Genomic DNA, 274,287 nt, shown 5'->3' on the forward strand with positions numbered 1-274,287 from the left:
CTAGTAACCGGAAGGTTGCAAGTTCAAACCCCCGAGCTGACAAGGTACAAATCTGTCGTTCTGCCCTTGAACAGGCAGTTAACCCACTGTTCCTAGGCCGTCATTGAAAATAAGAATTTCTTAACTGACTTGCCTAGTTAAATAAAGGTAAAATAAAAATAAATAAAATAAAAGGTCAATTTCGAGTCTAATAGCAAATGGTCTGAGTATTTAATATAATTCAAATATTAGTGTTTTTCATTTTTAATAAATTAGCAAACATTTCTATTGTTTTTTTTTTCTCCACTTTTTCATAATGGGGTAATATGTGTATTTAATCCATTTTAGAATAAGGCTTTAACATAACAAAATGTTTAAAAAGTCAAGGGGTCTGAATACATTCCAAAGCACTGTACATGCACAACATAAGCCTGGCTCATGGGATATTGATATCCACAGTGCTCCATACACAACATTTCTTGTAATCACACAAAAGGTTATTTTGAACAATAATTTTTTTCTGCCCCATGGCAAAATGTTTAGAATTACAAGAAATTAGGTTTAAAACTGCAAAATGTTCTCTTCCCCAAGGCAAATGAATACAATTTCAGGAAATTGGCTTTAAAACTGCAACATTTGACAAGACTTGATATGTCCGGACGTGCACCGCAGAAGTCATAGTAAAACTGCTTTTTATCTCAATCTAAAGTAGGAGTTGTGTTCTGATATTATGAGGGTGTCCCTGATGAATTTGCTATCACAAAAGGAGTCCCTGGTGCAAACCAGTTTGGGAACACCTGACCTTGTCCATGTGGTTCCACAGATGAGAAGAGTTACTAACAGTCGCTATACATCTGTGATTGGGGCAGCCTTAACCACCATATAAAATATATTTTGACATGTAGCCTAAATGTTTTATGACTTGTTTGGTTATTCAGATGAGCTTGCTATGGTCTGGCGAGAAACTCAAATCTACCTTGAAGAAGAAGTTTCAACATGTATTTGAGCGAATTGGGGACCAAGGAAATCCAACAAGACGTCTCAACCAGATCTACACAGACCTCTACATCACAGAGGGTGAAAGTGGAGAGGTCAACAGTGAACATGAAGTGAGACAAATCGAGACAACATCCAGCAACACAAGAGTCGCCAATCAAATACAACAACATCTTTAAATCGTTACCCGGACAAGACACACCAATCATAAGTGTGATGACCAAGGGAGTAGCTGGCATTGGAAAAACAGTCTCTGTGCAGAAGTTCATTCTGGACTAGACTGAAGGAAAAGCAAATAAAGACATCCAGTTAGTATTCCCGTTCCCTTTTCGGGAGCTGAATTTGAGGAAAGGAAACAAGCACAGTTTGAATGAGCTTCTTGGTCATTTTATCATGGGGATGAAAAACGTTGATTCCTCTGACTATGACAAGTGCAACGTTTTGTTTGTCTTTGAAGGTCTGAATGAGTGCAGACTTCTTCTAGACTTCCAGAACAATAAGAGCTGTTGTGACATCAGAGTCCACTTCGGTAGATGTGCTGCTTACAAACCTCATCAAGGGGAATCTGCTTCCTTTTGCTCTTATCTGGATAACCTCCCAACCTGTAGCAGCCAATCAGATCCATTCTCAGTATATTGACCTGCTGACAGAGGTATGAGGATTCAACAACCCTCAGAAGGAGGAGTACTTCCGGAAGAGAATCAATGATGAGAACCTGGCCAGTAGAGTCATCACACACATGAAGTCATCAAGGAGCCTTTTATCATGTGCCACATACCAGTGTTATGTTGGATCTCTGCCACAGTTCTGGAGAGAATTTTGGATGAAGCAGTGAGTACCGACATCCCCAAAACTCTGAATGAAATGTGCACGCACTTCCTGATTTTTCAGACCAAACAGTGGAATCAGAAGTACGTTGGAGAGCGAAGTAGAGATCCTCTGTGGATGAGGGAGAGCATCCTGTCGCTGGGAAAACTGGCATTCCAGCAACTAGAGAAAGGTAATCTAATATTCTACGAAGAAGATCTAAATGAGTGTGGAATTGATATCAGAGAAGCATCAATCAAATCAAATCAAGAAGCATCAATCTACTCAGGATTGTGCACACAGATCTTCAGAGAGGAGTTTGGACTGTACCAGGGGAAGGTGAACTGCTTTCTGCATTTGAGCATCCAGGAGTTGCTTGCTGCTTTGTATGTGTTTCTCACTTTCAAGAATGGCGACAAAAGTCCACTGGTCCAACAGAGATCCTAATCCAGTAAGCTCAGAAAATCATCATTTGGACACAAAACTTTGACCGACTTACAGTGCAGTTGATCAGGCCTTACAGAGTGAGAATGGAGATATGGACCTATTCCTCCGTTTCCTTGGCCTCTCGCTGTAGTCTAATCAGACTATCCTACACGGTCTACTGACAGAATCAGGAAGCAGCTCAACCAGCATGGAGGGAACAGTCAAGTACATCAAAGAGAAGATCAGAAAGAATCTCTCTCCAGATAGGTGCATCAATCTGTTCCACTGTCTAAATGAGCTGAATGACTGACTATTCTCTAGAGGAAGAGATCCAATGCTACCTGAGACCAGGAAGTCTCTCAGAAGGCAAACTCTCACCTGCACAGTGGTCAGCTCTGTTGTTTGTGTTGCTGTCTTCAGAAGGGGAGCTAGATGTGTTTGACCTGAGGAAATACACCACATCAGAGGAGGGTCTTCTAAGGCTGCTGCCAGTAGTCAAAGCATCCAGAAAAAGCTCTGTAATACCAGATCAAAATCACAGAATATGAAATGATACTTGCTCAGATTGAGTAACCCAATGTGTTTGTTCTTCAACACTATTTTGTATTTTAGGTTGAATCAGTGTAAGAGATGCTGTGAAGAGTTGACCTCAACTCAAACTCCTCACCTGAGAGAGCTGGACCTGAGTCACAATAACCTGCTGGATTCCGGAGTGAAGCTGCTTTGTGTCGGACTTGGGAATCCACACTGTAAACTACAGATACTACAGTCAATATTCATTCAGTTCTGGGATGGATCATTATTTTTACAATATCATGGTCATTTTAACAGTGAAAAACATTCCATCAACTAATTTGTATTTTAGGCTGAATCGATGCTACATCACAGAGAGATGCTGTGAAGCGTTGGCCTCAGCTCTCAGCTCAAACTCCTCACACCTGAGAGAGCTGGACCTGAGTCACAATGACCTGCAGGACTCAGGAGTTAAGCTGCTCTCTGCTCTACACTGTCAACTGAAGACTCTGAGTTCAGTACACATGGGATGTAAGATACACTCTAACTGAGGTCTTGCAACTAAGAGAGCTGGACCTGAGCTTCAATTACCCAGGTGACTCAGGAGTGAATCTGTTCTCAGCTTTACTGGATGAGCCATGCTGTAAACTGGAAAAACTCAAGTAAAAATGAATGTGGTTGGGTGAATGAATTCAATTTTTGTAACATAATATATTTCCCCTACCGGTTGCATGTGCCAATAAATCATTGTCTATTTTTTGAACAGAATAGACATTGTTGAAGAGAGCAGGATCAACTTCGATGTGGACAATATGGCTGTGAAGTCAGCAAAACAATAGTACAAACTGAGAACCAATTTGATTGAATATCAGAAAACTAACATTTTACAATATTTTTTTTCTCTTGTGGAAAACGATACATATTAGAGTTAACATTCAGTGCAGGGTTGAGTGGAAAACTGATAGACGTTCTCTGAATGGTGGGTTTTTTTCTAAACCAATTTCACATTTTCAATCAGATCACTGTGAGCTCACACTGGAGCCGAACACAGCACACAGACTGCTCTTGCTGTCTGAAGGGAACAGAAAGTTGACACGGGTGAGGGAGAAGCCATATCCTAACCATCCTGAAAGATTTGACCACTCAAAACAAGTGCTGTGTAGAGAGGATTTGTTTGGGAGATGCTACTGGGAGGCAGACTGGAGTGGGGAATGGGTCAGTATAGGAGTGGCATACAAAGGAATCAATAGAAAAGACAAGTTTGATGACAACTGGCATGGATGCAATGCCAAGTCCTGGAGACTGAACTGCTCTCATTACAACTACATTGACTGCCATGGCGATGAGAGCACTGGCATACATGTCCCCTCCTCTCTCTCTAAAAGAGTAGAGGTGTATCTTGACTGGCTGGCTGGCACTCTGTCCTTCTACAGAGTTGTCTCTGCTGGATTGACCCACCTGTACACCTTCCGTACCACATTCGCTGAGCCTCTCTACCCAGTATTTACTCTTTGGGATGGCTCCTCTGTGTCCCTGTGCTCCAGGCGAAACAACCTTTAGTGTCTTGGAACACTCTTAAGTCTTCACAGGTTTCACATGCTTTACTGTTGTTAATACGTCCTTGTGTGGAACATGGCTTCTCACATAGCTAGACACTTTTGTGTATATAAAGTGCTATTGAAGCAGTTATTAGTCCCTGTAACTTAAATCTAAATAATGTGCAATGTTTATGATTAATGCTATTCTGTAGATGATTAACTTCTGTTTTTAACTTCTATTGCCTTTGCTGTAGTTTTCCATATCTTGAATTAATATTAAAACTGGGTTTGTCAGAACAACAACCATCATTGAGTTGGACTCTCAATCCTTATGGTGTAAAACTCCATCATCACACATTTGATCTTTGAGTGAAGATTAGAAACCGTTAGCTGTTGTTTTTAAAAAATACTTTGGCTTGTACACGTTGGTTTACATTACATAATGCTTTTTATCCATCAGATTATAAACCGGGGGCTGCCACAGCACCTCTCCTGTCCCGCTGACTCACCTCTGAACCCCCAAAAAACTGACCTTAGACCAGTGTCAACTTTATTCAGGTCAAAGGTCTTTAATCGTGTAGGTCTAAAAATGGAACTGACCACAGAAAGACAGAATGGTAGATGAGAGGTGCTGTGGTCTCTCCATTTGTAACACGGGTGGTTCAGTGAATAATTGATCACCTGTGTAAGATCCTGTTTCCCTCTGATGTCCTGTTTGTTTATGCCGTTTCTCATTAAAACACGTGTCTCAGGTCACATCAATATCTATACATCAACGGGCATGTAATCCTGACATAAGTTCATGTGTTTGTGACAAATCAGCCAGAACAGGTTTTCCATTATTGTAATCTTCATTGAGCAATACAACATAACCACAAAAAATAACTGATGTCCAAATAAAGTCCTCTTGAGATCATTGATAAAATATATTCACCTGAAAATCCTGGACATTGTATGGCCAGAAAGTTGTGGAATGCTTCAGAGATGGTTGCACTGATTGTCTTCATGAAATACCAAATGGCTCTTTTCAACAAAAGCATCTGTCAGAAAAAAGTTGTTGGGTCTAATTCGGCCTCTGTTATACTATACAGAACAGTAAGCTATAAAAACAGAGTAGCACACTCCATATATATAACCAACAGTAATTTATTGGGTAAAAAAAAACCCACCAACGTCACTGACGTTTCGGTGAACCTGAAGGCACAGTGATGCCGAAACATGGTTTTTATTTTACCCAATAAATTACTAGGAAGTAATATATGGAGTGTGCGACTTTTTGTAGCTTACAGTTTATTCACAGTTAAGAGAAAATTATTTTGTGTAGAGGTGTTGATTATGTATGCGCCAGCTCATACTTTTATTATACTACACTGAACAAAAATATAAACGAAACATGTAAATTGTTGGTCCCATGATTCATGAGCTGAAATAAAAGATTCCATAAGCACAAAAAGTTTCTCTCATTTTGTGCACACATTTGTATACATTCCTGTTAGTGAGCATTTCTCCTTTGCCAAGATAATCTATTCCCCTGACAGGTGTGTGATGTCAAGAAGTGGATTACACAGGTGCACCTTGTGCCGGGGACAATGAAAGGTCACACTAAAATGTGCAGTTGTCACAACACCACAGATGTAAGTGTGCAATTGGCACGCTGACTGTAGGAATGTCTGCCAGAGCTGTTGACATAGAATTTAATGTTAATTTTGTACCATTAGCCGCTTCCAATTTCGTTGTAGAGAATTTGGCAGTACGTACAACTGGCCTCACAACAGCACACTACGTGTAACCACGCCAGCCCAGGGTCTCCACATCCGGATTCTTCACCTGCGAGATCGTCTGAGACCAGCCACCTGGACAAATGATGAAACTGTGGGTTTGCACAACCAAAACATTTCTGCAGAAACTGTCAAAAAAACATCAGGGAAGCTCATCTGCGTGCTTGTCATCCTCACCAGGGGCGTGACCTGACTGCAGTTCGGCGTCGTAACCTACTTCAGTGGGCATATCCTCACCTTCGATGGCACGCTGGAGAAGTGTGCTCTTCACGGATGAATCCCGGTTTTAACTGTACTGGGCAGATGGCTTCATGTGGGCGAACAATTTGTTGATGTCAACATTGTGAACAGAGTGCGAACAATTTGTTGATGTCAACATTGTGAACATAGTGCCCCATGGTGGCGGTGGGGTTATGGTATGGGCAGGCATTAGCTACGGGCAATGAACACAATTTTAATTCAGATACCGTCACGAGATCCTGAGGACCATTGTCGTGCCATTCAACCGCCACCATCACCTCATGTTTCAGCATGATAATGCATGCTGAAACAGGCCCCATGTCGCAAGGATCTGTTCACAATTCCTGCAACTTCACTCCAATATCCAGCAACTTCACTCCATTGAAGAGGAGTGGGACAACATTCCACAGCCTGAAACTATGTCCAACAATATTTTAACTTTTATTGTATTAGCATCCTTTGAATTCAACAAAACTTTAAATTAATTCATCTCCCAGACATTCAATAACCGCAAACCAATCATTCAATCGTTTTTATTCACATTTTCCATGAGGTTCCACTTCCAAGTGCTTCTCTGCAACTCGAAACAGGCCTTACCCACGCTGACTGTCTAGTTTAACTGTATCAAATATAAAATGAACATGTGAAAGTAAAATTCACCTCTACCTTGTGGTAAAACTTTGGGTTAACAGTTAAGGATTTGCACAAAAAAGCTCAGGTCAAAACAGTTTTGTTTTAAATGATTGTGATCACTTCAACATCAATTCACTCCTGTATTGTGATTCACCTCAGCAAACCCTTGCTTTTAGTTCACTCACAACAGTAGTTTAAAGTGCCTGTAGCTATATAGGTTGATCCAGCTATTGATTGATAACTGTGTAACACAAGCTGTTAAATAACCTTCAACACGATGCAGTGTTGTCCTGCTCTGTATGGCCTTTATCAGTGACAGAGGGTGGAGTGACTATCAAACCAAAGTTATCATTCCTCCCTTCTCCCTGAATGAAAGTCAAGAAAAGAGGAACAAAAGTAGAAAAAACTCAACTTAAACTAGCAATGTGCTACCCTAGTTAAGGCCTTAAACTGAATGGTAAAAGGACTCAAATATGTTTATTTTCCCCCCCAAAGGATAAAACTACAGGGCTAAACTGAACTCTTTAGACGAACACCACCCTCAGTCTGGTAAAATAAATTTAATTCAAAAACAAAATAAAGCGTCACTTTATGAATTCAAAATATAGTCTAGTTCTCAATGGCATAGTACAGTGTTCCCTTATCCATTCTTCGAGTACCTCCAGGACTGCACATTTGTGCTCAGCCCTTAACCAGCCCACCCACATTAGTTGAATCAAGTTTACCTGTTCTGGACTAGAGCACAATGAGCTGTTCTTAGGGTACTAAAGTACAGATTGGGAAATAATAGCATAGTAAATCTAGTTTTTCAGTATTGTCTCACTCGAATACACACATCTGTGCTCCTGCTCCAGCCCTTGTGAATATGGAAGGTCTTCTGTCCACCAGGCCGCCTCCATTTGGACCATGCTCAAGTGACTTATTCAGCTGCAATAACAACAAGCATTGTGTTCTGACAGGAGCAGATGATGGACGTCTCAGTCCTCCAATCCAGGTCCTGAGAGCTGGGGGCAGGAGGGCTGCGATTGGTTCGTGTGTCTGCCTGCCCTGCCTCCCCGTACAGAGCCCTCCCACTAGGCTCTGGGGGAGTGGGTTTGGTTGGGTGATGGTGGCCACAGGGGCGTGTCCTCAATGTTGTCAGGACTGTAGGGTACCCTTGAGGTACCACATCCCTCCTAAGCTCACACAGCACTCCTAACAAGCCAGGACCAAACAGACAGGTTAACATTACCACATCTGATTCTTCAGACAGTTTTAAATGGTGTTCCTACAGCCCACTCAGCTACTCAATGCCAGCTCTAGAGCAGATTCCAGAACCCGTTCTGAAGATGGTTCCAGAACCTATTCTAAAGCCAGTTCTAGATACTGTTCAGCAGTCTGTTCTACACTTTGTTCTGAGGCCAGTCGTACCTTGAGCAGGCGGTCCATGTCAGCCTTGGTAGTCTGGTCTCCCAGCTCCTGCGTCAGCCTGGTCTGGATCACATTCCTCCTTACCCGGTAGTTTTTCATGAAGATCTCATACAGGACCTGACGGTGCTGGGGGGGGGGGGTGACAACAATATGAAGATCTTTTAAAATGTAGAGGCAGAAAAATGAAAAGGGAGCTCAAACACATCCACATTTCTGAAACTAAGTAAGGGAGGGCACACAGTGCCTTGCAAAAGGATTCATCCCCTTGGCGTTTTTCCTATTTATTATTATTATTTTTTAAGTAAGAAAAATATGAACCTTTAACTAGGCAAGTCAGTTAAGAACAAATTCTTATTTACAATGACCGCGTACCCCGGCCAAACCCAATTGTGCTCCCCCACATGCCTTTTGGCGAACACCATACGTGTTTGCTTATTTCTTTCTTTAAGCAATGGCTTTTTTCTGGCCACTCTCTCTTCGGATGTGATACAGCCGCCTGGATTTGAACCAGGTACTGCCTCTTGCACTGGGATGCAGTGTCTTAGACCACTGCGCCACGCGGGAGCCCATTCCGTTGCATTACAACCTGTAATTTAAATTAATTTTTTATTTGGATTTCATGTAACGGACATACACAAAATAGTCCCAATTGGTGAAGTAAAAAGGGTTATTTGTTTAAAAAAAAAAATGTAATAATTATGTGTGCACATGTATTCACCCCCTTTGCTATGAAGCCCATAATAAGATCTGGTGCAAACAATTACCTTCAGAAGTCACATTATTAGTTAAATAAAGTCCACCTGTGTGCAATCTAAGTGTCACATGATCTCTAAATATACACACCTGTTCTGACAGGGCCCCAGAGTCTGCAACACAACTAAGCAAGCGACACCATGAAGACCAAGGAGCTCTCCAAACAGGTCAGGGACAAAGTTGTAGAGAGTACAGATCAGGGTTGGGTTATAAAAAAATACCAGAAACTTTTAAACATCCCACGGAGCACCATTAAATCCATTATTAAAACATGGAAAGAATATGGCACCACAACAAACCTGCCAAGAGAGGGCCGCCCACCTAAACTCACGGACCAGGCAAGGAGGGCATTAATCAGAGACACCAAAGAGACCAAATATATTATGATGCAATGTCTCATTATTTGTTTAATTAAAAAAATGAATATGACTTTTTGTATATATAATTTTAAAAAATACAAATATTATGCTTATCTGTTACTGTCACTATCTTTTCATTTTTGTTTTGAATGTTCTTAATTGGAAAATGCAAAATAAAATATAAAAAACAAGAGACCAAAGACAACCCTGAAGGAGCTGCAAAGCTCCAAAGCGGAGATTGGAGTATCTGTCCATAGAACCACTAAGCCGTACACTCCACAGAGCTGGGCTTTACGGAAGAGAGAGTGGCCAGAAAAAAGCCATTGCTTAAAGAAAGAAATAAGCAAACACGTATGGTGTTCGCCAAAAGGCATGTGGGAGACTCCCCAAACATATGGAAGAAGGTACTCTAGTCAGATGAGACTACAATTGAGCTTTTTGGACATCAAGGAAAATGCTGTCTGTCGCAAACCCAACACCTCTCGTCACCCAGAGACCACCATCCCCACAATGAAGCATGGTGGTGGCAGCATCATGCTGTGGGGCTGTTTTTTCATCGGCAAGGACTGGGAAACTGGTCAGAATTGAAGGAATGATGGATGGTGCTAAATACAGGGACATTCTTGAGGGAAACCTGTTTCAGTCTTCCAGAGATTTGAGACTAGGACAGAGGTTCACCTTCCAGCAGGACAATGACCCTAAGCTTATTGCTAAAGCAACACTCGAGTGGTTTAAGGGGAAATATTTGAATGTCTTGGAATGGCCTAGACAAAGCCCATACCTCAATCCAGTTGAGAATCTGTGGTATGATTTAAAGATGGATCGATTCCGCCGGTATACAGCATACTTGAAGGAGTTAGAGCAGTTTTGCCTTGAAGAATGGGCAAAAATCCCAGTGGCTAGATGTGCCAAGCTTAGACATACCCCAAGATACTTACAGCTGTAACTGCTGCAAAAGGTGGCTCTACAAAGTATTGATTTTGGGGGGTAAATAGTTATGCGAATAAGTTAAATTGGTCTTATTTCTTGTTTGTTTCACAATAAAAAAATATTTTCCATCTTCAAAGTGGTAGGCATGTTGTGTAAATCAAATGATACAAACACCCCCAAAAATACATTTTAATTCCAGGTTGTAAGGCAACAAAATAGGAAAAATGCCAAGGGGTTGAATACTTTCGCAAGCCACTCCCAGAGTATTTCTGCATGATTTCAAAACACAGGTTACATACAAGTGATCCAGTGGGTGTGTGACAGGTTAAAGGAAATATTCATAGCCTGTTATACATTAAAAAGTATTAGTAAGTGAGGATCTTAAAACATCTAAGGTTAAAAAGATGCATTCAGTATTAGTTGATAGAGATTGATAACATTCATATAATTGTGTTAAAGTTAAAATCCGTCAAGTGTACAAAGGGTACGAATTGTGAGAGTAATGTGTAAACATTATATTGATTACTTTATTTTGTGGTGCCTAAAAGTGTTAATCTGTGATCTACGAAATGCTCTCAATCTATGAGCCGGAGATCGATTGCTCTGGTCTCCACCCATATTCCTGGGGAAATCACGGCCTTTTCTCATTGAACTAAATGTTGAATTGAGAAAACAACACCGTATCACTCTCGTGATTATTTCTCCCCTGTTTTCAGGTACTTTATTGATGATAAAAAATAGTAATTTAAATGTAATAACTCGCTAACATGTAAAGAGTGTTTAAGGTGTGTTTTAGTAACATCTTGAGGAAGTTAGAGTTAAGTTTGCAGAGAGTAATATGAGCCCTGCTCGGTTGTAGTGAAGAATAGCATCGTACTGAGAGTAGCTGACATTTTATGTCGATTGTGAATGAACATGTGCGTGTATCACTCTCGTGATTATTTCTCCCCTGTTTTCAGGGGCGTAACAGGTGCAGTGGGCATGTGGAATGATGAGTGAAAAGGAAAACAAAATTATTACACACTTGACTATAAGAAGAACCCTGACCCCAGGTGTTGTTACCTTGTCGAAGGTCTCTCCTGTCTCCCACACAACAAACACCTTCTGCTCATCCGCAGCTGCCGTGCTCTGGGCTGGAAACTACAGGGAAAAAAGAGAGACCAAACCGATGAAAATACACGAAGAGAAAGACAACTGATGAAACTGCAGGAGAGGAGACAGGAGTGAAATCCCTGCAGTGACCCCGAGTCTTATAGCACTGGGCTCTACAGACACGGGATACCTTATATTACAAGAAGCTACACTTTGGATTAAGTTATTCCCAATCTCAACAAAACAAAACAGGCGTGCTGTGTTAAGAAGATGACTAAGTCACTCTTGATAAGAGCATCTGCTAAATGACCAACATGTAAATGTAACGGGATCTCTAATCCATCCCAAAACCATTAAGCAAATCCCTGATTCAACCCTCTCCACTCCCAGAAAGCATTAACCTCTGCTGGGATAGGATAAAGTTGCCCCTCGAAGCTGATCCAAAGTCAGTTTTGCATTCATCTGACGGACTATTGTTTAGTCCGTATTTGGGGAGTGGGATCTGATCCTAGATGTGTGTGTACAGGCAAATTCTACACAGGGCTTAATGGTTAACTCCTCCTGGAACGGTAATAGGCTTTGTGCTCTCAGCCAATAATAGAAGCTATTTAACAGTGGACAGTTTCCTCCGTCCAACCCCTCCCCATACCTCCCTACCTCATTCCTCCTTCCAGGATCTAAATCCTACAAAATCCCGAGGAGCGCAAGGGGGATAAGAACCTAAGCCAGGTTGAAAAAGGGGATTTGATACTCAGAGGGAGACTTGTTCCTTATCCACACAATAGGTAGCAGTGTCTCAGACCTGTATACAATAGGTAGCAGTGTCTCAGACCTGTAAACAATAGGTAGCAGTGTCTCAGACCTGTATACAATAGGTAGCAGTGTCTTAGACCTGTAAACAATAGGTAGCAGTGTCTCAGACCTGTATACAATAGGTAGCAGTGTCTCAGACCTGTATACAATAGGTAGCAGTGTCTTAGACCTGTATACAATAGGTAGCAGTGTCTTAGACCTGTAAACAATAGGTAGCAGTGTCTCAGACCTGTATACAATAGGTAGCAGTGTCTCAGACCTGTATACAATAGGTAGCAGTGTCTCAGACCTGTATACAATAGGTAGCAGTGTCTTAGACCTGTAAACAATAGGTAGCAGTGTCTCAGACCTGTATACAATAGGTAGCAGTGTCTTAGACCTGTAAACAATAGGTAGCAGTGTCTCAGACCTGTATACAATAGGTAGCAGTGTCTCAGACCTGTAAACAATAGGTAGCAGTGTCTCAGACCTGTAAACAATAGGTAGCAGTGTCTCAGACCTGTATACAATAGGTAGCAGTGTCTTAGACCTGTAAACAATAGGTAGCAGTGTCTCAGACCTGTATACAATAGGTAGCAGTGTCTCAGACCTGTATACAATAGGTAGCAGTGTCTTAGACCTGTATACAATAGGTAGCAGTGTCTTAGACCTGTAAACAATAGGTAGCAGTGTCTTAGACCTGTAAACAATAGGTAGCAGTGTCTCAGACCTGTATACAATAGGTAGCAGTGTCTCAGACCTGTATACAATAGGTAGCAGTGTCTCAGACCTGTATACAATAGGTAGCAGTGTCTTAGACCTGTAAACAATAGGTAGCAGTGTCTCAGACCTGTATACAATAGGTAGCAGTGTCTTAGACCTGTAAACAATAGGTAGCAGTGTCTCAGACCTGTAAACAATAGGTAGCAGTGTCTCAGACCTGTATACAATAGGTAGCAGTGTCTTAGACCTGTATACAATAGGTAGCAGTGTCATGGTATTAATGCTAACAATGTTCATTCAACTACTTCTCTGATGAGTACTATGGCATTAAGACAACCATGAGAGCAAAGTTTAAAGAACCACACCTCATTAGGAAAATGTAGGCTTCACCTAAGGTACAGTGCAGTCTGGTGGGGTGTAATATAATTGAACAGTTAGATTCTACAATCACACAGCCATCAGGCTCTAATCAGAGAGCTGAACCTGATAAGGCCAACCCTCCATCGCCTCACTGCTCTCACTCTACTTCCTACCTACTACCCTCAGGAGTAAAGCCGGTGTGCTGCTACAGGGATAGATCACACACCAAAACCACAGTTTGTTGTTCTGTTTAGGAAAGGTGATGGCTGTACTCCTGAGGCAAGCAAGAGACCATCATTGCAGCAGAGAAGACAACCCGGGCAGGCTGAGTTTAATCTGGCCGGGAGCCAAAAGCTGATCTCTTTAGTCCAAGGAGAGGCTCTTTATCTGTGGATATCTAGACTTACTCACCGGGTGGAAGAATGGGCCGATCTTTAACTGAAATTCTCGAGTACCACAGGGGGTTGTCTGTTTTCCAGAGGAACTGACCCCAAACCCCCTATCATGCCAGTTTCAAAACCCAAAACCCAAGGGAGCCCTGGTGGGATGGTAGTCATGCAGCAGGGACAGGATCTAATACTCACAGGTACCAGTATCTGTTTGCATTGGCTCATCAGTATAGTATCCTGTAGCAGGCGGTCTGAGATTGAGTGGAACAGGCTGTGTCCGGGAGGCAGGGAGGCCAGGTGGAGGTTGAACAGCCTCTTGACTTCGCTCAGCGTCAGCACGTGCTGCTTCCTGAACGTGTTCCACACAAAGTCCCTCAGCTCAGGGGACGGTGAGGGAGTGGGGGTCCCGCCGTGCCCGTTATGAGGGTTTGAGGCGGGGCAGGTAGCGGAGGATGAGGGGTAACCGTTAACCAAACCATTAGGGTGCACGGATGAGCACGAGTCCATGGGTTCGTCTTCACTGACAGGTTCTTCTTTGACCCGAACCCCAGTTCCGCCACTCGCCCCAGCTCCACCCTGTCGACGAGCGCTCAGGTCCTTCTCTAGAGAGGGCTGGTTATGCCGTGCACGTTCATGGGCAGCCTTCAGCCGCTGCTCGCCACTCACGTGCACAGTTTCTGTAAAGGACAGAGAAACAGTTTTCAGCTAGAGACAATTATAAAACACATTATGCCAGAAAGACGCTGCTATAAGCACACACACCTGTTTCTAGGTCCTTTTTGGATACCAGGTCATCCTTAGAGAAGGTGAAGACCTTCTCCAATCTGCAAACAAAACATGAAACATAAAATCAACCGTCTCTGTCCATGTTACCTTACCAAGGCAAACAGTGAGTGATAATGTGTGTGTGTTTGCGTATGTCATGTCTTACTTGCTCTGTATCCCCATCCACAGCATGTGCTGCCGCTGGGCCACGTCAGGGTGCTTCTTGATGAAGGAACCGTCGCTTGGCAACAGGAACTCCCAGCCACGGTTGATACGAGGCACCGCCATATGTTCCAGGAAGTCCTTCACGTCCTCCGGGGGGAGCTGGAAATAACAGGGAGGACAAATAGTTAGCAACAACCTCTGGAGCAGAGGAGGCTGGTGGGAGGAGCTATAGGAGGACAGTCTCATTGTAATGGTGGAGTGGAATAAATTGAACAAAGTCAAACATGTGGTTTCCATTTGTTTGATACCGTTCCATATTTCCATTCCAGCCATTACAATGAGCACATCCCCCTATAGCTCCTCCCACCAGCTTCAACTGCTCTGGAGGTAACTTATTGGGGGGGGGCAGACATTTAGTAACACCCTCTGGGGGTAACTGTTAGTGAGGGGAGGAACAAATTTAAACTTGAGTGGGTTGAGTCACTGACGGGATCTTCCTGTCTGGGTTGGCGCCCCCCCCTTGGGTTGTGCCGTGGCGGAGATCTTTGTGGGCTATACTCGGCCTTGTCTCAGTTGGTGGTTGAAAATACCCCTCTAGTGGTGTGGGGGCTGTGCTTTGGCAAAGCGGGTGGAGTTATATCCTGCCTGTTTGGCCCTGTCCGGGGGTTTCGTCGGAAGGGACCACAGTGTCTCCCGACCCCTACTGTCTCTACCTCCAGTAGTTTATGTCTTGGGGGGCTAGGGTCAGTTTGTTATATCTGGAGTTTTTCTGCTGTCTTATCCGGTGTCCTGTGTGAATTTAAGTATGCTCTCCAATTATTTCTTTCTCCCTCTCTCTCGGAGGACCTGAGCCCTAGGACCATGCCTCAGGACTACCTAGCATGAGGACTCCTTGCTGTCCCCAGTCCACCTGGCCGTGCTGCTGCTCCAGTTTCAACTGTTCTGCCTGCGGCTATGGAACTCTGACCTGTTCACCGGACATGCTACCTGTCCCAGACCTGCTGTTTTCAACTCTCTAGAGACAGCAGGAGCGGTAGAGATACTCTCAATGATCGGCTATGAAAAGCTAACTGACATTTACTCCTGAGGTGCTGACCTGTTGCACCTTCGACAACCACTGATTATTATTATCTGACCCTGCTGGTCATTTATGAACATTTGAACATCTTGGCCATGTTCTGTTGTAATCGCCACCCGGCACATCCAGAAGAGGACTGGCCACCCCTCATAGCCTGGTTCCTCTCTAGGTTTCTTCCTAGGTTCTGGCCTTTCTAGGGAGTTATTCCTAGCCACTGTGCTTCTACACATGCATTGCTTGCTGTTTGGGGTTTTAGGCTGGGTTTCTGTACAGCACTTTGAGATATCAGCTGATGTACGAAGGGCTTTATAAATACATTTGATTGATTGACTTATAGGAACACTTGTGAAGTGTGTTACACCATATACTTTAAATAGAGTGGTATTTGAATTGGGTATCTTTGGCCAGGTGTGAGACACGGCAGGTGGCTTTAGTAGCACCCCCTGGTGCAGTGAACTGTTTAAAACAGTTGATGATTACCTTGATGATGGCTGCAATCTCCTTCCTCATCACCGAGCGATCCTGAGTGAATCTCCACATCTAAGAGAAACAAGAACATAAAACACACACACACACATATATATATATACACATACATACACATATATATATATACACATATACATACATACATATATATATATATATACACATACACACACATATATATATACACATATACATACACACATACATATATGTATGTGTGTATGTATATATATATATATATATATATATATATATATATATATATATATATATGTATGTGTGTATATATATATATACATACACACACATATATATACATACACACATATACATACACACACACACATATATATACATACACACACACATATACATATATACACACACACACACACACACACACACACACACATATATATATATATATACATACAAAACATATTTTTATTCCTGTTTAAATTTCACCATGAAGTCTTGAAATTTTAACCTCTTGTCAATGAACATGCACAATTGTACTGTGGACCTGTGCAGGAAGATCTGCTCGGAGATATGGTAAGGGTATAAACAGTGTGACTCACCACAAAGTCTCTTCCTCGACACAGCACCTCAGCAGGCACACCACTGTGGGGACTACAGCTGTTCTTAGGATACAGCACGTCACTGAAGGAACAAAAGAGTGTTCAACTGCTGTCAGGGACATGACCTGAAATATTTCTGGGACAATAGTTCATCTTTTTCTTTATTTTTTTTAAGTATCCAAGCATAATCTTTGTTCATGAAATCACACATTTAGATCTTGAATAATTAATCCAGAAGGAAGACTTTTTTGGATCTATTTAATCTGGATCTGTGAACCTGGTCCGTCTCACCTTTTGACCACCCAGTTGCCCTGCACCAGTAGTGCCACCTGCTGGATGCAGCGCAGCACTGCAGTGGAGTCTGTCCCAGGGGTCAGCAAACCCATCAGGTTGGCAAACGGCATCACCTTAACTAGAGAGGAAGAGAGAAATTATGGAAAGAATAAGATGGAGGACATGGGCTCGTAAGCAACAAATTCACAGTTAAGTCTACACCAGTTGCATTCGGCACATGTGACAAATACATTTGATTTGAAAACATTTCCCTTGGGGAAAATAAAGATTTATTGGAGCAAAAGTAACAAGGTTAGTGTACCGTTCTTCATCAGGGTCTTGATCTGGTCACCGAGCGGCAGCGTCCGGAGCTGGGCCATGGACAGCATGTTACTGGGACCTACGGGCCTCACACTGACACACACACACCAAGGACTCATCAGTTTCATACCTGAAATGTTACAACATGGCTTAATACATTACACACCATGCAAGTTTGACTTACATCTTCTCCTCTGCGACAGGAGGCATGAGCATTGCCAGGTACTCCCTGAGGGAGAAAAGAGGGAGAGGGATGAATAAAGGGACCGGGAGAAAAGAGGGATGAATAAAGGGACCGGGAGAAAAGGGAGAGGGATGAATAAAGGGATCAGGAGAAAAGAGAGAGGGATGAATAAAGGGACCGGGAGAAAAGGGAGAGGGATGAATAAAGGGATCGGGAGAAAAGGGAGAGGGATGAATAAAGGGATCGGGAGAAAAGGGAGAGGGATGAATAAAGGGACCGGGAGAAAAGGGAGAGGGATGAATAAAGGGACCGGGAGAAAAGGGAGAGGGATGAATAAAGGGATCAGGAGAAAAGGGAGAGGGATGAATAAAGGGAGCGGGAGAAAAGAGAGAGAAGGAATGACACACAAAAGCAACTTTCAAATAGGGACACTACGTGTTAGTACTCACTTTCAAATAGGGACACTACGTGTTAGTACTCACTTTGGAGTTTTCACCAGTTCTGTGTTCTCGGAACCTCCCATAGCCTGGCAGTACAGGTATAGCCTCTCGTGGTCCGAACGCCCGTCCTAAACACACACACACACACACAAAGTAGGTGTTAAGTTGAGACTGGCTGTGACTTGGATGAACAGAGGTCACATAAAACAGTGTGTGAGAGCGCCCCCTTACATTGAGGCCGTGGTAGTGCAGGTGGACCCAGGATTCCTCTGCCTGTTTCTTCTGAAGGAAGTCATACGACTGGATACGCCTCTGACGAGCCTGCTCCGACTCAGGACGGGAAAACCTCACCTAGAGGAAAGAGACAGGTTTAATTTGACCATCCCAATACTGACAAAGAAAACAGAGCTCAACAATTGATTTAAGAGGGCCATTTTGTGATTGTTATTGTGTGTGTTTCCTTACAGTGACGGCCTTGACATCTTCATCTGCCTCGTCCTGAGAGGAGTCTCCCCCCTCGTTAGCGGCCTCCCGCTCTCTGTGTTTGCAGTCAGCCTTGTCCAGATAGGAGAAGCTGGGTCGCATCTGGAGGATGCCCTGCAGCGGCGTGATGTGGAGCTCACCTGATGACATCATCAACACCCATCAGTGACATCACACCGAGTCAGAGACAAACATTTAGATATCAAGACTAACATGAACACACGCAGGAGAGCAATGTCAGTGCTGATGGATATGAATGTACAGAAACACAGCTACCTTTCCTGAAGATGGCAGCAGCGTATCTGGAGGTGTTGGTCGTGGACTGGATGGATGTGAACGTCTGCTTGTCCATCATCTTCCTGCAAGGAGATTGATGAATGACCAGAATGTCACAGACACAGCATATGACAGATGACATACACAAATGAAACTAACACAGAGTACTAAGAAATGAACCAACACAAAGTGTACAAAGTCATGGGTGGGCAGCATATGAGCCAATTCAATCTGGCCTGCGGGAGATTTACATTTATATAAATAGTATATGGGACTGATTTTAAGAAATGTTGCTTAATTCATTTGATTAATATTATGGTGTTTCTACTCCAAGAAAAATGAAAAACCCTCTGGGTTTCTGTTAGGATGGAACGTAAAATATGGCGCTGTACATTGTGACGGTCGGGAGTAGGCTATAGTGCTGGGCTATTGAGCTAAATGATCCCCGTGATAAAACTGTGATAAAATAGTTGTAGGCTTTTGCTTCTAACTTCAATATGCTCTTTAAAGAAATACGACCGACACCACATTACACAACACTAGCGAGACTCATGTCGCCTACGGTAGGCCTACAGCATATTGAAAAATATGACGCGACTCTACACCAATAATTACATAGAGGGGATTGGAGGATTCTAAATGAAAACCAAAAGCTGCCTCATGGGTCTGCCGGTGGCGGCCGGCACGGGTATCTGTAGCAGGAGAGGCCCCATCCACAAAGCATATTGTCCTGCTACTGCTACTACTGCTACTACTACTACATAGAACCTAACTTAGAAAAACATCTAGGCCAGTCTATTGTCCAGCTACCTGCTAGAACAGCAGGAATGTTTCTTTAGTCAGCACCATTATTAGTGCAACGCCCCTTATAGTGTTGCTCTGTGCTACCCAGTGTGGCGGGGTGGGGGTCCACCTCTCCTCCTCCGTTCCCCATGGGCTAAGTCTGTCTTCTGTGCCCGGCTCTGCGGCTCATCCTGTGCCCCCTGCCCTCATCCCTTGAACCTTGCGCACTTTCCATGGATACAGCTGGAGAACTGCAAGGCAATCCCATTGTGCGCCACTCAGGAGCCATGACCAATATACAGTGCCTTGCGAAAGTTTTCGGCCCCCTTGAACTTTGCGACCTTTTGCCACATTTCAGGCTTCAAACATAAAGATATAAAACTGTATTTTTTTGTGAAGAATCAACAACAAGTGGGACACAATCATGAAGTGGAACGACATTTATTGGATATTTAAACATCCCAAGGAGCACTGTGCAAGCGATAATATTGAAATGGAAGGAGTATCAGACCACTGCAAATCTACCAAGACCTGGCCGTCCCTCTAAACTTTCAGCTCATACAAGGAGAAGACTGATCAGAGATGCAGCCAAGAGGCCCATGATCACTCTGGATGAACTGCAGAGATCTACAGCTGAGGTGGGAGACTCTGTCCATAGGACAACAATCAGTCGTATATTGCACAAATCTGGCCTTTATGGAAGAGTGGCAAGAAGAAAGCCATTTCTTAAAGATATCCATAAAAAGTGTTGTTTAAAGTTTGCCACAAGCCACCTGGGAGACACACCAAACATGTGGAAGAAGGTGCTCTGGTCAGATGAAACCAAAATTGAACTTTTTGGCAACAATGCAAAACGTTATGTTTGGCGTAAAAGTAACACAGCTCATCACCTTGAACACACCATCCCCACTGTCAAACATGGTGGTGGCAGCATCATGGTTTGGGCCTGCTTTTCTTCAGCAGGGACAGGGAAGATGGTTAAAATTGATGGGAAGATGGATGGAGCCAAATACAGGACCATTCTGGAAGAAAACCTGATGGAGTCTGCAAAAGACCTGAGACTGGGACGGAGATTTGTCTTCCAACAAGACAATGATCCAAAACATAAAGCAACATCTACAATGGAATGGTTCAAAAATAAACATATCCAGTTGTTAGAATGGCCAAGTCAAAGTCCAGACCTGAATCCAATCGAGAATCTGTGGAAAGAACTGAAAACTGCTGTTCACAAATGCTCTCCATCCAACCTCACTGAGCTCGAGCTGTTTTGCAAGGAGGAATGGGAAGAAATGTCGGTCTCTCGATGTGCAAAACCGATAGAGACATACCCCAAGCGACTTACAGCTGTAATCGCAGCAAAAGGTGGCGCTACAAAGTATTAACTTAAGGGGCTGAATAATTTTGCACGCCCAATTTTTCAGTTTTTGATTTGTTAAAAAAGTTTGAAATATCCAATAAATGTCGTTCCACTTCATGATTGTGTCCCACTTGTTGTTGATTCTTCACAAAAAAATACAGTTTTATATCTTTATGTTTGAAGCCTGAAATGTGGCAAAAGGTCGCAAAGTTCAAGGGGGCCGAATACTTTCACAAGGCACTGTTAATAACAGGGTCAATAATATATCTGTGAGAATATCCAAGGGGCTTTTATATAATTATAAATTAATAATAATGAATCGCTTTGTTTAAAAAAAAAAACATTTTGGAGATGATGTTTTCAAATAATGTAAAATGAGGGAGAAAAAGGCCAATCTTGAACATGGGGTCAGACATTGTTACTAATTTGTAAATAAAGCCAGTTTGTTATTTAGAATGATTCATTTCTGTTTTTAAAGGGAGAGAAACCAAAAACCTACAGTCATCTCATGGGTCTCCCAGTCGAGGCCAGAACGGGTATTTAACCAGCATCTGTAGCAACACAGCTTGGATATTCTTGGACACTATGCAGTGTCTTAGACCGTTGCACCACTCAGGTGCTGTATAACATGACCGGTCGGGAGTGGTCTACAGTACCACAGTAAGAGCAAAATAATCCTAACAAAATAAAATAAAAACCTCAGTGTAACAACAGTTTTAGTAAGTAATACTGAAGTTGTGCACAATTATCAGTTTCTATTTAGGTTTATGTCGACCATTCATTGTCAGTTAGAGACACAGTAGGACCCAAAAGCATATACAATGCTCTAACTCCCCCTTGTGCTGGTCTGGAGCAATGAAGTGGTGACGCAGGGTACCATACTAAACCAAAAATTACCCCTAAGTACCACAGCATAATCGCAAAACTTTCAGTGGAGCAACCACTGTATGTAGTGCACTCACACAGAGTAGGTGTTGGAGTCCTCTGAGGTGGTTCCGTCCACATTGAGGGCGATCTGCTCGCCTTTACTTCGACAGTAGTTAGGACTCAGAGTGTTGATGGCTATCTCCAACTCCACCTACACAAAGACACAAATGATAAACTGAGGATATTGTTTAATAATAGGACAGGCTAGGGAAGATGGATAATGTGGTTTGTCCTTCATACAGTACCAGTCAAAAGTTTGGACACACCTACTAATTCAAGGGTTTTTCTTTATTTTTTACTATTTTCTGCATTGTACAATAATAGTGAAGACATCAAAAACTATGAAACAACACATGGAATCATATAGTAACCAAAAAAGTGTTAAACAAATCAAAGTACATTTTTGATTTTAGATTCTTCAAAGTAGCCACCCTTTGCCTTGATGACAGCTTTGCACACTCTTGGCATTCTCTCAACCAGCTTCACCTGGAATGCTTTTCCAACAGCCTTGAAGGAGTTCCCACATATGCTGAGCCATTGTTGGCTGCTTTTCCTTCACTCTGCGGTCGAACACATCCCAAACCATTTCAAATGGGTTGAGGTCAAGTGATTGTGGAGGCCATGTCATCTGATGCAGCACTCCATCACTCTCATTCTTGGTCAAATAGCCTTACACAGCCTGGAGGTGTGTTGGGTCATTGTCCTGTTGAAAAACAAATTATAGTTCCACTAAGCGGAAACCAGATGGGATGGCATATCGCTGAAGAATGCTGTGGTAGCCATGCTGGTTAAGTGTCCATTGAATACTAAATAAATCACTGACAGTGTCACCAGCAAAGCACCATCACACCTCCTCCACCACACATGCGGAAATCATACGTTCACCTACTCTGCTTCTCACAAAGACACGGTGTTTGGAACCAAAAATCTCACATTTGGACTCATCAGACCAAAGGACAGATTTCCACCAGTCGAATGTCCATTGCTCATGTTTCTTGGCCCAATAAAGTCTTCTTATTGGTGTCCTTTAGTTGTTTCTTTGCAGCAATTTGACAATGAAGGCTTGGTTCCCGCAGTCTCTGAACAGTTCATGTTGAGATGTGTCTGTTACTTGACCTCTGAAGCATTTATTTGGGCTGCAATTTCTGATGCTGGTAACTCTAATGAACATATCCTTTGCAGCAGAGGTAACTCTGGGTCTTCCTTTCCTGTGGCTGTCCACAAGAGAGCCAGTTTCATCACAGCGCTTGATGTTTTTTGAGATTGAACGTTCCTTGAAGTTCAAAGTTCTTAAATGTTCCGCATTGACTGACCTTCATGTCTGAAAGTAATGATGAACTGTCGTTTCTCTTTGCTTATTTGGGGCGGCAGTTAGTCTAGTGGTTAGAGCGTTGGGAGTAACCGAAAGGTTGCTGGATCGAATCCCCGAGCTGACAAGGTAAAATTCTGCCGTTCTGGCCCTGAACAAGGCCCACTGTTCCCCGGTAGGCTGTCGTTGTAAATAAGAATTTGCTCTTAACTGACTTGCCTAGTTAAATAAAAAGGATAAAAAATTAATACATTTGAGCTGTTCTTGCCATAATATGGACTTGGGTCTTTTACCAACAACTTATTGGCTCAAACGCATTGGAAATTAACTTTTAACAAGGCACACCTGCTAATTGAAATGACTACCTCATGAAGAAGGGTGGCTACTTTGAAGAATCTCATATAGAAAATACAATTAGATTTGTTTAACACTTTTTTGGTAACTACACGACTCAATGTGTTATTTCATAATGTTGATGTCTTCACTATTATTCTACAATGTAGAAAATAGTAAAAAATAAGAAAAACAACTGGAATGAGTAGGTGTGTCCAAATGAGATGGATATCCATATGAGATGAAAATCTCTTAAACAAGGGAGCCCAGTCACACCTTCTGCTGCTTGGGCTTGATCTTGGCAGACAGATGAGTGATATCATCATAGGTCATAGAGGAAGGGCGTACTGGATACTATGAAGGAGAAAAAAAAACAAGCGAAATTAAGATAAGATAGCTGTACAAGATCTTAACCAGGAACATATCAAATCCATACAGCTTGTTGCAGAGTAGATGCAGAACCTACCTGGAACAGATAGAGCTTGTCCGCAAGGCTTTTGGCCAGGTATACATCAATCTAAAAGAAACAGAAAGAGAGGAATCTTGGGTTCATATTCTTTCCATCACTCATCTTTCTCGCCAAGATGATAAAACCTTGGTTTGGGAAGAAATAGACTGGTAAACAGGAGTGCTGGGGAAACGAGCCACTCACCTCTTGTATGACGGGGTCATCGTCCTCCCCGCTGGCCATGGTGAGGGGAGGGGGAGATGTCATAGAAGAGTAGCAGGAGACCTCCGGAGAGCCAACCTAGAATAACAGTGATGCTGAGTGACCGACAAACTAACAGGGGTAGATAAGTAGCAACGTTAAATTTAACGTTAAAGGAATTGTTAATAGCTAACGTTGCGTGAGCCAGAAACAGTGACACTGGCTATCTAGCTAGCAGTCAATACATCATTCAAAACTCTGACATTCCAGTACCATCGAGCTCGTTAGACAGACACATCACATCAGCAACATGGCTATTTTAGCCATTTAGCTTGCTAGCTAACACTTGTGCAATGATGTAACATGTATAAGTTGTGGGCCGAAGCTGAAAAACTTGAAGTTGATCAAACCCCGTCAAGGGAGGAGCAAATTTTTTGGTATATGACAGTAAAACATTCTTATGATGACTATACAATTTGTTTGCACCTTAAATTCTTGCACATTAAGTATATTTCAACACTGTCAGCTCTAGCAAATTTGCCGAACAGCTAAACTTGGAACCAATCAGAAATCCTGAACATACACCCCGGGATGTTGGCAGCCAATGGCCTGCTTCAATCTAAAACGTAAACAGTTTCTTCTGAAAACACAAGCTGCTGTCTGATGAAGAGGAACAGATATAGCTAGCTCCCAGACTGAAATAAGATAAATATCTGTTTGAGTGCACTTGAAATACGCAGCATGCAATACGAATTGTCTTGACCACTTAGCCAATTTATTGAAAGCTAGCAAAAAGTCAGTTTGACTAGCCTAGCTGGCTACTGTAAATGTCAATGTGTTTCATTAGCCATCTCTGTCAGTAAATTACATTTTTGAATCATGGTTTTGTTGAGGCAAAGATCTGGGGAAGGGTACCAAAACAATGTCTGCAGCATTGAAGGCCCAGAAGAACACAGTGGCCTCCATTATTCTTATATGGAAGAAGTCTGGAACCACCAAGACTCCTAGAGCAATCGGGGGAGAAGGGTCTTGGTCAGGCTGGTGACCAAGAACCCGAAGGTCACTGACAGAGCTCCTGAGTTCCTCTGTCGACATTGGAGAACCTTCTAGAAACCTCAGCAGCACTCAACCAAATCAGGCTTTTGAATACTTTTGTAAAAAAAACAAACATTTGCTGTCATTATAGGGTATTGTGTGTAGATTAGCAAAGAAAAAAACGAAATTTAATCCATTTAGAACAGAATTTGGAAAAAGGGGTCTGAATACTTTCCGAATGCACTGTACCGGCAGGCTTGAAGAAACATTCAATCATATACAGTGCCTTCAGAAAGTATTCAGACCCCTTGACATTTCCACATTTTGTTATGTTACAGCCTCAATTTAAAATGTATTCAATTGTTTTCGCCCCCCTCATCAATCCACACACACACACTACCCCGTAATGACAAAGTAAAAACAGGTTTTTAGAAATTCTACCAAATTTATTTAAAATAAAAAAACAGAAATATCACATTTACATAAGTATTCAGAGCCTTTACTGAGTACTTTGTTGAAGCACCTTTGGCAGCGATTACAGCATCAGAGTCCTCTTGGGTATTGCAGATCTGCAGATCCTCTCAAGCACTGTCAGGTTGAATGGGGAGCATTGCTGCACAGCTATTTTCAGGTCTCTGCAGAGATGTTCGATCAGGTTTAAGTCCAGGCTCTGGCTGGCCCACTCAGGGACATGCATGGACTGGTCCTGAAGCCACTCCTGCATTGTCTTGGCTGTATGCTTAGGGTCGTTATCCTGTTGAAAGGTGAACCTTCACCCCAGTCTGCGGTCCTGACCCAATGTGTTCTCGGGGACCTTCAATGCTGCAAAAAATGTTTTGCTACCCTTCCCCAGATCTGTGCCTCGACACAATCATGTCTCGCTGCTCTACGGACAAATCATTCGACCTCATGGCTTGTTTTTACTCTGAACCTGTACTGTCAAGTGTGGGACCTTATATAGACAGGTGTGTTCCTTTCCAAATCATGTCCAATCAATTGAATTTATCACACATGGACTCCAATCAAGTTATAGAAACATCAATGATGATCAATGGAAACAGGACCCACCTGAGCTCAATTTTCATAGCAAAGGATCTGAATACTTATGTAAATAAGGTATGTTAATTTTTAATACATTTGCAAAAAATAAATAAACTTTTGGCTTTGTGATTATGGGGTATTGTGTGTAGATTGCTGAGGATTTGTATTTATTTAATCCATTTTAGAATAAGGCTGTAAACGTAACAACATGTGGAAAAAGGTCAAGGGGCCTGATTACTTTCTGAAGACACTGTACTTTGCATAGAAACCCAAATAAATGCATGTAGATGGAAAGGGGGGTGTGTCATGTGCATATTAGCCAATACAGATGGCATAGCCTACACACATAGCATACCTTGCAATGTAATCTTCTCTAAAAACAGTTGTACAAAGTGCTCTGTAATAAGATGAGTGTTCTCCAATACCATGGTGGACATGCATAATGTTGGATGCATTAGAATATAAGATACGGAGAATAATATAGAGCCTGTAGGATTATAGAAAAAACAGTTGGGAAATTAACGTGAAATACTAAATGTGAGTATATTTAAGTGTTTAAATGATTAACTTTCCTACTAACCTAAAAGTCGTCAGTGCCAAATTCTTGCCAATAAATTCATTATTCTACTAATCATGACAGTGCGAGACAGGTTTTCCATAATGTACGTTTCATAAGAATTCAAACAAATAACACCATCAGAAAGTGTTTCACCAGTTATTGAGTACGGAGACAAATAGCAATGGTGTCTCAGGCAGTATTTGAAATATCTAAATATAGTGAACCTAATATTGAGTTGTACCCCTTTTGCCCTCAGAACAGCCTCAATTTGTCAGGGTATGGACTCTACAAGGTGTTGAAAGCTGGCCCATGTTGACACCAATGCTTCCCACAGTTTTGTCAAGTTGGCTGGATGTCCTTTAGGTGGTGGAATATTCTTGATATACACAGGAAACTGTTGAGCATGATAACCCAGCAGTGTTACTTGTCACCTAGTACAATATCCCATTCAAAGGCACTTAAATCTGTTGTTTTGCCCATTCACCCTCTGAATGGCACACATACACAATCCATGTCTCAATTGTCTCAAGGCTTTAAATTCCTTCTTTAAACTGTCCCCTCACCTTCATCTACACTGATTGAAGTGGATTTAACAAGTGACATCAATAAGCTTTCAACTGGATTCACCTGGTCAGTCTATGTCATGGAGAGAGCAGGTGTTCATGTTTGTACACTCAGTGTATATCAAGTGCCGTGGGGGGCACAATCTTAAAATACTGCAATCCAGAAATGAGCACTTTACAATCTACGCCAAAAGCCTGGACTTCTGATGGAGACCATCAAACTGTCATCAACTCATGCAGTATTACCCTTTCTCTCCAGGAGCATGCATGTGCCCAGGCCCCATAGGCGTATCGAAAGGACCTCCCCTGGTCACCAATGTAACTGACCGATGTAGAGAGCCATAGCAGTACCTTAGCAGAATGCAATCTAAACCGTGTGTGGTCCAGAGACGAGAACCTTCGTAAAACTGACCATCCTACCGATCCTTGACTTCGGCGATGTAATTTACAAAATAGCCTCCAACACTCTACTCAACAAATTGGATGCCGTCTATCAGTGCCATCCGTTTTGTCAAAACGCTCCTTGCCCCAGAATGACATTAGCTAGTGATACAGCCATCTGCTCCTGCTTGCAAGCAACAGATATACTTGTTGGAACTAGCTAGTTAAGTAGCAAGCTAGCTAAATTACTGAGTTCTAAATTGGGAGTAATTTTACAGCTTACATTGACAGTATCAATATCATAACCGCCATCGACAAGAGACAATACTGTGAAGCAGTCTTCATCGACAACTACAAATACCTAGGTGTCTGGCTAGACTGTAAACTCTCCTTGCAGACTCACATTAAGCATCTCCAATCCAAAATTAAATCTAGAATCAGCTTCCTATTTCGCAACAAAGCCTCCTTCACTCATGCCTGCAAACATACCTTAGGAAAACTGACCATCCTACCAATCCTTGACTTCGGCGATGTCATTTACAAAATAGCCTCCAACACTCTACTCAACAAATTGGATGCCGTCTACGAATTGCAAAAATCGCTGAAGTTGGAGACTTATCTACCTCACCAACTTCAAACATCTGCTATCTGAGCAGCTAAACGATCGCTGCAGCTGTACATAGTCTATCGGTAAATAGCCCACCCAATTTTTCCTACCTCATCCCCATACTGTTTATATTTATTTACTTTTCTGCTCTTTTGCACACCAATATCTCTCTCTACCTGTACATGACCATCTGATCATTTATCACTCCAGTGTTAATCTGCAAAATTTTAATTATTCGCCTACCTCCTCATGCCTTTTGCACACAATGTATATATACTTTTTTTCCTACTGTGTTATTGACTTGTTAATTGTTTACTCCATGTGTAACTCTGTGTTGTCTGTTCACACTGCTATGCTTTATCTTGGCCAGGTCGCAGTTGCAAATGAGAACTTGTTCTCAACTAGCCTACCTGGTTAAATAAAGGTGAAACTGGCTTACCTGGTGAAAATTATATCACGTTTCTATAACTAAATAGTTTGATTACAACAAGAAAAAGACACACTGATAACAGTTCGTCTGACATAGACCTCTGTCTAATATCTTAAATATGGATAACGTGATTGGCAGATGTGATCAGCAGAGCTACTACCAAAGATTTGTTATACCGAAGCCAAGAGACCCCAGCCTGTTGTTTCAAATGGGTCATTTGAGTCATAGTTGGCAGACCAAGCAAGGTGGGCAGAGCCAAGCACGAGCTAGCAAGATCCTATTTGCGCGTTCTACCACTATTTGCATATTTATGTTAAGGAACGCCTACTCTGAAGTGAGCGTGTGCAATAACTCAATTCGCCTTGGTACTCCTAAACAATTTTTAAAAAATTTGGCAAAGGGTAAAGTCCACTCTGTTCGTAACATATTATAGTTTTGGGAACAGAAAACTGTATAGATCAAATGTTTCATCGGTGAGAAAATTAGCAGAGTGTTAACCAAAATCAATTTTGTTCCATCTTCTCCCATATTTGGTAGCGAATGGAAACGCCAAGCGGATGCTTCACAATTATACATCCGGTGAAATCTGTCTCTTTGTTCTATCTGTAATAGTAACGTACATGATATTACGAGTTGCTCGGTAGTACTCTGCGGCGTTTGCCTGTCCTGCTAGCGAACATAAAAGTACGTATTTTAAAAAAATGTGTAAGAATTGACATTGCCAACAAACGGATGTTTATAAGAAATACATATGCACAAAATTTTAAAACAACAAAAAAACAGCACCTCCCTCAGATCGAGAAATCTAACCATTCATCTAACAGCCCACCACCAAGTAATACATTTTATCGTGAGTAGTCCTCGCAGTTCATTGGTTAGCTAACAGTGCATTAGTTAGCTAATTTGCATTGACAACGTGACAAGTAGCATAGCGGCTGTGTTGGTGAGCTACTTATTCAATCAAACAGTTTGAGCCAAACCAACGCTAAAAACAAAACGAATCTGTAAAATAACGAGTAACACGTAAAAAATCTAACGTTAAGTAACTATGGCTAACTAGCTATATCTCATGATATGGTTAAACAGCTAAATATTTAGATATGGCTGTTTACTTGAGTACTGGCTAGCAATATACCCGGTTGTGTTGGCTAACGTTTGCTCGAAACTCTAGCTTGCAAGCTATCAAATATAATTGGAAGTCATTTGCCAGGCCTCGATTTTGTGAGTTTTCCCTGTATTTCAATAAAAGTTAAGGGCTAGATCTCACCTGCACACTTCACCGTCCCCCTCAGTTTATTTCATTGACGTATGTTAATGGGTTTGCTATGTTTAAATACTTCAGGTGATCGAGCTTTAAAGAAGTGAGTAACGGTGGCTATCTGAGCGCTGCCATGTCGTTGCTTGGCTCCACAGAGACACGTGGGGAGGAGCTGCTATTTGGATTCCCACAATGCAAAGCGATAAAAGGTTTACGTTTTAGCCTACAGATGTCGCAAAGGCGTTTAACATGAGATTGTGTTAAAATGTTTCATATAATCCATAAGGATTTATGCCCTTGTAGTGATTTCCAACTCACTGGACTGCGGAAGTAGAGCCCGCGATCCGAAAAATATTCCTGACAGCGGTGGGATTCGAACCCACGCCCCCGAAGAGACTGGAGCCTTAATCCAGCGCCTTAGACCGCTCGGCCACGCTATCGTGTACCATTACTTCTGTATATAATAAGATTAATAGATTCATAAATGTTGTACAATTACTTCCAGACAGCAGTGACATGACATCGCATCAGTCCGCTAAGTATGGTTATGTATTTATGAAGTACCGGAAAAGCAGGTGTTTGGATGGTATATTGGCACTTGTCGATGGCCGGGTTGTGCTGATAAACTCCCCCTACCAGACACCCCCCTTTCGCGTGAACGCGCACGCACTGAACACGTTATGCTGCGTTTCATTTAATTATTTATCTCGGGTTGATCGCGGGCGAGGCACCGGTAATGTCTGCAGCTTTCGGTTTGGCTATTTGTTTCAAGTGTATTAGTCTAAATAAATCTCTTTGCTAAAATTCATTATCTCTCACATGTCTTATTCGACTAGTGGTTGTTCTGAAATGTTTATTGTTTGCCTACATTTTACTCCTTCCTCTATGTTTAATATAACACACATACATCAACTATTAATTTCAGTTGCCTAATAACGTTTTTCTATAGAAAGTATTTTACTTTGATGTGTGCCACAGAAGGTATTTGACTCTAGCCACAAAATTATGGAAATTAGAAGGGAGGATTTTGGCAAGGCTATTTTCTTGCCGGTGGAAATTCTCTCTCCCCTTCTATCTTGGGACTGCAAGGCCTGACACACTTCAGAATCCTTTTGGTAGCTCATGTTGACCAGTAGTGTGTGCCACATTAACTATTTGACTTTAGCCACAAAATTAAGGAAATTAGAAGGGCGGGAGGATTTTGGCAAGGCCATTTTCTTGTCGGCCGAAATCACCCCTCCCTCCATCTTGGGACTGCAAAGCCTGGCACACTTCAGAATCATTTGGTGACCTATCATGCCCCCTGATGTGTTCCACGGGAAGTATTAGACTCTAGTCACAAAAGGAAGTGGTTATTTCAGCAATAATAGTTTTCAGAGCCCTCTACTGTTCTCTCTACCCATTCCTCAATCCCCCATCCCATCGGGCTTTTCCCTCTAAAGGCTTTTCCTACATTTTTTTTACACTTTTTCTGTTTTTGTTTTTAAGAATGTAGGTACAGTAGTAGTAATAATAATAATAATAAATCAAATAATAATAATAAATCAAACATTTGTACTCTGAGCAAAAAAATAAAGTTCAAATATATAAGTCAACATTAGTGTATATCCATAATCACAGTAAACTGTTATAATAACAGAAAAAAAGAAGGGGGAAAAAGTATAATAATATAATAAACAAAACTATGACTGAATGTGCCTCCAAGAAGAATCCCCTCCCCAATAGGTCCCTTTGCCCTCAATAGGACACCCCTAGCACTTCCACCATCCCCATCAACCTCCCCCATCCCTCAACCACAAAACACAAAACACAATAATGATAATAATAATAAAAATATATACCAAGATATATATATATATATATCACATACACAGATGTACAGTACATATACATATCCACAGGAAACTCAACTTATCTCTTATCTCTTTTCCTACATCAGATATTCAGGTGACATTTCCACCTGGATGACAGCACATAATCAGCAAGATGTAGATGCTCTTCATACGAGGGACTGCCTGCCCATTCTCAGATGTTAGATAATCCGAGATGATCACTTCATTTACATTTTAGCCCTAACATGAACGTTCTGCTTCTTCTTCCACACCATCTAGCGATTTCCCCAAGATGCTCAGTCAGAGCCTTGTCAGCTCCAGATTTGACTACTTCAACTCACACCCTGCTGGAATCCCTGCATTCTCAGATTCCCCTCCACTGATTTGCACCTTGGATGGCCTCCCTATTGCAGCTCACATTATGTTCAGGATTTTAATTCTAGCCTACAGGCCCAGAAAATGACCAGCTCCTCTTGGTCTGGATAAAGTGATGTACTGTTTTTCTTTTTCTGTGATCTACAATTGTGTCAATCTTGAAGTTGTCTTCTCCTTAATGATTCAGTGGACAATCACCAAGACTTTGCTGTGTACAGTTGCCTAATTGGTTGAATGAGTTGAGCTGCAGGCATCATAACTGCAAAGTCCCTTGCTGTTTGTAAATGCTGATTCAATAACCACCTAACCACTTTGATTCTGATTTACTTTTGGTCTTGGAATACACTTCTACCTGTTGCTCTATGTTTATAATAAAAACATATGTTTGTTGTGCTTTTACTCTAGCAGTGAACAGGTTAGGTAGCAGTTTTCTACATATTGTATATAATTGACTGTATATGTTACATTTTAGAACATGGTAGATTATCATGTAATACGACATCTACCATAACATGTATTTATGGTTTCAGCATATACTGTACAAATTGATAACTTCAGATATATTTGATGTGCTAAAGGTACATTGATTCTCCCCTCATCCTTTTCGAATACGGTTAAAGATGTTAACATCATGAGAGAAGAAATAGCAGTCACTCTCCTCCAACACTGGTATGTTCAATTTATAATTCAATATAATTGTAGATAAAATAAACATTTATAAGGATCTTTCAAGGTTATCATTGATCCAACTTCTGACTAGATGGCCACTAAAACACATGTATTTAAATAATTATGTTACAAGAAACCTATACTAAATCAAATCAAATTTTATTTGTCACATACACATGGTTAGCAGATGTTAATGCGAGTGTAGCGAAATGCTTGTGCTTCTAGTTCCGACAATGCAGTAATAACCAACAAGTAATCTAACTAACAATTCCAAAACTACTGTCTTATACACAGTGTAAGGGGATAAAGAATATGTACATAAAGATATATTGATGAGTGATGGTACAGAGCAGCATAGGCAAGATACAGTAGATGGTAACGAGTACAGTATATACATATGAGATGAGTATGTAAACAAAGTGGCATAGTTAAAGTGGCCAGTGATACATGTATTACATGCAGTAGATGATATAGAGTACAGTATATACATATACAAATGAGATGAATAATGTAGGGTATGTAAACATTATATTAGGTAGCATTGTTTAAAGTGGCTAGTGATATATTTTCCATCATTTCCCATCAATTCCCATTATTAAAGTGGCTGGAGTTGAGTCAGTGTGTTGGCAGCAGCCACTCAATGTTAGTGATGGCTGTTTAACAGTCTGATGGCCTTGAGATAGAAGCTGTTTTTCAGTCTCTCGGTCCCAGCTTTGATGCACCTGTACTGACCTCGCCTTCTGGATGATAGCGGGGTGAACAGGCAGTGGCTCGGGTGGTTATTGTCCTTGATGATCTTTATGGCCTTCCTGTAACATCGGGTGGTGTAGGTGTCCTGGAGGGCAGGTAGTTTGCCCCCGGTGATGCGTTGTGCAGACCTCACTACCCTCTGGAGAGCCTTACGGTTGTGGGCGGAGCAGTTGCCGTACCAGGCGGTGATACAGCCCGCCAGGATGCTCTCGATTGTGCATCTGTAGAAGTTTGTGAGTGCTTTTGGTGACAAGCCGAATTTCTTCAGCCTCCTGAGGTTGAAGAGGCGCTGCTGCGCCTTCTTCACAATGCTGTCTGTGTGAGTGGACCAATTCAGTTTGTCTGTGATGTGTATGCCGAGGAACTTAAAACTTACTACCCTCTCCACTACTGTTCCATCGATGTGGATAGGGGGGTGTTCCCTCTGCTGTTTCTTGAAGTCCACAATCATCTCCTTAGTTTTGTTGACGTTGAGTGTGAGGTTATTTTCCTGACACCACACTCCGAGGGCCCTCACCTCCTCCATGTAGGCCGTCTAGTCGTTGTTGGTAATCAAGCCTACCACTGTTGTGTCGTCCGCAAACTTGATGATTGAGTTGGAGGCGTGCGTGGCCACGCAGTTGTGGGTGAACAGGGAGTACAGGAGAGGGCTCAGAACGCACCCTTGTGGGGCCCCAGTGTTGAGGATCAGCGGGGTGGAGATGTTGTTGCCTACCCTCACCACCTGGGGGCGGCCCGTCAGGAAGTCCAGTACCCAGTTGCACAGGGCGGGGTCGAGACCCAGGGTCTCGAGCTTGATGACGAGCTTGGAGGGTACTATGGTGTTGAATGCCGAGCTGTAGTCGATGAACAGCATTCTCACATAGGTATTCCTCTTGTCCAGATGGGTTAGGGCAGTGTGCAGTGTGGTTGAGATTGCATTGTCTGTGGACCTATTTGGGAGGTAAGCAAATTGGAGTGGGTCTAGGGTGTCAGGTAGGGTGGAGGTGATATGGTCCTTGACTAGTCTCTCAAAGCACTTCATGATGACGGAAGTGAGTGCTACGGGGCGGTGGTCGTTTAGCTCAGTTACCTTAGCTTTCTTGGGAACAGGAACAATGGTGGCCCTCTTGAAGCATGTGGGAACAGCAGACTGGTATAGGGATTGATTGAATATGTCCGTAAACACACCGGCCAGCTGGTCTGCGCATGCTCTGAGGGCGCGGCTGGGGATGCCGTCTGGGCCTGCAGCCTTGTGAGTGTTTTACTCACCTCACCTCGGCTGCAGTGAAGGAGAGTCCGCATGTTTTCGTTGCAGGCCGTGTCAGTGGCACTGTATTGTCCTCAAAGCGGGCAAAAAAGTGATTTAGTCTGCCTGGGAGCAAGACATCCTGGTCCGTGACTGGGCTGGTTTTCTTCTTGTAGTCCGTGATTGACTGTAGACCCTGCCACATACCTCTTGTGTCTGAGCCGTTGAATTGAGATTCTACTTTGTCTCTATACTGACGCTTAGTTTGATAGCCTTGCGGAGGGAATAGCTGCACTGTTTGTATTCGGTCATGTTACCAGTCACCTTGCCCTGATTAAAAGCAGTGGTTCGCACTTTCAGTTTCACGCGAATGCTGCCATCAATCCACGGTTTCTGGTTAGGGAATGTTTTAATCGTTGCTATGGGAACGACATCTTCAACGCACGTTCTAATGAACTCGCACACCGAATCAACGTATTCGTCAATGTTGTTATCTGACGCAATACGAAACATATCCCAGTCTTGGAGTGTGGAGTCAGCTTGGTCGGACCAGCGTTGGACAGACCTCAGCGTGGGAGCTTCTTGTTTTAGTTTCTGTCTGTAGGCAGGGATCAGCAAAATGGAGTCATGGTCAGCTTTTCCGAAAGGAGGGCGGGGCAGGGCCTTATATGCATCGCGGAAGTTAGAATAACAATGATCCAAGGTTTTTCCAGCCCTGGTTGCGCAATCGATATGCTGATACAATTTAGGGAGTCTTGTTTTCAGACTAGCCTTGTTAAAATCCCCAGCTATAATGAATGCAGGATGTATGGATTCCAGTTTGCAAAGAGTCAAATAAAGTTCGTTCAGAGCCATCGATGTGTCTGCTTGGGGGGGAATATATAAGGCTGTGATTATAATCGAAGAGAATTCTCTTGGTAGATAATATGGTCAACATTTGATTGTGAGGAATTCTAAATCAGGTGAACAGAAGGATTTGAGTTCCTGTATGTTTCTGTGATCACACCACATCTCGTTAGCCATAAGGCCATACGCCCCCGCCCCTCTTCTTACCAGAAAGATGTTTGTTTCTGTCGGCGTGATGCGTGGAGAAACCCGCTGGCTGCACCGCCTCCGATAGCGTCTCTCCAGTGAGCCATGTTTCCGTGAAGCAAAGAACGTTACAGTCTCTGATGTCTCTCTGGAATGCTACCCTTGCTCGGATTTCATCAACCTTGTTGTCAAGAGACTGGACATTGGCGAGAAGAATGCTAGGGAGTGGTGCACGATGTGCCCGTCTCCGGAGTCTGACCAGAAGACCGCCTCGTTTCCCTCTTTTACGGAGTCGTTTTTTTGGGTCGCCGGCTGGGATCCATTCCGTTGTCCTGGTTGAAAGGCAGAACACAGAATCCGCTTCACGAAAATCATATTCTTGGTTGTACTGATGGTGAGTTGACGCTGATCTTATATTCAGTAGTTCTTCTCGACTGTATGTAATGAAACCTAAGATGACCTGGGGTACTAATGTAAGAAATAACACGTAAAAAACCAAAAAACTGCATAGTTTCCTAGGAACACGAAGCGAGGCGGCCATCTCTGTCGGCGCCATGACACTATTCCCCTGTTCCCTGTTTGCTCAGAAAAATACATGTAGAGATGTATAGACTACTTGACATGTTTTGCTACATGACCTGAGCCAACTGTGCCGCTTTCTGTGTGGAGGTGGACAATAATGAGGAAGACACTAACTGGTTAATTGCTTGTTCACTTCTAAAGGCACATTTTTAGGAGTACAAATTGGTATAAGCAGTAATATTTATAGGAGGTAGTATCATCCACTTTATCTGAAAATGAAATCATTGTAATTCAGGAAAAAATATTTAATGTTTTAAACATATTAACATTTTTCAACATAAATTACCGATTGTTATGAAAACTTGAAATCGGCCCTAATTAATTGGCCATTCTGATTAATCGGTCAACCTCTAGCACAAACCCATCGTCGGTGGACCAGACAGGAAAAAAGTGCTCTTCACTGACGAGTCGCGGTTTTGTCTCACCAGGGGTGATGGTCGGATTCACGTTTATCGTTGAAGGAATGAGCATTGCAACGAGGCCTGTACTCTGGAGCGGGATTGATTTGTAGGCTGGCAGGTGTGTTTAGGGACATATTCAACCAATCCCTATCCAGTGTGTTGTCCTCACATGCTTCAAGGTGGCCACCATTTTTCCTGTTCCCAAGAAAGCAAATGTAATTGAACTAAATTACTACCGCCCCGTACCCTGTGAAACTGGGTCCTGGACCTTCTGACGGGCTGCCTCCAGGTGGTGAAGGTGAGGTAAACCAGGTGAGGTCACCGCATGTGTGGGAGGTGGAACTAAAGGGTTAGCTAAGTGTTGATGATTAACTTACAGGAGAGTGAGACCAAATCATGGACGCTGGACAGAGTGGATTTCAGTTGTAACAAAAAGGCAGTTTATTGAGTCAAAATATATCTTGTCCTGCAGTTTAACGTGCACAGACCTGATTCATATAGCTCAAAGGGAGTTAGCTGAAAAAGGGACCTAAACAAAGGTTGTAGCAGATTATATACATAGAATAATGTAGGTGGAGTCTTGTCGTGGTGGTCTTCTGACTGGTCCCGAAGAGTTGGAGGCAGGCCTGCTCCAGCCAGAGCAGGAGCCCCAATGGTGCACAGCAGAGTCCTCTGCTCTTGGCACCCGACCAGTAGAGGGGGGTGGAGTGTGTGTGTGTCCAGGAGTCGTGAGATAAGGGGAACTGAAACTGGCAGTTTATGGCTGGGGGTAGGGTACTTCCTGTTTGGACAGGGGTGCGTGCAATGACTTGAGTCAGGCGGCTTAATATATGTGCTTGATATATGAGCTATGTATATGAATATGTGTATATATGACAAATCCCCCTCTCACTATTAGACGTGAACAATAGAAATAGAATATGGAGCAACCAAACAATTTGGTAGAAACCACATTTTTTGAGTCCCCCTCTTCACGTCTTTTAAGACGTGAAAACTATATAGAACCGAGAAGGAGGAGATGACGAAAACAAAAACCCCCTCTATTATGCAGCGAAACTAGGCAATAAGGTGGTGCTTCTAACCTTGTATGGAGTGTATTGTTGGTCTGTAGGTGTAATTCTGCGTTTGGGACGGAAGTGATTGGAGTGAGTGATGTTAGGGACGGTGTCAGGGATAGGGGACTGGGTAAGTGTACGTGCTGTGGTAGGGTGTGATAGTTGTTCTATTAACCATGTGAAAGTGCCCAGGGACACCCCAAATACAGTGCCTTGCGAAAGTATTCGGCCCCCTTGAACTTTGCGACCTTTTGCCACCCTCCAGGCTTCAAACATAAAGATATAAAACTGTATTTTTTTGTGAAGAATCAACAACAAGTGGGACACAATCATGAAGTGGAACGACATTTATTGAACAAATCAAAAACTGAAAAAGGAACACACCAGGCAGGTCCGAGATACTGTTGTGAAGAAGTTTAAAGCCGGATTTGGATACAAAAAGATTTCCCAAGCTTTAAACATCCCAAAGGAGCACTGTGCAAGCGATAATATTGAAATGGAAGGAGTATCAGACCACTGCAAATCTACCAAGACCTGGCCGTCCCTCTAAACTTTCAGCTCATACAAGGAGAAGACTGATCAGAGATGCAGCCAAGAGGCCCATGATCACTCTGGATGAACTGCAGAGATCTACAGCTGAGGTGGGAGACTCTGTCCATAGGACAACAATCAGTCGTATATTGCACAAATCTGGCCTTTATGGAAGAGTGGCAAGAAGAAAGCCATTTCTTAAAGATATCCATAAAAAGTGTTGTTTAAAGTTTGCCACAAGCCACCTGGGAGACACACCAAACATGTGGAAGAAGGTGCTCTGGTCAGATGAAACCAAAATTGAACTTTTTGGCAACAATGCAAAACGTTATGTCTGGCGTAAAAGCAACACAGCTCATTACCCTGAACACACCATCCCCACTGTCAAACATGGTGGTGGCAGCATCATGGTTTGGGCCTGCTTTTCTTCAGCAGGGACAGGGAAGATGGTTAAAATTGATGGGAAGATGGATGGAGCCAAATACAGGACCATTCTGGAAGAAAACCTGATGGAGTCTGCAAAAGACCTGAGACTGGGACGGAGATTTGTCTTCCAACAAGACAATGATCCAAAACATAAAGCAAAATCTACAATGCAATGGTTCAAAAATAAACATATCCAGGTGTTAGAATGGCCAAGTCAAAGTCCAGACCTGAATCCAATCGAGAATCTGTGGAAAGAACTGAAAACTGCTGTTCACAAATGCTCTCCATCCAACCTCACTGAGCTCGAGCTGTTTTGCAAGGAGGAATGGGAAGAAATGTCAGTCTCTCGATGTGCAAAACTGATAGAGACATACCCCAAGCGACTTACAGCTGTAATCGCAGCAAAAGGTGGCGCTACAAAGTATTAACTTAAGGGGGCTGAATAATTTTGCACGCCCAATTTTTCAGTTTTTGATTTGTTAAAAAAGTTTGAAATATCCAATAAATGTCGTTCCACTTCATGATTGTGTCCCACTTGTTGTTGATTCTTCACAAAAAAATACAGTTTTATATCTTTATGTTTGAAGCCTGAAATGTGGCAAAAGGTCGCAAAGTTCAAGGGGGCCGAATACTTTCGCAAGGCACTGTATCAGTAGGAATATCACAAATAAGGGGCCAGATATTCCTAGCCTTGCCCAGGGAGAGAGAAATATCCCTCTAACTGGACGAGGTTCCTTTGTCAGGGGAGATGGAGTTTGATACTCCATCACCTGAGTCAGGAGTGTCTTAATTTGGTATCGAATTAGGCTGCTCAAATCAGCTCAGACTTCAGCCAGTGTTCTGGAAGGAGTTGGGGCTGGGGTGCAATGTGTAAGGTGGTGCCAAGGTGCGCCTGATTTACCTTTGACCTGGACTGAGTGTGAAGTAACCTCCTTCACTTCGTACGGTCCAGTCCACCTGGGTTCCAGCCACTTTCTCTTGTGGACTTTAACCCCCACCCAGTCTCCAACTTTTACCTTCAGTGGTGGCGTGTCCCCCGGCAGCTCCCCCTCTTGGACCTTGCGAACCTGGGTAGAGAGTGCTGCAGAGAGTAGCGTCAATTTTTTTCACATAATCAGACATTACAATTTGTTGTACATCAAGAGCGGGCATATGACCTCCCTCCCTTGGTGTACCAGGCATGACTCTTCCAGTAATTTTCTCATGAGAGAGATGGGTGCCTGCTCCTGGTGAGGCTCTCATAGCTATCAGTGCCAGAGGCAGGACTTCAACCCATGTCAACTTCGAACCTGCACACACTTTAGCTATCTTAACTTTCAACTTTTGGTTTGACGTTCCACCAGATCTCGGGACCGGGAATGGTACACAGAACCGAATCTGTGTGTTATGCCAAATCTTTCTTCCACCTGTCTTAGGTGTTTGTTACTGAAATGTGAGCCACTGTCAATATACCTGGGTATTAGTTTGGTTTGTAGCCACTTAATGACTGACTTGGCATCCTCTTTTGCTGTTGGTATTGCCTCAACCCATTTGGAGAACCTATCAACCATGACTAAAAGATAGCGTTTCCCTTTGGTTACATTGTCTGCACCCATATCTGTGTAATCTATGCTAATGTCCTGAAAACATGCATTAGGTACTGGGTATGAGCCCATTGGTGTTTGATATGGTTTCTTTGGGTTGTGGCTACCACAAATGTTGCATTCGTCACAAAATAAATCTGTCATTACGTCTCAAAATAAGTCAGTCATTACTTTAATTTGAGGGTGCCACCAGATGTGCGAGACCTTTTGAAGGGTCTTTAGTTCCACCAGTCCTTTGTTCTTTATTCTGCTTCCTTTCTGCTTCCTCCCCCTCTTGTTTCTGGAAAAGGACGGATGAGGTGAATTCGTCTTATACAGAAACATCCAACCGCAGATAGATCTGTTGTCAGTTGTGCAAAACCTGTTGACGATCCGGGTGGGAGGAGGTTCATTGGTATGGGGTAAAAATGTTTTTTTTTTCTTTTTTTTTCAGTAAGTTGGCTCCCTTCTCCTGCAGCGGGTGGGGGGCATCGTCATGGCCAGGGCATAGCGTTCCCTGCCATATCTTGGAACTGAGGTTGATTGTAGTCTTGCTGTTGCTGCTGCATGTGAGTAGGTCCGGGGTGGTTGTATGCAGGTGCTGGCTGCTGCAGGTGACTGGGTCCTGGTTGATGGTGTTGCAGAGGTAGGTGTCCCCCACTTCCACTACCACGTCCCCTACCTCTCCATAGGCGTTGCTGAGTGGAGAGTGGCTGTTGACAATTCAGTGAATAATGGCCAGGAGTTCCACAGTTGTAGCACACACCTCTGGGTAGACCGGTGTAGGTGCTCCGTTATTGCCAATATGGCTGCTGTTGTGGCGGGCCATACTGCTGTGGGGGAGGGTATTGGGGTGGTGGGGCCCCCATAGGAGCAGTGAGTGGGATTGCCTGCTGTTGGATCATCTGAGAGACAGTCTGGGCCACTATTTGAGAGATGTCTGTTTTATGTTCAGGATCCTGGGTTTCTTCTGCCATCATCTGTTTCTTTGGGTTTTCACCTTTCTGTGCCTCCTTCAATTGGAGCTTCAGGAGTTGTATCTGGAGGGACTGGACCTGGCTCTCAGCACCCCCCTTTTCCTTGTTGTGCTGGGTCACATGGTGGTGCACATGCGTATTGAATTGTGTCAGTGGGAGTGAGATCAACCCTACCCTTCCTCTCAGTTTCATTTTCACATCTCCAGGTCACCCGTTCACCACCATTTCCTTCCACATGCTGAGTGTGGTGTCTGTGTGATCGAATGGTTCATCGTGGACCGATCTCCATGTGGTCTTAGCTCTGTCCAGGTATGCTGCTGGATGCTCACCTGGATTGATGGTAAATGAAGACAGGGTAGCATGGTTTCTTTCTGTAGGGTATGCTCTGCGCAGTTCCCCCCCATAGTATGGTCCTAAAATGTTCCAAAGCTCATAGCCCCTTTTAGCTGGCCTGCCTGTTCACTTAGAAGAGGGGCCTGAATTGCGGGCTGGGTCCTGGTGAGGAAAGGGTTGTTACCGTGGAATGGGTTGTGTGACGGGCTCCGGTGATTTTGTCCCTTTGAGTATGGCGGGGGCTGAACTGCCTCCATTGACAATTTTGGGTATAATGAGGGAGAAGCGGCCTCAGGGGGAGCCGTGGGCAAGTTCTCAGGCGGGGCTTTAACATCCCCCTACGCCACAGTAGCCACGCACATCATGTCTGGTTTGTTTTTGGGCTGCACCCTCCTACACTCCTCTATAGCCCATGTCCCTACCTTCAACTCTGCTTCTGCCCGTTCTTTCTCTCTTGTCCCTTTGTTTTTTGAACAAATAAGCTTTGTTCCTCTCTGTCTCACTTGCCGTTGCTTTCCCTACGTCTTCCTGTAGCTCTCTCTGCATAGCTTTGAGCCGTTCCTCAACAGGAGGGCCTCCGCTAAGGTAACCTGCCTGGGTCCATTTTAATTTTATTCCCTCCCATACTGACTTTATTTTGTTATACTGTTCTTTCCCCCCAGCTCTATCCATCATGCTCTGATCTAAAAAGTAATTGAATTTGAGTTTGGGCGTGGTGGCTGCAGACATTTTATCTAGTTCGTCTGATAATGTGTATAATGCGTTATTTAGGTATATTCAATCCTTACTACGTGGTGTTTATTTCTATCGTTGTATGCTTAGCCCGTCCCTGGTCGAAACCAGGGATGTATACGCGGTGTCGGCACAGACTTATCTCTTCCACCCCCACCCTCGCATACAAAGGGGGTTATCAGTAGGTGACGCCCAACCACGTGTGTTTCTCCGGTATTTTATTTGAATTTGTTCAGCGATTTATTTAGGTATTTTCTAGAAATAATTCAGCAATCACCTTTTGGAACAATATATTAGTTAATTCAAGCGGTTCTATAACAATTGTCAGAATAATTCTATCTCCTGGGGAATACCGACAGCAGAAAGAGGGAAAAATAGCAACCAGTCAGCATTCAGCACGGCGGCTGGGTTAACTCACAGCTCGGCGACTGGTAAGAACAGTATTCAGCTCAGTGTCCGTCAATATTACACCGTTTATCTATTCACAGTATGGCAATCATTCCCCAACAAATGTTTTCTATGAATTGGGCACAACAAAATTGCGGAACGTCAAAACTGGTTATATTATGTTATAGTTTGATGTGGAAAGGTCACATCATTCCCGATCACTGTCTCGTGGAACGCCAAACTTACATATACTATATCTACTCGACTACACCTCTTTACATAACCTATTAAATAGTACACAACTTATTTAATAGGGCATTTTTCATGCAGATTCAGTCGATCTAACCACACCTCCACAAGACCTATTCGATAATATACAACGTATCAATAGGACATTTTACATGCAGATTCGGTTCATCTAACAATTAACTATAACCACACCTCCACAAGACCTATTCGATAATACACAACTTATCAATAGGACATTTTACATGCAGATTCGGTTCATCTATTAATTAACTACACCTCTTACAAGAAGTATTCGATAATACACAACTTATCAATAGGACATTTTACATGCAGATTCAGTTAATCAATTATTCAGCTTCACTTCATACACAACCTGCTCAACAGGACGGTTTTCTTTGCAGATTTCAGCTCATCAATTATTAATTTGGTCAACACATTAACAAATCATAAAAAGTTATATTATGCACAAGATATCTTCTGACCTATGCCTTCAACAGTTTAGTAGCAATTTTAGCAACGATTCATACTCACCCTCAGTACTACTGATCAAAATTTGGTTGTAGGCTAAGATACAATATGCAGATTTTGATTTAACAGGCTCTGCTTACCTTTTATGTCGAGCGCTCTGATCAGTTTCCTGAGGCAAGTTGAATGGCCGACGTCTCCTAGCGAGAGGTCACTCTTCCGTTTGGTTTGCACCCAATGATTTGTCTCCTCTCACATCAACTTGTCCTAGATCGAATTCAGATTTTGTAAACCATCTCTCTGCTACCAAGTTTTGTTGATGATTAACTTACAGGAGAGTGAGACCAAATCATGGACGCTGGACAGAGTGGATTTCAGTTGTAACAAAAAGGCAGTTTATTGAGTCAAAATATATCTTGTCCTGCAGTTTAACGTGCACGGACCTGATTCATATAGCTCAAAGGGAGTTAGCTGAAAAAGGGACCTAAACAAAGGTTGTAGCAGATTATATACATAGAATAATGTAGGTGGAGTCTTGTCGTGGTGGTCTTCTGACTGGTCCCGAAGAGTTGGAGGCAGGCCTGCTCCAGCCAGAGCAGGAGCCCCAATGGTGCACAGCAGAGTCCTCTGCTCTTGGCACCCGACCAGTAGAGGGGGGTGGAGTGTGTGTGTGTCCAGGAGTCGTGAGATAAGGGGAACTGAAACTGGCAGTTTATGGCTGGGGGTAGGGTGCTTCCTGTTTGGACAGGGGTGCGTGCAATGACTTGAGTCAGGCGGCTTAATATATGTGCTTGATATATGAGCTATGATTATGAATATGTGTATATATGACATAAGGCATATTGAGCAGGGCTAGAGGCTCTACAGTGCTCTGCTCTACAGTCACCAAAACAGCAATGGACAAGGCATATTGACATTAGGGAGAGGCAAGCGTAGCTGAGTGATCATAGGGGTTCAGTGAGTAACTAGGCGGGCTGGAGACACGGCGATTCAGACAGCTAGCGGGCTGCGGATAGCAAGCTAGCAGAGGGGCCTTAGAGGGACGTCGCAACTGAAGAAATATGTTGTAGCCCCCTCGTGCAGTTACGTCGGCAGACCAGTCGTGATGGATCAGCAAGGCTCCGTGTAGTAAAAGGGGTCCAGGCCAATTGGCAAAATAGGTATAGTGGCCAAAGAAATTGGCTGATGGCATCTTAAACTAACAGTCCGATATGCTCTAGACAGCTAGCGGGCCGCGGCTAGCATTCAGGGGACGTCGTGACGGAGGAGCCTGTTGAAAAAAACCCTTGGGCAGATTACGTCGGTAGTCCAGTCGTGATGGATCGGCGGGGCTCCGTATCGGCAGTAAAAGGGGTCCAGGCCAACTGGCAATTTGGCTTGATGACAGTTTTACACACTCTTGGCATTCTCTCAACCAGCTTCATGAGGTAGTCACCTGGAATGCATTTCAATTAACAGGTGTGCCTTATTAAAAGTTAATTTGTGGAATTTCTTTCCTTCTTAATGCATTTGAGACAATCAGTTGTGTTGTGATCAGGTAGGGGTGGTATACAGAAAATAGCCCTATTTGGTAGAAGACTATGTCCATATTCTTGCAAGAACAAATCAAATAAGCTAAGAGAAATGACAGTCCCCCATTACTTTAAAGACATGAAGGTCAGTCAATCCAGAAAATGTCAAGAACTTTGAAAGTTTCTTCAAGTGCAGTTGCAAAAACCATCAAGCACTATGAGGAAACTGGCTCTCATGAGGACCGCCACATGAAAGGAAGACCCAGTTACCTCTCCTGCAGAGGATAAGTTCATCAGAGTTAACTGCCCCTCAGATTGCAGCCCAAATAAATGCTTCAGAGTTCAAGAAACAGACATCAACAAACGTAAGCATTTCACTACACTCGCAATAACATCTGCCAACCATGTGTGACCAATAAAATGTGATTTGATCAACTGTTCAGAGGAGACTGCGTGAATCAGGCCGCCATGGTCGAATTGCTGCAAAGAAACCACTACTAAAGGACACCAATAAGAAGAGACCTGCTTGGGCCAAGAAACAAGCAATGGACAATTGACCAGTGGAAACCTGTCCTTTGGTCTGATGAGTCCAAATTAGATTTTTTTGGTTCCAACACTGTGTCTTTGTGAGACGCAGAGTAGGTGAACGGATGATATCTGCATGTGTGATTCCCACCGTGAAGCATGGAGGTGTGGGGGTGCTTTGCTGATGACACCGTCAGTGATTTATTTAGAATAGAAGACACACTTAACCAGCATGGCTACCACAGCGATACGCCATGCCATCTGGTTTGCGCTTAGTGGGACTATCATTTGTTTTTCAACAGGACAATGACCCAAAACACACCTCCAGGCTGTGTAAGGGCTATTTGACCAAGGAGAGTGATGGAGTGCTGCATCAGATGACCTGGCCTCCACAATCCCCCGACTGCAACCCAATTGAGATGGTTTGGGATGAGTTGGACTGCAGAGTGAAGGAAAAGCAACCAACAAGTGCTCAGCATATGTGGGAACTCCTTCAAGACTGTTGAAGGATCATTCCTCATGAAGCTGGTTGAGAGAATCCTAAGAGTGTGCAAAGCTGTCATCAAGGCAAAGGGTGGCTACTTTGAAGAATTAAAAATATATTTGCACTTTATGATTCCATATGTGTTATTTCATAGTTTTGATGTCTTCACTATTATTCTACAATGTAGAAAATAGTAAAAAATAAAGAAAAACCCTTGAATGGGGAGGTGTGTCCAAACCTTTGACTGGTACTGTATACTCAAATTTACAATGCAATAGACGTTTATGTATTCCAAAGAGACATTTACATATAGCTACTTCCATGCATTAATTTATACACAAGCATGCAAACAATGCAACAAGTGCACTCGGTAAGTCTATTACTAACATACAGAAGTGATAGGCAAAACCAACAAAGTCAACAAAAGCTATTTGTTCATGAAATGTTCATTTTACAAAATCAAACTTCTTTTCAGTTTAGTAATTTGCTTCTAAATTGCAACCACATTCATACAGTGCATTCAGAAAGTACTCAGACCCCTTGACTTTTAACACATTTGTTACAACCTTATTCTAAAATGGATTGTTTTTTCTCATCCATCTCCACACAATACCCCATAATGACAAAGTGAAAAAAGGTTTTCAGAATTGTTTGTAAATGTGTGTGTATATATATATATATATATATATATATAAATATATAAACTTATTTAGATAAGTATTCAGACTCTTTGCTATGAGACTCAGAATTGCGCTCAGGTGCATCCTGTTTACATTGATCATCCTTGATGTTTCTACAACTTGATTGGAGTCCACCTGTGGTAAATTCAATTGATTTGACATGATTTGGAAAGGCACACACCTGTCTACATAAGGTCCCACAGTTGACAGTACATGTCAGAGCAAGCCATGAGGTCGAAGGAATTGTCCTTAGAGCTCCGGGACAGGATTGTGTCGAGGCACAGATCTGGGGAAGGGTACCTTGGTCAGGTAGGTGACCAAGAACCTGATGGTCACTCTGACAGAGCTCTAGCGTTCCTCTGTGGAGACCATCTCTACAGCACTCCACCAATCAGGCCTTTATGGTAGAGTGGGCAGACGGAAGCCACTCCTCAGTAAAAGGCACATGACAGCCTGCTTGGAGTTTGCCAAAAGGCACCTCAAGACTCTGACCATGAGAAACAAGATTATCTGGTCTGATGAAACCAAGATTGAACTCTTTGGCCTGAATGCCAAACATCACGTCTGGAGGAAACCTGGCACCATCCCTACGGTGAAGCATGGTGGTGGCAGCATCATGCTGTGGGGATGTTTTTCAGAGGAAGGGACTAGGAGATCAGTCAGCAGAGGGAAAGATGAACAGAGTGATCCTTGATGAAAACCTGCTCTAGAGTGCTCAGGATCTCAGACAGGAGCCAAGGTTCACCTTCCACCAGGACAACGACCCTAAGCACACAGCCAAGACAACACAGGAGTGGCTTCAGGGTAAAGTCTCTGAATGTCCTTGAGTGGCCAAGCCAGAGCCCGGACTTGAACTCGATCAAACATCTCTGGAGACCTGAAAATAGCTGTGCAGTGATGCTCTCCATCCAACTTGACAGAGCTTGAGGATCTGCAGAGAAGAATGGGAGAAACTTCCCAAATACAGGTGTGCCAAGCTTGTAGCGTCATACCCAAGAAGACTCAAGGCTGTAATCATTGCCAAAGGTGCTTCAACAAAGTCCTCACTACTTATGTTAATGTGATAATTCCATTTTTTTTTATATATATACATTTGCAAAAAAAATCTAAAAACCTGTTTATGCTTTGTTATTATGGGGTTTTGTGTGTAGATTGATGAGAAGAAACAAATAAAATAATCCATTTTAGAATAAGGCTGTAACGTAACAAAATGTGGAAAAGGTCAAGAGGTCTGAATACACTGTATATCCAAAAGGGCAATGGGGACAGGAATAGAAAAGGGGAAAATAGATGAAAAGACAAAGACCAGTTCCAAATAGAAAGTGTAAAATAAAGACAATTCCTTCAGTTATCACCAAGAAACACAGTTAGGCCAGAGGACAGCTGCATAAATGGTCACACACAGATCATACACTCACACTGCATTTAGGAAATCACAGTCTGTAAACTTTAAAACATTAGGGAGAAGTATCCATCACTACATTAGCCGATTCCTTTGGCCTTGCAGAGTGACGTCCCCTCTGTCTCCTACTCCATCATGCCCCAGGCCTCCTCTGCTTTCATATAGTACTGGTTGGCCAGTCGGCCTTTCATTGCTTCCATGGCTGCGTCTGCTGCCTGTGTGAACAGATCACCTGTGCCAGAGAAAGAGAGAGTCTGTGGTTAGTCACTGTAAGTACAACAGAGGTTATCACACCGAGGGCTCAAGTTAGGGTTTAGTTCTAGTTTAAGTTCAGCTGTGTTTCTCTCTGCTTACTTACCTGCTCTCTGTGGGTCTCGGTCCAGGCCATGGCCCCCCTCCTGGTACATCTCAGCCTCTCTGGCCAGCAGCAGGTAGAGAGGCTCGTCCTGCATGCCGTCAAACTCGCCCCCCTCGTCGTAGTCCGTCATGTTCAGGGCACAGTTGTACCAGCTCACCGCCTCCTTCCAGTCCTGGGACCTGAGAACCACAGAGGTTTTTATAGGTTTGTTATGAAGAGGCGCTTTTCATTTAACATCCATTTCACAGTCCTGATATAGTCTGTGTCTTGGGGACTGCTCTCTATTATTTGTGTAATCTGTATTGTTCTGGGTTGATAGCTTCTCATCATAGATGGTCCCATCATTAGTTGATATCTGATATGTCCCCCCAGTCTCTGACCTGTCTGGTGAGAGGATGATGCCGGTGTCGAAGGCCCTGGCCACCAGGATCATACAGGGTCTGTCTCCTGCCTCAGCAGCCTGCAGCAGGAACTTGAAACCCTTCATACGGCTCCCTGAGTTGTCCTGATCACAAGAAAACAACATACAGCATGGAATTACAATATAGAGAAGGAGTCAAAAGACACATTGTGAATTAGAGAGAGAGGTAGAGAGATAGAGAGAAAGAGATACCTCTAGCTCAATCTCTGACAGTATATGGTGTGGCAGCTGTAGGTAACACTGTCCCAGGGCAATGATAGCCTCTAGTTCCCCACACATGGCTGCCGTCTTCAGATGGTACATGGCTGAGTCCTGGTCCCACTGCTCCTCCTTTTCACAGAACCGACCACCCTCGTGGTAATTCACCATCGCCAGGTGGACCTGGGGAAGAGGCAAAAGGCGATTTATTGTGTGTTTTTAGTGTGTGTACGTGCATGTGTGTGTGTGTTCCAGCCACTCACTTTCCCCAGGATGGACTTCCCGGTCTTCCTCTCCAGGATCATGGAGTCGAGTCTCTCCACCTCCACAGCAACACAGGATGGCCGGTGGACGTGAGAACGAGAAGTGTGGTAGACACTCCATTTCTCATCTGTCAGCTAGACAGACAGAGAGCATAGAAAAGGTCAATGAAGCACTGTATATGTATGCATGTTCATAGTACTCAAGCCTCAACTTGTACATATCTGATTTAACACTAATGCTAATCATACCACAGGTATGCAGTGAGAGATGGAACAGGCAGTTACAGACCTATTGATTGGTTAGGTGATTTGATCAGGGAGGGAGCAGGTGAACATGTTGACATGGAGAGGCCAAACAAGGACACACATAGAATAAGACCAAAACACAGGGCGGCTGCTGAGTTTGAATTCCTTTTCTTGGGTGCAATAAAACCTTTGCCCCTACTAAGCATACATCCTTAGAAAACAAGCATGTGTCAAATCATCAACTGACACAGTGCAACGTCAGTGCTCCACCCTGCAAAGGCCTGGGTTAGTCCCCTTCATGCAGAGGACAGGGCTGTTGGCTGTTGGAGACGTTTACAGCAAGATAATTTAGGTTTGGGTTAAGGGAGGATCTGCTAGGAACCTTTCTCTAGCAAGGAGACAGACACAGCAGCAAAAACCCAGTTAGCTGTCAGTTATCCCATGGAATGGAGCCATAGATTAGACAGCAGGAACTCTACACTAGTGAGCAAAGGATAGGGGGCGACAAAGATGAGCAAGGGGTTATTTGATTATAGCGAAGGTGGCTTTGATAATGGTCATTTATTTTGTTTACCCATCCGACTCAGACTGCTGTAGAGGTGGGGCGGGCCTACATGGTGACATAAACGGAGCTAAAGAGAAGGTCAGATTCACACATACAGAGAGTAATAGGTTAACAGCTTTTGATGTTGGGGCGTCAGAGAATCCATGTCATGGTGGTCCAGTGTGGCTCAGTTGGTAGAGCATGGCACTTCCAATGCCAGGGTTATGGGTTCGATTCCCACGGGGGACCAGTATGAAAATGTATGCACTCACTACGGTAAGTCGCTCTGGATAAGAGCGTCTGCTCAATTAATCAAATGTAAATGGTGAGCAAACATGAACAATAACTTTGGTGTCAGCTAGAAACAATACAAGACTAAAGAGGAAGTAGTTGACTGTTTCCATAAAGTATTTATGACTGACAAGCTCACCAAGACTGAGTGTTGGTGTAGAGAAGAGTAATGTCCCCCATCGTTGGGGTCCCCTTCACTCCTCCTCTCACTTGGACACCCACTGTCTCCTCCATTCTCTGAGTCCTACAGAAAACAAGCACAGGCCTCAGTTTATGTCAACCACAACTAATGTCATTCTTGTGATCAGGATTCGTAAGAGCCATTTCCACAAAGCCTTCACTGACCTTGTGTTCTGGGCTGTGGCTGCGGTTGTTGTGTTTCTCCCGTTCATCCATCTCATTTACAAAATACCAATCTGAGGGTGGGAAACCAGATGTTAGATTAGAAGAATGGCAGATTTTTTAAAGAGTTGAGTTCAACTATATCTCAAACTGAGCCCTTGTTCATTCAACCTCTAGTCTAGGGTATCAAATAACAACACCGGTTAGTTTGTTTTTATGGGGCTTTAGGCATGCTATTTGGAACGTCATGCTAATGCTGGGCTGCAGCTAATAAAACAAACCCAGATGTTGGGTCACTGACATCACAGGCCCACAGATAACCTTCTAGATTAACATACAATTAGATAAGTGTTATTTGGGTGTACTATAACCTCTAAGCCCTGTTCCTACCCAGAGGAGACTTTCCCATGGAGCCCATAGAGAAGTGCTGTCCTAGGGGGGAGCCAGGGAAGGCGAGGGGCGAGCAGGGGATGGAGTCACTTATAGTGTTGTCCCCAGTCAGGGTCTCTGACAGACGGGAGAGAAGTGGGGGCGCACGGCCCACTGAGATGGTACGAACACGAGCTGAACCACACTGTTCCTCACTACCCCTCAGTACCGTCTGGGCCGACCTCTGATTGGAGGGGAGGGTTGAAAATATTGTTAAATATGAGGACTAAAAGACAATTCTAAATAGCTGCATAAAAGTTGCATGACGTCTCGGGCATGTGTTCAAATAATTTCCACGGTTGTATCCTGTCTGTGATGTGCTAATATAATTTCTGTGGTAATACGATGCCTGTGGCTACAACTAGGATGATATGTGATGCTATGTGTCATCGGTCTCACACACTTTGATTCTACTTCAATATATTTCTATGGTCTCACCAGCAGTCTGTTGGTGCAGTCCAGCTGGCTTTTCTCTGCAGTGGAGAGGTCAAAGGGTGTGAGGCCCATACTCTTACAGATCTTATTACACAGGTGGGAGTGGAAGAACAGCGCCATGCCCCGCACACCTGTAATACACATACAAGTATGTTGCAATCTAATTGAAAGTATTTCGCTAGGTGGGTCACAACTGAAAATGTCAGTCTACCTTTGTGTTGCTAACAGTGTGACTGTGTGAGAGAAAGCCGTACCCAGGTTTCCATTTCCAAAGCCTTTGCCCTTCTCCGTGTGGATCTGGGGGTCCGTGTAGAGGTCCCCCACCCCCTGGATGTCCACCACGATCAGCTGGTGGGCCGAACGCTCAAATGAGAAGTGACTAAATGCCTGCAGGCAGACAGAAAATCACTAGTTACCAGCAAACAACGAAAATATGGTGGTTTACAGGCATTTTGATAGGTTGGAAGTTCACACACAGAACAAAGAAAAATGATACAATTTCAAATCTAGCATTTTCAATTGATAACAAAGATGAAGATGCATTGTTGGGTTCTGCAGCTCAGGAGTAATCCATGAAGTTGGCCAACACATTTACAGCAGTAACAGCCTGATGTTGTCGTCCTTGACGAAGAAGTACCTGTGGAGTGAGCCTGATGTTGTCGTCCTTGACGAAGAAGTACCTGTGGAGTGAGCCTGATGTTGTCGTCCTTGACGAAGAAGTACCTGTGGAGTGAGCCTGATGTTGTCGTCCTTGACGAAGAAGTACCTGTGGAGTGAGCCTGATGTTGTCGTCCTTGACGAAGAAGTACCTGTGGAGTGAGCCTGATGTTGTCATCCTTGACGAAGAAGTACCTGTGGAGTGAGCCTGATGTTGTTGTCCTTGACGAAGAAGTACCTGTGGAGTGAGCCTGATGTTGTCGTCCTTGACGAAGAAGTACCTGTGGAGTGAGCCTGATGTTGTCATCCTTGACGAAGCCGGAGTTGGAGTTGTATTTTGTGTACTTCCCCTCAATGTAGTGTTCCAGGTGATACAGAGGTTTACCTGGACGCTGCATCATCTCAATCACACACATCTGCATGATGTCCACCTGGGAGGGGGAGAGAGTGAGAATGGTTAGTTTCATTGTTAGAAAATCGTGGAAAATCCACAATCAATCATCTAATCCAGGGGTTTCTAAACTTTTTCAGCCTGGGACCCAAATGAGAAATTCTGTGTTTTCCTGGGACCCCCTCTTTTGACACCTTCAACTATACATAAATATCGGTACTTTTCATTGCCCTTATGCCTCAAACAAATGCAATATAGACAAATAACAATGAAATATAATAATATAAATAGCTATTCATGTTTATTTTACCTCATTAAAAACACTCTTATAGTGCATTTGTAAAGTATTCAGACACCTTGACTTTTTCCACATTGTTACGTTACAGCCTTATTCTAAAATGGATTCAATTGTTTTTCCCCCCCTCATCAATCTACACACAATACCCCATAATGACAAAACACTAATAGGTTTTTAGAAATGTCAAAAATGAACAAACATTCAGACCCTTTATGCAGTACTTTGTTGGAGCACCTTTGGCAGTGATTACAGCCTTGAGTCTTCTTGGGTATGACGCTACAAGCTTGGTACACCTGTATTTGGGGAGTTTCTCCCATTCTTCTTTGCAGATCTTCTCAAGCTCTGTCAGGTTGACCAAAGCCCTTCTAACCCCGCTTGGTCAGTTTGGCCGGGTGGCCAGCTCTAGGAAGAGTCTTGGTGGTTCCAAGCTTCTTCCATTTAAGAATGATGGAGGTCAATGTGTTCTTGGGGACCTTCAATACTGCAGAAATGTTTTGCTACCCTTCTCCAGATCTGTGCCTCGACACAATCATGTCTCGAGATTTACAGACAATTCCTTTGACCTCATGGCTTGGATTTTGCTCTGACATGCACTGTAGGACCTTATATGGACAGGTGTGTGCCTTTCCAAATCATGTCCAATCAATTTAATTTAAAGGAGAGCCACACACTCTTAGGAGTTTGTCTGTCGAAACGTTGGATATTAGGTTATTACATTCAATTATTGCATCTGTGCTCCTAGAGTGTGCAGCTCTCCTTTAATTTTTCAAGATTTCTACTCCGCTAGCCAGCACCTAAACCTAAATAGGTGTGCGTTTCTTTCACCTCTAGATCAATCAATTGAATTTACCACAGGTGGACTGCAATCAAGTTGTAGAAACATCCTAAGGATGATCAATGGAAACAGGGTATACCTGAGCTCAATTTCGCATCTCATAGAAAAGAGTCTGAATACTTACGTAACTAATGTATTTCCATTTTTTTTTAAATAAAATTTGCAAACATTTCTAAAAACCTGTTTTTGCTTTGTCATTATGGGGTATTGTGTATAGATTGATGAGGATTTATTTTTATCCAGGCTCCCAAGTGGCGCAGCTGTCTAAGGCACTGCCTGCATCTCACTGTAGAAACTATTGTTGAAAAAAAAAATCTAGATTGGAACGGTTGTTAAAATACAATAAATAATTTGCATTCTGAATTGGAATACACTGATTGAGCACATCACACAGATGTAGACCAGAAAAAACACACACAGTGCTAATGAGGTGTGTGGCTGGTTGAAGCTTTCAACAAGCATTTATATTCTGGGCTCAGTTTTTAAACCTGAGCCCAGAATATAAATGCTTGAGAATGTAAACCTGAGGTCATGCTTCCTGCTGAAGATGAACAACCCAGAACTATGTGTGGGTTTGCCTCAAAAAGCATCTGGCTTCAATCAGTTTATTCCAGTTCAGAATAAAAATGATTACTTGTATTTTAACAGAAACAGTTCCAACCTAGACTTGTTTTCAACAATCCTTTCTACAGTAAGATGTACAGTAGGCCTGATCCTTTTATCTTCATATGTACTGTAACTTAGTGTTGCACTATCAGTAGCTAGCTAGCTTGCTTGCTTTGGCTAATATTAGCAATCTAACTAACGTTAATAGCTGTGTACAAGGGAATTGTTTGAAAGAGAAACTCACATCTACATTGAGAGATAATATTCCCTTATTTCTGCTTATTATCTATCGCCTGTTATAAAATGACAACAATGCCTTGCTAGTTGACTTACTCACTGTCGAAGCACTGTTTCCTGAAGCATTCTGCCCGGTTCTAAAAAAAACTCTCTGGGTTTACCATCATGCTGTGGATGTTTGGTCAGAATGTGTTGTTTTAATTTGTTCATTTTGAGAGAATCATTACTAAGCACTTCCCCGCACCAAACACATTGTGGACGCCCCTCGTTGTTCCTCAAAGTTTGTATTAAACCAAGAGAGAAACTCATCGCTGTATTTGCATTTCATGACAATTGAGCTGTCAGAACTTGTGGCAAACGTGACGCCATTTGATGACACAAGTCATTTGATGACATCGGTGAGTGAAGGCGAGTGAGAATGGCAAGTCATTGTCTGACAGCGTATCATCTGCTGCTGAACAACAGCGCTGCGTCGTGTGGGTCGCTAAGCTGCTAAGCAGATAGCGCAATGAATAGAGTCCATTTACACTTGGACAAATCAATTCCAGTAATTAATGAAATCATACTTTTACTCTAACACGTTAACCTCTTGAACCTATAGGGGCGCTGTGTCATTATTGGATAAAAAGACGTGCCCGTTTTAAGCGCAATATTTTGTCACGAAAAGATGCTCGACTATGCATGGAATTGACAGCCTTGGAAAGACACAACTCTGACGTCTCCAAAACTGCAAAGATATTATCTGTGCGTGCCCCAGAACTAATGCAACAGGCGAAACCAAGATGATGTTTCATACAGGAAATGCCCCGGATTCTGAAGGCGCTGTGTTCCAATGTCTCCTTATATGGCTGTGAATGCGCCAGGAATGAGCCTGCGCTTTCTGTATATTCCCCGAGGTGTCTGCAGCATTGTGACGTGTTTGTAGGCATATCATTGGAAGATTGACCATAAGAGACTACATTTACCTGGTGTCCCGCCCGGTGTCCTGTGTGCGTAATCAGTAAGTCCATGCGCGTTCCATTTCTTCAGAATTGAAAGTAAACTGCCACAATGGATTTTATCGTCGATAGATATGTGAAAAACACCTTGAGGATTGATTCTAAACATCGTTTGCCATGTTTCTGTCGATATTATGGAGTTAATTTGGAAAAAAGTTAGCGTTTTAATGACTTTTTTTTTTTCTCTTTCTTTTTTTTTCTTACCCAAACGTGATGAACAAAACGGAGTGATTAGTCGACACAAATAATATTTTTTGTAAAAACGGAACATTTGCTATCTAACAGAGTCTCCTCATTGAAAACATCTGAAGTTCTTCAAAGGTAAATTATTTTATTTGAATGCTTTTATGTTTTTTTGTGGAAAATGTTGCATGCTGAATGCTAGGCTTAATGCAATGCTAGGCTATCAATACTCTTACACAAATGCTTGTTTAGCTATGGTTCAAAAGCATATTTTGAAAATCTGAGATGACAGTGTTGAGAGCAAATAGATTAATTTCATTTCATTAGCCATTTTCATGAATAGTTAACGTTGTGTTATGCTAATGAGCTTGCTGATAGATTTACACAATCCTGGATACAGGGTTTTTTTCGTAGCTAAACGTGACGCAGAAAACGGAGCGATTTGTCCTAAACAAATAATCTTCCAGGAAAAACTGAACATTTGCTATCTGAGAGTCTCCTCATTGAAAACATCTGAAGTTCTTCAAAGGTAAATGATTTTATTTGAATGCTTTTCTGTTTTTTTGTGTAAATGTTGCCTGCTGAATGCTAACGCTAAATGCTACGCTAAATGCTACGTTAGCCATCAACACTGTTACACAAATGCTTGTTTTGCAATGGTTGAGAAGCATATTTTGAAAATCTGAGATGACAGTGTTGTTAACAAAAGGCTAAGCTTGAGAGCTAGCATATTTATTTCATTTCATTTGCGATTTTCATGAATAGTTAACATTGCGTTATGGTAATGAGCTTGAGTCTGTATTCACGACCCCGGATCCGGGATGGGGAGATCAGAAAGGTTAAGACCCACCATGAACAGGTCCGCGACCCACCCATACTTAAAGAAAGGCTGATCTAATCAATCAATCAATTGACCAATCAACTGGATGACTCATTGGTTAATTAAATGTTCCATCCATACCTGTTTGGGTGGCCTGTGGCGGTTGTACTCTTCTCCCCAGAGTTTGGCCTCCATCTGCAGCCTGACATCCTCAAAGTACACATCCCTGTCCACAGGCTCCATGTAGCGCTTCGTCACATAGTTACACGCACTCTTCCAGTTACTACTGTGGGAGAAGTTAGACAGCTTCTTCCTGCAGAAAGATGGAAAGGAAATATGGAAAAATGACAAAGATTAGAAGAATGGCACTGTATTAAAATGACAGGAACATTTAAATGAGTAAATCCAACTAAGGTGAAATACTTCTAAGGGTTTGAGTCACGTATCTCTTGGGATTTGTGTATTTTTGCTGATAAACCATAAAGATGTTTTCTATGGTGAGAACCTATGCGTGAGCTTGTTAGTGGGTGAGGGTTTATTTGTTAGACTGCCAGTGGTCTGATATAGACAGGATGGATGCCTCATTGCCTCCGCTACACTGTCCCCACAGAAAGGGATCATAATATCATAATAAGGTCACAAACTTTCAGATAGAGAACTCCACTGGGTGCCATGTTGTCATGAAAAGTTTGAGAATTGAGAATGTGAATTAGAATGTTGTAGTCATGGAATGTTTGTTTCTGTCTAGGGATCTATCTAGGGCTCTAAACTGGACTAAATGGGTCAGGGAGATATTTGTGGAATGTGGATTGGGGACCTGAGCAGCTCGTACCGTCTTGTCATTTTGTTTACACTGCATGAAGAGGAAAGATCACACGGCTCTGAAACTTGCAGGAACAAAAGGCCAATAAGAGACCAGGCCGTATGGAGAATTATTAAAGATAAAGTGTGTGACACTTACGTTCTGAAGCATTCCCTCATGGCACCGCGTCCAAAAGGCTGTGAGAAACCAAAAAGACAAATCAATAATTGCTGAGAAACTCAACTCACCAAGCTTTGGAAGACTTTCACATTCATGTAAACAGTGTTACTACATTCCACATACATATCCACAAGTCCAACAATGTTCTGATGAATAATAACATAGATTACTGCTGATTTAGGAGTGGAGGCATACCTGGCCAGACATCTTGATGTGCACTGTGTCTTGAGACCACTCCGCTGTGATAGCCTTGTACCTGTGGAGAGATCAAGCAAATAAACATCCATTGATCAAACATTATTATTCAGTTCTATATGGTCCAGAATTCTGGACTTGTTTTAGCAATATGGTGATGACTAGAAATTAGTCCATATACTGAAGGGGTCGGGGTTAGAACAAGGGGACTGAAAACAGAAACTGACAAACATTAGAGTACTTGGATTTGTTCTAACCAGGACCTGCTCTGCTTATCCTCAAATAGTCCAAATATAGTCATCCATAACCTGAAAATAGTCTAATCTATGATGTCACGTCCCCCAGGATTAAAAGGGGTTGTGAGATATTCCCTTGGTTTGGTGATGTTCAATGTCAGAGCCCAGACCCAAAGACCATGTGGGAATGCATTTATCACCCATGTGAACTTGACGTTACACGTCACAATCAATTCTCACCATTGGGATCATTAACAGTTTGTAGGGTTCCTTCTCTAGACTGGATCCGATCCTAGGGGGAGAATTTCAAACACACTGTATGTACAGATTATGAATGCTTGGCTTGTCTGAGACTGGGTCAGCCATACACACCGATAAGACATATAACAGACCCAGAGGCAAAATATTTACACAGTCTGTCCTGCCAAGCATACAGTGCCTTGCGAAAGTATTCGGCCCCCTTGAACTTTGCGACCTTTTGCCACATTTCAGGCTTCAAACATAAAGATATAAAACTGTATTTTTTTGTGAAGAATCAACAACAAGTGGGACACAATCATGAAGTGGAACGACATTTATTGGATATTTCAAACTTTTTTAACAAATCAAAAACTGAAAAATTGGGCGTGCAAAATTATTCAGCCCCCTTAAGTTAATACTTTGTAGCGCCACCTTTTGCTGCGATTACAGCTGTAAGTCGCTTGGGGTATGTCTCTATCAGTTTTGCACATCGAGAGACTGACATTTTTTCCCATTCCTCCTTGCAAAACAGCTCGAGCTCAGTGAGGTTGGATGGAGAGCATTTGTGAACAGCAGTTTTCAGTTCTTTCCACAGATTCTCAATTGGATTCAGGTCTGGACTTTGACTTGGCCATTCTAACACCTGGATATGTTTATTTTTGAACCATTGCATTGTAGATTTTGCTTTATGTTTTGGATCATTGTCTTGTTGGAAGACAAATCTCCGTCCCAGTCTCAGGTCTTTTGCAGACTCCATCAGGTTTTCTTCCAGAATGGTCCTGTATTTGGCTCCATCCATCTTCCCATCTTCCCTGCTGAGGAAAAGCAGGCCCAAACCATGATGCTGCCACCACCATGTTTGACAGTGGGGATGGTGTGTTCAGGGTGATGAGCTGTGTTGCTTTTACGCCAAACATAACGTTTTGCATTGTTGCCAAAAAGTTCAATTTTGGTTTCATCTGACCAGAGCACCTTCTTCCACATGTTTGGTGTGTCTCCCAGGTGGCTTGTGGCAAACTTTAAACAACACTTTTTATGGATCTCTGATCAGTCTTCTCCTTGTATGAGCTGAAAGTTTAGAGGGACGGCCAGGTCTTGGTAGATTTGCAGTGGTCTGATACTCCTTCCATTTCAATATTATCGCTTGCACAGTGCTCCTTGGGATGTTTAAAGCTTGGGAAATATTTTTGTATCCAAATCCGGCTTTAAACTTCTTCACAACAGTATCTCGGACCTGCCTGGTGTGTTCCTTGTTCTTCATGATGCTCTCTGCGCTTTTAACGGACCTCTGAGACTATCACAGTGCAGGTGCATTTATACGGAGACTTGATTACACACAGGTGGATTGTATTTATCATCATTAGTCATTTAGGTCAACATTGGATCATTCAGAGATCCTCACTGAACTTCTGAAGAGAGTTTGCTGCACTGAAAGTAAAGGGGCTGAATAATTTTGCACGGACAATTTTTCAGTTTTTGATTTGTTAAAAAAGTTTGAAATATCCAATAAATGTTGTTCCACTTCATGATTGTGTCCCACTTGTTGTTGATTCTTCACAAAAAAATACAGTTTTATATCTTTATGTTTGAAGCCTGAAATGTGGCAAAAGGTCGCAAAGTTCAAGGGGGCCGAATACTTTCGCAAGGCACTGTATGTCTCTGCCTAGAACTCTGTGTACCAGGGTTTTTATTCCAGTCAGGAGTCAGCCACTGCTACTGGGGGCATGGGACAAGAAGATGGCACCATGCCATTGGCTAAGAGACCAGAGAGGCTTAGGTAGAGTGAGGTTACGACTAGAGTTGTCCGGCAGCCACGAGTCATGACCGCAACCAAATTCCACATGACCGTTGAGTAACGGTAACTAGGCTTCTCCAAAACTGTGCTCTGATGGTCATTAGTAGCATACCACACTTTCTAATGGCCTGGTACTCAGTGCCATACTGTCCCTCTAATCCCTCTACCAAATCAAACACTTCATGAGAGCCCTGGAGTTTGAGCAGAATAGGACCACCTTTGGCACAATGACTTCAGCGATGTCTTTTACAAAATAGCCTCCAACACTCTACTCAGCTAATTGGATGCAGTCTATCACCGTGCCATCAGTTTCGTCACCAAAGCCCCATATACTACCCACCATTGCGACCTGTATGCTCTCGTTGGCTGGCCCTCACTTCATATTCATCACCAAACCCACTGGCTCCAGGTCATCTATAAGTCTTTGCTAGGTAAAGCTCTGCCTTATCTCAGCTCACTGGTCACCATAGCAGCACCCACCCGTAGCACGCGCTCCAGCAGGTATATTTCACTGGTCACCCCCAAAGCCTATTCCTACTTTGGCCGCCTTTCCTTCCAGTTCTCTGCTGCCAATGACTGGAACGAATTGGAAAAAATCACTGAAGCTGGAGACGTATCTCCCTCACTAACTTTAAGCATCAGCTGTCAGAGCAGCTCACAGATCACTGTATCTGTACATAGCCCATCTGTAAATAGCCCACCCAACTACCCCATCCCCATTTTGTTATTTATTTATTTATGTTTTGCTCCTTTGCACCCCAGTATCTCTATTTGCACATTCATCTTCTGCACATCTATCACTCCAGTGTTTAATTGCTAAATTGTAATTATCTCCACTGGGATTCTCTGCCTGTAACCCTATTACATGGGCTGAGTCACTGGCTTACTGGTGCTCTTCCATGCCGTCTCTAGGAGGGGTGAGTCACTTGAGTGGGTTGAGTCACTGACGCGATCTTCCTGTCTGGGTTGGCGCACCCCCCTGGGTTATGCCGTGGAGGAGATCTTTGTGGGCTATACTCGGCCTTGTCTTAGGATGATAAGTTGGTGGTTGAAGATATCCCTCTAGTGGTGTGGGGGCTGTGCTTTGGCAAAGTGGGTGGGGGTTATATCCTGCCCTTTTGACCCTGTCCGGGGGTATCGTCGGACGGAGCCACAGTGTCTCCCAACCCCTACTGTCTCAGCCTCCAGTATTTATGCTGCAGTAGTTTGTGTCGGGGGGCTAGGGTCAGTCTGTTATATCTGGAGTATTTCTCCTGTCTTATCCGGTGTCCTGTGTGAATTTAAGTATGCTCTCTCTAATTCTTTCTTTCTCTCGGAGGACCTGAGCCCTAGGACCATGCCTCAGGACTACCTGGCCTGATGACTTCTTGCTGTCCCCAGTCCACCTGGCCGTGCTGCCGCTCCAGTTTCAACTGTTCTGCCGCTCCAGTTTCAACTGTTCTGCCTGCGGCTATGGAACCCTGACCTGTTCACCGGACGTGCTACCTGTCCCAGACCTGCTGTTTTCAACTCTCTAAAGACAGCAGGAGCGGTAGAGATACTCTCAATGATCGGCTATGAAAAGCCAACTGACATTTAGTTCTGAGGTGCTCACCTGTTGCACCCTCGACAATTACTGTGATTATTATTATTTGATCCTGCTGGTCATCTATGAACATTTGAACATCTTGGCCATGTTCTGTTATAATCTCCTCCCGGCACAGCCAGAAGAGGACTGGCCACCCCTCATAGCCTGGTTCCTCTCTAGGTTTCTTCCTAGGTTTCTGTACAGCACTTTGAGATATCAGCTGATGTAAGAAGGGCTTTATAAATACATTTGATTTAATTACTTTGCCACTACGGCCTATTTATTGCCTTACCTCATTTGCACACACGGTATATAGATTTTCCCCCTATTGTGTTATTGATTGTACGTTTGTTTATTCCATGTGTAACTCTGTGTTGTTGTTTTTGTCGCACTGCTTTGATTTATCTTGGCCAGGCTGCAGTTGTAAATGAGAACTTGTTCTCAACTGGCCTACCTGGTTAAATAAAGGTGAAATAAATTAAATATGAATTGAAATAAGTGTTTTGATAGCCTCTAAAAATGAGGAGGATCCCATCAGCTTTCTATAGGCTAGGCCTACTATATTTATTTCTCAACTTCCCTAATATTAAGCACATTTACAACAGGAGTTGCCTACCTGCTTGGCATGAAAATTAACCACGGGAAAATAGTCCCTTCATTCGCTATTCAAGTGCATACGGATGACATATCTTTTCCCCCGACCCTGGTCCATTCTAAATCAAAACTATTTTCACACATACAGTGGGGCAAAAAGGTATTTAGTCAGCCACCAATTGTGCAAGTTCTCCCACTTAAAAAGATGAGAGAGGCCTGTAATTTTCATCATAGGTACACTTCAACTATCACAGACAAAATGAGAATAATAATCCAGAAAATCACATTGTAGGATTTTTAATGAATTTATTTGCAAATTATGGTGGAAAATAAGTATTTGGTCAATAACAAAAGTTTCTCAATACTTTGTTAAATACCTTTTGTTGGCAATGACAGAGGACAAACGTTTTCTGTAAGTCTTCACAAGGTTTTCACACACTGTTGCTTGTATTTTGGCCCATTCCTCCATGCAGATCTCCTCTAGAGCAGTGATGTTTTGGGTCTGTTTCTGGGCAACACGGACTTTCAACTCCTTCCAAAGATTTTCTATGGGGTTGAGATCTGGAGACTGGCTAGGCCACTCCAGGACCTTGAAATGCTTCTTACGCAGCCACTCCTTCGTTACCCGGGCGGTGTGTTTGGGATCATTGTCATGCTGAAAGACCCAGCCACGTTTTATCTTCAATGCCCTTGATGGAAGGAGGTTTTCACTCAAAATCTCACGATACATGGCCCCATTCATTCTTTCCTTTACACGGATCAGTCGTCCTGGTCCCTTTGCAGAAAAACAGCACCAAAGCATGATGTTTCCACCCCCATGCTTCACAGTAGGTATGGTGTTCTTTGGATGCAACTCAGCATTCTTTGTCCTCCAAACACGACGAGTTGAGTTTTTACCAAAAAGTTATATTTTGGTTTCATCTGACCATATGACATTCTCCCAATCTTCTTCTGGATCATCCAAATGCTCTCTAGCAAACTTCAGACAGGCCTGGACATGTACTGGCTTAAGCAGGGGGACACGTCTGGCACTGCAGGATTTGAGTCCCTGGCGGCGTGGTGTGTTACTGATGGTAGGCTTTGTTACTTTGGTCCCAGCTCTCTGCAGGTCATTCACTAGGTCCCCCCGTGTGGTTCTGGGAGCCCATTTGCTCACCGTTCTTGTGATCATTTTGACCCCACGGGGTGCGATCTTGCGTGGAGCCCCAGATCGAGGGAGATTATCAGTGGTCTTGTATGTCTTCCATTTCCTAATAATTGCTCCCACAGTTGATTTCTTCAAACCAAGCTGCTTACCTATTGCAGATTCAGTCTTCCCAGCCTGGTGCAGGTCTACAATTTTGTTTCTGGTGTCCTTTGACAGCTCTTTGGTCTTGGCCATAGTGGAGTTTGGAGTGTGTCTGTTTGAGGTTGTGGACAGGTGTCTTTTATACTGATAACTTCAAACAGGTACCATTAATACAGGTAATGAGTGGAGGACAGAGGAGCCTCTTAAAGAAGAAGTTACAGGTCTGTGAGAGACAGAAATCTGGCTTGTTTATAGGTGACCAAATACTTATTTTCCACCATAATTTGCAAATAAATTAATGGAAAATCCTACAATGTGATTTTCTGGATTTTCTTTCTCATTTTGCCTGTCATAGTTGAAGTGTACCTTGATGAAAATTACAGGCCTCTCTCGTCTTTTTAAGTGGGAGCATTTGCACAATTGGTGGCTGACTAAATACTTTTTTGCCCCACTGTATATGATTTAGAATATGTAAAGACAAGATTAAATTGAGAATAGTCTGATGGGTGAGATAATATTCTAAGGCAAGAAACAGCACATGCATTCTTGTCTGCTAAATGAACTAGTGTAGCTCACAGCCAGCCAGATTAGGGCCTAACATAAGGACGACTCAGAATATGCTACTCTGTTCTTCTGAAATAGGCTACATTTTCTTCATATCATGCTTCCGTAGACCTGGCTAAAATAAATAGTAATGTTCATGAGCTGAAATAAAAAATTCCAGAAATGTTCCAAATGTACAAAAAAGCTTATTTCTCTCAAATTCTGTGCAAAATGTGGTTACATTCCTTTTGGCTTCAGACTAAGTGTTTTGGCGTGAGCAGGCAGACAGCCCAGATATCTGCCACAAGGGAAATTTGTGCACAGGCCAAGAAAAACTTGTAAGGGCCATAGGAAATGCAGTGATGTTTATATAATGTACTGTACCTACAGAAAGGGCAGGGGTGTGGGGATGATGTGTATTTGTCAACTACTGACACACACACACACATCTGTACCTGTATCGTATGCATGGCTCTGTCTTGACTTCCTCCAGGTGAAACTCAGCCCAGAGATCAGGCATGGCCTTGGCCTTCTCTAAGGCTCTATTCCACGCTGCCTGGTACAATGGGAAACAAGACTCATCTTTTAGATAACTATCACATTGTATCACAGCTTATGCTAAGGGAAGCTACAGACACTGGGGAAACATAAATGAAAACACACAGATTAAGGATGTGACAGTCATGGAATTCTGGTAGATTTTTTTGTCAGCCCAAAAAACAAAAACAAATCGTAAGTATTATTTTTAAGACGCACATTTTCTCCTCTCCTCCAGACTGCATGTGCTGCAGGGAGTCGGACACTCATGTGGTTTTCCGACAGCAAGGCTCAGATCAACATGGCAGTGGTGCCATTGTTTATACATTTTTTCTTTATAATTTATACATAATTTCCAGAAAAGTTGGTTCCTGTTTCAGTCATGTCTTTGGTCACGTTCGCATGGGTCAAACAAAAACACCCTAATTAGTGGTTGACCATAGATCTTTTTACAATGCAGGCGATGGCTGCAGAATGAAGTTGGTAAAGAGCAGTCGACTAGTCAACTTCCTGTTTGCAAAAATTCTAATAGTTTGTCTAATTTCAGTTTGTAATTACAGAGAGATCCTTGATGAAAACCTGCTCCAGAGTGCTCAGGACCTCAGACTGGGGCAAAGGTTCATCTTCCAACAGATCAACATCCCTAAGCACGCAGCAAAGAAAACGCAGGAGCGGCTTAGGGACAAGTCTCTGAATGTCCTTCTGTGGCCCAGCCAGAATCTGGACTTGAACATCTCTGGAGAGATGTGAAAATAGCTGTGCAGCAACGCTCCCCATCTAACCTGAGCTTGAGAGGATCTGCAGAGAAGAATTGGTGTACCAAGCATGTAGCGTCATACCCAAGAAGACTCATGGTTGTAATTGCTGCCAAAGGTGCTTCAACCATTACTGAGTAAAGGGTCTGAATACTTATGTAAATGTAATATTTCATTTTTAGAAAATGTATTATTATACATTTGCAAACATTTATAAAACCTGTTTTTGTCTTGTCATTATGGGGTATTGTGTGTAGATTGATGAGGGGAAAAAATGATTTAAATGATTTTACAAGAAGGCTGTAATGTAGCAAAATGTAGAAAAAGTGAAGGAGTCTGATTACGTTCCGAATGTACTGTACATGCTAGAACGCGCCAATAAGATCTCGCTAGCTCATGCTTGGCTCTGCCCCTTCCTTGCTTTTTCTGCCCCTTCCTTGCTTGTTCTGCCCACAACGACTCATTTGTTCCCATTGGAAACGACAAGCTGTGGTCTATCTTGGGTTAGTTATAAAAATCTTTGGCACCATAGCCAAGCACAGTATGAGTCATAATACCCATAAAACCTGCCGGTCAAACACGGAAATGGTTCAAATAGTTTATCCATCATTAATTTTATCCATTGTGGATTTTAGAAACACTTTTTGTATAGACTTACCCTGGCGTGACGTTTTCATAAACGTGTAAATCGCTCTCAGACAAGGTGACTTATCAATATATTAGCCTATATTTACCCCCCTCCAAAAATGAAATGCTTAATTAGCTGCTAATGTGGCTATCATAAAGAACTACAAATTCCTGTCTCAAGATTCACATCACTCACCAAATCCATGATGATCTGGACGGGACAGGCATGTTAATGTTAGCCACATGTAATGTTAATATTAGCTACATTTAGTAATTAATAAATTGGCTAAAGTTTTTTTTAAATTGACAATTCTGTGTACTGTCATGGGCAAGTTTTAAATTGAAAATGCATGTTATCTAGCTAGCTAGCTCATGGCTAGCTAGTTAACAACATTAGCCTGACTAGATGGCTACATTTGCTGTCTATTTGTCTAGCCATTTAAATGCACGAAAAATTCATAAAAACAAGTTTAGCTTTCTTTGGCTTTTATAAACCAACAGTCTAGCTTGCTAACATGATAGATAGATGGTGAAGCTAGGACTAGGCATTCTTGATAAAGTGTGTTTGTGTCCATGGGTGAGTAGCCTACTTCACTTGTAGCTACCCCAGCTAGCTGTATTATTTTAGTCTGGCTTTTTTAGAGGTTTCAAAGATGGACTGATTAGCATCCTCACGATTCAGTGTGCTTACTTTACTGCGGGAAAACATTGATATGTTTGCTGTTACTCTCTGGACAGCAGATCCTTAGTATAGCTAGTAGGCCAGGTTACAGTGTGTAAACTTAAGTCCTACCTGCTATGGTGGGTCTTTAAATTAATTGGTATTCACACATTTGTTTTGTTTTTTAGGTAGAATTACCATCATGTTATTGATGCCAAATTGCAAACCTGATTTTCACCTTCTGTTTTCCAGAACCATTGGGAGTGCCCGAGTCTTATCACCTCTCAACTAGGTACACTGTTTCAACCTGGAACACTATTCTCCTGCTTTGGTCTGTTTCAGTCATTGCAGGAAGTCATGAAGAGCAAGAGTGTGTAAAGAGTTTTGTCCCAGCCCAGCTCTAACACCTGACTTAAATAATCAACATATCGAATCACAGTGATAGGCTATGATTTGTAATGCTCCACTCTCAAGTTGAAGTTGAACTTGTTGACTGATGCCAAGGAGGCAGCGGCTGCAAAGAAGGCAGCGGCTGCAAAGAAGGCAGCGGCTGCAAAGAAGGCAGCGGCTGCTAAGAAGGCAGCGGCTGCAAAGAAGGCAGCGGCTGCAAAGAAGGCAGCGGCTGCTAAGAAGGCAGCGGCTGCTAAGGCGGCAGCGGCTGCTAAGAAGGCAGCGGCTGCTAAGAAGGCAGCGGCTGCTAAGAAGGCAGCGGCTGCTAAGAAGGCAGCGGCTGCTAAGAAGGCAGCGGCTGCTAAGAAGGCAGCGGCTGCTAAGAAGGCAGCGGCTGCTAAGAAGGCAGCGGCTGCTAAGAAGGCAGCGGCTGCTAAGAAGGCAGCGGCTGCTAAGAAGGCAGCGGCTGCTAAGAAGGCAGCGGCTGCTAAGAAGGCAGCGGCTGCTAAGAAGGCAGCGGCTGCTAAGAAGGCAGCGGCTGCTAAGAAGGCAGCGGCTGCTAAGAAGGCAGCGGCTGTGAACGAGAAGACTGCAGCACTGATGCACACCTGCCCTATCTGTCAGGTGAGTAAGTTTGATTAACTGTATGTGCTCAAAATCCCTCTTTTGAATTGATAGAGGAAAACAATACAGGGAGAGATATGATAAGCAGACAAATCAACAGAGGATCATGAGAAGTTTGCTTCAGGAACTTTCAGCAAAAGATAATCATAATGAATCATGAGATATGATACTGGGCCAAGAGTTTTTCCTGACCACATAACCTGACCATGGAAAACTCTTGGCCCTATGATATATAAGTATCAATGTAGAAATAGGAGTCTTTCTATTGACCTACTAGGAGGATAAAACGTCTCACATTAGCTGTCCTATCTGAAAGTCACCCAAGAGCTCTACATTGCACAATAGCATAGATCATTAACGTGCTGTCACCAGATTCATTTTACAACCACAGCCAGCACAGGAGCTTTTCTTGTCTGAGGCCTAACCAGGAAAAACTCCTGACTACACATGAATGTCAGGACTGTTGTACTCAGCTTTATCAGAACTAACAGGCTGACGACACCGCTCACATCGCGTGCACAAGCGTTACAAAATACATTTTGAAGTCTATATTATTAAATTATTGCACCCACACTAATCGCGCGCGCCAATGAGCGTCTGCGTTGCCAAGGGCTAAAATTAAAGTCAGTTCAATTTGTGACGCAGATCGCGCTTCAAGTCCTGCCTCTCCCATCTCCTCATTGGTTTATAGAAGCAGGTACCCACGTGCCATTTCCTCATTGGTTACACCCACAAGCAGGTACCCACGTGCCATCTCATTGGTTATACCCACGTGGGTGACAGAAAGACGAACAAGGTCAGTGGTGGTAATGCACCTGCAAACGTGATCATGACATGCAGGTTAAAATATCAAAACAAACTCTGAACCAATTATATTAATTTGGGGACAGGTCGAAAAGCATGAAACATTTATGGCAATTTAGCTAGCTAGCTTGCACACACTAGCTAATTTGTCCTATTTAGCTAGCTTGCTGTTGCTAGCTAATTTGTCCTGGGATATAAACATTGAGTTGTTATTTTACCTGATATGCACAAGGTCCTCTACTCCACCAATTAATCCACACAAACAACAGTCAACCGAATTGTTTCTAGTCATCTCTCATCCTTCCAGGCTTTTTCTTCTCTTGACTTTATATTACGATTGCCAACTTTCATAAATTAGGTGCATTACCGCCACTGACTTTGTTCGTCTTCTGTCACCCACGTGGGTACCTGCTTCTATAAACCAATGAGGAGATGGGAGAGGCAGGACTTGCAGAGCGATCTGCATCACAAATAGAACTTCTATTTTAGCCCTTGGCAACGCAGACGCTCGTTGGCGCGCGCGAGCAGTGTGGGTGCAATAATTGAATAATATAGATTTCTAAATTAATTTTGCAACACTCGCGCACGTGTCGTGAGCGGTGTAGTCAGCCTGTCATGTCCACCAGTTCCCTCGGGAAAGCAAAGAGTTTGACGCAAGTCATTCATTGTCAATGGAGCGGTCCGCACCGCTGCGTTGAGGATGTTGCACTAGGCTGCAGTCCGTTCTGTGTATCACGTGTTTTCAACTCGTGTGTTGCTTTACGGTATGGTGGTAAGTTACAAAGATAAGTTCATTAACATTCAGGCTAGTTAGCTAGCTATCAAACTACAAAGCAATCACTTTGCTAGATAGCTTAGCTAAGAAATTGCCAGTACCTAGCTTCCACTTTCCAGCAAATAATTTCACCTTCAACTGACTAGGTAATCCAATCGTATTGGCAATGTGTCTACATGCAGATTTTTTGCATGGAGGTCCCGGTAACAATCAGCGCTTTGGTCGAACACAGCAGGGAACCAAGAGACAACAAAAATTACCTCCATGCTGAAACCTTTCTGCAGCCTTGCAAAGCACATGTGCGTCAAGTACAGCAAATCCGAACTAGACATCTACTAAAACAACATGGAAAAACGAAAGAGCATTTAGTGGACGGCGTGACCTACTCACTATGCCACACACACTCTGCAATTTAGATAAGATATAACGTTACTCTAAGAGATGGAAATGTCTCTTCTGCTTTTAATCCAACCCCCCACCCCCGATATACACACACATTAGGTTGTAGAAGCTGGAGCTGAGGGCAACCACAGTGCAGCACCTAATAAGCAGTAGGTGGCAACTGACATCCACCTAGTGTATATTTAGCCTAAACTATTTACATTGATAGACGAAGGTCATGTTTTTAACAGGCAGAAAGCCACGTCTGGTTGGTGAGAAACACACACTGGGCATTGCACGTCAGTCCCTGGTCACCTGCAGTTTGAGTGTCCCTTCACACGTCCCCAATGATACTATATACAGCATAGCTGTGGTTGTACCCTCAATGATATCATATACAGTACATCTGTGGTTGTGGCCTTGTGCTCAGACACTACCTCCTCACAAAACTGCATCACCAGATATAAGACAAAGTAGTGGTAAGCTATGGTACAGTATAAACAGCCTGTCTGCCTGTTGCTTTTCTGATACAGTTTGCACCGCAGTAGAGCTGAAAATTACATTTAGAATAAGAAACAATACCCTGTTTCACCCATGTGCTTATTAGATTTGCATTAGCCTAACTGTTGATATATTCCTGAGGACTCCTGCATGGGTTAGGGAAGATCAAATTACAACTAAGGAACTAATGGTTAGATAAAACAGGTCATGCAAATACAATGGAAGGAAGGAAGAAATTATTTAAAGACTGAATTAATGACGGGAAGGTGAGGAAGAAGGAGGCAGTCACTGATGCAAAAGGAGGGGGGAATGAAACAACGTGGTGAGTAACGTACCCGTCCATTGTCAGATAACGCCCCAAACTCAACTGACCGTTGTTGTGGAGTTTCCTTCTCTGTTTCTGTTTCATTCTATGTGGAGAGGCAGAGAAATGAACTGCTTAATATTAGCAACTTAACCATATGTGAGGAGCAGAGCAAAATATATGCGATTGGTTGACTATGTTGGTGTTGAACTTTCCATGAAAAGGGAAATATTATCATGTTATTGCCAGTAGAATGTGTTTTGGAACTTGCTTCCAACATGGCAACCCATAAATTCTACATCTCAAACAGTCTGCCGAACTCTGAGGGAGGGCTATTTATTATTCCCCACTCTACAGGCTGGCCTACTGGATCAAAAGGCCAAGGGTTGCGACCCGTGTTGTGAAAGGGTTGTTTACATATGACATCATCATGTGAGGTGAGAGCTGCTCTCTAGGTACTTCCTGTTCTGAGAGTAGAGACGAGAGGGAGCTGACCTGCTGTCAGCCACAGCAATGCAATCACACACAGATGGCATTCTCCTTCTCTCTAGCAGTGTGCGCAAGAGCTCAGCATTTTGCATACTGACATTAGAGCAATACAGTACATGGCAACATGTTGCCAGTCAGCTGGTACTTAAAGAATCTTCTGAACCCTGGTAATATTGCACCTACACTACTGCTGCTCACCTTGTACATGAAGGAGTTTTGGGGAGAGTTGGACAGCTGATTGCTGTGGACCAGGTTCTTCAGATAGCCACAGATGTCTTTGGCCTGGCTGACAGGGTCGTCTGTGATGGGACAGATGTAGTAGTCGTCCTCACCGCTATCATTAGCTTCGCTAAGGGATGGAGCATGTTGACCTGGGGTTCTCTGTTTCCTTGGGTTATGCTGAGCACTGCCCACCTCCTCCATACTAAACATCAGGTCATCCTCCATGGTGGCTTGTAGGGGTGTGTGTGATGAGTACTGGGCTGGGGAAATTGCAACAGAAACACAAAGATGTGAATATGCATGTACACACAGAGATGGCTGTATTGCCTAGTTAAATTAAGGTTCAATAAAACACAAAAAATACAAATATTGACACAATGACAATCTAACTAACTGTGTTTAATTGTGGCCTATTCAATCATCACAAATGCAACAAACTGTCACATGTGGATGGCAGTATTTGGTTTAGTCTTACATTGCATACAGGAACACTTGTTTAGACATCCAACAAGTACAACTATTTTATAAAGTAATAATTATTACTACACGTATTACCATTGAACAAAAACTGCAGCTGAACAGTAGTGAGAAAGGCTCGGTGCTCACCCATCAATCACACCTTTTCAATGTTCGTAAAGAGTTGAGGGCTTATAAAAAAACATTTGCTGCAGTACATTTACAGTACATGAGTGTAGACAAAGACAGTACTGCGGCGATTTACCTAATCTGATCAAGGGTGTACAGAGACTACTCGATGAAAATATGCGTGCCTTGATAATCCTCCAACAACTTCCTCTGTCTGGCGGTATTTGCAACGTTTTCAATTAGTTGGGTTGCCTTGCTAGCTAGCTGTTATTCCAAGTCAGAGGGCCGCTGCTGAACTGTGGTGGATTCTGACTCTCCGAGGTGGCCAGAGGGTCCAGGGCGAGTCCCTCTTCTCTGTAGTTTTGTATGTTCACCCGTCCAGGTTGGCGGCGTACACGTATTGTTTACAGCCTCGGACAGCCGCACCCCTTTAGGCAGCGAGCCAAAAAAAGAATGTACATAAGTATATGTATGGCCACTGCGAGTGGTCACAAACACTAAAATGAAATTAGTAGAGTTTTCACCACAGACGATGCCACGTGGTGAAAATTCATGTCCAACATCTAGCAAACGGTTGAAAGTCACTCTCAAGCAGCTAACGTTAGCAGTGCGACAGATGAAATGGTTAGTGCTACTCGGGCTCATTGGGACGTCCCTAACCTAACCAACAACCCAATTTAGACTGGGTTGCAACCACAGATGCTTCAGCGTCCGCATGCTTCCCATCCAAAACAGTTCGGAAGACTTCGTGCAAATATCATGACGACATTTTGTGACGTTTTTGTTAGTTTTGAAAATCTGTGAGGTGTTTTTCGGCAGTTAGGGCACACGGGATTTTTCCGAGAGGCAAGGCGAAGTTCGGAGCCGAAGTCTACGTCGCTGATTGGTCAAGAGTAGGGATTCTTCTGAGAGAAGCCTCGTTTCAAGCAAATATTTTAATTTTGAAATACTGCACCAAGCATCGTAGTTAGATATCCTAGGCAAAAACGTCAAAATGAATGACAGATTTCTTGAGTTATGTTTGGATTAATTCTGACTGGAGGAAGTTTATACTAACTATGGCGTATCGAAATGGACAAAGAGTACTATTAACGCTTTTTTCTCCTTTTTCTTTTTCTTCTTCTATGATATAATGGCTGTCCGCAAACCAACTTTAAAGGTGCATGCAGCCACCTACTGTGCTGGAATGTATAGGCAATCACAGTTTACAACATTTTTAAATCCTCAGATTTAACTCAGTACTTCTGAGAATATGAAAGAGCCCTACTAACTTCTAATAGACCCTCCCCCATCCCCACAATTCCTTCCAATCCCCCCCCCCCCCCAACCCGTCCAACCTCAATGACCCTACACTTCAATCTTTCCCTCTCTTCAACATACTTACAACAATATAACAACATATGCTCCACCGTTTCATCGACCACACACTCCAGACACAAACCATTCACATGCTTGCCAACCAGATGTAATGACAAGTTAAATGTACAATGTATAATTTAGGGGCTGCAGGTAGCCTAATGGTTAGAGCTTTGGGCTAGTAACTGAAAGGTTTCTGGATTGATCACGTTGAGGGAGAAGTTGTTGTCCTGGCACCACATGGCCAGATCTCTGACCTCCTCCCTATAGGCTGTCTCATCGTTGTTGGTGATCAGGCCTACCACAGTCGTGTCATCGGCAAACTTGATGGTGTTGGAGTCGTGTTTGGCCATGCAGTCATGAGTGAACAGGGAGTACAGGAGGAGACTGAGCACTCACTCCTGAGGGGCCCCCATGTTGAGGATCAGCGTGGCATATGTGTTGTTACCTACACTTACCACCTGGGGGCGGCCCATCATGAGGTCTAGGATCCAGTTGCAGAGGGAGGTGTTTAGTGAGGAGCTTTGAGGGCACTGTGGTGTTGAACGCTGATCTGTAGTCAATGAACAACATTCTCACATAGGTGTCCCTTTTGTCCTGGTGGGAAAGGGCAGTGTTGAGTGCAATAGAGATTGCATCATCTGTGGATCTGTTGGGGCGGTATGCAAATTAGGTGGGTCTAAGGTTTCTGGGATAATGGTGTTGATGTGAGCCATGACCAGCCTTTCAAAGCACTTCATGGCTACAGATGTGAGTGATACAGGTCTGTAGTAATTTAGGCAGGTTACCTTAGTGTTCTTGGGCACAGGGACTATGGTGGTCTGCTTGACACATGTTGGTATTACAGACAGTCAGGGAGAGGTTGAAAATGTCAGTGAAGACACTTGCCAGTTGGTCAGCAGCATGCTCGGAGTACACGTCCTGGTAATCCATCTGGCCCTGCGGCCTTGTGAATGTTGACCTGTAAAAAAATACAGTAGCCATTACTTCTTTTATGACCAAAGTTTTTCAACTTCAATGCTCATCTTTACTAATGCATCTAAAGTAGATCTACATTTACAGAATCCACTTTGACATTGACTTAATAAACCTGTTCCAGGAAATACAACAATCTATTTACTGTCATCTTTTCCATCAGTTTACAAAAGTTAGAGGTCAGTGCTATTGGTCTATAACTCTCAGCACATGAAGAGTCCTTACCAGGCTTTATAAAAGATAATATTACTGCACGTTTACAATCAGAAGGTATAACCCCCTCACTTCAAATCTTTTAAAATAATCCCAGGAGAACATGTATGACCTCATCAGGTAGATGCTTAAACATTACATAGCACAAACTGATCATGACCTGGGGCTGTATATCCACAGCCTATTAAGACTGAACACATCTCATGTATGGTAAAATCAGCATCCAATGAAGAGTCAACACTATCCATTTTCTTATACACATTAACATGAGCATTTAAAATCTCACATATCTGTTGCTTATATACTTCATCCAAGGTAACTCCACTATGTACCCTAGCAAATGTCTTCCCCAACAAGCTTTTTCTTTATCAGTTACGGCCATTTCTTGAACCAGAACCAAAACTGGAATTCGAGTGGACTTTGAGATGTATTGAGAAATGTATTGTGTTAATGAGTTTAAAGTGGTTGCAAATAGCCAATGGGATTTGTATGCAGGGGTTGAGTTATTTGAATTATCAAATGACAATGGGGTTTCCATTCTTGCATTGAAGTGATTGGATTATGAGATGCAAGGTCCGTAAAAGTTCAATGATGTATGGGAGAGTTGGGCTGAAGATACTGTAGAGAGTAGTCGACTGTAATGTGTTAAGGAGAACATTAAATATTTCTGTTCCGTTTGTTATAAGTATGCTTCAGAGTCTTCAGTAAAAGAACCCACCATCTACCGAGGTAAAGCTGGATTCAGGTTGGATATTCGACGGCTATTCACCTGTAGTTTTCCTTATGTCCACCAACAGCAGTTAGGGACCGTCAACATAGTGACAAATCAATTTTTTTCAAATTTCAATAGCACTTTAACCGTTACTCCTAAAATGGACTAAAATGGACTAACAAAAGGGTGTGCAATATATAAGGCTAGTCAGCAGATATTCTGAAAGTAGTTTGAGGGTTATAGGTCACATGACCCGGGAACTATTGAAACTAAAAATGTTTTAAAATGCATGTAAAACCGCATGAGATGAAACATTTACAAACTAAAGGGTGTGCAATATAGAAGGGTAGTCAGTGGACATTCTGAACCTCCAGTAGGTCACATGACCAATGAGCTATTGAAATTAGAATGTTCTAAAAATGTATGTAAAAACATGTGAGATGAAAATGGACAAACTAAAGGGTGTGCAATGTGTAGGCCCACTAAGTGTACATTTGGAACCTTGTTTGAGTCCAGTCGGTCATATGACCAAGGAGCTATTGAAATTAGAAAGTTTGACAAATTCATGTAAAAACGTGTGAGATGAAATTGGAGAAACTAAAGAGTGTGCAATATAGAAGGGTAGTCAGTGGACATCTGAACTTTGTTTGAGTCAAGTAGGTCACATGATCAAGGAGCTATTGAAATTTGAATGTAAAAAAAGTTTGTAGTCGTTTACACTCCCTAACTAATTAAACTAGGAATACACAATGCTGCTCACATTTCCACATGTTTATTAGCTTTGGAAAGCACATTAATGTCCAAATTGTCAAAATAAGACTTGTGTAAAGCTGTGCGCAATTTTTCAAACATCATGACACTTATTTGGAGTCTCAAGTGGTTTGAAAGCGTGAATATCCGTTGAATATCCAACCTGAAACTGTTTTTACCACGGTCCAGCACCTTAGGATGCAACAACTGGCAACGAGGATAACGGAATTCTGAGGCAAAATCCTCAGACTACTGATGACGAACCGAGTGAATGAGCTAGAAAGTTAGCTAGTACTAACTTTAGTAAATTAGCTGCTCAGCTGGGAAGAAACGGCGCGTGGGCTAATGAGCGCTATGGCACTTTTCAGTAGTAAAACCTGTTTGTGTTTCCAGGAGGTGGAAATGGAGTCCCTAGAGAAAGCAATAACTAGATGGGTGTCAGGAGTGGGGCAGCAGTATTATCATAAGGAGATGTATACTTGGAAAACGGAGGAGGAATGGAGGAAAAAGATAGGGAGAAGAGGTCTGAGAGAGAGAGAGGGAAGAAGAGGTTGAACTTGAGTTTGATAAAAATGGTGGGGAAAAGGGAGATGGTTTGTTAAAGAAGAATGGTAGAAAGTGTGAGCAGAGTGAGCTGAAGACAGGAGGAGAAATGGAAGTGAATGAGGGTGAAGTATGGAGATGGTAGGTGCAGTGAAGTTATCGGAGACTGAGGTAAGCACCTGGGATCAGGAAAAGAAGAGTCAGTGAGAGTAGGAGTGAAGTTTATGGAAAAAGTGTACTCTTGCCTTTTGGCTGATCCATTTGTGGTTTCATGGTGAGTAAAAAAAAGAGTTGGGTCATGTGGAATCGGTGACAGCGGTGGTGTTCTGGTAATTGTTTTTGTTTCTGTAAGGCAGTGGGAGAATGGCTTGGAGTAAAATGAATGGGGGCAAGAAAAGTGAATTGTTTCGTTCTCAAGAAAAGGGCACCAATGAAAGGAGTGATAACTGGGGTAGCGGTAAATATAAAAGTTGACCAGCTGAGGGGAAAGATTCCCAGTGTATGTGATGCTCGTCGTTTGATGCGATGCAGACAGGGTTTCGAGAGTGGGGAAACAGAAGAGTCGTTGTCTGTTATTTTGAGTTTTGAAGTTGAGTCTTTGCCCGACAAAGTAATATTAGGATATATAAGTTATCCTGTATGAGCGTATGTGCGGAATACATTACGATGTTACAGGTGTCAAGCTTATGGGTATGTGGCAGCAGTGTGTAGGAGGGAGGGTCCAAGGTGTGAGAAATGTACAGAAGGGCAAAGGAATGTGTAGTATTGGAGAAAGTAGTGGAATGTGTTAATTGTAGTGGTGCCCATGGAGCTGGGGATCAGAAATGTCCTGTGCGAGAGAGCCAGATTAAGGTTTCTAGGGTTAGAGTAGTGCAGAAGTTGTCATATGCTGAGGCAGTGAAGAAAGTAGAGGAAGATGGGTTAAGGGGGAGGTGTGGTGAGAGTAGTAGACATACCAGAGCAGAGGAATAGACCAAAAAGTGATACAAGTTTTAGTATGATTGGATTTTTAGCAATGGTTATCAATTGTACTGCAGGGATGGATCAGAAGTCTCAGAAAATGGAGGTTGTTGTGACAGCTGCAGAGAGGTATATGGGTGACTTGACATCAGAAGAGTTACAGGGTGTATTAAGTGGTGATGCCCCATCCTTTCAGGATGATGGCATGAGGTAGGACTAAATACATTTAATTAGTGGAGTAGGGTGGTGTTAATTTTATTTGATAGCATTTTGAAATTAGTGAGTGTAGTGTTAGATGGTAGGGTATTAATTTAGTTTGTTTTTCAAGCATTGTATAAGGAGTTGTACTCCAGTCTAGTAGGTGGTGGTAATGCAACAAATTGTATGCCAACTGCCGTTAAACCTCATAGAAGAAGAAGAGGATGTGTTTCCAGGAGGCTAACAAGAGCTTCAGCACATACAAGATAGCTGACGATCGCAGAAGAGTGTGTTTCTTTAAGTCGTGGGTTCAAATATGCTGAAAGATTTGGGAACAGCTGAGGGACCAGCTAGTTTATGGAGTTGCCAGTATGGAGCTGTGTGGCAAGATGTTAAGCGCGGCATATGGGGAGAATTTAACATGAGCAAAAATATTGGACATTGTCAACAACTTCGAGTGCACAGCTCAGAGTATCCATAAATTCCAGCAGACACTGACTCAGTTGAGAACCGATCAGTTGACCACAAAACGGGAGGGGAACCGACCCGGATCCGACAGGGATAAACAGTGGATGTCAGACCGGAGGGGAGAGACGTCAAAGCCCTGTATTCACTGTTTAGGGACAGGACATTCACAGCAGACCTGCCGTTACAAGGAGTTCCAATGTTGAGCCAGAAGACTGGACTTCTTGAAAGGGCTTGCAGGGGGAGAGTATCAATTCAATTCATGGGGCTTTATTGGCATGAGAAACATATGTTAACATTGCCAAAGCAAGTGAATTAGATAATATACAAAGTGAAATAAACAATAAAAATGTACAGTAAACATTACACTCAGAAGTTCCAAAATAATAAAGACATTACAAATGTCATATTATGTTTATATACCGTGTTTGTCACATTCGCTAGAATAAATGTCGGACCAAGGCGCAGCAGATGTTGAGTTCCACATTATTTAATAGAAAGTGAAACTAAGCAAAGACAAAAACAAATAATGTCACGTTCGTCTTAAAGATCGGACCAAGGCACAGCGTGGTATGCGTACATTCTTATTTATTAAAATAATGAACGCTGAACAAACTAACAAAATAACAAAATGTGACGCTATAAAAACGAGTGCTGACAGGCAACTACACATAGACAAGATCCCAAAGGGAAATGGCTACCTAAATATGATCCCCAATCAGAGACAACGATAAACAGCTGCCTCTGATTGGGAACCATATCAGGCCACCATAGACATACAAATCACCTAGACCTACAGAAACCCTAGACATACAAAACCCCCTAGACAATACAAAAACTAGCGTACCCACCCGTCACGCCCTGACCTAACCAAAATATAAAGAAAACAGATATCTAAGGTCAGGGCATGACAGCACCCCCCCCCCCCCCCCCCCAAAGGTGCGGACTCCCGGTCGCAAACCTGAACCTATAGGGGAGGGTCCGGGTGGGCATCTACCCTCGGTGGCGGCTCCGGTTCTGGACGCAGCCCCCCCTCTTTACGCTGATCCCTCCGCCTTTGTACCACCGGACCGTGGATCATCGCCGGAGGCTCTGGACTGGGGACTGTCGCTGGAGACCCCGGAATGGGGACCGTCGGTAGAGGTTCCGGACTGTGGACCGTTGTTGGAGGTTCCGGACTGAGGCCCGTCGTTGGAGGTTCCGGACTGCGAAACGTCTCCGGAAGCTCTGGACTGAGAACTGTCGCCAGAAGCTCTGGACTGGGAACCGTCGCCGGATGCTCTGGACTGGGAACCGTCGCCGGATGCTCTGGACTGGAAACCGTCTCCGGAAGCTCTCTGGTACACACCTCGGCCACCCCGTGTGCCACCCCCCCCCCCCCCCAAAAAAAAATTGGGCTGTATTTTGGGCTTTCCTTGTGGCCGCGAACCCCGGCGTCGTTGCTGTCCTCCATCATAACCTTTCATCTGTCACCAAGGAAGGATCTCCTGTCCTTCCATTATTTCCTCCCATGTCCAACTTATTTTCCCCATCGTTGCCCGCTGCTTGGTCCTTGACTGGTGGGATATTCTGTCACGATCGTTGTAAGCATACTCGGACCAACGTGCAGCGTGATCTGGGTTCCACATATTTTTTGATTTAACCTGTTGAGTGTAGGGGGCAGTATTTTGATGTTTGGATGAAAAACGTACCCAAATGAAACTGCCTATTTCTCAGGCCCAGAATCTAGAATATGCATAGAATTGTCAGATTAGAATATAAAACACTAAAGTTTCCAAAACTGTCAAAATATTGTCTGTGAGTATAACAGAACTGATATTGCAGGCGAAAACCTGAGGAAAATCCAACAAGGAAGTGCCTAAGAAAAACTAATCTCCCTGTTCCATTGCATGCCTTTCCTCCATTTAAAGGGATATCAATGAGATTCCTTTCCCCATGGCTTCCACATGGTGTGAGCAGTCTTTAGACATAGTTTCAGGCTTTTATTCTAAAAAATGAGCGAGAAGGATCACATCGCGTCAGTGGATGGCTGGGTGCCAGCAGAGTTTTGCATGTGCAACAACTTGGAGCAGACATTTTCTCTCTCTCTCCTATTGAAAAAGCTTAAATATTATCGATTATTTATTGTAAAAACAACCTGAGGATTGTTTATAAAAAAGGTTTGACATGTTTCTACGAAGATGCTATTTGGAATTTTCGCCTGCCCGTCATGACCTGCCTGTGGCCTGTGGATTTCTGAACAAAACGCACCAACCAAATGGAGGTTTTTGGATATAAAAATCATCTTTATCAAACAAAAGGAACATTTATTGTGTAACTGGGAGTCTCGTGAGTGCAAACATTTGAAGATCATCAAAGGTAAGCGATTGATTTTATTGCTTTTCTGACCAATCTACTTTGCTGCTAGCTGTTTGTAATGTTTTGTCTGCTGAGCGAGATGTCCTAACATAAACGCTTGGATAGCTTTTGCTGTAAAGCTTTTTTGAAATCTGACACACCAGGTGGATTAACAACAAGCTAAGCTGTGTTTTGCTATATTGCACTTGTGATTTCATGAAAATTCAGCGGATGTTGATGAAAATGATCCCGCTAAAGGGATGGGTGCGCCAAGAAGTTTTAAAGTAAGTGAACCACACAACAAACAAACTGTGCCACCAATGGCGTGCTAACATGCAACTACACATAAACAATATCCCACAAACACAGGAGGGAAAAACAGCTACTTAAATATGATCTCCAATTAGAGACAATGATTACCAGCTGCCTCTAATTAGGAATCATACAAATCACCAACATAGAAATAATAACTTAGAACCCCACATAGAAATAATAAACTCACGCCCTGACCTACTTCACCATAGAGAAACAATGGCTCTCTATGGTCAGGGCGTGACACTATACAAGACAATATCTTATGAACGTGGCACAACCACCACCTTGTCTAATTGATCTATCAGATCTGATTTGAACAATAACCAGAAATAATACAATCAAGATGTGGTCTTAGCCTTAAACTCCTGACCGTTAGCAATAAGGCATCTGGCATTCCACTGAAGGATGACAAAAACCATAACTAACTATCATCATACTGAGACATTCCATCATTAGTATTATTAGGAGTCAACAAATGAACAATCATGGCAACAGTAACATCTGTTACTCCTAAAAACTCTGTTGCTGCTTCCACAATGATCTTCAACTTGGCAGTTCTTCCTTCCACAACGTTGTCATGTTGATCACCTTTCCAATGAAGGCTATGAAGTAAATCTGATTAACTATCAAGGTATCCTTTGAAACGACACATTTGTGAGAGCAAGATTTCTGAGCAGGTCTCGTATCCGTGTCTGGACCAACATAAACAACATTTCCTACAGTAGGTCCACTTATTCCAGGAGTAGCCCTATTATCTCCATCATTCTGCCTAATAGTTCAACTAATCTGCCTTGCAGCCTCTGCATAAGAGACATTATGAGTGATTTTGTATCTTTGAACCTCTCTAGCCTCTTTCTGCACCTGGCATCCACCAAACCTGACATTGTTCCCACATTCACCATAATCATGTTCCCCTCCATAATTGACACATATTTTCTTTCCTTTGCACAGAGCCGCTACATGTCCCATTCTTTGGCATTTAAAACACCTTAATGGAGGTGGGACAAACTCTCTAACAGTGAAAGCCAGGAAGCCCATCTGTACATTCTTAGGTACAACCTTCTCAAACATGAATAATACTGGCTTTCACTTCTCCGCCCCTCTTCTTACTGAACAGCCTTTTTGCTTCAACCACTATGCCCTCCTATATATTTTATTTTATATAATCTATGGACATAGATAGTGGAACCCCAGAAATGACCCCCCTCACCGCCACTGCGGTCAACAGCGCTTATAGAAGGGCCATTCACTACCTTCATCCTCTTCACGGTCTCAACACTAGACCTGCCACTGCGGTCAACAGCGCTTATAGAAGGGCCATTCACTACCTTCACCCTCTTCACGGTCTCAACACTAGAACTGCTTTGAGAAGCTATATAGTGATGGTGAGTTAAGACAATAAGAAATAATATCAGATCCCCAAATAGGCACATTTAAAAGCCTACATTTGCGCACAGGCCAGGTAACCTAGGCCTACTTATGTGCGTAATCAGGTGCACGTCCTTACTCAAGATTGACAGAAGAGCTCCAAACAAGCGTCCCCTGTAAATGTCCCAAGACACTGCTTGCACATCCTTTTTTTGCCATGGTTTGTATGTGTACTTATGTTAACAAATGTTGTATACAACAATACAGTTGAAAGTCACACACAATGTAATGTAGGCTACAAATGTATTACACTGTAGCAGGCCAATCGTTCTCCTGGAAGTATGCTGTGTGTGTAGGCTTCTGTTCTAGCCCAGCACTAATACAGCTGATTTAACTTATCAATGTGTATTATTGCTGGGCTGGAGTAGATGTCTGCTCACCCAGTAGATCCGGGAGTGGAGCAAGGTTGGCCATATCTGGTATGGACTTTTTTTTTCAACCAAAATTATGCTTTAGTAGTAAAGCCTACCTACTAAGATGTCTAACATTTACATACAAGTTTGATTATTTGTACATTTTGAAATTATATTTTGATTAATTAAATGGTAATTCATTGACGTGAAGTGTCAATGTTCATTCATGTGTCAATGTTCAGTCAATGTTAATTTCTCTTTGCTTATTTAAGCTGTTCTTGCCATAATATGGACTTGGTCTTTTACCAAATAGGGCTATCTTCTGAATACCACCCCTACCTTGTCACAACACAACTGATTGGCTCAAACGCATTAAGAAGGAACGAAATTCCACAAATGAACTTTTAACAAGGCACACCTGTTAATTGTTAACAGGTGACTGACTACCTCATGAAGCTGGTTGAGAGAATGCCAAGAGTGTGCAAAGCGGTCATCAAGGCATGGGTGGCTACCTTGAAGAATCTAATTTGGTTACTACATGATTCCATATATGTTATTTCATAGTTTTGATGTCTTCACTATTATTCTACAATGTAGAAAATAGTAAAAACAAAGAAAACCCCTTGAATAAGTAGGTGTGTCAACTCTTGACTGGTACTGTATATATTTAACAAACAAAAAAATACAGTATGACCCTCACACCAAATACAGAATATGCCCCACCACATTTGATATGATGCATTGGTGGAGGATGCCCTGGCGTTCTGCAACGTTCATCACATTGTCCTGAATGCCTAGACATGACAATTTAAGCCTCTCCAGGGAACAAACCCAACGCTGGCGGCGGCGTGGGTCCGGATGCCAGAACGTCCCCCGAGCCTGAGCGAGTAGGTCGGGTCTTAGCGGCAGCTGCTATAGGGTCCCGGAGAGGAGGGACAACAGAAGGCTGAACTATGGTCGTCTCGGCTAGTTATGGGGCGATCAGGAGCAGCCAGTGGCCCTTAAAACTGACCCTGTCTAGTGTAGCTGTGATCAGGGGAATGGTGGGAACGTATAAAGTGTTGTTGCCGGCGAATCGTGAGCAAGGGCTTCCAAACCCAGAGAGGTCATGGCGAACTGCCCTGAGCTCCAGCACATTGATGTGCTTGCCACTCCATGGGGGCTCCTGGGTCCGCTCACTGCCATGCGTCTGAACACTGCCCCCCAACCCGCTAGCGAGGTCTCGGTGCACACTAGCTCCCTGCAGTGGAATCTGTTCATTATTCCTCCCAACAGGAAGGAGCGTGAGTACCATTTCAACAGAGACCTCATACACGTATTTGTCACCGATAGCGGACGATGTCTCGGTCGTCTCCAATAGAAACTCTCGTTTATTGTTTTACTTTTGAACTAATGATTATGGTCTATTGTATACAAATTCTCTTTGGGTTGAATCATAAATTATGACGGTAGCGTGGCCGAGTGGTCTAAGGCGCTGGATTTAGGCTCCAGTCATTTCGATGGCGTGGGTTCGAATCCCACCGCTGCCAGAATATTTTAATGTTGTTTTTTCTTTCTCAACCAGGTCGAACAATGTATTACGAGTTATATTCTTTTGGTAATCCAGGTGAACTACAACATATGTGAAAAGTCTCTGGACTGTTGCACTGGTGATAGTAGTACATGACGCACCCATGACGCACCCATTTCGTGGTAGAACGGCCATGACAAAGACCTGTAGCGACATCTTGTGGCGTTTCATAGTCATTACATTTCAATGAGAACACTCGAGGGCAGCTGATTGTTGACAATCCCATAATTTATTAGTTTCTTAGTTAGAAAGACTTACCTCTAAGAGGTATTTAAATTCATGAAAAGCTGTTATGATTAATATACATATTATTCATAAAATAATCCAAATTAAAAATCAACTCTTCAAAGTGCTTCAAGTGAATCCCTCTAAATGAGAGATTAATGATCAGGGGCCCAACCAGCAGCTCGCCAAGTTGGGGTTAAATCTATGCGAGGCTTCATTGGGCCCTGAGCCTCTGCTGAGAGTGTTGCCTGGCCACAAACTGCAGCTTTTGGATGGCCAGCTGAGTGTCCTCCAGTGAGATACCTAGATGCCAGACGGCCCTGACAGAGTCTCCAATGTGGGGGAACATGAGTACCCGTACCCCCTGCCCCATAGCGGCCTGCTCGCCTTCCCCCACCGCAGCCATCAGAGCACAGAACTCTGTTGGGGTCAACGAGGCGTCCCGCAGACGAAACCGCAGGATGTTGGTTTCTACAGCAGCCATGTCGACCTCGTAGAGAGGAGGGTCGCACTCCAACAGAGCTACACACACACACACACACACACACACACACACACACACACACACACACACACACACACACACACACACACACAGAGGTTGTGACAGAGTGGTCAAGAATATATGATGAAATAGAAACGTCCACGTGTGTGTCTTGCAGGTGTACATTTGTGTGTTTGTGTGCCCACCCTGTGCGAAGGTCCTGGCATGACGGTGGTCTTCCTCCAGCCTGTTGATCATGTCCCCCAATGCCAGCTTGCCAGCGGCTGCCAGAATTCCCACCTGGCGCAGCCCTCCACCCAGGGCTTTACGACAACGCACCGCCCTGGAAATGAAGCCCTGAGGGCCAGCCAGCATGGTGCCCACTGGAGCACCCAGACCCTGCAACACACAGGATCATACACAGGATCATACGCAGGATCACACAGCAGGTAACACATAGCAGGTAACACACAGTGTCTATCTCACAAATACATAATTCCAGCTGATGGTGTGTGTGTGTGTGTATATATGTTCTGACCTTGGACAGGCAGACGCTGACGGTGTGTGTGTTTTGTAGGATTGTAGATGGGGCGACTTTCTGGGCAATGGCTGCATTCATCATTCTTGCTCCGTCCATGTGTACAGCCAGACCATATCTGTCTGCTAGCGCCTTTACCTGAGGGAGAGACACACAACAAAGCAGAGTTACAACACCATACCTTTCTGCAAGACTCTCGAGCACTCACCTGAGGGATACACACACACACACACACACACACTCACACACACACACCTCCTGCAGGAAGGGTAGGGGCAGCACGCGGCCTCCCTGTATGTTGTGTGTGTTCTCCACACACACCAGGCGTGAGCGGGGGTAGTGGGCGTCGGGGTAACCATGGCGAATCTTGGACTCCAGCTGATCCAGGTCAAAGGTCCCGTCAGGTAGATTGGTCACCGTGGTGGAGTGGACACCAGCCAGCTGACACACACATTACAGTCACGTGTTTTTAGTGTGCACTTTAAGTTTATGTGTGCAGTGGCTGTGTGTGTAATCTGTGCGTGTTCACTGTACCTGAGCACTCCCTCCCTGCTCGTAGATGTGGAGGTGTGACAGATCTCCAACGATCATCTCGTCTCCTCTCTCCCTGCAGTGCACCATTACTGGACAACACATAAACACACCCAAAAAAATATTACACAATTACTACTATGTTGATCCACCTTCTGCACAGCTATGTAGAAAGATCAGATGTAAACCCATTGCAGATCCAGTCTCCTCTCACCAACACACACACACACACACACACACACACACACACACACACACACACACACACACACACACACACACACACACACACACACACACAGCTAGTTATTTCTCTCACCTGCTATGAGGTTTGCCATGGTTCCAGATGGGACATAGAGAGCTGCCTCCATCCCAAACACCTCTGCAGCCATCTTCTGGAGCTCTGTACATGCCCACCCACATTTGCCAAATTAAATCAGGTTCATAAAAATGGAAAGGATGCATCATAAAATAATACAAACAGGTCCAAGTCAGTGCAATCAGATCACAGTACCACACTAATGAATTATGCAGTGTGTGCACCCCATGCACTTCCCTACAAAATGCTTATTACACTGTTTTACATACTTTTATTAATCGGCCAGAACTTTGATCGGTGAAAGATAAGTATAAAATAATCAGGTCATAATGATGAGCACCTTCTTACAAATCAGTTAAGCAACTCCATATGCTTGCCAAAACTCATACTTCATCTAATTTATCTGACCATTTACTGTTGGATCCTCCCCGAATACATCGTCCCCAACCTCGGCCTCTGCCATGGCCTGACGCATGGCCGCCCCAGGCTTGGTCACGGTGTCGCTACGGAGGTCCACTGTCCGGGCAGAGGATGCCCCGGACAGGGAAGGGTCCACTGGTTTAGCGGTCTCGTAGTAGAGTCGAGAGGGTCCTCGTCCAAGCCCCACGCGATGTTTTGGTGAGATGACACCCCGGTTTACACACTGCAACAAGGCACGGGCCGGAATCTTTAACGTTTTTAAAAACATGTTTGCTGTCGTTTTGAGCATCGCAGAAAACTAGTTCACTCATCCATTGTTTTAGCTGTGAACTTTGGATCGTTGTTTTCGACAATCATTGATTCGATCTCCTGTGTGGCTGCCAGGCCGGAGTAATGGAAAAATATCAGAAATATCCCAGAAGGTGGCGCCACAGAACATGTATTTTACTCCACCAGCCCACAACACAGAAAGAGTTCATTGCCATGATCCAACCCTGGGTTTAATGTTTATGAATTCAACTTCTCTTCATGCAAAAACAATGCCAGAAAGCAAATACATGTATGCCATACATTAATCTATATTATTCCCCAAGCAGTTAACATCTCATCCAGTCGTGTGGTTAGATGTGAGTATATATTTTATACTTTGTTGTAATATAGCTTTGATACTTCAAGTTGTTGCTAACTAAGGAATTACGGATGCGCATTTCTAGCTGAGAAGAGGGTTTTCCGGTCAAAGTTTCCTTTGTGAGTCGAAGTGGTGCACCACTAAAGCCAAAGCCGTGTAACCTCGTTAACAACATTAATAACTAAAATGATAAGTAGCTAACGAGAACACGCATTCATTTAAATAATACATTCACGACACAGAGAAATATACCTTGCAATTTGGTTGAAAGCCACAGGCTCCACCGCGTGACTAGACTGACAGGTAGCTGCTAGCATCAGATGCTAAGCTAACTATTTATTGTAGCTAACTGTCTGGAGCGGGGGAGGTGGACTTGTCTAGCTATCTTTACTGTCGATATATTCACATAAAACCATTTTCTGTTTGAAGCTGTGGAAGTATTGGATTTCGTTATTCAATAGTTCTGCTTTGGACCATTCAGGTGAGCTCCCACTGCGTAACTAACTAGCTAGTATGCTAGATAGCTAACGTTAGCTATTGTATTGTTGTCAAAGGGTATTGTGTAACATTAGCTACGTTATTTGCTAGCTAGCGGCCACATGAGCCGATGACAACTGTCGTGACATCCGTGGTTAGCGCAATAGCTAACTGTGGATTTGGTTGTCTAATCATAGACATTGCCCTCGATACCGACGTTTTAACTAAGTTATCAGGCCATCATGTTGCACCATACATCTACATACACACATACATAAATAGCTAGATAGCTGACCAGGACCGTGTAATAATAGTTTGTATTAATGTCATGAATGATGATATGCATCAAGATGGGGATGGAACAAATTATTGATGAAGAGTAGGCCTAACTGTAGCAATGTGCTTGGACTAAAGACACTCTTTCCCTTCCTCTCCTTCAGCACTCATCCCAACTGTGTGCTGAAATGGAAAAACCCTCTCATTTGATTTCGAGTATTTAAAGGAACAGGTAAGCTCACATTTCCTGTTAAACATCCAGTCCCATCACTAATTTCCTGTTGCCAGAACAGAGCTTAGCTAGATCTCTATTTACCTTCCATTGATAAATGTAACTTATAGATATAGCTAGCTATAATACATCATCACTGTGCATTTCTCCTGAGACAAACTGGTGACAGATGAAGGTTGCTAACAGTCAGTGTTCCTATTCATTAGTAGCTGTTTTGCACTTCTAAGATGCAAAACCCACATTCCAGCCAGGTGGGAGGCATGCCTGCTGTGTTACTTTGTGAACGTGATGAGCACAGATCTGCACAGAGTAGTGTAGGCGTGCAGTTGGAGGAATGCCAGAGAACTGTCCCTTCCCAATGCCATTATGTTAGCACAATGCACTACATGTTTCAACAATAACCCTCATACAGGAGAGGTGCTGGCAATGCCAAAACAACCATCAGAGATCCAGATCATATATATTTTTGTGATGATGTATAATACGAAAACCTGATATTGATGTTTGGGTGTCAAGGATTGTGATCAACAACATGGTTACATTGCGTTCACCTCCAAAACTTGACTATGTTCTGATAGTACATTGTTATTATGACATTACGCCACCTATTGAATTGATTGTCATGTGTTCTATTGTGACTCCATACCATATCTTGCATTGTAACATTATTCAAGTTCTACTGCTGCACTATGACCTCATCCACACTCAAGAATGTTGAGTTCTTGACTTACATTGTGATGCATTGCATTGTGACATTTATTGTGTTTTGCTGCATTATGATATCATCCACCAAATGTTTAGTTCTTAGTTTACATTGTGGAGTATTTCTTTGTGACACACCATCTTAGCCTATTTGAGTTCTACTCAGTGGTGTAAATTACTTAAGTAAAAATACTTTAAAGTTCTACTTAAGTATATTTTTGGGTATCTGCACTTAATTTTACTATTTATATTTTTGGACTACTTTTACTTCACTACATTCCTATAGAAAATATTGTACTTTTTTTCTCCATACATTTTCCCTGACACCCGAAAGTACATTTTGAATGCTTAGCAGGACAGGAAAATTGTGAAATTCACGCACTTATCAAGAAAATACATGGTCATCCCTACTGCCTATGGTCTGGCGGACTCAAGAAACACACATGCATCCGTAAATTTAAAAAATAAGAAAATGGTGCTGTCTGCTTTGCTTAATATAAGGGATTTTTTAAATGTATTTATACTTTTACTTCTGCTTTTCATACTTAAGTATTTTTAAAGCCAAATAATTTTAGACTTTTACTAAAGTAGTATTTTACTGGGTGACTAACTTACCTTAATAGAAAGTAATTCAAGTATCTATACTTTTACTCAAGTATGATAATTGGGTACTTTTTCCTCCACTGGTTCTACTTCTGCATAGGGCTAGGAATTGCCAGGGACCTCACAAAGCAATATTTCAATGACACTTAGGTGCTGCTGTGATATGTATTGCAATTCTCACTTTTCTATATGCATTGAGATTCAATACAGTGATTCTATTGCAGTTCTATGGTCCAAACATATTGCTCACCATATGTCTACTGCAGAGAGACGAGAGAGCCATGAGAAAACACATTTTGATCAGTCATGGAAATAAAAGTGCTGAAAAAAATGTGGCTCCCTAATTAAAAAATTGATGCAGAACAGAACAAGCTATGAAGGAAAAATACTGGAGTTTCAGTGCAGGTACAGCCAACTAGCGCAAAGATGATATTGTCAAAACTATACGATATATCGGCAAAAAATAATATAGTTAAATATAATTCCAGTTCGCTGCAGCTAGTGACTGGAACGAGCTGCAAAAAACACTCAAACTGGACAGTTTTATCTCTTCATTCAATGACTCAATCATGGACACTCTTACTGACAGTTGTGGCTGCTTTGTGTGATGATTGTTGTCTCTACCTTCTTGCCTTCGTGCAGTTGTCTGTACCCAATAATGTTTGTACTATGTTGTACTGCTGCCATGTTGTTCTCATGTGGCGTTGATACCATGCTGTGTTGTCGTGTGGCCGCCATGCAATGTTGTTGTTTTAGGTCTCTTTATGTAGTGGTGTCTCTCTTGTCGTGATGGGTTTTGTGCTATATTTATTTTTTGAATCCCAGCCCCCGTCCCTGCAGGAGACCTTTTGCCTTTTTTTACTACTGCATTGTGACATCACCCCATGCTTCGAAAAAGTGGCCTACAATATGAGTCTTTCAATGGACTGTCGTTCTCTCCCACATGTCACTAAAGGGTTAAATGTAATTCTCTCTAAGTTGACCTGTTTCACTGACTTTTTGAAGCTGTTTCTGCTAGTCAAAGATCTCGTTCATGATAGCCTCAATTAGATCAGTGAGGGAACCACGGGGTGAGGCAGTCGCTGATGAGATGAGGTCATTGGTGGGGGTGGGGGGGGGTCTACAGTTATGCAATAGGAGATTGGATGATTCGATCAGACCCGCAATAGCATTTGCTGTAATAAACCATAATAAAGGTCCATTACGTTTTGTTGTGGTAAATTGGGTGGAAATGCCTCATGATGTAAGGTCTGAAGGACGAAACAGAGTGTTTCACCGTGGAAACCCTGTTGAGATTGACCAGAAAAGGTTTTTCGGTTGGGGTGTGTCGTCTGACTGGAGACTACTTCCTCAGGCTGCTGGAACACTCAGAAGACAGAAATCCTCTCTGGCCATGCAAGTGTTGTGGTTTTTCCCGAGCCAGTGCCAGGAAACTGCTCCTTATGGTCACATCAACAATCATCTCAAATCAAATTTTATTGGTCACATTCAAATTTTTAGCAAATGCTATTGCGGGTGTAGTGATATGCGTACTTCTACATCTGCATTGCTTGCTGTTAGGGGGTTTTAGGCAGGGTTTCTGTATAGCACTTTTTGACATCGGCTGATGTAAAAAGAGCTTTATGAATACATTTGATTCCCAGTTCAAACAGTGCAGCAGTATCTAACAATTCACACATCTAAAAGTAAAATAATGGAATTAAGAAATATATACAGTGGGGCAAAAAAGTAATTAGTCATCCACCAATTGTGCAAGTTCTACACTTAAAAAGATGAGGCCTGTAATTGTCATCATAGGTACACTTCAACTATGACAGACAAAATGAGAAAAAAAATCCAGAAAATCATATTGTAGCATTTTGAATGAATTTATTTGCAAATTATGGTGGAAAATAAGTATTTGGTCACCTACAAACAAGCAAGATTTCTGGCTCTCACAGACCTGTAACTTGTTCTTTAAGAGGCTCCTCTGTCCTCCACTCATTACCTGTATTAATGGAACATGTTTGAACTTATCAGTATAAAAGACACCTGTCCACAACCTCACAGTCACACTCCAAACTCCACTATGGCCAAGACCAAAGAGCTGTCAAAGGACACCAGAAACAAAATTGTAGACCTGCACCAGGCTGGGAAGCCTGAATCTGCAATAGGTAAGCAGCTTGTTTTGAAGAAATCAACTGTGGGAGCAATTATTAGGAAATGGAAGACATACAAGATCACTGATAATCTCCCTCGATCTGGGGCTCCACGCAAGATCGCACCCCGTGGGGTCAAAATGATCACAAGAACGGTGAGCAAATGGGCTCCCAGAACTACACGGGGGGACCTAGTGAATGACCTGCAGAGAGCTGGGACCAAAGTAACAAAGCCTACCATCAGTAACACACCACGCCGCCAGGGACTCAAATCCTGCAGTGCCAGACGTGTCCCCCTGCTTAAGCCAGTACATGTCCAAGCCCGTCTGAAGTTTGCTAGAGAGCATTTGGATGATCCAGAAGAAGATTGGAAGAATGTCATATGGTCAGATGAAACTAAAATATAACTTTTTGGTAAAAACTCAACTCATCGTGTTTGGAGGACAAAGAATGCTGAGTTGCATCCAAAGAACACCATACCTACTGTGAAGCATGGGGGTGGAAACATCATGCTTTGGTGCTGTTTTTCTGCAAAGGGACCAGGACGACTGATCCGTGTAAAGGAAAGAATGAATGAATGGGGCCATGTATCGTGAGATTTTGAGTGAAAACCTCCTTCCATCAGCAAGGGCATTGAAGATGAAATGTGGCTGGGTCTTTCAGCATGACAATGATCCCAAACACACCGCCCGGGCAATGAGGGAGTGGCTCGTAAGAAGCATTTCAAGGTCCTGGAGTGGCCTAGCCAGTCTCCAGATCTCAACCCCATAGAAAATCTTGGGAGTGAGTTGAAAGTCCGTGCTGCCCAGCAACAGCCCCAAAACATCACTGCTCTAGAGGAGATCTGCATGGAGGAATGGGCCAAAATACCAGCAACAGTGTGTGAAAACCTTGTGAAGACTTACAGAAAACGTTTGACCTCTATCATTGCCAACAAAGGGTATATAACAAAGTATTGAGAAACTTTTGTTATTGAATAAATACTTATTTTCCACCATAATTTGCAAATAAATTCATTAAAAATCCTATAATGTGATTTTCTGGATTTTTTTTCTCATTTTGTCTGTCATAGTTGAAGTGTACCTATGATGAAAATTACAGGCCTCATCTTTTCAAGTGGGAGAACTTGCACAATTGGTGGCTGACTAAATACTTTTTTGCCCCACTGTAAATATTAGGACGAGCAATGTCAGAGTGCCATTGACTAAAATACAGTATAAAGTCGTGGCCAGAAGTTTTGAGAATGACACAAATATACATTTTCACAAAGTCTGCTGCCTCAGTTTGTATGATGGCAATTTGCATCTACTCCAGGATGTTATGAAGAGTGATCAGATGAATTGCAATTAATTGCAAAGTCCCTCTTTGCCATGCAAATGAACTGAATCCCCAAAAAACATTTCCACTGCATTTCAGCCCTGCCACAAAAGGACCAGCTGACATCATGTCAGTGATTCTCTCAACACAGATGTGAGTGTTGACGAGGACAAGGCTGGAGATCACTCTGTCTTGCTGATTGAGTTCGAATAACAGACTAGAAGTTTCAAAAGGTGGGTGGTGCTTGGAATCATTGTTCTTCCTCTGTCAGCCATGGTTACCTTCAAGGAAACACGTGCCGTCATCATTGCTTTGCACAAAAAGGGCTTCTCAGGCAAGGATATTACTGCCAGTAAGATTGCACCTAAATCAACCATTTATTGGATCATCAAGAAGTTCAAGGAGAGCGGTTCAATTGTTGTGAAGAAGGCTTCAGGGTGCCCAAGAAAGTCCAGCAAGCACCAGGACGTCTCCTAAAGTTGGTTCAGCTGCGGGATCGGGGCACCACCAGGACAGAGCTTGCTCAGGAATGGCAGCAGGCAGGTGTGAGTGCATCTGCACGCACAGTGAGGCGAAGACTTTTGGAGGATGGCCTGGTGTCAAGAAGGGCAGCAAAGAAGCCACTTCTCTCCAGGCTAAACATCAGGGACAGACTGATATTTTGCAAAAGGTACAGGGATTGGACTGCTGAGGACTGGGGTAAAGTAATTTTCTCTGATGAATCCCCTTTCGGATTGTTAGGGGCATCCAGAAAAAGCTTGCCCGGAGAAGACAAGGTGAGTGCTACCATCAGTCCTGTGTCATGCCAACAGTAAAGCATCCTGAGACCATTCATGTGTGCGGTTGCTTCTCAGCCAAGGGAGTGGGCTCACTCACAATTTTGCCTAAGAACACAGCCATGAATAAAGAATGGTACCAACACATCCTCCGAGAGCAACTTCTCCCAACCATCCAGGAACAGTTTGGTGATGAACAATGCCTTTTTCAGCATGATGGAGCACCTTGCCATAAGACAAAAGTGATAACTAAGTGGCTCGGGGAACAAAACAATGATATTTTGGGTCCATGGCCAGAACTCCCCAGACCTTAATCCCATTGACAACTCGTGGTCAATCCTCAAGAGGTGGGTGGACAAACAAAAACCCACAAATTCTGACAAACTCCAAGCATTGATTATGCAAGAATGGGCTGTCATCAGTCAGGATGTGGCCCAGAAGTTAATTGACAGCATGCCAGGGCGGATTGCAGAGGTCTTGAAAAAGAAGGGTCAACGCAAATATTGACTTTTTGCATCAACTTCATGTAATTGTCAATAATAGCCTTTGACACACATGAAATGCTTGTAATTATACTTCAGTATTCCATAGTAACAGCTGACAAAAATATCTAAAGACACTGAGGCAGCAAACTTTGTGGAAATTAATATTTTGTCATTTTCAAAACTTTTGGCCACGACTTGTGGTTTATGACTTATGGTTGATATCGGAAGTTTACATACAGCTTATCCAAATACATTTAAACTCAGTTTTTCACAATTCCTGACATTTAAACCTAGTAAAAATGCCCTGTCTTAGGTCAGTTAGGATCACCACTTTTATATTGAGAATGTGAAATGTCAGAATAATAGTAGAGAGAATGATTTATTTCAGCTTTTATTTCTTTCATCACATTGCCAGTGGGTCAGAAGTTTACATACACTCAATTAGTATTTGGTAGCATTGCCTTTAAATTGTTACATTTGGGTCAAATGTTTTGGGTAGTCTTCCACAAGCTTCTCACAATAAGTTGAATTTTGGCCAATTCCTCCTGACAAGAGCTGGTGTAACTGAGTCAGGTTTGTAGGCCTCCTTGCTCGCACACATTTTTTTTCAGTTCTGCCAATAAATGTTCTGTAGGATTGAGAACAGGGCTTTGTGATGGCCACTCCAATACCTTGACCTTGTTGTCCTTAAGCCATTTTGCCACAACTTTGGAAGTATGCTTGGGGTTATTGTCCATTTGGAAGACCCATTTGCGACTAAGCTTTAACTTCCTGACTGATGTCTTGAGATGTTGCTTAAAAATATCCACATAATTTTCCTGCCTCATGATGCCATCTATTTTGTGAAGTGCACCAGTCCCTCCTGCAGCAGAGCACCCCCATAACATGATGCTGCCACCCCCGTGCTTCACGGTTGGGATGGTGTTCTTCGGCTTGCCAGCCTTCCCCTTTTTCCTCCAAACATAACAATGGTCATTATGGCCAAACAGTTCTATTTTTGTTTCATCAGACCAGAGGACATTTCTCCAAAAAGTACAATCTTTGTCCCCATGTTTAGTTACAAACAGTAGTCTGGCTTTTTTTATGGCGGTTTTGGAGCAGTGGCTTCTTCCTTGCTGCGCGGCCTTTCAGGTTATGTTGATATAGGACTTGTTTTACTGTGGATATAGATACTTTTGTACCTGTTTCCAAAAGGTCCTTTTGTTGTTGTTCTGGGATTGATTTGCACTTTTCACACCAAAGTACATTCATCTCTAGGAGACTAGAGATGCGTCTCCTTCCTGAGAGGTATGACGGCTGCGTCGCCCCATGGTGTTTATACTTGCGTACTATTGTTTGTACAGATGAACGTGGTACCATTTAGGCGTTTGGAAATTACTCCCAAGGATGAACCAGTCTACAATTTATTTTCTGAGGTCTTGGCTGATTTCTTTTGATGTTCCCATGATGTCAAGCAAAGAGGCACTGAGTTTGAAGGTAGGCCTTGAAATACATCCACAGGTACACCTCCAATTGACTGAAATGATGTCAATTAGCCTATCAGAAGCTTCTAAAGCCATAACAACATTTTCTGGAATTGTCTAAGCTGTTTAAAGGCACAGTCAACTTAGTGTATGTAAACTTCTGACCCACTGGAATTGTGATACAGTGAATAATCTGTCTGTAAACAATTTTTGGAAAAATTACTTGTCATGCATAAAGTAGATGTCCTAACCGATTTGCCAAATCTATAGATTGTTAACTCAAGATTTGTGGAGTGGTTGAACAACACGTTTTATTGGCTCCAACCTAAGTGTATGTAAACTTCTGATTTCAACTGTACATATGAAATGAGTAAAACAGTATGTAAAGCGTTCTGGACTAATAATATAAGAAATAACACACAAAAATTAAATACTGCAAGGTTGCTAAGGAGCTAGAAGTAGAGCTGCAATGTCTGTCGGCGCGATCTTTTCAGCTTGTGCTGTATGCTGCCACACCCAGACAGACATGGGGAGAGGGGCATTGAGGGAGACTGAGACGGATAGTAGGTTGAGCCTTGGTTGAGCAAGACAACCCCCCTCAAAAAAACATCTCAGCAATAACCTGAGGTTAACACAGAGATGGAGAGAGTGAAAATGAGTAAGTGTGTGTGAGTGAGAGGGAGGGAGGGAGAGAGATCCTCAGACAACACAACCTCATTGACAGGCTAGGCCTGCTTTGTTCTAGTGGCATTTCTTGCTGCAGTCCATGGGTAGAAAACACACTCATGAAAACAAACAGAATCGACCCTGCAGTGTTATCATTTTGTCTTTATGTAAACCATTCAGAGGTCAGTGTTTCTGCTCAGATTTTTTTCAGCAGAGGTAAGGGGGGTCTGATGTTGTAACATGTCTTTCTGATCTTGAAAGCGCTTTTCCACAGGAAAATTAAAAAACAAATGTTTAGTTTAGTGCGCCGCTGCTTTAGTCATTCCATGTCAATTCAGCAACCCATGACTAACTGCGTTGCTTTAATGGAGGACTGGCTTGAATTGTGAGGATGACCATTCAATTTATTTTGTCATGAGCAAAAGCTATTGTTTATTTTTGTATTTTTTTTTTTTTAACCCAAGTTGAGAAGATAATTTTTTGATCCATGCGGGGCTCCCGAGTTGCGCAGGGGTCTAAGGCACTGCAGCTCAGCGCAAGAGGCGTCACTACAGACCCTGGTTCGATTCCAGCCTGTATCACAACCAGACGTGTTTGGGAGTTCTATAGGGCAACGTACAATTGGCCCACTGTCGTTAGGGTTTGGCCCGGGGTAGGCCGTCACATCACATAGAATGAAGAAGCAATATGCCATGCCGCAGCTCCATCCTGCTGATACTGGTTGTTCGGGTGGGATTGAGGGTGGCATTTGATAATTTTACTGGATTCCTCATGTCTTATTGTTAGGAAGAATTATAGTCCAAATCAGATGTTCTTTACTATATTTATTTCATTTTATATGAACCCTATAAATTAAAATGGCCAATTTTGGCACAATAAATTTGCTTAATTTCTCAGATTAAATAATTGAACAAAACGTTTAAGGAATCCTAATCTTATCTGTTTGTAACTACAACTTTTTTTTGGCAAAAGCTGAGATAGGGGTTGTAAATCCTCTCTTGTGCTTTTTGAGGTCCAACGACCCTAAATGTATAAATGTATTCCCAAACTACGCCCAATGCCGTCGGGGATACGCCAAATAAAAATGTGATTCACCTTGACATTTTCTAACAGTCCATTTACATTTTCGTTCGGGGCTATACATTTGGGTAATGTTTTTTCTTGCCTGAGTAGCCTCGTTTCACTGCCAAAATAAAACCATCTAGTATTGCGTGAAATAACAACACAATGTCAAATACATGTAGCCTAGTCAAATAATTAACATCCGTTCACATTAACCGTTACTCTCTCGCGGGAATTCCACTAACGGTCCGTATGTAGCCAAACGTAGCTGCTGCTCATTCCATTTGCTCGAACATCACTCAATGTTTTAAAACAGTAAGGCCCGCGTCCATAGAGACACATACCAGCTCTACTGGTAGTACTGTTTCTACCAGCAGTACTACACCTGCACCTGTCGACGACACAAGTTGTTCTGCTTCCACGAGCACATCCAATGCTAGCATCAGTATTTCTAAATTTGTTGTTAGCCCAGCTAGTATGGACACTGACAGTTGTGAATCTGATGCAGCCAAAGAGCTCCTGCCCCTTACCCGGGAAAGCACAGAACAACAGACAGGGACGTTGGACCATCGAAGAGGCGCAAATATTTTTTTTAATTTTATTTTACCTTTAGTTAACTAGGCAAGTCAGTTAAGAACAAATTCTTATTTTCAATGACGGCCTAGGAACAGTGGGTTAACTGCCTGTTCAGGGGCAGAACGACAGATTTGTACCGTGTCAGCTCGGGGGTTTGAACTTGCAACCTTCCGGTTACTAGTCCAACGCTCTAACCACTAGGAGGCTACCCTGAACTACATTTATTTGTGGTTCACTTACATTGGGAGTAGTGCCTTTCCTCAACCACAGTGTGTTTATGTGTGAAAGTACTATCTCACAACTCAATGAAACCTTCACTCTTGCGCAGACATTTAGAAACAAAACATGCCAATTTGAAAAATAAGCCACAGGATATTTTTGAGCGAGAATTAAGACTACTTTTGAGTAGTAAGACATGTATATAAGCAACGGATATCATTTAATAAGGGGCTAGAAGCGTCTTACATGGTGAGCTTCCGAGTGGCTAGGACAGGCAAGCCCCATACTTATGTGCAGGACTTAATTCTTCCTGCTGCAGATATGGCTGGGACAATGCTGGGGGAAAATGTCCAAAAAACTATACAGACAATTTCTTCATCAAACACACTGTTTCACAACGCATCAGTGACATGGCAGGAGATGTTTTGAAACAATTACTGCTTCGCATACATGCCAGTGAATTCTATGCGTAACAGCTGGATGACTCAACAGACGTGGCAGACCTGGCACATGTCTGTTACGTTTATGGGTGGTCAATTAAGGAAGACATCCTCTTCTGCAAACCACTGGAAACCAGGACAACAGGAGAGGATATTGGACAGTACTGGACAGCTTTGCGACATCAAATGGACTTTAGTGGTTAAGATGGTTTGGTATCTGTACTGATGGCGCAAAAGCCATGATAGCAGGCGAGCAGTTGCTCCCGACACCACTTGTGTACACTGCAGCATCCACCGAGAGGCTGCAGCTGTCAGGGAATGCCTGACAGCTTGAAAGACGTTTTGGACACTACAGTGAAAATAGTTAACTTTGTTAAAGCAAGACTCCTGAACTCTCGTGTATTTTCTGTACTATATAATATGGGCAGCGACCATGTAACGCTTTTACAACATACAGAAGTGCGCTGGTTATCAAGGGGCAAAGTATTGACACGTTTTTTTTCTTATTGAGAGAAGAGCTTAAAGTTTTCTTTACTGAGCATTTTCACTTGTCTGACCGCTTACTTGATGACAAGTTTCTCACACGACTGGCCTATCTGGGTGATGTTTTTTCTCACCTGAATGATATGAATCTAGGATTACTGTGACTCTCCGCAACTATATTCAACGTGCGGAACAAAATTGAGGCTATGATTAAGAAGTTAGAGCTCTTCTCTGTCTGCATTAACAAGGACAACACAGAGGTCTTTTCATCATTGTATGATTTTTTTTTGTGTGCAAATGAACTCAAGCTTACGGACAATGTAAAAAATAGCGAAGCACCTGAGTGAGTTGGGTGTGCAATTACGCAGGTACTTTCCTGAAACGGATGACACAAACAACTGGATTCATTATCCCTTTCATGCCCTGCCTCCAGTACACTTACCAATATCTGAACAAGAGAGCCTCATCGAAATTGCAATGAAAATGTTATTTAATCAGAAGCCACTGCCAGATTTCTGGATCCTGCGTTTGCAAATCTCGCTGTTAGGACACTGATGCCCTTTGCAACCACGTACCTATGTGAGAGTGGATTCTTAGCCCTCACTTGCATGAAAACTAAATACAGGCACAGAATGTGTGTGGATAATGATTTAAGACTGAGACTCTCTCCAATACAGCCCAACATTGCAGAGTTATGTGCTTCCTTTCAAGCACACCCTTCTCATTAACCTGTGGTGAGGTATTCACAATTTTCGATGAACAAAAAAGGTTTTATATGTAAGATGGTTAAATAAAGAACAAATTCTTTTAAACATTTTTTTTTTTTACCCCTTTTTCTCCCCAATTTCGTGGTATCCAATTGTTGTAGTAGCTACTATCTTGTCTCATTGCTACAACTCCCGTACGGGCTCGGGAGAGACGAAGGCTGAATGTCATGCGTTCTCCGATACACAACCCAACCAGCCGTACTGCTTCTTAACACAGCGCACATCCAACCCGGAAGCCAGCCGCGGGGGCTACACCGTGCCCCTGGCAACCTTGGCTAGCGCGCACTACGCCCGGCCCGCCACAGGAGTCGCTGGTGCGCGATGAGACGATCCCTACCGACCAATCCCTCCCAAACCCGGACGACGCTAGGCCAATTGTGCGTCGCCCCACGGACCTCCCGGTCGCGGCCGGTTACGACAGAGTCTGGGCGCGAACCCAGGGACTCAGCCCTTAACCACTGCGCCACCCGGGAGGCCCAGCCATGCATTCTTAAGTTGGGTGTTCTTTCTGTGTCTAAGAATTCCATAATTGCACAAGTGTTCTGGGTTCTACCTCTCAGCCCTGAGTAACAGATAGATGTAGCTTACTCTCCTATCGACCCTAACCTTCCGCCAAAGTCTTTACAGATCTGGTCATGATGGGGGAGGGTGGGCAAAATTGGTCTTGGACAGCCACAGATTTTAGTCCTACACCAGGTTAAATACACACCTCGTAAAACTAAGTGATCTAAATGTAAATCCAATATTAAGCTAAACGATATCATAACCGCCATCGATAAAAGACAGGACTGTGCAGCTGTCTTGATCGACCTGGCCAAGGCGTTCGACTCTGTCAATCACCGTATTCTTATCAGCAGACTCAACAGCCTTGGTTTCTCAAATGACTGCCTCACCTGGTTCACTAACTACTTCTCAGACAGAGTTCAGTGTGTCAAATCGGAGGGCCTGTTGTCCGGACCTCTGGCAGTGTATGGGGTGCCACAAGGTTCAATTCTCGGGCCGACTCTCTTCTCTCTATACATCAATGATGTTGCTCTTGCTGCGGGTGGTTCCCTGATCCACCTCTACGCAGACAACACCATTCTGTATACATATGGCCCTTCTTTGGACACTGTGTTAACAAACCTCCAGACGAGCTTCAACGCCATACAACACTCCTTCCGTGGCCTCCAACTGCTCTTAAACACTAGTAAAACTAAATGCATGCTCCTTAACCGATCGCTGCCCACACCCACCCGCCCGACAAGCATCACTAGTTTGGACGGTTCTGACTAATAAAATGTGGACATCTACAAATACCTAGGTGTCTGGCTAGACTGTAAACTCTCCTGCCAGACTCATATTAAGCATCTCCAATCCAAAATTAAATCTTGAATCGGCTTCCTATTTCTCAACAAAGCCTCCTTCACTCATGCTGCCAAACATACCCTCGTAAATCTGACTATCCTACCGATCCTTGACTTCGGCGATGTAATTTACAAGATGGCCTCCAACACTCTACTCAACAAATTGGATGTAGTCTACCACAGTGCCATCCGTTTTGTCACCAAAGCCCCATATACTACCACCCACTGGAGGCCGACCGATTATGATTTTTTTCAACGCCGATACCGATTTATTGGCGGACTAAAAAAAGCCGATACCGATTAAATGTATTTGTAATAATGATAATTACAAAAATACTGAATGAACACTTATTTTAACTTAATATAATACATAAATAAAATCAATTTAGCCTGAAATAAATAATGAAACATGTTCAATTTTGTTTAAATAATGCAAAAACAAAGTGTTAGAGAAGAAAGTAAAAGTGCAATATGTGCCATGTATGAAAGCTAACGTTTAAGTTCCTTGCTCAGAACATGAGAACATATGAAAGCTGGTGGTTCCTTTTAACATGAGTCTTCAATATTCCCAGGTAAGAAGTTTTAGGTTGTAGTTATTATAGGAATTATAGGACTATTTCTCTCTATGCCATTTGTATTTCATATACCTTTGGATGTTCTTATAGGCACTTTAGTATTGCCAGTGAAACAGTATAGCTTCCGTCACTCTCCTCGCTCTTCCTACCTGGGCTCGAACCAGGAACACAACAACAACAGCCACCCTCGAAGCAGCGTTACCCATCTCTCCACAAAAGCCGCGGCCCTTGCAGAGCAAGGGGAACCACCACTCCAAGTCTCAGAGCGAGTGACGTTTGAAACGCTATTAGCACGCACCCCGCTAACTAGCTAGCCATTTCACATCGGTTACACGAGCCTAATCTCGGGAGTTGATAGGCTTGAAGTCATAAACAGCTGCTGGCAAACGCACAAAAGTGCTGTTTGAATGAATGCTTACGAGCCTGCTGCTGTCTACCATCGCTCAGTCAGACTGCTCTATCAAATCATAGACTTAGTTATAACATGATAACACACAGAAATACGAGCCTTCGGTCATTAATATAGTCAAATCCGGAAACTATCATCTCGAAAACAGGACTTTTATTCTTTCAGTGAAATACAGAACCGTTCCGTATTTGATCTAACGGGTGGCATCCATAAGTCTAAATATTCCTGTTACATTGCACAACCTTCAATGTTATGTCATAATTACGTAAAATTCTGGCAAATTAGGCGGCCCAAACTGTTGCATATACACTGACTCTGCATGCAAAATCACCTGGTTAATATTGCCTGCTAACCTGGATTTCTTTTAGCTAAATATGCAGGTTTAAAAATATATACTTCTGTGTATTGATTTTAAGAAAGGGATTGATGTTTTATGGCTAGGTATACATTGGAGCAATGATACACACCGCATCGATTATATGCAACGCAGGACACGCTAGATAACTACACATGGTTGATAATATTACTAGTTTAACTAGTGATTATGATTGTTTTTATAAGGTAAGTTTAATGCTAGCTAGCAACTTACCTTGGCTTTCTGCATTCACGTAACAGGCAGTCTCCTTGTGTAGTGCAATGAGAGGCAGGTGGTTAGAGCGTTGGACTAGTTAACTGTTAGGTTGCCAGATTGGATCCCCCGAGCTGACAAGGTAAAAATCTGTCGTTCTGCCCCTGAACAAGGCAGTTAAACCACCGTTCCTAGGCCGTCATTGAAAATAAGAATTTGTTCTTAACTGACTTGCCTTGTTAAATAAAGATTAAATAATAGTGTCAAAAATAAAACATCGGTCAAATCGGTGTCCAAAAATACTGGTTTACGATTGTTATGAAAACTTGAAATCTTCCGATTAATCAGTCGACCTATACTACCCACCACTGTGACCTGTATGCTTTCGTCAGCTGGCCCTCGCTACATATTCGTCTCCAGACCCACTAGCTCCAGGTCATCTATAAGTCTTTGCTAGGTAAAGCTCCGCCTTATCTCAGCTCACGGGTCACCATAACACCCACACGTAGCACGTGCTCCAGCAGGTATATTTCACTGGTCATCCCCAAAGCCAACACCTCCTTTTTCTGCCTTTCCTTCCAGTTCTCTGCTGCCAATGACTGTAACGAATTGCAAAAATCGCTGAAGTTGGAGACTTTTATTTCCCTCACCAACTTTAAACATCAGCTATCTGAGCAGCTTACCAATCGCTGCAGCTGTAATTAGCCCATCCAATCTACCTACCTCATACCCATATTGTTTTTATTTACTTTTTTGCTCTTTTGCACACCAGTATTTCTACTTGCACATCTATCACTCCGGTGTTCATTTGCTAAGTTGTAATTACTTCGCTACTATTGCCTCTTTATTTCCTTACCTCTCGCCATTTGCACACACTGTATTTAGACTTTTTCTATTGTGTTATTGACTGTACGTTTGTTTATTCCACGTGTAACTCTGTCATTTGTGTTGTTGTTTTTGTCCTACTGCTTTCCTTTATCTTGGCCAGATCGCAGTTGTAAATGTGAACTTGTTCTCAACTGGCCTACCTGGTTAAATAAAGGTGAAAACAAAGCTGATAAGCTTAATCAAGTATTCTGGTGCTGGGGTGGAACAAAAGCCTGCATACCCTGCAGTTTCTTGGACCAGAGTTCCCCACCTCGTTGAAATGATATTTTCTGCGTAGGACCATTTACAAACCTAACCAACCTCCTTTTTAAATTTTGTTTTATTTCTCACAGGTCTCTCTGGCAACGCTGGAGCCACAGGATGGGAAGGAGCCAAATACCGGCATCATGGTTGTTGCTGTAGCACCTGGCGCCGCACCTAGCCCGCGGAGTGAAGCAGTGACTAATGAGCTTCAGGAGATGACTCTGAAGCCCGCCTCCAACGACATGCCTGTGCGGGACAGGAAGAATGGTGAGTTGGTGTCCCAGGGAAAACGTTCCCTATTCCCCTATACAATTATCTTCTTTCATCAACTATCAGACATACCGTATCAAGCATACCATCAAATAAATTCAGAATTTATTCCTTAATTTTCCTTAATTCACTGCCCTATGTGTTGAACTATGCAATGCACTGCCCTTCTGTTTAAATTTCCATTAATTACATTTCCATTCAGAGGTGGGGGAAAGAAAATGTCACTTTTCAATGTAAACACACACAACAGATTACATACAGTTAACTGCCAAAATAAAGGAAACGGCAACAAAAAGTGTCTTAATAGGGCGTTGGGCCGTCACGAGCCAGAACAGCTTCAATGCGCCTTGGAATATATTCTACAAGTGTCTGGTACTCTATTGGAGGGATGCGAAACCATTGTTCCATGAGAAATTACATAAATTGGTGTTTTGTGGTGGTGGAAATTGATGTCAGGCGCTGCTCCAGATTCTCAAATCAAATCAAATTTTATTTGTCACATACACATGGTTAGCAGATGTTAATGCGAGTGTAGGGAAATGCCTGTGCTTCTAGTTCCGACAATGCAGTAATAACCAACAAGTAATCTAGGTAACAATTCCAAAACTACTACCTTATAGACACTAGTGTAAGGGGATAAAGAATATGTACATAGATATATGAATGAGTGATGGTACAGAGCGGCATAGGCAAGATACAGTAGATGGTATTGAGTGCAGTATATACATATGAGATGAGTATGTAAACAAAGTGGCATAGTTAAAGTGGCTAGTGATACATGTATTACATAAAGATGCAGTAGATGATATAGAGTACAGTATAAACATATGAGATGAATAATTTACGGTATGTAAATATTATATTAAAGTGGCTAGTGATATATTTTACATCATTTCCCATCAATTCCCATTATTAAAGTGGCTGGAGTTGAGTCAGTGTGTTGGCAGCAGCCACTCAATGTTAGTGGTGGCTGTTTAACAGTCTGATGGCCTTGAGATAGAAGCTGTTTTTCAGTCTCTCGGTCCCAGCTTTGATGCACCTGTACTGACCTCGCCTTCTGGATGATAGCGGGGTGAACAGGCAGTGGCTCGGTGGTTGTTGTCCTTGATGATCTTTATGGACTTCCTGTGACATCGGGTGGTGTAGGTGTCCTGGAGGGCAGGTAGTTTGCCCCCGGTGATGCGTTGTGCAGACCTCACTACCCTCTGGAGAGCCTTACGGTTGTGGGCGGAGCAGTTGCCGTACCAGGCGGTGATACAGCCCGACAGGATGCTCTCGATTGTGCATCTGTAAAAGTTTGTGAGTGCTTTTGGTGACAAGCCGAATTTCTTCAGCCTCCTGAGGTTGAAGAGGCGCTGCTGCACCTTCTTCACGATGCTGTCTGTGTGGGTGGACCAATTCAGTTTGTCTGTGATGTGTACGCCGAGGAACTTAAAACTTACTACCCTCTCCACTACTGTTCCTCTGGTGTTTCCTGAAGTCCACAATCATCTCCTTAGTTTTGTTGACGTTGAGTGTGAGGTTATTTTCCTGACACCACACTCCGAGGGACCTCACCTCCTCCCTGTAGGCCGTCTCGTCGTTGTTGGTAATCAAGCCTACCACTGTTGTGTCGTCCGCAAACTTGATGATTGAGTTGGAGGCGTGCGTGGCCACGCAGTCGTGGTTGAGCAGGGAGTACAGGAGAGGGCTCAGAACGCACCCTTGTGGGGCCCCACTGTTGAGGATCAGCGGGGTGGAAATGTTGTTGCCTACCCTCACCACCTGGGGGTGGCCCGTCAGGAAGTCCAGTACCCAGTTGCACAGGGCGAGGTCGAGACCCAGGGTCTCGAGCTTGATGACGAGCTTGGAGGGCACTATGGTGTTAAATGCCGAGCTGTAGTCGATGAACAGCATTCTCACATAGGTATTCCTCTTGTCCAGATGGATTAGGGCAGTGTGCAGCGTGGTTGAGATTGCATCGTCTGTGGACCTATTTGGGCAGTAATCAAATTGGAGTGGGTCTAGGGTATCAGGTAGGGTGGAGGTGATATGGTCCTTGACTAGTCTCTCAAAGCACTTCATGATGACGGAAGTGAGTGCTACGGGGCGGTAGTCGTTTAGCTCAGTTACCTTTGCTTTCTTGGGAACAGGAGCAATGGTGGCCCTCTTGAAGCATGTGGGAACAACAGACTGGGATAGGGATTGATTGAATATGTCCATAAACACACCAGCCAGCTGGTCTGCTCATGCTCTGAGGGCGCGGCTGGGGATGCAGTCTGGTCCTGCAGCCTTGCAAGGGTTGACACGTTTAAATGTTTTCCTCATGTCGGCTGCAGTGAAGGAGAGTCTGCATGTTTTAGTTGCGGGCCGTGTCAGTGGCACTGTTTTGTCCTCAAAGCGGGCAAAAAAGTTATTTAGTCTGCCTGGGAGCAAGACATCCTGGTCCGTGACGGGGCTGGTTTTCTTTTTGTAATCCGTGATTGACTGTAGACCCTGCAACATACCTCTGGTGTCTGAGCCGTTGAATTGAGATTCTACTTTGTCTCTATACTGACGCTTAGCTTGTTTGATTGCCTTGCGGAGGGAATAGTTACACTGTTTGTATTCGGTCATGTTTCCGGTCACCTTGCCCTGATTAAAAGCAGTGGTTCGGGCTTTCAGTTTCATGCGAATGCTGCCATCAATCCACGGTTTCTGGTTTGGGAATGTTTTAATCGTTGCTATGGGAACAACATCTTCAACGCACGTTCTAATGAACTCGCTCACCGAATCAGCGTATTCGTCAATGTTGTTGTCTGACGCAATACAAAACATATCCCAGTCCACGTGATGGAAGCAGTCTTGGAGTGTGGAATCAGATTGGTCGGACCAGCGTTGAACAGACCTCAGCGCGGGAGCTTCTTGTTTTAGTTTCTGTCTGTAGGCAGGGATAAACAAAATTGAGTCGTGGTCAGCTTTTCCGAAAGGAGGGTGGGGCAGGGCCTTATATGCGTTGCGGAAGTTAGAATAGCAGTGATCCAAGGTTTTTCCAGCCCTGGTTGCGCAATCGATATGCTGATAAAATTTAGGGAGTCTTGTTTTCAGATTAGCCTTGTTAAAATGCCCAGCTACAATGAATGCAGCCTCCGGATAAATGGATTCCAGTTTGCAAAGAGTCAAATAAAGTTTGTTCAGAGCCATCGATGTGTCTGCTTGGGGGGGAATATATACGGCTGTGATTATAATCGAAGATAATTCCCTTGGTAGATAATGCGGTCGACATTTGATTGTGAGGAATTCTAAATCAGGTGAACAGAAGGACTTGAGTACCTGTATGTTGTTATGATCACACCACGTCACGTTAACCATGAAGCATACGCCCCCGCCCCTCTTCTTACCAGAAAGATGTTTGTTTCTGTCTGCGCGATGCATGGAGAAAACAGTTGACTGCACCGACTCCGATAGCTTCTCTCCAGTGAGCCATGTTTCCGTGAAGCAAAGAACGTTAGTCTCTGATGTCCCTCTGGAATGCTACCCTTGCTCGGATTTCATCAAGAATGCTAGGGAGTGGTGCACGATGTGCCCGTCTCCGGAGTCTGACCAGAAGGCCGCTTCGTTTCCCTCTTTTACGACGTCTTTGTTTTGGGTCGCAGGCTGGGATCCATTCCGTTGTCCTGGGTGAAAGGCAGAACACAGCATCCGCTTCGCGAATGTCATATTCTTGGTCGTACTGATGGTGAGTTGACGCTGCTGACATAATTATTTTCGACTGTATGTAATGAACCCTAAGATGACCTGGGGTACCAATGTAAGAAATAACACGTAAAAAAAGAAAAAACTGCATAGTTTCCTAGGAACGCGAAGCGAGGCGGCCATCACTGTGGGCGCCGGAAGTACAATAGTACAGTACTCTCATAAGTTTTCAATTGGGTTGAGATTTGGTGACTGACACACACTCCCTTTAAACCCCCTATGTACCTTTTGAGACTCCTCTTTCAAAGTCACTGAGTTCTCTTCTTCTAGCCATGGTAGCCATAATAATGGGCAACTGGGCATTTTCCTACATGACCCTAAGCATGATGGGACGTTAATTGCTTAATTAATTCCTGAACCACACCTGTATGGATGCACCTGCTTTCAGTATATGTCGTACCCCTCATTTACTTTTTTCCTTTGTTTTGGCAGTTACTTGTAAGTGTTGAGGTGGGAAAAAACTGTTCATGAAAAGCAGAAGTTCAGTATGAGGTGTTTCTCTAGATCTCTCCCAGCCATGTACCAGTGGACAGCTTACATCTCCACATGAGAGGGTTTAGAGAGATGGAGATTAGCTCATTGCTGATACTGAGACTGGTAGTGTTCATGATGATGGAGTTGCTGCATTTGATTCGTTATCTGCTACTGTTGTTATTGTGACTAGGTCCCTAGATTGTAAGGGGAGTAAAATGGTCTAAGTTACAATAAGTTTGCTTAACAAGATTTGCTTAAGAGCCAGATGGGAGTCTCAGTGAAGGCCAGGATGGATAGACCCTCCCTGCAAAGTGAATTACAATGCTAGAAGTTTGAGGTTTAGAGTTTACCCCCCCAGCTCTAGGGCACCACTCCCCGTTTTAAGCAATCCCTACCTGGGCTAATAACTCTTCCTACAGGGCATGCTGGCTGGCTGCTAGTTGCAGACATGTTGTAGCAGGACCTTCCCAGTCTCTTATTTGACAACATGGTGGAAGAGACAGAGGAATGTTAGCGAGGCTATCAGTCCATTACATCGATCTAGTCTATCATCTTATTGCTCTCTGAACGGCAGTTTTGACCCACCACATCAATGAAACCTTATTTACTTTATGGGCCCTGGTCAAAAGTAGTACACAACATTTGGGATGCAACCTCCAATCTAGTCTGACAATCTTGATGCCCTGTGCACGGCAGCTATGAGGTTGGTGCGCTCTCTCTTCCAAGTAGAGTTTTGCAATCTCTCATTCCACGTGTAAAACCAAGCTCATGCTGTTCTCAAGGTCATGAAATGTTGACCCTGAGGACCTGCATATTTGCTCTATATATTGAGCCCAAATTGAGCTTGTTTCTCAATTTAAGTACCTGGGTGTCTGGATTGAAGACAAGTTATACTTTGTAACGCATATAGAACATCTGACTAAGAAGCTAATATCCAAGATAGTTTTTGTTTATATAGAAATAAATCATGCCTCAGTATTGAAAATAGGTGAGAGATTAGTCAAACAACGCTTCTCCCTGTATTGAATTTTGGTGATATTGTTTACATGCATGTGGCAACCTCTGTTTTGAAACCCTTGGACACAGTCTACCATTCAGCAATGCGTTTTATCACAGGGGACAATTTTAGGACTCATTGGAGTCTGTATAAAAATGTGGGATGTACCTCTGTCTTTAAGAAGAGAGCTGCTTTCTCTATTTATGTATTTACAATCAATCTTACAGAAACTCCTTTCATATTTAACTTTATTAATTAAGTTAAGAATCATAAGTTACCAAACCCGATCTCATGAATGGATAACACTAGAGATTAGAGGTCGACCGATTATGATTTTTCGACGCCGATACCGATTATTGGAGGACAAAAAAGGCGATGCCGATTAATTGGACGATTTAAAAAAAAAAATAATAATAATATTTGTAATAATGACAATTACAACAATACTGAATGAACACTTATTTTAACTTAATATGATACATCAATAAAATCAAGTTGGCCTGAAATAAATAATGAAACATGTTAAATTTTGTTTAAATAATGCAAAAACAAAGTGTTGGAGAAGAAAGTAAAAGTGCAATATATGCCATGTAAGAAAGCTAACGTTTAAGTTCCTTGCTCAGAACATGAGAACATATGAAAACTGGTGGTTCCTTTTAACATGAGTCTTCAATATTCCCAGGTAAGAAGTTTTAGGTTGAAGTTATTATAGGAATTATAGGACTATTCCTCTCTATACCATTTGTATTTCATATACCTTTGGATGTTCTTATAGGCACTTTAGTATTGCCAGTGTAACAGTATAGCTTCCTTACCTCTCCTCGCTCCTACCTGGGCTCGAACCAGGAACACAACGACAACAGCCACCCTCGAAGCAGCGTTACCCATGCAGAGCAAGGGGAACAACTACTCCAAGTCTCAGAGCGAGTGACGTTTGAAACGCTATTAGCGCGCACCCCACTAACTAGCTAGCCATTTCACATCACATCGTTACACCAGCCTAATCTCGGGAGCTGATAGGCTTGAAGTCATAAACAGCAGCGCTGCTGGCAAAATGCACGAAAGTGCTGTTTGAATGAATGCTTACGAGCCTGCTGCTGCCTACCATCGCTCAGTCAGACTGCTCTATCAAATATCAAATCATATACTTAATTATAACATAATAACACACACAAATACGAGCCTTAGGTCATTAATATGGTCAAATCCGGAAACTATAATTTCGAAAACAAGACGTTTATTCTTTCAGTGAAATACGGAACCGTTCCGTATTTTATCTAACAGGTGGCATTCATCAGTCCAAATATTCCTGTTACATTGCACAACCTTCAATGTATACCATAATTACATAAAATTCTGGCAAATTAGTTCGCAATGAGCCAGGTGGCCCAAACTGTTGCATGTACCCTGACTCTGCGCGCAATGAACGCAAGAGAAGTGACACAATTTCACCTGGTTAATATTGCCTGCTAATCTGGATTTCTTTTAGCTAAATATGCAGGTTTAAAAATATATACTTCTGTGTATTGATATTAAGAAAGGCATTGGTGTTTATGGTTAGGTACACATTGGAGCAACGACAGTCCTATTTCGTGAATGCGCATTGCATTGATTATATGCAACGCAGGGCACGCTAGATAAACTAGTAATATCATCAACCATGTGTAGTTATAACTAGTGATTGATTAAGTTTAATGCTAGCTAGCAACTTACCTTGGCTTCTTACTGCATTCGCGTAACTCCTCGTGAGGCAGGTGTTAGAGCGTTGGACGAGTTAACTGTAAGGTTGCAAGATTGGATCCCCCGAGCTGACAAGGTAAAAATCTGTCATTCTGCCCCTGAACAAGGCAGTTAACCCACCGTTCCTAGGCAGTCATTGAAAATAAGAATGTGTTCTTAACTGACTAGTTAAATAAAGATTTTAAAAAGGTGTAAAAAAAATATATCTGCAAAATCGGCTTCCAAAATTCCCTATTTCCGATTTGTTATGAAAACTTGAAACGGCCCTAATTAATCGGCCATTCCTCTACTAGACATCCCTTCAGTCTCCACAGATCTGGGAATATCTTCATTTTGTTTTTTTGCCCCCAATTTGTGGAACAGAGTTCACTGCAGTTACATGTGCTGGTGCCACTCAGGCAGTTTAAATGATTGATTGAGGACCTCTATGTAGTTTAATGTGATTGCTATTGTTATTGTGTGCTGAATTACATTGTTCTATACACATATACAGTACCAGTGAAACGTTTGGAGACACCTACTATTCAAGGGGTTTTCTTTATTTTATGATCTACATTGTAGAATAATAGAGAAGACATCAACACAAAATGAAATAACAATATGGAATCATGTAGTAACCAAAAAACTGTTAAATATATTTTATATTTGAGATTCTTCAAAGTAGCCACCCTTTGCCTTGATGACAGCTTTGCACACTCTTTTTACTGGTACTGTATGTGTGTTTTATTATTCCGTTTTTATTGTAAAGTATACAGGGCTCTCTTGTAAAATAGATTTTTAATCTCAATGTGACTCCCTGTTTAAATCAAAAACGTAGTACTTTGCTTTATAGAGGAGAGGAGGGCTGAGGAAGATTTATTGTTGTAAATATTTACCTTTTGCGTGGGCTTAGCTCTTGGCACACTGTGTGTGGGCCTAGATGTCAGAGAAGCAAAGCAGGAAAGACTGAAAGAAAAGCGCAAATGTTGCTTTACTCTAACACTTTTATTTTTGATAGTATGGCCCTGAAGGAGAAAGGTGATCGCTTGTTTTCTGCTCGCGTTAGGTGCTTTGTTTAGAACAGTGTTTTTCCGTGAATTGCGTTTTGGCACGTTTGAAAAATACTTTATTAATGGCTTTATTACAGGTGTTGCTCACTCTGCTTCAGCCTTGTCACTGTAAGACGATATGCTTGCTATTGTTGCATGTTTCTTTTAAGCTCTTAATGAAAAATGTCCTGTCTTAGTATGCATGCAGTGGAAGAGGCAAATATCTCCAAAATAATCCCAATAGGTTTCTATGGGCTTATTTTGGGCGTAAACTGTCTTCCCTCCCATTGTTAGGGCGGAAACATAAGCATCTCGTCGTTATATACAGATATTTCTTTCTGTTGGTCACATTTTACTATTAGGAGAAAATGTAACTGTTTGTTGACCGGTTAAGGAGGGTCAGTTGGCAGCAAAATGTACCAACATTTGCATCCCTATTTCTAATGTACTAGAACTTGGTGGAGAGAGTGGGAGAATGGGGTGTAATAATGGAGAGTAGGGGAGAACGGTGTAATAACAGGGAGTAGGGAGAACAGGGTGTAATAATGGAGAGTAGGGGAGAACGGTGTAATAACAGGGAGTAGGGAGAACAGGGTGTAGTAATGGAGAGTAGTGTAATAACAGAGAGTAGGGAGAACAGGGTGTAATAATGGAGAGTAGGGGAGAACGGTGTAATAACAGAGAGTAGGGAGAACAGGGTGTAGTAATGGAGAGTAGGGGAGAACGGTGTAATAACAGAGAGTAGGGAGAACGGGGTGTAATAATGGAGAGTAGGGGAGAACGGTGTAATAACAGGGAGTAGGGAGAACAGGGTGTAGTAATGGAGAGTAGGGGAGAACGGTGTAATAACAGAGAGTAGGGAGAACATGGTGTAGTAATGGAGAGTAGGGGAGAACGGTGTAATAACAGAGAGTAGGGAGAACAGGGTGTAGTAATGGAGAGTAGTGTAATAACAGAGAGTAGGGAGAACAGGGTGTAATAATGGAGAGTAGGGCTGGTCCGTTGTTTGATTGGTCTAAATGTCTAACCTTATTTTTCCATATATAGACAGAATATATTTGAATAAAATCAACTACATATGCATTGAGCTTGTTTGATGCTTTAAGCACATCATTTGATGAAATAATTAAGACACACAAATGACGGAAAAGCCCGATGGTCACCCTATGTTTAAAAAAAATAAATGACAGCTAGTGCCCGTGGGACTGGCGAACGTTGTCTCACTTTCCTCCCTACTGCAGCGAAAAGGCACCACAGCTCAGCAATGGTTTATTGCGCTGTCCATGCTGAAGTAGCAACATCATTTCAGCCATTTAGTTTCTTACTTATATATATATATATATATATATATATATATATATATATATATATATATCATTGGGTTTACTTGATAGCTACCTACACAAATAGCTAGCTAGAACAAAGTGTTAATAAGATATTAATTTAAAAAGATTAAAAGCAATACAAATAAGTTCTCCAGTAGGCATCTATATATCTATATATCTATATGAAATTGTTAGAACAGACTACACTGTTCAAAATAGTCCAAAAAAATTATAATATTGTAATCTACAGCAACTGTTTGGCACACACAATACTCACGCAACCCTTTCCCTCCTGAGCAACCAGTAAACATTCGCCCATTTCGAGTTTCTTTTTCACGTCCTCCGCATTCGTTTTGCTGTCACATGTTACTATGTTCGGAGTTTGTACATAACCAATTTATTGATGTGATTATGATAGGCTATAGGTCAGGCCCTATTGTCACATGTATGCGATGCTTATATATACAGTGCCTTGCGAAAGTATTCGGCCCCCTTGAACTTTGCAACCTTTTGCCACATTTCAGGCTTCAAACATAAAGATATAAAACTGTATTTTTTTGTGAAGAATCAACAACAAGTGGGACACAATCATGAAGTGGAACGACATTTATTGGATATTTCAAACTTTTTTAACAAATCAAAAACTGAAAAATTGGGCGTGCAAAATTATTCAGCCCCCTTAAGTTAATACTTTGTAGCGCCACCTTTTGCTGCGATTACAGCTGTAAGTCGCTTGGGGTATGTCTCTATCAGTTTTGCACATCGAGAGACTGACATTTCTTCCCATTCCTCCTTGCAAAACAGCTCGAGCTCAGTGAGGTTGGATGGAGAGCATTTGTGAACAGCAGTTTTAAGTTCTTTCCACAGATTCTCGATTGGATTCAGGTCTGGACTTTGACTTGGCCATTCTAACACCTGGATATGTTTATTTTTGAACCATTCCATTGTAGATTTTGCTTTATGTTTTGGATCATTGTCTTGTTGGAAGACAAATCTCCGTCCCAGTCTCAGGTCTTTTGCAGACTCCATCAGATTTTCTTCCAGAATGGTCCTGCATTTGGCTCCATCCATCTTCCCATCAATTTTAACCATCTTCCCTGTCCCTGCTGAAGAAAAGCAGGCCCAAACCATGATGCTGCCACCACCATGTTTGACAGTGGGGATGGTGTGTTCAGCTGTGTTGCTTTTACGCCAAACATAACGTTTTGCATTGTTGCCAAAAAGTTCAATTTTGGTTTCATCTGACCAGAGCACCTTCTTCCACATGTTTGGTGTGTCTCCCAGGTGGCTTGTGGCAAACTTTAAACAACACTTTTTATGGATATCTTTAAGAAATGGCTTTCTTCTTGCCACTCTTCCATAAAGGCCAGATTTGTGCAATATATGACTGATTGTTGTCCTATGGACGGAGTCTCCCACCTCAGCTGTAGATCTTTGCAGTTCATCCAGAGTGATCATGGGCCTCTTGGCTGCATCTCTGATCAGTCTTCTCCTTGTATGAGCTGAAAGTTTAGAGGGACGGCCAGGTCTTGGTAGATTTGCAGTGGTCTGATACTCCTTCCATTTCAATATTATCGCTTGCACAGTGCTCCTTGGGATGTTTAAAGCTTGGGAAATCTTTTTGTATCCAAATCCGGCTTTAAACTTATTCACAACAGTATCTCGGACCTGCCTGGTGTGTTCCTTGTTCTTCATGATGCTCTCTGCGCTTTTAACGGACCTCTGAGACTATCACAGTGCAGGTGCATTTATACGGAGACTTGATTACACACAGGTGGATTGTATTTATCCTCATTAGTCATTTAGGTCAACATTGGATCTTTCAGAGATCCTCACTGAACTTCTGGAGAGAGTTTGCTGCACTGAAAGTAAAGGGGCTGAATCATTTTGCACATCCAATTTTTCAGTTTTTGATTTGTTAAAAAAGTTTGAAATATCCAATAAATGTCGTTCCACTTCATGATTGTGTCCCACTTGTTGTTGATTCTTCACAAAAAAATACAGTTTTATATCTTTATGTTTGAAGCCTGAAATGTGGAAAAAGGTCGCAAAGTTCAAGGGGGCCGAATACTTTTGCAAGGCACTGTATATATGCCTTTATTACAGCAGACTAAAAACAGTTGCATGCATTTGTGAGTTGCAGTTTATTTATTGTTTAGACACATTTTAAAAGTTCCCTTTGTTATTTAATTTGAACTAAAATGCTTGATTGCATTTCAGAGCTTGAATGTCTCATGCTGTGTGATGGCATGAAAGAATGAATGATTGATACAAAAGCTTATATATTTGAAGTTACGGTGTTAAGACTGAATAGGACACACGCTTAGGTCTACAGCTCGATGGTGGTTATACAAGGCTACTTATACAAAGCCTACTAATGATAATGACATTACTTATTTTTATAATGATGATCATAATAATAATTGTAATAATCAGAAGGAGAAGGGCATAGGAGCGAGACATGCGTGCATATTATGTGTGACAAACGGGTGCTGTTAGATTACAATATTATTTATCTGCTTGTTTGGAACAGTGTAAACAACACCAAATAAGTAAAACCAGTCTGTTCTAACCCCAAAAATGCTAACTCCTTTATTACAGCTGAATCTGAAATTGCTTTAGCCAATATTTTGCCGTTGCATGAGGCTTGCTGCTCACGGAATCAGTAGGCCATTAAACAAACACTCGAACAGAAAACAGAAGCACGCTCTGACTTATTTCTGTATATATACAGTGTATTCAAAGTATTCAGACCCCTTGATTTGTTCCACATTTTGTTACATTACAGCCTTATTCTAAAATTGATTAAATAATTTTTTCCATCATCATTCTACACACAAAGCAAAAAGTTTTTTTTAATGCATTTTTACAAATCTATAAATGTATATATAAAAAAAGACATCACATTTACATAAGTATTCAGACCCTTAGTACTTTGTTGAAGCACCTTTGGCAGCGATTACAGCCTCGAGTCTTCTTGGGTATGACGCTACGAGCTTGACACACCTGTATTTGTGTCAAGTTTCTCCCATTCTTCTCTGTAGATTCTCTCAAGCTCTGTCAGGTTGGACGGGGAGCTGGACAGCTATTTTCAGGTCTACAGAGATGTTCGATCGGGTTCAAGTTCGGGCTCTGGCAGGGCCACTCAAGGATATTCAGAGACTTGTCCTGAAGCCACTGCTGCGTTGTTTTGGCTGTGTGCTTAGGGTTGATGTTCTGTTGGAAGGTGAACCTTCACCCCAGTCTGAGGTCCTGAGCACTCTGGAGCAGGGTTTCATCAAGGATCTCTTTGTACATTGCTCTGTTCACCTTTGCCTCGATCCTGACTAGTCTCCCAGTTCCTGCTGCTGAAAAACATGCTGCCACCAACATGCTTCACCGTAGGGATGGTGCCAGGTTTCCTCCAGATGTGACGCTTGGGATTCAGGCCATGGAGTTAAATCTTGGTTTCATCAGACCAGAGAATCTTGTTTTTAAGGGTCTGAGAGTCCTTTAGGTGCCTTTTGGCAAACTCCAACCTGGCTGACATGTGCCTTTTTACTGAGGAGTGGCTTCCGTCTGGCCACTCTACCATAAAGGCCTGATTTGGTGGAGTGCTGCAGAGATGGTTGGCCTCATGGAAGGTTCTCCCATCTCCACAGAGGAACTCTAGAGCTCTGTGAAAATGACCATTGGGTTCTTGGTCACCTCCCTGACCAAGGCCCTTCTCCCCTGATTGCTCAGTTTGGCCGGGCGGCCAGCTCTAGTCTTGGTGGTTCCAAACGTCTTCCATTTAAGAATTATGGAGGTCACTGTGTTCTTGGGGACCTTCAATGCTGCAGACATTTTTTGGTACCCTTCCCCAGATCTGTGCCTGGACACAATCCTGTCTCGGAGCTCTATGGACAATTCCTTCGACCTCATGGCTTGGTTTTTGGTCTGACATGCACTGTCAACTGTGGGACCTTATATAGATAGACAGGTGTGTGCCTTTCCAAACCATGTCAATCAATTGACTTTACCGCAGGTGGACTCCAATCAAGTTGTAAAAACATCTCACGGATCAATTTCGAGTCTCATAGCAAAGGGTCTGAATAATTATATAAAATGCGTTAAATTTTTTTTGTTTTTATACATTTGCTAACATTTCTAAAAACCTGTTTTTGCTTTGTCATTATGGGTTATTGTGTGTAGATTGAGGATTTTTATTTATTTAATCAATTTTAGAATAAGTCTGTAACCTAACAAAATGTGGAAAAAGTCCAGGGGTATGAATACTTTCCGAATGCACTGTATTTCTGTTTTATAAATTTGCTAAAATGTCTAAAAACCTGTTTTAACTTTGTCATTATTTTGTATTGTGTGTAGATTGAGGAAATTGTTTTTAATCCATTTTAGAACAAGTTTGTAACGTAATAAAATGTGGAAAATGGGAATGGGTCTGAATAGTTTCCGAATGCACTGTATATCGCTGATTTTTAAAGCCAGGCACATTTTAACAGTAAGTTGGGGTTTCCTTATTTTCTTAGGCAATTAAGCTAAGGCAAGGGCTGTTTCCTCGTCTCTGCTGCTGCTGCCTCCACCGCATTGTTGCCTCCCTGCACCTGCCCGCTCGTCCAGCATGACTACTCTGGACGGTTCTGACTTAGAGTATGTGAACAACTACAAATACCTAGGTGTCTGGTTAGACTGTAAACTCTCCTTCCAGACTCACATTAAGCATCTCCAATCCAAAATTAAATCTAGAATTTGCTTCCTATTTCGCAACAAAGCCTCCTTCAATCATGCTGCCAAACATACCCTAGTAAAACTGACCATCCTACCGATCCTCGACTTCGGCGATGTCATCTATAAAATAGCCTCCAACACTCTACTCAACAAATTGGATGCAGTCTATCACAGTGCCATCTGTTTTGTCACCAAAGCCCCATATATTACCCACCACTGCAACCTGTACGCTCTCGTTGGCTGGCCATCGCTTCATACTCGTCACCAAACCCAGTGGCTCCAGGTCATCTACAAGTCTCTGCTAGGTAAAGCCCCGCCTTAGCTCAGCCGACTGGTCACCATAGCAGCACCCACCAGTAGCACACGCTCCAGCAGGTATATCTCACTGGTCACCCCCAAAGCCAATTCCTACTTGGCTGCCTTTCCTTCCACTTCTCTGCTGCCAATGACTGGAACAAATTACAAAAATCACTGAAGCTGGAGACTCATATCTCCCTCACTAGCTTTAAGCATCAGCTGTCAGAGCAGCTCACAGAGCACTGCACCTGTACATAGCCCATTATTTATCTTGCTCCTTTGCACCCCAGTATCTCTACTTGCACATTCATCTTCTACACATCTACCATTCCAGTGTCTAATTGCTATATTGTAATTACTTTGCCACCATGGCCTATTTATTGCCTTACCTCCCTTATCTAAACTCATTTGCACTCACTGTATATAGATTTTTATTTTTTCTACTGTATTATTGACTGTGTTTTTATTCCATGTGTATGTGTCGAACTGCTGTGCTTTATCTTGGCCAGGGCGCAGTTGTAAATGAGAACTTGTTCTCAACTAGCCTACCTGGCTAAATAAAGGTGGGAATTTTTGTTTTGTTTTTTGCTAATAGGCGCGAATCAGACAGGTGTCTTGTGCACCATAAAAATGTGACTGCTCATCTAAAGAAAACTCGGTCGACCAATAGCCTGACGACCAGTTGACTAAATGGGGTCAGCCCTAATGGAGAGAGTGGGAGAATCAGGGTATAATAATGCCTTTTGAGATAATCTAGAACTTAGAGGCGTAGGGGGTTTGAAAGAGGAGGCGGCTAGGAGGAGGAGGAGTGGGGAATGAAAAGGAGTCAATCAAAATATGCAGAATTGCATAACTCTGTAGAGGGAAGGAAAGAGAGGGAGATAGGAAAACCGCTAGAGACTGGAGGGGAGAAGTGTTAATGTTTGAGAGGCCGAAAGGGGACCTGTGATGAAGATCAGATCGGCAAGCACCAGTGTTTTCCCTTGTTTTCTGCCTGAGCAACAAGAGCAGTGAGTCACATTCTGCCTGCAAGCCTGCCTTTTTAAAGAAAAAAAAGTAGGAGTCGCCCCAGAGAGGTTAAGAACTCAGGGCTGGACTTGGATTGAATCCAAGGAGCAATAAGATAGAAAATCTCACTGCCTCACACACAGTCCTACACACACCCTTTCTGTCAGGGTGTCCACACACTCACAGACAGGCACAGCAGGCTAGGGTTGGGTGCAGCCAGTGTTTAGAAGACGCTGTGTTTGTGGATCTTGTGTAGAAATCCTGCTACAGAGAAGGGCGGCTTCAAACTTTCTTGTTCTGCCGGTAGCCTCTCTTTCCTGATGTTCTCTTTGGAGTATGGATCGCTAGAATTTAAGGGAGGTTGTACTTAATCCTTCTAGTGAAGAGGGACATGGCTATACAGTCAGGTAAAGATCTCTCTCTTTGCTGAGTATTTGTTTATATCAGCTTTTTGTTGTGGGTGTTGTCACTGTGTGTGTGTGTGTGTGTATGCGCGTGTCATAGCGGCAGTTTAACTTTAACGGAGTGTTATATGTTAATGGCCAGGCCCTCCATTGTGTGAAGTATTTATTCCTCTGTCACAGCTTCACAGCCGCTCTGTAGGCCAATTGAACAGAGGAAAATAACTGTAATCACACTGCCGTAGCCAGACAGCATTATTTTGGTTTTACACCATCATTTGACGCAAATATAAAATGAGAACATGTATTTCCATTAGATTTCCATCACATGACGAGGTAAATGAATGAATGAATGAATGAATGCAATTCTGGCATGTGTGCCTGTATGCTCTGGTGTTTTCTGTGGTAAAGTAACCTGACAACTATCCTACCTGATTGAAAGAAGAAAGATCACGCTGTAAAAGAAGCCCAGATGTGGCAGGGGAGCCCGGAGCTGGGGTGCCCTGGAGGGGCTTCCCCGCTAAGAGGGGGGCTGGGGTGGGTTGAGCTGGGCTGGGATGGATGGACATGTGGATGGGCAAGTCAGTGGGGATGATGGATTTGACTGTTCTCTGAGACAACAGCACTTCATTGAAAGCAGTTGGCCTGGCTATGACTGTCCTCTCCCGCAGGATAGATCTGGGAAACTGATCCATGTCCCAGCTTTTCTGACTGTTGTGAAATTTGGGTTGGGACTGCAGAGCACAGATGAGCTAGACCTGCAACCCCCAGAGAGGTTGTTTGACTGGCTGGCTCCTTGGTGTTGTGGAGCCCAGCCCAGCTCAGGGTTTGTCATGTTAAGCATGCTAACTCCAGGGTTGTTTAGGGTGTGATTGACTGGGACTGTCTGGACAGTCTGGCAGGGCAGGTCGTCAGTCTTCTCTTGTCTGTCACACCTGGCAATAGAGCAAGGTGGGGTATGTTAACGCATGACTAAAGGTGTGGCTCAGGGGTCTAAACTTCTAGAGCTTGGAGAGAATGGGGGGAATAGTCATCGGGTTCTTTCAGAAAATATTCTGTCCGTTTAACACTTCTTCTCCCTGTGCAGTGCAAGCCTAGGGGTTTTTCATGGTTAGAGGAACAACATTTATTTGGGGATATCAATTCTTAGAGCCCACCTGCGGTTAGGGCATTCCATTAATGTCATCCATGTGAAAAGGGACGTTATTATTTGTAGGCTTCAGGCTACATAATTACATAAATGTACACAAAAACACACGTTGTATGGAAACTTGGAAAGTACCCTAGAGATGTCCCTCTCCCACATTCTGTCCCCCTCTCACATTGCTCTCCGTGTGGGAACTGTGTGATCGGCGGCAGCCTGGAGGCTGTGAAGATTTATAGCAGTGGTAGGCTGTGGAGGAGCTGTGTGATTGAGTTTATGTAATTTGGAGGGAAGAGTGCCAGCAGCCTGGCAGGGATAGGAGGAGGAGAGGAGAGAAGGGATGAAACAAAGAGAGGAGAGCAGGAAAGGGTTGAGGAAAGAGGTCCTAGAGGGGTTTCTGCTTAGCTAATGCAGGTGAGACACACCACTGTTTCTGTCATCCATAGATTTTCAAGCAGATTTAAGTCAAAACTGTAACTAGGCCACTCAGGAACATGCAATGTCTTCTTGGTAAACAATTCCAGTGTTGATTTTGTTTTAGGTTGTTGTCCTGCTGAAAGGTGAATCTGTCTCCCAGTGTCTGTCGGAAAGCAGACTGAACCAGGGTTTCCTTTAGGATTTTACCTGTACTTAGCTCTATTCCGTTTATTTGTATCCTTAAAATACTCCCTAGTCCTTGCCATTGACAAGCATACCCATAACATGATGCAGCCATCACCATGCTTGAAAATATAAAGAGTGGTACTCCGTGTTATGTTGGATTTGCCCCAAACATAATGCTTATTATTCAGGACATAAAGTTAATTTCTTTGGGGGGGTAAGACGCTACAAGCTTGGCACACTGATATACGTCATCAGAGCGTGCAACAGAACATTGAACTGTCTACACTCAATTTGTTGTTTATATTAAAACATTTAAATTAAATCGATTTTAATTCGAACTAAAGATTTGTTGCTAAGGATTCCACGACACGCTTATCCTTTACGGCTGGGACTGCAAGCTTGTGTTCCATTTTTTTTTTGCAGGGATTCCGCGAGTGCAAGCTGGCTGTACTACAGACACCTGTCCTCGTCGTGGCTCATTGTTATCTTTTCGTAAAACAACTGCTTGCAGTAAAGAGCCAACCTGGATACTTAAGGAGATCCTGAGGGAAATCGCAGAGTACCAACAGCTTTACGCTATGGAGGAACAACATACTCCATCATGGAAAGATCCGACCACCTCACAAAATAACTTTAACCCGACAAAAAAAGAAAAACAGATTCATCTACAGACACGGGTGATTTACTTACCGTTGAAGTAGAGGCTAGTGCTCTGACTGGAATCCATGCAACACTGGAAAAATTGTGTGAGGAGGTAGCAGGGCTGAGGGGGAGTTTGGAGTTTAGCCAGAGTGAAATTCTCACGCTCCAAGGAGAAAATATGGCACTCACAGCCAAGATTCCAGCATGGATTGTCTACTCAGGGAAAACAGGGTGATGATGGAGTCGCTACTAGACATACAAAGTTGTGGCATGCGTGAAAATATATTTTTTCTGGGATTCCTGAGGACGCATCCAATAATCCAGAGGGCGCGATCAGGGAATTCATGCAATCCGCCTTGAAACTTCCTATAGAGACTAAACGAGGTGGCTTTTCACCGAGTACACAGACTTGGAGCGACAAGAGCAAGGGTCCCTGACCGATCATCGCAAAATTTGAACACTACCAACAAAAGGAGCTGTTCAAAAGCAGGGGAAGGGAGCTACAAGGGACGACTTATGGTCCCATTGACCAATTTCCAAGGGAGAGAAATGAATGTCGTATGAGACTGTATCCGGTACAAAGGCAGGAAAGGGAGAAGGGTAAGCGTGCCTTTCTCATTGTGGACAAACTCTATATAGATGGACAGCTATTCCGAGACAGCTCCATAACACTGACTGTACTAAATTCTACAGGGACTTCAGGTTACGAAAAAAAGAAAGTATGGGAACTGTAAATATATCTGAACAAACACGTACTCAATTACATGCTCGCTTACACATACGGACTTACACACACACACACACACACACCTTATCTCGCTCTCTTCTCTCACTCTCTTTTCTCTTCTGTCTCTGTTGTCAAACTGTTTTGTAATTTAATGTTTATTGTTGATTGTTATTGTTGATTTTTTATGTATTTGTCTACAAGTTTATATACAGTGGGAAGAACAAGTATTTGATACACTGCCGATTCTGCAGGTTTTCCTACTTACAAAGCATGTAGAGGTCTGTCATTTTTATCACAGATACACTTGAACTGTGAGAGACGGAATCTAAAACAAAAATCCAGAAAATCACATTGTATGATTTTTAAGTCATTCATTTGCATTTTATTGCATGACATAAGGTCTGTGAGAGCTGGAATTGGTGGCTGACTAAATACTTTTTTGCCCCACTGTATATGATGAACAGAGCGTATCAGTAGCGTAAAAGAGGGGGTGGTGGGTGGCGGGATACAATGCAGATAGCCCGGTTAGCCAATGTGCGGGAGCACTGGTTGGTCGGCCCAATTGAGGTAGCATGTACATGAATCTATAGTTAAAGTGACTATGCATATATGATAAACCGAGAGTAGCAGCAGCATAAGAAGAGTGGTTGGGGGGTAGCACACAATGCAAATTGTCTGGGTAGCCATTTGATTGCCTGTTCAGGGGTCTTATGGCTTAGGGGTAAAAACTGTTGAGAAGCCTTTTTGTCCTAGACTTGGCACTCCAGTACCGCTTGCCATGCAGTAGAAGAGAGAACAGTCTATGACTGGGGTGGCTGGGGTCTTTGACAATTTTTAGGGCCTTCCTCTGACACCGCCTGGTGTAGAGGTCCTGAATGACAGGCAGCTTAGCCCCAGTGATGTACTGGTCCGTACGCACTACCTTCTGTAGTGCCTGGCGGTCAGAGGCCGAGCAATTGCCGTACCAGGCAGTGATGCAACCAGGCAGGATGCTCTCGATGTTGCAGCTGTAGAACCTTTTGAGGATCTCAGGACCCATGCCAAATCATTTTAGTTTCCTGAGTGGGAATAGGCTTTGACGTGCCCTCTACACGACTGTCTTGGTGTGTTTCGACCATTCTAGTTTGTTGTTGATGTGGACACCAAGGAACTTGAAGCTCTCAACCTGCTCCACCACCCCGTCGATGAGAATGGGGGCGCGCTCGGTCCTCCTTTTCCTGTAGTCCACAATCATCTCCTTAGTCTTGGTTACGTTGAGGGATGGTTGTTATTCTGGCACTACCCGGCCAGATCTCTGACCTCCTCCCTATAGGCTGTCTCGTCGTTGTCGGTGATCAGGCCTACCACTGTTGTGTCGTCTGCAAACTTAATGATGGTGTTGGAGTTGTGCCTGGACATGCAGTCGTGGGTGAACAGGGAGTACAGGAGGGGACTGAGCACGCATCTCTGTAGAGCTCCAGTGTTGAGGATCAGAGCGGGCAGATGTGTTGCTACCTACCCTCACCACCTGGGGGCGGCCCGTCAGGAAGTCCACAATCCAGTTGCAGAGGGAGGTGTTTAGTCCCAGGGTCCTTAGCTTAGTGATGAGCTTTGAGTGTACTATGGTGTTGAACGCTGAGCTGTAGTCAATTAATGGCATTCTCACATAAGTGTTCCTTTTGTCCAGGTGGCAAAGGGCAGTGTGGAGTGCAGTAGAAATTGCATCATCTGTGGATCTGTTTGGGTGGTATGCAAATTAGCGTGGGTCTAGAGTTTCTGGGATAATGGTGTTGATGTGAGCCATTACCAGCCTTTCAAAGCACTTCATGGCTACGGACGTGAGTGCTTACAGGTCTGTAGTCATTTAGGCAGGTTGCCTTTGTGTTCTTGTGCACAAGGACTATGGTGGTCTTCTTGAAACATGTATATATTACAGACTCAATCAGGGACATGTTGAAAATGTCAGTGAAGACACCTGCCAGTTGGTCAGCACATTCCCGCAGCACACGTCCTGGTAATCCGTCTGGCCCCGCAGCCTTGTGTTTGTTGACCTGTTAAAAGGTCTTACTCACGTCGGCTACGGAGAGCGTGATCACACAGTCGTCCGGAACAGCTGATGCTCTCATGCATGCCTCAGTGTTGCTTACCTCGAAGCGAGCATAGAAGGGATTTAGCTCGTCTGGTAGGCTCCTGTCACTGGGCAGCTCGCGGCTGTGCTTCCCTTTGTAGTCTGTAATAGTTTGCAAACATGCACAATCTCTCACCATATAAACTCACTGACACGCCTTTGTGCACTTCATTTGAAAAACATAACTTCAGGTTGGTGCTGAAGATGTAACCGGATATAGCCCTTTTATGTTTTATGCTATCTTTGCTTGTGCCACACGTTGTGATCTAATTGACTTGTTGTAACACTGAAAACACATTGGGGACCGAGGTTAGGTCTGCTGTATAGCAGTAAGGTTAAGTTTCCCTGACACGCTGATATAGGCTGAGGTTAATGTTGCTTTTTTATGCCCCTAGTGGTTTAGTTTCGGATTGAGGGAAGGTAAGCTGATCCTTGATCTGTTCCTACAGGCATCTTATGGTTATGTCCAGATTGAGGAAAAGGTAAACTGATCCCTGATCTGTTCCTACAGGCATCTTATGGTTATGGGTCAGATTGAGGAAAAGGTAAGCGGATCCCTGATCTGTTCGTACAGGCAGCTTCTACCCAGAGCTCCCAATTAGAGGCTGCCCACCGTCTTTTACCATCCTAATGTTATATAAGACTCAACAAGTGAAGACTCAAACAAGAGGAGTATTAAATGGGCAATCTGCAGTTCAAACAATAACAAAGTGAACACCCCACCACTGTGTCACTGCTGAGAGATGGGGCTGGAGAAATGTAACCACTTTCAAATTCACAGACAGAGAGCAATAGATGCAAGGACTGACCATCCGTGATATCAAAAATTATCGTTTTAACCATGTTTTGAGGCTATACAGTGTTTGTTTACAATTATTATTGTTTACCTAGGGAGTTAAGCAAACATGTTTATATTTTGGGTTCTGCTCAGGTTAGACAGTTGAACTAAGCTTATGAAGCATTTATAAGTTATATTCTACAAGAATCAATGGCTATATATCAAAAATGGAAGTAGTAATCACAGATTGGCCTTTCAAGAAGTGATAGTGGTTCTGCAGCGATATTGATCAGAGATGGGGATGGCTGCTCTTCTATAGACACACTCCAGCAGATGTGACTGTATTACTTGTTACTCTAATACTGTACCACTAGTGAGAGTCCAATATATCTACAATAAATACCTTGGATCTAATGCTACAGCAATATACCACAGTGTGGATGGAGTCTGCTTTCTTTGCTGCACCAACTCAGTGAGGAAGAAGAGAAGAGGACAGAGGTGAAGAGATGATTGAGGAAAACACTGGCATAAAAACACATGACTAAAGAGACCTTAACTCTTGTAATTTGATAAATAACCATAACAAAATGAATTTGACTTTGCTGCTCTCTGTTTCTTTTCAATTGTTAGCCTATACGACAGAATGACATGAATCATCCTCTTCTTCCCAAATGAATCAATCTGTTTTCTCTTCGTCACAAGTAACCGGAACCATGTTCCAGACTGCATGCCTGCTGGTGTTTTAGGGGCTGGGACGTAACTGTAAGGGGAATGATATGGCATCTGTTTTCTGTGAATTAGGCTAGGGGCGTATGTGGTGCAGAATGAAGTGATCTCAGATGTCTGTTATATAACAGAACTATTACCAAAGCAGAGCGCCTGGAAAAGGAACCCCCTTTCTCTATTTCCTTTCTCTTTCTCCTCTCCTTGTCTTTCTTTCTCTCTCACTGCTCAAAACCTAACTAGCTGAACTCAGCCTCACCTCATTCCCTCCCTCACTCTCTCCCTTCCTCGCCTTCTCCCTCCCTCCCTCGCCCTCTCTCTCCCTCCCTCCCTCACCCTCTCTCTCCCTCCCTCTCCCTCCCTCACCTCCCTCTCTCCCTTCCTCTCCCTCTCTCCCTTCCTCTCCCTCTCTCCCTCTCTCCCTTCCTCTCCCTCTCTCCCTTCCTCTCCTTTCCTCTCCCTTCCTCTCTCTCCCTCTCTCTCCCTTCCTCTCCCTCTCTCTCCCTTCCTCTCCCTCTCTCTCCCTTCCTCTCCCTTTCTCTCCCTCTCTCTCCCTTCCTCTCCCTCTCTCCCTTCCTCTCCCCCTCTCCCTCTCTCCCTTCCTCTCCCTCTCTTCCTCTCTCCTTTCCTCTCCCTCTCTCCCTTCCTCTCCCTCTCTCTCCCTCTCTCTCCCTCTCTCTCCCTCTCTCTCCCTCTCTCTCCCTCTCTCTCCCTCTCTCTCCCTCTCTCTCCCTCTCTCTCCCTCTCTCTCCCTCTCTCTCCCTCTCTCTCCCTCTCTCTCCCTCTCTCTCCCTCTCTCTCCCTCTCTCTCCCTCTCTCTCCCTCTCTCTCCCTTCCTCGCCCTCTCTCTCCCTCCCTCGCCCTCTCTCTCCCTTCCTCGCCCTCTCTCTCCCTTCCTCGCCCTCTCTCTCCCTTTCTTGCAAAGCCATCGCAAAGCCCTGACCTCAATCCTATAGAAAATTTGTGTCCAGATTTGAAAAAGCGTGTGCGAGCAAGGAGGCCGACAAACCTGACTCAGTTACACCAGCTCTGTCAGGAGGAATGGGCCAAAATTCACCCAGCTTATTGTGGGAAGCTTGTGAAGGCTACCTGTAACGTTTGACCCAAGTTAAACATTTTAAAGGCAGTGCTTCTGACCCACTGGGAATGTGATGAATTAAATAAAAGCTGAAATAAATAATTTCACATTCTTAAAATAAAGTGGTGATCCTGACTGACCCTTAAGAATGTGAATATATCCACAGGGAATTTTTACAAGGATTAAATGTCAGGAATTGTGAAAAAGTGAGTTTAAATGTATTTGGCTAAGGTGTATGTAAACTTACAATTTCAACTGTACCTTGTCACATCACAACTGATTGGCTCAAACGCATTAAGAAGGAAACAATTCCACAAACTAACTTTTACCATGGTTGGTCCTGATCGGTCCCTGGATGGGAGACTAAGATGCTGCAGGAAGTGGTGTTGGAGGGCCATTAGGATGCACCCTTTCCTCTGGTCAAATAAATATCCCAATGCCCCAGGGCAGTGATTTGGGGACATTGCCCTGTGCAGGGTGCCATCTTTCGGATGGGACGCTAAATGGCTGTCTGACTCTGTGGTCCCTAAAGATCCCATGGCACTTATCGAAGTAGGTGTTCTAACCCCGGTGTCCTGGCTAAATTTCTAATCTGTCCATCATACCATCACAGTAACCTAATCATCCCCAGCTTACAATTGTCTCATTCATTCCCCTCATCTCCCCTGTAACTATTCCCTGGGTTGTTGCTGTAAATGAGAATGTGTTCCCAGTAAACTTACCTGGTAAAATTATTTTTTGATTATTTAAAAAAAGTTATTTCATTCTTTCGATGTCTTCACTATTATTCTACAATGTAGAAAATAATAAAAATAAAGAAATACCCTTGAGTCAGTGTGTCAACTTTTGACTAGTACAGTACTGTTTGTGGGCATAGATTCAGATTGTAACTGTGAATGAATGGTAACAGCTGCGCGGGAGAACTCTATCACTAACAACACCACGTGCGCGCGCGTGTCGTGACTGAGGTGCCGCAAGCAGAGCAGTCTCTCTCTGGGCTCACCTCTGCTGCTGCCTTCCTTTTTCTCTCATCCCTCGTTCTCTCTCTTTTTCATATTTGGCTTTACCCTGACGATTTCCACCGTCTCATTGGACACCTTTGTAGAGCAGCTCTATCGTTTCTAGCTGACTGTCACGACGAGAGAAAATGAGGGAAGGATGGAGAGACAGAAGAAAATAGACGTTCTGACCTGGAAGACAGAAGATGACAAGCTTTCTTGAATCGAATCACATCCCCTTTTTTGATAAAGTAGCTTGAAAATTCTATCTTAAATTCTGACTGTGCTTGTCAAAAGTTGATTATCTGGACAAGCAATGAATAAGACTAACGTCTTCTCCCTGCCTCAATGTAGGTGAAAGGAAAGTCAATACGATCTTGATTTCGTCGATTGCAGACGAGACCTCTTTAGAGACCCGCCTGCCTTTAGCTCTATATCGGTGGCCACCGCTATATCAGCGTCCATTCAAGACTTGAACGACGACATCACTTTATGAAAATTAATGTTTACAAAGATAATTAATAGCAAGTCTAAATAATAATGCTTGACACCAACCACTTCCTGTCCTTTGAGCCCGCCCCCTTGGACTATGTTCCAATGGGGGAAGAGCTGGACAAGCAAGACTTGAGGATGGACTACGAGAGACAAACTTATCACAGCCTAAAAAAAGGTGGGTGGGGTTAGAAGACGAAAAAAATGTGTGTGGGAGGGGTTGGAAGACTAGAAGGTGGGTGGGGTTAGACGACTAAAAGAAGGTGGGTGGGTGGGGTTAGACGACTAAAAGAAGGTGGGTGGGTGGGGTTAGACGACTAAAAGAAGGTGGGTGGGTGGGGTTAGACGACTAAAAGGTGGGTGGGAGGGGTTAGAAGACGAACAAAAATGTGTGTGGGAGGGGTTGGAAGACTAAAAGAAGGTGGGTGGGGTTAGACGACTAAAAGAAGGTGGGTGGGTGGGGTTAGACGACTAAAAGAAGGTGGGTGGGTGGGGTTAGACGACTAAAAGAAGGTGGGTGGGTGGGGTTAGACGACTAAAAGGTGGGTGGGAGGGGTTAGAAGACTAAAGAAGGTGGGTGGGTGGGGTTAGATGACAAAGGTGGGTGGGGTTAGACGACTAAAAGAAGGTGGGTGGGTGGGGTTAGACGACTAAAAGAAGGTGGGTGGGTGGGGTTAGACGACTAAAAGGTGGGTGGGAGGGGTTAGAAGACTAAAGAAGGTGGATGGGTGGGGTTAGAAGACTAAAAGAAGATGGGTGGGTGGGGTTAGATGACTAAAAGAAGGTGGGTGGGTGGGGTTAGACGACTAAAAGAAGGTGGGTGGGTGGGGTTAGATGACTAAAAGAAGGTGGGTGGGAGGGGTTAGAAGACTAAAGAAGGTGGGTGGGAGGGGCTAGAAGACTAAAAGAAGGTGGGGGGGGGTTAGATGACTAAAGAAGTTGGGTGGGTGGGGTTAGAAGACTAAAGAAGGTGGGTGGGTGGGGTTAGAAGACTAAAGAAGGTGGGTGGGTGGGGTTAGAAGACTAAAGAAGGTGGGTGGGTGGGGTTAGAAGACTAAACGAAGGTGGGTGGGAGGGTTTAGACGACTAAAAGAAGGTGGGTGGGTGGGGTTAGACGACTAAAAGAAGGTGGGTGGGTGGGGTTAGACGACTAAAAGGTGGGTGGGAGGGGTTAGAAGACTTAAGAAGATGGGTGGGAGGGGTTAGAAGACTAAAATAAGGTGGGGGGAGGGGTTAGATGACTAAACGAAGGTGGGTGGGAGGGTTTAGACGACTAAAAGAAGGTTGGTGGGTGGGGTTAGAAGACTAAAAGAAGGTGGGTGGGAGGGTTTAGAAGACTAAAAGATGGTGGGTGGGAGGGGTTAGAAGACTAAACGAAGGTGGGTGGGAGGGGTTAGAAGACTAAAAGAAGGTGGGTGGGAGGGGTTAGAAGACTAAAAGAATGTAGGCTACCCCAAGATGTTATAATTCAAAAGTTTGTCTAGCACAAGCTTTGGGTTTGGTTCTGTATGGTGACCAGACTTCTGTCAAGCTTCATCCATCCCCTTCTTGCTCCTTTCTTATTGATCCGTGTCGTGAACCATAATAAGTCATTGGCTTCGGTCATTCCTCATATAACTCCCTGGTTGTGGTGTGTAATGATCAAGCTAATGTCCAAATGGTGAGGTCATTGGATGATTACTGTGCTTTCCAAATAGATCTGTTCCAATGGACATGCTAAGTGTTCGGCCATGCCAAGTGTGTGTGCGCATGTGAGTTCATAAGGGAGACTTCTAGCTATGTGTGTGTGGGAAAGGGGAAGGTATACCAAGTCAGTTGCAGAACTGAATGCATTCGACTGAAATGTGTCTTGTGCATTGAACCCAACCCCTCTGAATCAGAGAGGTGTGGGAGGGTGCCTTATTCAACGTCATCAACGTTCTGGGAACAGTTGTTGTTGGGGCTTAATTGCCTTGCTCAATGGCAGAATGTCAGATTTGGGGATTTGAACCAGTGACATTTTGGTTACTCGCCCAACGGTCTTAACCGTGTGTGTGTACGCACGCACGCACGCATGCACGCACAGTAGGTGTGGGCTATGCTGTGCCAGGTCTGAAGGCCCTTTGGTGACAGTGGCAGACATATTTAATTAGACCTAATGACACATGAGCACACTGTTGGCCCTCCTCCCTGTTCTTTTGTCTCTCTTTTTCTCTCTCACACTCTCTCTGCATTCTCTCTCGCTCATCATTCTTCTCTATCTCAATTCAATTTAAGGGCTTTGATGGCGTCGGAAACATATGTTAACATTGTCGAAGCAAGTGAAATAGATAATAAACATTAGTGAAATGAACAATACAAATTTACTGTAAACATTACACTCAGAAGTTCCAAAATAATAGACATTTCAAATTCCATATTTTGTCTGTATAGAGTGTTGTAGCAATGCGTAAATAGTTAAAGTACAAAAGGGAAAATAAATATGGGTTGTATTTACAATGGCGTTTGTTCTTAACTGGTTGCCCTTTTCTTGTGGCAACAGGTCACAAATATTGCCACTGTGATGGCACACTGTGGTATTTCACCCAGTAGATATGGGAGTTGATCAAACTTGGGTTTGTTTCGAATTCTTTGTGGATCTGTGTAATCTGAGGGAAATATGTGTCTCTAATATGGTCATACATTTGGCAGGAGGTTAGGAAGTGCAGCTCAGTTTCCACCTCAATTTGTTGGCAGTATGCACATAGCCTGTCTTTCTGTACAGAACTTTGAGATATCAGCTGATGTACGAAGGGCTATACAAATAAATTTGATTTGATTTTGAGAGCCAGGTCTGCCTACGCGACCATTCTCAGTAGCAAGGCTATGCTCACTGAGTCTGTACATAGTCAGAGCTTTCCTTAAATTCGGGTCAGTCACAGTGGTCAGGTATTCTGCCACTGTACTCTCTGTTTAGGGCCAAATAGAATTCTAGTTTGCTCTCTCTCTGCATTCTCTCTCTCTCTCTTCTCTCTCATCTTTCTTCTCTCTCACTCTGCATTCTCTTATCTTTATTCTCTTTCTCAGTTCATTTTAAGGACTTTTTTGGAATAGGAAATATGTTAACATTGCCAAAGCAAGTGAAGTAGATAATAAACAAAAGTAAAATAAACAATAAAAATTAACATTAAACATTACACTCACAGAAGTTGTAAAATAATAGAAATTTCAAATATCATATGTGCAAATAGTTAAAGTACAAAAGGGAAAATAAATATAAATATGGGTTATACTCTGCATTCTCTCATCTTTCTCTCTCACTTTCTCATCTTCTCTCTCTTCTCTCCTCTCTAACTGTGGATGCCTGGGGCCTGTATTCTAATAAATAGTCTTCTCGTCCTACTTCATCCATGACTACAGCAGATCCAGAGGGATGCTCATGGTGGAACTTACGTACCCCTTGCTTTCAGATATCTGGTCCAGAAGGAATGACGACATGGATGGAAAGGAGAGGTGTGGAAGAGTATTTAGATTTAGGTCTGGACTGAAGGGACAGGGAAGCAGGACACTCACTTAGCCTGAGTCCTTTGAAGAGATGTGTATCTCGTGTCACTCAAACACAAAGTAGTTTAGGTGGTTAGGGGTCAGCAATGGTGGAAAAAGTACCCAATTGTCATACTTGAGTAAAAGTAAAGATATCATAATATAAAATGACTCAAAGTTACCTAGTAAAATACTACTTGAGTAAAAAATCTAAAAGTATTTGGTTTTAAATATACTTAAGTATCAAAAGTAAATGTACTTACTAAAAATACTTATTTATCAAAAGTATAAATCATTTCAAACAAGTTGTAAACAATATAAATAGTAAAGTACAGATACCCCAAAAAACTACTTATTTAGTACTTCAAAGTATTTAAAAGTACTTTACACCACTGGGGGTCAGGTCAGTTGTTCTGACTGGAAGACTGACAAGGACTTGCTTACTTCCCTTAATTGTTGCAAGACTTGCAGTACCAACAATTCTTTCTGCATTATTTACATTGATGGATTGCATACCATAGCTTGGCTTGATAATACAGGCTGCTGTGAGGAATGCATAGTATGGCAGTGGTAAAACAGTCTGCTGACAGAATTACCGCCTGCATCTCTCGCTCTCCCTTTGTCTCTCTCTTTCGCTCTCATCTCCTCCTCTATTTCTCTTTCACACTATCTTTTGCTCTCTTCATCGCTCTTTTTTGGTCGCTCGCTCTCTCACCTCTCTCCCCCTCTCTTTATCTCCTCTATCTCTCTGTTTCGCTCACTTTATCTTTCCATCTCTCCTTGCTCTCTATCTCTTTCGCACTCTTTATCTCTCTCTCTCGCTGTCTTTATCTCTCGCTCTCTATCACCCCCTCTCTTTATCTCCCCCTCTCTTTCACTTTCTCTTTACCTCTCTCTCTCTTTTGCTCTATTTGTCTCTTTTGCACTCTTTCGCTTGCTCTCTCTCTCTTTTGCTCTCTTTATCTCACTTTCTTATCTCCCTTCTCTCTCTTTATCTCCCCCTCTTTTGCACTCTCTCTCTCTTTCACTCTATCTTCCCCAATGTCTCTTTCGCACTCACACTCCCTCTTTTGCACTCTCTCCTCCTCTATCTCTCTCTCACACTATCTCTTTTGCTTTCTCCATATCTCTCTTTCGCTCTCTTTATCGTGCTCTCTTATCTCCCCTCTCTCTATCTCCCCATCTATCTCTCTCTTGCTCTCTTTCACTATCTATCTCCCCAATATATCTTTGGCTCTCTCTTTCACTATCTCTTTATCTCTCTCTAGCTCCCCCTATTTATCTCTTTCACTTTATATATCCTCTATCTCACACTTTCGTGCTCTCTTTCGCTCTCTTATCTCCCCCCATCTCTCTCTTGCTCTCTCTCTTTCTTTCTTTCTTTCTCTATTTATCTCCCCCTATCTCTCATTCGCTCTCTCTAGCCCCCCCCCTCTATCTCTCTCAATTCCATTTTTCAATTTAAGGGGCTTTACACAAAGTGAAATAAACCAGAAGAAATTACAGTAAACATTCCAAAAGAAGAAAGACATTTCGAATGTCTTTGTATATATACAGTGTTGTAACGATGTGCAAATAGTTCAAGAACAAAAGGGAAAATAAGTAAACATAAATATATGTTGTATTTACAATGGTGTTTGTTCTTCACTGGTTGCCCTTTTCTTGTGGCAACAGGTCACAAATCTTGCTGCTGTGATGGCACACTGTGGTATTTCACCCAGTACATAAGGGAGTTTATCACAATTGGGTTTGTTTTCAAATTCTTTGTGGATCTGTGTAATCTCTCTCTCCCTTTATCTTCCCCTCTATCTCTCTTTCGCTCTCTCACACACACACATACATTCTGTGTGGGTTTCTATAAGCACACTGCGCAATCAACAACCGAGAGTTTAGAAACAGGAAGTTTGTAATAAATGCCACCAAACTCCACCCTCCCTTTGCCCTCTGCCACAGCTTTTTTTCAGAGTGAGGGAGGAAACGAAAGAGAATGAAAGAGAGAGTGAGTGGGTTCTGTCCATTGAGTCCTGCTCTAGCTGTCTACTCCAGTGTTTGTTGACACAAGGATACCCTCTGCCGTGCGGATGGACGGTTCAGTGTAGGATGGCAGTCTGGGACTGAAACTCTGGTTTTGAAGAGGTGGTTGTTGTTTCCATGCTGGCAGTTGCTGACTCTCCTCTCTCCCTCTCTCTCTGTTGTCATGCAGTCCTCCAGCTCAAACTACAGCAGAGACGCACCCGGGAGGAGCTGGTCAGCCAAGGGATCATGCCACGTAAGTAGTGCCCAAACTCTCTATTCTTATCTCTAGAGTCTAGACCAGCAAATATAATACTATGTCACCCTCTGCATTCTTGACCAGTACAGTGTCTGTTTCTGGTCCCCTTGGACTGACAGGCCTATTCTGTTGTTGTAATTTGCATTGTGTTGTTGTAATTTGTGTTGTGTTATGTTCTGTGGTGTTGGTGTTATCATCAAGTGGGCCAGCCAGCTTCCCCTTCTGTGTCCACTTCCTGTTATGTGTTCTCTTCAGCAGCTGAAGAGACTGAGGAGACTCAGTGTTCAGCTGTTGGTAGGAGGAAGTGCATGGGCTACTTCTTACAGGAGAGAGGCACTGATTGCGTTGCGTTGTGCCTAAGAACAGCCCTTAGCTGTGGTTAATTGTTTACGTGTCTAACCTGGCCATAAAATGGGCCTCTCTCTCCCATGTGCTCCCAGTCTTATACACAACAACAACGGGCCAGGAGAACTAGGTGTCTCTATGGTGGCCTGGCTCAGACATACAGGACTTGATTCCAGATTAGTCCAGATTACTGAGGGTCAGGTTGTCTTCTTGTGGAGGAGGAGGCATTACCAACCAGCCTTTTAAAAGGGACTTCTTATGACAATGGCCCAAAGCTATAGCAGAACTGCTTTACCGTCAAGGCTCTGTAGAGTTAATAGACCGTAATGTGCTCACACCATGGATTTGCAGTTGGTGCTATAAAGCAGACTGAATTACAGAGAAGGCTGGATCCTCCATGTTCCATTTGCATGTATTTGTAGGCAAAAGTCGACTTGATTTGATTAGTTACATCACAGGAATCCAAGGCCAATATTTAGGCATGCCAGTCTGCGACCCTCTTATTTGACCTTCCGTAAGCCAGCATTGCGTCCCTCAATAAACATGCACACACACGTCACTGTTTGACAGTTGAGCTGATTTAAGGTTTCACATTGGGCAAAAGGTGATGATGAAATCTTCAGTGTCCCTCCAACATCCTCTTCAACAATCCAGTTGGTGTGTGTTGGTGCGCACGTCTTTGTGTTTTCCAACTTCTGAATGATGTGACACACAGGGGCATGCTGAAGACCCATACAGTTGAAGAGAGTGATAAGTGTAGATATCTTTCTCAGAAAGTCAACCCATCACTTTCTCTCAGCTTTCACGTCCTCCTTAAATCTCCTGGCTGTAATTCACATCTTTATTGATAATTCTATGGGTTCCCCTGCGTACACCTCTCTTATACTATAGCAAGCTGTTCCTCCTTCACTGTTCTGCTGAAACAGGTCACTTACTAGTCAAGACAAAAACATACTGTTCTGTTTTCTGTTATTACTGTTTGGTGGATAGAACGCCAGTGACTTTTTCATATAGAGAGTTCTGCTTTGTGCATGTGTTCCTCAGTATCAGCTCTCACACTGTCTCCACTAGTGCTTTGCTCTGTACTCATTTGTTGGGGTTTTCATTCACGGTCGTTCCCTCTCCTTAATTGTTTTCTCTCTTTCCCTCACCGCAGCACTGAAGAGTCCGGCTGCCTTCCACGAGCAGCGGAGGAATCTGGAGAGAGCCAGGGTAAGTCTAGTAGTCTCTCCATCACTGTTTTTTCTCTTTTTAGTTCAACAAGTGCAGTCTTTGTTGAAGTGCATCTTCTCCCTCTCTCGCTTCTTTCTCCATCTCCTGTCCCTTTCTCCTACCCTCTACTGTTCCCTTCTCCCTCCCTCTCCTGTCCCTTTCTCTTTTCCCCCCTCTCCCTCCCCCCTCTCATCCATCTCTCCTCTCCTCTCTTCCAGACTGAGGACTATCTGAAGAGGAAGATCAGGAGTCGTCCTGAGCGCTCAGAGCTGGTCAGGATGCACATACTGCAGGGTGAGTCACAGCGCCCCCTCGCAGATCACCACAGAACTACACCCCCACACATTACTTCTCTAGAGGCAGTGAGCCAAATATACCGCATCTGTTTGTGCTGATCTACACTGAACAAAAATATAAACGCAACATGTAAAGTGTTGGTTCCATGTTTCATGAGCTGAAATAAAAGATACCAGAAATGTTCCATACACACACAAACCTTATTTCTAAAAAATGATGTGCGTATGGAAGATTTGTTTACATTCCTGTTTGTGAGCGTTTCTCCTTTGCCAAGATAATCCATACCCCTGACAGGTGTGGCATATCAAGAATCTGATTAAACAGCATGATCGTTGGAGCTGCCTCCAATGTCGTTTTAGAGAATTTATCTAACCGGCCTAATACGGTGTGTTTTTGTTCCTCTTCTCTCTTCACGCAGAGACGTCAGCAGAGCCGTCTCTGCAGGCCAAGCAGCTGCAGCTGAAGAGGGCCAGGCTGGCTGATGACCTCAATGATAAGATCTCCCACAGACCTGGTCCTATAGAGCTCATCCACAAGAACATCCTGCCTGTCGACCTGGACTGTCGTCTGCAGCACTCACTACTGGGTATGAACACACACTGTCCACTGCAATACACACACTGTCCACTGCAATACACACACACAACAACACCTTAGTCAACTGGGTAGGAGCGTCCTTCCTGTGCACAGTCCACTGCAACACGTTTACTGGCCAGGTGAATTAGTCCCTCACTTAGACAAATGTACCCAACCACTCCCAAACGCCCTTATCTTCAATTAATCACTTTTCATGGTTCACATTCAAATGTTCCTCAAATGTTATCTTTGCAATGCATCAATGTCACAATACTGGACTGGTGTGGGGACATTGTTATTGCTAAATCCTTGTGCTGGAGAGACTGTGACCACTTCCATCATTAGTCATTCTGGTTTGGCCATCGCCTCTTTTTCGTATTACCAATTACTATTCCCTCTGTTTTGAAATACAGTTGTTTGTTGTAGTGAGACTCAACCTCACAACTAATCAACTTGTTGTTGGAGACAATAATTTGTTTGGCGAGAAGAATGGCAAAATAGAGGTTTAATAAATGTCTCTCTCAGATTCTCCAAAGGGTGCAGGAGAATCCTCATTGGACGAGGACAGCAGTGATGCATTTTCTCCGGATACGCTAGCCAATCACGACTCTCCACTGGGTCCACTCTCTCAGATGTCCCCCTCTGACATGCTCACTCAGAAAAAGGACATGTCCCCCTCACAGCTAGTAGGTTGAAGTCTTATTTTTGAACAGTACGAATAGCCACATAATGGAGATAGCCACTGGTATTCCTGCAAGTTACATAGACAAGTAATCACAGGAGTTGTCCCATTATTGACACTTAAACTGACCAATCAGAAGTTTTCTCAGTTCCTTACCCAGGTCCCACCACCACCTCCGCTGTTGGTGAATGGCCAAGACTCATTGCCACCACAGAAGCTGACCAATGGGACAGTGATGTCGGGAGCTTCCCGCCCTGCTACTGGTCAGACCAAGGTGAGAGACATCCCCTGTGTCCAGTATTAAATGAAATGTAATACTTTGTGTATACATGCAATCATATCTTACTTACTATTTCTTTCTCTCTCTCTCCCCATCTCCCACTCTTCCACCACTCCCAGTCGAAACCCAGTTTGGAGCGGCCCCCCCAGAGGCCTAAGAAGGCCAAAGACAACAAGCCCAAGGTGAAGAAGCTCAAGTACCACCAGTACATCCCTCCGGACCAGAAGGCTGACCGGGAGCCTCCCCCTCAGCTGGACTCCACCTACACCAAGATCCTCCACCAGCAGCAGCTGTTCCTCCAGCTGCAGATTCTCCACCAGCAGCAGCAGCACTATAACTACCACACCATCCTCCCAGCACCACCCAAGTGAGTGTGTGGGGTAAAAAGGTGTAAGTAGGGTGGGGTAAAAAGGTGTAAGTAGGGTGGGGTAAAGAGGTGTGAGTGTGTGGGGTAAAGAGGTGTGAGTGTGTGGGGTAAAGAGGTGTGAGTGTGTGGGGGAAAGAGGTGTGAGTGTGGGGGAAAGAGGTGTGAGTGTGGGGGGAAAGAGGTGTGAGTGTAGGGGGAAAGAGGTGTGAGTGTGGGGGGGAAAGAGGTGTGAGTGTGGGGGGGAAAGAGGTGTGAGTGTGGGGGAGAAAGAGGTGTGAGTGTGGGGGGGAAAGAGGTGTGATTGTGGGGGGGAAGAGGTGTGAGTGTGGGGAGTCCCCACAAGAATAGTAAACAAACAAAAATTTGACCAACTGGGGACATTTTGTTGGTCCCCACGAGCTCCTAAACCTAATTCTAAACCTAAGCTATGGTTAAGGTTAGGCTTAAAGTTAGGGTACGGGTTAAAATAATAGGATTTTGAACTGAATTGTATGGCCCCTTAAGGTTAGCTGCATAAGACTGTGTGTGTGGACTGACTCATCTGTTGTTTCACTCTCCTCAGACCACCTGCAGAGCAACCACCTTCAACCAACCCCGCCCCTTCCCTTTTGCGCAGTGTTCCCCCGACGACCCCTGCCCCTTCCAATCCGAATGGGTCCAGTCGTCAGAGCCAAACCCCTGTGGGAGGAACCAAACCTTTGATGCTACCAGCCAACCTGGATGACTTCAAAGTGAGTAGATAGGTGGATACATAGAAAAATAATTATACTTTTGTGTGTAGACACTAGCTACTGGGAATGTATTTATTTCAGATCAGTGTAGATAAAGAAAGGGAGATTAGAAGAGAACCACAGACTATTGATATGCACTTTTGGAGGGAGGGAGGGAGGGAGGGAGGGAGGGAGGGAGGGAGGGAGGGAGGGAGGAAGGGAGGGAGGGAGTGAGTGAGATGTAATGGATCAGAATCATAACTGTACTTCTTCTCTCCTCCAGGTTGCTGAGCTGAAACAGGAGCTGAAACTACGGTGTCTGACCGTGTCTGGTACCAAGATGGATCTGATCGAGAGGCTGAGGAACTACCAGGAGCAGAACGGTTTAGATCGAGCTGGTGTTACTGCTACTGTAACCCCTAAACCCAGCCAACCAACCCCACCGCACGCCTCAACCCAACCTGCTGGCTCCATCAGCCCTGCCCCCCCCCAGGCCGGAACTAATCCGCACACCCACCATTCAGGAGAGGCAACAGGAAAGATACCCGCTTTCTCATTGGCTCAGAGTGCCGCTCCGGCCTGTATTTTGAGGTTTGGCAGTACGAGCTCCTCCCCTCCAGTCTCCCCCACCCCGTCAGAACGGTCTCTGGCGGTGATGAGCCCTGACGAGACCAGCTGTAATGGAGACGTGTTCGGGGAGATGGTGAGCTCTCCCCTGACCCAGCTCAGCCTGCACCCCTCTCCACAGCACCACTCCCCAGCCTCCATCAAAGAGGAGAACCAGGGTCACTTATCCACCTGCAGCCTCTCCCAGTCCCGTCATTCTCCCACCGAGCTTCAGCCTGCCGCCCCACCTCAGGAGCCCCTAGCCGGGGCAACCATGGAGGCCTCCCCCTTGGACAAGGACCAGATGCTTCAGGAGAAGGACAAGCAGATTGAGGAGCTGACACGCATGCTGAGGCAGAAACAGAGGTTGGTGGAGAACCTGCGCTCCCAATTGGAGCAGGGGAAACAGACTGGAGCAGTGAGAGAGATGGAGGGAGTACAGGGAGTGGTGGTGAACGGTTATGCCCAGGAGGCCCAAACCACCCCCATCAAAGCCTCTACCATCCCACATCTCTCTCTCACCAACACAGACATGGTGAGGGTCAAGAAGGAGGTAGACACAGAAGAAGGGATGGAGGGAGTGGACGAGGCTCAGCCGACACAGTGCTCTCAGCAGACCCTGCTCAAACTGCAGCAGATTCCCCGGATACAGGTTGAACAACAGACACAACAAATACTACAGACACAACAACTGAAACAACAGCAGGCACAACAACCACAGATACAACTACTACAGACACACTCACAACAACAACAACAACAACAGACACAACAGCATTCCAAACAACTCCAGCAACAACAGGCACAGCAGATGCAGCAGCAGACGACTTCGGCCCAGTTGTTATTCCAGCAACAGCTGATCATCCAGCAGAAACAGCTCCAGCTGCAGGACAAACAGCTGCAGGCCAAACAGCTGCAGGCCAAACAGCTGCAGGACAAACAGCTGCAGGCCAAACAGCTGCAGGCCAAACAGCTGCAAGTACTGCAGAGGAAGCAGCAGAGACAGTACCAGAGACAGCAGCAGAACAAACAACTGAGTCAGACAGTCACCCCACAACAGGTACATTCAATCATTACAGCTCTCGATCGTACAGTCTGTAGATCTACAGTATAGGAATACACACCGCTGACAGTCGCCACACATCAGGTCCATATTTTATATTTAACGGAATAAACTTGTCTGAAACCTGAAGACTTCAGCTCAACAGGCAAACAGTTTGTCAAGCAGGAGACACAGGTTTCAAACCTAGTCGAAACTAGTCTCTTCCCCTTCTCTATTGGGTCATTATCATTGGCTCGTGTCTGGGCCCTCTGTTTGAATATGCCTCTTTCCTACTCTATTCTCTTCAGGTCACTCCAGTCTTCATCAGCCAACAGAATGGCACCCAGGTCCCCGCCCAGGCCTTCTCATTGGACCTCCTCAAATCGGGCACCACGCCCACCCTGGTCACCGACGGCAATGGCAACCACTACCTGATAGCACTGACCAATAACAGTGCAGAGGGCCAAAACGGTGTGACCTCATTGGGCAAAACCAGTGGATCGCAACGCATCACACTGCAGGTTCAGTTACACTGTAAATCTGCTATTAAGTGTTACAGGTCTCTATATTGGTGAAATGATTGTGTAAGATGGTATCACAGTGCAGTAAAGTTGCCCTTTTTACTCTAGAGATTGCAGTCAACTCCAAGTAAGCTCCCAAGCCAATTGCCAGCTGAGATGCTGAGCCCCGATACCCAATCAAAACAACAGTTACAACCAGGCCCTGTCAACCAGTCTATCAAAAAGGTATTAAAATGACAAAACATTGTAACAGAAACAAGGTTGTCTTACACACACACACACAATATTAGCAGACACCATCTGTAAAAAAGGATAGGGGGTAAACCTGTCCCTCTGAGGACTAAAGTAGTTTGCTGGGTTGGATGCTGTATGGGTGCTGTCTTGACTGACTTGTCACACATCACTGTCAACCAACACACTGGAGATCTTTAGGGTTCTTTAATGGGTAATTGTAGGTAGTGGTTCTACAAGGTAGAAAAAATATATATTTTTAACCTTTTATTTAACTAGGCAAGTCAGTTAAGAACAAATTCTTATTTACCATGACGGCCAAACCCGGACGACGCTGGGCCAATTGTGCGCCGCCCTATGGGACTCCTAATCACTGCCGGTTGTAATACAGCCTGGAATCGAACCAGGGTCTATAGTGACGCCTCTAGCACTGAGATGCAGTGCCTTAGACCGCTGTGCCACTCGGGAGCCCAAAGATACCCCTTTTACATATTTTTGTGTACTATAATAGGTTATGTATGGCTATAGACAGATGGACCTGAAATATGCATACAATATAATCTAAGATATACAGTATATCACAAAAGTGAGTACACCCCTCACATTTTTGTAAATATTTGAGTATATATTTTCATGTGACAACAATGAAGAAATGACACTTTGCTATAATGTAAAGTAGTGAGTGTACAGCTTGTATAACAGTGTACATTTGCTGTCCCCTCAAAATAACTCAACACACAGCCATTAATATCTAAACCGCTGGCAACAAAAGTGAGTACACCCCTAAGTGAAAATGTCCAAATTGGGCCCAATTAGCCATTTTCCCTCCCCAGTGTCATGTGACTCGTTAGTGTTACAAGGTCTCAGGTGTGAATGGGGAGCAGGTGTGTTAAATTTGGTGTCATCGCTCTCACACTCCCTCATACTGACTGATCACTGGAAGTTCAACATAGCACCTCATGGCAAAGAACTCTCTGAGGATCTGAAAAAAAGAATTGTTGCTCTACATAAAGATGGCCTGGGCTATGAGAAGATTGCCAAGACCCTGAAACTGAGCTGCAGCACGGTGGCCAAGACCATACAGCGGTTTAACTGGACAGGTTCCACTCAGAACAGGCCTCGCCATGGTCTACCAAAGAAGTTGAGTGCACGTGCTCAGCGTCATATCCAGAGGTTATCTTTGGTAAATAGACGTATGAGTGCTGCCAGCATTGCTGCAGAGGTTGAAGGGGTGCGGGGTCAGCCTGTCAGTGCTCAGACCATACGCCGTACACTGCATCAAATTGGTCTGCATGGCTGTCGTCCCAGAAGGAAGCCTCTTCTAAAGATGATGCACAAGAAAGCCCGCAAACAGTTTGCTGAAGACAAGCAGACTAAGGACATGGATTACTGGAACCATGTCCTGTGGTCTGATGAGACCAAGATAAACTTATTTGGTTCAGATGGTGTCAAGCGTGTGTGGCGGCAACCAGGTGAGGAGTACAAAGACAAGTGTGTCTTGCCTACAGTCAAGCATGGTGGTGGGAGTGTCATGGTCTGGGGCTGCATGAGTGCTGCCGGCACTGGGGAGCTACAGTTCATTGAGGGAACCATGAATGCCAACATGTACTGTGACATACTGAAGCAAAGCATGATCCCCTTCCTTCGGAGACTGGGCCGCAGGGCAGTATTCCAACATGATAACGACCCCAAACACACCTCCAAGACGACCACTGTCTTGCTAAAGAAGCTGACGGTAAAGGTGATGGACTGGCCAAGCATGTCTCCAGACCTAAACCCTATTGAGCATCTGTGGTGCATCCTCAAACGGAAGGTCTTTAACATCCACCAGCTCCGTGATGTCGTCATGGAGGAGTGGAAGAGGACTCCAGTGGCAACCTGTGACGCTCTGGTGAACTCCATGCCCAAGAGGGTTAAGGCAGTGCTGGAAAATGATGGTGGCCACACAAAATATTGACACTTAGGCCCAATTTGGACATGTTCACTTAAAGGTGTACTCACTCTTGTTGCCAGCGGTTTAGACATTAATGGCTGTGTGTTGAGTTATTTTGAGGGGACAGCAAATTTACACTGTTATACAAGCTGTACACTCACTACTTTACATTATAGCAAAGTGTCATTTCTTCAGTGTTGTCACATGAAAATATATACTCAAATATTTACAAAAATGTGAGGGGGTACTCACTTTTGTGATATAGTGTATATTACCATACAATATACAATACTAATACCTTAATTCAACTCTAATTTTGCCACATAATACAACTCTAAGTTACAAGCAGGCTGTACAATACAACAAACTGCATAGAGTAAATGCAATAATAACAGGACATATTCTTGTATCTCAATCATAAACATAGCTGCAATGAGTGTGTGAACCATAGAAAATAGTTAGCCTGGCTAACGAGCTAGTAGCTAGAAGCATCACCATTGCGAGCAGCATACAGTGTGATAAAACATCACATATTACTCACTATTAGATGCGAGCACAAATAACGTTAAACATGGTGCAACTTGTTGTCTTGTTGCTTCTGTGGCGAACTCACAAACTCTTCAACGCAACTCACTGACGAGGCGGGATTTACCATTAGCATTGCTAAAGAGAAAGTCTCTGATTGGATAGAAAAGGGGTGACTGAGGAGCTGCCAGGCATTCTAACTAAAGGGACTAGGGGTGCGTAGGGAAATACTCAATATGAATGAGGGGCTGTGTTAACAGCTTCTTAAAATGATAACAAAAATCAAGACTGGCCTTATTTAATTTCCTCTTCCTCATACCCCTCGTTCTGGAACAGAAGGCAGGTCTACATCTGGAAACAAATGGCATAACCAATGGGGTGCCAGAGCCCACTCAATCTGTCTCCGCCCCGCCCAATCTCCATCCTTTCTTTGGCGAGGTGTCCAACTTGTCTGAAAGCCAAAGCACCCATCCCCCCTCCCTCAAGGTAAGATATATTCTGCAATGATCATTCATGGCATGTCAACGTCATCTCATATTTGATTTTTCATTCGTCTCCATGTTTTTATTCTTTCTCTGTTGCCTATTTCCTTTCCCCTTCCCTCATCCTTTCTTTGTTCTCTGCTTCCACCGTTTCAGAGAGAAGTGTGTCTGACTTTTGACTGGCACACTTTGTTCATCCCTCCCTCTCCTGAACAGACCTCTTTCTCCTTCACTCCACGCCCTAAAGTATGTCCTTCACTCCTCCCATCTCCCTCTGCCCAACTCCCTCTGCTCATGTTTATTAATGTCTTCTTTTACATCCTCTTTTCTCTACTCGTTTTCTCTGTCCATCTGTTTCGTCTCAAATTTGCTCAAAGTATTTTGGTAATTTTATAGTACTGTACATGTTTGACGATTTTGTTTAAACAATCATGAGTACTGTAAACTGTTCAAAATATATGTCCTCTTCTCCTAGGAGAACGGGCTGAGCAGTCAACAGATGGACGATCTGTTTGACATCCTCTTGAAGAGTGGCGGTAAGAGAACATAGCGATACACACAACATAACACTCACATATACAGCAGTAAAACACACCTACTTGGACACACCTACTCATTCAAGGGTTTTTCTGAATTTTTCACTATTTTCTACATTGTAGAATAATAGTGAAGACATCAAAACTATGAAATGACACATGGAATCATGTAGTAACCAAAACATTTTTTAACAAATCAAAATATATTTTTCAAATATTTGAGACCCTTTGACTTGATGACAGCTTTGCACACTCTTGGCATTCTCTCAACCAGCTTCATGAGGTAGTCACTTGGAATGCATTTCAATTTAACAGGTGTGCATTCTTAATGCGTTTGAGCCAAGCAGTTGTGTTGTGACAAGGTTGTGGTGGTATACAGAAGCCCTATTTGGTAGAAGACCAAGGCCATATTATGGCAAGAACAGCTCAAATAAGCAAAGAGAAATGACAGTCCATCATTACTTTAAGACATGAAGGTCAGTCAATCAGAAAAATGTCACGAAGTTTAAACGTTTCTTCAAGTGCAGTCGTAAAAACCATCAAGCACTTTGATGAAACTGGCTATCATGAGGAACACCTCAGGAAAGGAAGACCCAGAGTTACCTCTTCTGCAGAGGATAAGTTCATTAGAGTAACCAGCCTTAGAAACTGCAGCCCAAATAAATGCTTCAGAGAGTTAAGGTAACAGCCACATCTCAACATCAACTGTTCAGAGGAGACTGTGTGAATAAGGCCTTCATGGTCTAATTGCTGCCAAGAAACCAATACTAAAGGACACCAATAACAAGAAGAGACTTGATTGGGCCAAGAAACACGAGCAATGGACATTTGATCGGTTGAAATCTGTCCTTTGGTCCAAATTAGCCATTTTTTTGTTGTTGTTCCAACCGCCATGTCTTTGTCAGACGCAGAGTAGGTGAACGGATGATCTCCACACGCGTGGTTCCCACCGTGAGTCATGGAGGAAGGAGGTGGTGTGATGGTGTAGGGGTGCTTTGCTGGTGACACTGTCTGTGAATTATTTAGAATTCAAGGCACACTTAACCAGCATGGCTACTACAGCATTCTGCATTCTGCAGCAATGCGCCATCCCATCTGGTTTGGGCTTAGTGGGACTATCATTTTTTTTTCAACAGGACAATAACCCAACACACCTCCAGGCTGTGTAAAGGCTGTTTGACCAAGAAGGAGAGTGAGGGAGTTTTGCATCAGATGCCCTGGCCTCCACAATCAACCGTCCTCAACCCAATTGAAATGGTTGGGGATGAGTTGGACTGCAGAGAAGGAACAGCAGCCAACAATGGCTCAGTATATGTGGGAACTCCTTCAAGGCTGTTGGAAAAGCATTCCAGGTGAAGCTGGTTGAGAGAATGCCAAGAGTGTGCAAAGCTGTCATCAAGGCAAAGGGTGGCTATTTGAAGAATATAAAATCTATTAATTTGTTTAAAACATTCTTGTTTACTACATCCATAGATGTTATTTCATGGTTTTGATGTCTTCACTATTTTTCTACAATGTAGAAAATAGTACAAATAAAGAAAAACCCTTGAATGAGTAGGTGTTCAAACTTTTGACTGGTACTGTATATCTTCATGTCTCACTGCCAGTACATAAGCAAACCCATTTGTTTTGATCAAGTGCCTGATATTAATGCTTTTTATTTTTTCATCCCCAACCAGAAATCTCTGGATTCCGAGCCAACCCAGACCCTTCCCTGGCCCAAAACCACTCCAACCCCCCCACCCCTCCCTCGTCCCCTCTCCACATCTCGCCGTCCACCACCCCCCCGGAGCCCTCCCTGCCCGCTGTGCCTTCCCAGCAGCCCTCGCCATCACCCTGCACAGGAAGTGGTCGTCTGGAGGACTTCCTAGAGAGCACCACGGGCACGCCCCTCCTGGGGGTGGAGCCTGATGGCGGTCTGACTTTGATTGATGACCTCCACAGCCAAATGCTGAGCACCCCCAGCATCCTGGACCATCCCCCCTCCCCGGTGGACATGGACACTAGCGACCTGGGCTTCTCCACCCACCCGGCAGGGCTTGACATTGACGACCCAGCCCTGGACAGCATGGACTGGCTGGACATCTCTATGGGTGGTGGAGGTGGGAGGACGAGTCTCGCCCCTCTGGGCCCCCACTCGCCCCCCAGTGTGTTCTCAGCGGACTTCCTGGACAGCTCGGACCTCACTCTGCACTGGGACTCCTGTTTGTAGCTCTTGCGGAATGAGGAGTATGCACAAAGCAGGTCCACCACTCTGGAGGTACACTGAGACAGGGAGTCTTGTCCTGCGTTCTCTGCCCTCTCGTCATGTTTGAACAGGCTAGAGAGCAAAACTGACTTTAGATCAGAGGCAGTGTGTGAAGGGAATACTGTGGAGTTTGGTCACGCTCTGACAGATCCTTCTGGTGACAAAGGGTAACACGTGAAATGCAGCCCCGATGTGTCAGTGGTGCTTCTAACTTTGCACTTATGCTGAGACTGTTGATTGGTGAAAAGTTGTAATGGAACAAATCTCATTGGTGGAAACCTACTAATGAATCAAACCTCATTGGTGCAAACCAGGGGTGTGTTCAGTACGAAAGAATGGTGTTAAGTTTTCTCCATCAAATCATTTATTTCAATGAAAACTGTACTCCACTAAACGGCCAGTTGAAGAACAGTGTGATTATGGTGGCCCAGAGGGAGATGGCCCAGAGGGAGATTGTAAATGGTGTGTGCTGCATGAGTTTTACGATTTTAAATGGTCACACCCATATTGATCATGCCACACCCACCAAACGAGAGCAAACACAGCTCAAAGACTTTTGAAGAACGGTACACACCGTTTCGGGGAAGCGTGTCATTCAGTACAAACTGTCACGCAACGGAGGAAATGTTAAATTGAACGCACCCCAGTTGATGAAATTAACCTCATTGGAGGAGGCAGTTACTGGAGGTGTTTGCTAGACGACTATGCATTTCTGTATATGAGGTGTGTATTATCGATTATCCATCTTTTTCTTCCCGGTTGCTTAGAATAGCAGGTAGGGTATATAGGGGTCTCAGCTTCCAAACAACTTTTTTATGAAAAAAATACAATAAAAAAATGTAAACTTGAATGCGTCTTTGTTTTATTTTTTATAAACCTTTTACATTGTAATTTATTTGGTGACTGTATTTTTATTTTAACAGGGAGTCCCATTGAGACTAAGGCCTCTTTTTCAAGGGAGCTGCGCTTGAACACAATTTATAACTCTTCAGCTGCTATACTTGCAGCTGAACACACCATTGGGTGCACACTGCCTGCCCAACAGGACACCTACAACTCCAAGTGTCGCAGGAAGTCCAAGTGGATCATCAGGGATCCCAGGCACGCCCTGTTCTCCACACTTCAATCACTCAGACACGGGCTTCACAGGAGCATCATGGCAAAAACGAAGACTGGCTAATAGTTTAGCCACCACTAGTCAGTTAGCTCCCCTGTCTCCCTATGGACTTTCTCTGCCCCCACCTCAATGACAGTCATCACTGTTGCAGTTACTATGTATATTATTACAAATTATTGTTTAAATTTAACTTTGTCCCCAGACATCCTCAATGGTCATGCTGCCCCTCCTGTGGTCATTCTCCCCCTACCCCCTCAACAGTTCTTACTATGCCTCCACCCCAATGGACATTTAGTTATTTATCACTGCCACAGTTATGATGTTTATATAGTCTTATTTTGGTAGATTGTTTTACTACTATTTTCAGTATTTTATTTAACTTAGTCCTGCATGTTGGAGCTCGAAGCCTAAGTTTTTCACTGTACCCTGCCATCACACCTGCAACCCTGTACATGTGACTATCAGTTCTAACAAATTTCTATCAACAACCAGAAAAGAAAAAATCTAGATCACCTATACTCCACACACAGAGACGTGTACAAAGCTCTTCCTCGCACCTCCATTTGGTAAGTCTGGCGATAACTCTATCCTCCTGATTCCTGCTTACAAGCAAAAATTAAAGCAGGAAGCACCAGTGACTCGATCTATAAAAAGGTGGTCAGATGAAGCAGATACAGATATAGGACTGCTTTGCTATCACCGACTGGAACATGTTCTGAGATTCTTCCGATGGCATTGAGGAGTACACCACATCAGTCACTGGCTTTATCAATAAGTGCATTGAGGACGTCGTCCCCACGGTGACTGTACGTACATACCCCAACCAGAAGCCATGGATTACAGGCAACATTCGCACTGAGCTAAAGGGTAGAGCTGCCGCTTTCATGTTGTGGGACTCTAACCCGGAAGCTTACAAGAAATCCTGCTATGCCCTGCGACGAACCATCAAACGGGCAAAGCGTCAATACAGGGCTAAGATTGAATCATACTACACCGGCTCTGACGCTCGTCTTGTGGCAGGACTTGCAAACTATTTACCTGTCCCTGATTGAGTCTGTAATACCAACATGTTTCAAGCAGACCACCATAGTCCCTGTGCCCAAGAACACAAAGGCAACCTGCCTAAATGACTACAGACCCGTAGCACTCACGTCCGTAGCCATGAAGTGCTTTGAAAGGTTGGTAATGGCTCACAACACCATTATCCCAGAAACCCTAGACCCACTCCAATTTGCATACCGCCCAAACAGATCCACAGATGATGCAATCTCTATTGCACTCCACACTGCCCTTTCCCACCTGGACAAAAGGAACACTTATGTGAGAATGCTGTTCATTGACTACACCATAGTACCCTCAAAGCTCATCACTAAGGTAAGGATCCTGGGAATAAACGCCTCCCTCTGCAACTGGATCCTGGACTTCCTGATGGCCTGCCCCCAGGTGTTGATGGTAGGTAGCAACACATGTGCCACGCTGATCCTCAACACTGGAGCTCCCCAGGGGTGCGTGCTCAGTCCCCTTCTGTACTCCCTGTTCACCCACGACTGCATGGCCAAGCACGACTCCAACACCATCATTAAGTTTGCAGACGACAACAGTGGTAGGCCTGATCAACGACGAGACCGCCTATAGGAGGTCAGAGACCTGACCGGGTGGTGCCAGAATAACAACCATCCGGCGCCGACAGAGATGGCCACCTCGCTTCGCGTTCCTAGGAAACTATGCAGTTTTTTGTTTTTTTACGTGTTATTTCTTACATTAGTACCCCAGGTCATCTTAGGTTTCATTACATACAGTCGAGAAGAACTACTGAATATAAGATCAGCGTCAACTCACCATCAGTACGACCAAGAATATGTTTTTCGCGACGCGGATCCTGTGTTCTGCCTTACAAACAGGACAACGGAGCGGATCCCATGCAGCGACCCAAAAAAACGACTCAGAAAAAGAGGGAAACGAGGCGGTCTTCTGGTCAGACTCCGGAGACGGGCACACCGTGCACCACTCCCTAGCATTCTTCTTGCCAATGTCCAGTCTCTTAACAACAAGGTTGATGAAATCAGAGCAAGGGTAGCATTCCAGAGGGACATCAGAGACTGTAACGTTCTTTGCTTCACGGAAACGTGGCTCACTGGAGAGACGCTATAAGAGGCGGTGCAGCCAACGGGTTTCTCCACGCATCGCGCAGACAGAAACAAACATCTTTCTGGTAAGAAGAGGGGCGGGGGCGTATGCCTTATGGCTAACGTGACATGGTGTGATGAAAGAAACATACAGGAACTCAAATCCTTCTGTTCACCTGATTTAGAATTCCTCACAATCAAATGTAGACCGCATTATCTACCAAGAGAATTCTCTTCGATTATAATCACAGCCGTAAATATCCCCCCCCAAGCAGACACATCGATGGCTCTGAATGAACTTTATTTGACTCTTTGCAAACTGGAAACCATTTATCCGGAGGCTGCATTCATTGTAGCTGGGGATTTTGACAAGGCTAATCTGAAAACAAGACTCCCTAAATTTTATCAGCATATCGATTGCGCAACCAGGGGTGGAAAGACCTTGGATCATTGTTACTCTAACTTCCGCGACGCATATAAGGCCCTGCCCCGCCCCCCTTTCGGAAAAGCTGACCACGACTCCATTTTGTTGATCCCTGCCTACAGACAGAAACTAAAACAAGAGGCTCCCACGCTGAGGTCTGTCCAACGCTGGTCCGACCAAGCTGACTCCACACTCCAAGACTGCTTCCATCACGTGGACTGGGACATGTTTCGTATTGCGTCAGACAACAACATTGACGAATACGCTGATTCGGTGTGCGAGTTCATTAGAACGTGCGTTGAAGATGTCGTTCCCATAGCAACGATTAAAACATTCCCCAACCAGAAACCGTGGATTGATGGCAGCATTCGCGTGAAACTGAAAGCGCCAACCCACTGCTTTTAATCAGGGCAAGGTGTCTGGTAACATGACCGAATACAAACAGTGCAGCTATTCCCTCCGCAAGGCTATCAAACAAGCTAAGTGTCAGTACAGAGACAAAGTAGAATCTCAATTCAACGGCTCAGACGCAAGAGTCATGTGGCAGGGTCTACAGTCAATCACGGACTACAGGAAGAAATCCAGCCCAGTCACGGACCAGGATGTCCTGCTCCCAGGCAGACTAAATAACTTTTTTGCCCGCTTTGAGGACAATACAGTGCCACTGACACGGCCTGCAACGAAAACATGCGGTCTCTCCTTCACTGCAGCCGAGGTGAGTAAGACATTTAAACGTGTTAACCCTCGCAAGGCTGCAGGCCCAGACGGCATCCCCAGCCGCGCCCTCAGAGCATGCGCAGACCAGCTGGCCGGTGTGTTTACGGACATATTCAATCAATCCCTATCCCAGTCTGTTGTTCCCACATGCTTCAAGAGGGCCACCATTGTTCCTGTTCCCAAGAAAGCTAAGGTAACTGAGCTAAACGACTACCGCCCCGTAGCACTCACTTCCGTCATCATGAAGTGCTTTGAGAGACTAGTCAAGGACCATATCACCTCCACCCTACCTGACACCCTAGACCCACTCCAATTTGCTTACCGCCCAAATAGGTCCACAGACGATGCAATCACACTGCACACTGCCCTAACCCATCTGGACAAGAGGAATACCTATGTGAGAATGCTGTTCATTGACTACAGCTCGGCATTCAACACCATAGTACCCTCCAAGCTCGTCATCAAGCTCGAGACCCTGGATCTCGACCCCGCCCTGTGCAACTGGGTACTGGACTTCCTGACGGGAGTCCAGAAGGCGAGGTCAGTACAGGTGCATCAAAGCTGGGACCGAGAGACTGAAAAACAGCTTCTATCTCAAGGCCATCAGACTGTTAAACAGCCACCACTAACATTGAGTGGCTGCTGCCAACACACTGACACTGACTCAACTCCAGCCACTTTAATAATGTGAATTGATGGGAAATGATGTAAATATATCACTAGCCACTTTAAACAATGCTACCTTATATAATGTTACTTACCCTACATTATTCATCTCATATGCATACGTATATACTGTACTCTATACCATCGACTGTATCCTTATGTAATACTGTAATACTGTATCACTAGCCACTTTAACTATGCCACTTTGTTTACATACTCATCTCATATGTATATACTGTACTCGATACCATCTACTGTATCTTGCCTATGCTGCTCTGTACCATCACTCATTCATATATCCTTATGTACATATTCTTTATCCCCTTACACTGTGTACAAGACAGTAGTTTTGGAATTGTTAGTTAGATTACTTGTTGGTTATTACTGCATTGTCGGAACTAGAAGCACAAGCATTTCGCTACACTCGCATTAACATCTGCTAACCATGTGTATGTGACAAATAAAATGTGATTTGATTTGATCCCTCAACGTAACCAAGACTAAGGAGATGATTGTGGACTACAGGACAAGGAGGACTGAGCACGCCCCCATTCTCATCGACGGGGTGATGGAGCAGGTTGAGAGCTTCATGTTCCTTGGTGTCCACATCACCAACAAACTAGAATGGTCCAAACACACCAAGAGAGCCGTGAAGAGGGCACGACAAAGCCTATTCCCCCTCAGGAAACTAAAAAGATTTGGCATTGGTCCTGAGATCCTCAAACGGTTCTACAGCAGCAACATCGAGAGCATCCTAACTGTTTGCATCACTGGCTGATACGGCAATTGTTCTGCCTCCGACCGCAAGGCACTACAGAGGGTAGTGCGTACAACCTAGTACATCACTGGGGCTAAGCTGCCTGCCATCCAGGACCTCTATACCAGGCGGTGTCAGAGGAAGGCCCTAAAAATTGTCAAAGACCCCAGCCACCCCAGTCACAGACTGTTCTCTCTTCTACCACATGGCAAGCGGTACCGGAGTGCCAAGTCTAGGAAAAAAAGGCTTCTCAACAGTTTTTACCCCCAAGCCATAAGACTCCTGAACAGGTGATCAAATGGCTACCCAGACTATCTGCATTGTGTCCCACCACCCGTCAACCCCTCTTTTTACACTTATGCTACTCTCTGTTCATTATATATGCATAATCACTTTAACCACACCTACATGTACATACTACCTCAATAAGCCTGACTAACCGGTGTCTGTATGTAGCCTGGCAACTTTTATAGCCTCGCCACTGTATATAGCCCGTCTTTTTACTGTTGTTTTATTTCTTAACTTTCCTATTGTTCACCTAATACATTTTTTGCACTATTGGTTAGAGCCTGTAAGTAAGCATTTCACTGTAAGGTCTACACCCGTTGTATTCAGCGCACGTGACAAATAAACTTTGATTTGATATTAAACACTGAATCTGAATCTAACTACAGTATCTGTGGTACTGGATATGGCCACTGGATGGCGACATTATCATAGAAAAATACCACCCTCAAATCAACTGCGCTTGTCTGTCTTTTTTATTTATTGAAACTATGCACACTCATTCGCTCCCTCACTATTTTTCTATTTTGCTGTCTGTAATTCACTCACTCTCTAACTCGTTTCCATCCCCCTCTCCCCTTCTCTTACACAAAGCCATACTGTTTCTGTTCATGACACATTTATTATAGCCTAAAATAGCAGGGTTAATTAGAAATGTCGTCATGGGTTCTGGGTAGTAAAGAGGAACGGGAGTGGGGTTTTGAGGCTCCTATATCAGTCTGATATGATGGTGTATGTCCCAAATAGCACCCTATTCCTGATAGAGTGCACTACTTTTTTACCAGATCCCAATAGGCTTCGGTCAGAAGTAGTGCACTCTATAGGGAGCCATTTTAGATGTACCCTGGTATCCTTACCTTGACTCCTCCTAAATTAAATACATCTCCCTCTAACCTCCACAGTTAGTTTGGGTGCGCGTCATTTTGTTTTGTCATTTCACCTTTTTTACTCGCGCTCCTTACAGCGTTTTATGGTGTTTCAGTGTGCATTCTAGACCCTCCCTCTCTACACACGCATACTGCAGACGTTGCTAATAAATTGCATCACCCTTCTGTTTCAGTACACGCACACAACACATGCAATTTGCGATGATGATATGTTTTAACAATGATTTTTTGAATATTTTGGGAATGATACCCACATCCTGTAAAAATTACCCAAAATGTTTTGAATATTTAAAACATACAATATACTTGCAGTGAAGCCACTCATCAACTACATCATATTAGTCATCTAACAGCCTCCCATCCAGAGAGACACACAGAAGCAACCAGGGTCACCGTCCTGCTCATGGGCAAAGACCCCCCCCCCCCCCCACAGTTCCACAAAAAGGCTGTAATGTAACACAATGTGTGTAAAGTCAAGTCGTCTGAATACTTTCTGAAGGCGCTGTATATACATAGTTTTAAACTATTATTTCATCAAGGAGAGTCAGAACATATTTCAATGAGAAGAACAAATGCTCATTTACAATGACGGCCTGAAGTACCATACGTACATGTATTTAAAATACAATGCTTACATACAATGACTACAAAGGCACGAGAATGAAAAATAAAAACTTTAGTCAAACAATTTCTGTTCTGTATCTCTTGGGATATTATATACAGACTACTGAGAGCCAGAAGACCACTATCAGAACAAGATGCAGACACTGCCCCCAGTATTGCCCCCAACTCTCCCTGCCTTCCCATAGGTACGACTGCTCCATGTTAGTGCAGCAGACAGAGCCATCCCTGCTGGACCCAACAGATCCCCCACGGTCACCCAATTCCCCAGGACTGACTGGTAATAATCCCCCTCCTTCCAGCTGCTGCTCCTGGTTTCACTGCTCCCATTTTTGTATTATTATGATTAAACATGTTTAACCCTTTTTTTACCTGGTAAGTTGACTGAGAACACATTCTAACTTACAGCAACAACCTGGGGAATAGTTAGAGGGAGAGGAGCGGGGATGAATGAGCCAGTTGTAAACTGGAGATAATTAGGTGACCATGATGGTATAAGGGCCAGATTGGGAATTTTGCCAGGACACCAGGGTCAACACCCCTACTCTTACAATAAGTGCCATGGGATCTTTAGTGACCACAGAGAGTCAGGACACCTGTTTAACATCTCATCTGAAAGACAGCACCCAACACAGGGCAATGTCCCCAATCACTGCCCTGGGACATTGGGATATTTTTTTAGACCAGAGGAAAGGGTGTCTCCTACTCGCCCTCAACACCACTTCCAGCAGCGTCTGGTCTCCCATCCAGGGACCGACCAGGACCAACTATGCTTAGCTTCAGAAGCAAGCTAGCAGTGGGATGCTGGGTGGTATGCAGCTGCCACAACCCTGAAACTACCGAAGACAGCCTCAAACTACCAAAAACAGCTACAACAAACTACACAAAACAGCTACAACAAACTACACAAAACAACTACCACAAACTACATAAAACAGCTACCACAAACTACATAAAACAGCTACCACAAACTACACAAAACAGCTACCACAAACTACACAAAACTACTGCCACAAACTACACAAAACTACTATCACAAACAACTAAAAACAACAGTGTGGCTGTTTTAGGTAGTGATACAGGAACTACAGTGATAGCTGTTTTGGTTAGTGATACAGTGACAGTAACTGCAGTGATAGCTGTTTGGGGTAGTTGAGGTTGTTTTGGATAATCAGTAGGACCCACAACGCTAAACAGTTAACTATTGTTACTTAAAGCATCATCCTCCTGTTCAACAGTTGAGTTTCCTTACCTCGGTCCTAGATCAGTAGACACGAGCCAATGATAATGAACTAAAATGCATTCAGCATTTAGCCGAACATGTCTAGCTTGATCATGGAGATGACACCTAGGGTTTTTCATATATTTTTTTATTTCACCTTTATTTAACCAGGTAGGCCAGTTGAGAACAAGTTCTCATTTACAACTGCAGCCTGGACAAGATAAAGCAAAGCAGTGCGACAAAAACAACAACACAGAATTACACATGGGATAATCGAACATACAGTCAATAACACAATAGAAAGATCTGTATACAGAGTGTGCAAATTAAGTAAGGAGGTAAGGCAATGAATAGGCCATAGTGGCGAAGTAATTACAATTTAGAAATTAAACACGGGAGTGATAGACATGCAGATGAGGATGTGCAAGTAGAAATACTGGTGTGCAAAAGAGAAGAAAAACAGAACAAATATGGGGATGAGGTAGGTACAGTGCCTTGCGAAAGTATTCGGCCCCCTTGAACTTTGCGACCTTTTGCCACATTTCAGGCTTCAAACATAAAGATATAAAACTATATTTTTTGTGAAGAATCAACAACAAGTGGGACACAATCATGAAGTGGAACGACATTTATTGGATATTTCAAACTTTTTTAACAAATCAAAAACTGAAAAATTGGGCGTGCAAAATTATTCAGCCCCCTTAATACTTTGTAGCGCCACAAATCTCCGTCCCAGTCTCAGGTCTTTTGCAGACTCCATCAGGTTTTCTTCCAGAATGGTCCTGTATTTGGCTCCATCCATCTTCCCATCAATTTTAACCATCTTCCCTGTCCCTGCTGAAGAAAAGCAGGCCCAAACCATGATGCTGCCACCACCATGTTTGACAGTGGGGATGGTGTGTTCAGGGTGATGAGCTGTGTTGCTTTTACACCAAAGATAGCAGGCAGAGGCTTGCAGGCTAGCAGATGGGCCTCAGGGGGACGTCGCAACGGGAGAGCCTGTTGAAACCCCCTCGGATGGTTACGTCGGCAGACCAGTCATGATGGATCGGCGGGTCTCCTTGTCGGCAGCAAAAGGTCCAGGCCAATTGGAAAAAGAGTTATTGAAGCCCAGGAATTGTCTGATGGATCTCTTTGGCTAGCAGGGAGATGGGCCTAGCTCGAGGCTAGCTCCAGGACAAAGACGTTAGCCAGGAGTAGCCACTCAGATAGCAGCTAGCTAGCTGCGATGATCCGGAGTAAAGGTTTTAGAGCTTGCGGTAGGAATCTGGAAATGTGGTAGAGAAAAACAATCCGATATGCTCTGGGTTGATATCGTACTGTTTAGACTGGAAGGAATTGACCAGGCTGAGGCTGGCAGATGTCTGAGTTAACAGTGATGTCCGCTAGCGGTGGCTAACTGACTACTAGCTAGTAGCTAGTTAGCCGGCTAGCTTCTGAAGGGGCATCTGGTTCTAAATTATAAAAAATTAGCTGATCCGTACCACATTGGGTGAGGTGGGTTGCAGGAGAGTATGTTCAGTCCGTAGATGGAAATTGAGAACAAAAATATTTAAAATATATACGAAGAAAAACGATATATACATGGGATGGGACAAGACAATCAAAACAGACATCCAACTGCTACGCCATATTGGAACTCATATTTGATGGACATTAGACCGGTGGAAATTAGTTTTTTTGGTCTGGAGTACAAATTGGAGATTTTTGGTTCCAACCGCTGTGTCTTTGTGAGTCCCGGAGTAGGTGAACGGATGATCTCTGCATGTGCATTTCCCACCGTAAAGCATGGACGAGATGGTGTTATGGTGTGGGGGTGCTTTGCTGGTGACACTGTCTGTGATTTATTTAGAATTCAAGGCACACTTAAAGTCAAATCAAATGTTATTGGTCACATACACATGGTTAGCAGATGTTAACCCTTAATATTGTAAAAATAGCCTCCTCTCTTCCTTCGGTTCCTTCCGTCCTCCCCTCCTTGACTTTCCCCTGCACTTGAAGTAAATGCCTGCCTTTAGTATCTATATTCTACTGCTCCTGCCATCTCTGCACCATCACTGTCCATATCATGCTTTTTGCCTCTGCCTTGCTCATTGAAACTACAACATCCACATCCCCACTACTAAGTGCTTGTTCAGCCAGTACATCAGCTGCATCATTCCCCTTCATCCCCAGATGGGCTGGGACCCAAGGAAAACTTGTCTGTATACCCATCTGTCTAACCCTGCCATTGGTTTGTACTACCTCTTAAAGTAGGTTTGTCTGCTACATGAGCTAAAGTTCTGGAGACTCATTAACACTGCATAAAAACACAATTTTGACTATTCAGGTCCTTTAAATGCTCTACCCAGAACCTTCGGGGGTGTCTATGACGGAGGCAGAGGAGCAGGAGGCGAAGCTGTGGGCTAAGCCTCTCCTCTTCCTGTTTAGTACAGGAAGTATCACGGCGGAGAGACAGTACAATGCCAATACAGCCATGATGACGCTGCACTGCGCCGTTGGCACACTTTACATGCCCTACCAGGTACGCACACACAATGCTGGCTCCCTGAGTGTCGAGACGTCATCAGCCCTCAACTCAAAGGGACTGGAGAGGAGAGGATAAGTCCACAGGCCCTGGCTGCCGATAATTAACAGCTACACTCCACAGGCTCTTATAAAGCCAGCCTGGGTCCTAGGCTTTAGATCATACAATACAGACATCATACATCATGCAGCACACACACACACACACACACACACACACACACACACACACACACACACACACACACACACACACACACACACACACACACACACACACACACACACACACACACACACACACACACACACACACACACACACACAGAGATTGGCCTCTTGGAATGTGGCTCACGTGGATGAACAGCTCAGAGTGAACTGGAGGGGGCAAAATGTTTAATCGTGTGGATTTAGCATGTTCACGTGTGGAAAGAAGATGTGGGGTAAATGGGAAAGTTTGAGGGCTCGTGATATGTGTGAATGTGTATGCCTGTGTAACCGGTGTGAAATGGCTAGCTAGTTAGCGGCTAATAGCGTTTCAATCGGTGACATCACTCACTCTGAGACCTTGAAGTAGTTGCTTCCCTTGCCCTGCTTTTGTGGAGCGATAGGAAGAGATGCTTCGTGGGAGACAGTTGTTAATGTGTTCAGAGGGTTCAAACCCAGGTAGGGGTGAGGAGAGGGACGGAAGCAACACTGTTACATTGATTCTGTTGCTGCGGAAAGGAGGAGGTCAAAGGGGGGTGAGAGTAACCGGTGTGAAATGGTTAGCTACTTAGCTTTGTGCAACTAATAGAGTTAAAGGGGTGAATGACAATATGTGCATATAAGTAAATGGATGAGCGATGGGTGAACGACATAGGCAAGGTGCAATATATGGTATAAAATGCAGTACATACATGTAATATGAGTAATGTAAGATACAATTGAAGTAGGAAGTTTACATACACTTAGGTTGGAGTCATTAAAACTTGTTTTTCAACCACTCCACAAATTTCTTGTTAACAATCTATAGTTTTGGCAAGTCAGTTAGGACATCTACTTTGTGCATGATACAAGTAATTTTTCCAACAATTGTTTACAGGCAGATTATTTCACTTATAATTCTCTGTATCACAATTCCAGTGGGTCAGAAGTTTACATACACTAAGTTCACTGTGCCTTTAAAAACAGCTTGGAAAATTCCAGAAAATATGTCATGGCTTTAGAAGCTTCTGATAAGCTAATTGACACTTTTTTGTCAATTGGAGGTGTACCTGTGGATGTATTTCAAGGCCTAACTTCAAACTCAGTGCCTCTTTGCTTGACATCATGGGAAAATCAAAAGAAATCAGCCAAGACCACAGAAAGAAAATTGTAGACCTCCACAAGTCTGGTTCATCCTTGGAAGCAATTTCCAAACGCCTGAAAGTACCACGTTCATCTGTACAAACAATAGTACGCAAGTATAAACACCATGAGACCCCGCAGCCGCCATACTGCTCAGGAAGGAGGCGCGTTCTGTCTCCTAGAGATGAACATACTTTGGTGCGAAAAGTGCAAATCAATCCCAGAACAACAGCAAAGGACCTTGTGAAGATGCTGGAGGAAACAGGTACAAAAGTATTTATAACCACAGTAAAACAAGTCCTATATCGACATAACCTGAAAGGCCGCTCAAAAGAAGCCACTGCTCCAAAACCGTCATAAAAAAGCCAGACTACGGTTGCAACTGCACATGTGGACAAAGATCTTACTTTTTGTCCTCTGGTCTGATGAAACAAATATAGAACTGTTTGGTCATAATGACCATCGTTATGTTTGGAGGAAAAAGGGGGACACTTGCAGGGCAAAGAACACCATCCCAACCGTGAAGCACGGGGGTGGCAGCATCATGTTGTGGGGGTGCTTTTCTGCAAGAAAAACTGGTGCACTTCGCAAAATAGATGGCATCATGAGGCAGGAAAATGATGTGGATATTTTGAAACAACATCTCAAGACATCAGTCAGGAAGTGTCATGACTTCTACCGAGGGTAACTCCTCTCCCTGTTCGGGCGGCGCTCGGCGCTCGGCGTCGCCGGTCTACTAGCCACTACCGATCCCTTTTTCTTTTTCTGGTTGTTTTGTCTGTGTTCCTTTTCACACCTGGTTTTCAATTGCTTTGATTTCTGTGGGTATATAGGGCAGCTGTTACCTGCCGTAATTCGTGCAGGATTAGACTTGTGTGTATTGCGTTCGATGGTATTTGATGTTTGTTGTTTTTTCGCATTTACGCACGTGTATGTAAAGTGTCGGAACTGTGTTAGTTCCTCCGTGTGTTTGCACGATTATTCGAGAGCGTAGTTTTGGGATTTTTGTTCTGTGCCATTTGCATTGCTGGACTATATTATTAAACACGCTCCTCAGACATCCCTGCTCTCCTGCGCCTGACTCCTACACCTCTCACCAAGACGCATGTTATCACAGAATCCTGCACCAATATAATTATGGAGTCAGCAGGAGCGGACGCACTTCCAGGGTCCGTGGAGGAGCGAGTTCAACACCACACGGCAGTGTTACACCGACTGGGGACCGCCATGGATCAGGTGATGGCGACGATGGAGAGATGGGAGAGAGGTGGCCTTCCCACACCGTTATCAGCTACACCCCAACCAGTACCACTACCCTCTCCTTCATTGCCTGAGCACAGTGGAATTCGACTCGCCCTCCCGAGGGAGTATGATGGGACGGCGGCCGGGTGCCAGGGCTTCTTACTCCAGATGGACCTATACCTGGCGACCGTTCGTCCGGCTCCTTCGGGGGGTGAGAGCGTGAACGCCCTCGTCTCCTGCCTCGCAGGTAAAGCCCTGGAGTGGGCCAATGCGGTGTGGAACGATCCTGACTCGGCGAGGGACCACTACCCAGAGTTCACCCGCCGCTTTCGGGCCGTGTTTGATCACCCACCTGAGGGTCGAGCGGCGGGTGAACGGCTGTTCCATCTGAGGCAGGAGAGGAGGAGTGCTCAGGACTTTGCTCTAGAGTTCCGGACCTTGGCCGCTGGCGCGGGATGGAACGACAGGGCCTTGATCGATCACTATAGGTGTAGTTTGCGTGAGGACGTCCGTAGGGAGCTGGCCTGTAGAGACACCACCCTGTCCTTGGACCAATTGATCGACATGTCCATTCGGTTGGACAACTTGCTGGCGACCCGCGGACGTCCAGATCGGGCTCTGTCAGTTCCATCTCCCAGCTCCACCACTCCAACACCCATGGAGCTAGGAGGTGCTTCAGCGAGGGCGACCGGAGGAGGGGGCCTTTCCTGTGCCAGCTGTGGTCGCAGAGGGCACACTGCTGACCGGTGCTGGGGGGGTCCCTCCGGGAGTCGAGACGCCAGGCCGAGCACTGCCCGGACACCTCAGGTGAGTCGGCACCAGGCTCACCCAGAGCCCCCTGTTGGTCACGTGTATGTATGGATTGTTTTTCCTAAATTTTCCCCTCTTTCCCGGCACAAGGCGCTAGTAGATTCAGGCGCGGCGGGGAATTTTATTGACCGCGGTTTAGCGAACAGGTTAGGGATTCCCCTTGTTCAGCTGGATAAACCCTTCCCAGTGCACGCCTTAGATAGCCGACCATTAGGGTCAGGGCTAGTCAGGGAGGCCACGGCTCCACTGGATATGGTTACGCAGGAGGGTCATGAGGAGAGAATTAGTCTCTTCCTCATTGATTCTCCTGCGTTTCCGGTGGTGTTGGGGATCCCCTGGTTGGCCCGTCACAACCCCAGGATTTCGTGGCAACAGAGGGCTCTACAGGGGTGGTCGGAGGAGTGCTCAGGCAGGTGTGTAGGAGTTTCCATCGGTGCTACAACGGTGGAGAGTCCAGACCAAGTCTCCACCGTGCACATTCCCTCAGAATATGCCGATTTGGCTATTGCCTTCTGTAAAAAGAAGGCGACCCAATTACCACCTCATCGACGAGGGGATTGTGCGATAAATCTCCTGGTAGGCGCTGCACTTCCCAGGAGTCACGTGTATCCCCTGTCACAGGAGGAGACGGTGGCTATGGAGACATACATATCGGAATCTCTGGGGCAGGGGTTCATTCAGCCCTCCATCTCACCTGCCTCCTCGAGTTTCTTTTTTGTGAAGAAGAAGGAGGGTGGTCTGCGTCAGTGCATTGACTATAGAGGTCTAAATTCCATCACGGTGGGGTATAGTTACCCGCTACCTCTCATTGCCACGGCGATTGAGTCATTTCATGGAGCACGGTTTTTCACAAAACTGGATCTCAGGAGTGCATATAACTTGGTGCGTATCCGGAAGGGAGATGAGTGGAAGACGGCGTTTAGTACCACATCCGGCCATTATGAGTACCTCGTCATGCCGTACGGGTTGAAGAATGCTCCAGCAGTCTTCCAATCTTTTGTGGATGAGATTCTCAGGGATCTGCACGGTCAGGGTGTGGTGGTTTACATCAATGATATTCTGGTCTATTCCGCTACACGGGCCGCGCATGTGTCTCTGGTGCGCAGGGTACTTGGGAGACTGTTGGAGCATGACCTGTACGTCAAGGCTGAGAAATGCTCGTTCTTCCAACAGGCCGTCTCCTTCCTTGGATATCGCATTTCCACATCGGGGTTGGTGATGGAGGATGACCGCATTGCAGCCGTGAGTAATTGGCCGACTCCAACCACGGTAAAGGAGGTGCAGCGGTTCTTAGGGTTTGCCAACTACTACCGGAGGTTTATCCGGGGTTTTGGGCAGGTGGCTGCACCCATTACGTCACTGCTGAAGGGGGGGCCGACGCATCTGGGGTGCTCGGCTGAGGCGGACAGGGCTTTTGGTCGCCTGAAGGCTCTTTTTACCTCGGCTCCCGTGCTGGCGCATCCGGACCCCTCTTTGGCATTTATAGTGGAGGTGGACGCATCCGAGGCTGGGGTTGGAGCCGTGCTCTCCCAGCGCTCGGGTGCGCCACCGAAGCTCCGCCCCTGTGCTTTCTTTTCTCAGAAGCTCAGCCCGGCGGAGCGAAACTATGACGTGGGGGATCGGGAGCTGCTAGCTGTTGTCAGAGCCCTGAAGGTGTGGAGACATTGGCTTGAGGGGGCCCAGCACCCTTTCCTCATCTGGACTGACCACCGTAATCTAGAGTACATTCGGGCAGCGAGGAGACTGAACCCTCGTCAGGCAAGGTGGGCCATGTTTTTCACCCGATTTAGGTTTACCATCTCCTATAGACCAGGCTCCCAGAACACTAAGGCAGACGCACTGTCCCGACTATATGATACGGAGGAGCGGGCCATTGATCCTGCGCCCATCCTCCCGGCTTCTTGTCTAGTGGCACCTGTAAGGTGGGAGGTGGACGCAGACATTGAGCGAGCATCGCGTGTTGAGCCCACTCCACCACAATGTCCAGCGGGACGGGTGTATGTTCCGCTGGAGGTTAGAGACAGGTTAAGTTGGTGGGCTCACACATCCCCCTCCTCTGGTCATCCGGGGATTGGGAGGACGGTGCGATGTCTTAGTGGGAAGTACTGGTGGACCACTTTAGCCAAGGACGTGAGGGTTTATGTGTCCTCCTGCTCAGTGTGCGCTCAGTGCAAGGCTCCTAGGCACCTGCCCAGAGGGAAGTTACAACCCCTTCCCGTTCCACAGCGGCCTTGGTCACACCTGTCGGTTGACTTCTTGACCGATCTGCCACCGTCACAGGGCAACACCACAATCCTGGTCGTTGTGGATCGGTTTTCTAAGTCCTGTCGTCTCCTCCCTTTGCCTGGTCTCCCTAAAGCCCTACAGACGGTGGAGGCCCTGTTTACTCACGTCTTCCGGCACTACGGGGTGCCTGAGGATATTGTTTCTGATCGGGGTCCCCAGTTCACGTCCAGGGTGTGGAAGGCTTTCATGGAACGTTTGGGGGTCTCGGTCAGCCTGACCTCTGGGTTTCACCCCGAGAGTAATGGGCAGGTGGAAAGAGTGAACCAGGATGTGGGTAGGTTTCTGCGGTCGTATTGCCAGGACCGGCCAGGGGAGTGGGCGAAGTACATCCCCTGGGCGGAGATGGCCCAGAACTCACTCCCCCACTCCTCTACGAACCTGTCGCCCTTCCAATGTGTGTTGGGCTATCAGCCGGTCCTGGTACCATGGCATCAGAGCCAGACCGAGGCTCCTGCGGTGGACGATTGGGTGAAACGCTCAAACGGGCCGAAGCACGGCAGAAGGCCAGTGCCGACCGCCATCGCAGCGAGGCCCCGGTGTACACACCGGGGGACCGGGTCTGGCTCTCGACCCGAAACCTGCCCCTCCACCTGCCCTGCCGGAAGCTGGGTCCGCGGTTTGTGGGGCCATTCAAAGTCCTGAGGAGAATAAACAAGGTGTGTTATAGGTTACAGCTCCCCCGTATTACCGTATTAACCCCTCGTTTCATGTGTCTCTCCTCAGGCCGGTGGTGGCTGGTCCGCTTCAAGAAGATGAGGTGCGGGAGGTCCCTCCGCCCACATCGGGGGGGCGCCGGCGTATGCAGTTCAGTCCATACTGGACTCGAGGCGTCGGGTGGGGGGTCTTCAGTACCTCGTGGACTGGGAGGGGTACGGTCCGGAGGAGAGATGCTGGGTGCCGGTGGAGGACGTACTGGATCCTCCTATGCTAAGGGAGTTTCACCGCCTCCATCCGGATCGCCCTGCGCCTCGTCCTCCGGGTCGTCCTCGAGACCGGCGTCGTCGCGCTGCGTGAGCCGCGAGTCAGGGGGGGGGCACTGTCACGACTTCTACCGAGGGTAACTCCTCTCCCTGTTCGGGCGGCGCTCGGCGCTCGGCGTAGCCGGTCTACTAGCCACTACCGATCCCTTTTTCTTTTTCTGGTTGTTTTGTCTGTGTTCCTTTTCACACCTGGTTTTCAATTGCTTTGATTTCTGTGGGTATATAGGGCAGCTGTTACCTGCCGTAATTCGTGCAGGATTAGACTTGTGTGTATTGCGTTCGATGGTATTTGATGTTTGTTGTTTTTTCGCATTTACGCACGTGTATGTAAAGTGTCGGAACTGTGTTAGTTCCTCCGTGTGTTTGCACGATTATTCGAGAGCGTAGTTTTGGGATTTTTGTTCTGTGCCATTTGCATTGCTGGACTATATTATTAAACACGCTCCTCATACATCCCTGCTCTCCTGCGCCTGACTCCTACACCTCTCACCAAGACGCATGTTATCACAGGAAGTTAAAGCTTGATTGCAAATGGGTCTTCCAAATGGACAATGACCACAAGCATACTTCCAAAGTTGTGGCAAAATGGCTTAAGGACAACAAAGTCAAGGTATTGGAGTGGCCATCACAATGCCCTGACCTCAATCCCATAGGAAATGTGTGGTCAGAACTGAAAAAGCGTGTGCGAGCATGGAGGCCAACAAATCTGACTCAGTTACACCAGCTCCTTCAGGAGGAATGGGCCAAAATTCACCCAGCGTATTGTGGGAAGCTTGTGGAAGCCTACCCAAAACATTTGACCCAAGTTTAACAATTTAAAGGCAATGCTACCAAATACTAATTGAGTGTATGTAAACCTCTGACCCACTGGAAATGTGATGAAAGAAATAAAAGCTGAAATAAATCATTCTCTACTATTATTCTGACATTTCACTTTCTTAAAATAAAGTGGTGATCCTAACTGACCTAAGACAGTGTAACGGCTGTCGTGGGAAGAAGTTGAGGACCAATGCGCAGCGTGGTACATGTTCATCTTTTTAATAAAGTAAACTGACTATAATAATATAACAAAAGAACAAAGAAACAACAGTTCTGTCTGGTGTAGACACACAAAGACTGAAAACAACCACCCACAAAACAATCGAAAACAGGCTACCTAAATATGGTTCTCAATCAGGGACAATTATTGACAGCTGCCTCTGATTGAGAACCATACCAGGCCAAACACAGAAATAGAAAATCATAGAAAAACTAACATAGACAACCCACCCAACTTACACCCTGAAAAATACTAAAACAAAAGACAAAACAAAGGAACTAAGGTCAGAACGTGACAGACAGGGAATTTTTACTAGGATTAAATGTCAGATAACTGAACTAAATGACTAGCATTTAGCATGTAGCACTCACTTTTGTCATCATGAAGTGCTTTAAGAGACTAGGATCATATCACCTCCATCATACCTGCCACCCTAGACCCACTTTAGTTTGCATACCGCCCCAATAGGTCCGCAGATGACACAATAGCCATTACACTGCACACTGCCCTATTTCATCTGGACAAAAGGAATACCTATGTAAGAATGCTGTTCATTGTCAACAGCTCAGCATTCAACACCATAGTACCCACCAAGCTCATCATCAAGGTGGGGACCTGGGTCTCAACCCCACCCTGTGCAATTGGGTCCTGGACTTTCTGACGGGCCATCCCCAGGTGGTCAGGTAGGAAACAACATCTCCACTTCGCTGACCCTCAACACTGGCGCCCCACAAGGGTGCGTGCTCAGCCCTCTCCTGTACTCTCTGTTCATCCATGAATATGTGGCCATGCACGCCTCCAACTCAATCACCAAGTTTTCAGATGACACTACAGTGGTAGGCTTGATTACCAACCATGATCAGACAGCCTACAGGGAGGAGATGAGGGCGCTCAGAGTACGGTGTCAGGAAAACAACCTCTCGCTCAACGTCAACAAAACAAAGGAGATGATCGTGGACTTCAGGAAACAGCAGAGGGAGCACCCCCCCTATCCACATCGAAGGGACAGCAGTGGAGAAGGTGGAAAGTTTTAAGTTCCTCAGCGTACACATCACAGACAAACCGAAATGGTCCACCCACACAGACAGTGTGGTGAAGAAGGCGCATCAGCACCTCTTCAACCTCAGGAGGCTGAAGAAATTTGGCTTGTCACCAAAAACACTCACAAACTGTTACAGATGCACAATCGAGAGCATCCTGTTGGGCTGTATCACCATCTGGTACGGCAACTGCTCCGCCCTCAACCGTAAGGCTCTCCATAGGGTAGTGAGGTTTGCACAACGCATCACCGGAGGCAAACTACCTGCCCTCCAGGACACTACCTGATGTCACAGGAAGGCCAAAAATATCATCAAGGACAACAACCACCCGAGCCACTCCCTGTTCACCTCGCTATCATCCAGAAGTCGAGGTCAGTACAGGTGCATCAAAGCTGGGACCGAGAGACTGAAAAACAGCTTCTATCTCAAGGCCATCAGACTGTTAAACAGCCATCACTAACATTGACTGGCTGCTGCCAACATACTGACTCAATCTCTAGCCACTTTAATAATTAAAAATTGGATGTAATAAATGTAGTCACTTTAAACTATGCCACTTTATATAATGTGTACATACCCTACACTACTCATCTCATATGTATATACTGTACTCTATACCACCTTGCCTATGCTGTTTGGCCATCACTCATCCATATATATTTATATGTACATATTCTTATTCATTCCTTACACTTGTGTGTGTGTAAGATAGTTGTGAAATTGCTAGATTACTTGTTAGATATTACTGCATGGTCAGAACTAGAAGCACAAGCATTTCGCTACACTCGCATTAACATCTGCTAACCATGTGTATGTGACCAATAACATTTGATTTGATTTTTATTTGAAATCACTACTTAAGGACACCAATAATAAGAAGAGATTTGCTTGGGCTAAGAAACACAAGTAATGGACATTACACCGGTGGAAATCTGTCCTTTGGGTCCAAATTTGAGACTTTTGGTTCCAACCGCCGTGTCAATATGAGACGCAGAGTAGGAAAACGGTTGATCTCCGCATGTGTGGTTCCCACCATGAAGCATGAAAGAGGAGGTGTGATGTGTGGGGTGCTTTGCTGGTGACAATGCCAGTGATTTATTTAGAATTCAAGGCACACTTAACCATCATGGATACCACAGCATTCTGCAGCAATACGCCATCCATCTGGTTTGCGCTTAGTGGGACTATCATTTGTTTTTCAACTGGACAATGACCCAACACACCTCCAGGCTGTGTAAGGACTATTTGACCAAGAAGGAGAGTGATGGATTGCTGTATCAGATGACCTGGCCTCCACAATCACCCGACCTCAACCCAATTGAGATGGTTTGGGGTGAGTTGGACTGCAGAGTGAAGGAAAAGCAGCCAACAAGTGCTCAGCATACTGTATGTGTGAACTCCTTCAAGACTGTTCTGGAAAAGCATTCCGGGTGAAGCTGAATGATAGAATGCCAAGAGTGTGCAAAGCTGTTTGAAGAATCTAAAATATAAAATGTGTTCTGATTTGTTTAAAATACTTTTTTGGTTACTACATGATTCTATGTGTTATATGCATTGCGATTCAATACTGTGATTTTATTGTGATTCGATGTTCCAAACTTATTGCTCACCATATGTCCACAGCAGAGGGACAAGAGAGAACCATGAGAAAACAAGTTTTGATCAGTCATGGAAATAAAAGTACTGAAATCAAATGGCTCCCTATTTTAAAAGGTGACTATGGAGGAAAAATACTGGAGTTTTGGTGCAGGTACAGCAAACTAGCGCAACAATTATATTGTGATATTGTCAAAACGATACATCATCCAAAATAATATCCAGATATGTATGGTGAATTAACGTAATAATGAATTCCCCCTTATGGTGAATTTACCTAGAATCAATGCATCGTTTGGAACCTTCATTTAGAATGATCATGGGGAGAGTACGCTGTCATTATAAATAAGAATTTGTTCTTAATTAACTTTCCTAGTTAAATAAAGGTTAAATAATAAAAAATAGTTAAAGAAAATAAAGAGTTGGGTTGATAGGGAGGGTGTCATGATTGTAATATCAATTAATTGACTCTTGTGTCATTGTCATAACGGCCCTGGGCTCCAGCCCTAACACAATGGGACGAGGTGGAGATGTAATCAGGAACATTTTGTGAACCAATTACAGGAATTGCTAATCATTAATTGATTGGGATCCTACAGGATCACAATGATGGCCGTGGGCTTTAACCCGGAGAGAAATCATCTGTGGTTAAACCGTTGCTTGGGGCTGTAGATTGCAGTAGTCTTCTTCACATTTTGCTGGTTAAATTCGTTGATCTCATTTCCCCCCTATAGGTATAGTACTTCCCAGCCCCAACACCCCCACTAGCAACTACAAACTCTATCACCATCACCTCAGCACAGAGAACCAAAGTACTGAGTCTCTTCTCTGCCTCTGCCTCTGCTCCAAGGTTTGGACTTAAAGCTGTGATCGTTCGTTAATGATCGAGTTATTACAGTTTTTCTCAATTGCTAAAGCACTAAAACCCATTGGCTAAACAAAGTTTTCAGTTGCCTGGACTCATTTAGCTAATTATGTAGTCTGTTGTTGTCACGTTCTGACCTTTATTTCTGTTGTTTTTGTCATTATTTAGTATGGTCAGGGCGTGAGCTGGGGTGGGCAGTCTATGTTTGTTTTTCTATGATTTTGGGATTGCTATGTTTCGGCCTAGTATGGCTCTCAATCAGAGGCAGGTGTCATTAGTTGTCTCTGATTGAGAATCATACTTAGGTAGCCTGGGTTTCACTGTTTGTTTGTGGGTGATTGTCTATGTTAGTTGCTTGTGTCAGCACAGGTCTCATTTATAGCTTCACGGTCGTTCTTTGTTTATTGTTTTTGTATAGTTTGTATTCAGTGTTCAGTGCTTTCTTTTATTAAATATTCATCATGAACACATACCACGCCGCATTTTAGTCCTCCGATCCTTCTCGCCTCTCCTCTTCAGATGAAGAGGAGGACGACCGTGACAGTTGTCAATACCTTAAACCATTTCACATGGTAAAACACAATTTTCAGATCTCACTTTTCAGCAAAACTCTAAACATATTCTCATTCTCAAAACACATTCTGCACTCTAATGCACATGTCATCCATACTGGTAAACACAGGTGGCAACAATCAAATAAAAATAGAGAACATATGTCATTGATTGAACACAACCATTCAACATTTATTTAACCTGTTTCAAATGATGTGACACAACCAATATAAGCCAGTTCAGAGAGCAAACTGTCACGACTTCCGCGAAGTTGGCTCTCCTGCCTGTTCGGTCGTTGTCACCGTCCTACTAGCCACCACCGATCCCTTTTCGTTTGTCTGTTGGTTTTGTCTTATTAGTTTCACCTGTGTGTATTTTAGTTAAATTAACGTCCTTATATGTAGTAGGTTGTCCCGCCCTTGTTTTGTGCGGGATTGTTTGTATTCATGTATTTGGTGTAATACGTGTGTGTTATTTCTCTGGTCTATTTTTGATCCTGTGTTGGATTATTTGTTGGATTATTGGGTTGACCGTGTTTTTGTGCGCAGGAGAATAAACTGTCGAATCACTGAAACCTGCTCTCTGCGCCTGATTCCACCCACCTTGATAATACGTGACACAAACAGGTTGTTGAAGGTGGGAAGGAGAAAGTCTGAGAATGGATACTGTAGTACAGTGCATTGTAGGCTGTATACTGTACAATGGACAAATTGTAAGGCCCTGAACATTGTGCTTTCCATTTATTATGTAACAGTACTGACTGCTCAATAGATTTTGACTGGTTGCAAGTTCATATCAACAAAGAACAAGAATTACAGTATCACAGAGACAAAGGACAAGTTTGTGAGATGCAGGGTACAGTACTGTCAAAATAGGGGTACAATGAGGAGGAAGAACAAAAAGCAGAGTTATTTCTGATCAATTTTGAGCTACTATGATAGAACATGTTTTCGTTCATCAAAAGACAATGACGGAAAAATATGAATATTTTTTTAGATTAAAAATGTACTTCTCCCTGAGAATTGTATGTTCTGAACAATGTGTTTTCTATTTTTCGGTGTATTGTTTACTGACTGGTTGAGAGTGTATATCATTTTGATCACTTTGTTCATGATTTGAGAGCAGTGTTTGATTTTGAACACAGGTAAAACTGTTTTGAGGCGAATGTTTCGTTTTGCAAGAGGAGTCAGAGGTTATGTAAATAGTGCTTGAAGATGAGGTTTTGTGTTTAATGTTTTCAGGAAATGGAACAAGGTTTCAGAAATTGTGTTTTAGCAATTGAGAAAAACTGTAACAACCTCATTATCAATGTCCGCATGGTGGGGTTGAGGGGTTGGGGGGTTGGATGGGGGAAGCTCGAGGGGACGAGAGAGAGAGAGAGAGAGAGAGAGAGAGAGGGGTTCAATGCTCATTCCAACACTCCTACTTCAGCTGAATGTTTAACTGGGAGGGAGCAGAGACGCGTGTTTGTGTGTGCAGGGCATCCTGCTGGCACAGACTACCCTTTCTTGGCTTCCCAGTCACCCCGGTGTGTGTGTGTGTGTGTGTGTGTGTGTGTGTGTGTGTGTGTATCTTCGTGCAAGTTTTATAGACTTCTGCACAACACACATCACTCGTCAAAAGCCCAAGAGAGAGGAGAGAGACAAAGAGATGGTTATTGTTTAGCAGAGAGAGAGAGAGAGAGAGAGAGAGAGAGAGAGAGAGAGAGAGAGAGAGAGAGAGAAAAATAGCGAGGGAGACAAAAAGAGAGAAAGAAAGAGAGACAGAGAGAGAGAGCGAGAGAGCGAGACAAAAAGAGAGAGAGGCTTGGGATGTGGATACTGGACATTACCATATAGTGGCAGCGAATGACATTCAAACAGAGTTAATCAGAGACTGAAGATCATTAACAGGAGAAAGGCAGGAGGAAGATGAGTGAAACGAAAGAAAAGGTAGAGTCAAGGGACCCTGGAGAAGCCTGAGAAGAGGAGCATTGCAGATAATGGGAATCTACACTTTACAGTGATTATTTCTGAGGAAACAGGATTGTTTCAGGATTTATGGAAATAGATGCTCCCTATTAATACCAACTAGTCCAACTGTCAGTCTTCTACTTCTGATTACCATTGCAGTTTTAGGAGACCTTCAGTGCAGTACTGTACAAAATGTCCTATATGGGCTGAGTATTATAAGAGCTTAGGTGCAGTGAGAGAACTCAATGTATCTTTCGTCAAAAGAAGTGCTCGAAACTAATATTTAACCATTCATAAATTACTTTGAATCCCTTTATAAAGTAAACTATAATGTAAAGTGTTACCCATCTCAGCAGTGCTGAGTTACAGTTTTGATAACTTGCTCCGTGACTTTTGCCACAAATTGAGATGAAAAGCAACCCAAACATATCACAGTAAGCCTGCCCAGCGCCTGAGACCAGCTGACCTTTACACACACACACACACACACACACACACACACACACACACACACACACACACACACACACACACACACACACACACACACACACACACACACACACACACACACACCATAATCTTATTTGTTTGTGTGTTTTAAAGAGACAGAGAGCTAGAGAGAGGGACAGAAAGCTAGAGACAGAGACAGAGAGCTAGAGACAGAGAGCTAGAGACAGAGAGCTAGAGACAGAGCGCTAGAGACAGAGAGCTGGAGACAGAGAGCTGGAGACAGAGAGCTTGAGACATAGAGCTAGAGATAGAAATCAAATCAAATCAAATGTTATTGGTCACATACACATGGTTAGCAGATGTTAATGCGAGTGTAGCGAAATGATTGTGCTTCTAGTTCCGACCGTGCAGTAATATCTAACAAATAATAAAACAATTTCACAACAACTACCTCATACACACAAGTGTAAAGGAATGAATAAAATATATGGATGAGCGATAGCCGAACGGCATAGGCAAGATGCAGTAGATGGTATAAAGTACAGTATATGCATATGAGATAAGTAATGTAGGGTATGTAAACATTATATAAAGTGGCATTGTTTAAAGTGACTGGTGATACATTTATTACATCCAATTTTTAATTATTAAAGTGGCTAGAGATTAGTCAGTATGTTGGCAGCAGCCAGTCAAGGTTAGTGATGGCTGTTTAACAGTCTGATGGCCTTGAGATAGAAGCTGTTTTTCAGTCTCTCGGTCCCAGCTTTGATGCACCTGTACTGACCTTGCCTTCTGGATGATAGCGAGGTGAACAGGCAGTGGCTCGGGTGGTTGTTGTCCTTGATCTTTTTGGCCTTCCTGTGACATCGGGTAGTGTCTTGGAGGGCATGTAGTTTGCCGCCTGGTACGGCAACTGCTCCGCCCTCCACCATTAATCTCTCCAGAGGGTAGTGAGGTCTGCACAATGATGCATTGTGCAGACCTCACTACCCTCTGGAGAGATTAATGGTGGAGGGCGGAGCAGTTGCCGTACCAGGCGGTGATACAGCCCAACAGGATGCTCTCAATTGTGCATCTGTAAACGTTTGTGAGTGTTTTTGGTGACAAGTCAAATTTCTTCAGCCTCCTGAGGTTGAAGAGGCTCTGTTGTGCCTTCTTCACCGCGCTGTCTGTGTGGGTGGACCGTCAGTTTTTCTGTGATGTGTACGCTGAGAAACTTAAAACTTTCCACCTTCTCCACTACTGTCCCGGATAGGGGGAGTGCTCCCTCTGCTGTTTTCTTAAGTCCACGATCATCTCATTTGTTTTGTTGACGTTGAGTGTGAGGTTATTTTCCTGACACCGTACTCCGAGGGCCATCTCCTCCTCCCTGTAGGCCGTCTCGTTGTTGTTGGTCATCAAGTCTACCACTGTAGTGTCGTCTGCAAACTTGATAATTGAGTTGGAGGCGTGCATGGCCACGCAGTCATGGGTGAACAGGGAGTACAGGAGAGGGCTGAGAACGCACCCTTGTGGGGCACCAGTGTTGAGGATCAGCGGGGTGGAGATGTTGTTTCCTACCCTCACCACCTGGGGGCGTCCCGTCAGAAAGTCCAGGACCCAGTTGCACAGGGCGGGGTCGAGACCCAGTGTCTCGAGCTTAATGATGAGTTTGGAGGGTACTATGGTGTTAAATGCTGAGCTGTAGTCGATGAACAGCATTCTTACATAGGTGTTCCTCTTGTCCAGATGGGTCAGGGCAGTGTGCTGTGTGATTGCGATTGCGTCGTCTGTGGACCTATTGGGGTGGTAAGCAAATTTGAGTGGGTCTAGGGTATCAGGTGGAGGTGGAGGTGATATGATCCTTGACTAGTCTCTCAAAGCACTTCATGATGACGGAAGTGATAGCCATTTAGCTCAGTTACCTTAGCTTTCTTGGGAACAGGAACAATGGTGGCCCTCTTGAAGCATGTGGGAACAGCAGACTGGGATAGGGATTGATTGAATATGTCCGTAAACACACCAGCCAGCTGGTCTGCGCATGCTCTGAGGACGCGGCTAGGGATGCCGTCTGGGCCGGCAGCCTTGCAAGGGTTAACACGTTTAAATGTTTTACTCACGTTGGCTGCGGTGAAGGAGAGCCTGCAGGGTTTGGTAACAGGCCGTGTCGGTGGCACTGTATTGTTCTCAAAGCGAGCAAAGAAGTTGTTCAGTCTGTCTGGGAGCAAGACATCGGGGTCAGCAACAGGGCTAGTGTTCTTTTTGTAATCCATGATTGGCTGTAGACCCTGCCACATACCTCTCATGTCTGTGCCGTTGAATTGCGACTCAACTTTGTCTCTATACTGACGCTTAGCTTGTTTGATTGCGGGAGGGAATAGCTACATTGTTTGTATTCGGTCATGTTTCCGTTCGCCTTACCCTGATTAAAAGCAGTGGTTCGTGCTTTCAGTTTTGCATGAATGCTGCCGTCAATCCACGGTTTCTGGTTGGGGAAGGTTTTAATAGCCGCCGTGGGTACAATGTGACCAATGCACTTGCTAATAAACTCGCTCACCGAATCAGCTTATACATCAATGTTGTTGTTCGACGCTATCCGGAACATATACCAGTCCACGTGATCGAAGCAATCTTGAAGCGTGGAATAAGATTGGTCGGACCAGCGTTGAACAGACCTGAGCACGGACGTTTCCTGTTTTACTTTCTGTCTATAGGCTGGGAGCAACAAAATGGAGTCGTGGTCAGATTTGCCGAAAGGAGGGCGAGGGAGGGCTTTGTATGGGTCGCTGAAGTTAGAGTAACAACGATCCAGAATTTTGCCAGCCCGGGTCGCGCATTCGATATGTGTGACGCACTTAGGCGTAGTGGGTGCGGAGTCAGGCGCAGGAGGCAGAAGGTACAGAACAATGCTTTAATTTCCGGCACAGAGAAAATAGTACACGCCAATACAGGGCGCACATAAACGACAGGCCCAAAACCAGGATCTAACCAGTCCGGAGAAAAACCAAAACTGAAACGCACTACCACACACAAAACCAGAGGAAAAATAAGCCTGTACAAAGAGCAGTTGGGCCTTACCGGCTTAAATAGCCCAACTAAAAACCTAAACAAGAAACAGGTGTAACCAATAAGACAAAACCAACAGAAAAGGGAAAAGGGATCGGTGGCAGCTAGTAGACCGGTGACGACGACCGCCGAGCGCCGCCCGAACAGAAAGAGGAGCCACCTTTGGTGGGAGTCGTGACAATATGCTGATCAAATTTAGGGAGCCTTGTTTTCAGATTAGCCTTGTTAAAATCCCCAGCTACAATAAATGCAGCCTCAGGATATGTGGTTTCCAGTTTACATAGAGAGCTAGAGACAGAGAGCTAGAGACAGAGAGCTAGAGACAGAGAGCAAGATACAGAGAGCTAGAGACAGAGACCTAGAGACAGAGAGCTAGAGACAGAGAGCTAGAGACAGAGAGCTAGAGACAGAGTGACAGAGACAGAGAGCTAGAGACAGAGAACTGGAGACAGAGACAGAGAGCTGGAGACAGAGAGCTAGAGACAGAGTGCTAGAGACAGAGAGCTAGAGACAAAACAAATCAGATCAAATGTGATTTAATTTAGACAAAGGGAGCTAGAAACAGAGCGCTAGAGACAGAGAGCTAGAGACAGAGAGCGGGAGACAGAGAGCTAGAGACAGAGAGCTGGAGACAGAGAGCTAGAGACAGAGCTCTAGAGACAGAGAGCTGGAGACAGAGAGCTAGAGACAGGGAGGTAGACACAGAGACAGAGAGCTGGAGACAAAACATATCAAATCAAATGTGATTTAATTTAGACAGAAAGCTACAGACAGAGCTCTAGAGACAGAGAGCTAGAGACAGAGACAGAGAGCTGGAGACAAAACAAATCAAATCAAATATTATTATTTATTTATTTTATTTACCAATGTGTCAGAGGAAACACCGTGCACCTGGCAACCTTGGTTAGCGCGCACTGCGCCCGGCCCGCCACAGGAGTCGCTGGTGCGCGATGAGACAAGGACATCCCTACCGGCCAAGCCCTCTCTAACCCGGACGACGCTAGGCCAATTGTGCGTCGCCCCATGGACCTCCAGGTCGCGGCCGGTTACAACAGAGCCTGGGCGCGAACCCAGAGTCTCTGATGGCACAGCTGTAATCTAATCAAATATTATTTAATTTAGACAGAGATCTAGAGACAGATAGCTGGACACAGAGAGCTAGAGACAGAGAGCTAGAGACAGAGAGCTAGAGACAGAGCTCTTGAGACATAGAGCTAGAGACAGACAGCTAGAGACAGACAGCTAGAGACAGAGAGCTAGAGACAGAGAGCTAGAGACAGAGAGTTAGAGACAGGGAGCTAGAGACATAGAGCTAGAGACAGAGAGCTAGAGACAGAGCTAGAGACAGAGAGCTAGAGACAGACATCTAGAGACAGAGATCTAGAGACATAGAGCTAGAGACAGAGAGCTAGAGACAGAGAGCTAGAGACAGAGATCTAGAGACATAGAGCTAGAGACAGACAGCTAGAGACAGACAGCTAGAGACATAGAGCTAGAGACAGAGAGCTAGAGACAGAGAGCTAGAGACAGAGAGTTAGAGACAGGGAGCTAGAGACATAGAGCTAGAGACAGAGATCTGGAGACAGAGCTAGAGACATAGAGCTAGAGACAGAGAGCTAGAGACAGAGCGCTAGAGACAGAATCATACTACACCGGCTCCGACGTTCATCGGATGTGGCAGGGCTTGCAAACTAATACAGACCGCAAAGGGAAGCACAGCCGAGAGCTGCCCAGTGACACTAGCCTACCAGACGAGCTAAATAACGTCTATGCTCGCTTCGAGGCGAGTAACACTGAAAAATACGAGTGCATCAGCTATTCCGTATGACTGTGTGATCACCCTCTCCGTAGCCGATGTGAGTAAGACCTTTAAACAGGTCAACATTCACAAGGTCGCTGGGCCAGACGGAATACCAGGACGTGTACTCCGAGCATGCTGCTGACCAACTGGCAAGTGTCTTCACTGACATTTTCAAACTCTCCCTGTCTGAGTCTGTAATACCAACTTGTTTAAAGCAAACCATCATAGTCTCTGTACCCAAGAACATTAAGGTAACCTGCCTAAATGACTACCGACCCGTAGCACTCACGTCAGTAGCCATAAAATGCTTTGAAAGGCACATGGCTCACATCAACGTCATCATCCCAGAAACCCTTGACCCACTCCAATGTGCATACCTCCCCAACAGATCCGCAGATGATGCAATCTCTATTGCACTCAACACTGCCCTTTCCCACCTGGACAAATGGAACACCTACGTGAGAATTCTATTCATTGACTACAGGTCAGCGTTCAATACCACAGTGCCCTCCAAGCTCATCACTAAACTAAGGACTCTGGGACAGAAGACCTCATTCTGCAACTGGATCCTGGAGTTTCTGAAGGGCCACCCCCGGGTGGTGAGGGTAGGTAACAACACATCTGCAACGCTGATCCTTAACATGGGGGCCCCTCAGGGGTGCGTGCTCAGTCTCCTTTTCTACTCCCTGTTCACTCATGACTGCACGGCCAAACACGACTCCAACACCATCATTAAGTTTGCTGCTGACACAACAGTGGTAGGCCTGATCACCGACAACGATGAGATAGCCTATAGGGAGGAGGTCAGAGACCTGACGGTGTGCTGCAAGGGCAACAACCTCTCCCTCAACGTGATCAAGACAAAGGAGATAATTGTGGACTAAAGGAAAGGTTCCTTGGTGTCCACATCACCAACAAACTAACATGGTCCAAGCACACCAAGACAGTCGTGAGGAGGGCACGACTAAACCTATTCCCCCTCAGGAAACTGAAAAGATTTGGCATGGGTCCTCAGATCCTCAAAAGGTTTTACAGCTGCACCATCAAGAGCATCCTGACGGGTTGCACCACTGCCTGGTATGGCAACTGCTCGGCCTCCAACCGCAAGACACTACAGAAGTTAGTTAATACAGCCCAGTACATCAACGGGGCCAAGCTTCCTGCCATCCAGGACCTCTTTACCAGGCGGTGTCAGAGGAAGGCCCTAAATATTGTCAAGGACTCCAGCCACCCTAGTCATAGACTGTTCTCTCTGCTACCGCACGGCAAGCGGTACCGGAGCGCCAAGTCTAGGTCCAAGAGGTTTCTATACAACTTCTACCCCCAAGCCATAAGACTCCTGAACAGCTAATCAAATGGCTTCCCAGACTATTTGCAGTGTAATTTTGACATCGATGACAGGACTGTATAAATCCTCTACACTAATTTGGTGAGTTATATGTGACTGTAGTCATTTTACTTTATGCATCTCATGTTCATTTCTGTGCCACATTTTCTGCAGTATTAATTTAGTGTCTTATTGCAAGCAGGATCCATGTTTTGGAATATTTTTTACTATGTACAGAATTCCTTTATTTCACTCTATAATTTAGGTTAGTATTGTGGAGTAACTAAAATGTTGTTGATCCATCCTCCGTGTTCTTTTATCACAGCCATTAAACTCTAACTGTTTTAAAGTCACCATTGGCCTCTGAGAAATCGCTGAGAGGTTTCCTACCTCTCTGGCAACTGAGTTAGGAAGGACACGCGTGTATCTTTTTTTAGTGAATGGGTATATTGATACACCATCTACAGTGTAATTAATAACTTCACCATGCTCAAAGGCATATTTAATGTCTGCTTTTTTTTTACCCATTTACCAATAGGTGCCCTTCTTTGCGAGGCATTGGAAAACCTCCCGGGTCAAACCTTCCGTGATTTAAATTCACTGCTCTACTGAGGGACCTTACAGATAATGGTATGTGTTGGGTACAGAGAAGAGGTAGTCATTCAAAAATCATGTTAAATACTACTAATAAGCCTCATTGTCCACCTCACCATTCTCTCAACAGTCTGATTTCACACGGCTAGATTTCTCTTGGTGCAGGGCGGTGACACACAGAGATACTGTATGATCGGTTGGTAAAAGAGCCAGGAAGCGATATAATTGGTTGGTTTAATGAAGTCCTGGAAGCTGTGATATTGACATTCACCTGAAATGCTTCAGGTCGAACAAAAAAACAAGTTGAGCAGAGATCGATGTTATGATTGGAAATGGATTTTATGCCTTGTAATGGTGCCTTTGGAATTCTTTTCCATTCTAAGTCATGCTCATTTTCAACCCATGAAACGTCACATTGCCACAAGTCACCTCCCTGGTCTTTGTGGTTGAATCTGTGTTTGAAATACACTGCTATACTGAGGGACCTTCCAGATAATTGTATGGGTGGGGTACAGAGAAGAGGTAGTCATTCAAAAAACATGTTAATCACTATTATTACACACAGAGTGAGTCCATGCAACTTAGTATGAGACTAATGTACATGTATTATTTAGGCTTGCTGTAACAAAGGGGTTGAATATTTATTGACCTAAGATATTTCAGCTTTTCATTTTTAATTAATTTGTAAACAAATTCTGAAAACATAATTCCTTTTTGACATTATGGGGTATTGGTCAGCAACACAACATCTCAGTTTAATCCATTTTAAATTCAGGCTGTAAAAGTAATGGGAACAGAGACAAAGAGGGAGGGGAGATTTAGGTAGATTTTAGGTTCATTTCCGGTTATTTAGAGAAGCTGAAAAGAGGACGGAAGAACAAATAAACAGAGGCAAAAGACTGTTGTAGCTAGCTAGGTCTCCATCCAATTGGCCACAAATTTTCATGCAAAAATATTTAAAAAAAATTTTCCATCAAATTGACTTGCACACAAAATGTACCTTTTCGCTTAAGTTTTCATGTAACCTAATGAACTGCATGGTTGCCTGAGTCGTAGTGGGAGGACCACACACCATAACATTGTGTGACTTATTTCGATATAATGATTTTTATATAAATATTTGGACATAAAGGTGTTTCCACTGCCATTTCTCGCATAATTAATTTTACAGACACAAAAAGATCCAACCATGTGGAACAAACAACTTACTGTGCCTTGCGAAAGTATTCGGCCCCCTTGAACTTTGCGACCTTTTGCCACATTTCAGGCTTCAAACATAAAGATATAAAACTGTATTTTTTTGTGAAGAATCAACAACAAGTGGGACACAATCATGAAGTGGAACGACATTTATTGGATATTTCAAACTTTTTTAACAAATCAAAAACTGAAAAATTGGGCGTGCAAAATTATTCAGCCCCTTTACTTTCAGTGCAGCAAACTCTCTCCAGAAGTTCAGTGAGGATCTCTGAATGATCCAATGTTGACCTAAATGACTAATGATGATAAATACAATCCACCTGTGTGTAATCAAGTCTCCGTATAAATGCACCTGCACTGTGATAGTCTCAGAGGTCCGTTAAAAGCGCAGAGAGCATCATGAAGAACAAGGAACACACCAGGCAGGTCCGAGATACTGTTGTGAAGAAGTTTAAAGCCGGATTTGGATACAAAAAGATTTCCCAAGTTTTAAACATCCCAAGGAGCACTGTGCAAGCGATAATATTGAAATGGAAGGAGTATCAGACCACTGCAAATCTACCAAGACCTGGCCGTCCCTCTAAACTTTCAGCTCATACAAGGAGAAGACTGATCAGAGATGCAGCCAAGAGGCCCATGATCACTCTGGATGAACTGCAGAGATCTACAGCTGAGGTGGGAGACTCTGTCCATAGGACAACAATCAGTCGTATATTGCACAAATCTGGCCTTTATGGAAGAGTGGCAAGAAGAAAGCCATTTCTTAAAGATATCCATAAAAAGTGTTGTTTAAAGTTTGCCACAAGCCACCTGGGAGACACACCAAACATGTGGAAGAAGGTGCTCTGGTCAGATGAAACCAAAATTGAACTTTTTGGCAACAATGCAAGACGTTATGTTTGGCGTAAAAGCAACACAACTGAACACACCATCCCCACTGTCAAACATGGTGGTGGCAGCATCATGGTTTGGGCCTGCTTTTCTTCAGCAGGGACAGGGAAGATGGTTAAAATTGATGGGAAGATGAATGGAGGCAAATACAGGACCATTCTGGAAGAAAACCTGATGGAGTCTGCAAAAGACCTGAGACTGGGATGGAGATTTGTCTTCCAACAAGACAATGATCCAAAACATATAGCAAAATCTACAATGGAATGGTTCAAAAATAAACATATCCAGGTGTTAGAATGGCCAAGTCAAAGTCCAGACCTGAATCCAATCGAGAATCTGTGGAAAGAACTGAAAACTGCTGTTCACAAATGCTCTCCATCCAACCTCACTGAGCTCGAGCTGTTTTGCAAGGAGGAATGGGGAAAAAATTCAGTCTCTCGATGTGCAAAACTGATAGAGACATACCCCAAGCGACTTACAGCTGTAATCGCAGAAAAAGGTGGCGCTACAAAGTATTAACTTAAGGGGGCTGAATAACTTTGCACGCCCAATTTTTCAGTTTTTGATTTGTTAAAAAAGTTTGAAATATCCAATAAATGTCGTTCCACTTCATGATTGTGTCCCACTTGTTGTTGATTCTTCACAAAAAAATACAGTTTTATATCTTTATGTTTGAAGCCTGAAATGTGGCAAAAGGTCGCAAAGTTCAAGGGGGCCGAATACTTTCGCAAGGCACTGTATCTGCCCGCATTTATACAATTGTTCCAAAACTTCCTGTTTCCTTCACAGCTGTCGTGATTTTGTTTTATATGGTATGACTTCAATCACATATAAACTGTGGATGGAAATGTGGTTAGTGAAACACACAGAAACACACACACATGCACACACACCCAGGAATGATAAACTGTGGTAGTGTGAAGGCATTTGAACCAGAGAGACTACAACAGACAGGCACACACACACACACACACACACACACACACAAACACACACACACAAACACACACACACACACACACACACACACACACACACAAAAAAAATAAAATCAAATGTTATTTGTCACATGCTCCGAATACAACGGGTGTAGACTATTGTGTGAGAGTATCAATGCATGTGTGTGAGTGTGTGTATATACACTTAGGGTACAAAACATTTCCATGACGTAGACTGAACAGGTGGATCTAGGTGAAAGCTATGATCCCTTATTGATGTCACCTGTTAAATCCACAACAATCAACGTTGATTTATTACATTTTTTATTTAACCAGGTAGGCTAGATGAGAACAAGTTCTCATTTACAACTGCGACCTGGCCAAGATAAAGCTAAGCAGTGCGACCAACAACAACACAGAGTTACACATGGAATAAACAAACGTACAGTCATTAACACAATAGAAAAATCTGTATACAGTGTGTGCAAATGAAGTAAGGAGGTAAGGCAATGAATAGGTCAATAGTGGCGAAGTAATTGCAATTTAGCAATTTACACTGGAATGATAGATGTGCAGATGAGGATGCGCCAGTAGAAATACTGGTGTGTAAAATAAAAGAAAAACAAAACAAATATCGGGATGAGGAAGGTAGTTGGTTGGATGGCTATTTACAGATGGGCTGTGTACAGTTGCAGCGATCGGTAAGCTGCTCTGACAGCTCACGCTTAAAGTTTGTGAGGGAGATATAAGTCTCCAACTTCAGTGATTTTTGCAATTCGTTCCAGTCATTGGCAGCAGAGAACTGGAAGGAAAGGCGGCAAAGTAGGAGTTGGCTTTGGGGATGACCAGTGAAATATACCTGCTGGAGCACGTGCTACGGGTGGGTATTGCTATGGTGACCAGTGAGCTGAGATAAGGCGGGATAAGGCTTTACCTAGCAAAAACGTATAGATGACCTGGAGCCAGTGGGTTTGGCGACGAATATGAAGCGAGGGCCAACCAACGAGAGCATACAGGTCGCAGTGGTGGGTAGTGCATGGGGCTTTGGTGACAAAACGGATGGCACTGTGATAGACTGATTCCAATTTGCTGAGTAGAGTGTTGGAGGCTATTTTGTAAATGACATCGTTGAAGTCAAGGATCGGTAGGATAGTCAGTTTTACGAGGGTATGTTTGGCAGCATGAGTGAAGGAGGCTTTGTTGCGAAATAGGAAGCCAAATCAAAATTTAACTTTGGATTGGAGATGCTTAATGTGAGTCTGTGAGTTTACAGTCTAGCTAGACACCTAGGTATTTATAGTTGTCCACATATTCTAAGTCAGAACCATCCAGAGTAGTGATGCTAGTCGGACAGGCGGGTGCAGGCAGCGATCGGTTGAAAAGCATGCATTTAGTTTTACTAGCATTTAAGAGCAGTTGGAGGCCACGGAAGGAGTGTTGTATGGCGTTGAAGCTCATCTGGAGGTTTGTTAACACAGTGTCCAAAGAAGGGCCAGATGTATACAGAATGGTGTCATCTGCGTAGAGGTGGATCAAAGAATCACCAGCAGCAAGAGCGACACCATTGATATGTACAGAGAAAAGAGTCAGCCTGAGAATTGAACCCTGTGGCACCCCCATAGAGACTGCCAGAGGTCTGGACAACAGGCCCTCCGATTTGACACACTGAACTCTGTCTGAGAAGTAGTTGGTGAACCAGGCGAGGCAGTCATTTGAGAAACCAAGGCCGTTGAGTCTGCCAATGAGAATACGGTGATTGACAGAGTCGAAAGCCTTGGCCAATTCAATGAAGACTGTTGCACAGTACTGTCTTTTATCGATGTCGGTTATGTTATGGTTTAGGACCTTGAGCGTGGCTGAAGTGCACCCGTGACCAGCTTGGAAACCAGATTGCATAGCGGAGAAGGTACGGTGGGATTCGAAATGGTCGGTGATCTGTTTGTTCACTTGACTTTCAAAGATTTTAGAAAGGCAGGGCAGGATGGATATAGGTCTATAACAGTTTGGGTCTAGAGTGTCTCCCCTTTTAAAGAGGGGGGTGACCGCGGCCGCTTTCCAATCTTTAGGAATCTCAGACGATACGAAAGAGAGGTTGAACAGTCTAATAATAGGGGTTGCAACAATGGCGGCAAATAATTTTAGGAAGAGAGGGTCCAGATTGTCTAGCCCAGCTGATTTGTAGGGGTCCAGATTTTGCAGCTCTTTCAGAACGTCAGCTCTCTGGATTTGGGTGAAGGAGAAGTGGGGGGAGGCTTGGGCCAGTTGCTGTGGTGGTTGCAGAGCTGTTGGCCGGGGTAGGAGTAGCCTGGTGGAAAGCATGGCCAGCCTTTGAGAAATGCTTATTGAAATTCTCATTTATCGTGGATTTATCGGCTGTGACAGTGTTTCCTATCCTCAGTGCAGTGGGCAGTTGGGAGGAGGTACTCTTATTGTCCATGGACTTTACAGTGTCCCAAATGTTTTGGAATTAGTGCTGCAGGATGCAAATTTCTGTTTGAAAAAGCTAGCCTTTGCTTTCCTAACTGACTGCATGCATTGGTTCCTAACTTCCCTGAGAAGTTGCATATCGCGGGGAGTATTTGAAGCTAGTGCATTACTCCACAAGGTGATTTTGTGCTTAAAGAACAACCAGGCATCCTCTACTGATGGGATGAGGTCAATAGCCTTCCAGGATACCCGGGCCAGGCCGATTAGAAAGGCTTGCTCGCAGAAGTGTTTTAGGTAGCGTTTGACAGTGATGAGGGATGGTCGTTTGACCGCGGATCCACAACGGACGCAGGCAATGAGGCAGTGATCGCTGACAGCCTGGTTGAAAACAGTGGAGTTGTATTTAGAGGGCAAGTTGGTCAGGATGATATCTATGAGCGTGCCCATGTTTACGGATTTGGGGTTGTACCTGGTAGGTTCCTTGATAATTTGTGTTAGATTGAGGGCATCTAGTTTATATTGTAGGACAGTTAAGCATATCCCAATTTAGGTAACCTAGCATTACGAACTCTGACGATAGATGGGGGGGGGGGCAATCAATTCACATATGGTGTCCAGCACACAGCTGGGAGCTGAGGGGGTCTATGTGCTGTCGTGCCCTCTTCACCACTGTGCAGTGTGTGTTGACTATGTTAGGTCCTTAGTATTGTGGTAGCCAAGGAATTTGAAGCTCTTGACCAGCTCCACTAGAGCCCCATCAATGTGGATGGGGGCGTACTCTCCCCTCTTTCTTCTGTACTTCATCCCAAACACTGGTGTGAAAGAGAAAAGGAGGCGGGAGGAGTAGGAAAGAAGGAAAGACATGGAGGAGTTAGATAGAGAGCAGCAAAGACAAAAGAAGAAGAAACATGGACTCGAACCATACAATGCCACCAGGAAGTACTTTCCAGCCTTAATCCAAAAATGTATTAATTAATTTATTTATTTTTCCCTTCAACAATCTACACACAACACCCCATAATGATAAGGCAAAACACTTTTTTCTAATTTTGGGGCAAATTTATGAAAATAAAACCCCCCAGAAATATCACATTTACATAAGTATTCAGACCCTTTACTCAGTACTTTGTTGAAGCACCTTTTGCAGTGATTACAGTCTTGAATCTTATTGGGTATGACTCCACAAGCTTGGCACACCTGTATTTAGGGAATTTCTCCCATTCTTATCTGCAGATTCCCTCAAGCTCTGTCAGGTTGATTGGGAAGAGTCACTGCACAGCTATTTTCAGGTCTCTCCAGAGATGTTCGATCCGGTTCAAGTCCGGAATATGGCTGGGCCACTCAAGGACATTGTCCCGAAGACAATCCTGCATTGTCTTTGCTGAATACTTAGGGTCGTTGTCCTGTTAGAAGGTGAACCTTCACCCCAGTCTAATGTTCTGAGCTCTCTGAGCAGGTTTTCATTCAAGGATCTCTCAGTGCTTTGCGCCGTTCATCTTTCCCTCGATCTTGACTAGTCTCCCAGTCCCTCCCGCTGAAAAACATCCCCAAAGCATGATGCTGCCACCACCATGCTTCAACATAGGGATGGTGGCAGGTTTCCTCCAGATGTGACGCTTGACATTTAGGCCAAATAGTTCAATCTTGGTTTCATCAGACCAGAAAATCTTGTTTCTCATGGTCTGACAGTCCTTTAAGTGCCTTTTGGCAAACTCCAAGCGTGCTGTCATGTGCCTCTATTACTGAGGAGTGGCTTCCGTCTGGCCATTCTACCATAAAGGCCTGTTTGTCCTTCTAGAAGGTTCCCTCATCTCCATAGAGGAACTCTGGAGCTCTGTCAGAGTGACCATCAGGTTCTTGGTCACCTCCCTAACTAAGGTCCTTCTCCTCCGAATGCTCAGTTTGGCCGGGTGGCCAGCTGTAGGAATAGTCTTGGTGGTTCAAAACTCTTTCCATGTAAGAATGACGCAGGCCACTGTGTTTTGGGGGATATTCAATGCTGCAGACATTTTTTGGTAACCTTCCCCAGATCTGTGCCTCGACACAATCCTGTCTCGGAGCTCTACGGACAATTCCTTTGACCTCATGGCTTGACTTTTGCTCTGACATGCACTGTCAACTGTGGGACCTTATATAGACAGGTGTGTGTCTTTCAAAATCATGTCTAATTAATTGAAATGACTATTGGTGGACTCCAATCAAGTTGTAGAAACATCTCAAGGATGATCAATGGAAAGCTCTTGAGCTCAATTTCGAGTCTCATAGCAAGCGATCTGAATACTTATGTAAATAAGGTGTTTCAGTTTTTTATTTGTAATACATTTGTAAAAATGTCTAAAAAACTGTTTTCGCTTTGTCATTATGGGGTATTGTGTGTAGATTGATGAGGATTTGTATTTATTTAATACATTTTAGAATGAGGTTGTAACATAAGAAAAAATGAAGGTGTCTGAATACTTTCCGAATGCGCTGTACATGAGGTAACATAAACCCTACATTTAGAATCTATGTTATCAATTCTGGGAAAATAAGCCTCATTGTCCACCTCACCATTCTCCCAACAGTCTGGGTTCACACGGCTAGATTTATCTTGGTGCAGGGAGGTGACACACCGAGAAAATGTATGATTGGTTGGTAGAAGAGCCAGGAAGATATATAATTGGTTGGTTTAATGATGTCCTGGAAGCTGACATATTGCCATTTACCTCAAAGGTTTCAGGTCAAACAAAAAACAAGTTGAGCAGAGATCTATGTTAAGACTGTGGAAATTGATTTTATGCCTTGTAATGGTGTCTTCAGAATTCTTTTCCATTCTAAGTCATGCTCAATTTGAACCCATGAAACTCCACGTCTTTGCAGCTATTAACATACGATTTTGTCTGTCTGTCTGTGACTCTGATACCGTAGCATCATAACCACCACATAAAGGTCAGCATTAACAGCTCCAACATTGATCTGATGTTTGTTGATGTTGGGTCCCATCCACGCTAGCTCAAGCCAGGCATCATTTCCCTCTCTCTTTGGTCTGAGCCATTGCATAATGAGTGATGTAGGTCCTACAGTATAGGTCACAGCCCTTTTATACCACCATGTTTACCCATCAGGCTACAGATCAATCACTGAAACAACATCCCCCAGCTGGAGGCCAGCCAACTGCTTTCACACCTGGAGGGAGGGCAGAAAGAGAGAGAGAAAGAGAACGAGAGAGCGAACGAGAGTGAGAAAGGTGGAAGAGAGATAGATATGATGATTCTCCCTCCCCTATCATCAGGATCCCTTTCAATAAAAATAAATAAAAAAGAACCGGGTCATGGTTGATTTGTATCTGTTCTGTTGATTCAGGGAGGGCGGCTGTATAAATTACTAATCAAACACGGCTAAGGAGAGTGACAGTTATTCTCAGTGGACCTTGGAGAAACTCATTCACTTCTATAAATCATTCTGTCCGGTTAAATGGAGGAATATGGGCTGGTTATTTGCATCGCCTTTCATTTAAAAAAGGTCAGGTCTGACAGGAGGTCCGCAGAGTAACCAGATACGCAGTGTAACGTGTGTGTGTGTGTGTGTGTGTTTGTGTGTGTGTGTGTGTGTGTGTGTGGGCGTGTGTGGGCGTGTGTGTGTGTGTGTGTGTGTGTGTGTTTGACACACTAGAGGCCTATATTTGGTCTTTCTTCTGATCATAGGAGGCTTTTGGTAATCAGCTCTTTATTTTAATTCTCTTCTTTCTCTTTGTACCTTTTATTCCTGTATTTACATTCTTCTTTCTCTCACTCTTTTATTCCCACGAGTCTGTCAGTCACACACAAACTGTTTTTAGTGAGTCCTCCTTTCCTCTGTCTAATACCTCTTGATCCTCTCTCATGGCATCTCCTCTTGTTTCCTCTCCTCCTCTTTCATAGCATCTCTTCTTTTTTCCTCTCCTCTCATGGCATCTCCTCGTTTCTCTCCTCTCTCATGGCATCTTCTCTTGTTTCCTCTACTCCTCTCTCATTTACATCTCCTCTTGTTTCCTCTCTTCCTCTCTCATTTACATCTCCTCTTGCTTCCTCTCCTCCTCTCTCATGGCATCTCCTCTTGTTTCCTCTCCTCCTCTCCCATCGCATCTCCTCTTGTTCCTCTACTCTCTCATGGCATCTCCTCTTGTTTCCTCTCCTCCTCTCTCATGGCATCTCCTCTTGTTTCCTCTCCTCCTGTCTCATGGCATCTCCTCTTGTTCCTCTACTCTCTCATGGCATCTCCTCGTTTCTCTCCTCTCTCATGGCATCTCCTCTTGTTTCCTCTCCTCCTCTCTCATTTACATCTCCTCTTGTTTCCTCTCCTCCTCTCTCATGGCATCTCCTCTTGTTTCCTCTCCTCCTCTCCCATCGCATCTCCTCTTGTTCCTCTACTCTCTCATGGCATCTCCTCTTGTTTCCTCTCCTCCTCTCTCATGGCATCTCCTCTTGTTTCCTCTCCTCCTGTCTCATGGCATCTCCTCTTGTTCCTCTACTCTCTCATGGCATCTCCTCGTTTCTCTCCTCTCTCATGGCATCTCCTCTTGTTTCCTCTCCTCCTCTCTCATTTACATCTCCTCTTGTTTCCTCTCCTCCTCTCTCATTTACATCTCCTCTTGTTTCCTCTCCTCCTCTCTCATGGCATCTCCTCGTTTCTCTCCTCTCTCATGGCATCTTCTCTTGTTTCCTCTCCTCCTCTCTCATTTACATCTCCTCTTGTTTCCCCTCCTCCTCTCTCATGGCATCTCCTCGTTTCTCTCCTCTCTCATGGCATCTTCTCTTGTTTCCTCTCCTCCTCTCTCATTTACATCTCCTCTTGTTTCCTCTCCTCCTCTCTTATGTACATCTCCTCTTGTTTCCTCTCCTCCTCTCTCATGGCATCTCCTCGTTTCTCTCCTCTCTCATGGCATCTCCTCTTGTTTCCTCTCCTCCTCTTTCATGGCATCTCCTCTTTTTTCCTCTCCTCTCATGGCATCTCCTCGTTTCCTCTCCTCCTCTCTCATGGCATCTCCTCCCCTCCTCTCTCATGGCACCTCTTTGTTGCCTTTCCTACTCTCTCATGGTATCTCATCTTGTTCCTTTCCTCCATTCTCCTCATAATTCTCTTCATATTGTGTTTTTCTCTCCCCTTATCTTTCTCTTCCTCCATAATCGGACTCTGAGGGTCCGCCAAACCAGGTTCTGTGTTTGTGTGTGTGATATCGGCTTTCTCTCTCGCTCTCTCTGCAGTCCGTTTGCAGGTTCGCTTCAGGGATTGAGTAAGCCCATTATGTGAGAGTGAAGAGAAATCAAGCTAAACAAAATGGACTGCAACACACTGCAAAAAATCAAACCAAGGTCTGAAACTTAGGATAGGAGAGGAATGTCCTAAGTATCCTGGGGTGATATTTATCCCTATACCTTACATATGGGCCAGAAGTAGTGTACCACAGGGAATAGAGTGTCATTTGGAACCAGTGAATCTCTGTTTCAACAGAACCAGTGAATTTCTGCTTCATCAGAACCAGTGTGAATCTGTCTCAACAGAACCAGTATGAATCTCTGTCTCAACAGAACCAGTGTGAATCTCTGTCTCAACAGAGTGTTTATTCTACGGTATCCTTTTATCTTCTGATATTCCAGAGGCTCTGTAATTAAAGGCTTTAATTGTTTCTCCAACAAATCAAATCAAAATAACATTTGATTTGTCACATGCGCCAAATACAACAGGTGTAGACTTTACTGTGAAATGCTAACTCACAAGCCCTTTCCCAATAATACAGAGAAGAAGTAGAAACATTTGCAAATAAGAATAGAAAATAGAAAATGCGTGTGTGTGTGTGTGTGTGTGTGTGTGTGTGTGTGTGTGTGTGTGTGTGTGTGTGTGTGTGTGTGTGTGTGTGTGTGTGTTGGAGTGTCAGTGTAGTATGTGTGAGTGTTTGGGTCCAGTGAGCCAGTGCAAAAAGGGTCAACGCAGGTAGTCCAGGTAGCCATTTGATTCAGCAGTTTTATGGCTTGGGGGGTAGAAGCTGTTCAGGAGCCTTTTGGTCACAGACTTGGTGCTCTGGTACCACTTGCAGTGCGGTAGCAGTGAACAGTCTAGGGCTTGGGTGTCTGGGGCCTTCCTTTGACACTGCCTGGTATACACAAACCACTTACCATGTCATGGATAATGACTGTCATTAAAAAGTCTTAAAATACAAAGTCATATCCACATTAACAACAACACCTTCAAGCCTCACAATTTCTTTATTGTGCAGAGACAACGGGCATACAGTTGAATTCGGAAGTTTACATACACCTTAGCCAAATACATTTAAACTCAGTTTTTCACAATTCCTGACATTTAATCCTAGTAAAAAATCCCTGTTTCACACTTTAGGTCAGTCAGGATCACCACTTTATTTTATGAATGTGAAATGTCAGAATAATAGTGGAGAGAATTATTTATTTCAGCTTTTATTTCTTTCATCACATTCCCAGTGGGTCAGAAGTTTACATACACTCAATTAGTATTTGGTAGCATTGCCTTTAAATTGTTTAACTTGGGTCAAACTTTTCGGGTAGCCTTCCACAAGCTTCTCACAATAAGTTGGGTGAATTTTGGCCCATACCTCCTGACAGAGCTGGTGTAACTGAGTCAGGTTTATAGGCCTCCATGCTCGCACACGCTTTTTCAGTTCTGACCACAAATGTTCTACGGGATTGAGGTTAAGGCTTTGTGATGGCCACTCCAATAACTTGATTTTGATGTCCTTAAGCCATTTTGCCACAACTTTGGAAGTATGCTTGGGGTCATTGTCCAATTTGAAGACCCATTTGCGACCAAGCTTTAACTCCCTGACCAATGTCTTGAAATGTTGCTTCAATATATCCATGTAATTTTCCTGCCTCATGATGCCATCTATTTTGTGAAGTGCACCAGACCCTCCTGCAGCAAAGCACCCCCACAACATGATGTTGCCACCCCCATGCTTCACGGTTGGGATGGTATTCTTCGGCTTGCAAGTGTCCTCCTTTTTCCTCTAATTATAAAGATGGTCATTATGGCCAAACAGTTATATTTTTGTTTCATAAGACCAGAGGACGTTTCTCCAAAAATATTTTATATATATTTTATATATATCTCTCTTTCGTAGTATCCAGAGGACGGGGGACTATTAATTGTGTGATAGAATAATCCTACAGCAGCCATGTTTGGTGTCTCAAACTTCCTCTGAATAGAACTCTGATGCCATCTATATGTATGGTCTCTGTGGTAGCTTGTATCTGGACAGGGTGAACTTTATATTATTCTATGCAAAAGGGTTTTATTGTCCTCAGGAATTTTGTCTTATTTACATTGGTCTCATCCGTCACACAAGCCTTTAGCTGGTGTGACACCCTATGGAGAATGGGCCTGGGTGATCAGATTACTGTAAACTTGGTATCGTTTGGTGGTTGGTTTTAAACCTTCAGATGTTATAAATGAAATGAAGGTCTGTTGTTCTCTCTCTTATCCTGTATCCTGTATCCTGTTTATTGGAGGAAGGTTGTGTGACATTTTGCCTCTGGCCTTGTAGGCATCTCTTTGTTAACCTTAGGATCTATATTTCTAGAATAAATGAATCACTAACCTTTGATGATCTTCATCAGATGGCACTCACAGGACAATAAAGGATGTTTAGGATGTTTTTATCATATCTTTAGGATGTTTTTATCATAAATCTTCAATAATGTTCCAACTGGAGAATTCCTTTTCTTTAGAAATGCAATGGAACGCAGCTAACTCTCACTGGGCGCGCGTGTTCAGCTCATGGCACTCTGCCAGACCTCTGGTTGAAACAGCTCTCATTCTCTCCTCCTTCACAGTAGAAGCCTCAAACAAGGTTCTAAAGACTGTTGACATCTAGTGGAAGCCTTAGGAAGTGCAATATGACCCCATAGACACTGTATACTACAAACTTCAGATTTCCCACTTCCTGGTAGTATTTTTTCTCCGGTTTTGCCTGCCATATGAGTTATCTTATACTCACAGACATCATTCAAACAGTTTTAGAAACTTCAGAGTGTTTTCTATCCAAATATACTAATGTCATGCATATTCTAGCTTTTGGGCCTGAGTAGCAGGCAGTTTACTCTGGGCACCTTTTTATCCAAGCTACTCAATCCTGCTCCCCAGTCCCAAATAAGTTAATGTCAGCATTGCCTTGTAACTAAAGTTGTATGCCTTGCATGTGAATCCATTATTTTTACAAGGTTATTAAATAATACTTGTTTTGACTGTCACTTCTCATGACAATTCCTTGATCTTAGCCAGCTAAATGCATAATACTTGATTGCACATGGTTTTATTATAATGTTAAATGGAGTCAGAAATTCATTTTAATATACTGATCATATACATTTTATAGTCTTATCAAGGGTCTCATGTGATGTGTAAATAATATGCATATATATTAAATATTACTACTACTCTGTGAAAACCATAGAGATTCACTGAATAATCAAATCAAATGTTATTTGTCACATGCAAAGAATACAACAGGTAGACCTTACAGTGAAATGCTTACTTACAAACCTCAACCAACAATGCAGTTTTAAGAAATATAAGTGTTAAGTAGAAAATAGATGTAAAGTAAAATAACAAATACCGTAATTTCTGGACTATTAAGAGCACCTGAATATAAGCCGCACCCACTGAATTTTTTAAAATATGTATTTTGTACATAAATAAGCCGCAGGTGCCTACCGGTACATTGAAACAAATGAACTTTACACAGCCTTTAAATGAAACACGGCTTGTAACAAAAATAAATTACCTTTTAAACGAAACACGGCTTGTAACAAAAATAAATAGGCTTTAACGAAACACGGCTTGTAACAAAAATAAATAGGCTTTTCAACGAAACACGGCTTGTAACAAAAATAAATAGGCTTTAAAACGAAACGCAGCGTGTAACAAAAATAAATAGGCTTTTAAACTAAACACGGCTTGTAACAAAAATAAATAGGCTTTTAAACAAAACACGGCTTGTAACAAAAATAAATAGGCTTTAACGAAACACGGCTTGTAACAAAAATAAATAGGCTTTAACGAAACATGGCTTGTAACAAAAATTAAAAAAATAGCAGTAAACAGTAGCCTACCAAGAAAGTCATTGGTCACTATCTTCCTCCTCCTGTGCACTGAAACCACTGAAGTCATCTCTTTCGGTGTCGGAGTTGAATAGCCTCAGAATTGCTTCATCCGATGTCGGATCGTTTTCATTGTCGCTCTCGTCACTTTCATCCGGAGGCAAATTCCCCGCTGAGCTCATGCTGCCGTCTTCAACACGCAGCAGTCCAACCTTTCGAAACCCGTTGATGATAGTGGATTTTTTGACAATGCTCCACACTGTCAGGACCCACTGGCAGACTTGACCATAAATTGCTCTTTGCATGCGGCCCGTTTTAGTGAAGGATTTCTCCCCACTTGTCATCCAAGCCTCCTACTGAACACGGAGCGCCACCTTAAATGCACGATTTACACTGATGTTGAGTGGCTGCAAATACTTTGTTGTGCCCCCAGGAATCACAGCTGGAATTAAGTTTGTCCTCTTGATGGCTTCTTTCACAGAATCAGTTATGTGGGCCCTCATGCTGTCCAACACGAGCAATGCCTTGTTCTTGTGAAAGAATCCTCCCGGTCGCTTGCCGTAACACTCCGTATGCCATTCATGCATTAGGCCTTCCGTCATCCATCCTTTCACAACAATTCCTCTCGGGAATTTTTCTTTTGGCATCGTCATGCATTTAAAAATCAACATCGGTGGAAGCTTTTCTCCCGATGCCGTGCAGCTCAGAACACAGGTGAAGTGCGTTTTTTCATGCCCAGTTGTTTTCAGCGTGACGGATGATTCGCCTTTCCTGTTGACAGTCTGAGTGAGAGGCAGGTCAAACGTCAGAGGAACCTCACCCATATTTATGATGTCGTGCGGGCCGATGGAATGCTCCGCAATCTTTGCATCAGTGAATTTGCGGAAGTTTGAAACTTTTTCCTCGTTGTCGGGAGGGAGCTGCTGACACAGACTCGTCCGTACCCTGATGGACAGGCCATTTTCTAGTTCGGGCCATCTGCTTTTCTTCCCTCTGAAAGCTTTTGTTGTCTTTTAGCACTGAGTCAGTTCCTCACGCTGCTGTTTCCAACGTCTTATCATCGACTCATTAAGGCCAAGCTCCCGTGCAGCAGCTCTATTTCCTTTTCCTACAGCTAGATCGATCGCCTTCAACTTGAAAGCTGCATCATATGCATTTCTCCGTGTCTTTGCCATGATGAGGGTGACAAAATGACTACCGTAATCAGAATGATGGAAAGTTTGAGCGCGCTCGATTTACGTCACATTAGGTGCTCAGTTTTTTGGCGGCATGAATCTTGTGAAAGCGGGAAAAATCCATAAATTAGCCGCGTCATTGTATAAACCGCGAGGTTCAAAGCGTGGGAAAAAAGTAGCGGCTTATAGTCCGGAAATTACGGTAATTAAAGAGCAGCAGTAAAATAACAGTAGAGAGGCTATATACAGGGGGTACCGGTACAGAGTCAATGTGTACCGCTTGCCGTGTGGTAACAAAGAGAACAGTCTATGACTAGAGTCTTTGAATCTTTGACAACTTTTAAGGCCTTCCTATGACACCGCCTGGTATAGAAGTCCTGGGTGGCAGGAAGCTTGGCCCCAGTGATGTACTGGGCCGTACGCACTACCCTCTGTAGTGCCTTGCGGTCAGAGGCCAAGGAGTTGCCATACCAGGCAGTGATGCAAACGGTCAGGATGCACTCGATGGTGCAGCTGTAGAACGTTTTGAGGATCTGAGGACCCATGCCAAATCCTTTCAGTCTCCTGAGGGGGAATAGGCTTTGTCGTGCCCTCTTCACGACTGTCTTGGTGTGTTTGGACCATGATAGTTTGTTGGTGATGTGGACACCAAGGAACTTGAAGCTCTCAACCTGCTCCACTACAGCTCTGTCGATGAGAATGGGAACGTGCTCAGTCCTCCTTTTCCTGTGGTCCACAATCATCTCCTTTGTCTTGATCACGTTGAGTTTGTTATCCTTGCACCACATGGCCAGGACTCTGACCACCCCCCTATAGGCTGTCTCATCGTTGTCGGTGATCGGGTCTACAACTGTTGTGTCGTCGGCAAACTTAATGATGGTCTTGGAGTCGTGCCTGGCCATGCAGTCATGGGTGAACAAGGAGTACAGGAGGGGACTGAGCACGCACCCCTGGGGGGCCCCTGTGTTGAGGATCAGTGTGGCAGATGTGTTGTTACCTACCCATACCATCTGGGGGCAGCCCGTCAGAAAGTCCAGGATCCAGTTGCAGAGGGAGGTGTTTAGTCCCAGGGTCCTTAGCTTAGTGAGGAGCTTGGAGGGCACTATGGTGTTGAACACTGAGTTGTAGTCAATTAATAGAATTCTCACATAGGTGTTCCATTTGTCCAGGTGGGAAAGGGCAGTGTTGAGTGCAATGGTGATTGCATCATCTGCGGATCTGTTGGGGAGGTATGCACATTGCAGTGGGTCAAGGGTTTCTGGGATAATGGTGTTGATGTGAGCCATGACAAGCCTTTCATAGCACTTCATGGCTGCAGACGTGAGTGCGGCGGGTTGGTAGTCATTTAGGCCGGTTACCTTAGTGTTCTAGGGTACAGGGACTATGATGGTCTGCTTAAAACATGTTGGTATTACAGACTCAGACAGGGAGAGGTTGAAAATGTCAGTGAAGACACTTGCCAGTTGGTCACCGCATGACCGAAAAGAGCTAGTGAGACATCAACAGAGTGTCATGACTTCCACCGAAGTTGGCTCCTCTCCTTGTTCCGGCGGTCTGGCGCGTCAACAACACACACGTAACACAAACAATCTTACACAAAGACATGATGGGGAACAGAGGAATAAATACATGTTGGTTGATTGGGGAATGAAGACCAGGTGTGCAGGGAACAAGACAAAACAAATGGATACATGAAAAATGGAGCGGCAATGGCTAGAAAGCCGGTGACGTCGACCGCCGAACGCCGCCCGAACAAGGAGAGGAGCCGACTTCGGCGGAAGTCGTGACACTCTGTTGATGTCTCAGTCAAAACCAATGAAACTCCTAGCTGTGAAACCTCTGTTTATGTCTCAGTCGAAACCAATGAAACTCTTAGCTGTGAAACCTCTGTTGATGACTCAGTCAAAACCAATGAAACTCCTAGCTGTGATACCTCTGTTGATGACTCAGTCAAAACCAATGAAACTGCTAGCTGTGAAACCTCTGTTGATATCTCAGTCAAAACCAATGAAACTGCTAGCTGTGAAACCTCTGTTGATATCTCAGTCAAAAACAATGAAACTGCTAGCTGTGAAACCTCTGTTGATGACTCAGTCAAAACCAATGAAACTGCTAGCTGTGAAACCTCTGTTGATATCTCAGTCAAAACCAATGAAACCCCTAGCTGTGAAACCTCTGTTGATATCTCAGTCAAAACCAATGAAACCCCTAGCTGTGAAACCTCTGTTGATATCTCAGTCAAAACCAATGAAACTGCTAGCTGTGAAACCTCTGTTGATGACTCAGTCAAAACCAATGAAACTGCTAGCTGTGAAACCTCTGTTGATGACTCAGTCAAAACCAATGAAACTGCTAGCTGTGAAACCTCTGTTGATATCTCAGTCAAAACCAATGAAACCCCTAGCTGTGAAACCTCTGTTGATATCTCAGTCAAAACCAATGAAACTGCTAGCTGTGAAACCTCTGTTGATATCTCAGTCAAAACCAATGAAACTGCTAGCTGTGAAACCTCTGTTGATGACTCAGTCAAAACCAATGAAACTGCTAGCTGTGAAACCTCTGTTGATATCTCAGTCAAAACCAATGAAACTGCTAGCTGTGAAACCTCTGTTGATATCTCAGTCAAAACCAATGAAACTGCTAGCTGTGAAACCTCTGTTGATATCTCAGTCAAAACCAATGAAACTGCTAGCTGTGAAACCTCTGTTGATATCTCAGTCAAAACCAATGAAACTGCTAGCTGTACTATTTACTCCAGTTGTCAAACAGACGTGTTGGTTGTGTTTGTCTGTCACCTTCACCGTCTGCGTTTCTAACACTGTGAGGATAAACTCTAACTACTCAAATTTAGCTACACACTGTTTATGTACTGTCTGGGAGCTTGAGTTTACTCACGCACACATGCAAATATGAATGTGCAGACGAACACACACACACATTTTGTCCTAGTAACAGTGGAGAAATTGGGGGGGTGCACGTCACCTCCACACTCTCCTGTATGTCTCCCCAAACCATGGCCTCAGCCACAGAGCAGAACAGTAGACCATTCCTATAGAAAGCCTCATTTCTATAAATAAGTCACTGGCCTGCATGCATAAACATGTGTGATTGGTATTCCATACATCCAGTGCTGTGTATGTGGTAAGGTTATCCGGTGGAGAGTATAGGAATGCTAATGTAAAGGCAACTGCATTAGCAGCGTATGCTATGCAGATTGGAGGTTTCCTTATTCGATCCGTAAGCACTCAGACCCACAGTAGTTTTACTCTGACGTCCACTGGATGATTGACAGGCGGATTGTGAAATGATGGATGTAAGGTTTGAAACAGAAATGTCATTGTGAACAAACATGTATGACAATAGAAATGTGTAGATATAACTGTAAGTCATTTTGATCTATGAGAAATTAAGTGAATACATTTCTCATTCTTGAACTCCAGTTGAAGGCATTCATATTTTAAGTATCTGTAAATGATCTCTCCTCTTCGGTCAATTACCTCTGTGAGACCTCATCATTTGTGTGACATCACACCCTCTCAGATGAGATCGATTAGATTCTGTTTGATCTTCTGGTTCTCCTGGGAGAGAGTAGATCCCAAAAAGCTGACCTCAAAGTCCTGCGACCTGAGGCTTCAAATTGGTGGTGTGTGATCACTACGAGACGGCCTGGCACCTTATTGACGGACACCCAGGATAACCTTTAAGCTGTGTACATTCTGAGAACCATACCTACATTACTCATACATTACCATCACTTCTGATTTCTAGGAAAATAAACACATTTCCAGGATGCCCAGTAGCTAAGGACTTTGTTGTGTTAATTCACAGCGTTAAAGACATGTCTATGGTCATCTAGTATCTGAGAATGGCCTATGGCTGTTTGTTCAAATCAGAATAGTGATGCAGGATCTCAACACGGTCTGTGTGGTTATTTTAGAACTGAATGAAAAAATGACTAATATAGTTGAGATCTCTGCTTCTTACAGTTACATTTGCTAGTTTGCTTGTCTGTCCTCCACATGAAATTCCAGTGAACATCTGGAGTCTGGACCAGTTTACTTCCAACAGTACCAGGGACAAGTGGTGGAAAAAGTACCCAATTGTCATACTTGAATAAAAGTAAAGATACCTTAACATAAAATGACTCAAGTAAAAGTCACCCAGTAAAATACTACTTGAGTAAAAGTCAAAAATTATTTGGTTTTAAATATACTGAAGTATCAAAAGTAAAAGTAACTGCTAAAATATACTTACGTATCAAATGTAAAGTAAAAGTATAAATCATTTCAAATTCCTTATGTTAAACAAACCAAATGGCACAATTTTCTTGTTTTCTTATATATGGACAGCCATGGGCACACTCCAACACTCAGACATAATTTACAAACTAAGCATGTGTTTAGTGAGCCCACCAGATCAGAGGCAGTATGGATGACTAGGTACGTTCTCTTGATAAGTGCATGAATTGGACCATTGTCCTGTCCTGCTGAGCATTCAAAATGTAACGAGTACTTTTGGGTGTCAGGGAAAATGTACATTATTTTCATTAGGAATGTTGTGAAGTAGAAGTAGACAAAAAATATGAATAGTAAAGTAAAGTGCAGACACTGTAACGGTTTTCTTGTGTTGATGGAGAGGCGGACCAAAACGCAGCGTGGTTGTTATTCATTGTACTTTAATAAAGAAACTATACATGAATAAACTAACAAAACACCAAACGTGAGAAAACCTAAAACAGTCCTATCTGGTGCAAACACAGAGACAGGAACAATCACCCACAAACACACAGTGAAACCCAGGCTCCCTAAGTATGATTCTCAATCAGAGACAACTAATGACACCTGCCTCTGATTGAGAACCATACTAGGCCGAAACATAGAAATACCCCAAAACATAGAAAAACAAACAGACTGCCCACCCCAACTCACGCCCTGACCATACTAAATAATGACAAAACAAAGGAAATAAAGGTCAGAACGTGACAGTACCCCCCCCCCCCCCCCCCCCCCCCCCAAAGGTGCGGACTCCGGCCGCAAAACCTTAACCTATAGGGGAGGGTCTGGGTGGGCGTCTGTCCGCGGTGGCGCCTCTGGGCGCGGGATGCGGACCCCACTTCACCATTGTCTTAGTCCGCCTTATTGCCTGCTTCCGTGGCCTCCTAACCATGACGACCCCTCTAAATGACCCCACTGGACTCAGGGGCGGAAGCTCTGGACAGAGGGGAGGAATGGGCTGAGGGGCTCTGGTGCCTCTAGGCTGAGGGGCTCTGGCGCCTCTGGGCTGAGGGGCTCTGGCGCCTCTGGGCTGAGGGGCTCTGGCGCCTCTGGGCTGAGGGGCTCTGGCGCCTCTGGGCTGAGGGGCGGCACTGGCGGCCCCTGGCTGACTGGCGGCACCTGGCTGACTGGCGGCACTGGCGGCACAGGTTGGCCCCTGGTTGACTGGCGGCACAGGCGGCCCCTGGCTGACTGGCGGCACAGGCGGCCCCTAGCTGACTGGCGGCACAGGCGGCTCCTTGCAGACTGGCGGCGCTGGGCAGACGGGCGGCACTGGCGGCGCTGGGCAGACGGGCGGCTCTGGCGGCGCTGGGCAGACGGGCGGCTCTGGCGGCGCTGGGCAGACGGGCGGCTCTGGCGGCGCTGGGCAGACGGGCGGCTCTGGCGGCGCTGGGCAGACGGGCGGCTCTGGCGGCGCTGGGCAGACGGGCGGCTCTGGCGGCGCTGGGCAGACGGGCGGCTCTGGCGGCGCTGGGCAGACGGGCGGCTCTGGCGGCGCTGGGCAGACGGGCGGCTCTGGCGGCGCTGGGCAGACGGGAAGCTCAGATGGCGCTGGGCAGACGGGAAGCTCCGGCAACGCTGGAGAGGAAGGCTCTGGCAGCGCTGGACAGAGTAGCTCTGGCGCCTCTGGAATGAGGGGCGGGAGCTCTGGTAGCGCCGAACAGGCGGGAGACTCCGGCTGCGCTGGAGAGGAGGAAGGCTCTGGCAGCGCTGGAGAGGCGGGAGACCCTGTAAGGATGAGCCGGAGAGACAGCCTGGTGCGGGGGGCTGCCACCGGAGGGCTGGTGCGTGGAGGTGCGGAGGGGCTCTGGCGCCTCTGGGCTGAGGGGCTCTGGGCTGACTGGCGGCACTGGCGGCCCCTGGCTGACTGGCGGCACTGGCGGCCCCTGGCTGACTGGCGGCACTGGCGGCCCCTGGCTGACTGGCGGCACAGGTTGGCCCCTGGCTGACTGGCGGCACAGGCGGCCCCGGGCTGACTGGCGGCACAGGCGGCGCCGGGCAGACGGTCGGCTCAGGCGGCGCCGGGCAGACGGGCGGCTCAGGCGGCGCCGGGCAGACGGGCGGCTCAGGCGGCGCTGGGCAGACGGGCGGCTCAGGCGGCGCTGGGCAGACGGGCGGCTCAGGCGGCGCTGGGCAGACGGGCGGCTCAGGCGGCGCTGGGCAGACGGGCGGCTCAGGCGGCGCTGGGCAGACGGGCGGCTCAGGCGGCGCTGGGCAGACGGGAAGCTCAGATGGCGCTGGGCAGACGGGAAGCTCCGGCAACGCTGGAGAGGAAGGCTCTGGCAGCGCTGGACTGAGTAGCTCTCGTAGCGCCGAACAGGCGGGAGACTCCGGCTGCGCTGGAGAGGAGGAAGGCTCTGGCAGCGCTGGAGAGGCGGGAGACCCTGTAAGGATGAGCCGGAGAGACAGCCTGGTGCGGGGGGCTGCCACCGGAGGGCTGGTGCGTGGAGGTGGTGACGGATAGACCGGACCGTGCAGGCGCACTGGAGCTCTTGAGCACCGAGCCTGCCCAACCTTACCCGGTTGAATGGTCCCGGTCACCCTGCCAGTGTGGCGAGGTGGAATAGCCCGCACTGGGCTATGCAGGCGAACCGGGGACACCGTCCGCAAAGCTGGTGCCATGTAAGCCGGCCCAAGCCGGCCCAAGGAGACGCACTGGAGACCAGATGCGTAGAGCCGGCTTCATGGCACTTGGCTTGATGCCCACTCTAGCCCGGCCGATACGCGGAGCTGGAATGTACCGCACCGGGCTATGGGGACACCGTGCGCTTCACAGCATAACACGGTGCCTGCCCGGTCTCTCCAGCCCTCCGGTAAGCACAGGAAGTTGGCGCAGGTCTCCTACCTGGCTTCACCACACATCCTGTGTGCCCTCCAATACATTTTTGGGGCTGACTCTCGGGCTTCCATCCACGCCGCCGTGCTGCCTCCTCATACCAGCGCCTATCCGCCTTCGCCACCTCCAGCTCTTCTTTGGGGTGGCGATATTCTCCAGGCTGTGCCCAGGGTCCTTTCCCTTCCAATTCTTCCTCCCATGTCCATTCCTCCAAATAGTGCAGCCTCTCCCACTGCTGCTGCTGCTGCTCCTGCTGCTGCTGCCTCTGTTGCTTCTCCTGCTGCTGCTTTTGCTGTTGCCCGTCACCACGCTGCTTGGTCCTGTGGGTGATTCTGTAACGGTTTTCTTGTGTTGATGGAGAGGTGGACCAAAACGCAGCGTGGTTGTTATTCATTGTACTTTAATAAAGAAACTATACATGAATAAACTAACAAAACAACAAACGTGAGAAAACCTAAAACAGTCCTATCTGGTGCAAACACAGAGACAGGAACAATCACCCACAAACACACAGTGAAACCCAGGCTACCTAAGTATGATTCTCAATCAGAGACAACTAATGACACCTGCCTCTGATTGAGAACCACACTAGGCTGAAACATAGAAATTCCCAAATCGTAGAAAAACAAACATAGGCTGCCCACCCCAACTCACGCCCTGACCATACTAAATAATGACAAAACAAAGGAAATAAAGGTCAGAACGTGACACACACCAGTATTTTTCCTTAAGTACTTTACACCGCTTCCAGGGACCAACAGTAACTGTGGAGAACTGGGTTTACCTGCCTATCAGAGGGGTCAAAGGTCAGATCTTGTCTCCCAGAACCCCTTGCAGCATCAGAGCATCAAAGCAGAGCCTGAATCTCCTCATTAAGAGTGATCCTGTGATCACAGCCCACCACCCTGAACCACCCTGCTCCAGCTTTCCCAGGGTATTACCGTACAAGAGAGGAACGAGAGAAGAACAGTTAAGCTCTTTGCAAAAGTTGTTGCAGTGTGATTCGTACAATAATACAATCTAGTGGTTGTAGTAGTTTAGAATATCTGAAAAGTACTGTTAGAATATTATGATGTAGTACATGTCTAAACAAATACTGAATCATGTACATCCTATTCACACTAATATTGCTGTATCACCTCAACTCTCATCAGAATGTCCCTTATCCCACCCTACTTTATCTATTATAATAAAGAGAATGACTGTGTTATCCTCCTCCTCATTCCAATAGCCCTGTCTTCTTTCATCAAACTGTGACCTCTCTCCCTTTCTCATATTAAACCTAATCTGGGTTTGTGGAGTATATTATACCTCTCTATCCATACTGAACGCACAATATTTCACGCTACGCCAACTTCATATAAGACCTTGCAACTGAGGACACATTTTCCTTCCATTGTATCTAGGTTCTCCTTTTAGCATGACAGAGAAAAGGAAAATGACAGAAAGAAACAAGGAATATTAAAGGAATTAAACAAATAAATAAAAGGTTAGTGTAACGATCGTCTGAAGAAGTGGACCAAGATGCAGCGTGGGGTAGGTTAATCATATTCTTTAATGATAACCAGAGAAACAAGAAAGAGAGAACCAATGAAACGTACAGCCTTGTAGGGCTCAACAGCAACAATACAAGGACAAGATCCCACAACATAGGTGGGAAAAAAGTCTACCTAAGTATGATTCAGAATCAGAGACCACGATAGACAGCTGCCTCTAATTGGGAACCACACTCGGCCAAACGCAAAGAAATACAAAACATAGAATGCCCACCCAAATCACACCCTGACCAAACCAAATAGAGACATAAAAAGTCTCTCTAAGGTCAGGGCGTGACAGTTAGACAGAAGACAAACACGTAGGGAGACACAAAGGAACCAAATTAATGCAATCTTTGTTTCTAAGAAGAAGATAAGAAAACACACAGCAAAACATTTATATTCAAAGAGAGCCTAATGTCAATGAATAAGAAACATTATAAAATATTCAGGAGCATCACTTCACAGTCTTGCCATGTATTCTGATGAGAAGGCACATTCAGTTTGTGAGAGGAGACCTATCGGCACTTCTGTTACTGAATTTAATTCAAGCAGAACATTCATTCTAGGGGATAATTCAGAATTCACAACAACTACAAGAGACCCATCCCCTCTTTTCTCTCTAACACACACACACACATGCACATATACACACACTTACCCATTATTGTTTTTTTACATCCCCTTCATCTTTGCCCTGTAGACTACCTCTCTCTCTCCCTCTCCACACCTGATGGTTACTCCATCCCCTACTTGTCACCTATAGGTCATTCCCACAGCTTCATTCCTCCGTTCTCCCTCGCTCATAATCCCTTGCTTATGTACCCCTGTCATTCCGCTGCCTCTCTCTCTCTCTCTTTCCTCCATGGCCCGGTATCTCTCTCTTGGGTTCCTCCATGGCCCGGTATCTCTCTCTTGTGTTCCTCCTTGGCCCAGTATCTCTCTCTTGTGTTCCTCCTTGGCCAGGTATCTCTCTCTTGTGTTCCTCCATGGCCCGTTATCTCTCTCTTGTGTTCCTCCTTGGCCAGGTATCTCTCTCTTGTGTTCCTCCTTGGCCCAGTATCTCTCTCTTGTGTTCCTCCATGGCCGGGTATCTCTCTCTTGTGTTCCTCCTTGGCCAGGTATCTCTCTCTTGTGTTCCTCCATGGCCCGTTATCTCTCTCTTGTGTTCCTCCTTGGCCAGGTATCTCTCTCTTGTGTTCCTCCTTGGCCAGGTATCTCTCTCTTGTGTTCCTCCTTGGCCAGGAATCTCTCTCTTGTGTTCCTCCATGGCCCGGTATCGCTCTCTTGTGTTCCTCCATGGCCCGGTATCTCTCTCTTGTGTTCCTCCATGGCCCGGTATCTCTCTCTTGGGTTCCTCCATGGCCCGGTATCTCTCTCTTGTGTTCCTCCTTGGCCCAGTATCTCTCTCTTGTGTTCCTCCATGGCCCGGTATCGCTCTCTTGTGTTCCTCTTTGGCCCGGTATCTCTCTCTTGTGTTCCTCCTTGGCCAGGTATCTCTCTCTTGTGTTCCTCCATGGCCCGGTATCGCTCTCTTGTGTTCCTCTTTGGCCCGGTATCTCTCTCTTGTGTTCCTCCATGGCCCGGTATCTCTCTCTTGTGTTCCTCCTTGGCCGGGTATCTCTCTCTTGTGTTCCTCCTTGGCCCGGTATCTCTCTCTTGTGTTCCTCCATGGCCCGGTATCTCTCTCTTGTGTTCCTCCTTGGCCAGGTATCTCTCTCTTGTGTTTCTCCTTGGCCAGGAATCTCTCTCTTGTGTTCCTCCATGGCCCGGTATCGCTCTCTTGTGTTCCTCCATGGCCCGGTATCTCTCTCTTGGGTTCCTCCATGGCCCGGTATCTCTCTCTTGTGTTCCTCCTTGGCCCGGTATCTCTCTCTTGTGTTCCTCCATGGCCCGGTATCGCTCTCTTGTGTTCCTCTTTGGCCCGGTATCTCTCTCTTGTGTTCCTCCTTGGCCAGGTATCTCTCTCTTGTGTTCCTCCATGGCCCGGTATCTCTCTCTTGTGTTCCTCCTTGGCCCGGTATCTCTCTCTTGTGTTCCTCCATGGCCCGGTATAGCTCTCTTGTGTTCCTCTTTGGCCCGGTATTTCTCTCTTGTGTTCCTCCTTGGCCCGGTATCGCTCTCTTGTGTTCCTCCATGGCCCGGTATCTCTCTCTTGGGTTCCTCCATGGCCCGGTATCTCTCTCTTGTGTTCCTCCTTGGCCCGGTATCTCTCTCTTGTGTTCCTCCATGGCCCGGTATCGCTCTCTTGTGTTCCTCTTTGGCCCGGTATCTCTCTCTTGTGTTCCTCCTTGGCCGGGTATCTCTCTCTTGTGTTCCTCCTTGGCCAGGTATCTCTCTCTTGTGTTCCTCCATGGCCCGGTATCTCTCTCTTGTGTTCCTCCTTGGCCAGGTATCTCTCTCTTGTGTTTCTCCTTGGCCAGGAATCTCTCTCTTGTGTTCCTCCATGGCCCGGTATCGCTCTCTTGTGTTCCTCCATGGCCCGGTATCTCTCTCTTGGGTTCCTCCATGGCCCGGTATCTCTCTCTTGTGTTCCTCCTTGGCCCGGTATCTCTCTCTTGTGTTCCTCCATGGCCCGGTATCGCTCTCTTGTGTTCCTCTTTGGCCCGGTATCTCTCTCTTGTGTTCCTCCTTGGCCAGGTATCTCTCTCTTGTGTTCCTCCATGGCCCGGTATCTCTCTCTTGTGTTCCTCCTTGGCCCGGTATCTCTCTCTTGTGTTCCTCCTTGGCCAGGTATCTCTCTCTTGTGTTCCTCCATGGCCCGGTATCTCTCTCTTGTGTTCCTCCTTGGCCAGGTATCTCTCTCTTGTGTTTCTCCTTGGCCAGGAATCTCTCTCTTGTGTTCCTCCATGGCCCGGTATCGCTCTCTTGTGTTCCTCTTTGGCCCGGTATTTCTCTCTTGTGTTCCTCCTTGGCCAGGTATCTCTTTCTTGTGTTCCTCCTTGGCCAGGTATCTCTCTCTTGTGTTCCTCCATGGCCCGGTATCGCTCTCTTGTGTTCCTCCTTGGCCAGGTATCTCTCTCTTGGGTTCCTCCATGGCCCCGTATCTCTCTCTTGTGTTCCTCCTTGGCCCGGTATCTCTCTCTTGTGTTCCTTCATGGCCCGGTATCGCTCTCTTGTGTTCCTCTTTGGCCCGGTATCTCTCTCTTGTGTTCCTCCTTGGCCAGGTATCTCTTTCTTGTGTTCCTCCTTGGCCAGGTATCTCTCTCTTGTGTTCCTCCATGGCCCGGTATCGCTCTCTTGTGTTCCTCCTTGGCCAGGTATCTCTCTCTTGGGTTCCTCCATGGCCCGGTATCTCTCTCTTGTGTTCCTCCTTGGCCCGGTATCTCTCTCTTGTGTTCCTTCATGGCCCGGTATCGCTCTCTTGTGTTCCTCCTTGGCCCGGTATCTCTCTCTTGTGTTCCTCCTTGGCCAGGTATCTCTTTCTTGTGTTCCTCCTTGGCCAGGTATCTCTCTCTTGTGTTCCTCCATGGCCCGGTATCGCTCTCTTGTGTTCCTCCTTGGCCAGGTATCTCTCTCTTGGGTTCCTCCATGGCCCCGTATCTCTCTCTTGTGTTCCTCCTTGGCCCGGTATCTCTCTCTTGTGTTCCTTCATGGCCCGGTATCGCTCTCTTGTGTTCCTCTTTGGCCCGGTATCTCTCTCTTGTGTTCCTCCTTGGCCAGGTATCTCTTTCTTGTGTTCCTCCTTGGCCAGGTATCTCTCTCTTGTGTTCCTCCATGGCCCGGTATCGCTCTCTTGTGTTCCTCCTTGGCCAGGTATCTCTCTCTTGGGTTCCTCCATGGCCCGGTATCTCTCTCTTGTGTTCCTCCTTGGCCCGGTATCTCTCTCTTGTGTTCCTTCATGGCCCGGTATTGCTCTCTTGTGTTCCTCTTTGGCCCGGTATCTCTCTCTTGTGTTCCTCCTTGGCCAGGTATCTCTTTCTTGTGTTCCTCCTTGGCCAGGTATCTCTCTCTTGTGTTCCTCCTTGGCCAGGTATCTCTTTCCTGTGTTCCTCCTTGGCCAGGTATCTCTTTCTTGTGTTCCTCCTTGGCCAGGTATCTCTCTCTTGTGTTCCTCCATGGCCCGGTATCGCTCTCTTGTGTTCCTCCTTGGCCAGGTATCTCTCTCTTGGGTTCCTCCATGGCCCGGTATCTCTCTCTTGTGTTCCTCCTTGGCCCGGTATCTCTCTCTTGTGTTCCTCCATGGCCCGGTATCGCTCTCTTGTGTTCCTCTTTGGCCCGGTATCTCTCTCTTGTGTTCCTCCTTGGCCAGGTATCTCTTTCTTGTGTTCCTCCTTGGCCAGGTATCTCTCTCTTGTGTTCCTCCTTGGCCAGGTATCTCTTTCCTGTGTTCCTCCTTGGCCAGGTATCTCTATCTTGTGTTCATCCTTGGCCAGGTATCTCTCTCTTGTGTTCCTCCATGGCCCGGTATCACTCTCTTGTGTTCCTAAATGGTCAGGTATCTCTCTCTTGTGTTCCTCCATGGCCCGGTATCTCTCTCTTGTGTTCCTCCTTGGCCAGGTATCTCTCTATTGTGTTCCTCCATGGCCCGGTATCGCTCTCTTGTGTTCCTCTTTGGCCCGGTATCTCTCTCTCTTGTGTTCCTCCTTGGCCAGGTATCTCTTTCTTGTGTTCCTCCTTGGCCCGGTATCGCTCTCTTGTGTTTCTCCATGGCCCGGTATCTCTCTCTTGTGTTCCTCCATGGCCCGGTATCGCTCTCTTGTGTTCCTCCATGGCCCGGTATCGCTCTCTTGTGTTCCTCCTTGGCCCAGTATCTCTCTCTAGTTCAAGTCTCCAGTCCCTATTTTCTTCTCCTTTTGTGCCTCTCTCATGCAGTACTTACTATATACCCCCTGTTGTCCCCTATTCCCTCCTCTCTCTCTTTCTATTTCTCTCGCTCTCTGATCAAGAAAGACCATGTAAAGGAAGAGGTGAACAGACACACAGTCAGTGATACATTTAAAGTTCTCATTTACAACTGCGACCTGGCCAAGACAAAGCAAAGCAGTGCGACAAAAACAACAACACAGAGTTACACATGGAATAAACAAACGTACAGACAATAACATAATAGAAAAATCTATATACAGTGTGTGCAAATAAATTCATTAAAAAACCTACAATGTGATTTTCTGGATTTTTTTTCTCATTTTGTCTGTCATAGTTGAAGTGTACCTATGATGAAAATTACAGGCCTCTCTCATCTTTTTAAGTGGGAGAACTTGCACAATTGGTGGCTGACTAAATAATTTTTTACCCCACTGTATGTAAATTGATTGTCCCCCATTTATCTTCAGAGTTCGTAATGTTAGGTGACCTAAACTGGGATATGCTTAACACCCAGGCCATCCTACAATCTATGCTAGATGCCCTCAATCTCACTATAACAAGCAGCAACAGTGAGAGACTTGTTTCTGGAAAGGTGGATTTTTAAAAGTAGAAGCTCGAACTGTTTGGGCACAGACCTGGATAGTATGACAGAACTCTAAGGTATATTGCAATTCCGTCCTATTTAGCAGTTCTGTCTTGATGGAAAATGTTATAGTTGGGGATGGAAATTTCAGAATCTTTGGTGGCCTTCCTAAGCCAGGATTCAGACACGGTTAGGACATCCGGGTTGGCGGAGCGTGCTAAAGCAGTGAATAAAACAAACTTAGGGAGGAGGCTTCTGATGTTAACATGCATGAAACCAAGGCTTTTACAGTTACAGAAGTCAACAAATGATAGCGCCTGGGGAATAGGTGTGATGCTGGGGGCTACAGGGCCTGGGTTAAACTCTACATCACCAGAGGAACAGAGGAGGAGTAGGATAAGGGTACGGCTAAAGGCTATAAGAACTGGTCGTCTAGTTTGTTGGGAACAGAGAATTAAAGGAGCAGATTTCTGGGCGTGGTAGAATAGATTCAGGGCATAATGTACAGACAAGGGTATGGTACAGTGGAGGTTAACCTAGGTGTTGAGTGATGATGAGAGAGATTTCGTCTCTGGTGGCACCATTTAAGCCAGGTGAGGTCTCCGCATGTGTGGGGGTTGGGACAAAAGAGCTATCTGAGGCAAGGTGAACAGGAATGAAGGCTCTACAGTAAAATAAAACAATAAGAACTAGCTGAGACAGCAGTAGACAAGGATATATTGACATTATAGAGAGGCATATTGACATTAGAGAGAGGCATAAAGCAGTCACAGGTGTTGGTCAGGAGAGCTAAGACAACAATGGGTAAATGGTGATGAATGGGCAGAGCGGGTCAGTTAGGTAAGTACAGGACCTGAGTTCGAGGCTGGGGCCGACAGAAACAAAATGAGGTACCGTGTTATTGAAACAGTCCAGAGGGCATCAGCTGTGTAACCGAGTGTTCATAGGGTCCAAAGAACAGCAGTAGGTGGGTCAGGGAGCCGTTCAGTAGTCAGTACTACACTAGGCGAGTGGAAGACACAGCGTTTAGAAAGCTAATGCGCCGGGGCAAGAAGATGGGTCTTCGGCGACATCACAGCGAAAAAAGCCTGCTGAGACCACATCGGGCAATTACGTCGGCAGTCGTGATGGATCGGATGGGCTCCGTGACGACAATAAAGGGTCCAGGCCAATTGGCAAAAGAGGTATTGTATCCCTAGAATTAGCTGGTATATGGGCCTAGCTCAAGGCTAGCTCAAAGCTAACTGGTGCTTGCTTCGGGACAGAGGCGTTAGCTAACAGTAGCCACTCGGTAGCAGCAACTAGCTGCGATGATCCGGTGTAATGAGCAATAGGAATCTGGTGATGTGGTAGAGAGAAGCAGTCCGAAATGCTCTGGGTTGATATCACGCTGTGCAGACTGGCATGTATTGTCCGAGCTAAAGCTGGTGGTGTCCGATCTAAAGGTGAAGTCTGCTAGCCGTGGCTAACAAAGTCTAGTAGCTAGTTAGCTGGCTAGCTCCTGGCGGAGGTTCCAGTTATAAGGAATAAAAATAGTAGATCCGTACCACATTGGGTGAGGCGGGTTGCAGGAAAGTATAATTAGTACGTAGATAGAAAGTGAGATTAAAATGTATATGAGAAAAAAAGAAAGAAACGGCTATTTACAGGGGATAAGACAAAGACAAACGCAACACACGTCCGACAGCTACGCCATCTTGGTCACTGATCTGCTTTGGTGGAAGGCAAAGTGTTGAGAAAAAGGGAGAATGGTGGAAGAGAAAGTGTTGAGAAATGAGAGAAAAAGGGAGGATGGTGGAAGGCAAAGTAAAGGAGCGGAAATAAGAGTAGAGTCAAGGTTGAAGGAGAGCAAAATAAACCTAATCAATCTATCTGTATATTTTCATACAATTTAGGTTTTCTATAATTCACACTGGGAAAAGCTGTTAGAATTTGAGCTGGCGTTAGTGTGTGTGCAGATATGCCTTGCAGGCTCTTGTCATTGGATTCCAGCTGCTGTGGTTTAGGCCGACAGAGTGAGGGTATCGCTGTGTCTCAGCACAGGTTGAGATTTGTAACAAACCAAACCCATGGAAGACCCAAGAGTTGGACTTCTGGACTTAATCTGTCAGACACACACACAGACACACACACACTTTTATCTGTGTTCACCATGTATGGGCCGTCTGAGAGGGAGAGGAGGACTGAAAGAGAATGAGGACGAATGAGAAGCAGACAGATAACCAAAGAATATGCAACTAAACAATTGGAGGGAGTAAACAGATATCTGTTTGACTTAGAACTACATACATTTAGATAGAGAGCATGTCAAACACACACTGTGTTATTCAGAAAAACTATTTGTGACAGAAAGTAAAGTGCATCTCAGTTTCACGCCCCTCCCTCCTTCTCAGGGGATGATGTGAGCAGCAGCTGGATAGGATTGGACCCCCCTCTCTCTCCCTCCCTTTCTATCTCTCTTTCTTTCTCTCTCTACTCTCCCTCTCTATTTCCCTCTGTGTGGTACTCGCTGAGTGCAGGAGAAGAGGGGATTTCATTTGGCTCCTGAACGGTTGCGTTTTCACAGAGCGAGTCGCATTCAACAGCACACACTCGCACATCACACTTTCTCACTTACAGGGGCAGGATTGTCAGCGAGCACAGCGCGGTACCCTGTGGGATTTCTACCAGTAGTGGACTGGTCTGGTCTGGACCTCCAAGCTATTCGCAAACACTGTGCTGGGAGGATGAACAGGGAAACACTGCTTTAACGAGAGCAGAGAGGAGAGGTCACCAGTGGTGAACAAAGATACTACAAAACTATTTGGAGAATGGAAAACACATAAGGAAAAGTATAAACTCTTGTAGACTATGAAGGAAAATGCTGTGTAAGGTTTGTGGACAATTTGTTCATGGAATATACCCTGGAATATTGAAACTGCTGATTTCTCTAAAGGCAATTTCAAAGGACAAAGGTAAGACAAATCAATTGTGATGTTTCAGAGGATTTTAGTCCAGAGCATCAGATATTTGAAGTATTTTGGGCTGTTTTGAGCGGCTGGCGTGCACTACATTTACCAAAACAAACATTTATAACCTGCAAACCAAACCAACTCTGTCTATTTCCATTATTCATCAGTCACATTTGTGATTGATTGAACTATGTGAGTGAACAACTCCATACAAATCAGTTCTGTTCAAAAACTATGTAACGTCAATTAGGATTAGTTTGTGTGTGCTTTAGAGACATTAGATAGTTTCTTCCCAACCTTGTTGGTCTGTCTCAGACTCCAAGCCTTTGACCTCTGGTCTGGCCCGCTATAGAGGACGGTTCTAAAGCCTCAGCACTGCCCGGAGGATGAGGATGCGTTGTACCATGGCAGCCTGCCCCCTATCCTGCCTCCTCCTCTCCTTCCTCCTGACGAGGTCCAGCCTGGCCCAGGACCTCACTGGCTCCACCACCATTGACACGGACGCCATCCAAACCCAGACAGCCAATCAGACAGCTCCGATGACCCCCACCACAGCGGAGCCCGTCACCATGCTAGTAACCACAGAGTTCGGTGGCGTGTCGACACCTAGTGGTGACATCGCGGACGATGAGGACGTCATCCCGACCAAAGGCACCCTTTGCCAAGGTTACTACGACGTAATGGGCCAGTGGGACCCACCTTTCAACTGCAACATGGGCGTTTTCCTGTACTGCTGCGGCACCTGCTTCTACCGCTTCTGCTGCCAGTTCAGAGGGCAGCGCCTCGACCAGAGCATCTGTTCAAACTATGACACGCCCATCTGGGCCAACACAGGCAAGCCCATCACCACGGTGACCGAGGACCACAGTGACCAGGAGAGGGATCGAACCCACATGATCGTCTATATCATCTGTGGGGGGGTGGCCATCATGGTGCTGATGGGCATCTTCACCAAGCTGGGCCTGGAGAAGATCAGGGGATCAGCAAGGGCACAGAACGACGTCAGCAACGCCAGGTGAGGGAGGGAGGGAGGTTATTTTGCTGCAACCATGAAATGAATCAGGCAAATTCTTTTGGCAACTTTTATTAATGTGTGTGTGTATTGTTAGGGGGAAACATATTGCACGTATATTAATTGTTTTAATACCCACTGATTAGATTTGTGTATTTCATCAAAATTTCACAAACTTGTTCACCTACCTGATCACTCTAGCCAGTGGTCTATTTACATTGATAAACTGTCATGTTGAATATTGAAGGTAACTGCAGGGGGATGTTGTGTTTAACAACAATCTATAGGGAATATGACCTGCTCCAGAAGTTGAGATGGAGAGAGAGAGAGCGAGGAGAAGAAAGGCACAAAGGAAGAGAAACAAAGAGAGGGAGGAGATCACAATATGACCAGAGGTAATGCTATAGATATCAAGCAAATACTTATCAAATACTTATCAAAACTAAGTTTATTCTACACTGCCAATGGATACACTTACTCAAAATAATGTATCATATTCCCTAATAGCTACAGTATGTACACCACATGACATCCCAGTCAGCCCTCATCTCCCTGTAAAGTGTTTCAGCCAGTGTTGGTCAGGTTAAATATCTGGTTCAGGGCTGGAGCGGAGCCTCAAGGACATCATTACTGAAACACTGCTACGCTACACAGGCTTACCTCTCCCTCCTTTTACCAGTTCTCCTGTTCTCTTTTATCCCCCTCATCTCTCTTTCTATTCTAGTACACTCCTCCTCCACCTCTTCTCCTCCACCTCTTATCCTCCTCTCTTCTGGGGGCCCTTGGTTTTGTTTTTGGTCATCAACGGAAGCAGGGCGGCACGGGATAAGAGATTTCACCCAATCAGAATCTCTCTCTCTTTCTCACGCTTCTCTCCCTTTCCAACTCTCTTTCTTTGTCTTCTCTCCCCCCTTTCTTCCTCTCTCTCTCCTCTGTCATTTTCTCTCTCACTCTCTCCTCCACTCCCCCTCTCTCTCCCTTCTCCATTCTGCCTCTTTACAGTAATGTCCCTATTAGCCGGCAGTTAATAACTCCACACTGGTTTCATATAACTCCACCTGGCCAATATTGAGATATGGAAATCTTCCATAAAAAAAGTTACAAAAAGCCCAAGGGAAATATAAATCGTATATTTCGCTCTGAAATCACATATTTATTGCATAGGGAGAGAACAGCGGCTCTCACAGTACAAGGCCATCAATGTCTCCAGCTTTGAGAAATATTAGCAGGATTACATTTTTTGGTTTTTAGATGTTACCACCTCTCCAAAATAGAACACTCCCCCAACGACATACCAGATGAACTGTCCTGGCCAGATTAGACTCACACAGATTAAATAAATGGCTCTCAGATTACTGGAATACTGTCGCTACTCCTCTGCTGCCCAGCTGGTCTTGCCATGTTCATGCTACACTCTTAGAAAAAAGGGTTCCAAAAGAGTTCTTCAGCGGTCCCCATAGGATATCTCTTTTTGGTTCTAGGTAGAACCCTTTTGAGTTAAATGTAGAACCCTCTGTGGAAAGGATTTAACATGGAACCAAAAGGGCTCTACCTGGAACCAAAAAGGGTTCTTCAAAGGGTTATCCTAATAGGGTTGGTCAAATAACCCTTTTAGGTTTTAGATAGCACCTTTTTTTGAGTGAATAGAGACCAACTAATTTCTACACAGAGTGAATAGAGACCAACTAATTTTTACACAGAGTGAATAGAGACCAACTCATTTCTACACGTGTATAGAGACCAACTCATTTCTACACAAAGTGTATAGAGACCAACTTATTTCTACATGTGTATAGAAACCAACTCATTTCTACACAGCTCATTTTGTCCATCGCTCATCTTTTCTTTCACCCTCTTTGACAACACACCCTGCAGTGCTGCTCTATAGGGCGCTTATTAGAACAGCATGCAGTATCTGCTCTCAAATCTGACAGTCAGTTTCTACCAGGACAGGTGTTACTTCCATACTCCACTCAATCCCCCCCTAAAATTTCACAGCAGTTAGTACATTACAATTATCGGTGTACATAGGACAGAATGTACCACTCTCCGTGTCACTCTACCCATTGATGCATGTCTAATCTAATGGAGGACATCGACCGAAAGGGACATTGCATAGAACTTAAACAAACAACAATAACCTTTATCCCAAAAGGCATCATTCCACATTCTGAATAGTGATTTATAGTTAAATTAACAACAAGAATGAGGATGCTGACTTTTAGGTTGGTAGTGCATGGTTCAGACCACAACATTCAGAGGACATGGGCCCAGGCATTTATTGCATGGTATAGAGTATCCACAAAAGGTGAGGATTAACATGGGGAAGAGAAGACTGAGTGGTCTAAGGATCTGATCTGATCGAGCGTGTGTGCGTGCGTGCGCGTGTGTGAGAGAGATCCATCCTTGGGACCTTAAGATATCATGTTCTATAACATGGGACTAAGATGGCTCCTAAAAAGGGCTTGACCTTACTTAAAAACCACTATGCCTTTCAATAAGGCAAATTAACAAAACAAAAACTTGATCGCTTTACCAATTCTCCCTCTACCACTACATTCTTCTTTGATGAGCTATGCCTTTTACTTCGCCTGTCCTTCGCTGCTGGGGTTCAATGTCTTTCAGTATTAGGAAAAAACATTAAAAGCTGTGTCATCTTCAACCTGAGAAGCAACCCAAAGAAAGACACAGACAGACAGAGAGTTGGGCACACCCCTTCTTCCATCCCTCCATCGCTCAGATTTCCTCCATGGTTGGTTTACATTACATGCTCCCTGATTTCGTACACTCCCTCCCTCCTAGTCCACCTGCAATGGCAATATCATGACATTTACCTTCTCCTGACCTCTTCCTCCCCCTGCCTCCCCCACAGCTGTGCTGTGCCTGGAAGAGACACACAAGGGTCACTGCTCATTGACTCAGCTCCAAGGGTTTAATTCTCACATCATCCTTTTTTCTAAATACCACAAAATGGCACTGAAATGGATGTAAGTCCAAGCCAGAACGTAGATGTCAAGTTCTGAGGGAAACCAACATCAGGGGCCTCAAGAAAGAGAGGAAGTGTGGAAGAGGAAGTGAGGTAGTAATGAATCATCTTTGCCCAGACCTACAGCTCGCTATAGTCTATACTGTAGGGTGACCAATAATCCTGTGTTTGACTGTCCATAGAGGACAGGTTAGGGGCCTGCATGCCACTGCGTGTGTTGTGCCAAATTCCAAATCGATCTCTAACCTCTAACCCCTGAGCACTTGTTTAGATCTGAAAGGATTGGATAGATAATGAATGTCTCCTGGAATACTGTGAGGTTCTGAATGCCACTGGATGTGTTAGGATCAATTCCATATAGAACCCTAGCCTGCCTTCTGAGCGCTTAGATCTGCATACCATTAGGCAATACCATTGGGCAGCATTTCCAATACCATGTTACCAGTGGTAAAACCAATCCATTATATTTTAATGAATAGTATCTCTGAACTGGTCTGCATGTTCCCATAGGGCCCTGGAGTGACACTGGGTGTATGTGAGCAGATTTGGGGAGCTGTTGGTGATGTCCCTGCTCTGTAACACTAATCTGAATTGACAGGGGATTCTGAGTGAGTTTTAACTGCACTGTTGACAGAAAGATGGAGATTGAGAAATGAGAAGAGACCTGGTGGAGAAGAGATGGCGGGAAAGGGAGAAATGGATGAAGGGAGGGTAAGAGAAAGGGAGAGAGAGAGAGAAATGGATGAAGGGAGGGTAAGAGAAAGGAAGAGAGAGGGAGAAATGGATGAAGGGAGGGTAAGAGAAAGGGAGAGAGAGGGAGAAATGGATGAAGGGAGGGTAAGAGAAAGGGAGAGAGAGAGAGAAATGGATGAAGGGAGGGTAAGAGAAAGGGAGAGAGAGAGAGAAATGGATGAAGGGAGGGTAAGAGAAAGGGAGAGAGAGGGAGAAATGGATGAAGGGAGGGTAAGAGAAAGGGAGAGAGAGAGAGAGAGAAATGGATGAAGGGAGGGCAAGAGAAAGGGAGAGAGAGAAATGGATGAAGGGAGGGTAAGAGAAAGGGAGAGAGACAGATTATGATTATTATGATAATTGTGACTAAACGTTTCTCAAGTAAGACCTTTGAATTGAGCTGTAGTGTTAAGATTTCCCCTTACTGGAACTAAGGGGCCGGTCCCAAGCCATAAAAAACAGCCCCAGACCACTATGCACTATGCATTCAGGCAGGTAGCGTTCTCCATTCGCCTAACCCAGATTCGTCCGTCGGACTGCCAGATGGTGAAGCGTGATTCATCACTCCAGAGAAAGCGTTTCCACTGCTCCAGGGTTCAATGGTGGCGAGCTTTACACCACTCCAGCCGACGCTTGGCATTGCACATGCTGATCTTAGGCTTGTGTGCAGCTGCTCGGCCATGAAAACCTTTGAATTACCAGATATGTTCATTCTGAAAATGGTTCATAAAGTCAAGAAGAAAACATGATAGCAGATAATACAAGGACATCTCTGCTTTAGAAACTGCCCTCAGAGTTAATAAAGGATAAAGTACATTCGTTTAGAGGGCTAGATTTCCCAATCATCAGAGTGGGGACTGTACAGTACATCGATTCTGAGCTGGGCTGGATCAGAGGGCAACATTTTCCAATCATCAGAGTGGGGACTGTACTGTACATCGATTCTGAGCTGGGCTGGAAACAGTGGTGGTGAGTGATGAACACTAGGACTGAGTGTTGCTAATTAGCTATCTGCCTCCCTGGTATGGGAGAAGGGATAATTGATTGCTACACAGCATTAGAAGACGCGTGTCTCACTCTCCTTGTTATTCGATACGATGTGCTTTCACCAAAAAGGATTAGCGATCATATAACGAACGCTCCGACGCAGGAAGTCTTATATAAGTGGCTATAGATACAGAGACTGTGTCCCAAATGAAACCCTATTCCCTATACGGTGCACTAATTCTGACCACAGGCTCTGGTCAAAAGTAATGTACTATATAGGAAATAGGGTGCCATTTGGCATGCACTGTATGTAGGCAAGGCTAAATGTCTTTACCTTCCCTGCTGTCCAGGAGAAGGATGAGACGTAAGCCTATTGTTGCTCATTGACAGCAAGATGGTTGTGTCTTCCAAAACTGACTGACTCTTGAGATGTTATCATGAAGTTACTGGAATTCAAGTGGAAAGGAGGATTCTGGTCTGTTTATCATCTTTATGACCTTGAAGATACATTATTGATTTGATTATCGACAAACATGGTGTTGTTTACATGTTGCAGTCATAAATGAATGGGCAGTAATGATGAATATCCCTTGTTTAAATGTAGTCCCAGTTTCTTTACAGTATATCCCGTACTGATGGCCTATATCTACTTTATTGTAGTCATTTAATCCTAATTTACATCAAACACACGTTAGTCTAGTCATGTAAATTTAGGGTAAAACTTCCTCACTTAAGCTAACATCTCTCAATTAAATGTTTTATTTTTACCACATAGATGGAGCCTGTGATGGAAGTTAAACTTAGCCTCTATAAATGCACTAAATGCCCAGAGATAAAAGCAGTTTTGCTGTAGATTAAAAATCCAAATCAGCAAGTTGTTCAGTAGCGAGCCAAACGAAAAGAGAACCAAGCCTTAGGCAGTCTCAGCTAGTGAGTCACAGACAACATGAGGTAGAGAGAGAGAGAGAGAGAGAGAGAGAGAGAGAGAGAGAGAGAGAGAGAGAGAGAGAGAGATGTAGGTTTAGAAAGAGAAAGAAAGTATAAGAGAGAAAGAGACAGATTCAGAGACTGACATGACAAAAGACTGAGAATGAGAGAGATTGAGAGAGAAATAGAGAGAAAGGAATATTTTGAGATTTAGGTGGCTTGAAAGAGAATACCATTATTGGCTCAGTAGTTAAATGATTTGAGCACAATCTTTACTTAATTTTATTGGTACTAAGCCCCATGTCTTCCTCCACTGCACACATAGAACCCCCAACGCCCCATACGTCTGCAAAGTCCCCCTGATGCCACACACGTCTGAGAAGTCCCCCTGACGCCCCCACACGTCTGCAAAGTCACCCTGACGCCCCCACACGTCTGCAAAGTCACCCTGACGCCTCCACACGTCTGCAAAGTCCCCCTGACGCCTCCACACGTCTGCAAGTCCCCCTGGCAATTCATCAGTTTGCAATATGTACACTACTGGGCAAAGTTTGGACACCTACTCATTCAAGGGTTTTTCTTTATTTTTACTATTTTCTACATTGTAGAATAATAGTGAAGACATCAAAACTTTGAAATAACACATGGAATCATGTAGTAATCAACAGAATGTTCAACAAATCAAACCATATTTTACATTTGAGATCCGTCAAGTAGCCACCCTTTGCCTTGATGACAGCTTTGCACACTCTTTGCCACAGCACTGAAGGAAGTGATTGAAAAAGCTTCTTCTACTTTCCCCAATGCACAAGTGGTTATCTCCACCCTGCTACCACGAAAAGTCTTCCACCCTGCTACCATACAGCGGGTAAACGCAAGTATTTCCTGTGACTGTGCCTCAAAACCAAATGTTTACCTGGCCCACCACTCCACCCTGGACTTGAACAGCCTTTATGACCAGGTCCACCTATACAAGGCAGCAGTGCTCACCTTCGCCCGGACTCTAAAGGACATCGCTCTCAAATGCAGCCCCAACACTTCACACAAGAGCAACAGATCAATAGTCACCCCGCCTAGACCAGTGAGACACTCTCCCAGACCTGTGAGACCCCCCCACTGGACCTACACATAGAGGACCCACGCCGAGAGGACCTACATCCAGACCACAACACCACCAGCCACATACACACCCCCACCCCAACCAATCAACACCCCCCCAAGTCAATCATGCCCACACCCCATTTGGCCCACTCAGATCGGACCTATGCCCCTCCAGCCCACCCCATGCACCCCACCCCCGCAAAGAGGGCCTCAACATGGAAGTCACACATACTCCCAGGCCGTGGGCGGGCAAACACGCCCAACCCCCACTCTTACACTAGCCCAAGCCAACGGCATGTAACAGATGCTCAGCAGGCTCTGCTCACACTTACTGGCCTAAGGCCAAACCCCCACGACCAACAACTTTGGACACTTTATGGAACACAAAGCCTTCAATATCTCATCCTGGAATATCCAAGGCCTGAGGTCATCTGCCTTTGGCCTAAAGAGCACGAACCTGGACTTCATCAAAGAAATCGGTAATACAGATATTGTCATCCTACAAGAAAAAAACATCTGGTATAGAGGAGATGGGCCCACTGGTTGCCCTCTAGGTTACAGAGAGCTGGTAGTCCCATCCACCAAACTACCAGGTGTAAAACAGGGAAGGGACTCAGGGGGTATGCTAATTTGGTATAGATCAGACCTAACTCACTCCATTAAATTAATCAAAACAGGAACATTTTACATTTGGCTAGAAATTCAAAAGGAAATGATCGTAACAGAGAAAAATGTCCTCCTGTGTGCTACCTATATCCCGCCACTAGAATCCCCATACTTTAAAGGAGAACCCTTTTTGGCTGCAGGGAGAATAATCATTTTGGGTTCCATGTCGAACCCTTTCTAGAGAGGGTTCTACCTTGTTCTCCTAAGGGGTCAGCTGAAGAACCCTTTTTTAAGATTGTACACATCTCTCTCAATACGATACATCTCCCTCAGCTGATCCCCATTCTGCTCTGCTCAGCTAGAGAGGGCAATTTACACCCTAGCACCCTCCCAACATTTAGACACATTCCTGGCACACAATGTACCGTACAGTGAACCACACTGTTTGTTCAGGAAAGCCCTCCCAGGAGAGGACAGCCCTGGCCCCCCACACCTCCTGAGGCCTGGGTCCCTAACACACACACACACACACACACACACACACACACACACACACACACACACACACACACACACACACAGAGAGAGATAATGTCTGTCACTACAGCAGTGTGTTCCCTTACACACAGCTCAATGACATGACAGTGTGTTTGGGGGTATTTGTGACTGTGACAGTATGTGTCTGATAAGATTACACGCAATTAAAATGGCCCATTTTCAGTGTTACTCTCACTCTTTCTCTCTGCAGATTATGTTGTCACACACTCAGCCCAATTCTCTGGCTCCCATCACTTTCTATCATGTTCCCTGCAGTGTTGCTGCCCTTATTTTTGGCTTTGACTAAGCCTACAGCCACGCACAGTGGCTAACGATGGGGCGCTATGGGGAGTTATTGGCCCAGGAGTTTAGGTGTAGTGCTTGGGTCGATTGCCTGTAACCGCAGAATTGCTGTTTCAATCCCTGCTTCTCCTTAAATCCCCATACATGTAGAGAGTCATTCTAAATGGCTGAAGTCTAACTGTAATGTTTGTTTGTCCATCTACAGGACCATAACAGAGCTTATGAAGCAACCCGGAGGAGAGGTGGGCTCAGTGGAAAGTACAATCACCAACCCCCCTATCGGAACCAACGGCATCTCAGCTAGGATGCTACGCAGCCGCAGCGGTAAGCACAGCTACTCAGCACACAGACACATGCTAACACACTCCCTACGAATCAACGAAGTTGAGGGTTTCTCTTTGTTCCTCTGTGAAGAAAAACAAACCCAGCCAAAGCCCATTTTGCCATTGCTGTTTTAACCAGAGGCCCCTCTCTCTCATTGGAGGACGGGAGCTGGTTTCTCTTACTGTACTTTGGCATGACAGGAACACCCAACAGCCCCTCCTCTTCTCTAGCATAACTAAAGTAGCCAGACCAAACACTGCAGTTTCAGCGCAGAGTTATACCATTAGTGTGTGGTTACAGGATGAGGCTCTATGGTGTACTTACAACCCTACACCCAAACGCAACTCAGCAACTCAGTCCATCACATTACAGGATGATGAAATTATTCTCTAAGTGTATGACACGAGGTACAGCAACAGACACAACATGATTTCTGGAGCCCTCGTCTTTCAATGACCAGAGAAGTTGCATGCATTTGTACTCGTACTTCACTAGAATCCAGCTGGGTATACATCACAATATGCATGTAAACTGTAAAAAGAAATGTCCCTTTTTCAGGACCCTGTCTTTCAAAGATCATTCGTAAAAATACAAAAAACTTCACAGATCTTCATTGTAAAGGGTTTAAACACTGTTTCCCATGCTTGTTCAATGAACCATAAACAATTAATGAACATGCACCTGTGGAACGGTCGTTAAGACACTAACAGCTTACAGATGGTAGGCAATTAAGGCCCCAGTTATGAAAACGAAGGACACTAAAGAGGCCTTTCTACTGACTCTGAAAAAACACCAAAAGAAAGATGCCCAGGGTCCCTTCTCATCTGTGTGAACGTGCCTTAGGCATGCTGCAAGGAGGCATGAGGACTGCAGATGTGGCCAGGGAAATAAATTGAAATGTCCGTACAATGAGACGCCTAAGACAGTGCTACAGGGAGACAGGATGGACAGCTGATCGTCCTCGCAGTGGCAAATCACGTGTAACAACACCTGCACAGGATTGGTACATCCGAACATCACACTTGCGGGACAGGTACAGGATGGCAACAACAGCTGCCCGAGTTACACCAGGAACGCACAATTCCTCCATCAGTGCTCAGACTATCCGCAATAGGCTGAGAGAGGCTGGACTGAGGGCTTGTTGGACTGTTGTAAGGCAGGTCCTCACCAGACATCATAGGCAATAACGTCACCTATGGGCACAAACTCACCATCGCTGGACCAGGCAGGACTGGCAAAAGGTGCTATTCACTGACGAGTGGCAGTTTTGTCTCACCAGGGGTGATGGTCGGATTCGCATTTATCGTCGAAGGAATGAGAATTACACCGAGGCCTGTACTCTGGAGCGGGATCGATTTGGAGGTGGAGGGTCCGTCATGGTCTGGGGCGGTGTGTCACAGTATCATCGGACTGAGCTTGTTGTCATTGCAGGCAATCTCAACGCTGTGCGTTACAGGAAAGACATCCTCTTCCCTCATGTGGTACCCTTCCTGCAGGCTCATCCTGACATGACCCTCCAGCATGACAATGCCACCAGTCATACTGCTCATTGTGTGTGTGGTTTCCTGCAAGACAGGAATGTCAGTGTTCTGCCATGGCCAGCGAAGAACCCGGATCTCAATCCCATTGAGAGCGTCTGGGACCGGTTGGATCAAGGGTGAGGGCTAGGGCCATTTCCCTCCAGAAATGTCCGGGAACTTGCAGGTGCCTTGGTGGAAGAGAGGGGTAAACTCTCACAGCAAGAACGGGCAAATATGATCCAGTCCATGAGGAGGAGATGCACTGCAGTACTTAATGCAGCTGATGGCCACACCAGATATTGACTGTTACTTTTGACCCCCCCTTTGTTCAGGGACACATTATTCAATTTCTGTTTGTCACGTCTGTGGAACTTGTTCAGTTTATGTCTCAGTTGTTGAATCTTGTTATGAAAATGAACACAGTTGACAGTGAGAGGACATTTATTTTTTGCTGAGTTTATGTGTGTGTGTAGCTACCGTAGAATAACAATTACTCATTCTAATTCTATGGTGTGTACACTGTGCTGATAGTGGCGTCAAGTTAACACAAAGCATGCCTTAGTGGTTGATAACATTAGTGAGACATTGATTTGGAGAATTCCTTGTCTGGTAGTGGGAACAACAGATACTACACACATCAAGGAGATAAGGAGCTAGGGGAAAGAGAAGGAAACCAGGGGCTTCTGTAAGTAGACCACGTGCACGGTACACATGGTAAACATCAATAGCAAAACTAGCAGCAATCACCAGCCTGGTCTCATAGAATAGACGTAACATAGTAAATGTAAATCTGTGACACTCACATTTGTATGATACGTTATGTTTGGTATGGTTACATAAGACAGAAGGTTACTTAAGCCAAAAATGAATGGAGGGAGGTTGGTCGAGGAGGTTGGGTGGGCGTATAAAGCGAATGTCTTGCAACCCAAATGTTGTGTGTTTCAAATCACATCACGCACAACTTCTGCATTTTAGCTAATTAGCAACTACTTACTACTTTTTTAGCTACTTTGCAACTACTTAGCATGTTAGCTAACCCTTCCCCTAACCCAAACCTTAACCCGTATCTTAACCCCTAACCCTAATCTTAACCTGTACCTTAACCCATACCTTAACCCTAACCTTAACCGTAATCCCTGACCCCAAGCCTAGCTAAAGTTAGCCACTTAGCTAACATATCATACGCATTGTAATTTGTAACATATTGTATGAAAATGTATGATGGACATCCACAAATTAATACATACCATATGAAATGTAACATATCATACTCAATAGAGCGAAAAAGATTTACATGTACTATGTTACGTCTAACCCTGAGTCAATGTTGGCCAGCCCAACTGCACATCCATCCACAAGTGGCATGTGCCAATTCTATGCATCCAGATCCAGCTGTGTGTTTGTGTGTGTGGGGGTGGAGGGGAGTGTTTGATCTAAGAGGGCCCCTACCTCTTCCCTTACCCCTCCAGCTGACTGTGCATCCATAGAATCAGATTAGATTAGAGAGAACACACACATCACACATCACCCAAAACCCTTTGTGGATATCAGACTATCTATAGAGTTCTCTGTAAACCCCCTCTAAACACAACACACACCAAATAAAACACACACATCACACACAATAAAACACACACAAACAAACACACATCAAGGATCTTCATTACTGTGTGTTGTGTGTTGAGGCATTGGCTGTAGCAGTAGAGATTGGACTTGGATCATTTGTGCAAATGCAGCTCAGAGGATTACACACACACACACACAGCGCTCCACCAGTCTTGAGGATTTGGGCCGTCAGTGATGTAGGATTTGCGGTAAGAACCGTAGACCCCGCCATGCTCACCAATCCCTCTTTCTAAAGGATTTCAGTTTGACACAGTGGCGCTTCTGGTTTACAGTTCTGTCACTGCTCTAATCTCAAACTATCTCAGAGATATAGGATTGAAACAGTTGTCAGGCAACTTTAAAAGGTCTGGCTCTGAAGGTGTTGTTAAAACACTGTGGTTTGAATAACCTCTGTCCCCTCAATTGACTGTTGAGGATCATCCATCTCTGTTTCTCACTTAGATGAGTGGGACATTACAGCACATTATGTTTCCAAACAGTATTGGCTTTTCCAGTGGGGAGGGAAAGAGATGATTTGGAAAAAGAAAGAGATGGTTTGGAAAAATAAAGCAATGCTTTGGAAAAAATAAATATATGGTTTGGAAAAAGAAAGAGATGCTAAGGTCTAATGCAGCCATATTTATCTCAATATCAAATCATTTCTTAATAACAATTATGTACCTTACTGTGATTGTGCGCATGTTGTGCATGTGGATTTAGTCCATCCCCACCAGACAAGTTCATAAAATACCAAAACCAACTGTGAACCAACTATATTCATTTGGGGACAGGTCAAAACAGGTACAGTATGAAACATTCATGGACATTTAGCTAGCTAGCGTGCTGTTGCTAGCTAGTTTGTCCTGGGATATAAACATTGGGTTGTTATTTTACCTGAAATGCATATGGTCCTATTTTTAGGTGGATCTTTTGGACCCATTTTGAGACACACAAAATAGTGTGTTCTCTACTCAGACAATTAATCCATAAAAAAAGGGGAATCCTAGATGGTTTTTAGTTAGTTTTCTTTGATAAATCTCTCCTCGTTCATTCTTTTTCTTCCGTGGATTTTTTGGGCAGTTGGCAACCAACTTTAAGGTGCATTACCGCAACCAACTGGACTGCAGTGTGGACCTCGTTCATCTGTCAATCGCCCACATGGGTACATGCTTGTAAAAACCAATGAGTAGATGGGAGAAGGGGGATTTGTGGCGTGTAAAGCTTTAAAATAGAACAAAGTCCTATTTTAACAAAAAAATAGAACAAAGTCCTATTTTAACACCTGGCTACACAGATGCTGTTGACTCGCGTGAGCAGTTTGGATGAAATGATTGAATAACATGGAAGTGTACATTTATTTTGCCAGGCTCGCACACGCAACGTGGGTGGTCTGGTCAGCATGTGAGTGGGGAGGGGAAAACTGAAAAATAGATGTTATTGGCAGAGAGGTTTGGAACTCTCTTTCTTATTGGTCTATTTTATTTATTTTATTTTACCTTTATTTAACCAGGTAGGCAAGTTGAGAACAAGTTCTCATTTACAATTGCGACCTGGCCAAGATAAAGCAAAGCAGTTCGACAGATACAACAACACAGAGTTACACATGGAGTAAAACAAACATACAGTCAATAATAAAGTATAAACAAGTCTATATACAATGTGAGCAAATGAGGTGAGAAGGGAGGTAAAGGCAAAAAAAGGCCTTGGTGGCAAGGTAAATACTTATTTATTAACAAAATGATGTCACCAGGCAGGCCAAAACTCCATCTGACCAAAACAGGCAGACATTTCAGATAGTCTTTTCAAACAGCTCTTACACTAAAAGGGCATTATCAAAATTTTCCCAGTTTTACAGTATTATTCCAACTACATAGCGTGTAAATATATAAAACACAGGACAATCCTGTTTTGGACTGCACTGGGCCTTTAATGTAAGAAAGAGATTGCCAAGAGAAAGAAAAGTACACAACTCCCAATGACCTAGTTATCAAACAATAGGAAACCACCAAGGAATCAGCATCACTCACAACACTCACCTCGCACTACCTCTCACTCAATAGCTCTTTCTTTCTCTCTTCCATCCATCTTTCTCTGTCTCCTTCTATTCTGTCCATCTTTCTCAATTCAATTCAAGGGGCTTTGTTGGCATGGGAAACATGTGTTAACATTGCCAAAGCAAGTGAGGTAGATAATATACAAAAGTGAAATAAACAATAAAAATGAACAGTAAACATTACACATAAAGAAGTTTCAAAACAATAAAGACATTACAAATGTCATATTATATATACAGTGGGGCAAAAAAGTATTTAGTCAGCCACCAATTGTGCAAGTTCTCCCACTTAAAAAGATGAGAGAGGCCTGTAATTTTCATCATAGGTACACTTCAACTAAGACAGACAAATTAGAAAAAAATTCCAGCAAATCATATTGTAAGATTTTTTATGAATTTATTTGCAAATTATGGTGGAAAATAAGTATTTGGTCAATAACAAAAGTTTATCTCAATACTTTGTTATATACCCTTTGTTGGCAATGACAGAGGTCAAACGTTTTCTGTAAGTCTTCACAAGCTTTTCACACACTGTTGCTGGTATTTTGGCCCATTCCTCCATGCAGATCTCCTCTAGAGCAGTGGTGTTTTGGGGCTGTTGCTGGGCAACACGGACTTTCAACTCCCTCCAAAGATTTTCTATGGGGTTGAGATCTGGAGACTGGCTAGGCCACTCCAGGACCTTGAAATGCTTCTTACGAAGCCACTCCTTCGTTGCCCGGGCGGTGTGTTTGGGATCATTGTCATGCTGAAAGACCCAGCCACGTTTCATCTTCAATGCCCTTGCTAATGGAAGGAGGTTTTCACTCAAAATCTCACGATACATGGCCCCATTCATTCTTTCCTTTACACGGATCAGTCGTCCTGGTCCCTTTGCAGAAAAACAGCCCCAAAGCATGATGTTTCCACCCCCATGCTTCACAGTAGGTATGGAGTTCTTTGGATGCAACTCAGCATTCTTTGTCCTCCAAACACGACGAGTTTAGTTTTTACCAAAAAGTTATATTTTGGTTTCATCTGACCATATGACATTCTCCCAATCTTCTTCTGGATCATCCAAATGCTCTCTAGCAAACTTCAGACGGGCCTGAACATGTACTGGTTTAAGGAGGAGCGATACGTCTGGCACTGCAGGATTTGAGTCCCTGGCGGCGTAGTGTGTTACTGATGGTAGGCTTTGTTACTTTGGTCCCAGCTCTCTGCAGGTCATTCGGTCCACCCGTGTGGTTCTGGGATTTTTGCTCACCGTTCTTGTGATCATTTTGACCCCACGGGGTGAGATCTTGCGTGGAGCCCCAGATCGAGGGAGATTATCAGTGGTCTTGTATGTCTTCCATTTCCTAATAATTGCTCCCACAGTTGATTTCTTCAACCCAAGCTGCTTACCTATTGCAGATTCAGTCTTCCCAGCCTGGTGCAGGTCTACAATTTTGTTTCTGGTGTCCTTTGACAGCTCTTTGGTCTTGGCCATAGTGGAGTTTGGAGTGTGACTGTTTGAGGTTGTGGACAGGTGTCTTTTATACTGATAACAAGTTCAAACAGGTGCCATTAATACAGGTAACGAGTGGAGGACAGAGGAGCCTCTTAAAGAAGAAGTTCCAGGTCTGTGAGAGCCAGAAATCTTGCTTTTTTGTAGGTGACCAAATACTTATTTTCCACCATAATTTGCAAATAAATTCATTAAAAATCCTACAATGTGATTTTCTGGATGTTTTTCTCATTTTGTCTGTCATAGTTGAAGTGTACCTATGATGAAAATTACAGGCCTCTCTCATCTTTTTAAGTGGGAGAATTTGCACAATTGGTGGCTGACTAAATACTTTTTTGCCCCACTGTACATATATACAGTGTTGTAACAATGTACAAATGGTTAAAGTACACAAGGGAAAATAAATAAGCATAAATATGGGTTGTATTTACAATGCTGTTTGTTCTTCACTGGTTGCCCTTTTCTTGTGGCAACAGGTCACAAATCTTGCTGCTGTGATGGAACACTGTGGAATTTCACCCAATAGATATGGGAGTTCATCAAAATTGGATTTGTTTTTGAATTCTTTGTGGATCTGTGTAATCTGAGGGAAATATGTCTCTCTAATATGGTCATACATTGGGCAGGAGGTTAGGAAGTGCAGCTCAATTTCCACCTTATTTTGTGGGCATTGAGCACATAGCCTGTCTTCTCTTGAGAGCCATGTCTGTCTACGACGGGTCTTTCTCAATAGCAAGGCTATGCTCACTGAGTCTGTACATAGTCAAAGCTTTTCTTAAGTTTGGGTCAGTCACAGTGGTCAGGTATTCTGCCACTGTGTACTCTCTGTTTAGAGCCAAATAGCATTCTAGTTTGCTCTGTTTTTTTGTTAATTCTTTCCAATGTGTCAAGTAATTATCTTTTTGTTTTCTCATGATTTGGTTGGGTCTAATTGTGCTGCTGTCCTGGGGCTCTGTGGGGTGTGTTTGTGTTTGTGAACAGAGTCCCAGGACCAGCTTGCTTAGGGAACTCTTCTCCAAGTTCATCTCTCTGTAGGTGATGCTTTGTTATGGAAGGTGGTTGTAGAATTTAACGGTTATTTTCTGGATTTTGATAATTAGTGGGTATCGGCCTAATTCTGCTCTGCATGCATTATTTGGTGTTCCATGTTGTACACAGAGAATATTTTTCCTTTCAGGTGGTTGTAGAATTTAACGTCTCTTTTCTGGATTTTGATAATTAGTGGGTATCGGCCTAATTCTGCTCTACATGCAGTATTTGGTGTTCTACATTGTGCACGGAGGATATTATTGCAGAATTCTGCATGCAGAGTCTCAATTTGGTGTTTTTCCCATTTTGTGAAGTCTTGGTTGGTGAGAGGACCCCAGACCTCACAACCATAACGGGCAATGGGCTCTATGACTGATTCAAGTATTTTTAGCCAGATCCTAATTGGTATGTTGAATTTTATGTTCCTTTTGATGGCATAGAAGGCCCTTTTTGCCTTGTCTCTCAGATTGTTCACAGCTTTGTGGAAGTTACCTGTGGCTCTGATGTTAAGGCCAAGGTATGTATATTTTTTTGTGTGCTCTAGGGCAACAGTGTCTAGATGGAATTTGTATTTGTGATCCTGGCAACTGGATCTTTTTTGGAACACCATTATTTTGGTCTTACTGAGATTTACTGTTAGGTCCCAGGTCTGACAGAATCTGTGCATAAGATCTAGGTGCTGCTGTAGGCCCTCCTTGGATGGCGACAGAAGCACCAGATCATCAGCAAACAGTAGACATTTGACTTCGGATTCTAGTAGGGTGAGGCCAGGTGCTGCAGACTTTTCTAGTGCCCGCGCCAATTCGTTGATATATATGTTGAAGAGGGTGGGGCTTAAGCTGCATCCCTGTCTCACCCAACGACCCTGTGTGAAGAAATGTGTGTGTTTTTTGCCAATTTTAACCGCACACTTTTTGTTTGTGTACATGGATTTTATAATGTCATATGTTTTACCCCAAACGCCACTTTCCATCAATTTGTATAGCAGACCCTCATGCCAAATTGAGTCGAAGGCTTTTTAGAAATCAACGAAGCATGAGAAGACTGCCTTTGTTTTGGTTTGTTTGGTTGTCAATTAGGGTGTGCAGAGTGAATACGTGGTCTGTTGTACGGTAATTTGGTAAAAAGCCAATTTGACATTTTCTCTCTATCTCCTTCTATTCCGTCCATCTTTCTCTCTGTCTCTTTCTATTCCATCCATCTTTCTCTGTCTCTTTCTATTCCACCCATCTTTCTCTCTGTCTCTTTCTATTCCATCCATCTTTCTCTGTCTCTTTCTATTCCATCCATCTTTCTCTCTCTCTTTCTATTCATCCATCTTTCTCTGTGCCTCTTTCTATTCTGTCCATCTTTCTTACTCTCTTTCTCACTCTCTCCGCAATACCTTTTTTTCGCCCACATTTATCTTCCCTCTCCTTCTTAGTTTTCTAATCTTTGCTGATAGCCTCCCATCCCCAGGCCCTAAAAAAGACACAAACGGTTTGTTAATCTTATAAATTACAAATCTTACCAGGGAAGGATTGGTAGCCCCCCTCTTTCCAGCCCTGAGTGAAGCACTCCAGTTAAATATATAGAAACCAGTCTCTCACCGGAACTGACCAGGTCTGACTCTTTAAGCACAGGTTGGTAATAGGGAGAAACAGGGATCTTTATACAGGGTGGTAATAGGGAGAAACAGGGATCTTTATACAGGGTGGTAATAGGGAGAAACAGGGATATTTATACAGGGTGGTAATAGGGAGAAACAGGGATCTTTATACAGGGTGGTAATAGGGAGAAACAGGGATCTTTATACAGGGTGGTAATAGGGGGTAACAGAGTCTTCATACAGGGTGGTAATAGGGGGTAACAGGGTCTTAATACAGGGTGGTAATAGGGTGTAACAGGGTCTTAATACAGGGTGGTAATAGGGGGTAACAGGGTCTTAATGCAGGATGGTAATAGGGGGTAACAGGGTCTTAATACAGGATGGTAATAGGGGGTAACAGGGTCTTAATATAGGATGGTAATAGGGGGTAACAGGGTCTTAATACAGGGTGGTAATAGGGGGTGGTATTAGGGGAGAACAAGGTTTATGTGTGTGTCTGTATTTCTGCCACACTAGCAAAGCTCAAATGGCAAACGTGAGACTACACTGATCTCACAGCACTCTTTATCACTCTCCCTAAGGCGCAAAATAATCCTTAATGTACCATTACAAACATACACACACACACGCTTGCTTGTCTCAGCGGTCTCTTAGTGTTTCACGGCTATGAACACACACAATAGCTGTGTCTTGGGAGCAGGTTGTACTAAGGCACTATGGGTAAGTGTGTTCAGAATGACGCACAAACACACCTTCTGGCCTCTCGTGTAATATCCACGGCATTACTTGTACTGCTGCTTGACTCCCTTCCCTCTGTCCCTCAGATGACTGCATCACTTCTCAACAACCCTCCGTAGCTCAGAGAGAGTAGCCCAGGACCAAGTGGAACAGACAGCGAAGGTCACATACAGTATCTATATGATCACTACACATGTTATCCCACTGCTAGCATACACAGCCTGGTCTGCAATGTACAGTACACCACCCAGCCAGCCCAGCCTGGGAAGACATTACATGATATAACCATAATGGGCCTCGCCTGCCCTCTTGTTCTCCTACTTGGTTAAAATTTAATGGAGATGTGCCAAACAACTCCAACTCCCAGCTTCACCGTTGTTAGATCACACACCTTTCATTTGATGTTGGCTTACACACATATAGTTCAATCACACACACAAGCAAGGACACAAACACACACACCAGCAATGATGCAAACACACACACACACACACAACCAAGGTCGCAAACATACACACACCAGCAAGGTCGCAAACACACACAAGCAAGGACGCAAACACACACACACCAGCAAGGACACGTTGAGAGGTGTGTGTGTGTGTGTGTGTGGAAGAAAATGAGCCCCTAATACCCCCCGACTGAGCCCTCTGCCCCCGTCAGTGCCAGCCAGCATGGTTTCCCACCAAGTCTCTATCTGGGAGGCCTGGGGCTTATTCCACAAACCCACCAACATTATTATGACAATGACAGAGCAGTTCCAGTAATACGCTGGTTACAGAAGGATACTGAACAAATTAAAAAATGATGAAAACTGATACAAACACTATGATGATAATCACATTTGTACTATAAATAACAGTGCGTTCAGTCTTCCTGTTTGGCTAGTTCCAGTTAGTTTGAAGCTGGTTGTATGTTCTTCTATCTGCTCAAAGTCATCAGATACCATATGAGTACTACAGTATGTTATATCCCTTTTTATACCCTTCTCACATTCTCATGTGTAATGAACATCCAGTATGCCCTCCTGAGAGGTCAGAGATGCTGTGACAGCAGATTGCCCCTGTATGTCCCCGATGTAGAGCATTGTCTGACATCAGAAAGTCGGTCGATTCCGCCTGCACTGAAGGATGAGCGTCATGTAGGAGTAACGCCATCTAATGTAAGACAATGGGCGTAGAGTAGAAATCTACCGTAGAAGAACATGAGAGCCATCTCCCCAGCTAATCAGCTTACTGTATAAAACCGCACAGGAATGATGGGTTTTAGACAACCTCTGTGTGTGTGTGTGTGTGTGTGTGTGTGTGTGTGTGTGTGTGTGTGTGTGTGTGTGTGTGTGTGTGTGTGTGTGTGTGTTAGGGCTCAGACTAACGTCCTCCCTTCATACTTCAGCTAAATCTCCTAATTTATTCCACAAACACACAACATCTCCCCTCCCTCCCTCACTCACTGCATCATCTCTCTCTCACATCCTTATCTAGTTTCTGTATACTCTCTCCAAATCCTGCTCTCTCTCCCTCCCCTTGTCCCACTCTACTTCTCTCTCCCTCTAATTCTCTCCCTTCCTGGCGGGTAGGAGCATTGGGCCGGTAACCGAAAGGTTGCTGGATTGAATCCCCGAGCCGACAAGGTAGAAATCTGTTGTTCTGCCCCTGAGTAAGGCAGTTAACTTCCAACAACAACTGTTCCCCGGGCACCGATGATGTAGATGTCGATTAAAGCAGCCCCCCCCCGCACCTCACTGATTCAGAGCGGTTGGGTTAAATGCAGTATCCCTCTTTCTATCTCTCCACCCCTCTCTATTTCTGTAGTAGTGGGTGTGTTTGAAGGGCTGGCTCTGATGAAAACCTGCCAGGCTGTTTGAAACTACACACCTGTCCATGACACCAGTCAAACACACCTGTCCATGACACCAGTCAAAAAACCTGTCCATGACACCAATCAAACACACCTGTCCATGACACCAGTTAAACACACCTGTCCATGACACCAGTTAAACACACCTGTCCATGACACCAGTTAAACACACCTGTCCATGACACCAGTTAAACACACCTGTCCATGACACCAGTTAAACACACCTGTCCATGACACCAGTCAAACACACCTGTCCATGACACCAGTCAAACACACCTGTCCATGACACCAGTTAAACACACCTGTCCATGACACCAGTCAAACACACCTGTCCATGACACCAATCAAACACACCTGTCCATGACACCAGTCAAACACACCTGTCCATGACACCAGTCAAACACACCTGTCCATGACACCAGTTAAACACACCTGTCCATGACACCAGTCAAACACACCTGTCCATGACACCAATCAAACACACCTGTCCATGACACCAGTTAAACACACCTGTCCATGACACCAGTTAAACACACCTGTCCATGACACCAGTTAAACACACCTGTCCATGACACCAGTTAAACACACCTGTCCATGACACCAGTTAAACACACCTGTCCATGACACCAGTCAAACACACCTGTCCATGACACCAGTCAAAAAACCTGTCCATGACACCAATCAAACACACCTGTCCATGACACCAGTCAAAAAACCTGTCCATGACACCAGTCAAACACACCTGTCATCATTCTGTATACACGCACACAACTGAGCATGCACACACACACATTAATTAATTCTCACACACAGAGGCAGTCATACTCTCACTCACACACACACAGTCTTGTACAGCTAACCTTGTGGGGACACACAATTCAGTCCCATTCAAAATTGATTTTCCCTAACCCTATCCCTGAACCTAACTCTAACACTAACCTTAACCCCATAACCTAACCTTAACCCTAGCTCCTAACTCAAACCCTAAATCTAATTCTAACCCTAACACTAATTCTAACCTTAACATTAAACCCCATAGAAACTAACAAAATGTCCCCAGTTGGTCAAATTTTTGTTTGTTTGCTATTCTTGTGGGGATTTTTGGTCCCCACAAGTATAGTTCAACATTTCCACACACACACAGAGACAACCATACTCTCTCTCACACACACACACACACACACACACACACACACACACACACATTCATTCTCACACACACACACACACACACACACACACACACACACACACACACACACACACACACACACACACAGCAAATGACTTCAGGGAAAAGAGGATGCACACTTAATCTGAATCAATCAACAGATCAATCAACATTTAGAGGTCACAAACATATACCAATATCATACTGCAATGTCATGCCATGGCACTGTTGAAAAACATGGGGATTTCTATGGGAATATTCCTTCTGATTCTGCCTATGTGTTCATATAGGTTACCAACTGACCCCAGTTGTATTGCCACTGACCATGCAGGGTATGAGCAGAATCTGCCCCTATGCAACTCCAGTGTCCCAATTTCCTTGTGGCCCCTGACAGCATGATAGAGGCTGGGCCAGCAGCACTCATTGACGCAATTAGTGACAGTTTTTTTTTGACCTAGTTTGTTTGTTCCATTGTTAATTAGCCACACCTCATTTAACACTAGAGGCCACCTTCTCCTTCTGTCAAAACAGCCCTTTGCAACAGACATATCTAGACTGGAAAAGAAGACTTCTCAATCCCAGTCACAAATGTTAGGAGCATTTAAACAGTTCTCTGTCCGTACAATTGAGAAATAAAGTGATCGTACTCTTATTACTCGCTTTTCCCTCTCTCTTTCTCCCTACAGAGCACTACCACCTGAACAATTCAGCCTTCTATCCAGGAATGCCTCACCCCCACAGCAACCTCAGTGGACTGGGCCTCAACAAGTACACCTCCCTCAGGGCTGTGGGTAAGGCCACACACACAAAGACATGCACAAACATATGGACACACTAACGTGCACACACAAACATCCAATGTACATTCCAGGACAAGCTGATCATAATCCAGACTGGTACCGTAACCTTTCAAACCAGCCCAGGGTTTTCCAGCTGGCATCTGAGGCGAATTGAGTTCCCCTCATGGCAGAGAGATATCAAGAATGAAAGCAGATATACTACACGCAATACAGTCACAGGCCTTTACCAGAAAGATGAGGTCCAAGCCATATACAGGTCATACAGTCTCAGGCCTTTACTAGAAAGATGAGGTCCAAGCCATATACAGGTCATACAGTCTCAGGCCTTTACCAGAAAGATCAGGTCCAAGCCATATACAGGTCATACAGTCACAGGCCTTTACCAGAAAGATGAGGTCCAAGCCATATACAGGTCATACAGTCACAGGCCTTTACCAGAAAGATGAGGTCCAAGCCATATACAGGTCATACAGTCTCAGGCCTTTACCAGAAAGATGAGGTCCAAGCCATATACAGGTCATACAGTCACAGGCCTTTACTAGAAAGATGAGGTCCAAGCCATATACAGGTCATACAGTCACAGGCCTTTACTAGAAAGATGAGGTCCAAGCCATATACAGGTCATACAGTCTCAGGCCTTTACTAGAAAGATGAGGTCCAAGCCATATACAGGTCATACAGTCTCAGGCCTTTACTAGAAAGATGAGGTCCAAGCCATATAGGTCAAGGTCATACGAACAACCACGTTCAAGTTAGTTACTGTAGAGTAGGAACTGAAGTGATGTTATGGTACAGATTGGCAGATCATAAACTTAGAACAAAGAAATAAAGTTGCACATTCACTGTCATTTTTATTTTGTGACTGAAGCAACGTTGTGGCAGTGTGACTGAAGCAACATGTGACTGAAGCACCTTTATGGCAGTGTGACTGAAGCACCGTTATGGCAGTGTGACTGAAGCAACGTTATGGCAGTGTGACTGAAGCAACATGTGACTGAAGCACCGTTATGGCAGTGTGACTGAAGCAACGTTATGGCAGTGTGACTGAAGCAACATGTGACTGAAGCAACGTTATGGCAACATTATGGCAGTGTGACTGAAGCAACGTTATGGCAGTGTGACTGAAGCAACATGTGACTGAAGCACCGTTATGGCAGTGTGACTGAAGCAACGTTATGGCAACGTTATGGCAGTGTGACTGAAGCAACGTTATGGCAGTGTGACTGAAGCAACGTTATGGTAGTGTGACTGAAGCAACGTTATGGCAGTGTGACTGAAGCAACGTTATGGCAGTGTGACTGAAGCAACGTTATGGCAGTGTGACTGAAGCAATGTTATGGCAGTGTGACTGAAGCACCGTTATGGCAGTGTGACTGAAGCACCGTTATGGCAGTGTGACTGAAGCACCGTTATGGCAGTGTGACTGGAGCAACGTTATGGCAACATTATGGCAGTGTGACTGAAGCACCGTTATGGCAGTGTGACTGAAGCAACGTTATGGCAGTGTGACTGAAGCAACGTTATGGCAGTGTGACTGAAGAAACGCTATGGCAGTGTGACTGAAGCAACGTTATGGCAACGTTATGGCAGTGTGACTGAAGCAACATTATGACAGTGTGACTGAAGCAACGTTATGGCAGTGTGACTGAAGCAACATGTGACTGAAGCACCGTTATGGCAGTGTGACTGAAGCAACGTTATGGCAGTGTGACTGAAGCACCGTTATGGCAGTGTGACTGAAAAAACATTATGGCAGTGTGACTGAAGCAACGTTATGGCAGTGTGACTGAAGCAACGTTATGGCAGTGTGACTGAAGCAACCCTTATGGCAGTGTGACTGAAGCAACGTTATGGCAGTGTGACTGAAGCAACGTTATGGCAGTGTGACTGAAGCACCGTTATGTCAGTGTGACTGAAAAAACGTTATGGCAGTGTGACTGAAGCAACGTTATGGCAGTGTGACTGAAGCACCGTTATGGCAGTGTGACTGAAGCAACGTTATGGCAGTGTGACTGAAAAAACGTTATGGCAGTGTGACTGAAGCAACGTTATGGCAGTGTGACTGAAGCAACGTTATGGCAGTGTGACTGAAGCACCGTTATGTCAGTGTGACTGAAAAAACGTTATGGCAGTGTGACTGAAGCAACGTTATGACTGTGACTGAAGCACCGTTATGGCAGTGTGACTGAAGCAACTTTATGGCAGTGTGACTGAAAAAACGTTATGGCAGTGTGACTGAAGCAACGTTATGGCAGTGTGACTGAAGCAACGTTATGGCAGTGTGACTGAAGCACCGTTATGGCAGTGTGACTGAAGCAACATTTTGGCAGTGTTTTGGGACAGAACACACCATCCACACTGACAGACTGAAGTGAAACCTAGCCACAGAAAAGGACAGGAACCACTCCACAGTCTACTTTTCAGGGATAGAGGGATGATTCACTGAGCAGAGTGGAATTAAAAGTATTCCAAACCCAAAATGCACTCGGAGTTCCTCTCAGAAGCATTCACTCCAATTCACTGTCATAGATGTCTCTCAGCGGCTCTAATGAGCATCCAGGCATCACACACATCGCCTGGCAGACAACGCTGGCAGACAACGCTGATCCGACCTGACAGAGACCTGGAGATGACACACACACTCACACACATGCATACGCTTATAGGCACACACACACACACACACACACACACACACACACACACACACACACACACACACACACACACACACACACACACACACACACACACACACACACACACACACACACACACACACACACACACACATGCGCATACAGTACCAGTCAGAAGTTTGGACACCTACTCAAGGGATTGTCTTTATTTTATGATTTTCCACAATGTAGAATAATAGTGAAGACATCAAAACTATGAAATAACACATATGGAATCATGTAGTCACCAAAAAAGTGTTTGACAAATCAAATATAGTTTATATTTGAGATTCTTCAAAGTAGCCACCCTTTGCCTTGATGACCGCTTTGCACACTCTTGGCATTCTCTCAACCAGCTTCATGAGATAGTCACCAAGAATGCATTTCAATTAACAGGTGTGTCTTGTTAAAAGTTAATTTGTGGAATTTCTTTCCTTCTTAATGTGTTTGAGCCAATCATTTGTGTTGTGACAAGGTAGGGGTGGTATACAGAAGACAGCCCTATTTGGTAAAGGACCAAGTCCATATAATGGCAAGAAGAGCTTAAATAAGCAAAGAGAAACGACAGTCCATCATTACTTTAAGACGTGAAGGTCAGTCAATAAAGAACATTTCAAGAACTCTGGAAGTTTCTTCAAGCGCAGTCACAAAAACCATCAAGCGCTATGATGAAACTGGCTCTCATGAGGAACGCCACAGGAAAGGAAGACCTAGAGTTATCACTGCTGCAGAGGATAAGTTCATTAGAGTTACCAGCCTCAGAAATTGCAGCCCAAATAAATGCTTCACAGAGTTTAAGTAACATACACATCTCAACATCAACTGTTCAGAGAAGACTGTGTGAATCAGTCCTTCATGGTTGAATTGCTGCAAAGAAAACACTACTAAAGGACACCAATAATAAGAAGAGACTTGCTTGGGCCAAGAAACACGAGTAATGGACATTAGACCGGTGGAAATCTGTCCTTTGATTTTTATTTCCAACCGCCATGTCTTTGTGAGACGCAGAGTAGATGAACGTATGATCTCCACAGTGAAGCATGGTGGGAACCATGGTGAAGCTGGTGACACTATCTGTGGTTTATTTAGAATTCAAGGCACACTTAACCAGCATGGCTTCAGGGATACACCATCCCATCTGGTTTGGACTTAGTGGGACTATCATTTGTTTTTCAACAGGACAATAGGACAATGACCCAACACACCTCCAGGCTGTATAAGGGCTATTTGACCAAGAAGGAGAGTGATGGAGTGCTGCATCAGATGACCTGGCCTCCACAATGGTTTTTATTTAACTAGGCAAGTCAATTAAGAACAAATTCTTATTTACAATGACGGCCTAGGAACAGTGGGTTAACTGCCTAGTTCAGGGACAGAATGACAGATTTTTACCTTGTCAGCTCCGGGATTCGATCGAGCAACCTTTCGGTTACTGACCCAACGCTCTAACCACTAGGCTACCTGCTGCACCCACAATCACCCAACTCAACCCAATTGAGATGGTTTGGGATGAGTTGGACCGCAGTGAAGCAAAACTAGCTAACAAGTGCAAGGGCATATGTGGAAACACACTCAAGACTGTTGGAAAAGCATTCCATTTGAAGCTGGTTGAGAGAATTCCAAGAGTGTGCAACGCTGTCACCAAAACAAAGGGTGACTACTTTGAAGAATCTCAAATATAAAATATATTTGGTTTGTTTAACACTTTTTTGGTTACCACATGATTCCATATGTGTTATTTCATAGTTTTGATATCTTCAGTACCATTCTACAATAAAAATAAAGAAAAAACGTTGAATTAAATGGAATTGACCCCAACTATGGTGCTTCATTCGAAAGTGAAAGCTACAATCATCTGTGTGAAAGCAATATTATGACTCAAACCCACAGCGCTCTCTCTCTCACTCTCTCTCTCTCTCTGCAGCGGACACTGCCTCTGGGGGCTACTATAAGAGCTACCCTTTGATGGACTTCTCCCAGTACCAGGCAGGACCTTCAGCCTTCCAGCCCATCTCCCTGCACCCCAAAGACAAGTCCTACCTACACCAAGACCACCACCAGCTCTCCTCCCAGCACAACCTCCACGCCCCCCTCTCCATCTCCATCCCCCAGAGCCACCTGGAGAGGTCCTGTTTGCCCAAGACCACCAGCCACCCCCTGTTCGCCAGCTCAGCCTTCAAAGCCTGTGACACCAGTGGACGCCACGTCCAGAGGCAGACCTCCCACCCTGGGCACATCTCGGCCCACCGGCATGCCTACTCCACCAGGAGACAGCACAGTGTAGAGAATTTCCCGGAGCTGTTCAACCACCCTGTGCCGTACAGCCACCCATCCTCCTACCACCACACCAGGCATAAGAGCTACTCCACCAACAGCAAGACGGAGGTCACTGTCTGAGTATGGAACTCTTGAGTTCCCCTGTGCAGACAAAAACATAGAAACAGATACAAATATGTGCAACGATGCATCAGCATCGCCACTTTAGTACAATAACTCAACCACAGACATCATTACGACATTGATAAGGCAAGAGAAACACTGTCGCTCTCTGAACACCTCTGAGCCTCAGAACACGGACACTTTCGGTCTCTATGTCCACCACAACTCTGTGTGGCTCTAAACCTTTCGCTAACTAGCTACATCTCTTCATGCATTACTCTGTGGTCTTGTTCTTCCTCCTATATCCTCTATTTCCCACTCCCACAACAATGCCCCAGCCCCCCTCCTCCACCCATAAAAGCAACGTGTTCAGGCCATTAGAGGGATGATAGCACCCCAGGGCCACATTAATTCAACAGGGACAATGCCATTGTCACGTCAGCTCCAATCAGCCTCTGCTCCAGCGCTAGACAGAGAGAGAGAGGGAGGGAGAGAGCAAGGTATGGAGAGAGAGAGGGAGATCACTCTAAGGATCTTCAGAGAAAAGCCGGATGAAGGGAAAGGACAAAGAACATTTGGGGGGGGGGGGGGGGGGGGGGGGGTCTGGAGACTGTCTAGCCTGGATGCCAGTCTGTTTCTTCGCTCTTGCCAGCTCCTTATGGAATTGTCATGGCTTGACAATGATAGTGGAGTAGGCAAAAGTATAAACCGATCTGGGACCAGGCTAGAGAATATTTCTGAGCGCAGGTCATATGTGAAATCAGTGGAAGCAATTCACTGCGGCTTCTTGCACCCCAGAGTGGCGGAGGTATTTCTGTGTATTCCCCCTGATGAACGGACAGTAAAAGGGCACGGACTACAGCTCTAGAGGTGTTACGAGACTATTTAAATAGCATGGGAAGCGCCCCATTCTACAAGTGGTGCATATTGGTTGTCCAGAACAATGATTAACCATTTATATATTTATTTTAATTGAACCTTTATTTTACTAGGCAAGTCAGTTAAAAACAAATTCTTCTTTACAATGACGGCCTACCCCCTAGTCATGATGATGATGCACTACAACCTCCTACCTCGCACATCCCTCCCCCTCATCTTCTCTCTATTCCTCATCATATTCTCTCTATTCCTCCTCATCTTCTCTCTATTCATCATATTCTCTCTATTCCTCACCTTCTCTGTCCACCTCATCTTCTCTCTATTCCTCGTCTCACCTCCTTATCTTCTCTCGATTCCTCCTCTCTGTAAGGTGTGCGTGTTGGTGGCAGGGAAGTCAGGTGCAGGAGAACGAACTTGGTATAAACGGAGTCATTTAATAAGAACTCACAAACAAACTCCAAAAACCAAAATATACCAAAAAAATAATAATAAAATAGGTACAAAACCTGTTGTGCACCAACACATACTAGCACTAACATACAATCAAACAATCTCCAACAAGGACATGAGGGTTAAATACACAACATATAATTAATGGGATTGGAACCAGGTGTGAAGGAAGACAAGACAAAACCAATGGAAAATGAAAAATGAATCAGTGATGGCTAGAAGATCGGCAACAACGACCGCCGAACATCACCCGAACAAGGAGAGGGACCGACTTCGGTAGAAGTCGTGACACTCTCCACTTCCTCATCTTCTATCCATTCCTCCTCTCTCCCTCCTCCTCTTCTCTCAAATCCTCATATTCTCTCTAATCCTCCTCTCCACCGCCTCATCTTCTCTCTATCCCTCCTCATATGATCTATTCCTACTCTCCACCTCCTCATCCTCTCTCTATTCCTCCTCTCCACCTCCTCGTCTTCTTTCTGTTCCTCCTGTCCACCTCCTCATCTTCTCTCTATTCCTTCTATCCCTCCTCATTTTCTCTCTATTTTTCCTCATCTTCTCTATTCCTTCTCATCTTCTCTCTATCCCTCCTCTCCCCCTTCTCATCTTCTCTATTCCTCCTCATGTTCTCTCTATTCCTCCTCTCCACCTCATCTTCTCTCTCCACCTCCTCATCTTCTCTCTTTCACCTGTCCCCCTCCTCATCTTATCTCTATCCCTTCTTATATTCTCTATTCCTCCTCTTCCCCTCCTCATCTTCTCTATTCCTCCCCTCCACCTCCTCATTGTCTCTATTCCTCCTCATCTTCTCTCTATTCCTCCTATCCACCTCCTCATCTTATCTCGAATCCTCATATTCTCTCTATTGATCCTCATCTTCTGTCTATTTCTCCTCATCTTCTTTCTTCCACCTCCTCATCTTCTCTATTCCTCCCCTCCACCTCATCATATTCTCTCTTTTCCTCTTCATCTTCTCTCTATTTCTCCTCTCCACCTCCTCATCCTCTCTATTCCTCCTCATCTCTCTCTATTCCTCATTTCCACCTCCTCATCTTCTCCCTATTCCTCATCTCTACCTCCTCATATTCTCTCTATTCCTCCTCATCTTCTCTCTATTCCTCCCCTCCACCTCATCATCTTCTCTCTTTTCCTCCTCATCTTCTCTCTATTTCTCCTCTCCACCTCCTCATCCTCTCTAGTCCTCCTCATCTCTCTCTATTCCTCATTTCCATCATTCCTCATCGTCACTATTCCTCCTCACATTCTCTCTATTCCTACTCTCCACCTTCTCAACTTCTCTCTATTTCTACTCTCCACCTCATATTCTCCCTATTCATCCTCTAACCCTCCTCATCTTCTATATTCCTCCCCCAACCTCATCTTCTCTTTTCCTCCCCTCCCCTCCACCTCCTCATCTTCTCTCTATTCCTCCTCATCTTCTCTCTATTCCTCCTCTCCACCTCCTCATTTTCTCTATTCCTCTTCTCCACCTCCTCATCTTCTCTCTCCACCTCCTCATTATCTATATTCCTCATATTCTCTTGATTCCTCCTCATCTTCTCTCTGACACCTATCCACCTCCTCATCTCCCCTATTCCTCCTCCCAACCTCCTCATCCTCTCTCCATTCCTCCTCTCCCCTCCTCATCTTCTCCATATTCCTCCTCTCCACCTCCTCATCTACCCTCTGTCCCTCATCATCTTCTCTATTCCTCCTCATCTTCTCTCTCCACCTCCTCATTGTCTCTATTCCCCATCACCTTCTCTCTATTCCTCCTCGTCTTCTCTCTATTCCACCTAACCACCTCCTCATCTTCTCTAATCCTCTCCACCTCCTCATCCTCTCTCCATTCCTCCTCTCCCCCTCCTCATATTCAATCTATTCCTCCTCTCCACCTAACTCATCTTATCTCTATCACTCCTCATCGTCGCTATTCCTCCTCACATTCTCTCTATTCCTCCTCTCCACCTTCTCATCTTCTCTCTATTTCTCCTCTCCACCTCCTCATCCTCTCTAGTCCTCCTCATCTCTCTCTATTCCTCATTTCCATCATTCCTCATCGTCACTATTCCTCCTCACATTCTCTCTATTCCTACTCTCCACCTTCTCAACTTCTCTCTATTTCTACTCTCCACCTCATATTCTCCCTATTCATCCTCTAACCCTCCTCATCTTCTATATTCCTCCCCCAACCTCATCTTCTCTTTTCCTCCCCTCCCCTCCACCTCCTCATCTTCTCTCTATTCCTCCTCATCTTCTCTCTATTCCTCCTCTACGCCTCCTCATTTTCTCTATTCCTCTTCTCCACCTCCTCATCTTCTCTCTCCACCTCCTCATTATCTATATTCCTCATATTCTCTTGATTCCTCCTCATCTTCTCTCTGACACCTATCCACCTCCTCATCTCCCCTATTCCTCCTCCCAACCTCCTCATCCTCTCTCCATTCCTCCTCTCCCCTCCTCATCTTCTCCATATTCCTCCTCTCCACCTCCTCATCTACCCTCTGTCCCTCATCATCTTCTCTATTCCTCCTCATCTTCTCTCTCCACCTCCTCATTGTCTCTATTCCCCATCACCTTCTCTCTATTCCTCCTCGTCTTCTCTCTATTCCACCTAACCACCTCCTCATCTTCTCTAATCCTCTCCACCTCCTCATCCTCTCTCCATTCCTCCTCTCCCCCTCCTCATATTCAATCTATTCCTCCTCTCCACCTAACTCATCTTATCTCTATCACTCCTCATCGTCGCTATTCCTCCTCACATTCTCTCTATTCCTCCTCTCCACCTTCTCATCTTCTCTCTATTTCTACTCTCCACCTCATATTCTCCCTATTCATCCTCTAACCCTCCTCATCTTCTATATTCCTCCCCCAACCTCATCTTCTCTTTTCCTCCCCTCCCCTCCACCTCCTCATTTTCTCTCTATTCCTCCTCATCTTCTCTCTATTCCTCCTCTCCACCTCCTAATTTTCTCTATTCCTCCTCTCATCCTCCTCATCATATCTATTCCTCATTTCCACCCCCTCATCTTCTCCCTATTCCTCATATCCACTTCCTGATCCTATATCTATTCCTCTTCTCCCCCTCCTCATCTTCTCTCTATTCCTCCTCATCTCTCTCTATTCCTCATTTCCACCTTCTCATCTTCTCCCTATTCCTCATATCCACTTCCTGATCCTATATCTATTCCTCTTCTCCACCTCCTCATCTTCTCTCTCCACCTCCTCATTATCTCTATTCCTCATATTCATCTTCTCTCTATGACACCTCTCCACCTCCTCATCTTCCCTATTCCTCCTCTCAACCTCCTCATCCTCTCTCCATTCCTCCTCTCCCCCTCCTCATCTTCTCCATATTCCTCCTCTCCACCTCCTCAGCTTCCCTTTATCCCTCATCATCTTCTCTATTCCTCCTCAGCTTCTCTCTATTCCTCTTCTCCACCTCCTCATCTTCTCCCAATTCCTCCTCATCTTCTCTCTCCACCTCCTCATCGTCTCTATTCCCCATCACCTTCTCTCTATTTCTCCTCATCTTCTCTCTATTCCACCTAACCACCTCCTCATCTTCTCTAATCCTCTCCACCTCCTCATCCTCTCTCCATTCCTACTCTCCCCCTCCTCATCTTCTATCTATTCCTCCTCTCCACCTAACTCATCTTCTCTCTATCACTCCTCATCGTCACTATTCCTCCTCACATTCTTTCTATTCCTCCTCTCCACCTCCTCATTTTCTCGATTCCTCTTCTCCACCTCCTCATCTTCTCACTCCACCTCCTCATTATCTCTAATCCTCATATTCTCTTGATTCCTCCTCATCTTCTCTCTATGACACCTCTCCACCTCCTCATCTTCCCTATTCCTCCTCTCAACTTCCTCATCCTCTCTCCATTCCACCTCTCCCCCTCCTCATCTTCTCCATATTCCTCCTCTCCACCTCCTCATCTTCCCTCTATCCCTTATCATCTTCTCTATTCCTCCTCAGCTTCTCTCTATTGCTCTTCTCCCAATTCCTCCTCATCTTCTCTCTCCACCTCCTCATCGTCTCTATTCCCCATCACCTTCTCTCTATTCCTCCTCATCTTCTCTCTATTCCACCTAACCACCTCCTCATCCTCTCTCCATTCCTCCTCTCCCCCTCCTCATATTCAATCTATTCCTCCTCTCCACCTAACTCATCTTATCTCTATCACTCCTCATCATCGCTATTCCTCCTCTCCACCTTCTCATCTTCTCTCTATTTTTACTCTCCACCTCATATTCTCCCTATTCATCCTCTAACCCTCCTCATTTTCTATAATCCTCCCCCAACCTCATCTCTTTTCCTCCCCTCCCCTCCACCTCCTCATCGTCTCTATTCCTCCTCACATTCTCTCTATTCCTACTCTCCACCTTCTCATCTTCTCTCTATTTCTACTCCCCACCTCATCTTCTCCCTATTCATCCTCTAACCCTCCTCATCTTCTATATTTATCCCCCAACCTCATCTTCTCTTTTCCTCCCCTCCCCTCCACCTCCTCATCTTCTCTCTATTCCTCCTCATCTTCTCTCTATTCCTCCTCTACGCCTCCTCATTTTCTCTATTCCATTTCTCCAACTCCTCATCTTCTCTCTCCACCTCCTCATTATCTCTATTCCTCATATTCTCTTGATTCCTCCTCATTTTCTCTCTATGACACCTCTCCACCTCCTCATCTCCCCTATTCCTCCTCCCAACCTCCTCATCCTCTCTCCATTCCTCCTCTCCCCTCCTCATCTTCTCCATATTCCTCCTCTCCAACTCCTCATCTTCCCTCTATCCCTCATCATCTTCTCTATTCCTCCTCAGCTTCTCTCTATTCCTCTTCTCCACCTCCTCATCTTCTCCCAATTCCTCCTCATCTTCTCTCTCCACCTCCTCATCGTCTCTATTCCCCATCACCTTCTCTCTATTCCTCCTCGTCTTCTCTCTATTCCACCTAACCACTTCCTCATCTTCTCTAATCCTCTCCACCTCCTCATCCTCTCTCCATTCCTCCTCTCCCCCTCCTCATATTCAATCTATTCCTCCTCTCCACCTAACTCATCTTATCTCTATCACTCCTCATCGTCGCTATTCCTCCTCACATTCTCTCTATTCCTCCTCTCCACCTTCTCATCTTCTCTCTATTTCTACTCTCCACCTCATATTCTCCCTATTCATCCTCTAACCCTCCTCATCTTCTATATTCCTCCCCCAACCTCATCTTCTCTTTTCCTCCCCTCCCCTCCACCTCCTCATTTTCTCTCTATTCCTCCTCATCTTCTCTCTATTCCTCCTCTCCACCTCCTCATTTTCTCTATTCCTCCTCTCATCCTCCTCATCATATCTATTCCTCATTTCCATCTCCTCATCTTCTCCCTATTCCTCATATCCACTTCCTGATCCTATATCTATTCCTCTTCTCCCCCTCCTCATCCTCTTTATTCCTCCTCATCTCTCTCTATTCCTTATGTCCACCCCCTCATCTTCTCGCTATTCCTCATATCCACTTCCTGATCCTATATCTATTCCTCTTCTCCCCCTCCTCATCTTCTCTCTATTCCTCCTCATCTCTCTCTATTCCTCATTGCCACCTCCTCATCGTCTCTATTCCCCATCACCTTCTCTCTATTCCTCCTCATCCTCTCTCCATTCCTCCTCTCCCCCTCCTCATATTCAATCTATTCCTCCTCTCCACCTAACTCATCTTATCTCTATCACTCCTCATCATCGCTATTCCTCCTCACATTCTCTCTATTCCTCCTCTCCACCTTCTCATCTTCTCTCTATTTTTACTCTCCACCTCATATTCTCCCTATTCATCCTCTAACCCTCCTCATTTTCTATAATCCTCCCCCAACCTCATCTCTTTTCCTCGCCTCCCCTCCACCTCCTCATCTTCTCTCTATTCCTCCTCATCTTCTCTCTATTCCTCCTCTCCACCTCCTCATTTTCTCTATTCCTCCTCTCACCCTCCTCATCTTCTCTCTATTCCTCCTCTCCACCTAACTCATCTTCTCTCTATCCCTCCTCATCGTCTCTATTCCTCCTCACATTCACTCTATTCCTCCTCTCCACCTTCTCATCTTCTCTCTATTTCTACTCCCCACCTCATCTTCTCCCTATTCATTCTCTAACCCTCCTCATCTTCTATGTTCCTCCCACAACCTCATCTTCTCTTTTCCTCCCCTCCACCTCCTCATCTTCTCTCTATTCCTCCGCTCCACCTCCTAATTTTCTCTAATCCTCCCCTCCACCTCCTCATCTTCTCTCTATTCCTCATATCCACTTCCTGATCCTATATCTATTCCTCTTCTCCCCTTCCTCAACTTCTCTCTATTCCTCCTCATCTCTCTCAAGTCCTCTTCTCCACCTCCTCATCTTCTCTCTCCACCTCCTCCTTATCTCTTTTTCTCATATTCTCTTGATCCCTCCTCATCTTCTCTCTATGACACCTCTCCACCTCCTCATCTTCACTATTCCTCCTCTCAACCTCCTCATCCTCTCTCCATTCCTCCTGTCCCGCTCCTCATCTTCTCTATATTCCTCCTCTCCACCTCCTCATCTTCTCTCTATCCCTCCTCATCTTCTCTATTCCTCCACAGCTTCTCTCTATTCCTCTTCTCCCCCTCCTCATCTTCTCTCTATTCCTCCTCCTTTATTCTTCCTCTCCCCCTCATCTTCTCTATTCCTCCCCTCCACCTCATCTTCTCTATTCCTCCTCATCTTCTCTCTATTCCACCTCTTCCCCTCCTCATCTTCTCTCTTATTCCTCCTCATCTTCTCTCTCCCCCTCCTCATCCTCTCTCCATTCCTTCTCTCCCCCTCCTCATCTTCTCTCTATTCCTCCTCTCCACCTACTGATCTTCTCACCATCCCTCCTCAGCTTCTCTATTCCTCCTCACCTCTCTATTCCTCCTCTCCACTTTCTCATCTTCTCTCTATTTCTACTCTCCAACTCATCTTCTCTATTCCTCCCCTCCACCTCCTCCTCATCTCTCTATTCCTCCTCATCTTCTCTCTATTCATCCTCTCCCACTCATCTTCTCTATTCCTCCCCTCCACCACCTCCTATTCTCTCTATTCCTCCACATCATCTTTTTATTCTTCCTCTCCCCCTCATCTTCTCTATTCCTCTCCTCCACCTCATCTTCTCTTTTCCTCCCCTCCACCACCTCCTCTTCTCTCTGTTCCTCCCCTCCACCACCTCCTATTCTCTCTATTCCTCCACATCGTCTCTTTAGTCCGCCTCTCTCCCTCATCTTCTCTATTCCTCACCTCCACCTCATCTTCTCTTTTCCTCCCCTCCACCACCTCCTCTTCTCTCTTTTCCTCCTCATCTTCTCTCTATTCCTCCCCTCCACCTCCTCATCTTCTCTATTCTGCCCCTCCACCTCCTCATCTTCTCTCTATTCCACCTCATCTTTTCTCTATTCCTCATCTCCACCTCCCCACCTCCTCATCTCTCTGTATTCCTCTTCTTCTCCCCCTCATCTTCTCTCTATTCCTCCTCTTCTCCCCCTCATCTTCTCTCTATTCCTCCTCTTCTCCCCCTCATCTCTCTCTATTCTTCCTGTCCACCTCCTCACCTTCTCTCTCCACCTCATCGTCTCTATTCCCCCTCACCTTCTCTCTACTCCTCCTCTCCACCTCATCTTCTCTCTATTCCTCCTCTCCACCTCCTGATCTTCTCTTTTCCTTCTCCCCCTTCTCATCTTCTCTCTAATCCTCCTCATCTTCTCTCTAATTTCTATAATTTTTTAAGTAAAGTATAACAAAAATAAGAACACAAGAAACTATGTAAGCTATATATAGGGTGAGTTCCAGGGTCAGTAGCTATATACAGGGTCAGTTCCAGGGTCAGTAGCTATATACAGGGTCAGGTCCAGGATCAGTAGCTTTTTATGGGGTCAGGTCCAAGGTCAGTAGCTATATACAAGGTCAGGTCTAGGGTCAGTAGTTATATACAGGGTCAGGTCCAGGGTCAGTAGCTATATACAGGGTCAGTAGCTATATACAGGGTCAGGTCCAGGGTCAGTAGCTATAAATAGTGTCAGTTCCAGGGTCAGTAGCTATATACAGGGTCAGTTCCAGGGTCAGTAGCTATATACAGGGTCAGATCCAGGGTCCGTAGCTATATACAGGGTCAGTTCCAGGGTCAGTAGCTATATACAGGGTCAGTAGCTATATACTGGATCACTTCCAGGGTCAGTGACTATAAATAGTGTCAGGTCCAGGGTCAGTAGCTATATACAGGGTCAGTTCCAGGGTCAGTAGCTATATACAGGGTCAGTAGCTATATACTGGATCACTTCTAGGGTCAGTAGCTATAAATAGTGTCCGTTCCAGGGTCAGTAGCTATAAATAGTGTCAGTTCAAGGGTCAGTAGTTATATACAGGGTCAGTAGCTATATACTGGATCACTTCCAGGGTCAGTAGCTATAAATAGTGTCCGTTCCAGGGTCAAATCAAATTTTATTTGTCACATACACATGGTTAGCAGATGTTAATGCGAGTGTAGCGAAATGCTTGTGCTTCTAGTTCCGACAATGCAGTAATAACCAACAAGTAATCTAACTAACAATTCCAAAACTACTGTCTTATACACAGTGTAAGGGGATAAAGAATATGTACAGTGCCTTGCGAAAGTATTCGGCCCCCTTGAACTTTGCGACCTTTTGCCACATTTCAGGCTTCAAACATAAAGATATAAAACTGTATTTTTTTGTGAAGAATCAACAACAAGTGGGACACAATCATGAAGTGGAACGACATTTATTGGATATTTAATACTTTTTTAACAAATCAAAAACTGAAAAATTGGGCGTGCAAAATTATTCAGCCCCCTTAAGTTAATACTTTGTAGCGCCACCTTTTGCTGCGATTACAGCTGTAAGTCGCTTGGGGTATGTCTCTATCAGTTTTGCACATCGAGAGACTGACATTTTTTCCCATTCCTCCATGCAAAACAGCTCGAGCTCAGTGAGGTTGGATGGAGAGCATTTGTGAACAGCAGTTTTCAGTTCTTTCCACAGATTCTCGATTGGATTCAGGTCTGGACTTTGACTTGGCCATTCTAACACCTGGATATGTTTATTTTTGAACCATTCCATTGTAGATTTTGCTTTATGTTTTGGATCATTGTCTTGTTGGAAGACAAATCTCCGTCCCAGTCTCAGGTCTTTTGCAGACTCCATCAGGTTTTCTTCCAGAATGGTCCTGTATTTGGCTCCATCCATCTTCCCATCAATTTTAACCATCTTCCCTGTCCCTGCTGAAGAAAAGCAGGCCCAAACCATGATGCTGCCACCACCATGTTTGACAGTGGGGATGGTGTGTTCAGGGTGATGAGCTGTGTTGCTTTTACGCCAAACATAACGTTTTGCATTGTTGCCAAAAAGTTCAATTTTGGTTTCATCTGACCAGAGCACCTTCTTCCACATGTTTGGTGTGTCTCCCAGGTGGCTTGTGGCAAACTTTAAACAACACTTTTTATGGATATCTTTAAGAAATGGCTTTCTTCTTGCCACTCTTCCATAAAGGCCAGATTTGTGCAATATACGACTGATTGTTGTCCTATGGACAGAGTCTCCCACCTCAGCTGTAGATCTCTGCAGTTCATCCAGAGTGATCATGGGCCTCTTGGCTGCATCTCTGATCAGTCTTCTCCTTGTATGAGCTGAAAGTTTAGAGGGACGGCCAGGTCTTGGTAGATTTGCAGTGGTCTGATACTCCTTCCATTTCAATATTATCGCTTGCACAGTGCTCCTTGGGATGTTTAAAGCTTGGGAAATATTTTTGTATCCAAATCCGGCTTTAAACTTCTTCACAACAGTATCTCAGACCTGCCTGGTGTGTTCCTTGTTCTTCATGACGCTCTCTGCGCTTTTAACGGACCTCTGAGACTATCACAGTGCAGGTGCATTTATACGGAGACTTGATTACACACAGGTGGATTGTATTTATCATCATTAGTCATTTAGGTCAACATTGGATCATTCAGAGATCCTCACTGAACTTCTGGAGAGAGTTTGCTGCACTGAAAGTAAAGGGGCTGAATAATTTTGCACGCCCAATTTTTCAGTTTTTGATTTGTTAAAAAAGTTTGAAATATCCAATAAATGTCGTTCCACTTCATGATTGTGTCCCACTTGTTGTTGATTCTTCACAAAAAATACAGTTTTATATCTTTATGTTTGAAGCCTGAAATGTGGCAAAAGGTCGCAAAGTTCAAGGGGGCCGAATACTTTCGCAAGGCACTGTACATAAGGATATATGAATGAGTGATGGTACAGAGCAGCATAGGCAGGATACAGTAGATGGTATCGAGTACAGTATATACATGAGGTGAGTATGTAAACAAAGTGGCATAGTTAAAGTGGCTAGTGATACATGTATTACATAAGGATGCAGTCGATGATATAGAGTACAGTATATACGTATGCATATGAGATGAATAATGTAGGGTAAGTAACATTATATAAAGTAGCATTGTTTAAAGTGGCTAGTGATATATTTACATAATTTCCCATCAATTCCCATTATTAAAGTGGCTGGAGTTGAGTCAGTGTCAGTGTCAGTGTGTTGGCAGCAGCCACTCAATGTTAGTGGTGGCTGTTTAACAGTCTGGTGGCCTTGAGATAGAAGCTGTTTTTCAGTCTCTCGGTCCCAGCTTTGATGCACCTGTACTGACCTCGCCTTCTGGATGATAGAGGGGTGAACAGGCAGTGGCTCGGGTGGTTGATGTCCTTGATGATCTTTATGGCCTTCCTGTAACATCGGGTGGTGTAGGTGTCCTGGAGGGCAGGTAGTTTGCCCCCGGTGATGCGTTGTGCAGACCTCACTACCCTCTGGAGAGCCTTACGGTTGTGGGCGGAGCAGTTGCCGTACCAGGCGGTGATACAGCCCGACAGGATGCTCTCGATTGTGCATCTGTAGAAGTTTGTGAGTGCTTTTGGTGACAAACCAAATTTCTTCAGCCTCCTGAGGTTGAAGAGGCGCTGCTGCGCCTTCTTCACGATGCTGTCTGTGTGAGTGGACCAATTCAGTTTGTCTGTGATGTGTATGCCGAGGAACTTAAAACTTGCTACCCTCTCCACTACTGTTCCATCGATGTGGATAGGGGGGTGTTCCCTCTGCTGTTTCCTGAAGTTAACAATCATCTCCTTAGTTTTGTTGACGTTGAGTGTGAGGTTATTTTCCTGACACCACACTCTCTACTCCTCCTCTCCACCTCAGTAGCTATATACAGGGTCAGTTCCAGGGTCAGTAGCTATATACAGGGTCAGGACCAGGATCAGTAGCTATATTCAAGGTCAGGTCTAGGGTCAGTAGTTATATACAGGGTCAGGTCCAGGGTCAGTAGCTATATACAGGGTCAGGTCCAGGGTCAGTAGCTATATACAGGGTCAGGTCCAGGGTCAGTAGCTATATACAGGGTCAGGTCCAGTGTCAGTATATAAAAAGGGTCAGTTCCAGGGTCAGTAGCTATATACTGGATAACTTCCAGGGTCAGTAGCTATAAACAGTGTCAGTTCCAGGGTCAGTAGCTATATACAGGGTCAGTAGCTATATACTGGATCACTTCCAGGGTCAGTAGCTATAAATAGTGTCAGTTCCAGGGTCAGTAGCTATATACTAGATCACTTCCAGGGTCAGTAGCTATAAATAGTGTCAGTTCCGGGGTCAGTAGCTATATACAGGGTCAGTAGCTATATACTGGATCACTTCCAGGGTCAGTAGCTATAAATAGGGTCAGTTCCAGGGTCAGTAGCTATAAATAGTGTCCACTCCAGGGTCAGTAGCTATAAATAGTGTCCGTTCCAGGGTCAGTAGCTATAAATAGTGTCAGTTCAAGGGTCAGTAGTTATATACAGGGTCAGTAGCTATATACTGGATCACTTCCAGGGTCAGTAGCTATAAATAGGGTCAGTTCCAGGGTCAGTAGCTATAAATAGTGTCCACTCCAGGGTCAGTAGCTATAAATAGTGTCCGTTCCAGGGTCAGTAGCTATAAATAGTGTCAGTTCAAGGGTCAGTAGTTATATACAGGGTCAGTAGCTATATACTGGATCACTTCCAGGGTCAGTAGCTATAAATAGTGTCCGTTCCAGGGTCAGTAGCTATAAATAGTGTCAGTTCCAGGGTCAGTAGCTATAAATAGGGTCAGTTCCAGGGTCAGTAGCTATAAATAGGGTCAGTTCCAGGGTCAGTAGCTATAAATAGTGTCAGTTCCAGGGTCAGTAGCTATATACTAGATCACTTCCAGGGTCAGTAGCTATAAATAGTGTCAGTTCCAGGGTCAGTAGCTATATACTGGATAAATTCCAGGGTCAGTAGCTATAAATAGTGTCAGTTCCAGGGTCAGTAGCTATAAATAGTGTCAGTTCAAGGGTCAGTAGTTATATACAGGGTCAGTAGCTATATACTGGATCACTTCCAGGGTCAGTAGCTATAAATAGTGTCCGTTCCAGGGTCAGTAGCTATAAATAGTGTCAGTTCCAGGGTCAGTAGCTATATACTGGATCACTTCCAGGGTCAGTAGCTATAAATAGTGTCAGTTCCAGGGTCCGTAGCTATATACAGGGTCAGGTCCAGGGTCAGTAGCTATATACAGGGTCAGTAGCTATATACTGGATCACTTCCAGGATCAGTAGCTATAAATAGGGTCAGTTCCAGGGTCAGTAGCTATAAATAGTGTCCGTTCCAGGGTCAGTAGCTATATAGTGTCAGTTCAAGGGTCAGTAGTTATATACAGGGTCAGTAGCTATATACTGGATCACTTCCAGGGTCAGTAGCTATAAATAGTGAACGTTCCAGGGTCAGTAGCTAGAAATAGTGTCCGCTCCAGGGTCAGTAGCTATATACTAGATCACTTCCAGGGTCAGTAGCTATAAATAGTGTCAGTTCCAGGGTCAGTAGCTATATACAGGGTCAGTAGCTATAAATAGGGTCAGTTCCAGGGTCAGTAGCTATAAATAGTGTCAGTTCCAGGGTCAGTAGCTATAAATAGTGTCAGTTCCAGGGTCAGTAGCTATAAATAGTGTCCGTTCCAGGGTCAGTAGCTATATAGTGTCAGTTCAAGGGTCAGTAGTTATATACAGGTTCAGTCGCTATATACTGGATCACTTCCAGGGTCAGTAGCTATAAATAGTGTCCGTTCCAGGGTCAGTAGCTATAGATAGTGTCCGCTCCAGGGTCAGTAGCTATAAATAGTGTCAGTTCCAGGGTCAGTAGCTATAAATAGTGTCAGTTCCAGGGTCAGTAGCTATAAATAGTGTCAGTTCCAGGGTCAGTAGCTATAAATAGTGTCAGTTCCAGGGTCAGTAGCTATAAATAGTGTCCGCTCCAGGGTCAGTAGCTATATACTAGATCACTTCCAGGGTCAGTAGCTATAAATAGTGTCAGTTCCAGGGTCAGTAGCTATAAATAGTGTCAGTTCCAGGGTCAGTAGCTATATACAGGGTCAGTTCCAGGGTCAGTAGCTATATACAGGGTCAGTTCCAGGGTCAGTAGCTATATACAGGGTCAGTAGCTATATACTGGATCACTTCCAGGGTCAGTAGCTATAAATAGTGTCAGTTCCAGGGTCAGTAGCTATAAATAGTGTCAGTTCAAGGGTCAGTAGTTATATACAGGGTCAGTAGCTATATACTGGATCACTTCCAGGGTCAGTAGCTATAAATAGTGTCAGTTCCAGGGTCAGTAGCTATAAATAGTGTCAGTTCCAGGGTCAGTAGCTATATACTAGATCACTTCCAGGGTCAGTAGCTATAAATAGTGTCAGTTCCAGGGTCAGTAGCTATATACAGGGTCAGTAGCTATATACTGGATCACTTCCAGGGTCAGTAGCTATAAATAGGGTCAGTTCCAGGGTCAGTAGCTATAAATAGTGTCCACTCCAGGGTCAGTAGCTATAAATAGTGTCCGTTCCAGTGTCAGTAGCTATAAATAGGGTCAGTTCCAGGGTCAGTAGCTATAAATAGTGTCAGTTCCAGGGTCAGTAGCTATAAATAGTGTCAGTTCCAGGGTCAGTAGCTATATACTAGATCACTTCCAGGGTCAGTAGCTATAAATAGTGTCAGTTCCAGGGTCAGTAGCTATATACTGGATCACTTCCAGGGTCAGTAGCTATAAATAGTGTCAGTTCCAGGGTCAGTAGCTATAAATAGTGTCAGTTCAAGGGTCAGTAGTTATATACAGGGTCAGTAGCTATATACTGGATCACTTCCAGGGTCAGTAGCTATAAATAGGGTCAGTTCCAGGGTCAGTAGCTATAAATAGTGTCCGTTCCAGGGTCAGTAGCTATATAGTGTCAGTTCAAGGGTCAGTAGTTATATACAGGGTCAGTAGCTATAAACTGGATCACTTCCATGGTCAGTAGCTATAAATAGGGTCAGTTCCAGGGTCAGTAGCTATAAATAGTGTCCGTTCCAGGGTCAGTAGCTATATAGTGTCAGTTCAAGGGTCAGTAGTTATATACAGGGGCAGTAGCTATAAACTGGATCATTTCCAGGGTCAGTAGCTATATACAGGGTCAGGTCCAGGGTCAGTAGCTATATACAGGGTCAGTAGCTATATACTGGATCACTTCCAGGGTCAGTAGCTATAAATAGGGTCAGTTCCAGGGTCAGTAGCTATAAATAGTGTCCGCTCCAGGGTCAGTAGCTATATACAGGGTCAGTTCCAGGGTCAGTAGCTATAAATAGTGTCCGTTCCAGGGTCAATAGCTTTAAATAGTGTCAGTTCCAGGGTCAGTAGCTATAAATAGTGTCAGTTCAAGGGTCAGTAGTTATATACAGGGTCAGTAGCTATATACTGGATCACTTCCAGGGTCAGTAGCTATAAATAGTGTCAGTTCCAGGGTCAGTAGCTATAAATAGTGTCAGTTCCAGGGTCAGTAGCTATATACTAGATCACTTCCAGGGTCAGTAGCTATAAATAGTGTCAGTTCCAGGGTCAGTAGCTATATACAGGGTCAGTAGCTATATACTGGATCACTTCCAGGGTCAGTAGCTATAAATAGGGTCAGTTCCAGGGTCAGTAGCTATAAATAGTGTCCACTCCAGGGTCAGTAGCTATAAATAGTGTCCGTTCCAGTGTCAGTAGCTATAAATAGGGTCAGTTCCAGGGTCAGTAGCTATAAATAGTGTCAGTTCCAGGGTCAGTAGCTATAAATAGTGTCAGTTCCAGGGTCAGTAGCTATATACTAGATCACTTCCAGGGTCAGTAGCTATAAATAGTGTCAGTTCCAGGGTCAGTAGCTATATACTGGATCACTTCCAGGGTCAGTAGCTATAAATAGTGTCAGTTCCAGGGTCAGTAGCTATAAATAGTGTCAGTTCAAGGGTCAGTAGTTATATACAGGGTCAGTAGCTATATACTGGATCACTTCCAGGGTCAGTAGCTATAAATAGGGTCAGTTCCAGGGTCAGTAGCTATAAATAGTGTCCGTTCCAGGGTCAGTAGCTATATAGTGTCAGTTCAAGGGTCAGTAGTTATATACAGGGTCAGTAGCTATAAACTGGATCACTTCCATGGTCAGTAGCTATAAATAGGGTCAGTTCCAGGGTCAGTAGCTATAAATAGTGTCCGTTCCAGGGTCAGTAGCTATATAGTGTCAGTTCAAGGGTCAGTAGTTATATACAGGGTCAGTAGCTATAAACTGGATCATTTCCAGGGTCAGTAGCTATATACAGGGTCAGGTCCAGGGTCAGTAGCTATATACAGGGTCAGTAGCTATATACTGGATCACTTCCAGGGTCAGTAGCTATAAATAGGGTCAGTTCCAGGGTCAGTAGCTATAAATAGTGTCCGCTCCAGGGTCAGTAGCTATATACAGGGTCAGTTCCAGGGTCAGTAGCTATAAATAGTGTCCGTTCCAGGGTCAGTAGCTATAAATAGTGTCAGTTCAAGGGTCAGTAGTTATATACAGGGTCAGTAGCTATATACTGGATCACTTCCAGGGTCAGTAGCTATAAATAGTGTCCGTTCCAGGGTCAGTGGCTATAAATAATGTCAGTTCCAGGGTCAGTATCTATATACTGGATCACTTCCAGGGTCAGTAGCTATAAATAGTGTCAGTTCCAGGGTCAGTAGCTATAGATAGTGTCAGTTCCAGGGTCAGTAGCTATAAATAGTGTCAGTTCCAGGGTCAGTAGCTATAAATAGTGTCAGTTCAAGGGTCAGTAGCTATAAATAGTGTCAGTTCCAGGGTCAGTAGCTATAAATAGTGTCAGTTCCAGGGTCAGTAGCTATAAATAGTGTCAGTTCAAGGGTCAGTAGCTATAAATAGTGTCAGTTCCAGGGTCAGTAGCTATAAATAGTGTCAGTTCCAGGGTCAGTAGCTATAAATAGTGTCAGTTCCAGGGTCAGTAGCTATAAATAGTGTCAGTTCCAGGGTCAGTAGCTATATACTGATCACTTCCAGGGTCAGTATATTCCAGGGTCAGTATACCATATTTACAATGTGCAGGGATAGTGGAGTGATAGAGCTAGATATGTACAGTCGTGGACAAAAATATTGGCAGCCTTGCACTTTTTTTAAGTAAAATTTTCCCAAAAAAGAAGTTGAAATTGACCAAAGTATTTGGTCTCTACAATATTCTTTAATTCACTATTAATATTACATAACCTTTTGTTTTTGATTCAGAACTTAATATATCCATTTGAAATCAGAAACTAAACAGAAATGTAACTGACAAAATGATTGACACCCAAGACTTAATATTTGGAAGCACAGCCTTTGGTCAAAATAACTACAATCAAGTGCTTCCTATAGCCATTGATGAGCTTCCTGCATCTCTGTACAGGCAGTTTGGCCCACACCTCTGGTGTAAACAGCTTGAGTTCTCCCAGATTGCTGTTTCCAGATCCCTCCACAGGTTTTCAATGGGATTTAGATGGACTCATTGCTGGCCACTTCAGAACAGTCTAACAATTTTCCAGGCCTTCCTTTCACACCGCCTAATATAGAGGTCCCGGGGGCTCAGCCCCAGTGATGTACTGAGCTGTCCGTGCCACCCTCTGTAGCGCCAAGCGTTCGAGGGCGGTGCAGTTGCCATACCAAGCAGAGATGTAGCCAGTCAAGATGCTTTCAATGTTGCAGCTGTAGCAGTAACTTTTTGATGATTTGAAAGCCAATGCCAAATCATTCCAACCTGGGGTGGAAGAGATGCTGTTGTGCCTTCTTCACAACTGTGTGCGTGTGTTTGGACCATTTTAAGGACATCGAGGAAGCTCTCGACTCGCTACTGACGTTGAGGGAGAGGTTGTTGTCCCAGCACCACACTGCCAGGTCACTGACCTCCCCCTGTAGGCAGTCTCATCATCAGCGTTGATCAGGCCTACCACCGTTGTGACGTCAGCAAACATGATGGTGGTGTTGGAGTTGTGCGTGGCCACACAATCGCGGTTGAACAGTGTGTACAGGAGGGGACTAAGCACAGATTCCTGGAGTGGAGCCACCATTTTGAGGGCCAGTGTGGCGGAGGTGATGTTGCCTACCCTCACCACCTGGAGGCGGCCTGTCAGGAAGTCCAGGATCCAGTTACAGAGGGAGGTATTCAGTCCCAGGGTCCTAAGCTTGGTGACGAGCTTGGAGGGCACCATGGTGTTGAACGCTGAGCTGTAGTCAATGAACAGAATTCTCACATAGGTATTCTTCTTATCTAGGTGAGTGAGGGCAGTGTAGAGTGCAATTGAGATGACATTGTCTATCCATCTGTTGGGCCGGTATCCAAATTGGATTGGGTTTATGGTGTTTGGGATGATGGAGTTGATGTGTGCCATAACCAGCTTTTCAGAGCACGTCATGATTCCCGTCCCTCATTCACTCCCTCACGTCCTCCCCCTCCCTCATTCACAACCTCCATCAATCCCTCATTCCCTCCCTCACTCATTCCCTCCCCCCCTCCATTCGTCCCTCATTCCCACCCTCTGTCCCCATCACTTGTTCATGTTCTCTCCAGACAGTGTAACTGGTAGTCTTTTGACCCCCTGCTCTGACAATGGCTCCTCCAAGCTGTTTCCCAGTCCAAGCACTATCACCTCACAGCCCCAGAATGCAGTCTTCAGTGTGTGTGTGTCAGGGCAATGGGCTGAGGACAATGACAAATGTACTCTCACAGCTTCCCCATGAGCATGACTGACACTACTAGACAATCAAATGTATTTATAAAGCCCTTCTTACATCAGCTGAAATCTCAAAGTGCTGTACAGAAACCAAGCCTAAAACCCCAAACAGCAAGCAATGCAGGTGAAGAAGCACGGTGGCTAGGAGAAACTCCCTAGAAAGGCAAAAACCTAGGAAGAAACCTAGAGAGGAACCAGGCTATGAGGGGTGGCCTGTCCTTCTGGCTGTGCCGGGTGGAGATTATAACAGAACATAGCCAAGATGTTCAAATGTTCATAAATGACCAGCATGGTCAAATAATAATAATCACAGTAGTTATCGAGGGTGCAGCAAGTCAGCACCTCAGGAGTAAATGTCAGTTGGCTTTTCATAGCCGATCATTAAGAGTATCTCTACCGCTCCTGCTGTCTCTAGAGAGTTGAAAACAGCAGGTCTGGGACAGGTAGCACGTCCGGTGAACAGGTCAGGGTTCCATAGCCGCAGGCAGAACAGTTGAAACTGGAGCAGCAGCACGGCCAGGTGGACTGGGGACAGCAAGGAGGCCAGGTAGTCCTGAGGCATGGTCCTAGGGCTCGGGTCCTCCAAGAGAGAGAAAGAAAGAGAGAAAGAGAGAATTAGAGAGAGCATACTTAAATTCACACAGAGAATTCACATATAGACACAGTGTGTAAATGACTCCCACGCCAGTAGCAGCTACTAAAGCAAATGTTTTGACTTACAAGAACAGAAAACAGACCCATTTTCAGCTAGGTTTTGCATTGACTGCTTCCCCTTCTCAAGTGAGAACCAAACAGATCCGATGAAACACCAATCCTGTAACATTACAGCCTCAAAACTAAATGTAAGATACACCACCACAACAATGACATATGCAACACAACAGAGCCCTCCACGGCAAAAACAGTGCAAGCAGCGGGTAATAAAGAGGGACGAAAAATGTTGAAGCAATATAAATAGTTCTTAATATTTCAGTACTTAAGTCAATGTTTTTAGCACTGAATGAAGTGCTTTCAATCTTTTCCAGTATGACACCATGCATTTTTTCCAACCCGATGATGATATCTCCTTGTACGTACAGGTTATACTTGTGTTTTATGTTCTGTTGGGATAAACGTATGACACATAATTATCTATTCTTGTAAGCAACATTTTATTTGATGGTCAATACACATTACTTACCGATCATACCAAATTATAGGGTGAAGAAATTAGAAAATCATGTTTTCACTGTATATAATGACGTGTATTATGTGGAGTTGACATTTGTTTTTGGATAAGAGCTTTATGATCTGTGAAATAGTATATTTTATTGATAGAGTTTAATGAATTGCACAGTCTACTATGGTGTGACCAAATCAGCTGGAGTTTTTACACAGGATGAAGGCCATTGAAAGCCATGGAAGTACCCACAAAACACCAGTCTCAACGTCAACAGTGAAGAGGTGACTCCAGGATGCTGGCCTTCTAGGCAGAGTTGTAAAGAAAAAGCAATTTCTCAGACTGGCCAATAAAAAAAAAAGATTAAGATGGGCAAAATAACACAGACACTGGACAGAGATATGGCTTTTTCTTTGCAACTCTACAAGGAGGAAAACATCCCGGAGTCACCTCTTCACTGTTGACGTTGAGACGTTTTGCAGGGACTATTTAATTAAGCTGCCAGTTGAGGACTTGTGAGGCATCTGTTTCTCAAACTAGACACTCTAATGCACATATGTCAGAGTCAAGGCCCGCGGGCCACATCCGGCCCGCAAGAAGGTTTTTTACGGCCCCTGGGATGATCTTGATTTATTATTAGAACCGGCCCGCAGCAAGCCGGCAGCCCGCAGATCTTTTACACGCACCAATACTACATTTCCCACAATGCAAAGGTGACGCACCGAGCAGTAGGCTGCTTCATTTCAATATTTATTGGCACAGCAGTCGTCAGCATCACAGTAAAATTAACTTTCAGATACCCATCAAAAATGGCAAAACGGAAGGTGGATACTGAGAACCGGGGGTTTCAAACAAGGTGGGAGTCGGAGTATATGTTCACGAAGGTAGCTGGAAAACCTGTGTGTCTTCTGTGTGGAGAAAGTGTGGCGGTACTGAAAGAGTATAATCTGAGACGACATTATGAAACGAAACACGCGGACACACACGCGGACGCAACTGTCAAGGCCAGTTTTATTTTGGCAGAAGAGATCGCTAAATCAGCCCGGCCATTTACGGAGGGGGATTTCATCAAAAACTGCATGATTAAAGTTTGTGACGAAGTTTGCCCAGAAAAAAGGAAACTCTTTTTAAATGTGAGTCTGAGCAGAAACACCATTGCCGAGAGAGTAGACCAGTTGTCCATCAATCTAAAAGAGCAGCTTGTGAAAAAGGGAAAAGATTTTATTGCATATTCCTTGGCTGTGGATGAGAGCACCGACATTTCTGACATTGCCCAGTTGTCAATTTTCATCCGCGGAGTGGACTCCAACCTAAGCGTGACAGAGGAGTTTTTGGCTTTACGTCCTATGCATGGCACAACTACGGGGCATGATTTGTATGAAGAGGTGTCAAGATGTGTAAATGAGATGGAGCTGCCTTGGGAAAAACTCGTGGGTTTGACAACCGACGGAGCACCTGCGATGTGTGGACACAGGAGCGGACTGGTGGCGAAGATACGGGAAAAGATGCAAGAGGAAAACGCGACAGGTGAGCTGACAGCTTATCATTGTATCATACACCAGGAAGCGTTGTGCGGTAAAGCCTTGAAAATGGAGCATGTAATGAGCATCATCACGCGCACAGTTAACTTTATCAGAGCCAAAGGTTTGAATCACCGCCAGTTCAAGGCATTTCTGACGGAGTTAGAAACGGAGCATGGTGATTTGCCTTATCACACAGAGGTGCGATGGCTAAGCCAGGGAAAGGTGCTTCAAAGATGTTTCGAGCTTCGTGAGGAGATTTGTCTGTTCTTGGACAGCAAAGGGAAAGACACAACACAACTCCGAGACGAAATGTTTCTGTGTGAAATGGCTTTTCTGTGTGACATTACGAGTCATCTGAATGCAATAAACTTGCAGCTGCAGGGTCGGGATCGTGTCATCTCTGATATGTACAGTACAGTGAAGGCATTTAAAACCAAACTGACTCTGTGGGAGACGCAGATGCGGAAAGAAAATTTGAGCCACTTTCCCAGCTGCCAGACCATGAAAGAGAAGCTCTCTACCAGTGCGTTCCCGAGCACACAGTTGGCTGATAAAATAGGTATGCTTGCCGCTGACTTTCGACGCCGATTTGCTGACTTTGAAGCACAAAAAAGCAGGTTGGAACTGCTCGGTAACCCATTTGCTGTTGACGTGGAAAGCTCACCACCAAACCTCCAAATGGAGTTGATTGACCTCCAATGCAATGATGCACTGAGGGCAAAATATGCGGCAGTGGGTGCTGCGGAGTTCGCCCGTTTCCTCCCCGGCACAATGCCCCAGCTGCGCATCCAGGCTGCTCAAACGTTGTCTATGTTTGGCAGCACATACCTGTGTGAACAACTGTTTTCTTTGATGAACCTGAACAAAACATCACACAGAAGTCGACTTACTGCTGAACACCTCCACTCAATTCTGAGGATTTCTTCAGCTCAGAGCCTTACCCCGAACATTGATGAACTTGTGGAAAAGATGGGACACCACCAAGTATCACCCTCAACCTCAAACAAGTGAACATTACTGTGCAATCACATATTTAGAGTTTTTACTCAGTTCAAGTTTAAAAGTTAAAATTTAATATTTGTTTTCACTGCATGTTACTTCTCCTTAAACAAAGTGTTGTTTTTGATTAATAGATTTTTGCACTTTATTTTTTTGTATTTCAATCCAATTATATTTTAAAAATATTTCAGTTGAGTGGATGATAGAAAATTGCTATTATTGTTTTTTCTTTGAAGTAAATTTAGCCCACTTTTGCTAAAATAGAAAATATAGTCTACTGATGGTGCCTTGAATACCGGTTTCTTTCATTTAATGTTCATGTTATGGGGATATTTATATAAAGGAAATTTGTCTTTTGTGTCTGTTGAAAATTAAAGATTACTGACAGAGCCATAAGAAAATATTGCTTTATTTATCTGATCATATTGTAATATATTTGTTAGGTTTTCAGTAGGTTCAATTAGGTTCACTAGACTATATGCGTCATTTAAACATTTTTCAATGAACATTCGAACAGTCCGGCCCTCGTCTTGTAGCTGATTTTTTTATTTGGCCCTCCGTCCATTTGACTTTGACACCCCTGCTCTAATGTACTTGTCCTCTTGCTCAGCACTGGGGCCTCCTACTCCTCCTTCTATTCTGGTTAGAGCCAGTTTGCGCTGTTCTGTGAAGGGAGTAGTACACAGCGTTATAGACTGACGAGTTTCAGAAGAAAGTTATTTGTTTCTGGCCATTTTGAGCCTGTAATCGAACCCACAGTTTTAGCTGTGCTAACATAATTGCAAAAGGGTTTTCTAATGATCAATTAGACTTTTAAAATGATAAACTTGGATTAGCTAACACAACGTGCCATTGGAACACAGGAGTGATGGTTGCTGATAATGGGCCTCTGTACGCCTATGTAGATATTCCATTAAACATTTATTTTTATTTTTTATCTGCTGTTTCCAGCTACAAAAGTCATTTACAACATTAACAATGTCTACACTGTACTTGTGATCAATTTGATGTTATTTTAAGTGGACAAAAAAATGTGGTTTTCTTTCAAAAACAAGGACATTTCTAAGTGACCCCACACTTTTCAATGGTAGTGTATGTGTGTGTGTATATATACACTGCTCAAAAAAATAAAGGGAACACTTAAACAACACAATGTAACTCCAAGTCAATCACACTTCTGTGAAATCAAACTGTCCACTTAGGAAGCAACACTGATTGACAATAAATTTCACATGCTGTTGTGCAAATGGAATAGACAACAAGTGGAAATTATAGGCAATTAGCAAGACACCCCCAATAAAGGAGTGGTTCTGCAGGTGGTGACCACAGACCACTTCTCAGTTCCTATGCTTCCTGGCTGATGTTTTGGTCACTTTTGAATGCTGGCGGTGCTTTCACTCTAGTGGTGGCATGAGACGGAGTCTACAACCCACACAAGTGGCTCAGGTAGTGCAGCTCATCCAGGAAGGCACATCAATGCGAGCTGTGGCAAGAAGGTTTGCTGTGTCTGTCAGCGTAGTGTCCAGAGCATGGAGGCGCTACCAGGAGACAGGCCAGTACATCAGGAGACGTGGAGGAGGCCGTAGGAGGGCAACAACCCAGCAGCAGGACCGCTACCTCCGCCTTTGTGCAAGGAGGAGCAGGAGGAGCACTGCCAGAGCCCTGCAAAATGACCTCCAGTAGGCCACAAATGTGCATGTGTCTGCTCAAACGGTCAGAAACAGACTCCATGAGGGCCCAACGTCCACAGGTGGGGGTTGTGCTTACAGTCCAACACTGTGCAGGACGTTTGGCATTTGCCAGAGAACACCAAGATTGGCAAATTTGCCACTGACGCCCTGTGCTCTTCACAGATGAAAGCAGGTTCACACTGAGCACATGTGACAGACGTGACAGAGTCTGGAGACGCCGTGGAGAACGTTCTGCTGCCTGCAACATCCTCCAGCATGACCGGTTTGGCGATGGGTCAGTCATGGTGTGGGGTGGCATTTCTTTGGGGGGCGCACAGCCCTCCATGTGCTCGCCAGAGGTAGCCTGACTGCCATTAGGTACCGAGATGAGATCCTCAGACCCCTTGTGAGACCATATGCTGGTGTGGTTGGCCCTGGGTTCCTCCTAATGCAAGACAATGCTAGACCTCATGTGGCTGGAGTGTGTCAGCAGTTCCTGCAAGAGGAAGGCATTGATGCTATGGACTGGCCCGCCCGTTCCCCAGACCTGAATCCAATTGAGCACATCTGGGACGTCATGTCTGCTCCATCCACCAACGCCACGTTGCACCACAGACTGTCCAGGAGTTGGCGGATGCTTTAGTCCAGGTCTGGGAGGAGATCCCTCAGGAGACCATCCACCACCTCATCAGGAGCATGCCCAGGCGTTGTAGGGAGGTCATACAGGCACGTGGAGGCCACACACACTACTGAGCCTCATTTTGACTTGTTTTAAGGACATTACATCAAAGTTGGATCAGCCTGTAGTGTGGTTTTCCAAATCCAGACCTCCATGGGTTGATAAATTTCATTTTGTTGTCAGCACATTCAACTATGTCAAGAAAAAAGTATTTAATAAGAATATTTCATTCATTCAGATCTAGGATGTGTTATTTTAGTGTTCCCTTTATTTTTTTGAGCAGTATATATATATATATATATATTAGCACCAATCAAAAGTTTGGGCACACCTCAAGGGTTTTTCTTTATTTTTACTGTTTCCTACATTGTAGAATAATAGTGAAGACATCAAAACTATGAAAAAACACATCATGTAGTAACCAAAAAAGTGTTAAACAATTCAAAATGTATTTTATATTTGAGATTCTTCAAAGTAGCCACCCTCAGCCTTGATGACAGCCTTGATGACAGCCTTGCACACTCTTGGCATTCTCTCAACCAGCTTCACCTGGAATTACATTATTCTATAATGTAAAGAAAAACCCTTGAATGAGTAGATGTGTCCAAACTTTTGACTGGTACTGCATATATTTATAAAAATGGGTGGGTCGGGCCCTAAATGCTGATGGGCTGAAAGCCATGGTAAAGCAGACCGTATACCATGGGTACGCCAAAACATTTTTACTGCTCTAATTATGATGGTAACCAGTTTATAATAGCACTAAGGAACCTCGGGGGTTTGTGATATATGGCCAATATACATACCATGGCTAAATCAAATCAAATCAAAATGTATTTGTCACATACACATGGTTAGCAGATGTTAATGCAAGTGTAGCAAAATGCTTGTGCTTCTAGTTCCGACAATGCAGTAATAACCAACGAGTAATCTAACCTAACAATTTCACCACAACTACCGTACACACAAGTGTAAAGGGATGAAGAATATGTACACAAAGATATATGAATAATTGATGGTACAGAACGGCATAGGCAAGATGCAGTAGATGGTATCGAGTACAGTATATACATATGAGATGAGTAATGTAGGGTATGTAAACATTATATTAAGTGGCATTGTTTGAAGTGGTTAAAGTGGCTAGTGATACATTTTTTACATCAATTTTCCCATTATTGAAGTGGCTGGAGTTGAGTCAATATGTTGGCAGCAGCCACTCAATGTTAGTGGTGGCTGTTTAACAGTCTGATGGCCTTGAGATAGAAGCTGTTTTTCAGTCTCTCGGTCCCAGCTTTGATGCACCTGTACTGACCTCGCCTTCTGGATGATAGCGGGGTGAACAGGCAGTGGCTCGGGTGGTTGTTGTCCTTGATGATCTTTATGGCCTTCCTGTGACATCGGGTGGTGTAGGTGTCCTGGAGGGCAGGTAGTTTGCCCCCGGTGATGCGTTGTGCAGACCTCACTACTCTCTGGAGAGCCTTACGGTTGTGGGCTGCTGCTGCTGCGCTGCTGCGCCTTCTTCACCACGCTGTCTGTGTGGGTGGACCAATTCGGTTTGTCTGTGATGTGTACACTGAGGAACTTAAAACTTACTACCCTCTCCACTGCTGTCCCGTTGATGTGGTTAGGGGGGTGCTCCCTCTGCTGTTTCCTGAAGTCCACAATCATCTCCTTTGTTTTGTTGACGTTGAGTGTGAGGTTATTTTCCTGACACCACACTCCGAGGGCCCTCACCTCCTCCCTGTAGGCTGTCTCGGTTTTGTTGGTAATCAAGCCTACCACTGTAGTGTCGTCTGCAAACTTGATGATTGAGTTGTGTTGAGGATCAGCGGGGTGGAGATGTTGTTACCTACCCTCACCACCTGGGGGCAGCCCGTCAGGAAGTCCAGTACCAAGTTGCACAGGGCAGGGTCGAGACCCAGGGTCTCGAGCTTGATGGCGAGTTTGGAGGGTATTGTGGTGTTAAATGTTGAGCTGTAGTCAATGAACAGCATTCTCACATAGGTATTCCTCTTGTCCAAATGGGTTAGGGCAGTGTGGTTGCAATTGCGTCGTCTGTGGACCTATTGGGGCAGTAAGCAAATTGGAGTGGGTCTAGGGTGTCAGGTAGGGTAGAGGTGATATGGTCCTTGACTAGTCTCTCAAAGCACTTCATGATGACGGAAGTGAGTGCTACGGGGCGGTAGTCGTTTAGCTCAGTTACCTTAGCTTTCTTGGGAACAGGAACAATGGTGGCCCTCTTGAAGCATGTGGGAACAGCAGACTGGGATAGGGATTGATTGAATATGTCCGCAAACACACGAGCCAGCTGGTCTGCGCATGCTCTGAGGACATGGCTGGGGATGCCGTCTGAGCTGTGTCCTAGCTCTCCACGTTGTGTCATGCATAAGAACAGCCCTTAACCGTGGCATATTTGCCATATACCACCCACACTCGGGCCTTATTGCTTATTTATATTCCAGTCTCTGACATTGCTCGTTCTGATTTCTTAATTTCTGTAATTTTCTGTAATATGCGCCTTAAATGTTTTTGTATTGCTAGGCATTACTCTACACTTGGAGCTAGAAACAACCATTTCTCTGTACCTGCGATAACATCTGCGTACGTGCGTACGTGACCAATAAACTTTGATCTGACATTCAGATTCTACAGTTCCCCTTCGGAAATCCCTGATGTGTTAATGTTGTCTGACGAAGGTTATCTTCTGCTCAGTTGTAGATCCACAGCTCAGGCTGTCTCTCACTGCAGACCAGTAACACAGCTGTCACCAGCTGAAGACTGAATATACAGCCTAGTTTGAGACAAATTTAACTAGACCAATGCAAAATATGAATGTACCGACTTGAGGCAAAATTATAGAGTTATAAAATTATAAAATGTTTAAGATACTATGATCAAATATATAATTATCTAACTGAAGTGTGATACATGTATGATATTGTGCTGAATAAAAACGTAATAATCAAGGATATATTGGACCAAAAAAACATGTATATCAAAGATAAACTACTTATTTGTACCTGTACTTACTGTATATGAAGATGTTTTTGATGTCACTGACTTCAGATGAAGGTGAAATTACAATGGAACTATTGTAAGACTTAAATGTCTCTCTCAAAGAGACGTTCATAAGTGTTATTTGTATAACTTGGAAAAAAAACATTTTTTTTAGCAACAACATGTGGTGCGGTGCGTTTCCTCTGTAGCTATACTGTCGACAATTTAAACAAATCTGAAACTGGAAACCACCATCCCCCCATGTGGACATTCTGGGAATTATCATCAAAAGCACTTGTATTTTCCAGTAGTACAGTATTTTACACCATCACATAAGGTATGTAGAATGCTCTCCCACTGATCACTGGCTATTTGGGTGATGGGATAACTTAAATATGAGTTCAGTAAACTACCAGTACTAGAATATCCATAGACAGGCTGGTAACACACTGCACTGTGGAACACCGTCCTTTTCGATCTTTCTTAATTAAGATCGTCGAGTTAACACAAGAAGACACAGACAACAATACTTATAGAGAAAGGTTCTTTATCAAACAGTGGCAAGAGTTCCGTAAAATATAAACGGGATCATTTATATCACAATAGTGGAGAGAGTAAGGATGGATTTTTTTGGGGGGGGGGATATCACAACATTGATTTAACACCAATGTGAATTACTGAATACATTAGCCTTGATAATACAATAGCTATAACAATATATGACCATAGTGACATTAGGGAATTCATTAAAATATTTACCTTGCAAAGACAGCCTTTGTCCACTATCGGCATATCTATTTATTATTGCCATCGAAATGTAAACTGCTAAGATTAGATCAAACAATAATATTAAGGGATTAGAAATCCGTGTCTTAAAAACGAAGGTGTCATTTTACGCTGATGATTAATGTTTTATTTTAAAACCACAACTAGAGTCTCTCCACGGCCTCATAGAGGATCTAGATACTTTTGCTATTCTCTCTGGATTAAAACCAAATTATGATAAATGTACCATATTACGTATTGGATCACTAAAAAATGCACATTTTACATTACCATGTAGTTTACCAATTAAATGGCCTGACGGAGATGTGGACATACTCGGTATACAAATCCCAAAAGTAAGAAATGATCTCACTCCAATACATGTTTATAGAAAGTTAGCAAAAATAGATAAGATCTTGCTACCATGGAAAGGTAAATACCTGTCTATTTGTGGAAAAAAATCACCCTGATTAACTCTTTAGTAATATCACAGTTGACCTATTTGCTTATGGTTTTGCCTATACCTAGTTGACCTGCTTTTTAAATTATATGAACAAACAAAAAATATTCAAGTTTATTTGGAACGGCAAGCCAGATAAAATTAAAAGCGCCTATTTATATAACGAATATGAATTTGGAGGGCAGAAATTATTAAATATTAAAGCATTAGACCTCTCACTAAAGGCATCAGTCATACAAAAGTTATACTTAAATCCAAACTGGTTCTCTAGTAAATTGATACAAATGTCTCATCTATGTTCAAGAAGGGCCTTTTCCCCTTTATTCAGATTACACCAGCCCACTTTCGGTTGTTTGAAAAGGAAATAATCTCCAAAATATCTTTATTTTTTTAAACAAGCCTTAGAAAGTTGGTTGCAATTTCAGTTTAATCCACCTGAAAAGACAGAACAAATAATACAACAAAGTGGTTACATTCAAATATATGAATTGATTAAAAAAAAATATTTTTCGAAGAAATTTTTAAAAAAGGTATAATTTTAGTGAATGATATCATAAATAGGACTGGTGGAGTTGTCACACATGCAGCTAACACAGACATATGGAAATGTCTGCTCTTCTCAAAATTACAACCAATTAATTGCAGCATTACCACAAAAAATGGAAGAGGCAAGTAGAAGGGGAAAAAAGTATGAACTTGTATGTCAGCACTGTATTAAAGAACACAAATGGTTAAAGAAAAGTGTGATAATAAAAACATATACCAATTTCATTTGAGGACCAAAAAACGGACAGCTGTGCCATATAAATTGCAAAATAGTTGGGAAGAGATTATCGATTTACCCATTCCATGGCACATGGTTTATGAATTGATAAGCAAAACAACGCCGGATTCAAAACTAAGAATTTTTCAATTTAAATTACTATACACAATTCCTGCAACTAATAGAATGTTATATATATATGGGGGATACAATCTTCTCCGCTCTGCAGATTCTGCTGTGAGGAGGCAGAGTCATTAGATCATTTATTTTTGGAATTGTCCATACGTAGCTCGTTTTTGGTCACAGGTCCAGGAATGGCTGAAGAATTGCAACATTTGCCTAGAACTAACGCTGCAGATAGCAATACTGGGTGATTGGAAAAGCCATAGTCAATCAATCAATAATATAATAATTACTTTAGCAAAAAATATATTATTAATTTACAATCTGTAGAAGCTATGAGAATAGAAAGGTTAAATTATTTTGTGAAGCATTTTTTTTTTTTTGGCTTTATTTAACTAGGCAAGTCAGTTAAGAACAAATTCTTATTTTCAATGACGCCCTAGGAACAGTTAACTGCCTGTTCAGGGGCAGAACGACAGATTTGTACTTTATCAGCTCGGGGGTTTGAACTTGCAACCATCCGGTTAACCACTAGGCTACCCTGCCGCCCCAAGCATCACAGCACAGTTGAAAAATATATGGCAAATAGAAATCCGAAATGAATGATGATGGGAGGGGTTGAATGGAGCTGAAGGGTGGGACTAATAACAAGGTAATGTAAAACACACGGGTCTGTAAAATGTATATAGGTTCAGAACTTTTGTGAAATAGCAGTTACAAATAGAAATCAAACTGGATGGACATCAGAAATAGAGGAAGAAAAAAACGAACTATTGTAAAATAGACTGTCTGTAAAATGTGTATAAGATGTATAAATTGAAGGTAAAAGCCAAAGTGTTTATTTGTTTACTCCAATTGGGGGATCGGTGGTAGGGTTTGTGGGGAATAATAAAGGTATATTCTTTAAAAAAGTATATGTCTATATAGGTATGTATATGTGTGTATATGTATGCATGCGTGTATGGATATATATATTAACCCCAAAAATATATGGGGGATTGGAAATGATGCAGATTATCACATTGATGGAAGCAACATTCTTTCCGCAATATTAAGCTGACCCACCCCTCAAAAAACATTTATAAAAAAAAGACAGCCGTGTGTGTGTGTGTACAAACACACACACACACACACACACACAGCTCAAAAACATAAAGGGAACACTTAAACACAATGTAACTCCAAGTCAATCAGACTTCTGTGAAATCAAACTGTCCACTTAGGAAGCAACACTGATTGACAATTCATTTCACATGCTGTTGTGCAAATGGAATAGACAACAGGTGGAAATTATAGGCAATTAGCAAGACACCCCCAATAAAGGAGTGGTTCTACAGGTGGTGACCACAGACCACTTCTCAGTTCCTATGCTTCCTGGCTGATGTTTTGGTCACTTTTGAATGCTGGCGGTGCTTTCACTCTAGTGGTAGCATGAGCTGTGGCAAGAAGGTTTGCTGTGTCTGTCAGCGTAGTGTCCAGAGCATGGAGGCACTGCCAGGAGACAGGCCTGTACAGCAGGAGACGTGGAGGAGGTCGTAAGGAGGGCAACAACCCAGCAGCAGGACCGCTACCTCCGCCTTTGTGCAAGGAGGAGCAGGAGGAGCACTGCCACAGCCCTGCAAAATGACCTCCAGCAGGCCACAAATGTGCATGTGTCTGCTCAAACGGTCAGAAACAGACTCCAGAGGTAGCCTGACTGCCATGAGATCCTCAGACCCCTTGTGAGACCATATGCTGGTGTGGTTGGCCCTGGGTTCCTTCTAATGCAAGACAATGCTAGACCTCATGTGGCTGGAGTGTGTCAGCAGTTCCTGCAAGAGGAAGGCATTGATGCTATGGACTGGCCCGCCCATTCCCCAGACCTGAATCCAATTGAGCACATCTGGGACATCATGTCTCGCTCCATCCACCAACGCCACGTTGCACCACAGACTGTCCAGGAGTTGGCGAATGCTTTAGTCCAGGTCTGGGAGGAGATCCCTCAGGAGACCATCCACCACCTCATCAGGAGCATGCCCAGGCGTTGTAGGGAGGTCATACAGGCACGTGCAGGCCACACACACACTACAGAGCCTCATTTTGACTTGTTTTAAGAACATTACATCAAAGTTGGATCAGCCTGTTGTGTGGTTTTCCACTTTAATTTTGAGTGTGACTCCAAATCCAGACCTCCAATGGGTTGATAAATTTGATTTCCATTGATAATGTGTGATTTTGTTGTCAGCACATTCAACTATGTAAAGAAAAAAAGTATTTAATAAGAATACTTCATTCATTCAGATCTAGGATGTGTTATTTAGTATTCCCTTTATTTTTTTGAGATATATATATATACACACACACACACAGGGGCAAAAAAGGTATTTGGTCAGCCACCAATTGTGCAAGTTCTCCCACTTAAAAAGATGAGAGGCCTGTAATTTTCATCATAGGTACACTTCAACTATGACAGACAAAATGAGAAGAAAAAAAAATCAGTATTTGGCCAATAACAATTTCTCAATACTTTTATATACCCTTTGTTGGCAATGACAGAGGTCAAATGTTTTCTGTAGGTCTTCACAAGGTTTTCACACACTGTTGCTGGTATTTTGGCCCATTCCTCCATGTAGATCTCCTCTAGAGCAGTGATGTTTTGGGGCTGTTGCTGGGCAACACGGACTTTCAACTCCCTCAACCCCATAGAAAATCTTTGGAGATCTGGAGACTGGCTAGGCCACTCCAGGACCTTGAAATGCTTCTTACGAAGCCACTCATTCGTTGCCCGGGCAGTGTGTTTGGGATCAGTTAATCGAGATTGGCATGACTCGTGATATGAAGA

The 274,287-nt window shown here is 44.2% G+C and overlaps 6 protein-coding genes and 2 non-coding genes across 47 annotated transcripts; 4 read left to right on the forward strand and 4 right to left on the reverse strand.

The window, feature by feature from the left end:
• The first annotated feature begins 1,368 nt into the window (after positions 1 to 1,368).
• Positions 1,369 to 4,387, forward strand: LOC110503124 (uncharacterized). Its single transcript, XM_036959908.2, has 6 exons — positions 1,369 to 1,504; positions 1,781 to 1,975; positions 2,629 to 2,699; positions 2,821 to 2,831; positions 3,074 to 3,239; positions 3,583 to 4,387. Exons 1-6 carry the CDS (start codon positions 1,369 to 1,371, stop codon positions 4,279 to 4,281), a joined length of 1,278 nt encoding a protein of 425 aa, XP_036815803.2. The 3' UTR covers positions 4,282 to 4,387.
• A 2,409-nt stretch (positions 4,388 to 6,796) lies between these two features.
• Positions 6,797 to 30,222, reverse strand: LOC110503125 (DNA-directed RNA polymerase III subunit RPC5). Its single transcript, XM_036960572.2, has 20 exons — positions 30,012 to 30,222; positions 24,132 to 24,227; positions 23,946 to 23,996; positions 23,756 to 23,833; positions 21,873 to 21,988; positions 18,771 to 18,853; positions 18,477 to 18,634; positions 18,243 to 18,362; positions 18,054 to 18,139; positions 17,572 to 17,616; positions 17,389 to 17,480; positions 17,085 to 17,205; positions 16,794 to 16,875; positions 16,207 to 16,266; positions 14,650 to 14,807; positions 14,481 to 14,542; positions 13,914 to 14,395; positions 11,425 to 11,502; positions 8,321 to 8,446; positions 6,797 to 8,104 (listed from the first exon to the last, which is right to left on the reverse strand). The coding sequence occupies exons 2-20, from the start codon at positions 24,192 to 24,194 to the stop codon at positions 8,048 to 8,050; spliced, it is 2,118 nt and encodes a 705-aa protein (XP_036816467.1). The 5' UTR covers positions 24,195 to 24,227; positions 30,012 to 30,222; the 3' UTR covers positions 6,797 to 8,047.
• A 138-nt stretch (positions 30,223 to 30,360) lies between these two features.
• Positions 30,361 to 30,442, reverse strand: trnal-aag (transfer RNA leucine (anticodon AAG)). The gene has a single exon. It is a non-coding gene; the product is annotated as a tRNA-Leu (tRNA).
• Positions 30,443 to 46,371: 15,929 nt separating this feature from the next.
• Positions 46,372 to 72,963, reverse strand: LOC110502851 (eukaryotic elongation factor 2 kinase). 15 transcript variants are annotated; one of them, XR_016491106.1, is made up of 18 exons: positions 71,974 to 72,914; positions 71,229 to 71,512; positions 70,573 to 70,647; positions 57,920 to 57,980; positions 57,704 to 57,741; positions 56,884 to 57,055; positions 52,656 to 52,805; positions 51,972 to 52,104; positions 51,721 to 51,848; positions 51,244 to 51,466; positions 50,857 to 50,927; positions 50,651 to 50,755; positions 50,251 to 50,308; positions 49,431 to 49,565; positions 49,162 to 49,350; positions 48,929 to 49,053; positions 48,549 to 48,727; positions 46,372 to 48,422 (listed from the first exon to the last, which is right to left on the reverse strand). XR_016491106.1 is itself a non-coding variant. In XM_090217404.1 (18 exons), exons 2-18 carry the CDS (start codon positions 71,475 to 71,477, stop codon positions 48,316 to 48,318), a joined length of 2,241 nt encoding a protein of 746 aa, XP_090073530.1. In that variant the 5' UTR covers positions 71,478 to 71,512; positions 71,974 to 72,963; the 3' UTR covers positions 46,372 to 48,315. The 15 variants fall into 15 exon arrangements, 14 of the variants coding, with proteins under 14 accessions (XP_090073530.1, XP_021436862.3, XP_021436863.3 ...); XM_090217404.1 differs by lacking the exon at positions 50,251 to 50,308 and adding an exon at positions 64,638 to 64,738 and having other exon boundaries at positions 71,974 to 72,963; XM_021581187.3 differs by lacking the exon at positions 50,251 to 50,308 and adding an exon at positions 64,638 to 64,738 and having other exon boundaries at positions 52,527 to 52,805; positions 71,974 to 72,963.
• A 10,926-nt stretch (positions 72,964 to 83,889) lies between these two features.
• On the forward strand, positions 83,890 to 83,971 carry trnal-uag (transfer RNA leucine (anticodon UAG)). Its single transcript has one exon. It is a non-coding gene; the product is annotated as a tRNA-Leu (tRNA).
• Positions 83,972 to 84,222: 251 nt separating this feature from the next.
• On the reverse strand, positions 84,223 to 86,924 carry tha1 (threonine aldolase 1). Its single transcript, XM_021581193.3, has 7 exons — positions 86,518 to 86,924; positions 86,110 to 86,193; positions 85,794 to 85,882; positions 85,515 to 85,700; positions 85,260 to 85,397; positions 84,928 to 85,120; positions 84,223 to 84,759 (listed from the first exon to the last, which is right to left on the reverse strand). The coding sequence occupies exons 1-7, from the start codon at positions 86,816 to 86,818 to the stop codon at positions 84,452 to 84,454; spliced, it is 1,299 nt and encodes a 432-aa protein (XP_021436868.1). The 5' UTR covers positions 86,819 to 86,924; the 3' UTR covers positions 84,223 to 84,451.
• Positions 86,925 to 86,975: 51 nt separating this feature from the next.
• On the forward strand, positions 86,976 to 148,337 carry LOC110502853 (myocardin-related transcription factor A). 26 transcript variants are annotated; one of them, XM_021581191.3, is made up of 18 exons: positions 86,976 to 87,155; positions 88,075 to 88,142; positions 103,958 to 104,135; positions 134,826 to 134,891; positions 136,396 to 136,451; positions 136,670 to 136,745; positions 137,167 to 137,334; positions 137,850 to 138,010; positions 138,146 to 138,280; positions 138,406 to 138,653; positions 139,216 to 139,384; positions 139,647 to 141,029; positions 141,320 to 141,532; positions 141,641 to 141,757; positions 144,558 to 144,707; positions 144,860 to 144,949; positions 145,179 to 145,239; positions 146,919 to 148,337. In XM_021581191.3, exons 3-18 carry the CDS (start codon positions 104,012 to 104,014, stop codon positions 147,449 to 147,451), a joined length of 3,750 nt encoding a protein of 1,249 aa, XP_021436866.2. In that variant the 5' UTR covers positions 86,976 to 87,155; positions 88,075 to 88,142; positions 103,958 to 104,011; the 3' UTR covers positions 147,452 to 148,337. The 26 variants fall into 26 exon arrangements, 20 of the variants coding, with proteins under 20 accessions (XP_021436866.2, XP_021436867.2, XP_036816474.1 ...); XM_021581192.3 differs by having other exon boundaries at positions 138,155 to 138,280; XM_090217413.1 differs by lacking the exon at positions 86,976 to 87,155 and adding an exon at positions 87,231 to 87,638 and having other exon boundaries at positions 138,155 to 138,280.
• Positions 148,338 to 212,820: 64,483 nt separating this feature from the next.
• On the forward strand, positions 212,821 to 241,354 carry LOC110503126 (protein shisa-9-like). The gene is made up of 5 exons (XM_090217427.1): positions 212,821 to 213,469; positions 213,754 to 213,861; positions 221,848 to 221,966; positions 235,700 to 235,804; positions 240,416 to 241,354. Exons 1-5 carry the CDS (start codon positions 212,841 to 212,843, stop codon positions 240,886 to 240,888), a joined length of 1,434 nt encoding a protein of 477 aa, XP_090073553.1. The 5' UTR covers positions 212,821 to 212,840; the 3' UTR covers positions 240,889 to 241,354.
• The last annotated feature ends 32,933 nt before the right edge of the window (positions 241,355 to 274,287 follow it).

The sequence above is a fragment of the Oncorhynchus mykiss genome, chromosome 23, assembly GCF_057628025.1.
Source record: "Oncorhynchus mykiss isolate SJ-2025 chromosome 23, ASM5762802v1, whole genome shotgun sequence".
NCBI lineage: Eukaryota > Metazoa > Chordata > Actinopteri > Salmoniformes > Salmonidae > Oncorhynchus > Oncorhynchus mykiss.

What these genes read in the sequence shown, in the direction of transcription:
- LOC110502851 (XM_021581185.3), bottom strand. Translation starts at nt 71,862, where the DNA reads ATGGGTGAGCACCGAGCCTTTCTCACTACTGTTCAGCTGCAGTTTTTG. An exon ending in ACATCAGGCTCACTCCACAG is followed by an intron (nt 52,105 to 52,526) that starts GTACTTCTTCGT and finishes GTCTGCCTGCAG; the next exon opens with GCATTTAGTCACTTCTCATT. An exon ending in ACTGCACCAACAGACTGCTG is followed by an intron (nt 51,467 to 51,720) that starts GTGAGACCATAG and finishes CCCTCCAATCAG; the next exon opens with AGGTCGGCCCAGACGGTACT.
- LOC110502853 (XM_036960576.2), top strand. Translation starts at nt 104,012, where the DNA reads ATGGTTGTTGCTGTAGCACCTGGCGCCGCACCTAGCCCGCGGAGTGAA. An exon ending in CTGCTACTGGTCAGACCAAG is followed by an intron (nt 138,281 to 138,405) that starts GTGAGAGACATC and finishes CACCACTCCCAG; the next exon opens with TCGAAACCCAGTTTGGAGCG. An exon ending in TCAACCAGTCTATCAAAAAG is followed by an intron (nt 141,758 to 144,557) that starts GTATTAAAATGA and finishes GTTCTGGAACAG; the next exon opens with AAGGCAGGTCTACATCTGGA.
- LOC110503126 (XM_090217427.1), top strand. Translation starts at nt 212,841, where the DNA reads ATGAGGATGCGTTGTACCATGGCAGCCTGCCCCCTATCCTGCCTCCTC. An exon ending in AGATCACAATATGACCAGAG is followed by an intron (nt 213,862 to 221,847) that starts GTAATGCTATAG and finishes GTCCATCTACAG; the next exon opens with GACCATAACAGAGCTTATGA. An exon ending in GATGCTACGCAGCCGCAGCG is followed by an intron (nt 221,967 to 235,699) that starts GTAAGCACAGCT and finishes TTCTCCCTACAG; the next exon opens with AGCACTACCACCTGAACAAT.
- LOC110503125 (XM_036960572.2), bottom strand. Translation starts at nt 24,194, where the DNA reads ATGACATCTCCCCCTCCCCTCACCATGGCCAGCGGGGAGGACGATGAC. An exon ending in AGATTGCAGCCATCATCAAG is followed by an intron (nt 14,808 to 16,206) that starts GTAATCATCAAC and finishes TGTTATTTCCAG; the next exon opens with CTCCCCCCGGAGGACGTGAA. An exon ending in GCAAACAGATACTGGTACCT is followed by an intron (nt 11,503 to 13,913) that starts GTGAGTATTAGA and finishes TTTTCCCTGTAG; the next exon opens with TTTCCAGCCCAGAGCACGGC.
- LOC110503124 (XM_036959908.2), top strand. Translation starts at nt 1,369, where the DNA reads ATGGGGATGAAAAACGTTGATTCCTCTGACTATGACAAGTGCAACGTT. An exon ending in TGACATCAGAGTCCACTTCG is followed by an intron (nt 1,505 to 1,780) that starts GTAGATGTGCTG and finishes TCTCTGCCACAG; the next exon opens with TTCTGGAGAGAATTTTGGAT. An exon ending in AACTGAAGACTCTGAGTTCA is followed by an intron (nt 3,240 to 3,582) that starts GTACACATGGGA and finishes GAACCAATTTGA; the next exon opens with TTGAATATCAGAAAACTAAC.
- tha1 (XM_021581193.3), bottom strand. Translation starts at nt 86,818, where the DNA reads ATGCTCAAAACGACAGCAAACATGTTTTTAAAAACGTTAAAGATTCCG. An exon ending in GGAGGATCCAACAGTAAATG is followed by an intron (nt 86,194 to 86,517) that starts GTCAGATAAATT and finishes GGGCATGTACAG; the next exon opens with AGCTCCAGAAGATGGCTGCA. An exon ending in CCCTACCCTTCCTGCAGGAG is followed by an intron (nt 85,398 to 85,514) that starts GTGTGTGTGTGT and finishes TCTCTCCCTCAG; the next exon opens with GTAAAGGCGCTAGCAGACAG.